Source organism: Myotis daubentonii, chromosome 2 (assembly GCF_963259705.1).
Source record: "Myotis daubentonii chromosome 2, mMyoDau2.1, whole genome shotgun sequence".
Classification (NCBI taxonomy): Eukaryota; Metazoa; Chordata; class Mammalia; order Chiroptera; family Vespertilionidae; genus Myotis; species Myotis daubentonii.
The window spans coordinates 208,988,802-209,277,159 of NC_081841.1; the positions used below are offsets into that span (position 1 = coordinate 208,988,802).

At 39.4% G+C, this 288,358-nt stretch overlaps 1 protein-coding gene, 1 long non-coding RNA gene and 1 other non-coding gene across 4 annotated transcripts; all 3 read right to left on the bottom strand.

Moving 5' to 3' along the window:
* Positions 1–2,942: 2,942 nt before the first annotated feature.
* LOC132226465 (uncharacterized) lies at positions 2,943–152,466 on the bottom strand. Its single transcript, XR_009451061.1, has 4 exons — positions 152,345–152,466; positions 39,857–39,914; positions 20,253–20,361; positions 2,943–3,100 (listed from the first exon to the last, which is right to left on the bottom strand). It is a non-coding gene; the product is annotated as an uncharacterized LOC132226465 (long non-coding RNA).
* Positions 152,467–155,364: 2,898 nt separating this feature from the next.
* On the bottom strand, positions 155,365–224,483 carry MSR1 (macrophage scavenger receptor 1). 2 transcript variants are annotated; one of them, XM_059685555.1, is made up of 10 exons: positions 224,331–224,483; positions 217,577–217,683; positions 211,390–211,503; positions 204,937–205,349; positions 202,644–202,830; positions 195,005–195,085; positions 190,289–190,378; positions 185,918–185,971; positions 165,193–165,381; positions 155,365–156,331 (listed from the first exon to the last, which is right to left on the bottom strand). In XM_059685555.1, the coding sequence occupies exons 1-10, from the start codon at positions 224,432–224,434 to the stop codon at positions 156,198–156,200; spliced, it is 1,473 nt and encodes a 490-aa protein (XP_059541538.1). In that variant the 5' UTR covers positions 224,435–224,483; the 3' UTR covers positions 155,365–156,197. The 2 variants fall into 2 exon arrangements, with proteins under 2 accessions (XP_059541538.1, XP_059541539.1); XM_059685556.1 differs by lacking the exons at positions 155,365–156,331; positions 165,193–165,381 and adding an exon at positions 179,925–183,544 and having other exon boundaries at positions 224,331–224,482.
* Positions 224,484–248,867: 24,384 nt separating this feature from the next.
* On the bottom strand, positions 248,868–249,031 carry LOC132228982 (U1 spliceosomal RNA). The gene has a single exon (XR_009451566.1). It is a non-coding gene; the product is annotated as a U1 spliceosomal RNA (small nuclear RNA).
* Between the last annotated feature and the right edge of the window lie 39,327 nt (positions 249,032–288,358).

The following is a 288,358-nucleotide window of genomic DNA, read 5'->3' on the forward strand; positions in this document are numbered from 1 at the left end:
CAGAGATCTGATACATTTCTTTAAATTTAAGGATAGGTATATGATATACTTGATAATATTTCAAATGCTCACTTTTTCCAACATTTATTTTCTATAAGTTTCTAGTACTTAAAAATCCAATTAATATTTGTATATCAACTTCATATCCAGCAACCTATTAAACTCTTCTAACAGTTATTTTACAAAATAGATTCTCTATACAGTAATATCATCTACAATACAGTTTCCATCCCTTTCTTTCTAAACTTTATGCTTTGATTACACTTTCTTTGCCTCATTAAGTCAGACAACCAGTATATAATACTAGACAAATTGACCACCTTGTGTTTCACTCCCAATCCCAAAGGCAATGTTTAAGAATTTCACCATTAAATCTATATATTTTTGTCACCTTTATCAGATTAAGGAATTTTTAAAAAATATATATTTTATTGATTTTTTTACAGAGAAGAAGGGAGAGGGATAGAGAGTTAGAAACATCGATGAGAGAGATCGATCAGCTGCCTCCTGCACGCCCCCCTACTGGGGATGTGCCCACAACCAAGGTACATGCCCTTGACCGGAATCGAACCTGGGATCCTTCAGTCCGCAGGCCGAAGCTCTATCCACTGAGCCAAACCAGTTCGGCTCAGATTAAGGAAATTTAAACTCAGTGCTGAATGACTGGGCTGTGGCCTGGAGAACTAGAATGGATTCAGAATATGAATTAAGGGCATGAATGCAATGAAAACACTGCCTGGGTGAGGGGAGGGGCTTTAAGAGAGAAATCGAGCCCAGAGTTGCAGGCTCCATCCCCAGTGGGGGGACATACAGGAGGCAGCTGATCAATGATTCTCTCTCATCATTGATGTTTCTCTCTCTTCCTCTCCCTTACTCTCTGAAGTCAATAAAAGATATTTTTTAAAAAGAGAGAGAGAAACATAAGACAGTGACTGAAAGGATTTTGTTCCTGCCTCCTGCCAGAGTTGAATTACAGGTGGAGATGCCCAAGTAATGAAGTGCTCTGTCTGCGGACCAGAGGATAAAAAGAACTCCGCCTGGCTTCTCTGGGAATTTCCACTGTCCTCTAAAGCCATGGCACCACCTCACATGAGCAAGCAGGGTGTCAGGAGAGCTCCCACAGAGGGAGGTCAGGGCAGCTCTTTGCAACTGGGGATCCCTAGGTTTAGAGTGTGAAAAGATGTACTAAAGCTGCCGGGCTCTTTGAATGGGGTAAGAATAGTGGCTGACAGGTGAGCCAGTGTTTTTCCCAGATGATGATAGCAGCAAGGAACTAGAGATCTAAAACAGTCCGAGGATCAGACCACTAAGTGCCAGAGCCAGACATAGGACAGTGCTAGGCTTGGGGTTAAAGGGCCAGCAAGAGAGATAAAGGAGCTGAGCTGCGTGAAAGTGGTCATCACAACTGCCTGAGAAAAGCTAATGAACCACGTTAGGAGTGGAAGACAAGAAGAAAAAGACATCCCCACGGCAGCCCCAGGAGAGCAGGAGGCCCACATGTCCTGTTTCTCCTCATGATCTTACATGGGTTTTCCATGTTGAGCCCGGATGCTGTCCCATGTGAGGCGGAGGAGAGGACTGGAGGAATACTTAAGCACTCAGCTAGGAGCTCAGTCTAGAGAAAAGCACCATTCAGGGAGGATACTTTGAAGGAAAGAAACTGTGTGTGTCTTCCCAGATAATTTGGATGAGTGGAACCAATATACAAGGCACCTGTTAAAATTCTCTTTGCTGAGCTTATACTTCTGTGGGATGTCATCTATCTTTATTGGAAAATGCTGTAATAAAAGCTCTGAGGAATTCATCATTGTTTTTGAGAAATTCATCATTGTTTATGTTGAGAGAGGGTTGGTATGGACATTTTTTGTTATTAAATTACCCATCGTTCCCTTTATGAGCACCCTCAGGAAAGACTCCTGTCTGGACTTAAAACAAAGAATAACTTCTGAAAAATCTCTCTTTCCCCCACCCATTTCTATATTGACATTTTGAATTTTGTAATTGACTAGTTTTTTTGTTGTTGTTTGTATTCACCACTGGAAAACTTAGAGATAATGTTGTGACCCACCAGTAGCAAGGTATTAACTTTTTACAGTGTCCATTTTAAAAAGCTATTTATTATGAAGACTATATTCAAACATATAAAAAGGAGAGAGGATAGTATCTTGAACCTCCATTTACCTAACAGTCAAGTCAACAAGGGTACCAGTGACAGCCACACATGTTTCATCTACATTCCACCCACCTCCCATGTCACTGGACTATTTGGAAGTAATTCCCAGACATCATGTCACTTTAACTACATTTATTTCAGTATCTATCTCTAAAGAATTCAACCAGGGAAGTTCCACTTGTACTGGCGATGTAGCAAGTTGTAATGCAACGTGGCTCTCATTCTAATGTGAAGAACAAACTACATTCTCTGTAAAACCACAGACGATAGTGCCGTGAAGGCCTGGGGAATGGATAGGAGTGGATAGGAGGGGGCCAATAGGGGAATGGGACATCTTTCATACTTTCAACAATAAAATAATAATTTAAACAATAATTTAAAAATTATATCTCAGCATGCAAAGTAGCCTAAATAAAATGAAATCCAGAGAATGGTAAATGACATTAAAATCTAAAATGGTCCCTTTAGGGGCATAGACACCCAAGTTTGTTTTCATTTTTGGCAGAGCAGTGGGAACAAAAAGCAAGGAGGAGGAAGAGGAGGAAGAGGAGAAGGAGGAGGAGGAGGAGGAGGAGGAGAAGGAGAAGGAGAAGGAGAAGGAGAAGGAGAAGGAGAAGGAGAAGGAGAAGGAGAAGGAGAAGGAGAAAGCACACTCTATACTTGGTGGAAATATATCAGCTTATGATGTACTAAATTGTTAGACTATGATCTGGCTTGGTGGTTTAGAATCCCTGAAGCCCTAGCCCACAAGAGTTAGGCTCACCTGTTAGTTCTGCCCATGGTTCCTCATCAGGAGCTCACGTGGAGGACTGAGGTGGCAGGAGAACTGAGACAGCATCTGAGGCGTAAGTGACAGGTCACCACAGCACTGGGATGAGTGGCAGTGCTGAGCGGGTTCCCTCTGAACCACCCTGGCTCTGCTGAAGGCTGAGGGCAAGAGAAAGAACGGAGAAAAACTCCCCTACTAAGAGGAAGGTCCTGACCCTGCCCACCAGGGCCTGAACTCTTAGCAGAGTAACTGCAAATCCCAGACCCCCTTCAACAACAGGCGAGATCGACAGCTACCACTACACCCTCTTCACTAACCCCGGGGCTGAGCAGAAGGCGAGCGCCTTGACTTCAGGTTTGACTGATACTTTATACATAATGTCTGACATACAATAAAACATCATGAAGCACCATGAAGAAGCAGTAAAAGGGACCATCACCAAGAGAGGGCATATAGCAGACTTAAAATGGCCCAGATGCTGGAAATATCGGAGTGTCTTTAAAAATGATAAATATGGCTGGTGTGGCTCAGTGGTTGAGCATCGTCCCATGCACCAAGAGGTTGCAGGTTTGATTCTTGGTCAGGGCACGTGCCCAGGTTGCGGGCTCCATCCCCAGTAGGGGGTGGGCAGGGGACAGCAGATGGATGCCTCAATCTCACTGATGTTTCTATCTTTCCATCTCCCTTCCTCTCTGAACTCAATAAAAACACATTTTTAAAAAGTGATAAACATGGTAAAAGGAGAGAGTGGAAAATGTGTGAACAGATGGTCAGTTTCAGCAAAGATCAAAACTATGCGAGTTTTAGAAAGCCAAATGGAAGTGCTCCAAATGAACAATTCAGTAAGTAAAACATAACCAAGGAAACCATTATCATGCTAAAATGTTAATAATTCCTTAGTACCATCAAATATCCAGCCAACAATCGCATAGTCCCAATATGTTATCAGATTTTTTACAGGTTATTCAAATTAAGTTTTATACATTGACATTGTTTGGCTTGGCTTTTAAGGATCTTAAATAGTTTCTCCTTGCAAAGTCTGAGGTGATAAAGCTGGATTTTGCTAATTCATCTCTACACTATCATTTAACATGTACATGTTCCCCTGTCCCCTGCAGTTCCTGTAAACTGGCAGTCAGACTGAGGTACTTAATCAATTTCAACCTTTTGAAGATAAGACTTTATAGGCAGTGATGTATATTCCCACTGTGATCCTTTTCATTCTTTTTCGGGGGGAATATTTTGTGTTTCTTTGTTACTAACTCACATTTATATGTCCTCAGGAAAACTAATTTAAAAAGTTACCTATTTAAGTCAGTCTCAGTTTGTGGGTGTTTAACTCTTTTTTTAATTTATGCCAGATAATTTTTGGACTTTTTCTTGATACTATTGTCAGTGGATTAGTAAGTTTGGCTAATTTGAATCAATAAACTTGTGGCTTTTTCATTGTGCTGGTTCCTGTTTAGATTTTTTCTTTTGGGGCTGCAGCTCTGCTCCCTTGTAAATTTCCCATCGCATTTCTACAGAGAAATGATCAGTCGCCCTCACAAGCTACACATCCCGCTGAGCGAATGGTCCCCTGGGGCTCGCGGAGTCTGTGCTAAAAAGACATCTGATGACTTTGAGTGGGGAGTGCCCCAGGCCCTGTGCCCTTCGGGGACCCCCTCCATCTGCGCAGTCACTGCTCCCGCTGCCAGTCCCAGGGCCAGACCTCACTGTCAACACGCAGAACCAGGGTGCGGTCCTGCGCCTGGCCTTGGGGCCGCTCACAGAAGGGGCACGTTCTCAGACGGCAGTGGCACCAGTAAAATACACTCCTCCTCCTTCGTCTCAGACGAAAAGTCAGGAAGTTATCTCGGCTGTAAAAAGTTTGATTTGTCCATTAGTGTTCCCATTGCATTCAGCAGGAGAACGCATGCTTCACGTAAATCTGTGCTTCTAACTTTGGGCAGAGAAAGATGCTTTGTTTCCTCTTTCTGTGCACTGGAACACTAGAAACGATCCGTCCAGCAGGAGAGAGGGCAACCTTCCCTAGCAGACTGGCATTTAGAGGAGAGCACAAATGGCTAGTCTTGTAAGATTAGCAGAGGAGAAAGAAGGGAGATAAAATAGCTACCTACACAGTGATATCTGTTGTTGATAAAGCCTCAGAATAATTTATTTGAGGCAGTGATATGAAATGTTGAATAAATTCAAACTTGCTGATCACCCGGGCTTCCACCTTCAGGGCATCAGCGCAGATATGGCTGAGGCGCACGTCCCCCCGTTCTGTGGGCCGATGACCTTTCACAATCGCTTCAGAAGCCTCAGCTCCCTCAGAGCTTTCTGGTTGCTATTTCTACTTGGAATAAAAATGTCAGAACTGGAGAATGAGAATAAAAATGGTGCCCACAAGGAAGGATATTGGGGAGATTGAAGTAGCAGAAACATTTAAAAAGGTGCTTTTTAAAAATAATCTTTACCTGAGGATATAGTTTTATTGATTTTAGAGAGAGGAATGGGGGGAGAGAGAGAGACATCTATGTGAGAGAAACATTGATTGGTTGCCTCCATATGCTGCCTGACAGGGTTTGAATCTGCCACCTAGGTATGTGCCCAGTTCAGGAATCGAACCCACAACCTTTTGGTGTATGGGGCGATGCTCAAACCAACTGAGCCACCTGGCCAGGGCAAGAAAGTTGCATTTTTTATTACAACTGTATTATCAGTTTAACACTAAAAGTCTTATAGTATGTATGCCTATATGTATGCAATCTACACGTAGGTGACACAGTAAGATGAATACAATGTAAGCATCTCTTTAGAAGTGCTTTGTGCAAACGGCCTCGTTTCGTGAGCAGCTTCTTTTGTTTCTATCCCTGTGCACCCATTCGGGGTCAGGGAGGCAGCATATTAGAGTGGCACTCAGCAGGTTCTCAGGTCAAATTTTCAAAATCAAAACCTGGTCCCACCGCATTAGCGGTGCTAACTCAGGCAGCTTTTAACTCTTTTGTGTAGATTATTCTTATCCTAAAAAATGACAATACTTATACACACTCCGTGAGGTTGCAAAAATCAATGAAGTTTATATAAATGGGCATATTATCATTCCTATTTTAGGAAAAGAAAATTCACACACGAGAGTTTAATAGCTGCCCAAGTCCACAATTTCTATAGTAAAAAATTACACATACTTATATATGATTTGAATTGATCAGGTATCTAAAGTGGACTAGACCATGCCTCCAGCTGTTTGGACTCCCATTGTGATGGATAAAATGCAATTAATTGGAATCTCATACATTATGACCTCACTGAAAACTCAACCCTGGAGTCTAATGTGGCCTCAGTTTCCCCATTTGTAAAGTGAGGACAGTATTTCCCATTAGAGAGTTGCTGTGAATATTAAAGGTGATCATTTATAAAGTTCCTACCATACAGTAGGTACTTAACAAATATTACCAGCTTCTTTCTCCTCTCCTTCTTTTAACTGTCAATGATTTGGTAATACAAAAATTGTCCTGCCACAAAAATGTTCACCATGACATAACTACAGGACTCAGACACAAAACCTTAAAAACTTGAAGTTCACATCTTTGGCTATGATCCTAAAATCCCTATTTTTGCCTCCAATACATCCTAAGTGCATTTAGTTTTCATAAAGGGACACCAGATTACTGCTTTGACAGAGAATCAGAAGTGTCATTGCCCTCAGAAAACCACAGTGCGCTGTTTTTCAATCCTCCGTGATGCATGGCTAAAAACATGGCTTTTCTACTGGAGTCTTGAAATGTTTTTTTGTTTACTGGAATTGTTCTTAAATTGTTCACAATTCCCTCCCATACAGGGGTCCGTGTCTTCATCCATTTGTCTTGCCTGTGGGGATCCGAATAGAAAGGCAAGCCCCGTGACCACTTTAGAGTTCTGCACATGCACCTGTAAGTATGCATATGAGCTTTGACAATGATGTTATTTTTTTAAACTATAAAGACTTAAATGTCCAAAGCCTCTATTGCCATATTAAAACGAACCATTTTTAAAGAAAACTGAATGCATAATATAATGTGTTTTTAAATACTTCAAACAACGATCATATCTTAAAGTGAGCTTACCACGTCTCCTCCACTAAACTTTTAGTTGATAGTTTTATTCTTTCTTTAAAGGTGTGATTCTGTGAAACTACTGATATAAATGTAAGCTTTGCAGTAGTCAGTATAAAATGCTGAATAATATTTTGTTTAGTATTCCTAATGAAAATTTCAGCAGCAGGTTTCTTTTACTCCATTGTAAGAGAATTAAATTTCATAAACATTTGTTTTAATGCATTAATGCATATAGGCCATCACCCCCATTTTAAAACTCAGTTTTAAACACTCCTGCTTGGTGCCTAGCCTGAAGTCTTTGATTCTTGCTTGACAAATAAGAAACAGATAATACAATCTTTGAGTACTTGGTGAAAACTATTTTCCTCTCTGAAAAAAACTGCATCTTTTTATTGGCTTCAGAAAAAAAAAAATGAGTGCTCCCCTTTCATAGCATATATCAACAGTACTAGTTTCTTGACATTTTATTCATTAGTTTTTGATCAATATTTTTCTAGTATATTTATATGATAGCACTCTAGCATAAAACTATTATTATTTAAAGTCTAGTTTTGTATTAAAATATACTTATCTTTGAAATGAGGAAAATAGAATATAGATTTTTACAGAAAAATGTGCACTATGCTTTATGATATAAACTAAGAAAAATACATGCTATAATTTTAATTTTTATAATAATAATGTAAATTACACTTAAAAGAAGACTTACAAAATTTAGCCCTAACCGGTTTGGCTCAGTGGATAGAGCATCGGCCTGCGGACTCAAAGGTCCTGAGTTCGATTCCGGTCAAGGGCATGTACCTTGGTTGCAGGCACATCCCCAGTGGGAGTCTGCAGGAGGCGGCTGATTGATGTTTCTCTCTCATTGATGTTTTTAACTCTCTATCCCTCTCCCTTCCTCTCTGTAAAAAATCAATAAAATATGTTTGTTTGTTTTTTTAAAAAAATTTAAAGAGCTCTCCCATTTTATTATAATTGCTCAGTATTAAATATTACTTTTCATAGTTATATTTCAACTTTGGTCAGAATATATATAGATATATTACACAATACTATAATTGGAAATGCTTGGCATTATGATGCTATATACATATTTTAAAATGCTGGGAATTCAACAGAAGTTTGTCAATGATAAATGGTAATAATGGGAATAAACACTGAAGAAATGCCTTACAATACCAGACTTTGGGACAACTGAGTCAGTCAGATAATGTATCTACCTTTAGTCAGACAATAAGGAATGATTTCCCAGATTTATATCTCTGAGACCACTTTTCCACTTCAGTACAAATGGTGTTCACCAAACTCATTATTTTGACCAATTCTGGTTGTGTTTCTTTTGCAAATCTGTGTCCAGAAGTAATGAGAGAAGTCAGAGTTTTAGAGGTGGAATCTGCTAAAAATATACCCTGCTCATTCCAACATCTCCTCCAATGGTTCTACCTGTCCATCTTATCAACCCCTTTTCCTTTCCAGGGTGAGTCCAATGCCCCTGCCGGCGTTAGTAGACAGTTCATGCATAAGTGAACAAAGCATGTCTACAGCATTCACTATGCTTTACTTGGTCACAGAATCTTTGGTGAATAATGATGCTGTGAATAAAAGGCATTGTGCCCGCAGCTCTATCTGTTTAAAGGTAATATGTGCCTTCAGTCTCTTACACTTTGTGCCCAATCTCAGAACCATGCCATTAAGAATAATGAGAACTTTTGCTTCTTGGAAGTTAAATGAAAACAACTATAGTTGTGTTATTTTTCTGTGGTTTCATTTTAGCATAAAGATGCTTGCATTTAGTTTATCCTAAGCTATGTCTGATAATGAAAGCAGATGGGAATATATACTGTTTTTAGGGCAAAATGCATGAAATAATTTCACTGGTAGAAATATTTTCAAGGCTTATGACTAAAGAAAATTATAAACCTAAGAGTCTTAGGAAATTTTGGGTAAACAGAATAGCTGAGGAAAGTACAGCTTTGAAGTTAATGAAACCCTTATTTGAGAGACTCCCAAAGATTTTCACAGAATGTAGAAGAAGGATAGCAGTGAGGTGGTCAGGTTCTCACTGGGAATCCAACTGCCTAGGTTTGTTTCTCTGCTCCTCGTTTGAGGAGCTGTCAAACTTAGGCTACTCTTAGTCTTCCTTCTGGCTCAATTCCCTCATGAACAATTAAGCTAAAATCTGTCGTGAAGATTAAATGTGATAACATATTTAGAGTGTAGTGTAGTGGTTGACATCTGATAATCACTAAGGAACTGTTGGCTGTTGTTATGAAACAGGTTCTCAAACTTTGGGTCATGAGCCCCACTGAAGATTATAGGGTCTCTGAGGGAGTCACACAGGCAAGAGTGAGTATAAATGGTAGAATGAGTGGGTATGAAAAATAAACTCAGATTAGTTCTTTGGTACATTGATCAACTTTACTTGTCCATCATTTCACCCAGGTGTCTCATCCTTCTCATTCTCCCTGGCATTATGTTCTTGGTCCACTCCTTCTGCTTCCTCGAAACTCAGATATACACATCACAGTCTAGGTTCGTACTCAGTTTGATTTAAAATCAATGAAACAATAAAAGGGAAAAGATGTTACCATCAATCTATCCTGCAATCTTCACTCAATTCCATAGCTATTCCAGCTACTGCTATGGTTGTGTAATGTGATTCAGGACAGGGAGGTTATTAGATGAAAAAAATATTAAGTCCTCTGGAAGTCGGCAAGTTAGCAATATGGTTGGGATGTTTTGGTTGCTCTTCTGAAACACTCACCCACACACTTCCATGTTCTGTCCAGAGTTGGTTGTTGAGCAACAAAGTTTGAGGGAGCTGAGCCTGACATGAGTTAAAGTGCCCAGGTGGCCAGCGGAACATTTCTGTTTGTGCCACATCACCTAGAGCAGTGGTTCTCAACCGTCTGACCCTTTAAATACAGTTCCTCATGTTGTGACCCAACCATAAAATTATTTTCATTGCTACTTCATAACTGTAATGTTGCTACTGTTATAAATTGTAATGTAAATATCTGATATGCAGGATGGTCTTAGGCGACCCCTGTAAAAGGGTCGTTCGACCTCCAAAGGGGTCGCAAGCCACAGGTTGAGAACCGCTGACCTAGAGGAAACAGAGCAAGATGGTGGGGAGATGGAGGGAAGACAATGTGGACAAGATGTGTCTATTTCCCATACCAAGTCTATGACATTTTCTGTCCCCTAGGCAATAGGATAGAATATCTTATAGTCCAAACCTCACCAAATTCCTAACAACCACCACAAAAACCTATTCGACTAACACTCATCTCACTTCTCTTCCACAGACTGTAGAACCTGAAGACATCTGGATATTATTTGGAATATCAGATTTTATTTTATTGATTTCAAAGAGGAAGGGAGAGGGAGAGAGAGATAGAAACATCAATGATGAGAGAATCATTGATTGGCTGCCTCCTGCAGGCCCCCCACTGGGGATTGAGCCCACAACCCGGGCATGTGCCCTTGACCAGATTTGAACCTGGGATCTTTCAGACCATAGGCTGATGCTCCATCCACTGAGCCAAACTGGCCAGGGCTGGAATAACAGATTTTAAGTACTTTCTCATAGATGTCCTAATGCCTATAACTAACAGATGACATTGTATTAGTCGTCTACTGCTGTGTAATAAGTAACTATAAATTGAGTGGCTTAATGCAACACATATGAATTATCTCACAGTCTATGTGGGTCTGAAGTCCACACACAGCTCAGCTGGGCCTTCTGCTTTGGATCTGACAAGGTTACAGTCAAGGTTCCCATCCAGGGCTGGGTTGTCATCTGAGGCTCATCCAGGGAGCCATCTGCTTCCCTGCTGGTCTGGTTGTTGGTAACATCCAGTTCCTTGCAGCTGTAGGATTCATAGCAGCTTGTGGTTTCAAAGTAAACAGGAGCAGAGAGAGACTAGGATAGCGTGCTGGCAAGAGGGTGCAGCATAATCCCGGAGTGATATCACATGACCTTGCCATCTTCCATTGGTTAGAGGCAAGTCACAGCTTCCACCCACACTCAAGGTCAGGGATTAGAAAAGGTGTGAAAAGCCAGAGGTGGTCGATGGGGGCCATCATTAGGGTCTATCAGCCACATCCAAGTACCTGAGCCAATACACACCCTTCCTTGGAGGTGACATCCTGTCAGACATGTTCCAGTCAAGATTCCTATTCAGTATCTTCAGGGTAAATTAAAACCCTTGTCTCTTTATTAGTATCCATCCTGATCAGGTTCAATGTTTTTATAGATATTGTTGTTTCACCGAGTAGTGTTCTCTAGTGCGAAATTTCTTAAGCTTAGAAGTTCTTCTGTTGCTAGTTTATAAAAACTCAAAAAAACTAATACTTTTTTTGGTATATTTGCTATGTTTTACTTTTATTGAGACTTCTTTTCATAGTTTCTATCTTGTTTCTTGATATTTTAATATTGTAAGGTGGAACAGAATAAATCCATATAGATATTTTTAAAACTCTCAACATTTCCATAATTATTTAAGAGGACATATTTCCTTTCTCATTTTCATCATCCTTTTTTCCCTTCAGAATGGGCTAGCGGCCTCATCTCCCATGTTATTTCTTGCACAAGAATTCTTAGTCAACATACTCCTTTTGGTTTGAAAGATAAATGTTGCTTTCTTGGATTTTTGAGGCAGGGCCTGGTAAAATGTTTATTGATTGATTTATTTTGCCTGGACTACCAATATTCCTACACATTTTATGTTTCACTTCAGTTCTGGCAACCTAAATTAGAAGATATGCTTTCAGGTATTTCTTCTTTCACCTACGAAATCAGTCCCTGGGGCAGCACAGAACTGTGGCTCTCTGGAAGTCATGGAAGTAAGTTTAGCTGCATTTGGTTTCATCAGTTCACAGAAAAGGCCAAGATCTTGCCTAAATTCAGAGAAAGAATGAGCTCCAAAAAGCTCAGGTAAAATTTAAAGTAACCTTAAGCTTATATAACTATATATACCCTTTGAAAGTTTATACATAACCTTTGAAAGTAATCGCCATTAAATATACATTTATTGTTTCTATTCCAGCCATGGCAGTGTTCCTGATTACGTACAACCAAAGGTGACGCTGTGTTTCCGTGACATAAGAATGCAGCAAGTGTTTTACCCTGCGATAACTGAGAATATACTTATATTTCATGTGATTCCAGAAACTTTCACACAGGAATATGGAGGGTACCCAATAGGGTTTACTGAGAACATTAATGACAGCTTTAATAAATGGATAAGTATTCTGATTCACAGCTTTAATATTTATAGGTATCAGAATACAGATTTTTAATATGTAAACATAAAGGTATATCTTATCATTTAGCCTGGTGTGAATAATGTTAGTTTTGGTTTTCAGTGACTGTAATTAGACAGTGATGGGTAAGACATCTTTAGAAAGATATTGGAAATAATTATACATTGCCTTAGGCATACTCATGGCTTTTCCCAGCATAAGAATTTTAATGAAGTAATCTTAACAAGAAGTGAGCTTACAAAATGAGACCTTTTGTACAGAAAATTAATTGCTTTGCATTTTATAATTATGCTTTTGGGTTTGTATCAAATACACTATGTGTTACCGGAACCGAGAGCACTGGGTAGCAGAAAACATTGTAGGTATGGAGTGCAAAGGATGAGCTTTCAATTCTAACTCCGCCCGTAGGATGGAGGTTTCTCTTCTACTCACCTCCATCAACTGTAAAAGGGGATAATAATAGCTTTCTTCCCTATTTCCCTCCATCGACTCTAAAATGGGGTAATGACAGCTTTCTCCCCTATTTCCCAGGGCTGTGATACATGTCAAAAGCACATGGACAGTGCTCCGATAACCTCTAAAGCAACTACACAAGTGCAAGCCCTTATTAGGGGTCATTTCTTGAATTATGCATTGCCCTGGAATATGACCACATGCAAAAGCTGCAGCATTAACACTCAGGATGAGCGATTTCACACACCCAGAGGAAGGCTCAAAAGTTCATGAGAACAGTGAGTTCCTAGGGGGGAAATAATTTTCTTCCACTTGCTCTACATACATTGCAGGAAAGTCAGTAATAGGTCCAGCATCCAAGGAAAGGATGGTCTCTGCTCATGTTGGTATCTGTGACCCCCTGGATGGGGAGGCAGGAAGGAGCGGTGAGTGGGAGGCGGCAGAGACGCTGTCAGAAATGTCCTTTGGGTTATAAATGAAAGTATTAGGAAACTTCATCGGCGAGGGCTGAGTTGTAAGAAACTGAAAATGGGAAATATTTGCCCTGGAGATAAATTCTTCACATAGTATTTCGTTTGCTTCCTCAGAGACTATTTCTTTCAATTTTAGAACAATACTGCTCACTGAGATTGTGAATTTTCACTTGATCTTAGCCAAAAAGCCGAGAAGCAATTGTGAGACTGTGAATTTAAATAACTTTTCTCCAGCTAATTGTAGACTCTATTCCAAAAAAGAGCAGAAGCAGCAAAAATGTTTGTAGAGAGAGAGAAAAATACTATCTGGGTTGAGGTACTTTACTTGGCTCCTATGTTCTAGGCATCAAGGATGCTTAATGTAGAGTGTACTTATTTTTAAAACATGCTCTAAACCCTACATAAATGTACTGAATTGCTGAAATAGCACCATTCATATTTCTGGAATGTTACCAGGAAATCTCTGTAAATGTCTTTAGACACTATAAAGAAAGCAAACATTGATTGTCAGGAATACCTATAGTTTTAAAAGACAAACAGGCTATTTCAGAAGAATTAACCAAGCCCATCCACAAAACAGCAGGCCACCTTTAAGTATATACACACTAAAATGTTATTTTTCATTGGGGCCCTCCCTCACCACCCTATTAAAAATCCTAATGATAGAAGCCTAAAACCTTCACGACATGGTATAATGGGAACAGATTCTTCAAGAAATAGTCTTTAGCTTTCACAGAAGCTGTGAACTCACAGCAGTCTAAATTCTATTCCATAGCCAGAAGCTACACAACTTAGTCATAGAGTAAGACATAGTAAGTCACCAGAACGATACGTAGGAACCTGCTTCCACAAACCAGGTGGAAAAAACTTCAAAAGGTAGAAAAATCTGCCTCTAATCTGGATCATATGACTGATTCCCAATAGCTCCGAAATCCCAGTAATCAGTAAAAGAGATTTAAATTCACCTTATTAGATGTCACACCAGTGAGTGAAAAGAATCACAAAGGATTGAAGAAACCAAAGCTGAAGTAACCCAACTTTGGCTGGTTGGATGAGTAGAGAGCTTCTTTTTATCTCATCCCTATGTTTTTACAGATTTCAGTGTTTCAATAGCTGTCATTGTTTTGTTGTATGACCAAAGACTCTTCCTTTTATGAAGGAGAAAATCTATTCAGAGAAGCTCACGAGTTCTGTAGTTAATGTTCCAAACACAGATATGTGTTTAAACGGCACTTCCAAGTGTATGTTTAAAAAGTGTCATGCTGGTTCTAACAAATGAGGCTGTTAGCATTAAGACTTGAAACAAGGGAGCTACCCATAGACTGTTTATAGCTGAATTCAATAACTCATCCAAAACAGCGTGAGTTTCTAGAAATGTATTTGCTAATAGGTTCACTTGACCTAACCATTTCCAGCAACTTATTTTATTTTCCTGTCAATTGAATATACTTACTAAAAAATAATGGAATTTTTAAGCAAATATGAATTAATTTTTAATTGGGAAAAAACTAGAAGAACCGAAGGATTTCAGAGGAAACTTCTTGAAGGTGATAGTTTCCATCGTTAAATCTGGTTGGTTTGAGATGAAGGTGCTAATTCTATATCATTAAATATACAGAAAAGGAGCTTTCAGTGATAGGCAGATAGACCAAAAATGAAAACAAATTCTGCTTATGTTCTTCAAACATGTGTGTTTACCAAAAGAGTTAGTTCTCAAATATACAAGAGGAACCAACATATTAACTTTTCTCTTAGTAATTTTCCCGGAAAATAAGTGTTGTGACTAACTCTGGTCAATTGGGATTGTCTGTTGAGAGGTAAAAGTGTGCCTGGTATCGTGGTATCCTGTAACAGTATACTACAAAATCAGGTCTGCCCTGGCTGGGTGGTTCAGTTGGTAGGAGCATTGCCCCATACACCAAAAAGGTTGCAGGTTCAATCCTGGTCAGGACATACACAGGAGGCAACGGACTAATGTTTCTCTCTCACATCAATGTTTCTCTCTCTTCCTTTCTCTCTCTGAAATCAATAAACATGTCCTTGGATGAGGATTAAAAACAAAAATCAGGGCTATGCTCACAAAATACTAAATGTTCATAATGTAGCTTTACCCAGCTAATTGACCAGGTAGATTTGTTTTCTTGCAGGTATTTACCATACCTTATAATTGGCCTTCTTTGACGAATTATAATTGAAAAGTTGTCTTTGCTCAAATGCCATATGAGGCCTTCCATCACCGCACTATTAAAATTGTAACCATCCTACCCTAAAGTCTGCATTCCCCTTAATTGGCTTTTCTTTTTCTTTTTTGCAATAGCACTTTTTACCTTTTAAAATGTTAGATAATTTGCCCTAGCTGGTTTTGCTCAGTGGATAGAGCATTGGCCTGCAGACTGAAGGATTCTGGGTTTGATTCTGGTCAGGGGCAAATGCTTGGGTTGTGGGCTCAATCCCCAGTAGGGGGCGTGCAGGCGGCAACCGGTCAATGATTCTCTCTCATCATTGATGTTTCTATCTCTCGCTCTCTCCCTCACCCTTCCTCTCTGAAATCAATAAAAATATATTTAAAAAAATAAAATGTTAGATAATTTACTTATCATAATTATTATTTATTATTTACCTCCCTTGCTAAAACATATGGGTATAACAGATATTGCTTGTGAACTGTATAAAAGAGAAGACTGAAATAAATGTCACTATCAATACAAAACAAAATAATTATCTTTTTTTGTTGTTGTTGTTTGTTTTTTGTTACTCCTTACCCAAGGATATTTTTCCATTGTTTTTTTAAGGAGTGGTAGGGAGGTAGAGAGACAGAGAGAGAGAAACATCTATGTGAGAGAGACACATTGATTGGTTGCCTCCTGCATGCGCCCTGACCAGGGCTAGGGATGGAGCCTGAAACCTAGGATCGTGCCCTTGAAAAAAATCAAACTCAGGACCTTTTAGTTCACAGGCTGACACTCTACCTACTGAGCCAAACTGGCTAGGGCATGAATTCTCTTCTTATCTGACTATGTTAGATGCAATAGGGAGAATGAAGGTGAATGTCATTGGCATACACTGATTGTATATGATACAGGTATTCTGAAGAAGGGGTAGCCACCTAAATTTTGCTGAATACACCTGAACTGGTCTAGGGAGAGCTTGAAAAATAACTATGTCATGACAGCCTGTAGACATGTGTCCTTTGATGCTCACAGTCAATAGCCATGAACGACTGAAGGTGTGTTGAACACATCAGGGAGATGATGATGCAACAGGCCCTGTTACCTTCCCAACATTGTTTTCTGTATCATATAATAGCTTTGAGACTACCAGGTGTGGTCACACATTGTCAGGCTTAATATTTATGTAAGTTTAAAACTTGGAATAAAAATACCCTTAGGAAAATGAGCCTATTTTACTTAATATATATACTGAGCAGAGAAGTGTGGGTGAAGAGAAAAGTTTGCAGAAAAGGGAGCAAGCTCATATGTATCGTGAGAAAGCAGAATTTTTAAGCAGCCTGAAAAGTTTAAGAACTTGACTTCAAATACTACCCACTCCATTCTACAGTTAGACAGAATGATGTTTCAAATGCAAAAGGTAGATCACTCCTGACATATCTGGGCCAGGAGTGAAGTTAGAATATTTACATTCTCAGGGGCTCTTCCCAATTGTAAAAAGTCATCCTAGCTTCTGGTGGAATAAGGACTTCCTATCCATTTAATTTGCCTGGTAGAGTTTAAGCAAGCAGTTAATAATTTTCTTTTCTGGAAAGTAATGAAGATTTATTCATTTTACCTGCCTCCTAATTTGCTCACTTAAGAGCAAAAATAAAAAGGATCTGGCTTTGAGGTGAAGAAAAAGAACCACCCATGTGGCCGGGGCAGCTGCAAATACCATTTCTGTACTAACAGCTTGAAACAAGTCATTACGTATCAACAGGGGTGGGAACATTTAGTGAGAAAGTTCCCCAGTTCTCTCATTAAAACACTAGATAATTCAAAAGACAAATGCAGTCTATTTTTTTATTGATTAAGTTATTACATATGTGTCCTTATCCCCACATTACCCCCTACCCCCCCACTCATGCCCTCACCCCCCTGTTGTCTGTGTTCATTGGTTATGCTTATATGCATGCATACAGTCCTTTGGTTGATCTCTCCCCCTTCCCCCCACTCTCCCCTACCTAACCCAGTCTAATCAATGCTTCTCTGTCTCTGGATCTGTTTTTGTTTATCAGTTTATGTTGTTCATTATATTCCATAAATGAGTGAGATCATGTGATCTTTCTCTCACCGGCCTATTTCAGTTAGCATAATGCTCTCCAGTTCCATCCATGCTGTTGCAAATGGTAAGAACTCCTTTTTTACCGTAGCGTAGTATTCCATTGTGTAGATGTACCACAATTTTTTAATCCACTCATCTACTGACGGGTACTTAGGCTGTTTCCAAATATTAGCTATCTATTATTTTTATTTTTATTTTTCTAATAATCATCTTAGGGTGTTTTTCATTGATTCGAGAGAGAGAGAGGAAGGGGGAGAGAGAGAGAGAGAGAGAGAGAGAGAGAGAGAAGAGAGAAGAGAGAAGAGAGAAGAGAGAAGAGAGAAACATCAGTTGAAACATCATTTGCCTCCCACAGATCCAACCCAAAACCTGGGTATGTACCCTGACCTGGAATGGAACCCAGGACCCTTTGGTGTGTGGAATGATACTCCAACCACTGCACAACACTGGCCAGGGCCAGTCTATTATTTTCTTAAGGGGAAAAAACCACTCAGCTTAGAGAAAGACAATAAGAACCTCATACTTCCTGTTTGTTTGCAGCTGAATATATTATAAAGGCATTTACAAGCCCGGCAGTTAGAGGGGGGAGTGGCCGGGGAGGGGTTGATGGGGGAAAAAGGAGACACGTAACACCTTAAACAATTAAAAAAAAAAAAATGCCCAGCAGTGTCATTTCAGGTCAGTCACTTTAGAGGACTTCTATGGGGTCACTGTGTCAAAGAAGACTAATTCTGTGTCTTTGAAAAAATGGGGACTTCAGCGCTTTTGAAGGGTTCATACACACCTGGGTACCCTTAAGGGCTTCTGTAGGTAGGGATTTGGTTCATGGCGTCCATTTTCTCTAGACTTCTCCTAAATGGTGAACAAGCTGCTAGGATTCTGGATGTACTTTTTTTTTTTTTTTTTTTTTTTAACAATTTCTGAACTACTCTTTTTTTAAAAAAAAAATATTTTTATTGAATTTTTACAGAGAGTAAGGGAGAGAGATAGAGAGTTAGAAACATCAATGAGAGAGAAACATCGATCAGCTGCTTCCCGCACACACACCTCCTATTGGGGATGTGCCCGCAACCAAGGTACAGCCCTTGACCGGAATCGAACCTGGGACCCTTCAGTCCGTAGGCCGACGCTCTATCCACTGAGCCAACCCGGTTAGGGCTGGATGTACTTTTGAATCCATGATTTAAAGAACATGCTGCTTATGATTCTGTGGCGAGCTGTCACTCAGTGACTGCCGATGGTCACCCCAGCATCAGGACTCACTGTGCTGGGCCCGACCAGCAGTCGCAACTTAGGAGGGTACCAGATTCTTGGCTCAAACAGCTCGATGTCTAATTCTATCCCTTCCACGTGTATTTTGGAACAAAGTGACTGAACATAGAGGATGGTAGACCCCTATGTGCTTTCTGCACCATAATGCTTTACTCTCTGTCAGTTCTTGTTCTTTTTTGAGCACAGAAAATGGCCTGCTTCCCGGGGCTGGCTGGTGCGGATTCCTGGGGGCAGAATGACCACAAGTGGCTGCCCTGCGCCTGCTTTGATTTCCCTCCTGCTGCATGTGCTGCTTCCATGTGCTTACTGCACAGAGGTCGATGAACATCACTGGCTAAGTATTTGTATGTCACATGGGCTTTGTTGCTTTTATTTATTCAGAACTTAATGACGTGATGCTGTCCTACTCTGAGCGGCAGTGTAGGATCTTCATGTGGTTAAAAAAAAGAGAGAGAAGAAAATATTTCCTTTACAAATATTTTAGTAAGATAAATTTCACACAAAAAGGACAAAATGGGAAACACAGTCTTTTTTTTTTTTTTTTTTGAGAAAAGAGCTAATCTGAAGAAGGTTACCTACATTTAAGAAGATCAAACCCAGCCCTCACCGGTGTGGCTCAGTGGATAGAGCGTCGGCCTGCGGACTGAGGGGTCCAGGGTTAGATTCCGGTCAAGGGCATGTACCTGGGTTGCAGGCACATCCCCAGTGGGGGGTGTGTAGGAGGCGGCTGATCGATGTCTCTCTCTCATCGATCTTTCTAACTCTCTATCCCTCTCCCTTCCTCTCTGTAAAAAATCAATAAAATATATTTTAAAAGAAGAAGAAGATCAAGCCCTGCTTCCCCACACTCTCTCCTCCAGGAGAGGTGCCTCACTCTCTTTTTTGCCCTGGGGAATAGCTGAGTCCTAAGGGATCAAAGGAATTTTTTGGATAAATATGATCTAAGCCCAGTGAGACAGGTCCTCAGGTGTAGGTAGAGAGAAATAAATACTGATTATTTTTGTTCATGAGAAGGGGAGGTAAAAAGTCCTCTTTTATTTTTATTTTTGTAAGTTTAAATTTTTGTCAATTACAGTTTAGGTTCACTATTATTTTGTACTAGAGGCCCGGTGCATGAAATTCATGCAAGTGTAGGCCTTCCTTCCCCCAGCTGCCGGCTGCCAGCACCGGCTTCCCTCCGGCACCAGGACCCAGGACCCAGGCTTACCTCGCAGATGGAGGCCCTGCCCACCTGCCACAGCCTGACAGTCAGTGGCCTGAGCCTCCCTCTGCGGGGTGATCACGGGGTGATGGCCACCCCAATTGCATCTCACCCACCTTGGCTGGCCTGGCACGAGTGGGTGTCATAGCGTGGTTCCGGGTGGTTGTTCCACTGTTCGGCCATTTGGTCGATTTGCATATTACACTTTTATTATATAGAATTAGTTTCAGATATATTTTAATAAGAATTGAGTCACTAAAAAAAAAAAAAGAATTGAGTCACCTACCTTTTGCTTATTGTTAAGGCTGTTTGATGAGCAGAGTGAGCCTGGCAGAATGAGGGCAGTGACTTCCTCTTCTGTTTCCCAAGTCCTCCTCCCACTGCAATCAGCAAGCCTGTGAGGTGGACAAAAATGTGAGAACGTTTATCAAAATAATGCTAAAAAGTGTGAGAAAAAAGTGTTGAACAGAGTGACTTTGAGCCTTTTGCCATGAGTTAATATGCAGCAATTGCTTGGCACAGTTCCTATTGGAGACAAAAACAAAAATAGTAGCATTTATTTTCAGTATCACCCACCATTCCAGATGAATATACACACACACACACACACACACACACACACACACACACACACACACATATATATATATTTAACTCTGTCTTATTACAAAAGTAAACTTAGCAGAATGACCTGCTGGGACCCATAGTGCCTGTGAGAAGAAGGGCATGTTGGTTGGGAAAGGCAGGTTGGATTCTGGAACGAGGGAAGGCATTCATATTTAAGGGCACTGCCGTGAGCCAGCCACTGGGCTGCATCTCATGTTCTTTTCTCCCTTAACAGGAAATAGAAAAGGGGAAAAATCCCCAAGCGTTTCTAAGGTGATGTCTGTGCAGCAAAATAACACGGTGCCCAGAACCCATGTTTCAGAGACAGACCTCCTCAGTCTGAAGACTGAGCTCCCTTTTCTGAGCAGGTTCCCTGGGTGAGTGACTCATGCCCTGGTCGCCTCAGTTTGCTCACACGTGTGATGAGGATGAGAGTCATACCTATCACATGTGGCTTCTATGGGGTTAACAGGAGTAGATGAGTGTGAACACCTAGAGAAGGGCCTAGAACGTATAAAGGGCCCAATGAATATTCATCCAGTAATATTCTTACTATTCAGTGAGAATAATTTACTTTGTCAAATAACTTGCCAGGTGTCAAAACACTTTCCTGTGTTGTATCTTATGTGATTTTCCTTTTCCCTCTTTTAAACACACACACACACACACACATACACACACACACACATTCATAATCTGTAATGGGTCAAATAATTACAATTTTCCTGCTTTTCTCTGTGAGGCCAGGTTTGCACGGCCTACCAAAGTAATGCGTGGGGCAGAGTCAGTATTGTGATTCCCAGGCCTGTTCACTCGCCACTAAAAATCCTGTGTTAGGAGTCACTTGCCTGGTTGACAATTTGGGTCCTATAGACAGCCAGTCTGGACAAGACTGGCCTGATTATTTAGTCCAGTAAGAAACGAGATGCAGCCTTCAGGAAACTTGGGCCGGATGTCACTGAAACATGGAGATCCACCCCTTTCTGAGAGATGACAATGTAATGAGGGAAACGCTCTGGTGGGTTTACACAGTGCCGGTGAGGATGTTTTATCGAAGAACTTGTCAAACCACTGCAGTCCACGGGTCTCCAGAAGATGAGAAAAGACTGAATAATGGTTGTGTTTCATTTTGCAATTTTCTTATGCAGTTTGATGTAAAACTATTTGCATTCTGTATGATGCACATATGCTTCAGATGAAAACTGTCTTTGATTTGTTATATTTAGCCGAATGCTCATGAACTAATTCTATAATTATATTATCAAAGCAGCATGCTACACAATTCAACTCCACTAAATGAATATTTATTTTATTTTTAAAAAATATATTTTTATTGATTTCAGAGAGGAAGGGAGAGGAAAGAGAGAGAGAAAAACATCAACGATGAGAGAGAATCATTGATTGGCTGCTTACTGCACAGCCACCACTGAGGATCGAGCCTGCAACCCAGGCATGTGCCCTGACCAGAAATTGAACCGTGACTTTCTGGTTCATAGGTCAATGCTCAACCACTGAACCATGCCAGCCAGGCTAAATGAATATATATTGAGCCATCACTATACACCAATTATTTCCTAGGCATTGAGAATAAATGGAAAATAAAACAGGCATCTTTCCTGCCTTTGCAAAGCTTCCTTTTCAGGTGGGAAAATAGAAAACACAGTAGATCATTAAATGACATAACTTTAGAATATATCAAGTATCATGAAAAAGTGGACTGAAGAGTGAATGTTAGTGGCAGGGGAGAAGGAGAATGAATGGGTAAATTAGGGCACCCTCTGTGAGGAGTCAAGCTGGAGGCGGGGCATTCAAGGAAGAGTAGATGTTAGAACCAGTGTCCCCAGTTTCTTCTCTCCTTCCTCCTCTTCTGCCAAATGGATCACAGTTTTCTCATATGCTACATATATAATGAATACGTAAAATTATCAGTTATATCCAATCCATAATAGATATCATTAGTAGCAATTAAAAAATTATACTGAAAATGGCTAAAACTGCAAGTTTTAAAGTTTTTTTTTAATAAAAAAAATAGGTAGAGGAAGCAAATAATCTAGCAATATTTATTGAATAATATGAACTAGAGGATTTAAGACTGGGTGGGAGAACATAACTGCAAAATATGTATAATAGCAGGAATGCTAATATTAAAAATTTTATATGAACAAAAAATTGAATAAAAATCAAATATTGATTAAGTTGAAAGCCTTGAGTGGAGAAAAAATTGAAACTGATAGAAATGATTAAATGATTTTAGTAAGATAATAAAAATAATCTGAGAAATTTGTATCAATTGATAAAAAAATTAAATTAGCTAAATGCTTATTTCCAGAAACTGACTTCTGAATAAAATTTCTCAACATCAATATAATTATCTTTAAAATATTTGTATTAAAAATGGTTTGAGAATCCAAATGATGGAGCCGAAATATCTCATTGCAATAAACACAATGCTTAAGACAGAGTAGAATTGCAATACACATCTTTATCTTTTCCAGTTTTCTTCATACTGGGAATATAATGGTGGTTAAAAAACAAAACCAAAAGCCAACATATGAAAAATAAAACCCTCGTAGTCCCTAACCCTGAACATTAAAGTCTTAGAAGATAAAGATATAAACGCTCATAAAAAATTTTAAAATTTAAAGGACCATGAATGAAACACATGTTGGAGTGAGGTTCTACAGAATAACTGAGTGGTTGTGGTGGGGCTAGTTAGGAAGGATAATTTTAAAAATGCCTCACCGTGGCATCAAAGATGAAGACGGTGGTCCTGCCCTTGACTTTCGCATTAACCAAAGAGTATCTGTGGGAGGGAAAATGCAGAGTACAGTGGGGCCTTGACTTACGAGTGCCCTGACTAAAAAGTTTTTTGAGATACGAGCCGTCTCTCAGCTGATTTTTTGCTTTGAGTTGCGAGCTAAAATTTGGGTTATGAGCCAGCTTCAGATACCCCACCGCGAGTTGGCGCAGCGAACGTCACAGTGAACGCCACAACATCAGCCCAGCATCACGTGTCTCACTCGTTCACTTTTTGATTTGACATACGAGTAATTTGAGTTGCTAGCTCCATCATGGAATGAATGAAACTCGTAGTCAAGGCCCCACTGTATATCCTAGGAATATCTCCGGAGCTCAAGCCTAGGTTGTGTAAGGAACAGTAGTGGTAAGTACCAGTAAAACACACTAAGGAAGTGTTAGATATAAATAATATGGGAAGTGGAAGCAGACTTTAGCCTATAGGCTACAGGGAATCAGTCATTGGAAGAAATGTAATTTAGGGAGACTGTTTGGGTAGAAAGAATTAAAGGAGGGAAGATATTAAAATGAGGAAATCATTTAGACAGCAATGACTTTAAATAGGATACAATGAAGGCCTGAGCTAGAGGACTGGTAGAGGAAATGAGAGGAGGAATAATTCAGTCATGGGTAGGATGTAGGAGAGTGGGAGGGTATGGGACCACCTTGGTCTGAGTCTGTTAAGGATGTTGATGTCGTTTATGGAAACAGAAAAAGACAAGAAGCAGATTTTAGAAAATAACTTGTGAATGTATTTCTTTTTTGACATATTCAACTTGAGGCATTCCTGAGAATGTCAGACCAGCAGAGAAACGGATATTAAGCTTGTAGCTTAAGAACCCAATGGAATGGTTGCTAGCAGACAAGGAAATAAAAGTAGATGAGGTTTACTAAAGGGGAGATAAAGTAAAGAGAGTAGAACCCAGATCTTTAAGGGCTTGCCTAAAATTTTATTTAGAAGTAGATGTAGGTAGATATAATACATTTAGGAATTGGGAATATAAATTAGTGAGAGAGCCTAAAAGAGATTGTCAGACAAGAAGTCATGGTGGCCAAAGTGAAGTTCAAGGAAATCAGTAAGTGTGGCATTAGAGTGGATACAGGTGGGCTGGCTGAGTAGTTTTCCACGGTACCATCCTGTCAGCATCGTTAGAGCATTGTGGACGTAGTATAACCCCGTTGGAAACTTGAGATAGGAAATGGTGCGTTCACCAGGGCTTTGGTTAGAGCATCTATATAGTGGGAAGGAATACTCTGGAAATCTGAGTACAGAAGCAGATCTAGAGTCTGGGGTAATACTCAAATAATAGTAGATGCTTGCTCAACTTCATAAGGAGTGGGTCTGGTTAATTCTCCTTGTTTTGCTAAGTTGTGTATTCAAGTTTGGGGACAAACTCAGAGTGGTCAGGATTCTAGAGAGGGTGAGTCTGGTTATCATTAACCACCCACCACCCCCACCACCATCACCGCCCGTTCTCCATGAGGACTCAGGTTCTCCTTCACAGAAATGCTGACGAAATACTTATTGAATGCTGTTTTGAATAGGAACTGGTTCTGAAGAACTGTATGTTTATACTCATCAAATGAAGGATATAACCCTGATCATAACTAATCACTGTTAATAAATAGAGTTTGGCAATTTGGAAATAAAATATTTGGAAATTCTTTTGTAAAGACTTAAGAATAGATAATGCCATTTCCCCTTTAATAATAATAATTCAAATACTCATGGGCCTAACTGTATTCTCTCTGAAAAGTAAAGATTTAATTGAATTAAATTATTTTTATTAAAGTTAAATGCTTACTTTTTATCCCACTTAGCTAATTTAAAAATTAGGTAATATAGGTAAAATTACTTATAAGAAATAAGAAGATATTGACAAAACTATTTTTTTTTCTCTTCAATAGATGAAAATTTTCTTAGCTTCTGAATAGACTTTGATCCTAAGAGACAAATACGACTTTGTTATATAAAAGTCTGAATGACCTATAAGAAGTTATACTTCAGTCTAGGTATAAAATGATCTAGTTATAAGAGATCTCTAAAGATATCTTATACTAGTAGGCCAAACCTTTAAGTAAAGTTATAAAAATATTTTTTAAAGTTTAAAAGTATAAAAAGAAACTATAATCTTTAAGAACTTAAAAGGTTATTTCCCCAGAGAAAACATATAAGGGAGAGGTTAGATGTTCTTATTTTAACCCCAGAAAGATTAATCGGAACCAGGATCTCTGTACAAGGCTATAAATCCATACCTCATTTCTAATGAGCTCTCTAAAGAGCCACAAAGCTGAGATTTATTCTTATACACAAAGTGATTTTAAAAAGAAATTAAAATTGATTTTCTGTATTTCCCCTTACTAATAAAATGTTATAACCCATAAAGGTGTTATTTCTATAAACATTCTAAAATGATAGAGCTGTTTTGATGGTGTCTATTTTTTGGTCTGATTGTATCAAATGCTGTCTTATCAGATCAGCATAGAAGATTCCTTCACAGGTTGTTAAATGACAAGATATACATCAGATTCCACTTTCATTAGAAGAGAAATTTGTAAAGTGGACAAAACATTCCCCACAGTTCACTTACCCCAGGTAAAAGTGGTTTCTCCTGTAAAGTTGTGTAATCCTGTATTTAAGTTGTTTTGAAATCTCCCTAAGAAAACACAAAATGAACAGTATTGAATTGCATTTCTACTCTGATAGATGGAAAAGGTGGAAGGACAGACTGACCAGAGCAAACTGCATAAACAAGATATGTGGACAAAAGACAGCCTGATGTCTTAGGAGGCGGGTACAAAGTTTTGGTGTGCTTTGCCGTGTATTTTTTGGAGGACAGGGGTCCAGTTAAAGAGCGAGGAATGGGGCAATGTGGAGGAACATGAGGGTTGACGTGTAGTCAGACCAGGTCAGGAACCTCACATACCAGCTCTTATCTCTGACACGCTGTAGTGCACCTGAAAGAACATGACCTTGTCAGATGTCTGGTCTAGAAAAGCTGCAGTGACAGAGGAGTGAAGACCATTAGAAGAAGTGACACTGGAAGCAATATTTCTCAAAAATGAAGAGGGCATGGAGAAAATGAGAATGCAGAAGGACATTAGAGGAATTTTGGAAAAGCAGATGAGATTTGGAAGGAAACTTAAGGGGATCATGAAAGAGAGATAAAGCCAAAATTCATGTCAGGACATTTCGTTTTCTTTCTTTTAGCATCTGAGCATGAAAAACTGACTGTGATAGAGAATTGAGGGGAAATGGTGTGGGGTTACAAGAGATGATAATGAACTAAGTTTTAGAGAAGTTGAATTAAAGATGTGGTTCATCAAAGAGTTTATGACTTCTAGATAAAAAATGAATGCATGTTCTGGAATTCAAGAAAGAAGTGATGGCTACAGAAGCCATAAGCAGGGAGAGACGGGGTAGATCATACTGGGGGAGAGAATGGAATGAGGAGAGGGCCAAGAGCGGGACATTTGGGGACACTGATGCTTAAAGGTCGATCAGAAGAGAAGCTGAAAAATGAGATTGTACAGAAGTGAGCAGAGATGCAGGAAGAAAATCAGGGTATTGTGATGCTACGATTCCAAAGGAGGAGACAGTATAAAGAATGTGGGAAGGATCAAGCGTGCCAAATAAGACAGATAGTTTGAGGGGAAACTCTGTGTGACAGAGCTGGAAACATAGAGGCTGCACGTCCATTCTGGTTGTCTTAGGGTGTCTTGGATGGAGTCAAGTACTCTTAGAATGAAGGAAAGCAAGAAACTATTAAGCTATTAGAAACATGCTTTTCATTACTTTAAAAAAAATTTGTATCTTAGAGAATGGTACACTATTTCTCTATATATTTTTGATGTGCTTTTATACAAATACTGCTCTGTTTAAAAATGTTCATTAGTATTAGAAATAAACACTGCCCAGAAACCTATTTAAAACTTATTTTTAAATAACTGGATTTTATTTCTCATTAAATTAACCAGATCCCTTTATACACCTTTGTCAATATAAAAATTAACATTAACCAATAGTCTTTGTCAGTGGCATGTGCCCTGATCCCATATTCTTTCCCTGGGTTGAGCTTCTGTGATATATTATTTCATCTCAGCTCTCTGACTTCTCCCATGAGAAAGTTCTTTGGAGGATCACTTCATAACCCAGGGCTACATACCTTTGACTGTAACACAAGTCAGTCCTGGAGGGCGGGAGGCATCTGCCTAAATCTATCTTTATCTATATCTATCTATGTTCTTATATTTGTCCAATCATTGTGTTTTCTCTGATCATATGGCCTATATTGAGAGGGTGAAATAAAGGTATCAATTTGTGGTTAATATCACCTAACTTTGGAAACAGTTATCTTAGCAACTCTTTGCTTCTTTAAATCACCTCATTGATTTTATTACCACATAAACAATTTGAAATCAATTACTGAATATTGGTGATTATTATAAATGGTCCTACAGACTGATTATGACATTAACCGCAGGCACAGCGGAGAAAGGGCTCTGTATAAGCAATAAAGTTGCATTTTGTCTCTGTGGTACAACATACAATGAGTCAATTACTGTAAACTTAGCTTTCAAACTAGGAAGTCTTGTGAAAACAGCACAGCATGGGAAAAGAAGCACCATTTATAAAATATATGGAGCCTATATTTTAAAGTTATTTAAATGAGATGAAAACACCCATGACTAGAATAGACTGAGGTTTTAACATGCTGTATATTTCATCAGTGATTATCCTAAAAAAATCCCTAGATGTAAAATAATGTATCTATGAAAAGCAGTTGCAATTTACTGTAGTTGACATGATAATTTATGGAAAAGGAGCTACTTTAAGTGCATTTGCTAAAGGCTCTAATTTCTCAAGCACCAATATATTGATTGTATTCTCCGTCATGTGAACACCCAGGCATATTCCTTTCCTATTCCCATGTCCCAAGAATGGGACAAAGTCCAGTGATCACAGTGCATCTGAAGATAAGGCCAACACCAAACCCTTGGTTCTGTAAACTGAGCACAAGATGTTGGGTGTATTGTTGCCTTATAATAAAATTCATTCTATTATGTTACTTTGTGAGAGACATACCTCTCTTAATAACACAACTCTGGGTGCCCCATCTAGGACCTGGAAGGACTTGAGAAAGATTGTTCTGGTTTGCAAACAATCACAGTAGGGGGTTTTATTATTGGCATAATGCCTTGCTAGTCACCATTGAAAGAGGCTTCTGTTAAGCTTAGGAGGATATCATATCATCAAAGAAAAGGGGAAAATAACTTTATGCTTTGTAATATTTTATGTTCACTTCTCAGAATTAGTCCCTTTCTATTATGTAAAACTCATTCATAAAACTGATAAAGATTGCACATAAAAGGAACACAAATTCATTTCACTTGTGAATGTTGATGCAAAAATCCTAAATCAATTGTTAGTAAACAGAATTCAATGGCACATAAAAATATAACATGGATATATAGAATATATTCCAGGAATCTGAGGATGTTTGAGATGTAGAAAATCTATTATAGAATTCATTATATTAATGGATCTAAGAACAATAAGTGAATTGATCTTCTCCATTAATACTAAAATGGGATTTCATATAATTCAACCACCCTTCATGAAAAAAGAGAAGTTAACAGCACAAATGGAGAATACCTTAAAGTAAATGACTCTATCTATACCAGTAAGTCCATCTGTCTTTCTTCTATCTATCTATATTATTCTGAAGCCAAAATCATCTTTAATGGGAAAACCCAGAGACATTTCCTGCATCATCACCCCACTATTTAACTCATTTGGAGGTATCAAACAATGTACTCAAATAAAAAATTGGGAGATAAGAATTGAAATAAAGAAGTAAAACTAGCTCTATCTGAAAATAATATAAAGCTATACCTAGAAATAGCAAGAGGATCATTAAGAATAAACTACTGTAAACATTCAAATATTTCAGTAAGGTAGCAGGATCTTAAATCAATGCATAAAAATCATTAGTCTCTTGATACATAAACTCTAAACAGAAGATGTAATAAAAACAAAACTTCCATGTATAAGGAAAAATAGTTAAAATTCTAGAAATATAGTTAATAAGAAATACTAGTATGTAAAAGCCTACATCAGGAAAACTTAAAAACAGTATTATACAGCACAAAAGTACACTTGAAGAAATGGAAACATTTCCTAAGTTTTTAACAGAATGGCTTTCTTAGTTAATATATCATTTCAGCATGGCCCAAAGGAAAACACCAATAATTTATTTCTGAAATTAGAAAACTTAATTTTAGAGTTCACATGAAAATAATAGGTAAGCAAAAATACCCAGAGGAATCCTGAAAAAGACGAGCAAAGGGGATCAGCCCCGCCAGATATTAAATCATCACATAAAGCCGTGACAAGCACAACAATCTGGCATTGGCATGGGGATACACAGGCCAATGAAACAGAAAAGGAAGTTCTGAATTGACCCAAGTACATATGACAGATCATTTCATTATACAGGTGGCATCTCAAAGCAATTGGGGAAAAGTTGTGTTTTTCAGAAATTTTATTTTAAAACTCAATAAATACTTAGAAAACTTAAAATTGGTTACGTCACAGAGTAAATAGAATATGATCCAATGAATCGAAGACATGTATGACAAAAACCAAATCATACAAGTTCTAGAAAAAAATAGAAGTGGATTGCTTAACAATGTGAGAGTGGGGGAGTATTTCTAATAATAAATAAAATGGAGGAGTAAGAAAAATTGATAAATTTAGCACATTGAATAAACAATTTTTTTTTTGCATGGGAACAACATAAAGTTAAAAGACAAATGATAAAAAAGGACAAAATATTTGAAATTTCTAAGACAAAGAACCCTAACACAAATGACCTTTAAGATAGGTAAATGAGCCTTAGATGGTAGATATGATCGTAGTAAGATAAGAACCCCCTGTTTAGAATAGTTTTTACATTTTTAAATGATTGAACAAAATCCAAAAAGTAATGTTTCGACAGATGAAATTCAAATTTATGTGTTCAAATTTCATTCCATAAATGAAGTGGATTTTTTTCTTTGATTATACTATACTCACTTATTTACATGTTAGGGGCCCAGTGCATGAATTTGTGCACCTTGAAAGGAACTGTGGGCCGGCCGTGAGGCTGCTGTCGGCACAGGGGCAGGTCTCGGCCCATCTACTGCGCCCCCACCTGGCCCCTCCTGCCATAGCCCCTGGTCCCATCTGCTGGCAGCCCCGCTCCCACTGCTTCCACAGGCTGATGGAGCTGGCCCTGCTCGCACCCGCTGCTGGCACTGAGCAGCGATCAAGGCCGGTGCCAGACGCCAGCAACAGGTGTGAGCAGGGCTGGTGCCAGCAGCAGGTGCGAGAGCTGGGCAGGACCGAGAGCTGGGCAGGACCATGGTGTGCGGGAGCAAAGAATTTCCAGTAACTACCACAGGCTCACCCTGATGACAGTGACCTGCGCCGCACCTTGGTCTGGTGCCCCTCCTCACCTGCTCCACCATCCCACCACAGCTGACACCCACCATGTTCCGAGCTCTGCCGCCTGCTGCTTATGCCTGCCATGTTCCGTGCACGCCCCCTGGTGGTCAGCACACGTCATAGTGACTGGTTGTTCAGTTGTTCTGCCGTTTGGTCTATTTGCATATTCGCCTTTTATTGTATAGGATTCTTTCTGGCTGCTTTCATGGTACAACATAACTGAGTAGCTGTGATAGAGACAGCATGGCTGCCAAGCCTAAAATATTTGCTAGATAGCCCTTAAAAAAAAAGGTGGCCCACCTCAGGTCTAGAACCATGTTTGTTTGACTAAGAATTCTAACTTGAATACTGAGAGAAAAATGGACCAAAGTTAGTCATCATATAGCTGTCCAGGTATCTAAAGACATCTTATATTAAATATATGTACATAATCTAATTATATAAAAGCCTAAGCAATTGGAACAACTGGAACAACCAGTCACTATGACACACACTAATCACCAGTGGGCAGACACTCAACACAGGAGCTGCGTTCTGGTGGTCAGTGTGCTCCCACAGCCAACCTCCCCTGGCCGGCCAACCTTCCGCAGTTTCTACACCCGGCACATCCCAGAAGCAGAGGGGCCTAGGAGATTAGAGTCACACGTTTGTGAGCCCAGCTGAACCGAACAGAAAGACCAGTCAACTGAGCTCACTCAGCCAACTCACAGAATCATAAAGAAAACACATGGTTATTGTTTTCAGTTTCTAAGTTTGGGTGCGGTTTTAAACATCAATACCTAACTGAGGAGAGCACTGTTATTAGAGACTGGCAAATGGGGCCCTAGAGTCAGGTGACTCAGGGGACCTTGCACTTTATAATTCCTTCCTCAAGTTATCTTAAGCCCCGCTCAGCGGCTGAGACCAGGGGCACTACAGTCTGGTTTTTTTTTTATTTTGGGCTGCACCTCCCCCTGACTAAGAAAACAAAACAAAACTGTATCGTGACCAAAAATAGATAAGCTAGGAATGATAAATGAATGTATATGTACATGTACATGTATATGTATGTATGTGTATGTGTATATATATGTGTATGTATATAAAATATTGAAGGAAACACAAATTCTGAAAGAACTAGAAAGATACATATGTTTTCAGAGCATAAGATTTACCTTATAGTATGCTATTTCTCCCAAAATTAAACTATGAGCTTAATGCAAATTCAATTAGAATTTCTCCAAAATGATTCTAAGAACTGGACAAAACTATTTTAAATTTTATACAAAAGGATAAATGCTCAACCATAGTGAAGAGAATTATGTAAAGAAACAGCAGTAAAAAAGGACTTTCATTACTTGATATTTGAAAGAACTATGAATCTGCTTTAGGGAAATCGATATATTATTAACCTAGGAACAGACACTAGAACAACAGACTAGAATAGACAATTCAACCTATCTCCCATATGTGAACGTAACTTATGAAAATAGCATTGCATTGATTCAGAGAGAATCAAACAGGCTCTGTAATGATGATACTGACATAATTCTGATTCCATATGGAAAAAAATAAACCCAGTTCTCTGTCACACTTAAAGGTTTACATGCAAAGTTTGTATAGAGACAGATATAATATTCCCATAAACAAATGCAATGTTCCTACATATAAATAAAATTAAAGTTTGGAGAAGAAAATAACAAAAAACAAACTTGGAAATATATTTTCAAAAATAAATAAATACTCTGTAGCACATCTGACACGCCAAGCAGTGTTCTAAGCTTTTTATATGTTTCAAGTCATTTTTCGCTCACAGCAACACCTTTAGGAAGTTATGAATCTTCTCGAACACACAATATCTCTTTCCAGTCACAAAACTTCAGTGTCTGGGGTTGCTCCTCATTGTGCCACAAGGAAACACAAAGTTCCTCTGAAATTCGAAGTCCTTCACAATGACCCCGGTTCCCTTCATAGTCCCCCCATGAACTTACTCTGGGCTTTCCTTCATGCCCTTACTTCAGTAACAAATCCTGCTGCTCTACTTTCTTTACTCCACCCATTTCAGACTTGAAACCTGGTGATCTTCTCACACCCCATTTCCCCCATATAATCTTTCCTGATCTCATAAATAATCTCACCTATAATCAATCCCTTACACCTTTGTTTTCTTAAAGCTAGGGCATTTAATTTTTTTAATTTATTGATTTTAGAGAGGGAGAAGAAGGGGTAGAGAGAGGAGAGAGAGAGAGATTTTTTGTTCCACTTATTTATGTATTCACTGGTTGACTCTTTTATGTGCCCTGAAGGGGGATAGAACCGGGAGCCCTGGCTTATTGAGAGGACTCTCCAATCAACTGACCCACTCGGCCGGGACTTACAACTTACTGGATATTTTTCAGTGTAGTGAATTCCCCACTGAAGGATAAACGCTGATAATGGAGAATATGTTTTACTTATCTCTAAAGTGTTTAGGACAGAATAACTGCTTGAGCTATATATATCGAATGCAGTACATTAATGGAGGAAAAGGGAGCTTTCTGCTAGGTTTACCAGTATTTTCTACTCAGAAATGTTTAGTGGCTTTTCAGAGCCTATATTCTAAACTTTCTAGCATGACATGAAGTCTGGCACAGCTTACTATTTCAGCCTTTTATAGCTGTACTCTTATTTGAATTCTTTCCAGTGTAATTATTTACATGCCCTTAAATACATTTCTCAATCTCTATTTGTGGTGCTGTCTCTTCTGATCTACAAATTCTTTGAAGTCAGAGACTGAGTCTTATACAGTTCAGTATTTTAATGGCTAAACAGATGAGGGAAACAGTAGGTGCTCAAAAAATTTAATAGACGAACAAACGCTGCCCCACCAATCTGTAATGACTTCCTATCTGCTCTTCAGTTACCACAACACAGGGAGTGCCTTGAAGCTCAGTTCAAATATTACTCCATTGACCTGTAAGGCTTCCTCTGTCCCCTCCACCGGGAAGTAACCTTATATTTCCTTCAACTATAAATGCATCATACGGGCCACTTTCATTCAGAGATTTTTAAGCAACCTCTGTAGGTATCTTCACTTCCCAGGATTTAGATGTCTTCTTCCAAATAGTAAAAAAGCAACTTGAAAATCAAGCCACAGTCTATTTTTCTTCATTTCCGAAGTCTGGCCAATGGTGATGGCTTGCCTAAATTCAACTTTCCATCTATTCCTATGACTGAACTGTGGTGCCACCATTTCCAGAACCACAGAGCACACTTTTTCCACTTATGGTTCATTGTAACACCTTAGTTTTTCATGTTTTTTATCATTTACATACACAGATCATCTTTTCTATAAACCCAAAAGTTTCAAGAAGCCAGGAGAGTCCAGGACCAGTCTGTCTTTATAACCCTTCAACACAGTGTAGTGGGGAATGAAAGCATTACATAGTCTTTTATTCAGTAAATGATTATCACTTAATGGACATTTGCTGATAAAAGATAAATTATTTTTCTACTTTTCACAAGTGCACTTTTAATTTGTATTCTTTCTAGTTTAATTACTTACATTCCCCTCAGATACACGTGTATTTCTCAATTTCTCTCTATGCATGGTTTAAACACTTGCCTTATATAATTTTATTATTTTATAATTATGTACCACAAAATATTTAAAAAGTTCATTTGTATATCTTGGGATTCTATTTTAATTTCTGTGTTAAGAAGTTCCAACACATTCAAACCTTTTAGTCTTACAGCTTTTAGTCTTTTAATCTTAAAACACATGATTTTGGACATATTAAAATTTATTAAAGAGAAATTAAAATAGAATCTTAAGACAGACAAAGGAGCTTTCTAATACGCTATCTTACAGAATTACAAAGTAACAATGAAAATTACGTAAGGCACGCGTTGAAGACATGTGACCATGTTAAGAGCACTAGGAGTCAGGAGGCTGCATTCTATTGGCCGTACTTGCTTGTGTAGATTTTGTCAGATGTTAAGCTCCTGAGGCTGGTTTCTCCAGGTGTGAATGGGATGGAAGCATGAGCACCCTGTGCTCTGAGGCTGCTGCCGGGCTCTGGGCTGTGCTTTGTGCACGGAAAGTGATTTGAAAAGACCAACATTGTGCAATAGACAAGGTTAGCTGTTTCCTGGACCTGATACTCTGCAAGATGTTAATGTGTATTTTTAAAAATAAAATAAAAACAACGTGGCCATTTATGTTTGAGAAACGTACAGAACACATTTCATTTCTGGAAGAGCACAATTCAATGCACTCTATTAAACAACACAAACTTAGTCATTTTTAAAAAAAAAAGACCCGCTTAACTGGTCGCAGCATTGTGTTTACCAAATGCCTTTGACCAACAAAGGTCTTTCCATTTTTTTAAATAACATATATTAATGCCTAGAGGAATTAATGTTTTTCTACATCCAGTTTCAATAAGTTTGGACTAGACACTAAAAACTTAACCTTTCATTTAAATTAAATAAATAAAAAACATCCAGTAAGCACGTATTGCCTAATGGAATATTTTAAAATGCAAATGAGCAACGTTCTGCATAAATCACTATGAGGGACTTAGTCTCGTAAGTTGGGGAAATATTCTATTCCCGTTTGGCCCCTGCGGTGCTGTTTACTTCGAGGGAACACTCGTTTCCTCAATGACACCCTCGTGGCCAGAGGAGTGAGTGCTTTCTCAAGGTACTTCCTCCACTTCCAGATGGTATTTCTGGCTTTTCTGAAATCTGTAAAACTTTGAATGCTTCACAGAGGACAAATGATCGAGCTGTACAGACTAACAAGCCGCCATTTAGTGCAGACGCTTTTCCTTTGGATTTTGAGGGTAAATAGTAATATGACTTTGTAAAACGGAGCATAGGAGAATCTTATCTTACAGGATTAAATAAGATTTTGGGATGATTGGAGGAGAGCCTGTTGTTTTGATTCAGTACGTTTGAGCCCGGAGGAAAAGCCAGAGTTCCCCATGCTGTCCTAATGCTATTTGCGCTTCAGGATTAGATTGGCTTCTCCCAACCCACCCATTAGAAACCTGTTTGTTTGTGTGAAGTCAGATAGATGGAAAGTTTAATTCCTCCTCCGTACCCAAGGCTATAGGAAAGAGGTAAACATGGAATAAAATTCCATTTATGTGGAAAAATAATAGAATAAAGCTTTTGGTTTTATCTTATCCCTCTCGGCTATGCCAAAATATAAACTTTGAGTATTTGCTCCTTCCTGTGCTGTTAAAAGGGATAATTCCGGCTTCATTCACATCCAGGAACAGTCTCCTGGAAGTGAGGCTCTGCCCCATCTCTGGGGAGGAGGCTCGCTGTGGAGTCCCAGCAATAAAAGCTGTTCATTACTGCAGGGGTTTTGAACCCACAGCTGAGCCCTTTCTACTGGGGGTCAGAAAAGAGAGGGGAAGCCTTTAGGGTTTGAAAAAGCCTCTCTGGTGATTCTAATTTGCCTGCTGGAAGCTGGGGGCCATCTTCATGCCGTTTTATCACTGCGGTGTGGAAAGGCACAGCCTTAAAGACAAATGTCTCTCTGTGGGCATGGGGCTGACTAAATGTTCACTCAGGGCATAAATGACGATTTGCTTAAAAAGCTATCACAATGCTATTTTTGTGTCCTCTTTCTCTCTCTCAAAAAAAGAATGATCTCTTACTCTTTGAGATAGCATGGAGGGACCTAGAGAGTCTTACGCTAAGCACAATAAGCCAGTTGGAGAAAGACAAGTATCACATGATCTCACTCATATGTGGAATCTAATGAACAAAATAGATCCGGAGACAGAAGCATGGAACAGACTGTGGAGTCTCCAAGGGAAGGCAGGGGAGGGTAGGTGGGTGGGAAGAGATAAACTAAAGAACTTATACGCATATATGCATCACCCATGGACACAGGCAATAGGCTGGTGAAGGCCTGGGGCGGGCAGGGGACAGGGTCGGACTAGAAGGAGTTAATGGGGGTGAAAAAGGGGACATATGTAATACTTTCAACACTAAAGATAAAAAAAATAAAATAACAACAAACACTTTCGATGTCTCTCACTAGGTCTTAGGTCAAGTTGGAGCTCTTTAGATCAGTGGTTCTCAACCTTCTGGCCCTTTAAATACAGTTCTTCATGTTGTGACCCAACCATAAAATTATTTTTGTCGCTACTTCATAACTGCAATGTTGCTACTGTTATGAATCATAATGTAAATATCTGATATGTAGGATGGTCTTAGGCGACCCCTGTGAAAGGGTCGTTCGACTCCTAAAGGGATTGCAACCCCCAGGTTGAGAACCGCTGCTTTAGATGATCACAAAGGGACTATCTGAATTTGGACTTTGCTACTCTGGCCCTGTGGTAGAGGGAGAGCAAGGAGAGTGTGGCACATAAGCAGAGTTATCTGACAGGGACTGTGGGAGTTCATACAATGTTACCTGGACAACAAGCTGGCGAGGGCCTGGCCTGTCCTTTTTCCAAGAGCTAAATGCAAGCCACTTGATTTCCTGCAAGAATGGGAGCTCCCTCCGTCGGCACCCTTGCCCCCAGCAGAGCGGACTGACATGCCATAGAATCCATGCTCCCAGGAGCAGGGCCCCTGGGGATCCCAGGCAACTCTTGTAAATAGCTTGCCTGGTGCCAAGCAGCTTGCTGATTTCCTCATTGACATGACTCCTTTCTTAAGAAAGGAGACCCATGTAAGTGAGGGAGAGTTTTATTAAGGAAAAAAAATAAAAGAGTAGAAAGCACCTGACCAAAATCTTCAAAAGAGGCAACTGAGTGGGTAGGAAGTATGGAAGGTATGAAGACTGTCTCTCCCAACACTCATTTCCAGTGCCTTCTGACATGCTTTCTTATAGTTTCAGGATCCCCTCATTGCTAAGGTCCTGGAAGTAACGTAACCCCTGTCAATTTCATGAACTAAGTTACGTGGAGTAGGAGAAGAGATGTGAGGCATCAATTAAGCGAGAGAGAAATGATGCTGGAGCCAGTAGTCGTGGCAACTTGATGCAGTGGCCGACCACCGCCTGCTTTGGCTGCATCCTGGTATTGGGCAGTGGCGTTGCGCTGGACCTAGCACCTGGGACAGAGCTTTCTGACCAGTGGAAGAGGTAGCATCTATCTCAGTGGTCCAGTTCTGTGGGAAATCGCTGTTGGAATCTCAGTGTACAGTCTTTTCCTTCAGCTTTTGTAATAATTCTGCGGCATATTTATACTTTTTAAGTAACTCTATTAAACTAGTCAGAGTTGCAGTTGCCCTTAGATGGAGCATTGGCCTGCGGATTAAAGGGTCCCAGCTTTGATTCCAGTCAAGGGCATATGCCCGGGTTGCGGGCTCAATCCCCAGTCGGAGGTGTGCAGGAGACAGCCAATCAATGATTATCCCTCAACATTGATGTTTCCATCTCTCCCTCTCCCTTTCTCTCTGAAATCAATAAAAATATATTTTAAAGATAATAAATAATAAACTAGTCAGAGTAATTGAATGTGTTTGAAATTATGAACTTGGAAGAAGATATTTTTCTAAGCCTTACCTTCCTACTGCCACGACCCTTTAATACAGTTCCTCATGTTGTGGTGACTCCCAACCATAATATTATTTTCGTTGCTACTTCATAACTGTAATGTTGCTACTGTTATGGATCGTAATGTGAATATCTGATATGCTATATGTGTTTTCCGATGGTCGGGACCCACAGGTTGAGAACCGCTGTAGGTCTCTCACATTTCTGTTCATCTGGCTGCCTTTGTTCTTTAGTATCGTTGGAAAGATGTTCACACAGTGAGCGGCCTGGGGAGGCAGTGATGGTCTGCCCCTCCAGCGCAAGAAGTAGGATGCTTACTGACTGATATAATAAAGCTGTTGTGTTTGTGAACTGGTCTATAGAGAGGCCCACATCACGAGAAACTGAAAGTGACCGCTAGTTAACACTCAACAAAAATCTAGGTCCCATCGTCTGAGAACCTGCAGGGGATCGTGTCCTGTCAACACTACATGATGAGCTTGAAGCGGGTCCTGTCTCAATTGAGCTTCGAGACAAAAGCAAGCCTGGGAGAAACCTTGACTCGGCCTCCTGAGAGGCCCTGAGCTGGAGGGCCCGCTGAGCAGTGGATTCCTGACCTACAGATACTCTGAGGTGGTCAATGTTGCTGCTTTAAGCTTCCAAATCCAGGGGTCACTTGTTATGCAGTCATAGATCATGAAAATATTCCCTACCTGAACTTCTGACCTTGGATGACGGATTGCAAGCAAAAGGTAGAGGAAACCTGGATCTCTGAGACATTGTTTAGAAAAAAGCTGCCTGACCAGAAATATCTAGTTTGGGCTTTTACATGACTGAGAATTTATTTGCTAAGTCACTGACATTTTTGGGTGGATAAATAGAGCTGCTAAAATTACTTGCCTTAATAAAACCATCTACTTTCCTTTAAGGTGTTTTGTTATTTACTTGGCATATTCCTGACCCAACAGTGTGCTGTGCAGATTTCCCTCATTTTTCAAAATGATTAATTTTAATTGTTTCAATTTTTCTCTTCTATTGACTTAAAAGTTATATACTCTACCTCTATTTTATTTTTTCTAGTGCTTGCCCGTAGCGTTTAAATGTGTGACTGTAATGTGTCATTGGATAAGCAGGACTCATAAGTTGTTATCAGAAAGCAACTTCTATTTGTTTCCTACTACTCGTTGAAATGTGATTTAATGAGGAAAGTTCACTCCTGCCCCTAGATAAAAATACAGGCAATGCATGGCTTATCTGATAATTCGTAGGGAACATAATGTCTTATAATAACTTTATGCTAAAAGGAAACACATTTTTCAAAAAATAAGAAAATCTTGGCATGTGTACTTTTACCAAATTCCTCAAGTATTTCTAGTCCACCCAGAGTAAGAGAACCACATAAAACATAATCTTGATTTAGAAATTAGAATGTCCAATCCAACATGCTAGTTTCCTTATTAGTCAACCTTTAAGGAGAAGGCTCCTCCCCCTCACCTCTGAGATGGGCTGCCCTCTGCTGGAGGAGTCTGGTACTTACTTTCTCTTCAGGAGCCTTGTGTCCCTCCCTGCCTCTTCTTGACAAGTTTCTAACCCACCTAGTGTCAAAGCAAGAGAAGGGAAGATGAAAAGGAGAGTAGGACAGTTCTTGTTTGACTGCCAAACTTAAAATTTTATATGTAGATTTTGCCAACAAAATATTTATCAGTATAGTTCTCTTCTACCCGAAGAATATAAAAACTTTAGAATATTTTAGTTTTATTATACAGTAACTAGAAGCCGCCGGTGCATGAAATTTGTGCACTGGGGGGGAGGGCGGGGGTCTCTCAGCACGGCTTGCATCCTTCCGCAGTCCGGGGCTCTCACTGTCTGGGACCCCTCGCTCCTTACCACTCACCTGCAGCGGAGGTGAAAGAGTCTCCCATCACAGCCACTGCACTCGCCAGCCATGAGACTGGCTTCTGGATGAGTGGCGCTCCCCCTGTGGGAGCACACTGACCACCAGGGGGCAGCTCCTGCGTTAAGCATCTGCCCCCTGGTGGTCAGTGCACATCATAGCGACTGGTCATTCCACCAGTCATTCCACCGTTCACTCAATTTGCATATTAGGGTTTAATTATATAGGATAAACCATACATGTTATTATTGTCTACAGCTTTAGCTTATCTTTATTTCTAATCTTACCAAATTGGTGATGGTCATTATCATTGTACACAGTCAAGGTTCACTCACGTTTCCCAACTGTTTTGTTCAGTATTACTATTAGCTTACTGAGGTTTTACTCACATGTTTCCCAGTTGTTTTATTTAATGATACTAGTTGCACTTTATTGCCCTTAAGAAGTCTTGTGTTCCTTTCCAACATTACTACCTCCCTCTTTCCTCCATGTAACCACTATCCTAAATCCCAATAGGAGAGATCACCTTTGCCTCTTTCTCCCTCACTCTTGAAAGAGCTTTCCACTGGCTGTAGACTTAGACTGTAATTATTTTCTCCCCATCTCTGGAATATATGGTAGACCCCGTGCTGTGTGCCTACCTAGGATCCACTTTGCATTCTCTTGGTGAGAGAATAGTAAAGCCAAAAGGCCACCTAAGTATCTCCGTTCCCAGACTTCATTGCTACAAGGGTTGGCCATTAACACAATTCTTGCTAAACAGATGTAAGTGAAACTCTACTGGTCATTTCTGCAAAAGGTTTTACTTCCATGACAAAAGACGACAGACATTGCTACCCAAAATCCCACATTTCTTCTCACCTTGGATGTGCATGTGACTTTTTCAGCTACAGCAGCCATCTTGTGACTTTGAAATGACAAGCATGAGGAAGCAACCGAATTTCAGAGATGCCAGCTCTGACATTATTGAGCCATATAATTAGTGCCAGCAACCACTAATCTGATTTCATATTTAAAAATGTTGTATTTTAAACAATGTGATATATGACACAACATGTATGTTCATTTCTTTTCACCTTTGGACTCACTCTACTCTTTCTGCTCTTCTCTGCCTAGCATGCTCCATGTCAGCCATTCTTTAAGTCCCAGTTCAACTTTACTTCTTTTGTGAATATTGCCTGATTCTCAGGCAAAACAACTCATTCTAGCAACAATTTATCCATGTTTTATTAGCATTTATCACATTATATTATAACATTTGTGTCCGTCACTCTCAACAGACCGTTTGCTCTTCAAGAACAGGTGTCCTAGTTTCTTTACCTACAGGACTCCCCTGTTATCCACAGTTTCACTTTCTGTGGTTTCAGTTTCCTGTGGTCAGCTTCAGTCTGAAAGTATTCGATGGAAAATTCCAGAAACAAACAAATTGTAAGTTCAATCTGCACCCCATTCTGAGTAGAATGACGAAATCTCATGTGGTCACACCGTGGACGTGACTCATCCCTTTGTCGTGTCTCTACACAGTAGGCTCTCCCTGCCTGTTAGATCCCTAGGAGCCATTGTCCTTACCAGATTGACCACTGCAGTGTGCCAGTGCTTATGTTTAAGTCACCCGTATTTTACTTAATAATCACTAGTAATCCCGGCAATTTGGACATGCCAAAGAGAATATGTAAATTGCTTCCTTTAAGCTAAAGGTGAGTACAGCACAATAAAATACTTTAAGAGAGAAAGAACCACATTCCCAAAATTTTTATTGCAGTGCACTGTTATGTTTATTCCACTTTATTATGTTATCAGTATTACTCTCTTACTCTGCCGAATTTATAAATTAAACTTTATCATAAGTTTGTATGTGTAAGAAAAAGAGTATATATAGGGTTCAGTACTACCCACAGTTCCAGGCACCTACTGGGGGTCCCCTTGGAACATATCCCCTGTGGAAAAGAGGGGAACCACTGTACATTCTAATACCAATAATTGCTTATAATTGCTTGTTTGATGAATCAATCTATGCCTGATGGGGCTGGCTGCAATGTTTTAATACAAACTGTATAACTAAGATCTTCCCCTCTTTCTTCTTTTGCTGAGTATGTTTCATTCAGTGGCTCTTACTGACAAAAGAACACAGAGCTCCTGCAAGTATTTTGCAGTTCAAATAATTCCTCCAGAAACCTCCCCAGGGGTGATGGGAGGAATGGTTGAGAATGTTCTTAATGAGCTTTCTGTTCCTAGAATATTGCACAGAATGTTATTGTTAATAACACTTATTTTAATTCTCTTCTGTCCTTAAAATGCTGATAGCGTAAATATCAAGTTTCCCACTAGAGAAGAAATACTATTTTAACATCTGTGAGTCTAGAAGAACGATTCCCATTATGCAGAGCAGAGTTGGAGAACTAAAACAAAGACGATGTTAAAGAAGATTGTCTTGGAGCAAATTTTACCCCTTCAGAATGATTTCACTATTTTGCCATTGAGGTTTATCAAGCTGCAGAATATTTTTCTTTCTTTTCTTTTTATGACTATGAGCTTTTTTAACTAGATATACTTTAACATTTGTTGATTTTACTTTCTTTTCTGGGACATTGTTTATGGTTTAAAAACATCTCTGTATTTAAAACAGAAAGCTTACTGTTAAAACCCATAGACATCTTACTATATGGGATTCATAATTAAAGGATGAAGGTAAAACAGATGGAGAAGTAATTTAGTTAGACTAAAATAATTTAAACCTTGGCAGGTAAAACTGTATTTGGAAAATGATACCTCCATACTACCTCACTAGAGTAAATTAAACCTATCATGATTTTAGATCGGACATAAACTATTTCAGTACTTGCTAGGGAAATATTTTAGAGATGGCTAAATTCTCCTTGAGTTGTCATTCCTTGGGTTTTTATATATGTCCAAGCTATAAATCCTTTTTGCAGGGTATGTTTGGTTTACTAGTTATTCATGTGTATTCCTTTTTATTTTCTACCATCAAAAGTTATTTCCATTCTTCCATACAAATATCTCATTTCTTTCTTGTTCTACTCTAATTGTTCTTTGTTTATTGGATTTACTTTAAAAAAAAAAAAAGCTTCAAGTTTCTATTTTGTTTGCATTAAAATGGAAAGTTCCACATGAGATGTGCAAACTTAAGTTTCTAGAGAAATTTGGAGGCGACATAAATGAAAGAGTGGGCTGATATAGACCCCTGGGGCATGAATTTGTGGGGATGGTTGGATCAAAGAACACATACCCCATCAAAAGTGGGTAGCTGCTATTTAGCTCCTGCTAATTTTTAATAGATTTTTTTCCAAGAAGGTTATACATCCAGATATTTCTGTGATACTTTTATTTTTTAAAATGTTGCCCTATGTGTAGGCACTGTCCATCAGTGACTGTTAACACCACAAAGAGAGAGGTGATGGAAGAATATATCACTGCCTGTGAAGCAGTGCTGTAGATTAAAAAAAAAAAATACATACATTGAATGTGAACACAATGTAACTTCCAGCTCCAACTCCCAATTTACAAGGAAACAGAGAACATAGGAACTTGTTAAACTACACCACAGGGATGCAATCAGCACAGTCCAGCCTGTAGGGAACTATAGGACCAACAACACAGTTTCTTCACACAAATAATTGCAAGGGAACAAAAGAGGTGGAGGGGGAATTTATAGACTAAACCATTTAAAAGATACATTAACCAATTACAAGGTGTGAACCTACACAGATCCTGATTTTTTTTTTATTATAACTTATTTTTTAGCTACTCTTTGGATACTTGATATCAAGGAAATATTGTTGATTTTTAAAAATATGATAAGGTGAGGGGGAGAGATCAACCAAAGGACTTGTATGCATGCATATAAGCATAAGCGATGGATGTGGACAACAGGGTGTGAGGGTGAGGGCAGGATTGGGGGGATGAGAGGACATTGGGGGGATAAGGACACATTTGTAATATCCTAATCAATAAAGAGGGAAAACAAATAAATAAATATTAATTATTATTTGATTTATGTCAAACATAATCTTTAAGAATACATGCCCATTTTTAACAACAACAACAACAACAACAAATATGATAAGGTTATCTGGCCAGTGTGGCTCATGGTTTGAGCTTTAACCTATGAACAAGGAGATCACAGTACAATGGTTCAATTCTCAGTCAGGGCACATGCCCAGGTTGCAGGCTCAATCCCTAGTAGGAGGGGTACAGGAGGCAGCTGATTAATGATTCTCTCTCATCACTGATGTTTCTCTCTCTCCTTCTCCCTTCCTCTCTGAAATCAATAAAATATATTTTAAAAGTAAAATATTTTTAAATAAAAATATATTTTAAAAATATAAGGTTAATGTGGTTATATTAGAAAAGTGCCCTTATCTTTAGTGATACAAATAAAAATATTTATGGATGGAACTTCAGAAAAACATTCATATTTTAAAGAGCAAAATACTAGGCAAACATCCTGTGTCTGTGAGCCACGCATGGAGGTGTGCTGACAGCATGCAATTTCTGATCTGTAAAAATATATTCAAGTAATTTACAATTCCTCTTGTTTTTCATCATCAAAACCTAGAATATATTAATCTTACTTAATAGATATAAAGATATATAGGCCACAATTTTTACTTGGAGAATCTGATATATATAAAAATTTAAACCTTAAAGAATAACACAACTTTGCCACCCTCTCACTTACTATTTTAACGTTACTCTCCACAAATGTATCTCTAATTGCTGGAGTGTTGGAATGTTTCCCCGGATTTTTAGTCTCATAACAGTTCATCTAATGCTTCCGAGTAATAACACATTTCAGTTTGTAAGCAGCTGAGGGATCACGTCCGCTGTGAAGTGTTATTTCTCAGCAAAGCATCCCCCCAGGTCTGCCAGCCAGCGCATGCGCCCTATTCACAGCGCTCAATGCCATTAGCACATTGCACAACGAGACCATTTGGGGACTGCTCATGCCCTCCTCCAGTCTCCGCGGGGACAGCTTATCATTGGTGTGTTAGAAACACCGCATTCGGTCTGATTCCCGCTGCAGACCCTCCTGAGCCCCATTGGACGAGAAGTGGCCACAGGACAGCAACTGGCACTTCCATCCCACGTGCTCAGTGAAGGCTGGTTCCCTCCCCGCCCCGCCCACGGCTTCCTGAAGCCCCTCCAGGGATGAGCAGAATGATCTAGTAGAGTGTGTCCGAGTCTGGGGATGGGGGTGAGGGCTGACATATGAAACTTCCTGGGGGATCTTTCAGGATTTATGTAGATGAACCAGAATTCTGAGAGGTGGGAAGCCACATGAACTCTAGCAAAAACTCCCCAACTAATTCTAACATGTCATCTTGCTGGTGAGGCCCCTGCTCATGGCCGCCTGGGCCCCCCATGGCCTTGCGGAGAACCATGCTCTAACAAAAGGCATCTCAGGATCTTAAATGAGAGAACTTGCAAAGAAGGCTGCTATTCTGGTCTACCTTAGGAAATCTAGCAATCTGTAAGTTTCTTCAGCATGTCAAACTTAAAACTAAATCTTAAAATCCCAAGAATAAGCATGACTCTTATTTTATGCCACGAATGTTAAAACAATCTTGTTGCTTTTTTCAAAAGAAATTATGTTTATATCTAACATTGTTGTGATTATTAGCAAAACAAATGAAAATAAAATACTTGCAGTCAGTTCAAGGAATACTTTCCTAAAAACCATTGTAGTTACAGTTCAGGAGTGAAATCACTCACCCAGAAACAGAGCAAATGGGAAGAAAAGATTGTTTATCTATTACTAACTAGAAAAATAAGTTATAGAATAAGGAATAAGAAACTAGAAATTGGTGTAAGCAAAGAAATAGGCTTTACATGTAGCTGGTACGAGGCTACAATCCTATATAATAAAGAGCTAACGTGCTAATTAGGCCGAACAGGAGAACGGCCATCCAGACAGCCTTCTAGCCCAGGGGTGGGCAAACTTTTTGACTCGAGGGCCACAATGGGTTCTTAAACTGGACCGGAGGGCCGGAACAAAAGCATGGATGGAGTGTTTGTGTGAACTAATATAAATTCAAAGTAAACATCATTACATAAAAGGGAACGGTCTTTTTTTTTTCAGTTTTATTCATTTCAAACAGGCCGGATCCGGCCCGTGGGCCGTAGTTTGCCCACGGCTATTCTAGACAAAGCTGGAAATGCACAGGCTGAGGCAGCTGGGATTGCAATGGCCAAGACAGCCGGGGCTGTGAGGGCTGAGCCCCTTGCACAAATTTTGTGCATCGGGCCTCTAGTTTGATATATGGAAATACCTTGGAAATGAGGTGGAAGGAAGCAAATGACCACTCATGGACAATCAATCAAATTCAAATGTCCTGGCTTAATCCTGCCTTCTATCTGACACTTCTAAGGTCCGTGGATATCTGCTCACATTGTTCTTGTACTTGCGACACCTTTTGTTGGAAATATCCTGAGGGAGTTACATAACTTCCTCCACACTTTTTTCCTGTAAGATTGGGCTTTTGTGAGTGTGATGTGGGACATATCTACACTAATGAAAGAGAAAAATGGTAATTGGCGTACGACGATACCCTTTTCATTGGCTAATCAGGGCTATATGCAAATTAACTGCCAACTATGATTGGCAGTTAACTGCCAACTAAGATTGGCAGTTAACTGCCAACTAAGATTGGCAGTTAACTGCCAACAAGAATGGCGGTTAATTTGCATATGTAGGCACAATGCAGGGAGGCGAAAGGTAAAGCAGGAAGAAGCCCCCTGACACTGACAGTGATCGGAAACCCAGGGGGGAGCTAAGAGCTGGGGGACAGGGCAAAGGCGGCCCTGGGGCCGCCTTTGCCCTGCCCCCCAGCCATGATCGGAGAATCAGGCGCCTTTGCCACCCTTGCCAGTGATAGCAGGAAGTAGGGGTGGAGCCAGAGATGGGAGCTGGACACGTTCGAAGCTGGCAGTCCCAGGAGCTAGGGGTCCCTTGCCTGGGCCTAAAGCGGAGCCCACGATCACGGGGCCGCTGCAGCTGCGGGTCCCCGCTGCCCGGGCCGGATGCCTCAGCCAGAGGCGTTAGGCCTGGGCAGGGGCGGAGCCTGCAACCGTGGGGAGCTGTGGGTCCCCTGCCCAGGCCTGACACCTCTGCCGGAGGCCTCTGGCCTGGTCAAGGGGCCGATCCGGTGATTGGTGATTGGAGGGTGATGAGGGTCAACTCCTCTGGCCGAGGCATCAGGCCTGGGAAGGGGGCTGAGCCAGGGATTGGGGGGATATGATGGTCCCCTTGCCCAGGCCTGAAGCCTGGGTCAGAGGCGTCAGGCTTGGGCGGGGGGTGGAGCAAGTGATCAGAGGGAGATGGGGGTCCCCTGCCCAGGCATGATTCCTGGGCCAGAGGCCTCAGGCCTGGGCGGGGGCCAGAGCCAGTGATGGGAGGAGTTGGGGGTCCCCTGTCCAAGCCTGACACCTCTGGCTGAGGCATCAGGCCTGGGCAAGGGGCAGAGCCAGCAATCGGAGGGGTCTCGGGGTCCCCTGCCCAGGCCTGATGCCTGGGCCAGAGGCATCAGGCCTGGGCTGGGGGCAGAACCAGTGATGGGGGGAAATGAGGGTCCCCTGCCCAGGCCTGACACCTCTGTCAGAGGCGTCAGGCCTGGGCAAGGGGCCAATCCTGAGATTGCAGGGTGATGGGGGTCAATGCCTGAGGGCTCCCAGTATGTGAGAGGGGGCAGGCTGGGCTGAGGGACACTCCCCCCCACACACACACACCCAGTGCACGAATTTCGTGCACCGGGCCCCTAGTATTAACATATTTTGGCTTTCTTCTTGGAGGCTGATGGTCAAGATATGAAAACATTGATTCTTCTCAGAATTCCTGTAAAACCTATTTTTGTGTTTCCCTGCACACTCCACCCATCCCTTCTCTACAAGCTGTCCCTTTTGTTGGTCAAGGGGCCTCAGTGACCACAGGCTGGCGGCACTTCACCCTGGCTGTGCGTGAGGGGCATGAGGGCTTCCAGGGAAGCCCGAGTTCGCCCAGTTTGCTGGCAGAAGGCCGACCGCGCTGTGTAATTTGTTACAGGTGTGCACCCACGTTGGCGCTGAGGAATGAACAGGGACCAAGCAATTCCTTATTGCTATCACAATACATTTTAACATCCGAGCCTAGTTTATTCATTGTGTGGATTGTTTCTAAAGCAACGAGTGTTAAACTAAGGGGATTACTTTTTAAATATCAGCAACTGCTATTGTGCTCTGTAGTAAAAGAAAAAGGAAAACCCTCTCTACAAATAAACATTCCACTGAGGATCATAGACCCACACAAAGCATAAATCTCTGGTTAAACCTCCAAGGTGAGAGAGATGCAATCTCTTTATACTTCTCTAACTTCTCAGTTTCTAGTATGTGCCTCTGCCCGCTGTGTCAGGTGGCAATTTGGGGTCCCCACTTCCTTTGCCTGGAGTTCTGCCTGAGGTCCCGTTTCCAAGTCTTTGGCACTGAGAGGACTTGGTCCCAGTTACCCATCCTCTGGACATGTGGGCAGCCACTTGTACCACAGGCATCACAGCTGGTCCCCAGCTGTCACTGTGTCACCTCTCCTTCCTGTCAGAAAGCTCCTTATTGTCCTCTACTCAGCAGGGGACTAATCTGCTATTTCTGCACCATACTGAGCCACCTAATTGTCTAAGTAGCATCTTTAGTAGCTTCTTCTATTCCCTCATCACCCTCCATGCAGGGGGCAATGCTGGAGCTCCCAAGCCAGGTTGCACCACATGAACTTCTGTGACTATCTCCGGTTCATCTGACTAAATATAATCCACAAACCTTTCCTTGGGAACCTTGCCTCCCTAGGGCTCTACCAAGGAGGCGGGCACAGCTTACTCTTCTGAGGAGACTAGAAACATAGCTTCCCTCTACATGCACTTCTTCTTTTTTCAGCTTTTCTTCTTCCTCCACCTTCTTTTCATCAACGTTATTGTGATACTAGAGGCCCGGTGCACAAAAATTTGTGCACTCGGGGAGGGAGGGGGGGGTCCCTCAGCCCGGCCTGTGCCCTCTCCCAGTCTGGGAACCCTCGGGAGATAACGACCTGCTGGCTTAGGCCTGCTCCCGGGTGGCAGAGGGCAGGCCCAATCCCTAGGTGCAGCCCCTGGTCGGGCTCAGAGCAGGGCCATTTGGGGAGTTGGGGCACCGCCCCATGTCATGCACAGAGCAGGGAGGATCAGGAGGTTGCGATGCCACCCTCAGTCACGCTCAGGGTAGGGCCGATTGGGGGATTGGGGCACCGCCCCCTGTCACACTCAAGGCAGGGTCGATGGGGAGGTTGCGGTGCAACCCCCCGTCACACACAGAGCAGGGCCAATCAGGGGGTTGGGGCGCTGGCCCCTGTCACTCACAGAGCAGAGCCCATCAGAGGGGTTGGGGCGCCGCCACTCTCACACTCAGGGCAGGGCCGAAGGGGAGGTTATGGCTCTACACCGTCACACACAGAGCAGGACCCGTTGGGGGGGGGGCGGGGGGGGGAGGGGGTTGGGGCACCACACCCTGTCACACACAGAGCAGGGCCGATCAGGGGGTTGGGGCACTGCACCCTGTCACACACAGAGCCGCAGAGCGATCAGGGGGGTGGGCAGCTCCCCCCTATCAGGCACAGAGCAGGGCTGATCAGGGGGTTGGGGCGCCTTCCCCTCTCCCGAACAGAGCAGGGCGGATAGGGAGGTTGTGGCCCTGCCCCCTGTCGCACACAGAGCCGCAGGGCGATCAGGGGGTTCAGGGGGTTTGGGCACTGCCCCCTGTCACACTGATGCCGGTGCCGGGAGGCCTCGCGGCTCCGCTGATCCCCGTGCACTGGGTGTGTGTGGGGGGGGAGTGTCCCTCAGCCCAGCCTGCCCCCTCTCACATACTGGGAGCCCTCAGGCGTTGACCCCCATCACCCTCCAATCGCAGGATCGGCCCCTTGCCCAGGCCTGATGCCTCTGGCCTAGGCGTTCGGCCTGGGCAGCGGGGACCCGCAGCTGCAGCGGCACCACGATCGTGGGCTTCGCTTTAGGCCCAGGCAAGGGACCCCTAGCTCCTGGGACTGCCAGCTTCGACCTTGTCCAGCTCCCATCGCTGGCTCCACCCCTACTTCCTGCTATCACTGGCCAGGGCGGAAAAGGCACCTGATTCTCTGATCATGGCTGGGGGGCAGGGCAAAGGCGGCCCCAGGGCCACCTTTGCCCTGCCCCCCAGCTCTTAGCTCCCCCCTGGGTTTCCGATCACTGTCAGTGTCAGGGGGCTTCTTCCTGCTTTCCCTTTGGCCTCCCTGCATTGTGCCTACATATGCAAATTAACCACTGTCTTGTTGGCAGTTAACTGCCATCTCAGTTGGCAGTTAATTTGCATATAGCCCTGATTAGCCAATGAAAAGGGTAGCTCGTACGCCAATTACCATTTTTCTCTTTTATTAGTGTTGATATTTGTGTACAATAAAATACACTGTAAGGAATCAGTCCAATGAGTTTTGACAAATGGCCATCCCCAGGTAATTGTCACCACATTCAAGCTACAGGACATTTCCATCACCCTCCCTCATGCCCTTGGCAATTGCAACTTCTCCGATTCCCTAAACCAGGCAACCACAGGTCTGCTTTCATTACTATAGATTCATTGCACCTGTTCCAGAATTTCTTATAAACGGAATCTTTTACTTCTTTCATTTTCACAAGGATTTTGAAATTTCCCCATATTGGTTAGGGTAACCGTATTTCATTCCTTTTTATGGCTAGTAATGTTCTATTGTATGAATATATCAGTTTGCTTATCCATTGCATTGTTTTCAGTTTAGGAGGATTACTACTAAAGCATTCATGTACAAATATTGTTTGGATATAAGTTTTGATGTTCCTATGTTAATTACCTAGGCATGAATGTGCAGGGTTGAGTGATCAGACTTTGATTAACTTTATAGGAAAATGTCAAATTGTTTCTCAAAGTGGTTGTATCATTTCACATTCCCGCCAGCGAGGTCTGAGAATTCTAGTTCCTCCACATCCTTGTCAACACTTGGTATTGCTGAGCTTTTTAATCTTAGCCATTCTAATGGCATAATAGTTTACTATTTCCCTGATGAAAAACAAAAATGAGCACCCCTATATATGGTTATTAACCATTTATATGTTTTCCTTGGTTCAATATCTGTTCATTTTTGCCAATTTTGTAAATAGATTTTGGTTTTCTTATTCATTTATAAGAGTTCTTTACATATAATAGATACAAATATGAAATACATGTCAGATACATATATTTTAAATATTTTTCCATCCATAATTTGCTTTTTTATGTATTAATGGTATATCTCAAAGAACAAAAATTTTTAATATTGATAAAGTCAAAACAGTAAAATATATATTAGTGTGCTAAATGCTCTGAGAAACCTTATGGTAAAGGTAAAGGTATCTCTTTCATTTTGTTTAGGTATTTCCCAAAATAATTTGACTATGGAAACTTTTTGCTTACCCATTAATATCTTATTTAATTCAGGTTCTGTGGAACACATAATTTATGAAATAGTGACATGTCAAGATGATATTGAGGTCCACCTAGCCTGACTCCTCCTGTGGGTGGGAGGGTGTAGATCACATAATGGACAATGTCCGCATTGGAAGATGCTTCAGAACCCTGGGTTCTCTTGGTCAGCAGGGGAAGTGAGGTGGTAGAACTTGTTCTGAGGGTTATTTAACGATTGATTGATTGATTGATTGAGGTATTACATATGTGTCCTTATCCTCACATTGCCCCCCCCCCCATCCCATGCCCTCACCCCCAGGTGTCTGTGTCCATTGGTTAGGCTAATATGCATGCATACAAGTCCTTTGGTTGATCTCTTACCATCGCCCTCCCATCCTCCCCTGACTTCCCTCTGAGGTTTGACGGTCTGTTTGATACTTCTGTGTCTCTGGATCTACTTTTGTTCATCAGTTTGTGTTGTTCATTATATCCCACAAATGAGTGAGATCATGTGATATTTATCTTTCTCTGACTGGCTTATTTCGCCTAGCATAATGCTCTCCAGTTTACAATTTATTTTTGCCTGGAATCTTGTTTGGCTCTTCCAGTCACTCCATCCTTGAGAGGGGTGGGTCAATTACCCTACTGTCGGTGAAAATAAATGCTAATGATTTCCACAGTGGAACTGCTAATGCCTTATAACACAGAGTTAAGGGGAGTCTCCTAAGGGCATTAGAAACAACCCAAAGCCTTTCCTCCTGACCCTTTAATGCACAGAGGAACAAGAGCCTGGAACCTACTGTTGAGATAAATGAATAGATGGACATGCTTATCTTGTCAAACTGAGGTCTTAACATTGGGACACGTATTACATGAAATAAAAATAGTTTTTAAAGATTTGAAAAATATGCTAGAACTGTCAGCATTTAATAAGCCCAAGGTGACAGCAAGATTTAAGCAGAAATCATTTTGACTTCTGCTTATAAGAAGATTGTCTGTGGCGTGGCAAGGCTATTTTTGGCAAGAATCAATGCAGAAAGATAAACAGATGAGTTAGGTCTCTAAAGGACTAACTTTTTTTTTTTAATGAGGGTTAACTTTTGCTGCATCCACTGGCAGGACATTATTAGCAGAGCAAGGAAAGCACTTACTACCAGGAGAAATGACCTGCAGAGGGTCTGGGTCCAGGGGAGAGGAGGAGATGGAGAGAATACGAATGGCTAGTGTCACTGTCATAAAAAAGGAACCATACGCCTCCACTGTCTTCTTTCATGTTCGAGTGTTATTCTGCATGCACCACGTATACCGCATGTTCAGTTTACACAGCTAGACCTCCCCATGTCACCTTGTCTGCATGCCAAGACTATGCTTGTCTTCTCCACTAGAATCGAGTTTGGGCGTAATCAGCATTTATTTTTTGTCTTATTGTTTTTATTATTTGTTAATATCTTGTCATTCTGTGTAACTTCATCTCCCTTGTAATCCCACTAAAGCAGCGGTTCTCAACCTATGGGTCGTGACCCCTTTGGCGGTCGAACGACCCTTTCACAGGGGTCACCTAAGACCATCCTGCATATCAGATATGTACATGACGATTCATAACAGTAGCAACATTACAGTTATGAAGTAGCAACGAACATAATTTTATGGTTGGGTCACAACATGAGGAACTGTATTGAAAGGGCCAGAAGGTTGGGAACCACTGCACTAAAGCCATGCATGGCATTGTGTTGGAGGAATGGTAAATGTCTTCGACTCTAGACATTTCCCCAGAGGGACAGCATACATGCTTACTTAAGCTCCACACCAATGCAGAAAGGTGAACATTAGAATATCACTTTTACAACTGAGCACATGTAGGATTAGAGGGGTTAAATGTTTTTCCAAAGATCATAGCGTTAGTGGTAGAATTGGGATTTGAATCCACCTCTGACTGCAAACTTATGTCCCTGCTTTGTATCTATTTCCCTGCATAAAGGTGATTTTTATTTTTGGTCGAGGTTAGGAGCTTTTATGAAAAATAAAGGTTACAACACATATATTCCTGACCTCATTTTCTTTCTATGTGTAGCAACCATAAGCATATTGATGGAGCCTTAGGAATGTGTCGCAGGCTGCCTCTCCTCTGGGAAAAATACTCATGGGGCATTTTCTGGTGAAAACCAGAGGCAAAGTGCAGAACAGAAATGCAGCCTTTCTAAAGCCCTTGGCAAAGACCAGATCTCCTGATACCTCAGGGGGTTAACAGAGGTCTTATTGTATAGCAGATCTAAAATATTCATAAGGCATTCTGAGAGACTCTGTCCTTAATGAAGGGGTGGCACAGGTTTACTCCAAGTTTCTTCACTTATAACTCAGAGAGCCTAAAAGAGAGAAGCAAATATTTTCAGGTTTTGTCAGCATGCATACTTTAAAAGGGAAACGTATCTTGATTATTTTTTTCTGTTTTGGAGACACTTATTTGGTTCCCTAAGCAGCAAATTAAAAATCTCACATAAAATGCACACAGACCTAAGGCTAAGATGCATCGAAACTGTTCCCGCAAAAATCCCTCCTCCATTCAGCAGCTGCACAAGGTGTCTCCTGCAACTTTTATATTTTGAAAATTTCCTCATAGATCATACATACATCTGCAACCCCAGCTCCCAAGGAAGCAATGTTGAAATTCTTCTGAAAATACTCTCAAAGGAAGCTTTTGAAGATGAAAATGAAAAAGTTGTTTTGATATTACAGCTGAGAGTCAGCAGTATATCAACTTATGACTATAGGTCATTCAAGAGACACGGGGACAAACGGGTAGATACCATTTACACACACGATCTGGGAGGGGCTGTGTGACCTGAAATAGGAACAGCTCAGAAAATGTCAGGGAACACCACATGGGCACACCGTATCTGTGATAAAAGGGCCCTTTAACATAGTGCAAACCTCTTATTTCTCAGAGAGGGGGCAGTGGCTCACAGGGATTACATTTATTTGACCTTGGCTCATACAACGAATTAATGACTCTATGTCACTTCATTCCAGTTTCTCACTGAGTGACTATCCAGCATCTTAAAGAATTACAGAGCGCAACTCATTTTCCTCCCCTGGTTGAGCAGCAGCGGACAGTGTTTATAGATGAATAATTTCTAACATTGAATGAAATGCATTTGCATTCCTTTCTCTCCTCATGTGAACATACAGTTAGAAGGTGGCCACCGGCAAGCCAGAAGAGAATCTTCCCCAGGAACCGAATCTGCCTGCACCTTGATCTTGGACTCCCCTGCCTCCAGAACTGTGAGAAATAAATGCCTGCTGTTTAAGGCATATAGCCTATGGTATTTTTTATGCCAACCGGAGCTGACTAATACACTGCCCTAAAACACTACCACACTCTTAGCAGCTTAGTGCCGGGAGCCGGTCCATCCTTGCTGTTTCAAGGGACCTGGCATATTTGGCATATGGTTCTTAATATGTTTGCTCACCTTCTTGGCGCTGTGTTTTAACCAAAGTCACCTCTCCGAGAAAGGTTGAATCCCCAGGTAGGGATTTTCCCCTGAAGTTAGGGAGGGAATAAAACCCCTCAACTAAGTGCCAGGCGGGTAATTAATCCCTTTAACTACGAACAATCATGCTTAAACTACATAATCTTTTCTTCCTGGAATGGAGATAAGAAACGCCCTAACCTTTGTAATAGAGATTGATAGGATTGAATCAACTGGTATAAATACAGTTGTAACAAGACAGAAACACACAGAACTCAGAACACAGAACTAAGGACACAGGGCTTGGAAGACAGGACCAAGAGAGACAGAGCCTAGGCACAGAACCTACACAGAACGTTCTCTAGAGACAGAAGAACTTCGCTGGCGAGAGCATGCCGGAGGATCCTGGACAGGGACTGGCCTCGGAGCCTGGAGGCGGAGCCTGGCGAGAGAGCATGGCAGGGATCCTGGACTGAATCTGACTGCGGAGATTGGCAAGAGAACCTGACCAGGACCTGGCCACAGAACCTGGCTGGAGATCCGAAGCAGAACCTCTCTGGAGATCGAGACCATTCCTTCTTCACCGACTCCGTCCACACCTTTGGGGACCCCTGGACCTGCTGGGGTTGGACCCCGGCAGCTTAGACAAATTATTACCTTACAGTTCCGTAGATCAGAAATATAGTATAGGTCTTTTCAAGCTAAAATCAAATGTGTCAGCAGGATGTGTTCCTATTTGGAGGTTCTAGGGGAAGGTTCATTTCCTTGCTCATTTGGGTGATTGGCAGAATTCAGTTCCTTATGGTTGTAGGACTGAGGGCACCCTTTCTCAGCTGGCTATGAGCAGAGGCCTGTTTTCAGCTTCTGAAGGCCTCTCACATTTTTTGTTCCCATCTTCCACAAAAATAGGTTGAGTCCCTTTCATGCTTGAAATCTTTCCTCCTTCCTTTTCTGCCACACCTCCCGGTTGCATTCAAGAGTCTCTGCTTTTAAGGGTTCATTAGTTGGGCTCACCCAGATAATCCAGGATAATCCCCACTGTTTCAAAGTCCATACTTGTAATCACATCTGCAAAATCTCTTTGTCATGTAAAATAACGTGTTCACAGGTTCTGAGAATTAGAGCATGGGTATCTTTGAAGACATTATTGTGCCTATTATAGTGTCCCAACAGGTTGCTTTTGAGAATGACAGAGAGCGCTGTTGATTATTATGCCATGATAACAGGAATAACCTAGGACACAGGGCACCAAGTTTATCACACTAAGAATTAAAAGAAGGATCCAAAATAAGGTGTGTGTATATGTGTACGCGTGTGTGTGTACGTGTGTGTGTGTGTGTGTGTGTAGGGGGGGGTACTTGTAACTGAAGTTACAAGTGAATTGAGCTGTATTATCAGAATATTATCTAATGAAGTGAGTTAAAATGAATATCTGACTTCTGTGGGCCAGAGTATGGGGTGTGGGGTGTTAAAAAGATGAGTAGGGACATAGCTATGCCTTCAAGAAGCTTCCAGATAATTTTCCATAGATATGTTTATGAATGTTCACTCTGACTCCAAAACATGGTCTAGGTCAGCCATGGGCAAACTACGGCCCGCGGGCCGGATCCGGCCCGTTTGAAATGAATAAAACTAAAAAAAAAAAAAAAAAAAAAAAAAAACCGTACCCTTTTATGTAATGACTAGGGGCCTGGTGTATGAAATTCGTGCACTGGGTGTGTGTGGGGGGGAGGGAGGAGTGTCCCTCAGCACAGCGTGCCCCCTCTCACATACTGGGAGCCCTCAGGCGTTGACCCCCATCACCCTCCAATCGCAGGATCGGCCCCTTGCCCAGGCCTGATGTCTGCCAGAGGCATAGACCCCCATCACCCTCCGATTTCCTGATCGGCCCCTTGCCCAGGACTGACGCCTCTGCCAGAGGTGTCAGGCTTGGACAGAGGACCCCCATCTCCCCCTGATCACTGGCTCTGGCCCCCGCCCAGGCCTGAGGCCCCTGGCCCAGGAATCATGCCTGGACAGGGGACCCCCATCTCCCTCTGATCGCTTGCTCCACCCCCCGCCCAAGCCTGATGCCTCTGACCCAGGCTTCAGGCCTGGGCAAGGGGACCATCATATCCCCCCAATCCCCGGCTCCGCCCCCCACCCAGGCCTGATGCCTCGGCCAGAGGAGTTGACCCTCATCACCCTCCAATCACCAATCACCGGATCGGCCCCTTGACCAGGCCTGAGGCCTCCCGCAGAGGTGTCAGGCCTGGGCAGGGGACCCCCAGCTCCCCGCGGTTGCAGGCTCCGCCCCTGCCCAGGCCTAACGCCTCTGGCCTAGGTGTCCGGCTCGGGCAGTGGGGACCCGCAGCTGCAGCGGCCCCGTGATCGTGGGCTCTGCTTTAGGCCCAGGCAAGGGACCCCTAGCTCCTGGGACTGCCAGCTTCTACCGTGCCCAGCTCCCATCGCTGGCTCCACCCCTACTTCCTGCTATCACTGGCCAGGGCGGCAAAGGCGCCTGATTCTCCAATCATGGCTGGGGGGCAGGGCAAAGGAGGCCCCAGGGCCGCTTTTGCCCTGCCCCCCAGCTCTTAGCTCCCCCCTGGGTTTCCGATCACTGTCAGTGTCAGGGGGCTTCTTCCTGCTTTCCCTTTCGCCTCCCTGCATTGTGCCTACATATGCAAATTAACCGCCATCTTGTTGGCAGTTAACTGCCAATCTTAGTTGGCAGTTAACTGCCAATCTTAGTTGACAGTTAACTGCCAATCTTAGTTGGCAGTTAATTTGCATATAGCCCTGATTAGCCAATGAAAAGGGTAGCGCCATACGCCAATTACCATTTTTATTTTTCTCTTTTATTAGTGTAGATGTTTACTTTGAATTTATATTAGTTCACACAAACACTCCATCCATGCTTTTGTTCCGGCCCTCCAATCCAGTTTAAGAACCCATTGTGGCCCTGGAGTCAAAAAGTTGGCCCACCCCTGGTACGTCCATATGAGTTACTGGGGACAAATGAGCATTTGGTTGCAGTAAAAGAGCATTGATCTTAGACAAAGAATAGGTTCTCCTTTGACCATGAAGGGCCACGAAGTACAGATGAGGAGAAACTCTTCTTTAACCCTACAGGCTGGCAAGCCGGGACCACTGGGTACAACTAAAGAGAAGATACAATGAATGTCCTATTTAGAACATTCCTTTAATTAAGAAGTAGACTACTGGGGGACTCAGCTTTAATTAACCACAGAGTATCACATTAACCTTTTCTTATGTTGTTATAAAGTTGAAGCTCTACTCCCCTAGGTGGAATTTCTTCAAATGCATTCTGCTATCTTTAGGCATATGCAGATTGAAAAAGAAATTAAATATGAAGATACTGTTTCCATTAAAAGGTAATTATGAAACTCAAATTATGCATGTATTCATACATGATTGCATAATGATTTAAAATGAAGCAATTACTTTGAGGCATTCACCAGCCCTAATTAGTAATGCTTGCATATTTTATAAGAATTAATGTTTTATATTTATTTACATTTGAATCATCATACTGTAAGATGAGACTTTTTGGCTTGGGAATCTAAATGTTATTATTTATCATAATCTTACTTGTATAAGAATGTCTATGAATCTGAGCTGCATATGTACTATTTTAATATGCATTATTTGAAATACTATTTTTATAAACTTACAAAGTTTATATTAAACTTTGGTGTTATTTTAGACAAATATGTTTAGAAATGTTTATGGTTAAGAGGTGTATATAAAATACTTCAATACATGACAATGCACTTTCACACTCATCGCTAAACAGAAAACTGAACATTGTGAATACTTTGAAATATTTGTATTCTAAGAAAATAAAATAGTGCTGACTTATATTTTGAAATACCATTTTGAATATACATTATTTTTGGTAGAGATATAAAATTTAATTTCCTTAATTGTGACATAGAAGTCACACGAAAGTGGCTAATTCTAAACTTTAAACAGAACATGAAATGAACCAATTTCATTACAGGAAAAATATGATTCACAGAAAGCAAAGTTGTTCCTTGGAGAATGTAAAAACAAAGGCATTGAGCATAAATGTATAGATCCACCTGACAATGATGTTATTGATATCCATGAACATAACTTTTTAGAATAAGCTTATAATCAAGAGAAGGAAAACTATGTCAAACAATTTTCACTAACATGGAAAGTCCCTCTATTAATTCATGCAATATGATAGTGGAATTCTAGACCTAAATATATCTATTATAAATCAATTCATCATATAATAAAAAGACAGTATTCACTTTACAGAGAAAATACAAACGTTGCATTCTATCACCATTTTCTAACATAAGCACATAAATCAATATTCTCATGATTTTTTTTTAGATTGCTAAAAAAGTTTCAATAAACACATTTACTACAAATTACATATTTACCAAAGAATCTGTTTATGTATGATGCACTCGTGGGTGGGGGATTCCCTCAGCCTGGCCTGTGCCCTCTTGCAGTCTGGGACTCCTTGGGGGATGACCACCTGCTGGCTTAGGCCCGCTCCCCGGGGTATATGGCTTAAGCTGGCAGTTAGACATCCCTCTGGCAGCCCAGGAGCCGTCGGAGGATGTCCACTTAGCATGCCTAAGCTGCAGTCGGACATCCATAGCTCTGCTGAGGAGGCAGGAGAGGCTCCCACCACCACCACTGTACTGGCAGCTGTCAGCCTGACTTGTGGCTGAGCAGAGCTCCCCCTGTAGGAGCTCACTGACCACCAGGGGGCAGCTCCTACATTGAGCATCTGCCCCCTGGTGGTCAGTGTGTGTCATAGTGACCAGTCATTCCTAGTCGTTCTGCTGTTAGGGTCAATTTGCATATTACCCTTTTATTATATAGAATAGAGGCCTGGTGCATGGGTGGGGGCCAGCTGGTTTTCCCTGAAGGGTGTCCTGGATCAGGGTGGGGGTCCCGCTGGGGGGTCTGGCCAGCCTGGGTGAGTGGCTGATGGTTGTTTGCAGGCTGGCCACAGCCCCTTCAAAGATGGGTTCCCCACTGGGGTGCCTGATCAGCCTGGGTGAGGGGCTGATGGCTGTTTGAAGGCTGGCTACAGCCCCTTCATGGTGGGGATCCCTGCTGGGGTGCCTGGCCAGCCTGGGTGAGGGGCTGATGGTTGTTTTCAGGCTGGCCGAGCCCCCCAAGTGGGGGCCCTCACCCCATGAGGGTGTGGCCATCCTGAGTGAGGGGTTGATGGCTGTTTGCAGGCTGGCCATGGCCCACAGCCACCCAAGCTCCCAGTGGAGGCTGGCTGGAAGCAGGAATCTGGGATTTATTTATCTCCTATAATTGAAACTTTGTTGCCTTGAGCGGAGGCCACAGCCGGCCAGGGCAGGCGAAGCTTGGCTTCCTCCATCACTGGGGAAAACAAGCCTCCTGCTTGCCCCAGCTCCATGGCTGCTGGCCGCCATCTTGGTTGGGTTAATTTGCATATAGTCGCTCTGATTGGGTGGTGGGCATGGCTTGTGGCATGGCAGAGGTGTGGTCAATTTGCATGTTTCTCTTTTATTAGATTAGATGCAATTGTGAAGAAATTAGTTTTGTTCATATGGCATATTAAGCAACACAAATAAAGTGTATTTGGAAGGAATTTGAATGTGGCATGTAACAGGATGGGAACTAAATATGATGCCGGGCAGCAGTTGAGGGAGCATGGATGCTGGGAACAGCATGGCGAGAGAAGATGAATGACATTGGCTGGTACTACTACATTGGGAAAGTCTGGATCAACCATGAGTTTTCAGAGCAAGGTTCTGATAGAAAAAAATATTCAAGGTATAGTTTCAATTTTAAAAATTGAGAAGACAGCCTTTTAGTGTTGTTGAGCAGAGACAAATATGGATAAGACATAATCTGTCCCAATTATAGGGTAAGAAAAAGCTTTCTAAACATGATTATACTACAACACAAGTGATACACAACACAAGGTCATACCCATTATGGTATGGAACGAATGGATAACTGAGCATGCATAGAAGCATGACTTCAGAGAGATGGCAACTGAAGGTTTAAACAGTAATTGAAGGAGTTCATCAAGTGTAGAAGAAGGACATAGATACTACAGGCAGAGAGAAAACACTGAGTATAAGCACAGAAGCCCATAGGTGTGTTCAGGAGCTTGGAAAAGGACAGTTGGATGCACAGCGGGACCCAGTCATAAAGGGCCTGGCCAGCCAAGCTCATGCTTTGGACTTTCTGATGTGGTGATGTAAAAGCATAAAGGGCGTTTTTGCAGGACATGTGCACATCAGCAGGTTCAGGATGGACTGTAGAGAGAAGGGCTTTAAAGACAGGGTGACCTGTTAGAAGGATTCTGCAATAGTCTACAGAGAGCTAATGTAGCTGGAAGAGTAAGAAGAAAAAGGCTGGAGGAAAAGGTCCAAGATATAATTGGAGGTATGATGTTGCAAACAGAAACAGGCATATGTGAACAGCAGCAAGTCTGAAGATGAGTTGGAAAAGAGATCAGTCCTGAGTCTGACTTCAGTCAAGTTGCATTTGAATTGCCCATGGAACTTTCCATTCAGTGTACTCAGCAGGCGATTGAATAGCTGAATCTCGTGCTCGGAAGAGAGGTCAGGTAAGAGATACAGGGTTGGACATGTGGTCATTGAATCTATGAGATGGGATATGACTACCCAGAGAAAGCCTATACAACAAGAGGTGACCTCTGATGTTTAAAGAGTGAATATAGTATATATTACCTATCCAAGGACATGCTTATTGATTTTAGAGAAAGGAGGGGGGGGAAGAGAGAGAGAGAAAGAGAGAGAGAGAGAGAGAGAGAGAGAGAGAGAGAGAGAGAGAGAAAGAGAGAGAGGCAGAGAGAGGCAACCTTTCAGTGTACAGGACGATGCTCCAACCAGCTGAGCCTCACCAGCCAGGGTGACCTCCAATATTTAAAGGATGAGTCAGTGACGAGCTGCAAAAGTTAGAAATAGGTTACCAGAAAAGGAAGGAGAGTCAGGGTTGGGTAATGCATCGTGTTTGTGATAATTCTTGCACTCTGTGAGCCACAGGTGTAGCCCATTTCAGCAGGGAAGCGCAGTCACAAATAACATCAGCATGTTAATGCAGTCTCTCCTTCATAATTGCGCATGATTTCATTAGTTATTGTTTGGGGCTCAGCAGTCGTTTTCCTTTTAAGAATGGAGTTGTTGATTCACATTAAAAAGCATGAAGATGTGGGTCTCTCATCTGTTGTGACATCTCTGCTCCAGTATGCAGGTTGTACTGCAGCAATTTTATGAAGTCATCCCACAGTGCTATTGTTCAGAACTGCAGTCACAACCCTACCTATCTATTGGGTTATTTTGATGTAACAGAGACAATGAGATGGGTCAGATACTTCACAATTCCTTTGTTTCCAAGCACATATTTTCTTCTGGTCCTTGTCAGTACTAGCAGGAATGGTTTAAAAAAGACATTGATGAAAGCTGTGCTGTTAGTTCTCTCTCTGCTGTTTATAATGACTGAACTTACATTATTACACAAGCAGACACTATGTGCTGTACTCAGGCTCCCTCCTTGATCTTCCTGTTTTCCTCATACCCGAGGCATCCCACATTTAGACTTTGCTTTCTTGGAACACTGTCATCCAAAAACACTATCTTTCAACAAGTAAACATTTTTGTCCAGTCATATTTAGTTTGCTAAACTAACATTTTAATTATTCCTTTATTACTTTCCTTTTATTCTTATGCCATTTCCAAACATATCTTTTTCACCCTCAGTACTGCTTTGTAAGAAAGCTCCACTTTCCTATTATGTTTACTACACAAGAACAAAGGGACAGAAATAAGAAGGAACATAAAGCAAACACACCATCACTCTGCTGGCACAGTCTTCAACAAACTTGGTAGAACTGGCAGCTCTTTGCAGAACTCAGCAGAAGTAATCTTAGAGAAATCTACAACCTGGGTCAATATTCATGCACACGTCCAATGATGTCCATGCTTTAAGTAGAAATCTTCACTGAAGAATATCAGAGACATATGGAAAAGGCATGATGAGGTCACATATTTGCCAGGGTGATTTTGACCTCAAGGTTTGTTGGAGAATTTCCTCGGAGAATTCAGGGAACTTTTTGACTCTCCTAACCAATTTGTATGAAATAATCAAATGTGCTTTTGTAACTCTCTTTGGTCCCTTAATATGAAGGGTAATTAAAGCTTAGTTAATGGAACAAAGATAGAAAGTAATTAGAATATTTAGCATACGTACACAAGCAGACTGCCAATGGTTGGTTTTCTTTCGGGGAGAAGGAGTGAGAAGGAGGGGGTGTGAGTGATGCTGATGCTAATGCATGGGAATGTGAGCTGTGTATAGAATTTTTGTCAGCCTGAACTTCTGGGTTTCTGTTCACACTGAGCCTTTCTTGGAGAAGACTCAGGGAGGAAGTGTTTATGGACCTGGGACAGTTGGACGTCAGTGATAAAGGGCAGAGTTGCACATTCTGATCTCTGAGAAGCAGGCTCTGAGAGATTACATGCAGGATTTTATTAGAAGCTGCCCTTGCAGTTTTGATCAATATTCACTCACCAGCCCAATTATTTTATACTTTAAACAGAAAACCTCCAGTGAAGATTAATACGAGAGATGTAGAAAAGGCACAGTGGGACCACACATGTGCTGGGTGATTTGGGAAGGGAAGGAAGCAGGGGTGGGTAGAGGAGCAGCTGGGTTGTGATGCAGTCTCAGTGACCCCCTCACCCAACCCCATGGGGAGAACTGAACCAATTATTGAATGCAGACTGACCACAGGCTCCGAGGCATTTCCTGAGGAGGGATGACAGCTGAGGGCTGGGTGCCGGCAGCACCCTCAGTAGCTGAGGAAATAAGTCCTTCCGTCCTGAAGGGGGATCTATGTCATATCACAGCATCCACTAGTCTATTCCTTTTACCCCTCAGATCCATTTCTTCATATCAGTTCTGGGAGCAGCTCCCCAAAGGGCCTCTTTTTGTGGGAAAGTTAGAAGAGAAAGGCTAGAAGGACAAAATACCAACCCAATGCTGCAGATGGGCTTAGAGAAGCAATGATCCCCACCGTCTCTTTCCTACCAACTACCCTAGATTCCTCACCTTCAGTGACCTCTACTTGTTGGCATGAGCCCTGGGCCTGTTTGGCCACTTTTTCTTCCTTCTGCTATAGGAGATGAGGACTTCTTTATACACTACCTGAGAGGCCTTTTGGTTTTCACACTTGTTTTCTTTTCATTTTTTATTTAGTTTTGTTTTTTTTAAATAATAGGAGAAAGTTTATTTAGAAAGTTGCAGAGGTAGTAGTGAGCCAGATGGGCTGTGTAGGCTCAGGAAACAAGTTACAGAAGCCAAAGAAAGGCCCTTGGAGCTTAGGAGAGAGAAAGGCAAAGGTAACCCTACTAGGGGTGGAGGGGAAAGTTGGGGGGAAGGGAAAGGTGGGGGTGTGCTCCTGAGAGGGAGAGCATGCCCACACTATTTTAGTTTTTGAAAAATTAAATTCATATTTCATATCAATTATGCCTAGCAATAGCCACCCTATTCTATTATACTTATAGCTACTATACCCTGTATAGTCTCAAATGTATCTTACCTTCCAGTACATTTTCTTCCATTGCAATTCCACCCCAGCTCACCTCCTGTCAGAGTTATAACTGCCCTGTATCCATGGTAGGAACTATCCCTGCTCTGTCTATCAACAGTGATGGGGTTCTCTCTGGCATTGCCACCTGGGTGGGATGATCCAACTCTCAAATTCTATCTTAGGGTGTTCTTTCTCAGACCAGCGCTGGCACCACCTACCTCAGGTGAGCATCACTGTGAAGGAAATTATGGCTTGGAGTTGAGTTTCTCAGCAGGTTATTGGGGGATGCTTTCTTGGCCAATACTCACAGCAGGGAAGGAGAGGAAGCTGCGTTGGGAAGAGGGAGACGTTGGCCTACAGTGCAGTCTGGATAAAGACTTCAGCAAAGCCCCGGGGGAGCTCTGAGTCTGGAATGGCCCCCATATCAACCAGTTATTGGATGGAGGCTGCCACAACATGGTTGTTCTCCTCGGATGTCATATAAACACATCAGATTGGGTGGCTTAAAGAAGAGAAATGTATTCTTTCACTGTTCTGGAGGCTAGAAGTCTAAAATCAAGATGTTGGCAGGTCTGATTTCTTATGAGGCCCCCCTGCTTGGCAGACAGATGGCCGCCTTCTCACAATGACCTCACATGGTTCTTTCCTTTGTGCATTTGAATCCCTGGTCTCTCTACCTGTGTCCAAATTTCCTTTTTGTATAAGGACACCAGTCAGATTGGAGTAGGGCCCAACCATATAACCTCACTTAATCTTAATTACCTTTTTAAAGGCCCTATCTCCTAATAAAGTCACACTGAGGTACTAGGGTAAGAGCGTCAACATATGAAGTTGGGGGAGGGAGGCGCAATTCAGCTCAGAACAGGCAATCTTTACCTGAATGCTGTCTGTAAGTAGTACCCCCAGCACTTGAGCAATGCATTCTTTATTCCTGAAGGGGAATCTGGGAAGCACATCACAGCACCCACTGACTATGTTTAAATGATGACTTCCCCCACAAAATCATATGTTGAAATTCCCAGCTGGATAGTGTTAGGAGCCCAGGCCTTTGGGAGGTATTAGGTCATGAGGGTGGAGCCTTCAAGAATGAGATTTGGTCCTTATCAGAAGAGACAGGACAGAGCTGGCTTCTTTTCTGCCATGTGAGGATACAAGAAGATGGACATCTGCAAACAAGGAAGAGGGCCTTAGCCAGAACCAGACCATGCTGACACCAAGACCTTGGCCTTCCAGCCTCAGAGAAATAGATGTATGCTGTTAACATATTGTTTATTATAGGAGTCCAGGCTGTCTAAGACACTGACTCCTTCAAATTGCTCCATTTTACTTTCTCTTGTAGCCATCACATAATCCAAATAATAATAATTTAACTCTGCCTAGAGTTCGCCTCCTATACTTCAATACCATGGTGTTCCTTCCTCGCTTTATACTCTTTAGCATGATTCATTGCATTTGCTTAGTTTGGCTCCTGACCTCTCCTTAGATTGTGAATTTCATGAAGAGAGGAACCTTTTTTAGTCTGGTATTTGCTTTTTGATGTCCTCAATTAAAAAACTTTAATAGGGTTTCTGACACAGAATGGTACTCAAAATATGTATGAATTAAATATAATACAGGGCCATCTTTCTGCATATACATGCAATATGTCAACATTCCCAAAGTCAAGCCAAGCTATAACCAATTGTAGGTCCAATTAATAAGAAATAATACTTTAGTTCTTACTCAGGCACCTTTAGATAGGCCTGACAGTGATATAACTTGAGACATCAACAACAAAATAATGTTTTCTGGCCCACATACAGGAGCCCTTAGGTGTGGATAAGATGACATCATTGGTGTTTAATTTATTTGGATTCAGGGTTACTTTTTCCAAGTTAAATTTGTAAAAGTCAAATATCATGGGAGGACTAAGGTATTATTAGTCCTTAATATTTTTAGAAAATTTTGAAAGATGATTTTTTCCAGATTACTCTCCCAAAGACAGCCATCTAAGAAGTAATGGCATGTAGAAAAGAGATGTTTTCATGTTAATGAAAAGGAAAAAATTCAGAATAGGATACTTTGGAGGTGTGAGTGTACTAGATATGAATCGCACTCAACTATGGGAAAAGAATTTTGGGTGATCAAATCTGGGGCACAAGAAACCAAAAGGTATGAAAGAGGGTATTAAAAAAAGGAGGGGGGCCTTTTAAAATGAACTTTAGCTGCTTCAGAATTTTGCCCTGGGCACTCATCATTATTTCTGAATTTTCAATCCTCATCCAATATCTTCATAAAATACCATCTTTTCTCCATAAGAGGCTATGATGCAGTATTTTAATTCAGGTCAGAAATGAAATATCAGTGTAAGCAAATGGGCATGTAATCAGAGAACACAGATGGTAAAGGTGGTGTGGACGATCCTTTTCAGTAGCCTCTGAACAATGTATCAGAGAATGTTATCCAACGCCTAGGACTCAAGTTCATGGCAATGAATCGGGGTTGAGGGACTCTCAAAAATAAGCCAGCAAACAAATAGAACAAAGCCCAGTGCCCTTAGTTCACAGCACATGATTTATATTCTTGTTCTTTCATGATATCTTCCAAAAGGATGACTATTTTGGTCCATGATAGGATATATTTTACTGCCTATAGGCTCTATGAGTAAAAGAGAACTAGTTTCTAAAGCAAATAATCCAACATTTTAAAAAAATTTAATATACTAGTAGATATACATTGCTTGCTACTAATTCTTAGAGTTGGTACAGTTTATTTTTGAAATTAATGGCTATGTATTTTGATAGGATCATAAGGAACATATTTTCTTACCCCATTACTACGTTTTCTATTAGATCAGCTGAAACAGTTGTTTAAAGATAATAAAATGGTTTTTGACTATGCCCTAGCCTCCAAATTATCTTTATTTCTTCATAGATGATACCCTCTTTCATTGTTTTCTATCAACTGTAAAATCAGTAATAGTAGATTGAAATTTTTAGGCAAAATATATAAACCAATAATGCAAAGTGTGAATGTTATATTGAACCATGAATCATGATCTCATTTTTAAATGTTATGAAAAGTAAAATTCTTTTCATAATAAGATAGTTCACAGCTACTTTTTTTCTCTAAAAACTAAAGGTAGAGAGAGTCTGCAAAATTCCGGTGATTCAACAGCCCAAATTCAGCAGGGAAAAAAAAAGTACTTTATTCTACCAGCCTTCCCCAGAGAAAGTAATAGAACGAGTAAGGAACAAGCCTAAGGCGCCTTAACATACATTTCCTTCCCTTATGTCATAAAATCACAGTGCGGCCTCAATTACCTAGGAGCTGGTAGTTTCAGATTTTAAAAAACCCTGCGATGATTTTGGTATCTAAAACACATATGAACTTAGTGCTCTCCTTATAATCTTTGTTTTCTGTAAGAGCAAACTATTTTGGAATATTCTCAACCTGAGTGATAATTATTACTTATGGTCATGACAGCTTTGGTTGGGGCATGGCTGGAGAATGAAGAGGTTAGAGAATAAACCTGAAATATGCATAAAGCAACACATGATGCATAAAGCAACACACCCCGCAGTTGGGATTGTTGTTTTTGTTTTTAAATCCATTATGTTTTTAAAGCTAATACAACAATTAAATGAATGAGATGATCATAATTTTTGAGGGAGGGTTAGAAGTGCTGAAATGCAACTCTTCAGGTTTTCTTGTCTAAATAAATATAAATGTTATAGAAAAGTAATTCAAAATCCTAATATTAACCCATCACATAATTTGCACCATGGTTTATATTTTATTAGAGCATGCAAGCGAGGAAAGAGGACTGATTATATCCCACATTTTCTTTATTTACTGAATTAAAAATCTTTTTTTTAGTCCTTGCTTATTAGTTTGTTTATTTATTATTATTAAACATATTGGGGTGACATTGGTTAATATGATCATACTGGCTTCAGGTGTGGGTTTCCATGTTATAAGATCTGTATACTGCACTGTGAATTAAGTGTATTTTGATATACCACTTTGATATACTATTGTCATTAGTACTGATTACTTGTTCTCAAAAAATTAAGTCAAAGATGGTATGTTTTTAAAGTTTACTTGTCATGGAGTCTGTGCTTTTCCTACTCTCACACTAATTCTCAGAGAAAATAAAGCCACTCACACCTGTTGTTTCGGCTTAATGTGGGCACAGTCAACGTCATGCTGTAAGTCAGATGTTATTGCCTCTGCCAGGCTACTCTGAAAAATATGTCTTTGGCAGTAAATTCAAAGAATCATAAGAAAAATATGAGGACACCTAGGTTATGACTTCGCATTCAGATTGTACAATAAAATACCTGTCCCTTCATTTTTGAACATGTTATGAAAAAAGGGCATTTCATTTTAGGCTCTTGACAGGGATAACTTAAATAGCCCTTGATTCCATGGGACTGATGTCTATAGGACATTGCATGGTGACTAGAACGTTGTGTGTGTGTGTGTGTGTGTGTGTGTGTGTGTGTGTGTGTGTGTGTGTGTGTGTGTGTTGTAAAAGTAAGGTGTTAATACTGGCAACCATGTGCCAGGGCCTGCTGGTTGTGTGTGACTCGGTCACGTATTCACAAAAGCTTCCCCTCTTGTCAAGTAGCCACGCAGATCTAGGATGCTTGAGAAGGAGCCGATCATTTGAAAAATAATAAATGTATTACTTGAGGATACTAGCTCACAAAGGACCTGGGCCTCTTTGTGGAGTAGCCTTTGAGAATGAAAATACACCACAGACGTGAAAGAGCCTTCCGTGGACACAAGCAAACATTAGCAACGCCTGTTAAACGCCTTGTGCTGTCAGTGTGACCTTGGACCGATCTTCCAAAAAGTTGTCAATTTCGCATTTTAGCACAGAGATGCCCATTCTATTCCACACCATTTTCTTTTGTTTCTCTCAGTGTCTTTTTTTATGTTAGCTCTTTCCAAACCATTAAGATACATTAATGTATTGTTGAATAGCATCAATTTTCAAACCCTAGAAAGTCAAAGAAAATAAAAACATGCCTGACTGTGCCTCCTTTCAAAAGAGCATCAAGTATAAATGTTAGGGTTCATAAAACTCGGTGAGCGGATCTCATTTCATCTTTTTGTTAGTTGGAACACTTTTCATGTGGATGAATTTTCTGACAACGCGTTTCATGAACTCACTTTTTGACAGTTTCGATAGACTGCACAGACACTGTTCACCTGAAATGCACTCATTTCTATACTCCCTTGGCCCATTACAGCTTAAAAATAGCTCTTTTTCATTCCCCTCAGAATCATGTCTGCATTTGCTCGAGTGGTACCCTGATTATAGTACATGGGTCCCTTTTGGATTTAAATAATAATTACACATGGAGATTTAGCTTCGGAAAGAAAATGTTGTGTTTTAGTTTCCAGAGTCATTTTTTGTAATTTTTTTATATAATTTGAAACTTTCAAAAAAGTTGCAATCATAGTATATGAAACTCTCATATATCCCTTGTACAGATTCACCTACTATTCACATTTTGACAGATTTACTTTATCATTTTGTGTATCTATACATCTATGCATCTATCTATCTGTCACAATATATCTATAATACTAGAGGCCCGGTGCATGAAAATTCATGCACTGAAGGGGGGGCCCTCAGCCAGGCCTGCCCCCTCTCACAGTCCTGGAGCCCTCAGGGGTGGGAGGTGACCCAGCGATCAGGGAAAGCAACGCCCCCATCACACCTCTGCTGCTGCCACTGCTGGCAGCACAAGCCTCAGCCGGCCCTGGTTACCTAAGCCTCAGGATGGGCGGCCAGAGGGCTGAGGGGACTGGGCTCCTCCATCTTGTGGCTGTGGGCGCTGCCATCTTTGGGGGCATGGCAGTCAATTAGCATATCCCCTCCTTATTGCCTGTGGGCACTGCCATCTTTGTGATGATGTGAGGGTCAATTAGCATATTCCCTCTTTATTAGATAGGATTTTTCTGAATCAATGGAGAGTAAATTTTTTTTTTAAATTAAATCTGTATTGCTCAGATTATTACAGTTGTTCCTCTTTTTTCCCCCCATAGCTCTCCTCCACCCAGTTCCCACCCCACCATCTGCCCTTACCCCTCCCACTGTCCTCATCCATAGGTGCACGATTTTTGTCCAGTCTCTTCCTGCACCCCCACACCCCTTTCCCTCCAAGAATTGTCAGTCCACTCCCTTTCCATGCCCCTGATTCTATTATATTCACCAGTTTATTCTGTTCATCAGATTTTTTATTCACTTGATTTTTAGATTCACTTGTTGATAGATATGTATTTGCTGTTCATAATTTTTATCTTTACCTTTTTCTTCTTCCTCTTCTTAAAGAATACCTTTCAGCATTTCATATAATACTGGTTTGGTGGTGATGAACTCCTTTAGCTTTTTCTTATCTGTAAAGCTCTTTATCTGACCTTCAATTCTGAATGATAGCTGGGTAAAGTAATCTTGGTTGTAGGTTCTTGGTATTCATCACTTTGAATATTTCTTGCCACTCCCTTCTGGCCTGCATAGCTTCTGTTGAGAAATCAGCTGACAGTCGTATGGGTACTCCCTTGTAGGTAACTGAGTTTCTTTCTCTTGCTGCTTTTAAGATTCTCTCTTTGTCTTTTGCTCTTGGCATTTTAATTATGATGTGTCTTGGTGTGGTCCTCTTTGGATTCCTTTTCTTTGGGGTTCTCTGTGCATCCTGGACTTGTAAGTCTATTTCTTTCACCAGGTGGGGGAAGTTTTCTGTCATTATTTCTTCAAATAGGTCTTCAATATCTTGCTCTCTCTCTTCCTCTGGCACCCCTATAATTCGGATGTTGGTGCGCTTGACGTTGTCCCAGAGGCTCCTTACACTATCTTGATATTTTTGGATTCTTTTTTCTTTTTGCTTTTCCAGTTGGGTAATTTTTGCTTCTTCGTATTTCAAATCTTTGACTTGGATCTTGGGATCCTCTTGTCTGCTGTTGGATCTCTGTATATTATTCTTTATTTCAGTCGGTGTATGCTTAATTTCTACTTGGTCCTTTTTGAAGATGTTGTGCCTATTTACCCTGAAATAATTATGTATTTCTTAAGAACAAAGACTTTCTTTTACATCAACTCACTATAATTCTTAAAATTGGAAATTTGAACATTGGTACAACAACACTATTGAGTTCACAATCTGTATTAAACTATAATCAGTAACCTCATAAATGTTTTTTGTGGCTGTTTTTCCCAACGAAGAATCCAGTGCAGCACTATGTATTGTGTATTCTTGTCATGTTGCTTAACTTTCTTGAATCTGTAACAATTTCCTCAGCCTTTACTTTTCTTGACATGTTTGAAGTGTACAGGCCAGTTGCTTTGTAGAATGTCCTTCAATTTAGGATAGTCTGGTGTTTCCTCATAATAATATTCAGGTGATGCAGGAATATTATAGAAGTAATACTACAGATTTGTCCCTCTCAATGCTTCATATCATAAAAATAATACTACTTTGTTCTGACAGGTTTTTTTTAAATGGTGTTTTTCTACCTTGCCACTTGAATAGTAAGTGAATAGCCCAGATAGCCCAAAATGAAATATAATAAAATATAGTCTAGATCCAAAGCCTCCTAAAAGAAAAAATAAAGTATGGATCACAGAAAACTAAAGGGAATATCATTTATTCTAATTCCTGCTGCCCTCACCACTCACAGGTATTTCTGAGCACATTCTCCAATAAATGCCCTACATGGAAATCTCTCTGAGAATGTGTCCGAGGGAATCTGACATATGAGACAACCTCTAATCTGCTGGACTTGGAAGAAATAGAATTTAATGATTTGGCAGAAAATTCTACTGAGGTTGGTGCTTTAGGGAAAGGTAGGATACTGGCCTCTTAGGGATTGACTGGTGAGAAACCACTGAGTTACATCCCCACCTAAAAGCACAGAACAGAGTCAAGCCCCACCTATGCCAGCCTGCCTCACTGCCTCACCTACTCCAAGCTAGCTGGATTTACACGGGTCCCAGGAACCCGGTTCTCCCAGTGATGACGCACTGGGACCTGTGCTCCAGGCTCTATGGCTGCCTTATTTCTTCTCCTGCTTACCTATCTGTAGCCGTTCTGCTCCACCAGGTGCTTAGATTATGTAATGTTTTAAGCTTTATTTTGGAACATCTAAAAATAAGAGTATCTCCCCATGTATTTTTGAAATAATATAATGGTTGGTAACATCTACATTAAAATGCTATAATATCACATGTTATAGATTTATAAGGCTAAGAATAAACAACAAATGACTTCAAGAAATGAAGAAATATGCCAGATGGGTACTAGACTTATCCGGTGATCGTTTCATAGCGTGTATAAATGTCTAATCACTATGCCGTACACCTGAAACTAATATAATACTGTATGCCAACTATAATTGAAAAATACATTTTAAAAGAAATGAAGAAATCAGTGGATTGATGACAATTCTTGAAACAGTTATGAAAGGTAAGATAATTATTATTATGTCTATTTGCAGTGCTAAATGGATTTTGTACTCAAATATATATTATATATATATTACATTTAGGCATGACAAACTGGTAGAAAGCTTACTATTTAAAAATATCTGTATATGAAAACTATTATCCTTTTATGTAGTTGTCTCTACGAAAGCAAGTTTCTTTGTTTTCACTGAATAAAGTCAATATTCAATCTACATTAGGTATGGTCTTTGTCATCTCTATGAATACCACAAATAATGTTATCCTTTCCTCTTCTGCAATCTTTATAGCTTGCATTAAAAATTGAAATATTTTTATTAATATATTTTATTGATTTTTTACAGAGAGGAAGGGAGAGGGATAGAGTGTCAGAAACATTGATGAGAGAGAAACATCGATCAGCTGCATCCTGCACAACCCCCACTGGGGATATGCCCACAACCAAGGTACATGCCCTTGACTGGAATCGAACCTGGGACCCTTCACTCTGCAGGCTGACGCTCTGAGCCAAACTGGTCAGGGCTGGAAATATTTTTAAATATTTTATATATGTCAGCATTGTACCAAGCACACACCATGAGGCTAGAATTCAAGATCAAGCATCTGACCCTTTAGTTGCCACAGAATTACTTTTCTGAAATATATGACATTATGGATTGAATGTTTGTGTCCCCACAAAGTTCATAGGTTGAAGCCCTAGATCCCAATGTAATGGTATTTGGAGAACAGAGCCTTTGAGGACGAGTAGGGTGAGATGAGGTCATGAGGGTGCATTCCTGGGGATGGGATCAGTGCCATTCCAGTAAGACACCAGAGAGCCTGCCTCCTCTCTGTCTCTCCCCTAACACATGCCCTGAGGAAGAGCCGTGTGAGGACACAGTGAGAGGTGGCTATCTGCAAGCCAGGAAAGAGCCCTTACCGGATGGTGGTCTACACCTTGATCTTGGACTTCCCAACCTTGAGAACTGTGAGAAATGAGCTTCTGTTGGTTAAGCCAGTTTGTGGTATTTTGTTATGGCAGCCTGAGCTAAGACTTTTGGATCTTAGTGGAACTCCAAATGGATTCAAAGTGGGAAAATATTCAATTATTCAACAAAGATCGGGTAGGATATTTGCCATTCACATTTTTTTTTTTGTGTGTGTGTGTGTGGGGGGTATTCTATTCAACATGTAAGCATCCAGCTATTACTTTTGAACAAGCTGCCAATTTTTGACAAGGCTTGAAATCTTATTTCTATTTTTTTTCCTTTGCCTAAGAAATATGTCATCTCCGGTTATATAATATTTGAGAGGGGAAATAACTTAGGCTACATTTTTTTTAGACACGACATGCCATATTTGCTTAGTCTCACTTGGTACATGTTTCTGATTTCTATTACATGTATGTTTAGAAAAAGTTTTTTTCTCTTTAAACTAAATTCAGAGCTGTGCTGTTTTGAAGTTAGAATTTGAGAGGCATCTCTACATTTTCTATTAAAAGTAATATTCGCTGTCAATTTCCCAAGCATCGAACAATATCTCAGCACCACAGATAGAAAATGAAATACACGAAACATCCAGAAACATCTGCCAGTCTCCAGCGAATACGCCGCGATCAATCTGTGCTATCGTAAAACATGAACAGAGGTCTTTGCTCGGAATTACTTGTGCACACTACCTCGTTAACTAACCCAGCCAATCAATTAAAGTCACTGAAAGGGGCATAACAGGACTTTGGGGGAAGATAACCATTTTCCTCATTAAGAACTAACAAGCGTGGTTGGGAATGTGAGTGGCTGTGCCATGACCTGCATGGAAATTGGAACAGTGACGAGGTGCATTACTGATGTCAGGACGTGCCCCACATATGGCAGCATTCCTGGTGTGCGGTGGCTAACCAGATAATGGGCCCTGTGAACCAGCGAGGGCATTGTGTTTACACACGGACTCTAACGATGTCTATGCCAGTGCCGAGAACTGGTCTCCGTTTTAACAATGGGACATAAAAAAGCTGTGGCAGAGATGACTTCCCCAGTAGGAATGCATAGTAATTAAAGGGCTTGCTATCGAGAAAGTTTTTCTTAAATTTGTGTTATTTTTAAAGCAACTTATTTGACAGAGGAAGGGTATTGGTGTTGAGTCTGTGACTGAAGCATATAGCACTGTATGTGAACATGCATTATTTTAGATTTGCTTCCCCTTCCCTCACCTTCTGCTCCTCTAACACACCTGCCTCTCCCAATTTAAGGATCTGTGGTGAGGTTTCGCAGGTGGTTAGGAACACTGTAGATTGTCTTCAGGGTGCCGGGATTCCTACATGCGAATTCCTCAGAATTACAGAAAATTTGCCCAACTTGTTTTACAAAGAGGGAGTGCAACCTGGAACTGGGTCATTTTTGCTTGCTTTTCTTTTACCAGTCTTCTAACTTACATAAAATTAGCTTTTTGCTTACTATCTCTCTCCCATGAAAAGTACAAAAAAAGTGTTAGGGAAGTTAAATATCAGTTGATCTCTCACATCATGTTACTCTCAGTGCCCTCGGTTGGGCATCTGGATGAGTCCATTTGTTTCCCTTTATCATTTTGAAAGTCACAGCCAAGTATCCTTACAGCTCACAGGGCCGTCCAATGTCCAGGCAACATGGGAAGTGGTCGTTTGGTCAGAATTATCTAAATAGTTTCCATCACTTCCTGGAATTATTATAGACATCTTCTCCATACAAACCCAGTAAGTGATGGCCACTGATACTAAATAATACACAGTAAGTGACTAATAATATCCCACGAGTGTTTTGCATGAATTTTAAATAGCTAGTACATTATCACTTAACAAAATTTACTATTTACCATGTTTACAAAGTATAGTTATCACACATAAAACAGAAAGAATATACATCCCACTAAAAACTCAAAAGCTTTATCATAGAGATACAAAATATTTAACAGGAGCCATCTGTATCTAAATAACAGAATTCTTTAAATAGTGGTTGCATTGTATAGTGACAATAATATGTATAAGTGACTTATATATACAAGTCACATAGTGACAAAGTTAATATTTAATATAATTGAAAGCTTTACATATAACTGGGGTGTTAAACATAAAAGATGATTAGTGAAAATCATGAAATACAAATAAAAGTAGAATATTATGGATTGAAAGGATGTGAGAAATGGGGAGATCCTTAATTATTATTTGAATTGTATATTTTAATATTAAATTGCATTCAAAGTAAAAAATTTGGAAAAGAAAAACATACTTTTAATTCTACCACGCCAAAATAGATATTGATACTATTTTGATGGATAGATTTCTAATTTTTTCCATGCATATATGTTCTATTGAATTACTTACATAATAGTATTTAGGCATTTTACATACTTCCTCACTTAACATGTTCCTTGAGTCTATATAAAAATTGTAAGTGTATATTTTACAGCTGCATGTTATTTCATTATGTGGAATTGTCAATATGTATGTAACTGTTAGTTATTGGTCACTTAACTTTCCTATCTTTCCCTATTATAACACTGTGATTGGCCTCTTTGTACAGTTAGCATTTTTATATTTTGGTTTTGCTCAGAATAAGTTCCCAGGAGTGAAATTGCTGTATAAAAATTTCCAAATACTTTGTCACCATAGCAAAACACACTTGAACTGATATGAAAAAGCCAGGAACTAAAGTTTGTCATTTTATGATTACTTTTTCCACCAGCATGGATGAGACCAATATCCATTCTCCTCTTCATTCTCATAGAAGCTCTGGTGTTTAGTTGGCACAGGGCCACTTGGAAGAAAAACATTTCTTGGGTTTTTTTCAATGAGTGTAGCCACATGACTCAGCTCTGCTTAATGAGATGAAATGAGAGGCAAATGTGCTGTGGGCAGCTTCTAAGAAAGATAACTTCCGGATGCCCTTTGCCTCCGCCACTTTTTTCCTTTCTCCTTTGCACTCGCTGGAACTTGACGTGATGGCTGGTGCTCGGCCATCCTAGGTCAGGCGTTTTAGGGCTGTGACCTGGAGAGATAGGACTGGGTTTGCTTCCTCTAGATTTTACATGAGAGAGAAATCAACTTCTCTTTTATTTATACCTCTGTTAGTTGGACTCTGTGCTACATATAGATCAGTCTGGTACAGACAACTTTAAATTTATTGTAATTTTTAGAAAGTTGTTTTTGGCTGGATGCATATTTGAAAGAAACACTTCAGTGCATACAACAAACAGAATTCAAAAACCCAGGACCAATTTCAGTAAAAGAGGGATTGTTCTAGATCGTTCTGAAATTAATACTCATTAAGCAAATACATGTGTGCAATTTAATTTCATCTTCATGAAATCTACTCTATATCAGTGCTTGTAAATGCCGATGCTCAGGCCCACAGATACATGATTTGGTTCATTTTTTCTATTTTAGCCAATAATGTTAATCTCATAAAAAGTTAACAAGTCATTTAGCAAGGTCCTCTTCTTTGGAAGTAAGTTTTATTAATGTCAGCTGAAAAGACCAGATTTGTTAACTCAAGAGTTGTTGACTCAGTAGTCAACTGACTGTGGGCTCCTGGTCAATGTTGTTTGGAGTTCAAGATTTACTTATGGCTGAATAGGACTTTGCCATGAAAGGTCAAGTCTTCTATACCACACTGACTTTATTTTCTTAAAACCTAGACTGAGGGTCTGACTTAGCTCTGTATACTTAGCCACTACTTTATCGTATTAGATGAGATTTCTTCTTCTCTTGACTTTTTTATTTTAAAGTTGATATTTTAAGTTGTACTTTTCCTTTTTTTATTGATTAACGTATTACATATGTATCCTTATCCCTCCATTGCACCCCCCACCCCCGCTTGTGCCCTCACCCACCCCCACTAGTGTCTGTGTCCATTGGTTAGGCTTATATGCATGCATACAAGTCCTTTAGTTGATCTCTCCACCTTACCCCCACCCTCCCCTACCTTCCCTCTGAGGTTTGACAGTCTGATCAATGCTTCTCTGTCTCTGGATCTGTTTTTGTTCAATTTATGTTGTTCATCATATTCCACAAACGAGTGAGATCATGTGATATCTTTCTCTGACTGACTTCTGTCCCTTAACCTAATGCTCTCCAGGTCCATCCATGCTGTTGCAAATGGTAGGAGTTCCTTTTTACAGCAGCGTAGTATTCCATTGTGTAGATGTGCCACAGTTTTCTAATCCACTCATCTGCTAATGGGCACTTAGGCTGTTTCCAAATCTTAGCTATTGTAAATTGTACTACTATGAACATAGGGGTGCATATATCCTTTCTGGTTGGTGCTCTGTTTTCTTGGGATACATGACTTTTGAAGGCAGGGTGCATATTTACCTTATGCAGTTACCTGTATTCACACAGAAGCTCTTTCTCCTTCTTTCCCTTTCTCCAATCTCTAGCCCATATCATTCCCCACTTAGTAGATTGTAGACTTTGGAATGGAGGGAGTTCTGCTCTGCCTTTTCCATGGTAGGGACTCAATAAATATTTGGTTAATTGAATTAGATTTTTTTAAAAAATATATTTTTTATTGATTTTTCACAGAGAGGAAGGGAGAGGGACAGAGAGTTAGAAACATTGATGAGAGAGAAACATTGATCAGCTGCCTCCCCTCACCCCCCACTGGGTACATGCCCCTGACGGGAATCGAACCTGGGACCATTCAGTCTGCAGGCAGACCCTCTGTCCACTGAGCCAAACTGGTCAGGGCTGAATTACATTTTTAAAAGTTATTTATCTAAGATATGGGTGAGATGCCTGTGTTTTTAATTATTTTCTAGCCTTCAGCATTCATGCCAACTGTTGCCTTAAATCATACTGAGAGCTGAGCATGGTAGTGGTTTTGTTTACTGTGAAGTTCTCCTTTCTGATTGTTACAGGTGAGGGGGGAAGTAATTTACATTTGATGGATGGCTTCCTTATCTTAACTGGAGTGACAGCTGCCAGAGAGAGAACTTGTTAATATAAACTGTGTAGTTACCTGTTGCTTGCACAATATGCCTTGTTTAATACACACAGATGTAAATATAGGCCTGTAATTACTTTTTGTTATGCTTCTCTGAATTTATGGTACTGAACATATACAGGTGTTAGAACAAACAAATTACTGCATAGTTATTTTACCTCCAATTTGGTGACACAAAAACTTTTCTTAGGGATTCGGAGTTTAAGATGCTTCCACAAGTCAGGTGACTTCAGAAATCTTTTAGCTAGTATATTCCCATCATTAGCTTTCAGGCAAATGAACTTTCATCATTAAATGTCTGACAAGCCATGAGAATCCAGCTCAATGATGATTCTATAGCTATGAAGATATTTAATTATTCTAAACTTATTTGAGACATGGGCCACAAGATTTTTTTTGCAAGTCCAGAAACCTGAAAGTCTATTTTAAAAGCAAAGTGAATTTTTGCATATTTCAATTTTGAAAATTTTTATTAGTATTCTTCAATATATTGCTCTCCTTGAGGTCTTTAAATGCCTGTGGTATTAGGATTAGATATATTATACTTAACAAACTGGATTGAATTACTTTCAACTAGAGATTTAGTAGGTTAGGAGGCATTTCCTAGTATACAGAGAAGTTAGTATTCCCAATATTCCCTAAATGAAGTATTTATGAAGCACAGAAGCAAAGGTCTCTCAAGTGGCAAAGGTATCACTGTTTAATATATGCAAAAATCTAAATACCCTCTCCGTCTGACTTATCTCTCACTGTATACCAGTGTCAGCAGCCTCAGGCCTTTGGACCACAAAACATATACTACTAGAGATTTTAGTGACAAAGGATGTATGGTTAATAGGAGATAACACTTTGAGAACTTCATTTAAATCTTCCAGGTTTTTTAAAAATATTTTTATTGACTTCAGAGAGGAAAGGAAGGGCATAGAGAGAGAAAGAAACATCAATGATGGGAGAGGACATCATTGATGGTCTGCCTCCTGCATGCCTCTCACTGGGGATCGAGCCCACAACCTGGGCATGTGCCCTGACTGGGAATGGAACCGTGACCTCCTGGTTCATAGTGGATGCTCAACCACTGAGCCACACTGGCCGGGCCCAGGTATTGTTTATGCTACCTTATTTGGAATTACAGAAATTTAATATAGTGACAACCTGGTATGTCCTTTCAGTCATTGCTTTACAAAGAAGTTAGTTAATCTTTTGTAGGAAAATCTCTTGTAATTGTGTTTTTAGAAAATATTTGTATTTTTTACATTTTAGTAATGAAAAGCTTTTTTTTCTGGACAGGCTTTTGGATGTTTAGTATAGAGACGTTGACTGTAACGGATGACTGGGTAAGAGACACAACTCAGGTGAAGGAGGAAAATCGAGGGAAGAGACTTAGCATTTTGTCTTTTTCAAATAATGACTCTGGGCTTAAAGTAGTTATCAAATCTGAGTTTGAAAGGCAACCAACCATACTAAAAAATCTGAACACGCAGAAAGAAAAGCTTACTCTTGCATTCAGCTACACTTTAGCCTGCAGTTGGGCCAACTTTGAGAGCCAGACTTGCCTTGAAAAAAATTGGTTTGCCTTTTTACACTGATTTATCAGCTCAGTGTAACTTTGTCTTGGATAGTCATAATTTTTTTTTCTATGTGAATGCTGTTTAGAAAGCTTGATGACAAACAAAGCATTCTTCTACATATCGACTTCACTATTAATATATAAAAATTGTATACAATATCTTTGTGCCAGAATTAGAATGGTTCAAGATTTATCTCTGTAACCCAAAGCCAGAAATAATATTTCATGTTGCAAAGAGAAGCCTAACCTATTTCAGTTTCCATGGTCATAAAGCACTTTATTTTTAGCTTTCTGCTTATATTGTCATGATTTCTGCATTATAGGTAAAAGAAACCCATTTTGTTGCTATGTACACTTAAGTATAATATAGTCTACATGCCAGCACTTAGATTTTGTATTTATACTGAGTAAAATTTGTAGGTCTGTCCCTGTACTAATTTCAAGGATACTCTCCATAAAATCCTCATAAAGGTAGGCCCTATGTCTTTTGATTATGACCTTTCTCACAGAGCTTAGTGATGTGCTAGCTTATTAATCTATAGATGATGAATGAATGATAGCAAACTCTTTAAACATTAAAAATGCAAACTATCATGAAAGGAATCAGCTCCTTAAGATTTTGGTGATGTCATAAACAAATTGAAAGAAAAAAACCACATGGTCATATCAATTGATGCAGAAAAAGCATTTGACAAAATTCAACACCCATTTTTGATAAAAACTCTCAGCAAGGTGGGAGTAGAAGGATCATACCTCAACATAATAAAAGCCATATATGACAGGCCCACAGCCAACATCATACTCAATGGACAAAAACTAACACCATTTCCCCTAAGAACAGGAACAAGACAGGGATGCCCCCTCTCACCACTCCTGTTCAACATAGTACTGGAAGTGTTAGCCATTGCAATTCGGCAAGAAGAAGAAATAAAAGGCATCCAAATTGGAAAAGAGGAAGTAAAACTGTCCTTATTTGCAGACGACATGATATTATACATACAAAACCCTAGAGATTCCATCAAAAAGCTACTAGACTTAATACATGAATTTGGCAATGTAGCAGGATACAAAATTAACCCCAAGAAATCTGAGGCATTTCTACACACCAATAGTGAACTTTCAGACAGAGAGATTATAAAAACAATCCCGTTTACCATTGCACCAAAAAAATTAAGCTACCTAGGAATAAACTTAACTAAGGAGGTAAAAGACCTCTACTCAGAAAACTACAGGACGTTGAAAAAAGATATAGAGGAAGACATAAACAGATGGAAGAACATACCGTGTTCATGGATTGGTAGAATCAACATCATTAAAATGTCCATACTACCCAAAGCAATCTATAAATTCAACGCACTTCCCATTAAAATACCAACGGCATACTTCAGAGATCTAGAACGAACTCTCCAAAAATTCATCTGGAATAAAAAAAGACCCCGAATAGCTGCAGCAATCCTGAAAAAGAACAAAGTAGGTGGGATCTCAATACCAGATATCAAGTTGTATTACAAAGTCACTGTTCTCAAAACTGCCTGGTACTGGCACAAGAATAGGCATATAGATCAATGGAATAGAATAGAGACCCCAGAAATCGGCCCGAACCAATATGCTCAATTAATGTTTGACAAAGGAGGCAAGAACATACAATGGAGCCAAGATAGTCTCTTCAATAAATGGTGCTGGGAAAATTGGACAGATATATGCAAGAAAATGAAACTAGACCACCAACTTACACCATACACAAAAATAAACTCAAAATGGATACAGGACTTAAATGTACGACGGGAAACCATAAAAATTCTAGAAGAATCCAAAGGCAACAAAATCTCAGACATATGCCGAAGCAATTTCTTCACTGATACAGCTCCTAGGGCACTTGAAACTAAAGAAAAAATGAACAAATGGGACTACATCAAAATAAAAAGCTTCTGCACAGCAAAAGAAACCATCAACAAAACAACGAGAAAACCCACTGTGTGGGAAAACATATTTGCCAATGACATATCTGATAAGGGCCTAATCTCCAAAATTTATAGGGAACTCATACAACTTAACAAAAGAAAGATAAACAATCCAATCAAAAAATGGGCAAAGGACCTAAATAGACACCTTTCAAAAGAGGACATCCAGAAAGCCAAGAGACATATGAAAACATGCTCAAAGTCACTAATCATCCGAGAGATGCAAATCAAAACAGCAATGAGGTACCATCTCACACCTGTCAGACTGGCTATCATCAACAAAGCAACAAATGACAAGTGCTGGAGAGGATGTGGAGAAAAAGGAACACTTGTGCACTGCTGGTGGGAATGCAGACTGGTGCAGCCACTATGGAAGACAGTATGGAGTTTCCTTAAAAAACTGAAAATGGAACTCCCATTTGACCCTGTGATCCCACTTCTAGGAATATAGCCCAAGAAACCAGAAACACCAATCAGAAAGGATATATGCACCCCTATGTTCATAGCAGCACAATTCACCATAGCTAAGATCTGGAAACAGCCTAAGTGCCCATCAGTAGATGAATGGATTAGAAAACTGTGGTACATCTACACGATGGAATACTATGCTACTGTAAAAAGGAAGGAACTCTTACCATTTGCAACGTCATGGATGGAACTGGAGAGCATTATGCTAAGTGAAATAAGCCAGTCAATAAAGGAAAAATACCACATGATCTCACTCATTCATGGACAGTAGAGACCATTATAAACTTTTGAACAATAATAGATACAGAGGCAGAGCTGCCTCAAACAGATTGTCAAACTGCAGCAGGAAGGCCGGGGAGGGTTGGGGGGCAGGAGGTAGGGGGGTAAGAGATCAACTAAAGGACTTGTATGCATGCATATAAGCATAACCAATGGACATAAGACACGGGGTGATAGGGGAAGCTAGGGGACTGTCTAGGGCGGGGGGATAAAATGGATACATATGTAATACCCTTTGTAATACTTTAAGCAATAAAAAAAAAAGATTTTGGTGATGTGAATAATTAGTTAATTTTTGGACTGTGTTAACAATGAGTACTATGGCATATAATCCTATATAATAAAAGCCTAATATGCTAAGTGTCTGACTGTTCCACCATTTGACCAGTCGCTATGACATGCACTGACCACCAGGGGGCAGACGCTCCAAACGATAGGTTAGCTTGCTGCTGGGGTCTGGCCGATCAGGTTGACCTCCTGCAGTCCTTCCCCGGTAGGCCAACCTCCCGCGGTCCCTCCCTGGCCGGCTGGCCCCAATTGGCCTGGATTGGAACTGGGTAAGATGGGCCCGACATGCCCTGGAGCACTCCCACAGTCCCTCCCAGGCCCTGATCATGCACCGGTGGGGTCCCTCATCCTGGCCTGCACCTTCTTGCAATCCGGGACCCCTCAGGGGATGTTGGAGAGCCACTTTTGGCCTGATCCCTGCCGGCCAGGCCGAGGGACCCCACTGGTGCACAAATCCATGCACCGGGCCTCTAGTTAATAATATTACTAGGAAACACAGTACATAGAATGGTTTGACCACTGTAATGCTCTTTATGTGTATTAATACTTTCATTATCATGGGGACACAATAATAATGTTTTTATTCTCATTTACAGGTGAAGAAACTGAGGCTCAGAGAGGTTGAGACACTGGACAAATAACTCAGCTAGTTAGTGACAGAACTGGGATTCAAACTCCAAGTGGTTGGCGCAGGAATCCATGTTCTTAAGCAGTACTCTATTCTACCTCCAAAAAACTACCTTGCTTTAATAACAGGAATAATAGTAATACATTGTATTTAAAAATATTGTCCTTTTCAGTTTGTAAACTATATTAAATTAGAAATATAAGTTGTCTGTTTACATAATTTTAATGAAATACCCTCAGTAGCTCAGAGATTCATTTACTTGGTGAACTTAACTTGGTTGAGAAGTTTATATGTTGGCAACTTCCGTTATTATTGAGGAACTTTTACACTTTTTATATTGAAGCAATTTATATTCTTCTATTCTCCATAATGCAAATGTGTGACACTTAGAACAGGGGTTGGTCAGCAAGCCTTTTCTGTAAAGACACAGATCTATTTTCGTCTCTGTGGCCTACATATATAGCCTCTGCCCATAATCCTCTGTGCTTGTCAGTTGATAAATATACCATAAGTTTTCTTTTCAGAGCCTGACTTTCATGATAAACTTCAAGAATGTATACAATAAACATACATACATCCAATATTTCTCCCATTTCTTTATGGCTTAATATTAAAAAATAACTTAAAAATTAAACCATGTATTTTTTTTCTCATGAGATTCTTGAAGATCCTTTTAGAAAATCCCTTCTCCAGTTATCAGTTATGTCATGGACATATTCAAGCAGCATATTATTAGTCTTGCAAGTGATGTCTCATCAGGATGCCTTACCTGGGTGACACTCCACAGTGATCTATTAGTGGGATGTCAGATGCCCACAGCAAGCATTCTAAAGGTAGTACATAGACTAGTGCATTTAAAAAAATCACAAACATGTTGATCTTCAAATTTCAGGTTGATTTAGGAAGTGAAAAGATGCTTTTGATATAGAAGTTTCAAAGACTTTCAGAGTCTTATCATCAGATGAACCAGTAAACAGGAGGAATAACTCAGCAATGAATCAAAAACATATTTTCGGCTAAGACTCTAGTTTCAGTATTATTTAGAAAGTTCAATTTCCTCTGAGATCTAATCTTGAAATGACTACACATTTTTAAAATTTCCCTGAACTGCCAATTCTTCTAAAGCTAAATGATGTCCAGATTAGTTTATCTTTTATAACTTGTTTTCTGATTAGAAAGGGAATGTACACATAGTAATAAATACATATGAGGTCAAAGAAAGAGGAGACAAAATTTCTCTTTACATAAGAAATCAACATTAATATTTTCATGTATTTTTTCAAATATTCATCTCAGAATATTTTTCATACTGTCAAAATTATTAAGTATATAACATTTTATGTGAATTTTTTATTAATATTATAATACTGGCCTATTTCTGTTATGAAATTGCATAAACCTGTTATTGGCTGCATAATTTCCCATATTATAAATAAAACTGATTTTGTATGACTATTTCTCTACTACTGGCCACGTATGTTCTTTCCAATATTTTTAGAAATATAAATAGCTCTCAGATAAATATTTTGGCATAAAGATACTTTCTATATTGTAGATTATTTCCTTTGTGTAGATGTTTAGAAGTATATTTATTGTATCAATGAATGTGATTACTTTTAAGGCTCATGGTCATGCTGCCAATTTGCTTTCAATATTGCTCAAAGAGCTGAAAGGGCAGTTGATTTCAGGATAATGAGGGTTCAACGTTAATCAGTGGGTATAAGCAACCAGGATAATATAGTAAAGAAGAATGGGCCTCACATTCCATATTATTTTAGAGTCACCCCAAGGGACTCCTCTCACCTTCCATTTTATTACATTTATGAAACGCCAGTAAAAACATACAAATTAAGTATTAGTGTTAGAGATAAAGCCCACCCCCCAGTACTGATTCCACATAATATAATTTTCACCAACTCAGCATTTCTCAAAAACATTTTGATAGTGCTGTTCTATGCCACCATCTCTCTTGGTCTAAGCCAATGAACCATCTCACACAATCACCATGGAAGCTCATACACTGACTGCAAACACACTTGCTCAACCAGGTCAAGTGGGAGAGAAAAGAATGGTATGTTCCTTTGAGCAGAGCAAAATTAGAGCTCAAAATTAGAGGCTAGCAAAGGATTATTGATCATTTGATTAAATGTGTCACAATAGCTACTAAAGCCAACTTTCCCTATCTCGTATTTATCTATTACCTACTTCCCTAGAGTTATCTTACTAATTAATGTCATACATTATCTGATAACACAAATTTTCCTTTAAAAATTTGACCAAGATGTCATAACCACTGCAGATCCTTTGAACAGGAGTGATAGGTGGTGCTTTGAAGGACTGAAGGGACACAACTGTCCCCTAATTTTTTGACCAGTCTTTCTACTCCCCTTCTCCTTGTTTTGATGTAGTCCAACTAAAAGTCATGATTTGATTGGGATACAAAGATTTAACTCATTAGCATTAGCATATGCTATCCACAAAAGAATTCAATTAGATTGTACAGCAAATTGTTAACATTTTTAAGCCACTCTATTGGATGACTACACTTTCTGTAGCAATTATCTTATTTTTCAACAACCTATATTATTTTATTTTCATTTCTATCTGGGGAAGGAGATGTTCATAGAGGCTCTATACTTCCTCCAAAGTCATTTATTCAGGATGAGTAGAGCTAGTCTAGCAAACTCATGTCTTACTGATTTCAGATTATGGTCTTTTCAATACACTATACCCATAATAGTTTCTAAACTCTCCATTATTGGTCTCTTAAAAATTTTAATAAGTTGACATCTTGAGAAGTGTTAGACAGGTCTGGGTCAAAGAGGAGTTGACAAAAATGAATGAAATGAGAGCCCATGGGGGGAAAGTCAGAGAGTGTTACAAATATGCAGAATGTCATATTGGTTGTTTACAATCAGAACCTTTTCAGATTGATTATGGTGTCTACGGGTTCTGATCGTTTGGTGGTTATTATGTTTTCCTAATATTTTGAGTTTCTAAAAAATATATATGCCTATGGTAGTTAGGAACATGGAGAGGAAAGAATATACATGGAGAAAGTCCAACTGTTGACTTAACCAAGATAATAAAGTACTTATTATTCTATTTTCTTTCTTGAACTTGCTTTTTCTCTACCAGTACTGGAATGAACATTCAAGATTTTTAAAAAAGGTCAATGTGACACACAGTGTCTGCTATTACAATATGACCTGAGCAATGGAATTATCTCCTATTTGTTCCTCAATTTTGATTTATGTTCCTGAGGTCATATTCATTCACACACATTAAACAGAAAGTCAGTTATTTTCTTAGATTTTGTTGTATTAACCTCTTTCTGCCTGACACCCATTGTCATCCTTGATAACAACTTCACTGACAAACCCACAGCTCACCGAGTGCACAGACTGCACCCATCTCCTGGGCGAACTGTATGCTGCCAGTTACCAATCAGTACCTGTGGGTTCATAAAGAGCTACCACCTCCTGAGCAGTCATGAACACTAAACGTTCATGAACACTACAATACGTTCAATTTAAAAAGAGATGTACCCCAGCTGACATTTCTCAATGGTTGAGCTTCGACCTATGAACCAGGAGGTCACAGTTCATTTCCCTATCAGGGCACATGCCCCAGTTGTGGGCTCAATCCCTAGTATAGGGCATGCAGGAGGCAGCAGGTCAATGATTCTCTCTCATCACTGATGTTTCTTTCGATCTCTCCCTCTTCCTTCCTCTCTTTGAAATCAATAAAACTAAAAATAACTAAAAATGAGTTGTAGGAGCAGAAGAGGAAGAAAGTGTGAAAAGGCCAGTTAACCAATTTGCCAATTTAATCATGTGATCAAGCAAGTTCAGAAAAAATTCCACAGGCGAAGAATGCCTGCCAGATTAGTAAGAAGTGGTTTCAGATGGAAGTGTTACTACTTTTGTAAACAAAAATGTCCTTTCCTTTTTATGCCAATGCCACTTAGCATTCTATTACCTTCTGGTACATTACTTTGTGAGATTATTATAGCCAAATGGGTAGTTAAAAAGCATTTTACTTTAAAGCAGTAACACAGTCATATCAATTACTTCAGAATAAGGTGTTGATGGCTTTATTGAGCTAATAATCATGTAATGAAGGCTCAGTAATATTATTTTGTGTCTCTGTGGAATTGTTCCCCTTCATCCACTGATATGATAGGCTGTGTTGTACAGTCGGACAACCACAGAACATTAATAGATCTTTAAAAAGAGCACTTCGTGAGACTTTCTTGATTTTGTTTCATAACGATCTCTTGTTGATTGCCTAACAGTCCCTGAGATAGCTGAACTTTGAACTAATTAAAAAAATTGCATCATGCTTTTCTGGTTGCTGATCTCTAGCACTCCATAGATTAATGTAGATATTGTTTTAATGTTCTTCGAGCATTAATCACACAAGAAGGATGTCTTCAAGGGAGAAGAAAGCAGCTATTTAAATTGAGGTAGTTCATTAAATCACTGCAAAACATATTATAGTGGAAATATCTAAATAATAAAGCTACGCACAACAAAGAATTTTATATTTTATTTCCCTACAAAGCCCTAGTGTGAAATTGGTTATGCAAAAATAAATTTTCCACCTTCCCCCTGCTTTTTAAATAGCATTTAAATTTCTATTTTAAATATCAAATCGCTTTCTTTTCTGAGTGTTTTTTATCATAATGTTTGGAATATAAATGATGCAAATTTGTCCCCCCATTTGAGGACATTTTCATGCATTTCTTATTCCTTAACCAGATATTTTATCATGATATTTTCTTAGATCTTTTAACCTTGTTTGGTAGAACTCAAAAATGGCTGCCATTTCAGAATTCCCAACAGTCACCAGGTTGACAATGGTCTCACCTTTCTGTATCCAAACACTTCATCCTTGGTGCTCTACTTTGGGGATCCTTATAGAGTTGGGGGTCTCTTCCTTTGCAAATTGATGCATTCAGCAGTAAATCACTTTAAATCATGATCACATTATTAATATTTAGAACCTATACTTGAAGTTAAAATACTATGCATCTTGACCAGAGGAATAAAGCATAGGTACAAAGAACTAGCTTTTTCATCATAGAACCAGTTTGTTCTTATTTTAGGGGATGGAGAGGTGATGCATTCAGGCAAAAAAAAAAAAAAAAAAGAAAAACCAGATAAATGATATTAGTTTGAGAATCCTAAATGTCATGAAGACAGTATAGGATCATGGGTAAGAACAAGCAGTTACTGGGGCAGTGGTAGCAATGGGCAACCATTCTAGATAGGAGGGCCAAGGTGACTTGAGACACAATGGCTGAGATTTTTAATAATCTTACTGAACTATAAAAGTCAACTACTAAATTGAACTATTTTTAAATTAAATTACATATATTTTTCACTGTTTAGAGGAAATTGAAAGGGTGTCCAGAACCTGGAATTTTCAATTGACTTTTGAGGCTCAAGGGAATCTTGTTCTTATACATATGTGAGCAATGACTTTTCATTAAACTGCTACATATTGGATGGAAGAAAGTTCTAGACAGAGAGAATACCAACTGCAGAGGACCCAATGTAAGAAACAGCTTTGAGTGTTCTGTGGGGAAATGATACTGGTCAGGTCAGTATTGTTAAGTTCCACTTGATAGGTGCCTCCTATGATCGTGGCACTATTTCTTACAGAGAGAAAATAGCCTTCATACTGAATAAGAGACACAGCCAAACTGTTCTAATCCACCTATGAAATAATAAAAAAATTCTTACATATACATTAGGACATTTATTTGTATAATTACCACAGAACAAAATTTGCTTTTAAAAAATGTCACAAATTATTTATACTGATTCTGAAAAAATGTCTTGGAATCTGAACATTTGATTGTGATTTTTGGCTTAAGATCTTGTTCCTAAATTAGTAAAATATTCTAATTTGTTGCAAAATATTTTAAAAGAAAATATCTCTTTTCTTGGTGATTAAATATTACCTACTCAATTTCTTGATGAACTGAGTCTAAAAATGTTTATTAATGCTATGACTATTTCAAAATTGAGGCAAGAAACAAAGTTTTAAAAAATGTGATGTTTGTGGCAAAATAACTAAAATAGCATGAATATTAAATGCCAAGACATTGAACATTTAAAGAAATATGTAAGATATTTAATTTACTTTTAGAAACATCAAAATACCTATAAAACCAAATTATTATTGCCCATATTTTATAGATGAGAAAAAAAACATGGATTTCTTTCATAAAAACTAACAATATAATGCAAAAGCGAGGTCCAAGTAAATAACAAGACGCTGTTAAAATTATGTTTAAAGGCACTAGAGTAGGCACAGGTCAACTAAAGAGACTTGAATCTTCTGAAATCTTATGAATTACTTAAAATATAATTTATCTGGCTAAAAATGATAAATGTTGAGATGCTTTTTTACAAATATTCACTATTTTAATTCAATTTATTAAAACAAAACAGATCTGTTTGAAGAAACCAAAACATGCATTGTATTGTCACATTTAGAGGCAACCACTGTTAACTATAAAGTATATATTCAACAAATATTCCTAGAGATGCACAAGTAGTTCTACTACTATCTTCTTTTGAAAAAGGATTATATTCAATTTGTTTTTACTTAGCCTTTTCCACTTAAAATATATCACAAATATACTTCTGTGGCATGCAGTGTAATTCTACAATACTAGAGGCCCGGTACACAAAAATTTCAATGTGTAATGTACTATTTAACAGTTTTCCTCATTGATTCCTATGTGGTATTTAATATTTCTATGAGATACACAGTGGCACGAGTTTCCTTTTTAGAAGTTACTAGTGTCATCTGTGCATCTTCTCTTTAGATACATTTCTAGAAGGGGTATTTTAGAATACAAAAAAATATCTTCACTTTTAAGATTTTGATACGTATTGATGCATTATCTTCCAGGGAATTTTTATATTCTCAACAACAGCATATGACGATTCCTTCCTTGTCGAGATGTATCTGTATGTATTTGACTGTTACTGTCGGCTCAGAACAAAAGAAAACTCTAAATGAAAGCAAATCACAGGTGTGAGTTGGGGAATGAGTCAGCTTACGTTTTCTTACTAAGAATTGTCTAACAGCAGCTTTCTCAAGGGAATGGATGCCTTTCAGACTTGCTATATAACATTTATTTTTGAAAAGTCAATTTATGATTCTCAGCTATTTCAGAGTTCCGAGGCAAGACAGTGGAAGAAGTAGAGACTGGTTCCTCGCCCAGCCCCATTTCCCCACCCTTTCATCTCACACTGAGAGAGCTTTAGGCACAATCCAGTCTACGTATGCATGTTCCTAAGTCCTTCCCCACCACTCCCTCAACAGCTTCTCCTTGGCCGTCCTCTCCCAAGGATGCAGCACCAGTGATGTGGGATATTCTAGGGGTACACACACAGCAGAGGCTGTCAGGGGATGGGGGTAAGAAATTTGGGGGTTCCTGCTATTTGGATCTTGGTCTCAAAGGAAGGCCGGTGCTTCTATGTGGCATGGCCCTTGGGCCCATGGACTCCTCCTCCCCCCATAAGGAGAGCTCAGCTGGAGAAGGGCCAGGGTGGTATCTTCTGACTATGGAGTCCAGGTCAGGGACCTCTCTTGCCTGGATTTAAGCACAGTCATGCTATCCCAGTTATGGGGAAAAACTTGTATAGGTTGAAGGGACCAGAGAATTGGTGTTGGGAAACAGGTCGTGCTTTTAAATTGAGCTTTCAGGTTTGACAAGATAAAATTTCAGTAAAACCATAATAAAAGAGAGATAGTTAGCGAGTGATTATTTCTGAAAGAGTATGTAAGGCAGAGGGGAGCAGCAGTGCAAAGGCTCTGACATGGGAGCATGCATCGCAGGTTTGAACACAGTGGAGCAGAGTGAGGTAGAGGGAGAGGAAGAAGAGACAAGCTCAAGAGATAATGGGGTGAGAATGAGGGATGGAGAGATCAGATGGGGACTTGCATGCATTGGGAGGACTTCAGTTTTACTAAGTGAAATGGGTTGCAAGAGTAAGGTCTTCTGACAGCTATGTTGATAACAGGCTCTTGGGAAGCAATGGAGGGGTGGGTGAGACTAGTTCCTGGGCTATTACAGTAACTCAGGAAACACATGGTGGTAGGTGGTGAATCAGATGAGAAATCACTGGATTTTGGATGTATTTTAAGATAGAGCCAGCTACATTTATTTTATGGAATTAGAGGTGAAGAGTGAGAAAAAAATGAATGAGTGAGAATAAAATATGAGAAGAGTAGACTTGGAGGAGATAATACCAAGAGTCCTGTTTTAGATTTGTTGTTTTGAGGTGTTACTTTTTTGAAATTAAATTAGTTGTGTGGATTTTAACAGTTGGATATGTGATTCTGAAGGTCTAGGATACACGTATATATTTGCATGTTGTGGGCTTGTGTATGGTATTTAAAGTTATAAGACTTCTTTAGATCACCAAGGATGTTAGAGTAAATGAATCGGGAAAAAGATGAATAGAACAGCGGGCTTGCATGAACAGGAGGGGGGATCAGCAAAGGGTACTGAGAATAGGAAGGCAGTGAGTTTGGAAGAAAATGTATCCTGAAAGCCACATGAAGGAAGTGTAACAAGGATGAGAAAGAGATCCCCTGGGTCCGCACTGTGGTAGTTCAAGTTAAGGTAAAGACTGAATGTTGACCATTAGATTTAGAAAAGCAGACATTGTTGAACTTCTCAAAAGTGGTTTCATGGAGTTTTGTACTGGCAAGGCCTGATTGTTTTGCCTAAGTCCTTTTCCAAGTTAATCAGGATAGTTATTTTATACTTATTGGTTTGTATATTATCTATTCTTCCAACTAATATTGCTAATATTACACATTTATCTTGAAAATATACTTCATTCTGAAATATGTATGCTTATTTATATATATATAAAAGGCTAATATGCTAAGTGTCTGACCATCCAACCGGTCGCTATGATGCACACTGACCACCAGGGGGCAGATACTCAATACAGGAGCTGCCGAGCTGCAGTGACTTGGCAACAGCAGTTCTCGGGTAACACACCCTGAAACCAGAGAGGAGGAAGCCCAATTCCTTGACGGACAGCGTGATTCACCTTCGGATTCACCTTCAGCCCTGGGTTATGTTGTTGCTGGGGCACCGGGAGCCCCGAATCTGCTTTACTGCGCACTTACATTGCGTTCCACACCCTGGATGACAGCCACTTTGCAGAGTGCCCTCTTACACTCCGGAACCCCTCAGGGGATGTCAGAGAGCCGGCTAGGTTCAATCCCACAGGCCAGGCCAAGGGACCCCACCTGCCAGAGGGACCCCGCTCACTCGGCAGATGCCCTTAGAGCCATGGCACCACCCTCGGTGCAGCTGGCCAGGGAGGGACTGTGGAAGTTTGGCTCCAGGGCATGTCCTGCCTGTCTCACCCAGTCCCGCCCAGCCGGCCACCTTCTAATTAATTTCCTTTCAATGTGCATGAATCCGTGCACTGGGTCACCAGTTTTCTTATAATTCAGTTATGGTTTTATTTTATAGAAATTAAACCTAACTTATTTGTATTTTATATTATGAACTTACATACAGAGTCCTACTCTACTTTTCACCCTAATAAACAAATGTCACAGCAGCATTTGTTGAATAATTTACCTTCTAATTACTGCTTTAAAATGTCACCTTCACCTTAACCTACAATATTTCATATGATAACGAATGTTCCTAGACTTTCTGTTTTGTTTGTTGGAACACTTATACCAGTTTCATATTCTTTAATTATTACTTTACAGAATGTGTTTCTAGCTGGTGGATACATATATATATATATATTAGAGGCCCAGTACACGCATTTGTGCATGGGTGGGATCCCTCACCCTGGCCGGAGATCGGGGCCGATGGCGAGGGGCGGGAGTTGGGGGCAGGTCTTTCTATATGAAGTTAAGCATTTATCGTCACCTGTTAGACTCTGTTTATAGCACCTCAATAAAATTCAGCCTATAGACTGATTGCTTCATTGTTCTTATTCCTGAAGAAAGCTCATTTGACTGATGGAAATGTGCAGTACTCTAGCCAATCACCAAGTCAGAGCTCTAGATCCACCAACAAGATTTCTATTTCCCAAATCAGACACCCAACTTTTCTTTGTTACAGGAAATGGAAATAGATGCGTGTTGCCTTTTGCTTTTACGTCCGCTGCACAGTGGGTCTGTAAGTGGTCGCGACTGCAGAATGGCAGTGCCAACAGGGAGCTGGTGGCATTATGAAGTATGGCTCTGCATTTATTTTCCCAGAATGCGTGCAAGGCTTTACAATTTCCTGGGAGTCAATTTTGTTTCTGCTGACAATAAGAGTCTTATTGTGCCTTGAAGAAAACAGCTTAACTATTAAATTTACTTAGCTTATTCTGGAAATAAAAAATTTGTATTCCTGTAAATTAAAAATATTCAACTGAAATGTTCCGCTGCTCTTGGTGGCATTTATGCATTGTAGTTCCACACACAGTACTTTCTGGGTTCAATACAATGGGAGGAAAGGCAGTCACTAAAGGTGGCTGTTGATTATATTATGTTCTTCTCCCTTTTATTTAGAATTATTACTTATGGGGAATGGTGACCAAGCTCAGAAAGCAGCGCTGCTCCCCTAACCTCTCCCTGCAGCCCGAGCAAAACACTGAACATACAGAAGCATAGAGACAATTACCCTTAAACATTTCCTTACACATTTCAGTTATTTCTTCCTGGGTTTCCTGAATCAAATTAAACCTGGATAAACAGGGGACAAATCCTGAAAGATATAATGAGAAATGAGTTCGCTTTGAATTACTTGGAAAGGAAATGTCAAAATGGCCAATTTAGCGCCTTCAGTAATACAGTGACTTCTTAAAGAATTAGAATTCAGAAGGCAGCATGATAAGCAGTAAATTCCAAAGCAAGTGACCTGGCCATGTTTAGCCTCTTTCCTCCTTAGTCTCATCTCCTCGTAAATAGCCCATTTGGGCAGCAAGGACAAACTGGAGATTAGCAATGCTTTTTCTTCAACAGGGAGTGGTTCCATTCTCTTTTTCTTCCTTTCCTCCAGGAAATTGGAAGTTAGAAAGCAAACTTCTTTTAGATAGGAGGAAGAAAAGGTGTGTGCGTGTGTTTGTGTGTGTGTGTGTGTGTGTGTGTCTGGGTTTGTGTGTACCCACTAATGAAGCAGTACTTCTTATGTTTGGCACCTTATCTCAGGTTTCAGGTTTTCTGCAATTCAGAACCCATCTAAACACTTCAACTGGGTGGGGAGGTTCAGCGTGGGAGTGATTCACACACAGCTTTCTGCTCCACATCCCGTGTACCTCCAGGTCCCTCAGTGTAGACAGAGTGCTCAGACTACTTCTAAGTAGATACTAGTACATTTAATCAAAAGGCCCAAGACTCAGGGATGCCCCGAGAAGTTATGCCCCATGGTTGTGCCTAGTTCACGATGGCTGTCTGGCAAGTCCACCCTGTGACAAAATTCTTTCTCCTTGTTTTTCTGCTCAGTCGTTTTTACCATTTATGCTACTACAAGAATTCTGCCAGCTTTCTACCACCATCCAAATTTCTGAAATTCCTACATCCTCACCACCACCCCAAAAGCAAGTCTACCAAGAGTTCTCTCTCGCTCTGCTTCAGTCAACTACTCATTTATTTTTTAGGATGAAGAAATCTTATATTTAAAATATCCCCCAGGAAGCCCCTGGAGCTGCACTGGGGTCAGTTTCAATCATGTTGGCTCCAAAGCTACCAAACTCTGCATTTTCCATTTCACTTTCCACACGGACGTAAACGTGGCTCTTAACACCGTACTGAGAAATGAGAAACGTCCTCTTTCCTCCTGCAGCCCCTACCTTGTTTGGTTTTAAGAGCTTTGGCTCCAAATAAGTAAATGCATGACTCCCGAGGAAGTAAAACCCCTAAACAGACATGCCAGGTCTGTTAGAGCAGGAAGAGAAAAGTCTTTGGAAGAGGCTGAGTTGAGCACAGCCTGCATCTTCACTGATTATTGAAAGACCTTATTCTGTCCACATTTAACTTTTCTCATCCAGGAAATGGGACTCATACACATGCTCATAAATTATTTGTGGAAGATAAATACAAAAATATACATGGAACATTTCATATGGTACCTAACGCATAGCATGCTCAGGCAATGTTTTATTCCCTTGTTTTCTTATCCCACTTCCCCACCATCCTCAGACCACTTACACTGAGTTCAAAATAGAAAAGGTACCAGAAATTTTAACATAACTGACAGGTGGGAGCCCCAGTATCTGATCATAAACTATGAAACCATCCCGGTGTCGATATTAATCACCTTTTTCCAAATATACTCTGGTGATTAATGCTGTGACTTCTGCCCCCAATTAACTCAAGCGATCTGCTTTTACCAAACAAAAATATACTAATATGTTTAAAAATTATACATAAGTACTTATTCCACAGAGACGCACTTAAAGCACTTCTGAACAGCACAGGTCTTATCTCCAAGAACACTAGAGATTGGTCAAAATTTGCTTCTCTTTTTGGATGCTTATGAGAACTGACAGAAAACCTTTGCAATAACCAAAGTGTAATTCTCCCTTGATATTTTCATTTTCTCTACTACTTATTGAGAGTAACCTGGCGGAAGTTAGAAAAGTAGTTGGCAATCAGCAAGCATGTTGGTTCAGGATGTTATGAACTGTCAAAAACCAAACTTCCCAATGTGATCACAAATTACCCCTCGCTGGCCCTATTACATCGCATAATTGAACTGTCGCCTACTTGTTTTATTCATTATGATAATGGATGCAGTTGGTAAAGGTATGCAAAGTGTAGCAAGCAAGGTTAGGGACTGTTAGGAGGACAATTTGATGTGTCCTGCATTTCAGCCTTTGGAAGACATCAGTCAAAATCTGGGATCTGTGTAAGCCGACATCTGAGCTCTGGCGGGAACGATAAGCCATCCCTGCAGTGAGCAAAGTGCTGCTTTACCTGCAGACACGTGTCGCGTTAATAGTGTGTACTTTTAGAATCACTGAAGGTAACAACTACTTTTCCTTCTCCATCTTCTTCCTGTTTCCTGTTCCTCCTCTTCCTCCTCCCCCTCCAACTCCCCCTCTTCCTTTTTCTCCTTTGCCCCAGAACTGTGTAGAAAAGACTGCCTGCTCACTGCCTATATATTTTCACTCCTTCCTTAGTTGCACAGTCCAAATTTTATTTGGGGTGATAACGTACTCATCTAACGTAGAAATCATTTTCAAGTAGTTCTGGGTGATTACTAACAAATGAGTCGTGTGAGCTTTCTGGAAATGCTGCTGAAAAAAAAAAGTGCTGACTGAATTGCTTCCTGGACTGGGACCAAAATGGAATAAATCGTGGCAGCCAATTTGGTCTATGAACTGACCTTCAGGACAGAAGCCACAGGTGAGGAGGTAGAACAGAAAGATGGAAGGAGCTTGAGTCCTGAGGACTCTGGAACATCACAGTTTTGACAACATCTTCCAGGTTCCTTTGCCTGAGAGAAAAATAAAATTCTATGTTGCGGAAGCCTCCTTTATTTATGTATTTTTCTTTCATGTGGAGCACATAAAAATCTAAGTGATACAAATAGCATTGTATGCTCTTCCATGAAATACTATTATTGTGTTTTGATATAAAAAAATAATAAACAACCCCAAACCACTACCAAACAAACATGTAAAAAAAAAAAAAAAAAAAAAAAAAAAAAACAGGATAAAACACTGAACTTGTGGAGGTCAATTAAGTCTGTAAAACAATTCATTTTAATACATACATGGCCAATGTGCATGCCCACAGTCTACAGGAGCAAATTAAAGTCCCTGTAGCTGCCATAGAAAAGAAAACTAGTTCACTTTGACCCAGCCCTTCCCCAAATTATTTGTCCATGGATCCTTTCCTTGCAAAACACTTGTCAATATCTTATAGAAGAGTGTCTTGGGGTCATTGTGGGAAACATGACTTTTGTGATGGTACAGAATACCGGGCACGATGAGGTCTGAGTGTTGTCTCTCTAGGTGGGTCTATTGTCTGAATTTCACTGGTCAGGTGCTTTCAGCACTAACATTCTATACAGCTGGCAGGTTATGTCTGAGTAAATGGTTATCTTTTGGGTGCCCCTGGACCTAAACAGATGCAAATAACCTCCCTTATATAAACAAAAGCAGAAAACAAAGTCTCAAATTTTGAATTCTTCTCTAGTTTCAAAAACACCTCATCCAAGAGTTAAGATACTGCAATTTTCTCATGGCTTTGTTTTCTGACTTCCTTTACATTTACCCATATGTTTTCTGTTACGGGTATGTGGCTAGTGATTACATTCATGACTGAATTAGAAGATGGAGTGGGTCATTTATTCAGATGAATATTTTGAGATTATTATCTTTTAACTAATTTAAAGCCGTCCACATTCAGCCTTGACGTGGTTAACTAACACAATTGCAAACTATTACTCCTTATAACACAGGTTAGGTTAGGGTTGTTGCAATCAGTGGGACTATGATTTTTATACTAAACAGAAAAGCCTTCTAAGCACTCTGAACTAAGCAACTTAAAAATCATTAGGAGAAAGAATATCCAAATGCATTTGCACTTTTGGCTAATCTTCTTATATTTAAAATTGCATAGTTTTGCTTTATAAATAGGGAAAGTAAAAATTTATATTAATTTTTCATAAAAATCTACTTTATGGAAATGTAGACCCATAGATTAATTTGAACTTCAAAAAATTTAATTGAATTTTCAAAAGTTTTCATATATTTTTATCTTTAGAATTTAACTTTACATACCTGATAACAGGTTATTTTACACATGAAATTATTTTAACACTAGAGGCCTGATTCACAAAATTCATGCAAGAGTAGACCTTTGCAGCCACAGCGGCTGCCTGGATCCCTCCCTCACAGCCATGGTGGCTGCCTCAATCCCACAGCTGTAGCCCTGGCTTCATCCAGGAAGGTCATCTGGAAGGACTTCCGGTCTAATTAGCATATTATGCTTTTATTATTATAGATGGAGCAATCTATAATAATAAAAAAGCCTTCTAATTACTCTGAATGAAGCAACTTAAAAAACATCAGGAGAAAGAATATTTGATCTATAATAATAAAAGTATAATATGCTAATTAGACCAGGCATCCTTCCAGATGACTTTCCAGATGAAGACAGGGCTGGGAGGGAAGCCCTGAGCCCGGGTGCCTGCTGGCACCGGAGGGAAACCCAGGTCCCGGGTGCCTGCCCGCGGCTGGAGGGAAGCCGGGGTCCAGGAGGGAAGCTGGTGCTGGCAGCCAGGGGAAGGAAAGCCTACTCTTGCATGAATTTCATGCATCGGGCCTCTAGTATGGTATAATGATCACGAACACAGACTCTTTATACTGTACAGGACAGCTAAATTCCATCTAACTGAACATAAACAAAGTTTAAAATACACAAATCTACATTTGCACAAAAGAGGAATTAAGAAGAGATTCTTCATTTCACTGGGATTTTCTTCATTTACCAGTTTCTCTCACAGTTTGACCCTTGAAAGTAACTCAACAATCCACCGGAAATATATTTTGACTAACAAAACATGGTTTCATAGACCTCTTTTATAAGCATAAAGCAAGATAGACTGAAGTGCCTACATGAACAGTCAATTCTAAAAGGTGTCTGTGTATATTAAAAATCCGGTGTGGATGCAAGCCTATCAAATCCAGCTCTGCAGAAATGTCTCTGAATCCCCTTGAAGGTCGCATGGGACGGATGGAGAGCGTTACAGATGCAGGTAACACACCAAACACATTTGCTATGGCCACCAGCACAAAACAAGGCTGCGTGTCCTCCCCGTTGTTGTTATCTTGTTTTTGGTAGTGTTCCTGGTTGCCTTCAGAGACTGAGTTCCGATATGAACATTGAGTTTCGGTTACATAAGGCTCTGTGACACTAATTGCAGAAACAAAGTGCCTCTCACTCTCTTTTTGTGGGCCACAGTCGGAATGACGGATGAATCTGTGGATTTATTCTGGCTCTAATGAGAAATCAGTGGTGCTGTCTGCGCAGGGGGATGGCCTGATCCGGCCTGATCCGGCCTGATCCAGTAACACTGCACCATGATCAGAATGTTCTTCTCTGCACTGCCCCATGTGGTCGCCAAGGTGGACACAGTATGTAGCTATTGAGCACTTGAAATGTGGCCGGTGTGCCTAAGTTATTGAATTTTTTTATTTTATTTCATTTTAAAATATTTTAATTTAAATAGCCAGATGTGGCTTGTTGCGACCATATTGGGCAGCAGAGCTTTAGAAAGACCTTTCTGGCTGATAGGTGAAGAATAAATTGTGGGCAGAAGTAAAGGCACAAAAATGGATACAGAGATACCAATTAGGAAACTACTGACACAGTCTCGGCAAAAAACAGTGGGAGCCTGGGCCCTGGCGGAAGTAGCTGACAGGACTTGTTGGTGAATTCATATGGGGGAAGAATGAAAGACCACACTGACCCAAAAATGACTCTTAGTGGTTTAGTTTGTGCAAATGAGTGGGGAGTGTCGATTATTCAAGATTATAAGACTAAAGAAGAGAAGATTGGAGGCTGGAAGAAAGTGTCTATTTTTTTGGACATTTTAAGGTTTAGATGCTTATTTTTATTTTCTCAAGATAGCTACATGTTTTTAACTCTCTTTGTTCTCGGTTGTTCAATGATTTCAATAAATTAGACAACTCACGACCTGTGTAGCCCAACCTAAACCTTTTTTCCTGTGTGTGCTTTAAGACATTACTTGTTTGAAATACCTCATTTTTTTATTTTTTAAAATATTTGAAAAATATATATCTTTATTGATTTCTGAGAGGAAGGGAGAAGGTGAGAGAGATAGAAACATCAATGATGAGAGAGAATCACTGATCAGCTGCCTCCTGCACATCCCCTATTGGGGATTGAGCCTGCAACCCAGGCATATGCCCCTGGCCAGAATTGAACCTGGGACCCTTCAGTCCATAGGCTGATGCTCTATCTGCTGAGCCAAGCTGGCCAGGGCTGAAATACCTCACTTTTATCTGATTATATACTTCCTATTGGTAATACCCTCTGACATTTTATATTCTTTCAATTTGATTCTTTAAAATACTGCACATACTCCATTAATTGATTTCTCTCCCACAAAAGGGTCAAGACCTAGAGTTTGAAATTCACTTAAAACTGATGACAAATCTTGCCTTTTCTCATTCTCCTCAAACTGCTGGGGTTCTCTCTGCAGAAGCACATGCTATCTCTCTTAGGGTATTTACCATCCTCTGCCTTTTTCTTAACAAAACTCCTTTTACTTTTCTTATCCATCTAATTTGCTACAAGTCCTGTTATGGCAAATAATGATTATCTTTCACATTGCACAGAATAAAGTTGGTCTTCAAATCGGTGTGGAACTGAGTATAACGGGAAGATGTATTCTATTGCACTGTGTGTGGTACCACGACACCTAAACCCCAACACGTGATGTTTCAGAAATCATAGCTGGTCAATGACCATGGCTCTGTGTGTGAGACTCACACTCAACTAGTAATGGGTAAGAGCATCTTCCCTAACCTACTATTCTTCTATAACGCAGAGCTCTGAAGTTTTTAACTTCTGACTCATGTTTACCCTGTGATCACATTTCGTAATACTAATGCAACAGGGTGACTCATTTCAGGAAACCACATCGCCCCTGCTTTGCCCCTCTTCCCCAGGACATTTCATCTTGAAAGTCTCTAATTCCAGGAGTATAGGGGGTGAAGGCGTGTGTGTTGGGGGGGACAGGCTGGAGAGGTGAATGGCAGGGGGAGGGGACATATGTAATACTTGCAACAATAAAGATTTTTTAAAAATAAATTACTTATGTAGTACACACACACACACACACACACACACGTCTTTTTGTGCATTTGTTGTCAGAAAGGAGAAAGTTTAGGGTATATAGATTTCCCAGAAGAAAACCTCTAAAGAGTCTTTGTTGTTTTGGAACTGATTTCAGTGCGTAAGCTGGGCTCGTACAAAGTCAGAGGAGATTTGGTGATGGGGAGACGCTGAGGGGGTTTGCATTGAAGCCCCCAGACTGGGAAGGACACAAGGGCTTGTCTAAGTGTCACAGAGAGTCATACCTTCCCAAGCAGCTCCTTTGAGAGGGATGCATTCTGAAGGCTGCAAAGAACTCGACTGCTTCATGTGTTTGTAAAACACAGGACCTACGACATGGTTCCCAAGGGCTACTTGGCGTTGCCTGTTCCCTTCTCTCTTTTCCCCACCCACACAAAATTAGGGAGGGCGTTGCCAAAGTATCCAGCTTGTCTACACATGGAAGGACTCTAGTTTAAGGAAGATTCTATCATTTACATGCTCTATTCCTTCTGCTTTTCTGTATTAAAAGAAATCTACTGTGTGTCTAGGTGCGAGTGGGAACACACAGTGCCAGCACAAGGCACCTTAATGGAGGCATCAATCACACCCAGCACACGACGGGCTGTGAATACACAATGTGGGGAAGAGGAGGAGCACGCCATGCAGGCTCCTTTCTATTTTGGTGAAAAGTTCAGCACAAGATGTTTTCTTGAAGGTGGAACATTTTTCATGCTGTGTTTATGACCACAGAAATGGATTTGGACAGGTTCCTGTTTTTCTTTCTCTTCTCAAGAACAATTTAAATTAACCCAAATCACAATATCTCGGTGTATCTTTCCCTCTTATCGTTACATATCTTATTTTGTTATTATTTAATTTTGAGTTTCATTCCCTGGCAAGAATTTTTTCAGTGTTGAAATCTCATTGCACTGTTCGTTGGTTACTTTGGGGTGTTTGGAGATTATGACTGAAGAGCCATTAGCTATAGCACACTGCTGGAAAAGGCTGTCCTATCTTTTTGGACAGCTCATTTTCCTAGACAAAGAACAGCGGAAGGTGAAAACTTCGTTGCCAGGTAGTCAGGTCGGCCAAATCACGATAAGCAATCAATGGATTGTAACATGGTCGAGACAAATAGTCTAGTCTCCTATATTAATAAAGAGTTTTTAGAAGAAAAATTATTAAGCTATATATACTGTTCCAGATTTTTTCCTCAATTGTCTGTTCAAAAGGCTTCTGGCTTTGTCTGGCAGTTTCCTATTGTTTTCTACCTTTCGTGGAAAATGTTGGCAGTTTTTAAACTCTTGTGAGATAGAATTTGGAGAAGTTGGGGGAAAGGAGGAGCAACATAAGGACAAAAGATCCCAAGGGCAGCTTTGGGGTGCCTTCCATTCTCATCTTCCCCAGCACAGACTCCTGAATCTCTCTCACTGTGGTGGCCTGGCCACACCCCACTCTGACCACTCAGTGGTTACCAAAATTCTCCAGTTGGGCCTCAACACTGCCCTTCAAAAACTCATTTCCCCAGTCAGAAAACTCATCCACTCTCATGTCTTTGTTGCTGGTGGAATAGGATTTACACTGAGACAAGCATTTCAGGGATCCACACAGACTCACTCTCCCAGGGCTTGTGCTGGGTCCTCCCCCTGGATCTTCTAAGGTTCTGTGATCCTTACCCAATCGGAACCTTTTCCCAGGTTTTCTCTGCCTTCACTCCACCCCTTTGTGTTGCCATTTCTGGCTCCTACTGTGTGTTCTTCTAATTTTTTGCCTCCTTATCTTGTTTTACTGCATAACCACTTAACCTTCCCAGGTGCCATCTTGGCTTCTACTGTGCATGTGCCCAGCAAAGGAATTCCCCCACTGTTTTATTCCTCTCCCCATAATCTTGCTACCAGGCCAGTTGTCCCCTGGGGAGACTGATTCCTCCTGCAGGATTGGGGATTGCTCGGGGATTAAGTCCCTTCAGCAGTCCCCAGGAGAGCCTGTAAATGCTGCAGCTTCCTAGGGAATCAGGCTTAATGTCTGATTCAGCTCCCTAGTTTATTAGGCTTACTGTCTGATTTCAGATGCACCCTTCCTTTATTAATAACTAGCTAGCTACCTGTGCTAACATCTTCCCCTCTTTTTCAAACCATCAACAGTCTCTTCACAGCCTCGCTCTCAACAGATGAACATGCTTCTTATTTTAAAAAGAATGTTTTCATTTTTCCTCTACCAAACTACCTACTTGTATCTGGACACAGACAGTCTGTCTTTCCTCGGGTTATAATAATGAATGGTTTCTGTTTGTCTATATTGATCTTTCTATTTATGTATAGAACACTATTGTTTCCCACTCAAGGTTTTCTTCCTACAAAAATCCTCTCTCTCATTCAGCATCTCTCCCTACACCCCACCTAGAATCATTTAAATCAGAAGATGATGAACTATTTCTCATCTTAAAACAGAACATCTGCCTAGCACCTACGTTGCCAACTAGCTGCTGCCTGATTTCATTGCTCTCTCAGGGAAAAACCCTTTGAAAACATTATCTATGTTTACTGCCTCTTTCGCTTCCCATTTTCACTGTTTGTTCTCTCTAGAAACTTTCCCTATTGGATTTTGTCCCTACCGTACTGGAACAACTTCTGCCAAGGTCACTGAAGACCTCTATACTTTCCAATGCATTGCTCAATTCTTAGTGTTTGCCCTACTCCATTTTCTGCAGCATTTGGTAGAGTTAATCTCTCTTTCATCCTTTAAATACTTCTCCGCCTGGCTAGAGAGACCATATTCTCCAAGCTTCTCCCTATCTCTCAGTATTCTTCCCATTGCTCTTTTTAATTAGATAGTCTGTCTCTTCCTTCCTCCACCTTTAAATGTTGGCATGCACTAGGTAGTGGTTGGCAAACTGCAGCTCGGCAAACCACGGCTCGTGAGCCATATGCGGCTCTTTGGCCCCTTGAGTGTGGCTCTTCCACAAAATACTGACTTCTGCGCATGGGCCACGAAGTTTCAATCGCACTGTATGTGCACGCCTGCACATGGTATTTTGTGGAAGTGCCACACTCAAGGGGCCAAAGAGCCGCATGTGGCTCGCGAGCCGTGGTTTGCCGACCACAGCTAGGGTCATGCTTTCATGTGACACTTTTGGGTAATCTCAGGTCCTACAGCTCCTTAATGATGACTCCCCAGAGTTAGAGTGTGTGAGCTCCAGACTAAAAAATCCACCTGCTTATTTGACATATGTAGTAGGATGTCCAATAAGAAGGTTAAGCTCGATATACCTAAAATAGAACCCTTGATTTCCTCTCATTGCTACAACCATCACTTGACAAAATTTCCACTCCTTCACCATGCTCAACTTGAAGGTTTTAGGTAGTTTCAGATTTTTAGTTCTAGAATATTATCAGAATTTTCTATGCTGTGCATCATTTTCACTTAAGGATTTCTTATTCAGAAATATATTGTGCTTTCATCCTTTGCTCTACAAGATTGAAAGATTCCTTTGGTGATAGGACAGGACACCATGACACTCAGAAAGCAGGCAGGACCCTTTGTTACCTGCAGCTCCAGTTGGGAGAAAGCTATGAGGCAGTGCCATTCGGGGGGTGCATCAGGGCCAGGGGAACAACACGTAGAAGTCTATATATGGCAAGTGGTTACCCAGATTGTGCTGTACCTGTGGAGCCTGGCCACTTGGAACATTTATCTGGGCTCTGGGGCATAGGGGCTGTCCCTAATTGTCTAGTACCTGGCCCTGGGAAAATTAGGGCAGGTGTGTACAGTGGTCCAGACTGTGAGAGCCAGATAAGGAAAGTGTTTGGCTTATAGACTTAATCAGAAGAAGAGGAACTAGCTAGGGCAGTGATGGCGAACCTGTGACACGCGAACTCATTTTTTTGGTTGATTTTTCTTTGTTAAATGGCATTTAAATATATAAAATAAATATCAAAAATATAAATCTTTGTTTTACTATGGTTGCAAATATCAAAAAATTTCTATATGACACGGCACCAGAGTTAAGTTAGGGTTTTTCAAAATGCTGACACGCCGAGCTCAAAAGGTTCGCCATCACTGAGCTAGGGCCTCAAAACTAGGTTCAAGATAGCATTAAAAAGAGGAAAATAGCGATCACACATTTGACCTAGTATCATTCATCCATGCACGTATTTCTATGTGTATGTGTCTATGTCTACACATAAGGGTGTCCTGATGATTTCCCACTGGCTCTTCCTGGTCTGTCATCTTCAGGTTTCTATTCTGGTTTGTTTAGTTAAAACACTTTGTGGGGTGTTTTCTTGTTTTTTTTTTCAGTTAGAGTACTTAGATGACAGTTTCCCTTGTAGTGTCTCAAATATGTTTCTTTAACCCTGAAATGAAATGGAATCTTCACGGAGTATCGCACCATTTTCCCAGTGGTTGGTAGCTGCTCTTCCGGCTTCCACTGCTGTAGATGAGGATCCTGACTTTTTGTCCCTTTTGTCTTTTTGTTTGCCCTGAATCCTACTCTTTGGGTTGTTTTTTTTTTTTTTTTCCTTTTTCTCCCTGAGAGTTCAGAAATTTACAGGAGGTCTTTAGGTGCCTTTTCGCATCACTCTGGCCTGGAGCTCTAAAAGCCCATTTAATCTGTGGCATCAGGTTTTAGTTCCCGGGAAAAAATTCCTATCATTTGTCTTTCTATTGACTCCCCACCATTTGTCTTTTTCCTCTTCCTAGTACTTATTATCATCGTATATTAAGTCTCCTCTTAGATCTTCCAAGATTCTTTTCTTTTTCTCATGATTTTGTTTTTATTTCTTTGTTGCTTTTTCTCTGTGCTTTGGACTATTTCTTGCACTTCATTTTCCAGAACACACATTTGACTAATAAACATCTTCTCTTTCAACTCATCTCTTGAATTGTTTGGTTGACAAATTATGTTGTTAATCTATAAAGATCCTCTTATACGGTGCTGGCTATACTGGAATCTCTTTACATATTCTTGCTATTTGACATCAAATTATCATCTTATCTCTCAGTAGCGTAACTTCTCTGGATATGCATTCTGCTTGTTCTGGCCATTCATTCTTTGAATGTTGTTCTTTTTCAGACAGGTTGCTAAATTTCTTTTATTGGATGCTGAGGTTCAGGCACGAATGGGAACATTCCCACAAGTAGAAGTCCACACCATCTCTACCCTAGAAGGGACAGTACAGAAGCAGACGGCTGTCATGTCCTGCAAAGGCCCCTGGGGGTAAGTCGAGTGAATATGGATTTCCCTGTATCTCCAGGCCTTGAGAACAACCTAATTAGCAATCCACCTCTCCAGCTTCTTCGTGGCCCTTTTAGGGTGAGGAAGATCAGTTCTCTACAAAGGTAAGGGAGTTCTCATTATTTGAACCCCAAAAGTACCCAGATCTCTCTTAGCCCTCAGAAGTCATTTGGCTCACTAATTGCTCTATAATCTTATATTTTGCTTTATTTTTATTAGGTCACTCCTTTAGATGTATATTATCTTATCCCCTCACCAGAATAAAAGGCCCCTGAGAGCCAAGACTGTGTGTGGTTCAGGGCTCTCTCTCCAGCCCTTGGCACATAGATAGCATGTGTTCCATAAATATTTTGGAAAGTTTGATGAACTAAGGAATGGGGAGAGTTTGGGAAGAAAAGGGCAGAGCAGCTGTGGGAAAGTGAGAGAAAAAGTGGAGAATGTGTAAGGAAGAAATGTCAAAAAGCACCCGAACAATGTTGAGATTTCCTGAGGTTCTTGTTTCTTTGTCTCAACAACTTTCCTCACGGATTTCAGCTTCAGGAGGCTCCCAAAGCAGAAATTAAACTGATTTGACTGTTTTATGTAGTTTGTATATAATTTTAATTGTAAAAATAATAAGAGATTTTGTTTATATATGTAATCAACTAGTGCTTATAAGAAACTTTCATAGTGACATTATTAAATCACAGATTTTATTTTGAAAATTTCAAACCATTTGAGACATAGACAGCCTTAATGAACATTAATTTAGCAAGGCACATCTCTGTAGTTATATGCGTCTACTATGGTATTTAGGGAACAAAAACATGCTTCTAGAGATTGGGCATTACATGGACAGAATCAAAAGGATTCTGAAGGTACAGAAAGACCAGAAGAAAAGTTATGAAAGAGGTTCAGAAAAGCATATTGTGTCTTTCCCTCTGGAGCACAGGAACTTATCCACCATGGTGTACTATCTCAAAAAAAAAAAAAAATCAGGGAAGATTGGTTTTCCTTGCTTTTTAAGCACACTAGAAAATATCCAATTTTTTATGTGCCTTAGATGAGATTTGTTTAAAAGACTTAAACAGATAAAAGAATATTTTAAACATTAATTTGTATAAGTTCTACAATTGTGTGAATTTGTTAAATTTTATTTAACATGTGGATGAAGGAAAAAGAGGAAAGAGAGTGTGAAAAAGAGAAGGGAGGGAGAGAGGGAGGGAGGAAGGAAGGAAGGAAGGAAGGAAGGAAGGAAGGAAGGAAGGAAGGAAGGAAGGAAGAGAAAGTAAAGACGGGAGGAATGGTGACAGACATGAAAGATTATGAGCCAGATGTCTTTCTATAAAAAAAAAACAAACATGTACATACTTATAAAATCCAGGCATATTATATATTACTAGTAGCCCTGCACACGAATCCGTGTGCCAGTGGCTCTCTGCGGGGCCTTACCACTCTGTGCCTGCTGCCCAGAGGCTCTCCGGGGCCCAGAGGCCCACTCGCAGCCGGGCACGGAACACTTGCCTCGTTGCGGCGGCAGCAAAGCAAGCATCCTGCCAGGCCGCTCAGGCTGCCCACTCTCAGTGCCCACCCCCCGGGACTGGGGGACTCCTGCGGGGCTGAGAGGACTGGGCACCACCATCTTTGTGACGGAGTGATGGTTAATTTGCATATTACCCTTTTATTAGATAGGATTTGTAGAGCGAGAATAAAGCAAAGGGAAAAAAAAATGCAGGCATAAGCATGAGGAATCCTGAGTTTTAGCTCTGATTTGTACAGTTTGGTTTCTTAACATTTTGGTTTCTGAGATTTCTTTTTATAGAATGAGAATGTTATCTGTAGTATAATCTTATTGCCCTCCAACTATAGAACTTTAATGACAAGAATACATTTTGATTTAAAACTATTTTAATTACATTTCATCTTTTTTTCTTAATCCTCACTCGAGAATATGTTTTTATTGATCTTAGAAAGGAAGGGAAAGGGAGAGGCACAGAGAGAGAGAAAGAGAATCATCCACTGGTTGCCTCCTGTACCTGCTCCTCCACCCTCACAGTCCCACCTCCGCAAACTTTCTGTGAACAAGGAAGATGCCCCAACCACTGAGCAACCCATTCAGAGCACATTTCATCTTAAGCGAGGAATTTGTGTGTATATGTGGTGTGGTGTGTGTGTACACATATATATATATGTGCACATGTAAACACATAAATTTGTATGTTCAATGGTCTTTACTGAAGTGAATTTTTCAGTTAAAAATGTTAAATTTGACTAAATGCAGTTATATATTCACTAGAGGCCTGGTGCACGAAATTCGTGCATAGGTAGGGTCCCTAGGCCAAGCCAGCGATCAGGGCTGGTTGAGGCCTTCCTGGCTGCTGGCCAGGGCCTTCCTTCATTCTGCACCTCCTCTTCGTGGTCAGCTCACGTCATAGTGAGCCATCAGTCTCCCAGTTGAACTCCCTTGAGGACAATTGCATATTAGGCATATATATATGAATGCCTATTGCTTGAAGCAACTGAAGGAATCTGGTAAGAACCTATGATTTTGACAGCAAGGATGTCAGAACACTTACATGTTTGCTTGACATCTTTCATCACAGTGCTATGACTTCTTAGAATTGTCTAGCATATTACCTGAAATAAGCAATCAATGAACTATATTGGCAAACTTCAGCAAATGAAATGGGCCATATTTATTATATTACCCACATCAATAATGCTCAAAACATTATCTTTCCCAAGAATGTATATGCCTATGAATGTTAAGAAGGCAAAAGGTATGATGTTTTGAAAGTAAATCTGAGTCATTTGTAATTTTGTCAATTTAAACCTTTTCAGTCTACAATAGCTGTTAGGGTACTGTCATACATACATTTAGAAGGCAAAAATAATTTGTTCTTAAAATGCAAGTTTTTCCCCATAAATTTCTTTTTTTCTTATAGAGTAAATTGACAACAAATGCGTTGTGTTTTTCCTTTCTTGTATAAAATAGAACTTGATGATTATATTTTAATGAGGACTGTGATTTCAACATGTGAGGCAATTAATTGCTCAGAAACCCTTTTGCAGTCTTATTCAAATCATATTAAATATCTGAAAACTATACCAGAAAAATAAGAGACCAATTTTCAACCGTTCTCTGTCACTGAATAAATAAAAAGAAAAACAAAAATGCTCACATCACACCTTATCATTATATCTCCCCTGCTGAGGTATAGCAAAAGGGGCAATTAAAAGATAACTATACAGAAATAAAGGCTTAAGTTTAGTACTGAAATAAAAGTCCAATGAGTCTGAGACTCAGAAAGATGTTTTTCTTGCTTCTCCCTCATTGCCATCTCCCCATGGATAGACTCTTCCTTGAACTCCAGTGGTATTAATGAGGGACACCCTTCAGATGGCATTCTGTGGTCTCCGCCTCAAAGGTTATGTCAGAGATATGCTAGGACTCTTTCTTTTCTGTATTTTTTCTCTTTAGAGCATGTGTTTTTTACTTTTAGGGATGAGATCAAAATAGTATATGCATTTAGTTAAGCTGGTATATTAGTTTTCTATTGCTGCTATTAAAAATCGCTACAAATTTTGTGACTTCAAACAACACACATTATTGGGTTCCAGTTCTTTGTATCAGGAGTTTGGAATGGATGTTACTGGATTAAAACCATGTGTTGACAGCCCTGTATTCCTTCTGGAGTTTCTAGGAGAGGATCCTTTTCCTTCTCTCTCCAGCTCCAGGGGCCTCCTGTCCCCTTGGCTGATGTGTACTCCCTCCCCGCACCGTCGAAGTCAGCAACAACAGGCGGGGTCTTTTCCATGTGGCATATTTCTCAACTTGATGTTTGTTTTTTAATCTTATTTATAATGTTTTCAATGCACAGATATTTTTACATCAACATAGTCACATGCACTGCCTTTACCAAGTATTAACCAATATACACATTTTGCAGAAAGAATCAATAGTGACAACTGTTAGGTGTATGAGAGAAGTTAGCAATCACTGTTCCTCTGCACAGGCTTCCCAGGGGAGCTAAGTACAGGAAGAAACAGAGCAACACTGCTGGGCAAAAAGCAGCCACCCCGTTATTAGCTGGGTTAGTGTGGAATACCTCGAATTCAGCGTCCTCATAAAACACACTTGGAGTTACAACCTTCAGAAGGGAACAGGTCACTTCCCATAAGCATAAATGCTAGTCCTATGGATTTACTTCCTTCTACCTGGCTGCACAATGCAAAGTGATAACCAGTCTGCATTAGCTATGTGTACAAAGGAAAGAGTGAATGAAGGGGGAAATGGTTGGCTTACTAATTTCACCTGGAGGTGAGAGGAAGCCGGAATGAGGGTACAACAATGGTGGGCACTTAGACATGCAGTGACTCCGCCCATTAATAAATACAAGGCAAGCAATGCCTTTGAATATAATCAGGGAATGAAAGAAGTGATAGGAGAAAGGAATAGGGAGCATCTCATCCTACAACAAGATCAAAATTTTACAACAGCTTTAAAAGAATTCAAGCTCAATCAGCAGGAAGGACATATAGTAGTATGAATCATGTCTAAACTCTATGGGTAAAATGTGCAAATAAATTTACTCGTTAAATGTCTGAAAAAAATTCCCAATGATGAGATAATAGTCACGGAAGTCATTACATAAACTATCACAGCAGATGGGACTAATGGAGAATAAGCTTATTTGGAGATGCTTCTAAAGTAAACATAACATTGGACTCTATGGAAAAGACTTTTTACTTATATCCACTGATCTTACATCTTAAATTTTTTACATGCAATATATTAAAGATACAAGTAAACACACAAAAAAATCCCATAAAGTATTAACTCAAAGATATAAGAAAACAAAATTGTTCCTTAAGAATAAATACTATACTTAACTCTAAGATAAATATAACCATATAAATAAGTAATAAAGCAGAGTTGGCCTTCATTTATATGTTCAGGAAAAAAAAAAAAACAGCTCCAAGCCACTACAATTCATGTATCTTCAACCATATTCTTCTTTTTCATATCCCTAATATGAAAAAGGCAGTTCTCTGAGTTGGGACTTGGAAATGAGCACATTGTCTAGGAATCTCTCCAGCAATTATCTCATTGTATATGAGAGTGCACATTTAATTGATTTTCTATTTGTAGGCTATTTTATAATTTTTGTGGGTTAGAAATTAATTTGTACAGAACAATTGGTAATGCAAGCAATATTTGTCCATAGTAATACACATGAATTTTGTTCAGCGGGATACAAGTAATTTCTGTTGTGGAGAAAAGACAACCACAAATATCTAATTTTATTGCCCTAAAGGATAGGAATCCGTTTAGTATCAATTAACATTCATTTCAGCATACACACAGGTGCATATATGTTCTTCAAATTCTCTTAAATCAATTTTTGCATCTTATTAGTTTGCTCATTAATTTCTGAATTGAATAAAATTGCTAACTTCTGTTGTTCTGTATTTGCATTTGACTCATAGTTTTAAAGTTATAAATCGCTATACACACAGATATCAATAAGATCATATTGATTTGAATGGATGTATAATAATAATTAGTGTTCCTGGGAAGTGCTTCAGAGTGGTCATAATGGGTATTGAGTTTCTTTATGACCAGTACAATGAGAACTTTTTTTTCATCTCTACCAAAAAAATGTGATAGCTTTTTGCCAAATCCATTAAAGCGCAGAGCCAATCTCTGCAGCCATGGCCTGTGTACTACGTAACCATGGGATGCCATTTTTACCATGCTACGCCAGGAGTCTGGTGACACTGTGGCTCTATTAAAGTAGACTGATAACATTTATTAAACTCTTATTATGCTGCAGACATTGTTTTAAATGTTCTACATATATATTAACTAGAGGCCCGGTGCACAAATTCGTGCACAGGTGGGGTCCCTGGGCCTGGCCTGCAATGGGGCCAATTGGGGCCAGCCGGCCAGGGGGTGGGACCACTGGAAGTTTCCAGCCATGGGAGGTTGGCTGCAGTAGTGCTCTGAACACCAGGGGGCAGTTCCTGCAATGAGCCTCTGCCCCTGGTGGTCAATGCACATCATAGCAACCAGTCAAGTGGTCAACTGGTCATAATGGTCACTTAGGCTTTTATATATATAGATTTATTTACTTGTTTTGTTTGATTGATAAGAAAGACAATTTAGTAGTATGGGGGAAAGTAGGCTGATGCAATCCTTAGATTCATAAGTAATTCACAATAAATCTGGGGAGGTGGTAGTAGAAATGCTTCCTGGAGGCAAGCATTTGAACAAACAGAGTAGCTTTTGTTCTTCCTATTTACTTAATAGTTCATTTATATTATCCCAACTGTTTCTTTTCTTGTTTGTTTTTTGGTATCTTTTTTTTTCAAAGACACTATAGGCAAGAAATAAAAAATAAAATTACAGAACAATAAATGTAAACTGTAGCCAAAGAGGAAATGTTTTTTTTTAATATGTGCTTTTAAAATTATTAAAGCTTCATAACACAGAGGCAATCTAAAATAATTCTGACAGGTAACTTACTACTCATGCTGACATTAATCCATGCTGACTGAACATCAAGGTCAACTGTCTAGAACATTTTAAGTTAATTTCAGGATTCTGGAAAGAATGGCGAGTTAGACCCTTTTTGTACATATTACTATGGTATTTAGGTTAAAATACTGCATTTAATAACCCTTGAGGCATTAGATGTAAAATTATTTAAATGTTATTTCTTTGAAATAATAATAGAACTTCAAGATTTGGAAGAACTTAAAGATCATCTTAAAAATTCACCCTTATCATATTTAAATATCATCAATAAAATATTCTTCATGCATCCCAGACTCAATGCATACATTTCTAGTACTAAAAACAAAATCCTCACTATTTCCTTAAGGCAATGTAGGATATCTTTAGGAATATCTAATTTTTAATCAGCTCTTTATTGTTTGAGAAAAATCTTTACCCAGTTACCTCCCAAAAAATTGAAGGGAGAAGGTTGAGGATGGGTCTAACTTGAATTGCAGGAAGAGATAGAAGTGGAAAAAGAAAATCCCCAGAATTTGTAGTAGAAATAAATGCCCAGATTCAGACATGTGAGCAAACTTCAGTTAGTAAAATAAATCAAATCAATACCTTGGCACATTGTAGTGAAACTGCAGCATACCAAAGACAATAACCTTAAAAGGAACCAGAAAGAAAATAATTTACCTGAAAATAGGGAATTAGATGAAAAGCTCACTTCTTGCTACAAAATAAAAGCCAGAAAACTATGCAATAATATTTTCAAAGGACCGAGAAGTAATATCTGTCAATAGAGTTACACAGTGAATATACTTAAAGCATGAAGGTGAAACAAAGATACTTACAGATAAAAATCTGTGAGAGTTTTCAACCAATATATAACTACTAGAGGCCCGGTGCATGAAATTTGTGCATCAGTGGGGGAGGGTATCCCTCAGCCCAGCCTGCACCCTCTCCAATCTGGGATCCCTCTCACAATTCAGGACTGCTGGCTCCTAACCACTCACCTGCCTGCCTGCCTGATTGCCCCTAACCACTCTGCCTGCCAGCCTGATAGCCCCTTAACTGCTCCCCTTCTGGCCAGATTGACATCTAACTGCTCCCCTACCGGCATGATCGTCCCCAACTGCCCTCTCCTGCCGGCCCGGTTGCCCCCAACCGGACTGGGGGACTCTGGCTGGATGAGGCACGCAGTGCCTGCTGCCCCCATACAGGGCTGAGGGGACTGAGGGACTGAGGCTGGATGAGATGAGGCTGAGGGGACTGGGTGCTGCCATCTTGTGAGGGCATGGCAGTCAGTTAGCATATTCCCTCTTTATTAGCTGTGGGTGCCATCATCTTGTGAGGGCATGACAATTAATTAGCATATTCCCTCTTTATTAGATAGGATACTCATTAGGCCATAGTCACGAAGAAAAAAATATTATCATCACCAAACTATGTATGTTGGCCATGAAAATCCAACACCCTGATGTCCTGCTACAGGGGTCACAGTTGACTGTCAGCCCCAATGTGCCCTCTGGAGGACATTATGTTTGTTTTCCTTGAGGCTTTGCTACTACCCAGGCTGATGCAAGCCAGTGACTGAGCATGGTGAGCATACCAATATAGCCCGTTTCTTTGACTTCTAATGGGCAGGAAAGAATGCTGATCAACCCAGCAGGAACTCTTGAAGAGCTTCCCTGAAGTTTGAGACTTTTTCTACCATAATCTTCTTTCCCCTTCTCTGTAATCCTTCCTATTGTATTAATTATAATAATCACTTATCTTTCCTGTTGCTTTATAGTATCTTTATTTTAAAAAATATGGTCTACACTTGGTACTAGAACTTCTCGTTGGTAGTCTCCTGAGGATAAATGTCGATGAATTGAGCAAGGAATCTTTTTTTTTTAAATATATTTTATTGATTTTTCACAGAGAGGAAGGGAGAGAGACAGAGAGCTAGAAACATCGATGAGAGAGAAACATCAATCAGCTGCCTCCTGCACATCTCCCACTGGGGATGTGCCTGCAACCCAGGTACATGCCCCGGACCGGAATCGAACCTGGGACCCCTCAGTCTGCAGGCCGACGCTCCATCCACTGAGCCAAACCGGTTTTGGCTGAGCAAGGAATCTTGATGGGATATCTTAATGGATCAGTTTCCTGGGATATGTCTTTTTTTGGGGGGATATATTTCTTACTGGGTTCAGAACTGAAACGGAGTAAGGGGTAGTGTTAGTAGAGCCACCTTGAATCTGTGGTCACATCCAGCATGATGCTGTGCATCACAGATAATCAAGATTGAATGAAGGTATAAGTTCAAATCTGCCCTTCCTGTCAAGGTTGATAATTGTAACACACAACTTCTAATACCAGAGATTTAATCTACATTAACAGGTACTTATGTTTTCAGCCAGAAGATGATTCCATTATTTTCCTTTTCACCAATCATTCACAGGAAAGGGGAAGATTTTGCCAGTTGTCTTTTTTTTTTTTAGACTCTCATGTAGCCAAGCACCTTGGCAAAATGCTATATTCATTTGACTTTTAGAATAAAATAAAATCTCTTTTCCTAATTAGGTAATATCTGCTGTCAAAAAGGAAACCATAAAAGTATAATATTGTGCACTCTGGGACACCTGGCACTGATAGGTCTCCTGTTGCAAGACTGCTGATCCACGAAGATGTGCCCGAAAAGAGGGTTGCGTTAAAAAAAAAAAAAAAAAAAAGCATGGATTATTCCCTTTTCCCATTCCACTCTGCACATTCTCTTCAGTCCTACTTTTTAATTTCATCCTCAATAACATGGAAAGTGTTCTTAAAGCTTCCACGGGTTTTTAATCTTTGTCCTCCTTTATAACACACAGCCTTCTTTGTGGGGCTCTGTAGTAAGGGTGTGACCACATGGTCACTCAGAGCTCAGGTCAGCCGGGATGGTGCTCTCTGCCCCTGTCTCTTTCCATGGTGTTGGCATCTGAGTGAGTCCTCAGCCTTCTCTTTACATTTCATTCCCTCTTCAGATCTTCGTTTTTCCCACGAGGAGAGAAAGCTTGATGTTCAAGTGGAGCTGGAGTGTTTACTGTCCAAGTTGCTGAGTCTCTTATAAAATTGGGTTTTGCTTTCCTTTTAGTTTCTTCCTATTTTCAGTTTAAAAATTTCCCGTGTTTACAGCCAGATGAAACAGCCTGTCTTCAAATCCAGGACAAAGTGCTTAAAGCTATGGAGACTTCGAAGGCACTAACATGGTCATGTAGAGGATTTCCTAATATAATGGGAACAATTATGCAAACATATAATTTGTAACATATGGTAAATTAATGGTTTTAAATAAAGAACCCAATTTTGATGGACTTGGAAAATTTGGAGGAGTGGGCAGGGATTCCTCACATGAATCTCCACCTGTGAGTCCATGCAGACTCAGCACAGTCTGAGCTGACTCAGCAGAGTTCATAACTCATGTCCAATAAACAAATGAAAGTTAAACTATATCTAGGCAGGGACTATTTTTAATTTTTAACTGGCTATCTGGGTCTTTAAAAATGTATAAATCTGGAGGTTGAGAATATTTCTAATGGAGACAAATATTTTAGTGTCTAAAAGTAAAACTTTCATCAAGATAAAATATGGGGGAAATGTCTAATTATGCATGTAGTTGCATAACTTTCCGTTTTCGAGGGCAATACAGTTAGACAGAACCTCAATAAATCATCCAGACCAGGTCCATTTTATAGATCACACAACTAAGGTTGGAACTGGTTAAATAGCTAGGAGGCACACATTTAGAATATTCTAACCGACCTGAAGTAAGAATCAAGTCTCTTGTTTCTCAGGGCAGGGAATTTTATCATATACTTTCAGGATATCTTTCTTTATTACTTAAAATAGCAAAATAAATAAATGTATGTTACTGGAGCTAAGTATATCTCATTTAATACAAGAATCTTGAAAAATGTCAACAGGCCAAGCTACAACATTTATACAGTGTTTTCACACATTCCACATTCATTAGTGCTCTCCAGAAAGGAATCAAGGTCGTTTTGGGCATAGAAATCCACATTATCTTAATTTCACCAAAATACTTTTCCCATGTTATTGTCATCAACCCAAAGCAGAAACTGGGCTCATTTGGAATTTGTCAGATGAGGCAACTCCCAATAAACCCTGGAGAAATAAAAGCAATTATACCAATAAGAGATGCTTTCTTTCCCAACTTTTAAAAATGTGAGTTTAGGGGGGGAAAAAATTATTCAATAGTTTTGTTTCAATTAAATGCTTTTGTTATTATATTGAAAATTACTAGTTCTTAGAATAATCTTAATTGAAGTTTAAATTTTTATTGTATTTTTCTATTATTGAATAAAGTGAGAAAATTTTTAAATCACTCATTTCCCACCCTACTACATATTATTGATTGAGCTATATATGATGCATAATCATCCTGTATAATAAAAGCCTAATATGCTAACTGTCTGGTCGTCTGGTCATCTGTTCAACCAATCAAAGCATAATATTCTAATGATATGCTAAAGCCACTCAACCACTCGCCATGATGTGCACTGACCACCAGGGGGCAGACAGTCGACCAGTCGACCAGTTGCTATGATGTGCACTGACCACCATGGGGCAGACGCTCCGACCAGTAGGTTAGCTTGCTGCTTGAGTCCAGCCAATCAGGACTGAATGAGATGGGCCGGACATGCCCTGGAGCCCTCCCACGTCCCTCCTTGGCCCTGATTGTGCACCAGTGGGGTCCCTCGGCCTGGCCTTCACCCTCTTGCAATCCAGGACCCCTCAGGGGATGTGAGAGAACCAGTTTTGGCCCAATCCCACAGTCCAGGCTGAGGGACCCCACTGGTGCACGGATTCGTGCGCCAGGCCTCTAGTGTGCATATAATTTAGTATCCAGATTTTATTTAATATTATCAAAAGCATTTTCTTGCAGTATATGGTACTGATAACTGCTATTTAAATGTGTGCCATCATTATTCACATTAGGTTCTTTATAGCTCTTTATTATTTTTTAAATGCTATGGAACTCTTTAGAGTTCCTTCTTCATTTAAATTATTTTTCTAGCATGAGTATCCTGAAGAGAGGTAACTTATCACAGGTGTTAACATCTCTTCTCCTCTTGACAGTACCAAATATCGTTTTGCTTCCAGAAAGGTTATGTGCCACCAGCAATGTTCAGTCCCAACCAGTTTCAGTCCACCCTTACCAACATTGGGGAGTGCCCATAAAATGAATAAATAAGTTTGACCAAATGATTCCACATGGCAATCTTTGTTCTTAGTTTTCCAGTGTTGAAATGTGTCCTTATATTTGCTATCAAGTTCTATTTGTCTTCTGTACATTTTCTTTTCATGAATTTCCTTTTTTTTGTCTTTGTTTATATATTGGTTCTTACCTGGTTCTCTCTCTACAGATAACTTCTCATTGAACACGATAAATGCCTGGGGTAGGGGGCAGGGATGGACTAGAAGAGGTCATTGGGGGGGAAATGGGGACATATCTAATACTTTCAATAACCAAGATTTTTTTAAATTTCTTTATTGATTAAGGTATTACATATGTGTCCTTATCCCCCCATTCGCCCCTACCCCCCAACTCATGCCCTCACCCCCCTGTTGTCTGTGTCCATTGGTTAGGCTTATATGCATGCATACAAGTCCTTTGGTTGATAACCAAGATTTTTTTTTAAAAAAAGAACACAATAAATGCATTTACTTTTGTTTTATCTACAAGAGTATTTTCCAGTCCCTTTCTTTTTTTTTTTTTTTTTAAATATATATTTTATTGATTTTTTACAGAGAGGAAAGGAGAGGGATAGAGAGTTAGAAACATTGATGAGAGAGAAACATCGATCAGCTGCCTCCTGCACACTCCCTACTGGGGATGTGCCCACAACCCAGGTACATGCCCTTGACCGGAATCGAACCTGGGACCCTTGAGTCCGCAGGCCGACGCTCTATCCACTGAGCCAAACCGGTTAGGGCAAGTCCCTTTCTTTCTTTCTTTCTTTCTTTCTTTCTTTCTTTCTTTCTTTCTTTCTTTCTTTCTTTCTTTCTTTCTTTCTTTCTTTCTTTCTTTCTTTCTTTCTTTCTTCCTTCCTTCCTTCCTTCCTTCCTTCCTTCCTTCCTTCCTTCCTTCCTTCCTTCCTTCCTTCCTTCCTTCCTTCCTTCCTTTCTTTTTTTTTTTTTGTTTTAGAAACAGAAACATAGATTTGTTGTTCCACTTATTTATGCATTCATTGGTTGATTCTTATATATGTCCTGACCACAGATCAAACCCAAAACCTTAGCATATTGGGACAATGCTCTAACCAACTGAACTACCTGGCCAGGGAAGTCTGCTTACTTTAATATGAAAAAAAAAAATTAGGTGATTCTTTTCACTGTTGCATCATACCATGCCGGGAGCCGGTCCATGCTTGCTGTTTCAAGGGACCTGGCATATATGGCATACTGTTCTTGGCACTATGTGTTTTAACCAAGGTCTCTGAGAAAGGTGGTTTCCCCAGGTAGGGATTTTCCCCTGAAGTTAGGGAGGGAATAAAACCCCTCAACTAAGTGCCAGGCGGGTAATTAATCCCTTTAACTACGAACAGTCATGCTTAAACTACATAATCTTTTCTCCCTGGAATGGAGATAAGAAACGCCCTAACCTTTGTAATAGAGATTGATAGGATTGAATCAACTGGTATAAATACAGTTGTAACAAGACAGAAACACTCAGAACTCAGAACACAGAACTCATAAGACAGAAAGACACAGAACTTAGAACAGAATCAAGAAGACTGAATCTACTCGGAGCCTAGAGACAGAGCCTAGCGGGAGAACATGGCAAGGGATCCTGGACTGAACCTGACTACAGAGATTGGCAGGAGAACCTGACTGGAACCTGGACACTGAACCTGACTGGAGAGCCTGGACAGAACCTGGCTGGAGAACCTAGCGAGGGAACATGGCTACAGAACCTCGCTGGAGATCCGAAGCAGAACCTCTCTGGAGATCCGGGCTAGAGATCCTGGCTAGGTTGCTGATCAACTGAACGCTGTCTCCGTGTCCTTCCTTCTTCGCCGACTCCGTCTACGCCTTTGGGAACCCCTGGACCCGCTGGGGCTGGACCCCGGCAATACTACAACCTTCAGAAATTAGGTCAATATCGAAGTTCATTTTCTGATTTTTTAACTGTTTTACTAATTATTTTCTAGTTCTTTAAAATTTCCTTTTTTGAAAGTAAGTGTTGTTCAACTCTCAAAAGTCTCAATTTTTTCCTTCAGTTTCTAAGTCCAACGGGACCATTTGCAAAGGAACAAATCTGCGCACACAGTCCTTAAAGCATCTGAAGGCAGCACCACGGTAGGGACCTCAGCAAGATCTGCTTTGCTACATCACCAAATTCAGTTTAAGTTAATTCTTTCTGCAACGAGTTAACATTTTTTTCCAGTAAATAAATAAAACAGAGATCAAAAAATTCGTTTCCTCTCTGAGATCTCGATGGAAAATGGCTGAAATTTAGATTAAATGTTTCCACCAGCACTGTGACCAGCAGGTAAGATAAGTTCCAAACCAGAGCATGAAAGAGATGGTAGACAGAAACAACAGGAATTGCAAAGCTTACAAAAATCAATAGTATGTTATGGTCCGTGTGAGAGGAGCAGAAATTACTTTTAGGGGAATTATTGGAAAGCTGTGTGTCTGAGGACAAATTAGCCTTACTTTTAAGAGCTAAATGACTTGGAAGTATTCATTTAATACTTCTTTATTTAGGCTAGGCCTAAGTTAGCAAAATTTAGTGGACAATTAAGGCTTGTCCCACCATGCATCCATTATCCACTAGGCCTGTCTGAAATGTCTTTTACGCTTTCAGGAAATCCATTTCCCCCTTTGGAAACACAGCTCAGTAGTACAGCTAGTACTTCAAGAAGTTTCACTGTTAAAATTCATTTAACTATGGTGATTTCTTGATTTGATGACACTCTTTACATACAGGGTGGGGCCAAAATAGGTTTTCACTTGTAAGTACATAGAGTTTATTCCTGTATTATTATATGTTAATTATTGACTTAGTTTCCATACAAACAACTATAGACCTAGTTTTATTTTACCCAAGCCTGTATATCAATATGTATATGTTTTATAACTATCTCTGAATATAGCAGAAAAAAGACAGTCATCGACTTTATTACATTGATAAATCAGGCCAACCAATATTTTCTCACAAAATGACGAGGTGCTGTTTTGGGTTAAATTACTGGGATTACAGTGTTAGCTCTACTATTTGTTTTTATATCTTTGCAACTATAGATTTTGTTTTAGACAAATGTACTAGAAGAGAAAAGATAATTTAAGAGAAGTACTATTTATTTAAAGCTTGCTAAATCTGTTTTTAAATATGATGTTTATAGCTTGAGAAATAAATCAAAATTTTGAAATTTGAAAATATTTAATAATACACAATTTGATTTTCTGTTCTTTTAGGAAAAAAGCATGACAAACCACCGAAATTACATTACAAATAACAGAAATAATATTTCTTCAGATTATATTGCCATCCAGAGTTAGCCAACAATGAGCATATTAACCTTGGCCCTAATTTCTGTTGGAATACTTAATATTGTTTTCTACTCAAGAAAAATATGCAATAAAAATAGCTATTCCGCCATTGGTACTGTTAAACATGAAATCTATCCTCTCTCCAGATCTTATCATGTTGATTTTGATTTTCATTCATTCGGTTTGAAAAACATTGAGTGCCTACTGTACTCAATAGCAGCAGTCTGCAAACTATGGCCTGCCATTCACTAGCACTTGTAAAGTATATTTTATTGAAACACAGTCACACCCGTTCATTCACACTAGAGTTGAGTACTTGTGGCTGTTTCACACCAGAACACTAGAGTTGTGTTATTGTGACAGAGGCCTTATGCCTGCAAAGCCTACAATATTTACCATGTAACCTTATACAAAAAAAATGTTCACTGACCCCTACTCTACAGGAATATGAAAACTGATGGTGAACAAGGTAGATGCAGTTCCTGCCATCACTAGACTAGATGTAGGTATTATATAACCACAGGAGGGGGCATGACTGCAGTACGAGTGATGTAGAAAACTTCAAGTGTAAATTCTTATTTAAACAGGTTTTCAGATTACAAATTTATTGACAAATGAGGCCTATATTCATAATACAAAATATATGAAAGTGTTCTGTGAAAATCATGTAGAATTTTCAGACATTAATAGATTAAAGAAAAATAATACCATTTGCTAATTTAAATGCTTCTATTCTAGATTATATGATAAAGGTATGGAGAAGAGGTGGAGGGTTATCATAGATTTTCTCTTATTAATAATTATTTTATTCATAGTATCATTTCCAAAATAGAAGATTAATAAATTTTATTTGAATGACTTAAATTTTATATATATATATATATATATATATACTAGAGGCCCTATGCACAAAATTCATGCAAGGGGCTCAGTCCCCGCCGCCACAGCAGCTGCCTCTGCCTTGGCCCCCGCCAGCCATGGCGGCTTTTGTCTGGAAGGCCGTCTGGTCTAATTAGCATATTATGCTTTTATTATTATAGATATATATAAATACATATTCACATAATTACAATTTTTTTAGTTGTTTAAAGAAATTATTTTTATTCTAGAGGCCCAGTGCAGGAATCTGTACACCAGTGGGGTCCCTCGCCCTGGCCTGTGGGATCAGGCTGAAACTGGCTCTCTGACATCCCCCAAGGGGTCCCAGATTGCAAGAGGATGCAGGCCAGGCTTGGGACCCCACCAGTGCACAGTTGGGGCCGGGAAGAGACACGGGACATTGGCCAGCTGGGGAGGAACCACCTGAGGGCTCCAGGGCACGTCCAGCCCATCTCGCCCAGTCCCGATCAGCCAGACCCCAGCAGGAAGCTAACCTATCAGTCCGAGTGTCTGCCCCCAGGTGGTCAGAGCATTTCACAGTGAGCAGCTGAGCGTTCTTAGGCCTTAGCATATCATTAGCATATATTATGCTTTGGTTGAACAGCCAACCAGTTGACCAGACACTTAGCACATTAGGCTTTTATTATATAGGATTCCAATTCTTAATTACAAAGTTTTCTTAAGTGGCTTGTAATAAAAGATACATACAAGTAATAATGCAATAGAAATAGAAAATCGGAACCTAGGACTATGGGGATACAAATGCTAGCCATGAAATTCAAAATAATTTTAAATTTGGATCTGAGCTTCCTCAAAATTATTACACAAAGGGAAATCTGATTTGTTTTAAAGTTCTCAATTAGGGAGAGAGAAAAAGCAAACCAAATCCTTAGAGAAATGTTAAACTTTCCTAAAATTATCTTAAAATGTTATTTCTTCCTTGGTAAAAATTAAATAGTTTAAAATTTTAATATATATTATTGATCTTCAGTATCTTCTTTTAATATAGAAAAATAAGATATTTTGTGCATATTTATGTACAAAATGCTTACAAAATATCATTCCATATATTTTATATTATAAATATACTTTTCAATTGCCCATGAATTTATAGTCTGAAAACCTATTACATAAGAATTGATACTTCAAGTTTTCTACATTGATCTTTTGCAATCATACTTATGTCTGTGAATATTTAATATCTGCCTCTAATGTGGGCAGCACACATAGACACACACACACACACACACACACACACACACACACATTGTATTTTGTCTTCCCACACTGAAGAAAGTAATTTATATCAGTCAATTATAGTAAGATAGAGGAATATCCCTGAAGTAACTAGTGAACTATTTTTCAACGGTTTTTCTAAAGGTGTTTAGGGTGGCGACATTTTTGTGGATATAAACAGAGAGTATGGATGCCCTATTCTTTCAATCCTTAGATTCTCCAAGAGTTTAATGTTTAGATTCTCTAAAAGGGTGAATTCTCTGGTTGTTTTAGAAAGATCCTCTTTTCCTTGAACCTTTTTTAGTTCAGAAAATAATTGCTTCTGGGAATCTTGTCTCCTGTTTTATTAAAACAAGGATCATGAAATTCTGCCACTGGTTTGCAGTGAATATCTATAGATGGTTTAGTTGTCACGCTTCAAATAAAATTTGTCAGTGAATCCATCATGTTTTCTGATACTTTCTCGGCTGTACTTAGGAAATAAAAAAGGCTTCTTAAAAATACATAGGCATTCCCTTTGTCCATACTGAAGATATTCAACTTGTAAATATTTTCTTCTAACGTTACTTTTTGAATTATCTATTCTTGCTTATAGTGAACCAAATGGGCTGATTTTTCAGCTTAAACCTAAAAGAACACCATCAAAGTGTCTTTGCATGTGAAAATTATATAATTATGGGGTCATTATTTTCCATAGCATTGCTTATAGCAATTTAGAGTTAAAAAATAAGTGTGCAAAAATTAAGTATTTGTTAATTAAGTTAAAAACATAGATATAGTGGAATTTATAGTGGAAAGATGTATTTTTTCAAAAATTCCAAAATATATTTGCCAAAATGTTAACTTCAGCTAATGCTGATTGGTGGGATTTTTATTAATAATTACTTTCTTCATTGTGCTTTTCTGCAGATAATAAATAAATGTATTTTCTACCTATAATAGATGATTAATATTTTTTAAATTTAAGGGGTGAATTGACTTTGGAAAATGCTGTGTTGAGAATACGTGTTGATCATGGTGGTCACACAAGAGAACAAAATGACTTGGTTTAAGGAAATGACAGTCACTTGTTTGCTTGTAGGAGTAGGAGGAAGGGTATAAAAGGGATGCCACGGGAGGGAGGGAAGAGAAGGAATTGGTTTGCATTGTCTCAGAAGATTGCATATGCGACAGTATGAAGCTCCTTGTGAATTCTCAGAAGTTGAAACACACCATCAAGATGGTAGAATTCTTTGTGGGTTTACGAGTGTATAGAAACTGCCGAAGAAGGAAAAGTTGTGCATTTGGATTTCCATAGGGCCAACCTGAAGCAACATATGAGGGTTCCAGAGCCAAGGCTGAAGGAGACCCACAAGAACAAGGATGGAGCAGAATGGTGGGGAAGATTAGACTCTCCCCACATTATAGAATTAATGGCTCAAGGCACTCTCTTCTGCTCAAGATTGAAGGGGCCTCAGCCACTCCTACATGTGCTTGGAAGCTCTTCCAGGAAATATAAACTTCAAGTACACTTTCCTGATTTGCATCAGATGAAATCCCCCCACCAGCTCAGCAGAAGAACACTGTCAACACGACTCCAAAACAGAGGAATATCTGTGCTTAATAGGCTATTATGGCTCTGAGAATACTGCCTATTGGATCTGCAGGCTTTGAGATGGATTTATAGATATACACTGAGTAGCCAGATTTTTATGACCACCTGATGTTTGTAGGCAAATTAGCTATAATTTCGTGCTGAAGTTCGTGCTAGAGGGCCAGACCATTATAAATAGGGAAGCAGGTTGTTTACCACAACAGATGTGATTTTTTTCTGAAGATGGGGTAAACAATGCGATTTAACAGCCTTTGAACATGGGATATATAAAGTAGGTCAGTATTACACAAACTTACAAGAGTGATAAAATTCATAAAGTTTTCCCATGAAGAAACAGGTAAAGAAGCATTGTGCATCGAGAAATACATAATTATTTCTTTGGAAAATATGTATTTATTGTTCAAGAAAGACGGCCTATGGCTGTTGTATAAGATTCTCAAATGGTCCCTTTTCAGCTCTAAAGACAAGAAAGAATCCCCTGGAATACTGTTACCTACCATGGTTCTGTTTATTCAGCATTCTTTACAACATTTCTCTATGAGAAACCGGGGACATTCACACTATTTCAAAGATTGGAGAGAGAGATTTTGAGTTGGGAAGAATATACTACTAAAATATTACAGGATTGTCAGGCTTCAGAGTTGGAGAATAAAGATAGCTGGTAGAAAGTATGCTTAAGAGTCATGTGATCGGTAACAAATTAGAAATGTGTCCAGCTCTTTCTGAGCAGAATATCTGGCCAGCTACCACTGGTGTCAATTATAGAAGCTCCCAGGGACTTACCTGGTAGACACTTTGGTTCTAACCACTCTCTTCTTGCATGTGGTTAAATTAAACTTTTGCAATAAATCATATGCAGAGTCACCCATTAGTGAAATTAGCTCAGGAGACAGAAGAAAGAAAAGCAACATTAACTTCCACACAGGGAAAGAGCCTGAGTAGAGTTGGGACTGCGGTGACTTCACTCAGACACGGGAGTTGGACATGATGGATACATTCATCCTCTTGAGGTTCAATTGACAACCAGCAAGATCCAGGTAGTGAAAGTAAGGAGCTCTCCACCTCCAACCAGAGAACTCTCTAGAATGGGCCCCAGGGCCTGGTCTGAGATTATGCCCATTGATTAGCCTTCCTATGGAGAATACCACGAGGCACAGAATCTTCAGGAACAATAGATACACATGTTCTGGCATCCAGCAGGCTACAGTCCGTATGGGGCAGATACAAGGAAAAGCACAGACCAGGGGCCCTGGTTACAGAGATGAGGGGCTCCCGTGGTAAATCTCCATCGTGAGATCTAGATGGCGGGGTTGGAGACAGAAGATGTGTCAGGGAAAGCTGGTCTTTGTTGTTCCTATTGGCTGGAGGATCCCATTCCTGATATACTTTCCTCACATCTGGGGGTTGGACACAGGGGTTTTGGGGCCTTGCTTTAGGAATAAAGACTCTAAATGGGAATCTAGCTTTTTTTCTTTCTTAATTAAATCTAAAGGCTCTCTCTCTCTTGTTTGAACGAAAGACATCTGAACAATTCTCAGATTGCAGCAGCCTACAGGCCACCAGGCTGCTGCAGAGGGAGAGGGGAACCGTTTGCTGGGCTTCAATAAAGAGGAGATTCATTGTGGGTAATTAATGCCCAAAGAGGAAGCTAGTAAGCAACAGGAAAATGCTGGGAGTAATACTCTACTGAGACCTCAAAGAAGAGCCCTGCAGAAACCTAGATTAGAAAGAAACAAGAAAGGCTGGATGAAGACAGTGGGACTGTTTGTCCCTGTACTTCTTTTCTTTTACTCACCTAAGGTTTGAAGAGAGAATTTATGAAATAAATTTGTAAGGAGCTATAACTGTTTTGCTCACAGGAGAATGTAATGAGGGAGAAAATTGAGTTTTCAAAGCTGGTAGGAAAAAACGACTTAGGGATCAAGCTGCCTTGGTTTGGAGCGAGCCTTGATTGGGCCACTTGGGTAAATGAGTGTCTGCAAGGCATGGACATGACCTGGCATTAGGACTTCGGAGATGGAGGATCTAGGGGAGCAGTAGCACAAGGCAAAGCATATCCTGCTGTGTCACGTGACCACTTCTGACCTCTGCCCTACAAAATGCGTGGTATGCGTGTGCGTGTATCCTGATAAACAGGACTAAGCTTTGTGGAAGGATCAGCAAAAAACAGAAAAGGTGGATATAGAAAATGAGACAGAAATTAAAGGGAACTATGGACATACTTTTATAAATTAGTACAATTTAGGGAGAAAAGGAGTTCAGAGCTTTGCCATACTATGAAATTGGGGTTTGAGGTAATCCTATCTAGATTTAATGAACTGAGAAGACCCCATATTACATCTTGGTTAAACCTAACTAGCAAGCATACAATCTATTTTAGAAAAATGTGTAGGCAAAAAAATAATATTTAAAGCCTCTGATAGCACTGGTGTTTATTTTCTGGGGAAAAACTATTAGTTTATTCATTCATTTCTTTCACAAGTATTTATTGAACATCTATTATGTGTCAGCATTGTCCTAGGTGCCAGGGATACAGCTACTGATGCAAACAATGGAATTTAAAGCAGCCTGAAATGTTACCCATGTGATATTTATACTTTAGCAGATAGGAAGTCTAGAGGTCCAATATTATTGATTGTATTGTTTTTTACTTCAAAACTATTAGAAAAGAAAATTTAAGATCGTCACCTTTGATGCTGTATTCCAACACCAATTCTCTGATATCAACCAGACATCTTACAGTTCAATTAAATTCTGACACTACCCAGAAATAGCTAAGACCCCACAAGATAAAGGCACAGTACTTCACAAAACTCTTCAGGTTGCCATAACAAAATAACATAGATTGAGTAGCTCAAACAACAGAAATTTAGTTTTCACAGTTCTGGAGGCTGAAGAATACGAGATAAATGTGCTAGTTGATTTTGTTGCTGGTGAGAGCTCTCTTTCTGGCATGTAAATGTGAATGGAGGTAGCCCAGAATGATAGGTAACCCACTTAGAGGAAATTATAAAAAGTTTTCTAATTGTCATAGCAAGTAGCATAAGATTGAGTTAACCAGATAAACATAGTAAGCAGTTTTGAGAGCTAATAATTATGCATTTATAATGGTATTAATTCATCTTTTATAATTTTTTCTAGTTGTATTTAGCTACCCAGACACTGCAACCAAGATGTATGCAATGATTTTATACAATAACTAGAGGCCCAATGCATGAAATTTGTGCAAGGGGCTCGGCCCTCACAGCCCCAGCTTCATCCGGAAGGTTGTCCAGAAGGACGTCCGGAAGGTCGTTCGGCTGTCCAGTCTAATTAGCATATTATGCTTTTATTATTATAAATGTGTTATGGCCAGACCTGAATAAAGGATTAAGTATTGGGGGACTTTAAATTATTGGCAAGAAATTATCATATTTGTCAATAAAGGTTTGATTCCCCAATAATGCTAAGTGTTAGGGTTCCACCAGTAATTCTGTTTGCTGTTCACCTTCTATGATCTGGAGGTTTCCCAGTGACACAGGGGTGGTCAAAAATTTTTTAAAAATTTAATACTACAAATGGCCCCAAACCTTTGAATTATCCTGAACTCTGCTTTTTCTCTCACATCCCATTTTTAATCCATGATCACCCATTATCTTGGATTTCCCCCTACCAGCTGAAATTCCCTCCACTGGTTTTTCTTAAAGAAAAAATACAATCACAGAATAACTGTCTTAAAACTCATGATTTTAACATTATGTAATATAACCTCTTCTCCAAAAGCCAAGTTTATGACCTGCATTTTCCGGGCTCAATATGTGGTTAGGTTATGTTTTAGATCACAAAGGAAACAGAGAATACAGCCCTTAAGCAGTGAAGAATATTTATACCAGATTTCTGCTTTGGGCTTTTAAAACTAATGAAATGGAGTTAATTCAAGCTGTAATCTCCATGGAAACATTTCATTCCAAAGCCACATGATGGGCAATATCCAAATATGCAACATTATCTAAGATGCCATACATTCCCATACCTCTTATTCTTGTGTGAAAGCTATCCTTCTGAATTTCAGTTACATTGAAAGTGCTCATTAAGTCAAATAGCTTTTATAGTGAACTTATTGGTCTCAAAGCACTTCGGTGGATATTTGGAAACATGGAATAATCAATCACATATGGCCTCAATTTTCAAGAGGCCTATGTGTTTGAATTATTTATAAAATAGAAATGCAGTAAAGACTTCGAGATTTTAAAAAATATGTTCTACCATGATTTCAGGGTGGATACTGTGAAGTTAATTGCAAACTGCTATATGCATTTATTAGGAAAGGTGAGAGGAAATGAAAAGTCCACGTCATGATAAGAGGGTGAACTAACAGTTGCCGATTACCACCCCCAAACATGACCCTGCTGGTATCTTGAAGCAAGAGAACACTTGGCTTATCTCAGAACCTAATATTTAAATGGCAAGAAACAGCTGATCAGCCAGTTCTCATGTAAGTTAAGGAAATAATGGTCTGGGTAGAAAGGAATGGGTACTAACTAGAATCCCTTAGCAGCTCTTCTGATTGTGTCTGGTTGGACCGATTACTGTCCCAGCTCTGTATGGGGGCAGAAAATCACCAGGAGCAGTTCAGTGCTGACTGGAGTCACTGGGGTAGCATCAGAAACGTGCTAATGAATGGATTATAAGAGAACTCCACATTGTCTTCATAGGTGGGTGACTATGAAATGAATTCGTCTTCATCTACCACCGCTAGGTGAATCAACCCTTTGCAAAGAGCATTGCCTAGAACTGAGATATTAACAGATGCCCTGAAAGACAAGCTTGGTCAGTGGAAGAGAAAGTGTAATGGGGAAAGTGTTAGGAATATATTAAATATTAGAAACTTTCTGCCCTAAAACAAACTCTACCACAATCTCCAAATACTCAGAAAGAGAAGAAGGTAGGATCTGGGTTTTCACCTCATCCTATCTCTCTACCTCCCTCCCTCCAATAACACATTACAGAATATGAATTCAAGGGACTTCATAGCTAAAAGTCCCTGAGAAGCATAAGGACCATAAGATAAAGGCCCCCAAATAAACAATTTAAACAAATAATTTAAAGGCAAACAAAAAAAGAAATCACCTTTTCCTACTACCCCAGCTACACCACTGTCTCATTGGGGACCTCCTGACACAGAGATGACACCAGGATCCGTTCTAATGCTACAGCGGATGTTGTCCTGATTCCTTGGAGTCCCTGTGCATGTATGTGGACATTTATATGAAAAGAAAATAGAGCAGCTCTTTAAGTAGCCCGTGAAATAGAACTAATAGAAGAAATCCTAAGGAACAAAAAGGAAAGCTACATACTGGAAAAAAGGTGATATTCCATGAAGAAATTAGTCATAAACATTTACAACAGAAAATATAGTCTGATAACATAAAAAGGAACACCTGACCAAATTCCAGAAGGAAATAAATGAATCCCAATGTATTTTGGGATTTTTAAGTCCTACTTTTCAGAAACTGATGGATCAAACAGTTGAAAAAAGTTTTCGAGGTTTTGTATGTATTGATAGTCATATGCTAATAGGTATGCATTGTTGAGTGAAAATTCATGGGGAAGAAAAGTTAAGAGTATGTGACTTTCATGTCAGAATGGGGGGGAAACAAGAATATGTGTTGGATCTTCATATTTGCTTGTATTTGAGTAGAAACACTGGAAAGGTAAACGAACAAAAATATTTATAAGGGACAGAGGAAGATGGTGGGTGTAAGGCATAAAATTAGATTTTTGGGTGTATATTTTAATGCAGTTTTGACTTTGTAGATACCTATACAAAAAATAAGTTGTTTTTTCTTAAAGAAGAGGCAGCTCAGGGTTTTCCAAGTCAACCACTTCAGATCCAATGGGGATGGCTTCTGGGATCTGAAGTTCCCCACTACCGAGGAATTGCCATAGGAAGGCTTTGAGACCCAGGTTCTGGAGGTTCCATTTGTGGGCACTAATGCTGTAGGTGGTGGCCAGCCCAAGATTGTAGGTATGAAAAGAAGTCGGAGATGTGAGTCGGGTTTGAGGGCAAAGATAGAGGGAAGATCCCCAGTTAGAAGAGCTCTAGGGCAGGACCCCAAAACTACTTGTTAGAGATTTGCTCAAAGGTTGGGGATGCAACTATCACAGCAGAGGGGAATGAGACACAGTCATCAAAACTCTGATCAACTGGTGTATCAGGCCATTTATACCAGACCTAGATAGACTAGGAGAAGGTGAGGGCGTTCCAAGACTGGCTTTGCAGGACTTTACTGTGGCTTCAATAAGGGCCAAGCCGATCCTGCTTGGCTGCTGGGCTCAAGGTACATGAAAGGATTATGGAGAGAAGAGCATCTGTGTAAATCATGTAAGCAGGTCCTGAGGGAAAGGGTACATATTTTTTTACATTCTGATAGTAATGGTTGGGTTTAAAAAATGCTAAAGTACATCCATCATGTCATGTGATGCTCAGAAAAACTGTTAAATAACCAGAACTCATATGTCTGCTACTATTTCTTAGATAAGAAGACTGGTATCAAGTAAGTGAAATGGCAGGTTCATGTTCACCGAGAGAATCCAAGGCCATGCAGAGAAAGTACAATTCTTATTGCTGCTCATTGCCCTAGTGCAGTGTTTCTCAGCCTTCTGGCCCTTTAAATACAGTTCCTCATGTTGTGACCCAACCATAAAATTATTTTCGTTGCTACTTCATAACTGTAATTTTGCTACTGTTATGAATCGTCATGTAAATATCTGATATGCAGGACGGTCTTAGGCGACTCCTGTGAAAGGGTCGTTTGACCGCCAAAGGGGTTGCGACCCACAGGTTGAGAACCACTGCCCTAATCAATACTCTATTCACTTATCACTCATTCGAGTACCTGAAAAGTCAGGTACTAGTTAACAAGAGGCAGTCTTTTCCCTGAGCAGCTCAGAGACCATGAGGTCCTTTTTCTGCTAATACTGTGTCCAAAAGGCATTTTCTTTTCCAGCCTTTAACTGCCACTGACAAGAAGAAATGCATAATAAAAGTATTAAATTCAGCTCCAAGGGGTGTGGAGACCTCACTGGGAGGCCGGAAAGCCCATTTGTTCAGGGTCTAATTACCGAGCTTTGTAGTTTGATGAGATTCCCTCACCTGTACAACCCACATGTTTGTTCCTTAGAACCTTCTCACTGATTATTAGCAGCAGCATCAAGGAGAGGACAGGGAAATTAAAAAGATGAAACTCAAGTCCCTCAATTTTTCTACTTTTTAGTAGCCCGTGAGTAAGAGTGATGAGGAAGCACCTAGCCTACTGAAAAATTAGGTGATTGAGTCATTTGATGATCATTCAGCCCAACTTCCCTTCCTCCCTGCCCCCCCCCCCCCAACCATTGCCCTGGGTAATAAAGTTGGAGGATTCTCATGGGCACATGACAACTTGCCTTGGATTTTATGTTTTTCTATTCTTTTATGTTAAAAATTGTAAAGGCCTTCCCAAATATACTGAATTGTTTCCATGTTAAAAACACTGTTTGTTTGGTTGGTTGGTTTTAAGTTAATGGGATAGTGAGTGGTAGAGACAAAGTAAAAATTCCAGAAATGATAGACCTGCCATCAATCTGAGGTCTGCTAACCCAGATATTTTAAGATGGAAAACAACAACAACAACAACAACAACAAAAAACCATTATCAGAATTGAATGAGTAGATTATTTTTTAAACCATAAATGAAGGCATCAAACAAATTCAAGTGCATACCGCTTATAACTGGATCCTAATAAAAGAATCTGCAGTTCACTGTAAAATATAACTTAAAAATGAGATTGTTATTAAAATAATTAATTCCCAGGGAGACCTTGCTGGTGTGGAACATGTTTTTCACAGTATAATTTGATAAAACTATTTGCAACATCTGTCACAAAGAACAGATTGAATTTAGAGATATCCACAGAAGTGTTATAAATAATACTTAAGGTATTGCTTTGTTTGGTCCCTGAGAATTGTCTAAAACCTGCCATCAACGGTCCACTAACAGTGATTCCAGTGACAGTCATAAGCTATTACAGTTTCCAGAACTGGTTGTTAGCGATTGGCTTCTTTAAAGAAGAAGGCAGCTGTTTGAAAATGTTGGAAACAGAATGTGGTTCCTAAATAGGCTTCTAAACAGAAGTTTGTGTTGGCCGGGCAGAAAATTGCAGCAAGGTGTTTTAGAAGTAATTCCCTCCCCTTGCGTAATTCAGATTGCCTGTCAACCTTCTTTCTTCCAGCTGGCTCAGTCTTGCCTGTTCCCAACCCAACCTACTGAAAGGCTGAAGAACTGAACGAGAAGAAAGGAGGAAAACAAGCATTATCACTCACCTTTCATTGTTTTCCTTTCTTAAATATGACCACAACTGAGCAAAAATGTCATTATACTTTGATAGAGTGTGAAAATATGACCAGACCTATTGCAGGGAACTGGACTGACACCACATTAACCACAGACAGAAGGTTAAAGATGTACAAACCTTGTGAATCAAGCTCTATAAAGTGTGTCACTTTGGTACCTAAGGTAAAAATTGAGAAGGGGGCTGGAGATTAGAGATTAAAAGAATCAATAAAAAATAAATCTATTTTAACAAAATTAACCCATAAGTAACCATCTGTATTGATAGACAAATAGATTTCTTCTGTTAATCTGACACTATCCTATCTAATAAAAGAGAAAAATGGTAATTGGCGTACGACGATACCCTTTTCATTGGCTTATCAGGGCTATATGCAAATTAACTGCCAACTATGATTGGCAGTTAACTGCCAACTAAGATTGGCAGTTAACTGCCAACAAGATGGCGGTTAATTTGCATATGTAGGCACAATGCAGGGAGGCGAAAGGGAAAGCAGGAAGAAGCCCCCTGACACTGACAGTGATCGGAAACCCAGGGGGGAGCTAAGGCCCCAGGGCCGCCTTTGCCCTGCCCCCCAGCCATGATCGGAGAATCAGGCGCCTTTGCCGCCCTGGCCAGTGATAGCAGGAAGTAGGGGTGGAGCCAGCGATGGGAGCTGGGCACAGTCGAAGCTGGCAGTCCCGGGAGCAGGAGCTAGGGGTCCCTTGCTTGGGCCTAAAGCGAACCCCACGATCGCGGGGCCGCTGCAGCTGCGGGTCCCCGCTGCCCGGGCTGGACGCCTCAGCCAGAGGCGTTACGCCTGGGCAGGGGCGGAGCCTGCAACCGCAGGGAGCTGGGGGTCCCCTGCCCCGGCCTGACACCTCTGCCAGAGGCCTCAGGCCTGGTCAAGGGGCCGATCCGGTGATTGGTGATCGGAGGGTGATGAGGGTCAACTCCTCTGGCTGAGGCATCAGGCCTGGGTGGGGGGCGGAGCCGGGGATTGGGGTGATATGATGGTCCCCTTGCCCAGGCCTGAAGCCTGGATCAGAGGCGTCAGGCTTGGGCGGGGGGTGGAGCCAGCGATCAGAGGGAGATGGGGGTCCCCTGCCCAGGCATGATTCCTGGGCCAGAGGCCTCAGGCCTGGGCGGGGGCCAGAGCCAGTGATCAGGGGGAGATGGGGGCCCACTGTCCAAGCCTGACACCTCTGGCGGAGGCGTCAGGCCTGGGCAAGGGGCCGATCCTGCGATTGGAGGGTGATGGGGGTCAACGCCTGAGGGCTCCCAGTATGTGAGAGGGGGCAGGCTGGGCTGAGGGACTCTCCCCCACACACACACACCCAGTGCACGAATTTCGTGCACCGGGCCCCTAGTCTATAATAATAAAAGCATAATATGCTAATTAGACTGGATAGCTGAACAACCTTCCATCATTCCGGAGCTCCTTCCAGATGAAGCCACAGCAGTGGGGGCTGAGGCAGAAGTGGTTAAGGGTGATCAGGCAGGCAGGCGAGCAGTTAAGAGCCAGTGGTCCAGGATTGCAAGAGGGATGTCCGAATGACGATTTAGGCCCAATCCCACAGGCCTAAAGTTTTGTGCACTGGGCCTCTAGTAGTATTATAAAGCCCTCAGCCCAAGGCAATGAAAATAAAAGCTACTGGACTACAATAAAACTTACTGGAATACAATAAATATACCATGCTGATGCAAATTGTTTGCATCCACCAAATGGACTTGACATATTTTTCTTTCCTGATATGCACCAATACAGGTTTCATATATTTAGTACTTTAAATAAACAACTTACAGATGTACATATATTAGGGTAATGTATCTTTGCCTTTTTCCTTTTCTATTCCTTTTTTATACCCTATTATTTCCATTTTCATCACTCCATGTTTGCCAGCAAATTCTAAAAAGTGGTTGACATAGAATATACATAATTGGTTCTTATAAGACAGTCAAGGATACAAGTTGTCAAGGTATTTCTCAAGGTTGTTTATTTCAGAATTAGTTGGATTCATGTTTTTTCTTTGTCTCTCAGTGGTGACAGTGACCCAATTTTTACTTTGGATTCTAATAAAAGTAGATTAATGTTGGAAAAAGCTTAACTAATTGCTAATTGGTCCCTTTGACTACAGGAAAATTTGGATTCAAATTTCATAAAATCAATCTCACATTTATTGACTAGGTATCACCTGCCCTGACATCTCTTGTAGGTATTTACCAACTACTTTCTGATTTCTCTACTTCATAAGTCAACACATTTTGAGCTTGGGTTTTTTATTTCCTGATGAGTCATCACATGTTTATTTCACTCAGATTGCTGGTGAGTTATTTTCTAATTTGCAGTTTCCCTATTCCTTCTCTTCCTTTCCTTACTTCTTTCCTCTCTCACTCCCTCTCTCTCTTCTTTCATCTCTCTTTTCCTCATTTCTCTATTTCCTCATCTCTTTCCCACCCTTCTATTATCCTTTCTTTAGGTTGCTTCTTCTTATAATTATTGAGTAAGTTTCCACTCTGTGCCCGTCACTCTTGGTTCCAGTAGCACAAGCACAGTTCTTTCATGAGAAGGTCAAACTAAAACAGTGCTGCTCTGATAAGGCAACAGCAGAATGTGTACAGGTGCTACGGGAAAACCCAGAGAAAGAAGCGGGCAGTTCCGCGGAGGGGTAAAGGACTGAGGGGAAGAATTGGGAACATTTTCAAGTATTAATTTTTTAGGATCTGTCAGAGAAATGAGGAGGACATTTCAAGCAGGAGGGAAAATAAAAATGTGTACAGAGATATGAAAATGCTCAGGGTGTTCATAGAATTGTGAGTAGACAGAGAGGAAGTGACAGGCAAGCAGCAGGTATACAGGAAGATTTTTAAAGGCCCTACATTCAATGGTAGGCACTGTGAATTTTATGTTACAGGCAATGAACTCCATATAGGGTTTTCAAGAGAGTAAGCAGAGTGGCTTACTCTATTTCCAAAAATCATTTATCATAGAAGTGGATTACAGACCCTTCAAGGAAATTTATCAACAAAAACTCTTATCTATGATCCCTTCTCAAATAATTTCATAAGCAAATAGCCTGAAACTGTGAACCCAGGAGCATCTCCTGCCAGGGGGGGTGCTGACTGCTTCCCCCTTGGAGGCAGGCTGTGTGCCCAGCGCTGATCAAGGAGGAGATGGGTGGTCTGTGAGGAACCAGTCACAGCTGGTACTGAGCCTCTAGCAAGGATCTGCTCAAAGGTCCAGCACCTCTCTTCAGCATATATTTTGAGGACATCCAATTTGTGTTATCAAAACCTGTTATGGCAAGTGGGGGGATCCAAAATAATATCAGAATGAAGGCATTGAATCTGTGCATGCTTGCTAAGGGCACCCCGCTGCTTCTTGAGGGAGACCTCAGTTATTCTGTTGTGATTGTGATCCATTTTCAAGTGGACGTGGGGCAGCTCAGAATGTTTGCCATTAAGTTTTAATCAATTCCCTACAAAAACTGTGGCACATCACATACAAAATTGCAGTCATATCTTTGGCAGCTTTAGTAGAAAAAGTGGAAAATTGCAGAAAATTGTAAAAAATGAAAACAGTAGAAATGGTTTACCCTTACTGATGACCTTTGCCTCAAATTCTGCTAATCTATAATTTTAGTCAATGGCTTAAATTCTGCTTTCGATTTTCTTCCTTGTGTGAAGACTGGCCCCTTTCATCTAGCATCCCAACTGAGTACTTACTCACCCCTGATTACCAGGTACTGAGCAGATAGGTACATATTCAAATCTCTAGCTCTAAATGGTGATAAATACTTATTATAGACTACCATTTTTAAGGATATATAATGGAGTCAAGACAATCTCTTCAATAAATAGTGTTGGGAAAATTGGATAAATACATGCAAAAAAATGAAACTAGACCACCAACTTACACCATACACAAAAATAAACTCAAAATGGATAAAGGACTTAAATATAAGACGGGAAACCATAAAAATCTTAGAAGAATCTATAGGCAGCAAAATATCAGATATGTTGGAGCAATATCTTTACCGATATAGCTCCTAGGACAATGGAAATTAAGGAGGAAATAAACAAATGGGACTACATAAAAATAAAAAGCTTCTGCATAACAAAAGAAACCATCAACAAAACAACAAGAGAGCCCACTGCATGGGAGAACATATTTGCCAATGTTACATTCAATAAGGGTTTAACCTCCGAAATTTATAGGGAACTCAAACAACTTAACAAAAGGAAGATAAACAATCCAATCAAAAAATGGGCAAAGGACCTAAATTGACACTTTTCAAAATTGACATACTGAAGGCCAAGAGACATATGAAAACATTCTCAGTCACTAATTACCTGAGAGATGCAAATCAAAACGACAATGAGATACCATCTCACACCTGTCAGAATGGCTATTATCAACAAATCAACAAAGGACAAGTGCTGGCTAGGATATGGAGAAAAAGGAACCCTCTTGCACTGCTGGTGGGAATGCAGACTGGTACAGCCACTATGGAAGACAGTATGGAGTTTCCTTAAAAAACTGAAAATGGAACTCCCATTTGACCCTGTGATCCCACTTCTAGGAATATATCTCAAGAAATCAGAAACACCAATGAGAAAGAATGTATGCACCCATACGTTCATAGCAGCACAATTTACAATAGCTAAGATTTGGAAACAGCTTAAGTGACCATCAGGAGATGAGTAGATTAAAATACAGTGGTACATTTACACAATGTAATACTATGCTGCTGTAAAAAAAGAAAGAACTCTTACCATTTACAACAGCATGGATGGACCTGGAGAGCATTATGCTAAGTGAAAGATAAATATCACATGATCTCACTCATTTGTGGAATATAATGAACAACATAAACTAGTGAACTAAAACAGATCCAGAGACATAGAAGCACTGAACAAACTGTAGAGCCTGGGAGGGAAGGCATGGGCAGGGTGAGAGAGGGAGGGTAAGAGATCAACCAAAGGACTGCATATAAGCATATAAGCATAACCAAAGGACACAGACAGTAGGAGGGTGGGGACATGTGCTGGGGGTGGGGAGCAGACAGGGAGAGGTCAATGGGGGTGGGGGGAAGAGACTTTCAGCAATAAAAGTTTAAATTAAAAAAAGACTGCCATTTTACACACATATTTTGTGATTGTTTTGTCTTCGATTAAATTGCAAACATTTCAAACTTTTCTTGCAAACATTCCAATCTCCCTTTGTATCAGATTACTGGTTTTTAATATCAATAAGAGCTATTGGCTCCAAAATTTACATACATTTTTTAACTTATAGGTCAGTTTGCACTATTATGTTGAGAGTTTTTACCATATATTAATGCAATAGTATCAAGGCTATAATCTTTGTAATAAAACTCCATTCTCCTCTCCAGACTTAGAATTGTGATAATTTACTCTACTTATTTGCCTCTTAATCAAATATGACCTTGCATTATATCTTATATTCTGGTGCAATTATTTGTGTTGTAGGGTTTCTCACAATAAACTATAAGCACTCAGGAAGCATGAAATGTATGCTGTTCTTTTCTAGTTCCCCAAGCCCTCAGATATTACTTGGCATATTCATTATTAAAAATGTCCCATCAAGGTTAAGTATTTTGATAAGAAATTTGTTTATACTCTAATACATTTAATATATAACCCAGAAAAGTAGATTTTCTTATAAGCTTACCTATCTTATTACCTTATTTCTCTTGTAATTTCTATTCTCATTTGCTATGAAACTTTTCAATTTTATGTGATAGGAGTAGCTAAATAGCTCCCTGAAACAATGGGAAAGTAGATTAAAACATAAATCATATTTTCCAGTATATAAATGGTGATCTTCCCCCAAAGACGGCTATATTTCAAATAGTCACTATAAAGCAATATAGGGAAATACACAGAAGCATAGGTGAGAGAAGATACAAATGCTATTAAAAGTAAAGCAAAACAGCATAGAAAGGAAGAAGGAAAGAGAAAGAAAAAAAACACACCAATTCATTCTGACAAGAGAAGTTTGAAAGAATTCAAGGATTGACTCATAGGAAAGGAGTAAGTTCTGAAACAAATTAGAGGAAATTTAAAAATGAGCTTTGATTATGCAGAGATAGAAACAAACAAATACGTTCTTCCTAAAGAAGAAAAAATTTACCTCCTTAACCCTAGAACTAAAAAATAGTACTTATAAATAAAACCTTATAAATCAATCAGGGATGCTTGAGAAATAAGAAAAGCATACAGGTAAGACAAAAATATATATTGAGCCTGGCCGGGTGTCTCAGTGGTTGAGCGTTGATCCTTGAACCAGGAGGTCATGGTGTGATTCCCAGTCAGGGCACATGCCGCCAGGGTTGTGGGCTTTATCCCCAGTAGGGGGTGTGCAAGAGGCAGCTGACCAATGATTATCTTTCATTGATGTTTCTGACTCTTCTCCTCCCTTCCTCTCTCTGAAACCAATAAAAACATATTTAAATATATATATTGAAAAGGAACTGGTATTATTTCTGAGAGAAATACCTTTAAAATTCTCTTCTAAATAATATCAATGTTTTTCAACTATAAAAAGTTGAAAACATGTTTTCCAAGTTACAGAAGAATAAGGAAAGTGTTTCAATATCATTCAAACCAGTCAGGTAAATTTTAGCTCTTTCAATAGCTGGTATTCTCTCACTTTATAAAATTTGCAGAACATGGTCCATTGTTCTGGACCTTCTTTCCAGCTAAAATATTAGCATCACTTAAGGGAGGGAAATTGATTTTTTTAAAGAATAAAATAGAGTTTAGGGGAGCAACAAGCTTCTAAAATTTAAGAAACTGCCAGCAAAAATACCAATTCGCATCCAAAATCATACGCTCATATAAATTGATAGTGTTAAAAGTTGAATTCCAGAAATAATTCTCACTCATTGTTTTCATTCAATTGCCAAACATTGATTGCATTCTTCCCATGCACAAACCAGTGTACAAAGATTTATAAGTTGACAAGACTCCCTAGAAATAAGACATTGGACCCTACCATTATTTTTGCATCTGGGGCAGCAGCCAATATTGGCACTAATTGACTCAGACATCAGAACAGTATATCAAGGTGATGCTTTAAGATTTCATTGAACCTGCAGACTTTAATATTCTGCCCAAGTACTGAGGATGTGTTGTTTATATTGTCCTTAGAGATACTAATATAGAGACTCTTCAGTCCTAAGCTGTTAGGAGTGCAGGTGGGAGGTTTGGCTGATAAGGATTCTCACCCTCCCTTAGTACACACATAAATAGGACACAACCTTTGATACAGATTTACACCCAAGGGAATCTGGCCAAAAGGGATCTCTTATTGTCTTTATGGGGTGGTGGATATAGATTGATTACCTATGTCATACCTAACATTTCATTTGTTATTCCATAAAACTCATATAGAGTACTCATGAGCAAATTCATGAAGAACACTCAATCTCTGTCCCGCCCTCCCCCACTTTTTCTAGTTTTTAAAAAGTTTAAATATAATTGGTATACAATATCATATTAGTTATATTAGTTTCAGGTGTACAATATAGTGGTTCCAAATTTTTATACCTTAAAATGTGATCACCCCACTAATTCCATTAATCACCTCTCACTGATATCCAAAATATATAAGGAACTCAAGAACTGAGAGCCAACATGGCCAGTAACATCAGCATTAAGTTATATACTGGAGCTTGGCTGCTTCAAGAAGAGAGCATGTAGTTTTACAATGTGTTGTTCACAGATAAGGCATTTTTAATTGTGACTGTACTTATTGAAGGCAATGGAAGTATTAAATGTGTTCTCATGAGTCAGTATTTGCAAATTGAGGAAGGCTTTCCCTAATCCTCTCTTCTCATATGGTTTTATTTCCCATTTTTCTCTTGTCTCTGTTTGATTCCTAGATCTTTCTCTCTCCAGCTCTCCTTTGCCTCTCATCCCTAAAGCTGAGTCAACAAATGGGAACTCATTGGTAAATGTATTCCATGGTTACCCATCCTGTTGACCTTTTCTGGCTGTTTGGTAGTTATGTAAAGTGGTCTGTAGTCAAGGCAATTAAGGTCTCTAAAAATGCAAACTGCATGACTACAAATTTCTGTGCTTTCCCTGCTTCTCAGCAGAGGAACTGATTACAGTGTCTGTTGGCTTGAAGTGTGACAGGAGAATACACAAAGAAAAGTATACAAGATAAACTTCTCATGGTGTGTTGCTTTTGGACTGGGCACAGTTTAACAATGTTCAGTTGGCATAAACATATCTTTCATAAACATTGTCTATAATCCCTGTCTCTACCTCCACGATTTCTGATCTATTCTCAACCTCCATTCCTACCACTCCACTCTCCTGTCACCAAGTCTATAAAAAGTTACTAGGTCCTAAAATGCAAAGGACACGTTACTTTTTAAATTTTGAACACTCTGCACCATTTGACACTATCATCCCCTCTGAAAACAACTGTCTTCAAATAGTGTACCCCTATATTACTTTTATCTTTAAAATGTAGAAAATAATTAAAATTGCAAAAAGGTTAAATAATGTGTTGAGCACCTATGAGGCCACCATCTATCTTCCAAGTGAAAACATTAAAAACAAAGTTCCAACTTCCTTAATGTTTTCTGATTGCAATCCCATTTTTCTCAATCCCCATTTTTCAAATTCTTAAATAACTTCTATTGATTTGCATTCTTTAAATTTTAAATAAATGGAGGTAAACTGTATTTCTCTATAGTAGTTTTTGTTTAGTATTACTGTTTTCAAGTCAATCATATTTTGTCAGAGATTTATTTATATTGGTATATATGGCAATAGGGTATTTCTTCTTAGTCTAAATATAGTATATTCATTGTTAAGAATTGTGTACAAATTGAAATATCTGTACTTATCCTCAGAACAATCAATAAAATCTCAATTTTGAAAGAAAAATAAATATATAAAAAATAAATGAAATATACTTTAGTTGACTGCACAAAAGATCACCTGAATAACTTGCTAATCAAGTAGAGTTTATTAACTTACTGCAGTGAAAAAGAACACAGCACTGACATAGTTTTCAAAGTGTTTTAGAAGGCAGAAAGTAAGGAAGGATATTTATGGAGTTTTAGAAATGGGGCTGGGAGAAATGGGGCATTTTAAGGTGAGTCATACAAGGCAGGAAACAGTTAAATGATACCTTACTGTGGTTTAGCTTTCTTTGTTACTACTTGGCTTGCTTTCTGTCAGTTGCTAAGTCATATATTTTGCCCATTTTTCTATTAAGTCTATTTTTCTATTTTCATTTTATTTTGATCTTGTTTTATGAAAACCAATTATTTTCTTATTATGTGTATTGCAATATCCTATCTCAACTTTTACCTTGTCTTCTTTTCTGTGTTTTATGTATTTAGATTCCTATAAAGTTTTTTAATGTAGCAAATTCATCAATATTTTCATTGTAGTTTATGTATTTAGTCCCATTCAAGAAATATTTCCTTATAAGGAAGTTAGAAGGAAAGCCTCCTGTGTTATTTTTTTTCTCCTAGTTTTACAGGTTGGCATTAAACATTTGACCTTTAATTTACTAGGAATTGATTTATGTGCTTGGTATACACCAGGAACTGATTTCGTTTTTCACCATGTCTTCTCAGTATAACAGAGAATATCTTTTCTAATTTTCTACCATATATCACGCTTTCATATATGTTGGACTACTCCAGGATCTAATTGTTCATGCTATTTCCTATGTAATATATACATAGAAAAGCTGCAGAAAGAGTGAGTATCATGACCATGCTGGGTTAGACTCCCTGTGGATATAGGGAAGCACACTGGCCATCTTCTATCACCCTCCATTGCTAAGGTTCAGGTGCGAGAGATAATAAATGGAAAATAGCAGGACTCTAGACTCCTGCCTGCAGAGAGAGAGACTCAGGAATGAATTGAATAGAACCACTGAGCTCAGAGATGGCATATGAATCTAGTAAACCTGGAATTAAAAAGCCATAGTTTGAGAGCCAGTCTCTCAGCTTCTCAACATATTAGCCTTGTTTTGAGTGTTATCATAGTGAGAGGGAGCCTTTGAATTACATCTCTGAAATTCAGGAGGTGGCGCTTCAGCACAACCAGCTGACTGAACAGGAAACCACTGCAGGTAACAGAGTCTAGGCGACCCCTCCTAACAACTGGCCCCTAAGCATGGAGACCCTTTTCTAAAGATGTGGTGAACTATCGGATGAGTTTGTTCATCTGTCTATGAGGGGAATCAAGAATGAGTAAGTATCTCTTCTTCCTGCTGACAGAACAGTTTTTAGTTTGAGCACCAATCTAACCTCCAGGCAGAAGAATAGAAAAATCTCTTAGAATTCGATTGCTGCCTCTGTTAGGTTAAGCTGGGACACGGCAGCAGCTCCAACTCCTGGCTCCTGTGGGGCACTGTGCTTCCAGTCCCCATTACTGCAGAGCTCTGTATCGCATCCTGTCCCAAGTCTGAAGGCTAGCACCCCAGGTGGCTCCCCACACTTGGGGTGATGTAGCTCATTCCACTTGGATTCTGCCTGAATAATTTCCTGACATAAGTTCCTATTTATTTCAGAACTTACTCCTTTCCTATAAGAGTCAATCCTTTTAAGAAGGTGGCCCAGAGTCATCTGTTTTAGTGCACTGTTAACACCAGTTTCAACAGGTCTATCCTCTTGCTAGTCCCCTCTCTGCTTTCCCTTTGGTCTGGAGGCCTCAATCCTATTATTGATGACTAGGGGCCCGGTGAACGAAATTCGTGCACTGGGTGTGTGTTGGGGGGGGAGTGTCCCTCAGCCCAGCCTGCCCCCTCTCACATACTGGGAGCCCTCAGGCGTTGACCCCCATCACCCTCCAATCGCAGGATCGGCCCCTTGCCCAGGCCTGACACCTCTGGCCTAGGCGTCCAGCCCGGGCAGCGGGGACCCACAGCTGCAGCAGCCCCGCAATCGTGGGCTCTGCTTTAGGCCCAGGCAAGGGACCCCTAGCTCCTGGGACTGCCAGCTTCGACCATGCCCAGCTCCCATCGCTGGCTCCACCCCTACTTCCTGCTATCACTGGCCAGGGCAGAAAAGGCACCTGATTCTCCGATCATGGCTGGGGGGCAGGGCAAAGGCGGCCCCAGGGCCGCCTTTGCCCTGCCCCCCAGCTCTTAGCTCCCCCCTGGGTTTCTGATCACTGTCAGTGACAGGGGGCTTCTTCCTGCTTTCCCTTTCGCCTTCCTGCATTGTGCCCACATATGCAAATTAACCGTCATCTTGTTGACAGTTAACTGCCAATCTTAGTTGGCAGTTAATTTGCATATAGCCCTGATTAGCCAATGAAAAGGGTATCGTCGTACGCCAATTACCATTCTTCTCTTTTATTAGAGTAGATAACATATGCTGATCACTGGGCTGCTCTGTACAACACTTAGCAAGGCTACCAATGAGTTAGAAGACTGCCATGTTTCTTCTTGGTAATTATTACATTAATATGATAGACAAGACTAGTGAGTCCAAGAAGGTTGACCGATTTACCTAAGATTACAAGTAGTAAACTCATTGAATGCAGAGGCAGGATTTGAACCCAGATGCTCTGTTCCTCCCATTGTGCCTTTTCACCTAGCATGCCATGCACTTAAGTTCTCATTTCCATGTTCAATCTGCAAGCTGGGTCATCTTACTGCATTATTTCAGATGCCTCAGCACAGTGTGTAACTAAATATTGACAAATCTCTCAGCCAGCCCCATTCTATGTCCCTTGTGCCCTGTCCAGAGTCGGGAGGGGAGGTGTCCTTCACCTTCTCCTACTCTGCCTTCTTGATAAATCCTCAAATATTACAAATGATGGGAAATCAACAGTTTTCCCTATTTTATAACATTTTTTAAAATTTCCAGTTTCTTCTATTTGCAGTCGATAAAAGCTACTGATTCAGGGATGCCATCATTCTTAGAGAGAATATTTAGCTACAGAAAAGTTTTATAACTACATTATTATATTTTCTCTCAACTACTTAAGTTGGAAATTGTTTTCCACTAGCTTTAATTTCTAAAATGTGTCTTGAAAAGTCAGAAAAATGTCCGGAGAGCTCAGCTGACATGCCCTGGCATCAAGACTCAGGGAAGGTTATGCTTCCTCAGCTAAGGAGATGCGCAAGTCATTTAAAGACTTATTTTAAAGTTCAAAAATGAAATTATTACTGTACAGGGATATCAACATGGTACTTAAAGGGTACAATAGGAAAGCAATGACTGATACTTTATATGAACAAATACCTTTTTATGGTCTATTGACAATTCTGTGCGTGAAGTAGCAGTTATTCGCATTACCCTCTAAATGGAGCATTGTTCAGAAGCACTGGGCTGTAATAATATGCCTCACATTACCAGTGGAATAAAGTGATAAAGGAATTGAACTATTTTGGAATGATAGCTGGAGAGATGCTATGGGATCGATGAGTTGGCCGCCTAAGAGAGACAGGCAGCGAGTAAAGAGAGCTCCACCCCTTCTGATTGCTGACTAGGGCACATAAGCAGGGCTGGTACTTTAACTGGGTAAAATAATAAGTCACAACACCATAAGGGGGCATAGTTTTTCTTGGTCTCTCTTGATATGAGCAGAGATACATTGGAGTTTACTGGACCAGAGAACCCAGTTGGCATAGGCTACTTGGGACCATAAGACCCTAGCAAGCTGGGCAGGGTCCCAGGAAGCCCTCCAGGCAGGCAGGAAGCCTTGTGACAATCGGCACTGAGGCAAACATCTGGTGCTTTGGCTACCTGTGCAGCAGGAGTAATAAGAAGACAGCTTTGCAAGCCTCAGGGACGCAGCATTCTCAAGTAACAGGATGGATACCAGGATTACAGCTGTGCTCATGATTTGAGATCACACCTGCTTGGTGGGGATTGGGTCTCTTACACGTGTTCACTCTTATTTCAAGAACTGACCAGAATGAGTCATTAAGTAACAGAGACTTTTTATTTGCCAGAGCCTTCTGCAGATTATGAGTCATAAACTCAATAGCTCTTTATCCATGGTGGTTCTTTCTGTTCACCTCTTATTTACCAGTTATATCTTATTCACTTTTGTTTTTCCCACAGTATGTAGCTATATGCCTGCCTATTGTGACTTCTTAGTGAATGTATGATAATGCTCTCCTTTTGAAACCAGCCCATAAGGTGGGGGGACATATTGTTTTAGTTACGCATAACAGATCTTCTTAGAGAGAATAATAACTATTAGGTCACGGTCTGTTGGCAGATTTGAAGGAGGAAAGTAAGACTCCTTAGTCATGGACATAGTGAAAAGCATAAAATGAAGACCTGTGATGCTCAAGCAATTACTAGGCACTGGGTGCTAACTGATAGCCCGAGAGGATAGGAAAAGGGTTGAGGAGAGGTGGGGAACTGAGAAGCAAAGGGGAAGTAAAATCAACCAATGAGATTGTTCCCATGGTGGACAACAGGACATTTAATACTTGGTCCTGAGATGCTCATGCTATTGGGAATCTCATGGTTCTCTGAACTCTCCGGTTTGTGTCTGTGATATTTTGGGCATAATGGAATTTCAGCAGTGCCCAAGAGGCAGTGCAGGAAAAGAAACTTACATTTAGGGTTCGTACTTGGGACATGAGTATGAACCCTAAATTTAACTCACTTAGAGGAGGAGGAACAGGAGTCTCAGATTGACCAAGTTAAATCCTCTGTTCTGACTGTTCACTCCAGGGAAGTTCTTGGAGAGACTGGAAGGGACTTAGGCCTCCTTCACTGGAGGGGAGACAGAAATCAATCTGTTTAATTTAAATTTAAGGTATCTGTTAATTTTACAAGACTTCCCTGTTCTAGTCCGTAAGGGAAAACAATTCTCTAATTCTCTACACAGCTTATCTTTCCACTTTGTTATTCAGTATGGATCTGGCATTAATATGTGTATATATATCTGGATCTTTAAAAACTTCTGATTACTGCCCTAACCGGTTTGGCTCAGTGGATAGAGCGTCGGCCTGCGGACTCAAGGGTCTCAGGTTCGATTCCGGTCAAGGGCATATACCTTGGTTGCGGGCACATCCCCAGTAGGGGGTGTGCAAGAGGCAGCTGATCGATGTTTCTCTCTCATCCATCTTTCTAACTCTCTATCCCTCTCCCCTCCTCTCTGTAAAAAATCAATAAAATATATTTTTAAAAGAACTTCTGATTACTACAAAAATACATTTGTAATCCTTCAAAGTGACGAACTTCTTAAATTAGCATTCTATTGTGGACTTTCATATTACAAAAGTACTTGTTTGTTTTTATTGTTAATCCTCACCAGAGGATATTTTTCTCCATTGCTTTTTAGAGAGTGTGGAAGGGAGCGGAGGGAGAGAGAGAGAAACATTGATGTGAGAGAGACACATTTACTGGTTGCCTCCCCCATGTGCCCCAACCCAGAATTGACCAGGAATTGAACTGAGATCCTTCAGTGCGTGGGGCATGCTCTAAGCACTGAACCATACTGGCCAGGGCTAAAAGTCTATTTTTAAGATTCCAGGGGTGGGGAGCTAGAATTTCAACATCCAAGATTTAAAGTGGACAAACAGAACTCTGCCCATTGTCCTCGCCACTAAAGCTTATAATACAGCTCCCCTAAGTATTGTCATTCAATGTTGAGAAAACCTCCCTTCTGAATGATTCTTATATAACACCAGCATAACTCCACTTGTCCTCAAATTATTTTACTAATTTTAGTAACAAACCTGTAAGTACTTTTGTTATTCCCACATACACAGGTGAGAAAATTGATGGTCATTGATTGATGCTTATGGAATTTAAACTTCTATGTGGTGGAGCCAGCACCAAACACACCTGACCCGGAGACCTAAGAACAGGAGTGACCGGTAAGTGAGGGGGGAGTCCAGCCTGTGCCCCAAATTCTTTCCCTAAAATGTTCCTCGGAACACTGTACCTCTTACACGCCAAGGTGCACCTTGCATAAACCTTTTAAGAAAAATATGGAAATTAAAGCAGAGACTCTATTACTAACTATGCTGGCACCTGGCAATGTCATAACATGAATTATACAATAAAGCAAGGCAATTATGCCCAAATGATTAATCAAAACTACTAAGAAACTTATAATATTACCATATATTAAAATTCATCCTACACTCGTCTAATTCCATACTCAAAATTACACTAAGCCAGACTCATTCCTTGAGTATAAACTAGAGACATTTCCTCAGCCTCTCTCTCACCTTTTCTTCCTAGATAGCAATAATAATACGGCTAGTTTAAACAGATTATGCAGCCTACACAGATTTTCAGATCAATCTAATTTTATCACAACAGTGACACTGTGAACTAAGAGTGTCGAGATGTAAACATCTTGTTTTAAAGATGACATCGTCAAGCACAGACAGTGTTCCTGGCTTGCTTAATTTCATTAGGGGCATCCTGACCCTTCAATCCTCACTCTGTGACCTGCTCTAAATTGCTATGGATCAAGAGAAGTATCCCTTTCAGCTGAAAGAGGCCCTTTCTCCAGCTAAACGGCTGCCTGGCATTAGGCATCGCCAGTCCCTCAAGCCTGCAGACCACCACCTTTTCTCTAGCCACCCTCCTCACTAGATACTACTTTCCCTTCTACGGTGTTAGGGTGCCTCTTAAATCCAATTAAAACCTCCTAAATTGGAGTTTCTGTTTTTCCAGCAAACTGTTGGTTTCATCCTTCTGTGGCACTGACATAAAAAGCCCCTTGGCGCCAAACCACGTTCTTTCTCTTTGGGTCAGAACCGCTTCCCAGGAAGGGCCCAGGATCCTCTCATTTCTTCCTGGTTTCCTGCTTGTCAGTAACACTCTGCAGCCTCACCGATGGGGATGGTGCTGTGGCAGGTCTGGCTGACCGGCTGCACCAGCAAGGGGTTTGCATCAAGGTCCTGGCTGGCATTCTCCAGGACCAGCTGGTGTTACCTAACAGGTGTTACCTAACAGGTGTTACCTAACAGCGTCTAAATGAAACCCCAGGCCCTTTGGGAAGTGAGGGGGGAGAGGAAAACCAAACAAAACTCAGTGGAGACAGGAGAGCATTGATGGAGAGAGAGAGAAGCACCCAGGAAAGGACTGGAGCTTTGGGAGGCGGAGGGAAGCCGATTCACCTGGGCCGCCGCGGCTTCCTGACCTGAGATTTCCGCTGCGGCTCCACTTAGGATCCATCCGTCTGTGAACCTTGCTCTTCCCTCCGCCTCTTCCCTTTCTCTGAACGCCCAGGGAGGCCGAGAGCTGCTGTCCGCACCGGACAAGCCACGTGCCCCCGGCAGCCTTGGGAATGCCCCCCTTACTGTTTCTTTATGTTTTTTGGGTTTGTTTGGTTTTTTTTGTTTGTTTTTGCTTACAAGGTAATCATCTCCTCACGGACTTAGACTACCCCGAGTCACACAGCATGCTCCCCGCCTAAGGACCCGGGTCAATGGAAAGTTCTGGATACACAATGACCTTCCCGTCGTAAGTTAGAGAGCACTGTCCCATTTTTAGCCCCAATGAAGCTCTAATGTGTGAGGGCCTCAAAGTCACATCAAAAGGAAAAGAACACGGCCTAGAAAACAAAAGTAACTTCAGCGTAATTCAGTTTCTTTACTTGTATTGACACTATCCAACGTGGGGGTGGCTAGTAAATATTACGGGTACGAGAAAATGAATGGACTTCTGTTTGGTTCTTGACGTTCACCTCTGGTCCTCGCCATCACGCCTGGGTTACTAAGTCACGCTCCTATGTTGTTTGCTAGGGTTTGAGGGTTAGAGGTAAAATGCCTTCCCTCAAGCGCACGCAGCAAGCGAGAGGCACACACAGGACGGAAACCCGGGCCTCCCGCTGCCTGCGCAGAACACTGACCGCCTCCCATGGCTGTCTGATCAACATTAGCCTTTTTGTGAAATGACACTGCTCTCCTGTCCATGGAGAAGATACTTAGAAAATAAGAATGAGCCCTAACCGGTTTGGCTCAGTGGATAGAGTGTCAGCCTGCGGCATGTACCTTGGTTGCAGGCACATCCCCAGTAGTGGGTGTGCAGGAGGCAGCTGTTGCTTCTAACTCTCTATCCCTCTCCCTTCCTCTCTGTAAAAAAAAAAAAAAAAAATCAATACAATATATTTAAAAAAAGGAAATAAGAATGAATTAAGTTTTTTGTGTGTGTTTTTTTGTCTCTGTAGGAAAAGCATAATCCACAGACAGAATGTTATACATTTGCTTTATCTTAATATAACTTTTCTCGATGTTAATGATTAGCTGATAACATTGTGATTCTATTTGAAAATGAAAAATAGAGCAGACGTGTCCTAGCACAGGGAATGTTTGGTCTGTTGTCTCTACGTAAACATAAGTCAAGTCTACAGGCGGTGATCTTCAGTTACAATTCGAGTACACAGCCACCGGTCGGAACCAGTTTAACAACAAACTGGTTCTCTTAAATGCCTGGATTCCTTTACTACCTGTGATACAAAATAAAACTCTGCTTTGAGTAGGAAGTCAACTTTAGAATTTGAATTATTAACATAGAAAGAACTGTCTAACCCAGCCGTGGGCAAACTACTGCCCGCTGGCCGGATCCGGCCCGTTTGAAATGAATAAAACTAAAAAAAAAAAAGACCGTACCCTTCTATGTAATGATGTTTACTTTGAATTTATATTAGTTCACACAAACACTCCATCCATGCTTTTGTTCCGGCCCTCTGGTCCAGTTTAAGAACCCATTGTAGCCCTCGAGTCAAAAAGTTTGCCCACCCCTGGTAACCCTACTACAATCCCAAGTCACTTTCCCCCAATTGATTTGCTACCTCACTTCTTCAGTATAGATGTTTAAAAATATCGCGAACTGGCCTACCTTTTAATGCAGAACCTGTGACGCATGGTGAAGTGACAATTAGCAAATTGGTTATTCCTTGAATCTCCTTTCTTCCATTTTCCAGTCCTTCTTTCTTCCTCTCCTCCTTCCTCCCGCCTTCCTCCTCTCCCGTCTCCCTTCTCTCCCCCTTCCTGTTTTTTTTTATTTTTTATTTTTAATCTGAACTCTCTCAGGTTATTCCTTTTCACCCTCTGATCACTCTGGCAGCTGACCTGGATATCAGACAAATTGGTTCTCTGAAAGCCAGCTTGCCTTCCCTTATAAGCCCTAATTCAGAATAGTAGCTGTTTTCACTTTATTCGTTGAACCTTTAGAACAGGACTGTTTTATGAATTTAACAAAAGAAAATAGAAGAATAATTTATGTCATTAACTGCATCAGTCTTTTTAGGGAATTATGGTAAGTATGAAGCATCAAAGACTTTTCTGAAAGTAATTGGAATGTTTCACAGGTTTGATTGAACTTACTTGGCCCTAGGGAGATTCTTAATGGGTGATTAACAAATGTATTTCAGTCTGTTTTTTCCTCCGTTACCTGAAATTACTCTAGCTAGCAGTGTAATAGCGTTTTTCATTCAGGGAACTTCAAAGAGCTTTAAGGGTCACATTCAATTCTAGAGTTATTAACAATAATACAGTATCTTTCCTTTTTAAAAATCACTTGTGTACTTGACATTTTTGTAGAAAAACCTACAGTAGAAGAGTTTGATACTCGATGTAATTCTAAAAACCTGGGCCCTGTGTTTCAACCTCAGAAAGCACAGTTAAACAGCCAAAATAATTAAAAATAATCTCATTTCTTTATTAACTAGAAGATTCTCAATATCAGGCTCATGCAGTTATTGGATGCCCCATGTTCTCTTGTCTACTTTGCTGTCTAAGGCCCCTCATGTCTCCTGGTGCAGAGCAGCTCTTCCTTTATTCCCTTCAACACATCAGGTCTTGTGCAATTGTGCATGTTGGTTGCTGACTAAGCAGTCTAAGAAATGTTTGCTGGTTTCATGCCTGCTGCTGGGTTGTCTGAGTTCAGCAGGGTGGCAGTTTAGGAAGGAAGATGGACATGAACGTGGAGACAGCCGGGACAAAATGGGAGCTATGAGGATGCGCTGGAACCTGCATCAGTTTCTCACTGCCTCCAGCTTTGCTGGTTCCAGTGGCCGCAGGAGAAGGCAGCGAATTCACCAGTGAGCTAAAGATGCACCGGGCCTAGGAGTATGGGACACGGAAGGAGGCACCTGGGGGACTTGGGGAGCTACAGGCACTCTGTCCAGTAAACCAGGTCAGCCAGCAGAGCAGGGACAACCTGTGTGTGCTGTGGGTGCTCTGCGGCCCCTGCCCGACATTCTGAGCATAAAGATACCGATGGCTGTGGCTACACACGGTTTCTCAATCCCACGCAACATGTCTTCTGTGGTCCATGACAGCAAGAATGATGCAGGAAAGGGAATGTTGGAAAAATGTAGCTCTAGCATAGCTAAGTGGATGCAATATAAACCCAGCATAGTGGTGGGAGGCAGGGACTTCATGGAAAAAGACAGGATAGTTGACACTTCTTTCTGCACTTCAGACATTAGCATGCTGTTGGTTTAGATGGAGTAAGGAGGCCCATTTACATTTTAAACACAGTGTATTAGAATTGCAACAGGTAATTATTCAACTTAAGTTAAAGGCATAACAACCTGAGCTCCATGTTAAAAACGACACTTTTGATCCATCAGTTATTTACACACAATCTGGCAAAGGTGGGCCTGTTCTCCTACGTCAGTGATGGTGAACCTATGACACGCGTGTCAGAGGTGACACGTGAACTCATTTTTTTGGTTGATTTTTCTTTGTTAAATGGCATTTAAATATATAAAATAAATATCAAAAATATAAGTCTTTGTTTTACTATGATTGCAAATATCAAAAAAATTTATATATGTGACACGGCACCAGAGTTAAGTTAGGGTTTTTCAAAATGCTGACACGCTGACCTCAAAAGATTCTCCATCACTGTCTTACGTCCTGCTTTCAACTAACTTTATGATTCAGTAAAAACTGTCAATACAGCCGGCCCACGTGGCTCAGTGGTTGAGTGTCGACCTATGAATCATGGGGTCACAGTTTGATTCCAGGTCAGGACACACTCCAGGGTTGAGGGGTCTATCCCCAGTCGGGGGTGTGCAGGAGGCAGCTGATCAATGATTCTCTCGCATCATTGATGTTTGTTTCTCTTTCCTTCTCCCTTCCTCCCTGAAATCAATAAAAATATACTTTAAAAAAAAAAACTGTCAATGCATTCCCATGTAAAACAACCACATTATTATTGTTAACTAGAGGCCCAGTGCACAAAAATTGTGCACTCAGGGTGGGGGGTGGACCCTCAGCCTGGAGCCCTTGGGGATGTCTGACTCATGGCTTAAGCCAGCTCCCTGTGGGGGGTGGGAGTAGCCGCAGTCAGCCATCCTTAGTGCTGCCACCAGGGGGCAGCTCCTGCATTGAGCATCTGCCCCCTGGTGGTCAGTACACGTCACAGGGACTGGTCATTCCACTGTTTGGTCAATTTGCATATTACCCTTTTATTATATAGAATAACTATGCTATTAACCATGTCATTTCTCATGTTAATACATGAGCTTGTAAAACCTTCTGATAAAAATTGTACATGACCGAAACTTACCATTTACAGACAAGTTATTGCTCATCCGACATCGTGACAGCTGGATAAGATTCTTTTTTAAAAGATATGCAGGATGCCGAAACCAGTTTGGCTCAGTGGATAGAGCATTGGCCTGCGGAGTGAAAGGTCCCAGGTTCGATTCCGGTCAAGGGCACGTACCTGGGTTGCGGGCACATCCCCAGTGGGGGATGTGCAGGAGGCAGCTGCTCGATGTTTCTCTCTCATCGATGTTTCTGACTCTCTATCTCTCTCCCTTCCTCTCTGTAAAAAATCAATAAAATATATATATAAAAAATTTTTTTTAAAAAAATATGCAGGAATTAAAGCTTTTGCAAACTTGGCTCCAAAGAAGTTTTCTCAACCTTCTCATTATTCAGAAAGGAATTCAATTAAAATCAACTAAATAGATTTCAAAGAAGACAAAAAAAATGACAAAAATTGCAATCTCATGGTGAAGATATAAATTGGAACCATTAATGGAAATTGTTTCCATATTACTGACATTTGTAATCTAGAAGCCTTAAACTTCAGTATATTTAATTCAATGTAGAAATCATAAAATTCCATTTGACAACTTAGATGTTAAAATGGTTCAAAAACAAACATATAGGAAGTATGAAGGTTGTTAATATGCTTATCCAGTGACTTTTAAATATTCCTTATTTGGGGGCAATATTCTTAATCTCTTAAATATTCATTAAACCGATTTTAATGGATAAAAGTAATAAAAATCATTTTGCAGCAATTACATAAATGTGAGTGAAATATAATCCTATATAATAGAGTTAATATACAAATTGACCCTCACACAGTAACACCATCACAAGATGGATGTGAGCACAGCGGGGGTGGGGGCGGCAGCCGCTCCACAGGGCTTCTTCCAGGGTTCCCGCAGCCCTGTGGGGGGGTGAGGGTCCCGGGGGCCACTTCACTCGGCTTCTGTCAGGGTTTCCTCAGCCCTGCACGTGCGCCGCAGGGGTGGGGCCTGGCAGCCGCTCCGCATGGCCCGGAGTGGGGCATCGGGGTAGCACTGCAGGACTTGGGGCCGTCCCGTGGTGTGCCGGCCATGCAGGGTGGGACTCTGGGACTTGGGGTGGTCCCAAGGTGCAGGAGGTGGGAGGGGGAGAGGTCCTGGGTCTTGCACGATTTCGTGCAACGGGTCACTAGTATGTTATAAAACGCAAGTGACTCCAGCGTCTTCAGCATGCGTACAGGCTCTTACACCCCACTGTTTGATTTTACAGTCCTCGATAGATGATTCTCTCCCAAAGCAAAATACTTCATTCAGCCATATTGGACCTGTACCTACAGAAATCAGATACAATTGCATTATTAGGGCGTATAGTTTAGTTTTTATATTTGAGTGGAACAAAGCCATTTATTTACTCACTAATTTAACAGAATGTGTTGATCATTGTCTATATACAAGTTCTGTGCTCTTTATTAGGATTCAAAAATCAATCCCCAGCCCCAGAAAACTTTATATTTTGTCGATGTGTAAAATACTGAAATCCAAAGTGTAAGAGCTGTAACAAAGGTACACAGTTCTACAAAATTACAGATTAAAGAATGGTTGGTTTCCTCTAAGCATTTGGCAAATTATTTTTATTTTTAAAAATAAGGAAAGAAATAAGATTCAGTAGTAATGGATATAGGCAATGACCTGATGATTCAAGTGTATGGATATGGGGTAGACCTGGATCATAAGGTATCCTGGAGTTCTTAGCCTCTAGTATTTTAATTTACATGGGCCCGGTTTCCCAAATATATCATCTATTTTTAATTAACCTAAAACCACTACTACCAGTGAAGGTCTTACAAACTGTCCTGTAAGAAGACCATCGATTATTTTTTTAATTGATTAAGGTATTATATATGTGTCCTTATTCCTCTCTTGCCCCCCCCCCCCCATGACCTCACTCCCCTGGTGTCTGTGTCCATTGGTTAGGCTTATATGCATGCATACAAGTCCTTCGGTTGATCTCTTCCCCTTACCCCCACCCTCCCCTACCTTCCCTCTGAGGTTTGACGGTCTAATCCAGCCATGGGCAAACTACGGCCCGTGGGCCGTATCCGGCCCATTTGAAATGAATAAAACTAAAAAAAAAAAAAAGACCGTACCCTTTTATGTAATGATGTTTACTTTGAATTTATATTAGTTCACACAAACACTCCATCCATGCTTTTGTTCCGGCCCTCCGGTCCAGTTTAAGAACCCATTGTGGCCCTCAAGTCAAAAAGCTTGCCCACCCCTGGCTAATCCATGCTCCTCTGTCTCTGGATCTGTTTTTGTTCATCAGTTCATCTTGTTCATTATAATCCAGAAATGAGTGAGATCATGTGATATTTATCCTTCTCTGACTAACTTATTTTGCTTAGCATAATGCTCTCCAGGTCCATCCATGCTGTTTCAAATGGTAGGAGTTCCTTCCTTTTTACAGCAGCATAGTATTCCATTGTATAGATGTACCACAGTTTTTTAATCCACTCATCTGCTGATGGGCACTTAGCTATTGTAAATTGTGCTGCTATAATCATAGGGGTGTGTAGGGAGCGGCTATAGAGTTAAGCCTTGGACTGACCTGTTGGCAAAGCCACAAACAAGTCCCAGCTTAGAGGACACAGCCATCTTAGCATAATTAGGCTTGACCTTATGAAGCTCCCAGATCCTATCTGGGTAGCTAATGGCTGTGGGAGGTGCTGCAAGTGCTGCCAAAACAAGTGAAACTCATAAGAACATTTTAACTATGGTGATCACTACCTTTGTTACCTCTGGCTATAAAATAAAAGCTCAGCTTGCCGTCTGGATCTTTCTCTGTGGCCTTAGCCAGGCACAGGAGATCCACCTAGACCCAGCTTATTCTCTTTGTCTTTTCTTTAATCCTTCGATGCCCCTCCTCAGGCCCACTGAACCCTTCGCTGTGCTGGCCTGGCACAGGGGTGCACCTATCCTTTCTGGTTGGCGTTTCTGGTTTCTTGGGATATATTCCTAGAAGTGGGATCACTGGGTCAAATGGGAGTTCCATTTTTAGTTTTTTGAGGAAACTCCATACTGTCCTCCACAGTGGCTGCACCAGTCTGCATTCTTTGCAAGGGCAGGCAAATACTGTAACAAGAAAATGGCAAAGCTTACACCCTTTTCTGATTCTTCCTCAAACACATTAGAAGGAAAAACAATGGCTGTCAGCAGTAGGCTGCCTTGAAGATATTCATCTAAATAAACAAACTGAACTGCCACTTTTAAGATAAGGATGCTATTTTAATCATGAATAAGAAAACAACTGCTTTTTTGGAAGGAATTCATTGCCAGAAAAGATAACTTTAAAAAAGGTTTGGAAATGTCTTTAGAATATTTTCTAAAAATTTTCCTAAATTTCATTTATTAAAGTTCTCCTTTCTTTTACGCTTACGACAGCTAGAAATAGAACCTTTGAAAACTTCTAAATGAATGATTTCATTGGGTTTTGTTAAACATACTAGTACAATATGGCAAACCCCCTAATGAATTTTCAAGAACGTTTCATGCCACCAGGAAATTGTTGATTTAGCATCTAAATTTCAGCAAACACCTTTGCAAACTGGTGGAGGGCTTTTTCATTTGGATCAATATGTTAAAAGGTCCTCTTTCTGTCACAAGAGCTATATGAAACATACTTAGAAATACTAAATTCAACTTACAAACAGATCTTTGGGTCACTGTAAAACAGAGTTAAATAAAACCTTGTTTTTCAGAGGCATATGTAAAGCACATACAATGACATCGCTCTTCCTGATTTTTCAAATATTCTGTTAGCTTCATAAGTTAACAATATGTGCATGATTATTTATGTATATGTATGTATAATATAAGAATAAATTAGCAGATATTGGGAATTTTGTAATCACAATGTAGATGAAATTTGACCCAATCTTAAAAAGTGGATAGAGGTTTCCATGCATAAAATAGAAGTCATTCCATATAGTGGGGGCAGCATGAACATGCTGGAGTTATTAGGGTAGTGAGTAGTCTCCTGGCATCCAAACACAAAGTATATTAATGAGCAAGAAGGAAGACTGATAGGAAGCTGTGACCACACTCTAAAATATTTTGAATTTTATATTGTGAGTCACAACAAGAAATGACATAATCAGAAGTACATTTTAGAATCGTGTCTAGTAGAAATGTGAAAGTTAAATTGAAGAGTCTGTAAGTTAATAGGATGTTGATGTAGACATTTTCTGTGATGACTCATGATTTTATTTACTTTTTGAATTAGACAAGAAATTTTGATTTCCACATGTAAAATAAATTGGTGCAATCACTTAATTTTTGTATAATTTGTGCCTTCACTAGAAAGATCCAAATATAAGACAAATTTATATTTTGGTTTACATTACCAAGGTAACTAGGAACATTGTATTTTTCATTTAATATAACAGAAATTAAATCATTATGATTCAAACAATCTATTGGAAAAGCTAAAGCTATCCTGGACTGATCAATTGTAAGATGAGGAACTGGAGAGCTCACGTGAGCTTGAAATGTTCATACCGGGATTGTCTGTTCTTAGAAACCACAGTAGCGGAATCCATGAATGTTAGAATACCATTCTGGAGTCATAATAATGAATATCTCAGCCCACTCTTTGAAGACTTCACAATGTAGGCAGAAATACTTAAAGTACTTTTGATCTGTTATCTCATTGAATCTTCAAATAACCTTAAATGTTAAGTGCTTCTATATGCCATTTTACTGTAAAGTAAAAATCAGAGACAATAAGTAACGTTGCTCAAGGTCACATAGCTAATGCATGGTGGTGCATTCCCTTGCATCCGCCTAGAGCCAGGCTTTAATCAGTGATTCACTGCAATGCTCTGCACTATTCAGTTGGGTTGTTCAGCAGATGTTTTGGGTGTCTACATGAGTGAACAAAATCAAAATCCATTTTCTCTTGCACTGACTTCCCAGGAAGGACCTCTGCTTTAGGCAAATGGAACTACTGAGCTCACATACGTCATCAGCAGCAGGGCTGACACCTGCATCTAGAAGTCCTAACTCCGACCCCACTATTGTGCAAAGCAGATTGTGCTACCGGTAACTTTGGTCTTTTCTATGTAGGAATGACTCAGACACAGTGAACATACTAAGTCTTTTCACATATGATTTTAAAATTTACTCTTCTAATAATCTTGTAGAATAATGGCAATTATCTCCATTTCATGGGTAGATAAACTGAGACTCAGAAAGAATGTATGGCTTTCTCAAAGAGAACAGAGCCAGCAACAGAACATAAGCCCCTTTACAGCTTGGAGATATTTATTGACTACCTAGGAGCCCAAATAGAGTTATAAAAGTAATGTTCAAAGATTTGTCATTTTATTTTTATGTTAATATAGTCAGGACTATTGAGCCTAAGGGAAAAATTTACTTAATACACATTTCCCATATCCTTCCAAATTGGTTTCTGCATTAAAAATTAATGCTAAGGTGGCAAAAAATTAATACAATTTTATCTTCATGTGAACCTCAAAGATAAAAAAGCAAATTTGTTTTTATTTCTTCAGGTAATAACTGTTACTCGAGGATTTTGTTGCTGCTGCTGTCATTTTTATTTTTTGCCTCCAAACTATCCTTTCTACTTAGTGGAAACTTATGCAAAATTGACGAGTATGTTTTAGATGTTTTCATTCTCTGATCCTATCTATCATCTATCTATCTGTCTGCCTGTCATCTACCTAATCATCTACACAGCTTCAATGCCTTTAACATTTTAGGGCTGTGTCGGGACTAACCGTCTTGGTGTTCCCAAAGCAGACATAATCAAGGCTTCCAAGACTGTCCATGGCTTCTGGGGTTCATGAGCTTGGTTTGTGATGCTTGAGAGTATGTTTGACAGATTATACCATTTTCCCTTCATCTCTTCTTTTAAAAGAAAGCAGACAGTGTTGTTCTTTGAGGGACTCTGAATTTTTTTAATCTAATTACCACTAACCCACAACTTTTATGGGGAAAAAGGGAATCAGATTTTATACAATAGCCAGATACATAACAAAGTGATGAGATTTTTCAACTAGCTGCTGAATAGATCTCTGTGGAAGTAAAAATCACAGTTAGCAATCTCTGCATGAAGGTGAATTAAATCCAGTTATGGCTGAGTGACATGAATTTGTATCCCTTTTAAGCCTTCTAGTAGGGAAGTGCTTTGTCAACAGCCTCTCAAGAAAATCATTGTGTTTTCAGATCAAAGTTGAAATGGAATGGGAATCAGAATAGAGAATGGTGAAACAGACTAAAGTTCTGGATTCTAGCTTTGTGGTCCTAAAGAAGCCACTCCTTTTCCCTACTTTATTATACATGCAAAATAAAGGGATATGGCTAAAGTACCTCTAAAATTTCATTTACCTCTCAAAATCTAGGATTCTAAGATTTTGAAGAAGCAAGCTCTTCCAACACGAAGTTCTTAAGCGTAAAGAACTTAGAACATTCTGTCTAGTACAGAGACAGGTTATGACAATAATCTAGACCCCCCCCAAAAAAAACCCATCATAATAGCAGTATAAACTTGGGCAAATTTTGTGACAGCTGACAGTTTTATTTACTTTCTCTGTGAAAAATTGGGGCTATAATATCTATTCTTCACAGGCACAATGTGCACTAAATGAGATCATATAATCAGCACTTGCTAAACAATATTATTCCTACTTCATCCTGTCTTTGTTAACCATAGTAACAAAATAGATGTGCTAAGAACTCTATAGGCTCCATATCAGGTTCCATAAGATCCAACATGTAAACGTCTTTTAAAGCTGTCACTATGCAAGGTACAGTAGGCAAGAATTTGAGCTCCTATCCATTGAGATATTTTATTTATCTTTGAGATTATTTTTACTCCTATTTATTGAAGCTTAATTCAGAGGTATAGTTATATTTTTGATCTCCTTCAGTTTATTCTTGTATTTGTTTTAAATTCCACTTAGAAATTTGATTATGAAATGGGGAAGGGGTGATGAATAGAAGATGACATTTATCTTAGAATTGTCTTTTGTTTCTGCTCTCAAGTTTGGGGCTTCAGCACAAACTTCTGTAAAACCGGAGGAGAAGAGGAGATAGCTGGCTGCTCCAGGCCCAGTTTATGCTTCCCGCATTAGCATATGGGCTCAGACAGGCTGGAACAAATTCCCAGAGTACCACCATTGACAAAGCTCATCCAGGCTGCTGCAGGGAGGCCAGTGGGACAAGGGATTGGAGAGCCTGCACAGGGAGTGAGTGACTCACTCCCCCTTCCCTGACCCCATGCAGTGACAGGCAAAATGCTTCTCAGTGCTTCCTTAAGTTAACCTTTTGGTCCACTGGGGCGGGGCGGGGGGGGGGGGGCGGGGGGAGGGCGGAGAGAGAACATTCCACTTTAGCAAAAGACACATCCAAATGGAGGAACCTATTTAAAGGAGAATGCTTTAAGCTTTATTCCTATAAGTCATTTTCCTTGCAGCTGCAAAACTAATTCTTCTTAACACTAACAAGGATTCTCTCTGGTAGCCATGTTTACCATTTCAAAAGAGAGAGAGAGAGAGAGAGAGAGAGAGAGAGAGAGAGAGAGAGAGAGAGAAGGGAGAAACTGCATGGAGAAAATTGTACTCTTTCTTTAATGGGGAATTATACAAAGAAGACAAATGCAAGTGTTTTTCCTTCCTGTTTGAATGTTGGTAGTAATGTACTGGTATATATACATAAAGTATTCATCTAATTTTTCTTACTTTACTAAGAAATGACAAATAATTAAAATTCTAATGCATCCTTTTCTCTCCCCAACCCTTCCACTCATATTTCTGCTTTCTTCTCTATGCTGCATTCAAAATTGCTTTTTCTCCCCCTCCGCCCCCCAGTGAAACTGTAAATTTAAGGTGGAGTGGAAAAGTAAGGGGGAGTGTAAGCAGCTTTACATAAAAAGGTTGTTTGCTGTGTCTAATCCCAAATCAGCTTACAAAGTAAGCCTGTGTCTTAAAATAAAACATACAACGAAGCAGATCGTGAAATTTATTTCTCAGACTCTTGTTCTTCAGAATAAATAACCTGAGTTTTATTACCTCTCCCAGCTCATCTTGCTTTGCGATTTTAAATTTCTCATAATCAATCACGCCTCACTTGTTTGGTGCTGGATTCCACACAGTGAGCAGAGACGAGAGCTGGGTCTCCTTGGGTGGAGTGGGGAGATGATCTGGGTTCCTATCTAGTACATGCAGTCACACTCTCTGCTCAATAAGAAGTCACATTCAACTCTGTGAGCTTTGGAGCATCACTCTGCCGCTGTACCATACAACAGAGGTCTGGCCCTTCTAACTTCCAGAGGATGGAAACTAACCTATAATTATACAGCTGATGGTGCTCTCTGCCTCTATTGCGCAATGCCACTAGGCAGGCTTTGCACTGGACACTTTTTGTTGTTGTTAATCCTCACCTGAGGGTATTTTTCCATTGATTTTTAGAGAGAGTGGTAGGGAGGGGGAGAGACAGAGAGAAACATCGACTGGTTGCTTCCTGCACCCCGACCAGGGCGAGGGATTAAGTCTGCAACCGAGGTGTATGCCCTTGACTGGAACTGAACCCTGGGCCCTTCAGTCCGCAGGGTCATGCTCTATCCACCAAGCAAAACCGGTTAGGGCTTGACACTTTTTATATGCCAGCTTTTTTAAGATTCAAAATAAACCTGGCTTGGTATTTTATTATTATTATTCCCATTTTATTGAAATAAGAGATTGAAATCTGAGACATAAGTATCAGCACTAAAGTTTCAACTCACATCTCCTTCGTTATCAAATGCCTGTTCTTTCTGATTCACTTCAGCAGGTGCTTGAAAATGTAAACAGAAAACAAAATTCTGGCATACTTTGCTGTTTTATCAATAAAACTCTAGTATAACATATAGCACCACCGACTACCCTAAAACACAGCCTCAGTAAAAATGAACATTCATCTTAGAGAAGTGGCCAGTTATCTGAAGAAAACTGCCTCCATGTAGCCAAAAAATGATAATAATGATAATAATTTCACATGAGACTAAACTCTATTGTTTCATTACTTATTTAAATAGAAAACATTTTCTTGCCAGTATTCTATACTATTTTTTTTTTTTTTGCCAGTGTATTAGACCAGAACTCCCTCGAGATATAAGCAGGAATGAATAAAAGCTGTGGGGCAAAGAATATTCTACTTGTGAGACTAGGCCTTAAGATGAATGCAATGTTGAAACAGTGGTGATTTTACCATCTGGGATAGAAGAAATTAATAAATTGTACCACCAGGCTTGTTCCTTAGAGATACAAAGCTAAATGCAGAATTGTCAACTCTTTGGATAACGTAAAGTGTAAGTCATCTTGATAAAAGCTATTTTAGAGTATTTTTCTCTTTTTGGATTGAGCTAGTCAGCCAGTCCATATTGATTGAATTATCTAGACAACTGGTAAACTATATTTCATTTTTTCAACAAAGACACATCCTAAGAATTCAGGTCATCATCACATACTGGTATTTCCAAAACTGCAGAGTTTTTATCTATCACTTACGAGGTGAGTAATCAGCATAGATGACAGCTGTGTGCCTTCTATTAGAAATGAGCTGTCCACTTTATAGATTCTAAGTCACCTTATTAATTCGCTTGTCCTACTTTGTCAATCACTCTGTTTTCCTCTATGTTAGTACTCTGCAACTAACCAATTAAATCTAAATAAAATTTACATATTAAAGGTTGAGAGCATATGTCATTTTAAATTAAATGTCCCTTTCTCTTCATTTCTACTTTCTAGGAAAGGCCATTTTAAAAAATCCTACACACAATTTTTCTTCCTATGCTGTAAGTTTCTACCTCTACTTGCTTCTACATATTAGAGAATGCCTATGCTTCATTTAAAAAAAACATTTTAAATATCTGTAATATTCTCAACAATAATAATAATTTTATTTTAAAAAAGTACCTTGTCTGCCCAGCCTGTGTGGTTCAGTGGTTGAGCATTGACCTATGAACCAGGAGGTCAGGGTTAGATTCCTGGTCAGGGCACATGCCTGGGCTGCATCCACAGGAGGGGGCATGCAGGAGGCAGCTTATCGATGATTTTCTCTCATCATTGATGTGTCTCTCTCTCCCTGTCCCTTCCTCTATGAAATCAATAAAATATATTTTTAAAAAAATTACCTTGTCCAAAACGAGCTCCCTTGTGCACATTTAGAACACCTCGGTATCCCAAACTCCTGCAGATGACCAGCCCACCTCGTAGTTCCCAGTGGTCATCACAAACTGTGCCCCACTGGTCGTCATGGAAAATCTCCACTCTGCCTTCATGAAGGCCACTACCGCCGACCAGTCGTACTGTCCGAGGTGGAGCTGTAACAAAAGTCAGCAGGGGTTAGTTATATATCAACACCATTTCACAATGCTTTAAAAATCTGCCCTGACCAGTTTGGCTCAGTAGATAGAGCGTCGGCCTATGGACTGAAGGGTCCCAGGTTCGATTCCAGTCAAGGGCATGTACCTTGGTTGAGGGCACATCCCCACTGGGGAGTGTGCAGGAGGCAACTGATCGATGTTTCTCTCTCATCGATGTTTCTAACTCTCTATCCCTCTCCCTTCCTCTCTGTAAAAAATCAATAAAATATATTTTTAAAAATCATATTAGCACTTTTTTTCAATAAGCTCAACTATTGGAATACATTTTAAACTTTCTAGCATCATGCACTTAAGAGTTTAGTTTACAAACATGGCATTAGTCAAAGGTGAAGATTAAAATCTATTCTGTTTTAACATTTATGTAAGTTGTGTATATGAGAACACTTCAAAGATTATATCTCAATGATTTTAAAACTCAACAGCTACGAGTTTTTAAATGTTATATAGATTTTTCATACTATTTAGAAAATTTTATAACAAAACAATTTATTATTTTCTTGACACACTAACACACAAATTGGAAAACACAATCCAGTGACTTTCAATGATATAGGAGGTGGAGAAGATATTTTATAATATCAGAAACACAAAAATAGATGACCAAACATCCTATCTTCTAGTAAGAGGTACAAGATAACTTGGATATTTCTTATTATAAGGCTACTGGATTCTGTCCCAACATGTTTTTCTTTCTTTGAATGAGATACAAAGCAGATGATTTTTGAAAGAAGACAACAAGCTTTCTGATCTCTTAAGAGTACTAATTCCATCATGTGGACCCTATCCTCATAATAGCATCTAAACCTAATTATCGCCTAAAAACTCCACCTCTAAATATCATCACAATGGTGTTTTTTGGCTTCAACATAGGGAGAGGAGGATGAATGAACATAATTCAGTTCATAGCAGTATGCATTAGATTCACAGATGGCTGGCCCCACAAGACTCAGTAGGTCTTGAGTGGGACAAGTTCCCAGATGATGCTGAAGCTGTTATTCCTGGGACCATACTTGGAGAACCACTAACCTACAAGATCACATTACATATTTAAATGAGGAGACATGTTAATCAGACACACCTGCTGATGCTTTTATAGAATCCTTTAGAATGTATATTTATTCCAAACTAGAGGCCTGGTGCATAAAAATTTGTGCACTGGGGTGGGGGGGGGGGCGGAGAATCCCTCAGCCCGGCCTATGCCCTCTTGCAGTCTGGGACCCCTCAGAGGATGACCACCTGCTGGCTTAGGCCCACTCCCTGGGGGATCGGGACCAAGCTGGCAGTCAGACATCCCTCTGGCAGCCCGGGAGCCCTTGGGAGATGTCCACTTGCCAGCAGGGAGCAGGCCTAAGCTGCAGTTGAACATCCTTAGCACTGCTGAGGAGGCAGGAGAGGCTCCCACCACCATCGCTGTACTGGCAGCCATCAGCCTGGCTTGTGGCTGAGCAGAACTCCCCCAGTGGGAGTGTACTGACCACCAGGGGGCAGTTCCTGCATTGAGCATCTGCCTCCTCATGGTCAGTGTGTGTCATAGTGACCAGTCATTCCCAGTCTTTCTGCTGTTAGGGTAAGTTTGCATATTACCCTTTTATTATATAGGATAGAGGCCTGGTGCATGGGTGGGGGCCAGCTGGTTTGCCATGAAGGGTGTCCCGGATCAGGGTGGGGGTCCTGCTGTGGTGCCTGGCCAGCTTGGGTGAGGGACTGATGGGTGTTTTCAGCTGGTCACACCCCCTTCATGGTGGGGGTCCCCACTGGGGTGCTTGGCCAGTCTGGGTGAGGGGCTGAGGGTCATTTTCAGGCTGGCCAAGCCCCCCCCCTCCCCCCCCCCCCCCGCCCCGGCGACGGAAGCTCCCAGCCTCCCCTTTTTTTCTTCTGGGATTTATTTACCTTCTATAATTGAAACTTTGTAGCCTTGAGAGGAGCGGCGGGAGGGAAGCTTGGCTTCCTCCATGGCCAGGGGCAACCCACTACTGCTCGCTCCAGCTCCGTGGCCACAGCCGGCTGAAAGCAGGTATCTGGGGTTTATTTACCTTCTATAATTGAAATTTTGTTGCTTTGAGTGGAGCTCTGAGCCAACGTGGCAGTTGGGAAGCTTGGCTTCCTCCATCATTGGGACAACCAAGCCTCCTGCTTGCTCCAGCTCTGTGTCTGTCGGCCGCCATGTTGGTTGGGTTAATTTGCATATAGTTGCTCTGATTGGCTGGTGGGCATGGCTTAAGGCATAGCAAAGGTATGGTCAATTTGCATGTTTGTCTTTTATTAGTGTAAATAGTGTAGATAGAATGCATATTACTTCCAAATTCCCTATGCTTGTGTGATTTTGAAGGGGAGTAAGTCCTCTAATGAATATTTTTGGGCTAAATATGTTTGGGATGCCTATCTGTCAACTAAATATTTTTCAATTATAAATCAATTACAGAAGTGTTAGCATATTTTGCCAATCCTTGATCATCTATGCACTAATACAGAGAAAAGTGGCAGGCCAACAGGCTCTTTCAACTACTCTGCTTTGCTGATGGAGAAAAGTCCATTTTGTCATTCTGAACATCCACAATCAGCATTTTCTTTGTCAGACTGCAGGTCAGAATTTCCTTAGAGTTTAGCCAGCTCATTATATGGATGTAAATAATGGCTAGGGTTTCTTTGCTATCACGCTAACATATTTAGTCAGACAGATTTTCTCCACTGGGGAATATTTACCTTGCACCTAAAGATTTCAGAAAAGAGTGATGTTTGTTTTTTGTTTTTTTTCTGGGTAGCTGTCTTAATTCTCTTCTTAACTTTATCAATGTAGATTTTCTCCAGATTCAAATCAGGTAAACACAGATAAACACTGACCATGTGTCCCTTTAATGACTCCTTGTATGTAGTCATTACTTGGTAATTGGCTAAAAACAGAAACACAAACCAAAGTGGAAATGATAATGTATGTAGGAACCATAGGATTTCCTATGATCCCAGGGGTAAGAATATATATGTAGGCATCTAGAACAGCTGGACTAACTCGACTCTGCTTAATAATCTCTCTCCAAGTTTTATACAAAAGCCTCTCTGTAAATTGCTTCATTCTTTTCTTTTGTTGCAATACAGATAACTCTGTTCCCCAGTCCACATGTTAAAACGTGTGTTAATAATGCCCAGGTTTCTATTTTACAGTCTCCTTCTCAGTGACAGTTCTAAATGTCCAGGGAAGTCCTCCTCTGGTTTAGTTTGTTAGATTGCCCATCTATAGTCTTAACAGCTTGGGCCAAAGACAGTGTCACTTGTATTTACATGGTATTTCTGGAGTGAGGGTCAGAGGCATTTCCTAGTTGAAGGGGAGTTTTGAGCAAAGACAATAACAATAAGTTCATTCCATGAAAGTCATTTTAATAATCTTTGTGTATTCATGCAATATTAATTATACTACCTATTTAGCCCTGCGTTCTTTTTCATATCTGTGACTGTAGAGTGTAACTGAAATTAAAATCCAGGAGGCAGGTTACTGGACACTTGTTCTGCCTCTGACATTGTTCGTTTATGGGCCTTATTGGAACATATAACCTAAGACCAAGTTTTTCAGCTGCTTAAAAGGGAAAATGATATTTGCTCTTAGTTAAATGTGTCTACACATAATTTTTCTGTACCAGGCATTTTAATGGGTTCCTGGAAAAATTTGAATAATATACAAATCCTGCCTTCAAGATTCATGTATTTTTGAGATCATTATGAAAGTTGGAAGAAATAGTGCATTCTTTAAAATGGTATACAAGTACAAAGTTTTTATTTTTACAAGATTTGAAAATTTTGAGGTTGTCATTTTCTGGTGAAAGCATTGGAGTAAATATGTTGTATGTGATATTAATCACCTTATTCATTAATTTTTTTTTTACTAATTCCCTGTTTAATGAGTATGCTCCTCAAAGAGGAGTTCTTAATCAACTAGGATAAGCTTCTGTAAAGAGACAAAACCTACCCCTTGGTTTCAAATGTAAGTTTATTTGATCTTTGTTACTTACAAACATGATTATCTATTATTTTGAAAAAAGTCTTCTATACCAGTGAAGAATAAATTATGGCCCATGGGCCAATTTCAGCCTGTTGTCTGCTATACTAATAAAGTTTTATTGGAATGCAACATACCCATTTATATGTTGTTTAGGACTCCTTTCAGGCTAAAACAGCACAGTTGAATAGCTGTGACAGAGACCTTCTGGCTTATTTGCTCTCTGGCCCTTTTTGGCCCTTTATAAAAAAAGCTTGGCAACCCCTCTTATAGTTAAAAACACAATAGACAAAGATTTTAGTAGGGATACTCCTGCCAAGTGATCCCTGAAATAATAAAGGTTATGATTCATCTCTGCTTTCCTCTCTAATAGAACCCTTTGAGAACCTTTCAGACCCTCCATCTGCTTTGTTTATTTTATAATATAACTAGAGGCTTGGTGCACAAAATTCGTACAGGGGTAGGGTCCCTAGGCCTGGCTGGCGATCAGGGTTGATCAAGGCCTTCTGGTTGCCAACTGGGGCCTCCCTTCATTCCGAGCCACCCCCTGGTGGTCAGCACATGTCATAGCAAGTGATCGGTCTCCTAGTCGAACTCCTGTGGGGACAATTTGTGTATTAGGCATATATATATATATATATATATATATATATATATATATATATCTCTACACTAATAAAAGAGAAAAATGGTAATTGGCGTACGACGATACCCTTTTCATTGGCTAATCAGGGCTATATGCAAATTAACTGCCAACTATGATTGGCAGTTAACTGCCAACAAGATGGCGGTTAATTTGCATATGTAGGCACAATGCAGGGAGGCGAAAGGGAAAGCAGGAAGAAGCCCCCTGCCACTGACAGTGATTGGAAACCCAGGGGGGAGCTAAGAGCTGGGGGGCAGGGCAAAGGCGGCCCCGGGGCCGCCTTTGCCCTGCCCCCCAGCCATGATTGGAGAATCAGGCGCCTTTGCCACCCTGGCCAGTGATAGCAGGAAGTAGGGGTGGAGCCAGCGATGGGAGCTGGACACGGTCGAAGCTGGCAGTCCCGGGAGCTAGGGGTCCCTTGCCTGGGCCTAAAGCGGGGCTGCTGCAGCTGTGGGTCCCCGCTGCCCGGGGCGGAGCCTGCAACCGCGGGGAGCTGGGGGTCCCCTGCCCAGGCCTGACACCTCTGCCGGAGGCCTCAGGCCTGGTCAAGGGGCCGATCCGGTGATTGGTGATCAGAGGGTGATGAGGGTCAACTCCTCTGGCCGAGGCATCAGGCCTGGGCGGGGGGCTGAGCCAGGGATTGGGGGGATATGATGGTCCCCTTGCCCAGGCCTGAAGCCTGGGTCAGAGGCGTCAGGCTTGGGTGGGGGGTGGAGCAAGTGATCAGAGGGAGATGGGGGTCCCCTGTCAAGGCATGATTCCTGGGCCAGAGGCCTCAGGCCTGGGCAGGGGTCAGAGCCAGTGATCAGGGGGAGATGGGGGTCCCCTGTCCAAGCCTGACACCTCTAGCAGAGGCGTCAGGCCTGGGCAAGGGGCCGATCAGTTGATCAGAGGGTGATGGGGGGCTACGCCTCTGGCTGAGGCATCAGGCCTGGGCAAGGGGCAGAGCCAGCAATCGGAGGAGTCTGGGGGTCCCCTGCCCAGGCCTGATGCCTGGGCCAGAGGCATCAGGCCTGGGCTGGGGGCAGAACCAGTGATGGGGGAAATGAGGGTCCCCTGCCCAGGCCTGACACCTCTGTCAGAGGCGTCAGGCCTGGGCAAGGGGCCGATCCTGCGATTGGAGGGTGATGGGAGTCAACGCCTGAGGGCTCCCGGTATGTGAGAGGGGGCAGGCTGGGCTGAGGGACACAACCCCCACACACACCCATTGCACGAATTTCGTGCACCGGGCCCCTAGTATATATATATAATTCTTTTTTCCAATTTGCCTAAATAAGCCTTATTCTCCTTAATTTCTGGAGCTTTGGTCCCTTTCTGGAATGTTCCCTCAATCCCCCCTCACCACCTCCCTGCACCTTCCCTTCCCACACACACATAAACCTCCCATTTCTACACTCTCAATTCTCCCCTCAACCTCCCAGTTTGGACAAGATTCCAACTTCCAACTCCCACAGCACAGCTGACCTATCAAAACACTGTAAACTAGTTTATTTTATACTATACAGAAATCCTTGCCATTATCTTTTTAGCACCTGACAAAGTCTAGATTTTCACTTAGTAGTTAGTTGATAAAGAGTTATGATATGAATGGATGAATGAATGAATGAATGAATGAATGGTGAGCTCTTCTTAATATGCAAACTGCATTAACTGAATGAATTAAATTGGTAAATGTTTAAAATATCAAACAATAGAAGCAATAAAATTTAGTATTTTACAAGTCTCTAGAGGGAATATATTCTCTATATGTAGAGCAATAAGGGAAATTGTGAAGGAAAAGATTGATTTAACTGAATTAATCATGAGGTTTTTTTATGGAGAAAAACGACATGGCTGTCTACTGAAAGTCCCCAAGGCAGGAGGGTCTGGTGGGAAGGTCTGATCAAAAGCCTTACATATTCCAAAACCTGATTTTGTAGGGTTAGAGGATTTATCTCTCAGTGGCAGACTAATGTTAAACAGAATCTTGGGACTAAATGTCAATTCAATTTATAAAGAGAAATGTAATTGCCTCAAAAACTGAAATATTTGTATCTGCTTGACAAGGCCATTTTCTCCCCATGGGCAATCTTTATAGGAAGTCAAATTACAATAAGTGAATTCTTCGTTTAATTAATTTATTAATTTACAATGAGACATAGCAGTGAGATTTTGCCTCTGGGACTGGACAGCGAACTCTTTGGTTAACACATTTTCCTTTATATATGTTAATACATTCAATCAAGTGAGGTGATTTGACATTTATCTCTGCTCTGATTCATTGCAATTTAACTTGTTAAAGGCAATCTTACTATTCCTGCTTCCTAGTTCTGGAGGGAAAAATGTAGTATGATAATTTCTAAAGTCTGTATATAAAATAAAAACAATATATTAAAAAAACAATATATAAAATATTTATTTAAATAGTACATTCATATTTCTATGAGCATATGATACCAAATAAAAATATGTAATAGAAAAGATATTTTATAAAATGGTTTATAACTTAATCTGAGGAAATTACACCAAATATAATAAAAGTTAACAAGTTCAGAGGTTATTTCTATTTTATTATTGCAGATTTATTTTTAAAGGGGGAAGTAAAACAGAAATGTATTAAATATCTCAAAATTGGGAGACAGTTATACAGTAGATGGATAGTTTTCAAAACATTAAGCACAACTGTCAAAAAGATCATGTAGGATGGGGGAAAAGATGTTAATATAATATTCAATGACTATATTAATATTTAAAATTTATTTCAATGATGCAAAATATCCTATCTAATAATAGAGAAACATGGTAATTAACCGTTACTTTGCTACCCTTCCCATTGGCTAATCAGTGAGATATGCAAATTAACTGCCAGCCAATATGGCGGCCAGCAGCCAGGGAGCTGAAGTGAACATGAGGCTTGCTTGCTCCAGTGATGGAGGAAGCCAAGGTTCCCCGCCTGCTGCAGCCCAGCTCTGAGCTCTGGATGCAACAATGTTGCAATTATAGAACCTAAACAAACCCAGATACCTGCTTTCAGCCAGCAACGGCCTCAGAGCTGGAGCTGGCTCTCAGCTCCAGTGACAGCTATAGAAGGTAAATAAATCCCAGAATAAAAAGAAAAAAAAGAAAAAAGGAGAGGCTGGGAGCTTCAGTCGCTCAGCAGCCTGAAAACAGCCCTCAGCCCCTCACCCAGACTGGCCAGGCACCCCAGTTGGGACCCCTACCCTGAAGGGGGTGTGACCAGCTGCAAATACCCATCAGCCCATCATCCAGGCTGGCCAGGCACCCCAGTGGGGACCACCACCCTGAAGGGGGTGTGACCAGCTGCAAACACCCATCAGCCCCTCACCCAGGCTGGCCAGGCACCCCAATGGGGACCCCCACCCTGAAGGGGGTGTGACCAGCCTGCAAACACCCATCAGCCCCTCACCCAGGCTGGCCAGGTACCCAAGCGGGACCCCCACCCTGATCCGGGACACCCTTCAGGGCAAACCAGCTGGCCCCCACCCATGCACCAGGCCTCTATCCTATATAGTAAATGGGTAATATGCAAACTGACCCTAACAGCAGAAGGACTAGGAATGACTGATCACTATGACACACACTGACCACCAGGGGGCAGACGCTCAATGCAGAAGCTGCCCTCTGGTGGTCAGTGTGCTCTCACATGGGAGGAGCTCTGCTCAGCCACAAGCCAGGCTGATGGCTGCCAGTACAGCGGTGGTGGTGGGAGCCTCTCCTGCCTCCTCAGCAGTGCTAAGGATGTCCGACTGCAACTTAGGCCTGCTCTCCACTGGCAAGTGGACATCCCTCGAGGGCTCCCAGGCTGCCAGAGGGATGTCTGCTTGTCATCTTAGGCCCAATTCTCCAGGGAGCGGGCCTAAGCCAGCAGGTGGTCATCCCCTGAGGGGTCCCAGACTGCGAGAGGGCACAGGCTGGGCAGAGGTATTCCCCCTCCCCCCTGAGTGCACAAATTTTTGTGCACTGGGCCTCTAGTTTATATATAAAAAGACTGGAAGACAGTATCTAAGCAAATTAACAGTAATTCTGGGACAGAAATTGAATATGTAATCTTTGTCTAATTGTATATAATTATATTATTTTAAAAACTAAGATTAATTTGATAACACAAGTAGTGACTGGATATTCATTAATGCTTACTATTATAACAGGTCTATGACTCAAAGCTGAAATTCATAAAATTGAGGGGAAAGAACAATGCCAGAAGGACAGATAATTCTATTTATGTAAGATAATGCACAATACAATAACGTCTATTGTTTATGCATACATACATATGTAGTAAATGTATGAAAACCTGAATGGAAAGAAACATATGAACTCCAAGATAGCATTTTATCTTAGAAAAGCAAGGGAGGCAGGCATAACTAGAGCTTCAACTATGTGAGTTAAAATTATGTATCTTAAAAAAAAATACCTACAGTTTGTGTGGTAAAATTTCAGTATCTCTAAAACCCAGGTAAATGACTATTTATTAGCTATTCGTTATGAATGTTCCTCCTTCTTTCCTTTATGTGTGAAATATATTTTATTTAAAGAAGACAACACATTCACAGAGATGTTGATAGAGTCATACATGAACCCTAAATAAATTATGAAGGTAGGTCTCTCCTTAAAAGTTAGGAAAAGGTTATTAGAGATCTGCTAACCTCTATTAGACAGACAACATTCTAATTTGAAAAGAGAAGTTGGTAAGAATGTGAATTCTGGGCTTTTTGCATGTGTCTATCACTGCTGCTTGGGTGAAGAACTGAGGTTAAAAATGACTTGAGGAGTAGAATTCATTTTCAATTATGATATTGTTAACCTTGTGGTCCTTTTTATATCATTTATTTAAATTGGGATTTAGAGTTAAATATATTACAATGGTAATTATTATATTTGTGCTCCAAAAGCAACAGGCATTTAAAACAATGGTTGCAGGTTGACCCGGACGTCCTTGCAATATGGCAAGATTCCTCCAGGAATGGAACTGATTTTTATTTTTAAGATCATTATCTGAATGCCCTGACCGGTTTGGCTCAGCGGACAGAGCGTTGGCCTGCGGACTGAAGGGTCCCAGGTTTGATTCCAGTCAAGGGCATGTACCTTGGTTGCCGGCACATTCCCAGTAGGGGTGTGCAGGAGGCAGCTGATCGATGTTTCTCTCTCATCGATGTTTCTAACTCTCGATCCCCGTCCCTTCCTCTCTGTAAAAAAATCAATAAAATATTTTAAAAAAAAAGATCATTATCTGAATGAGCTACTTAGCTATGAAAGCCACAACCCAGATATCAGAGGTTTGGAGAAACAAGTTACATTTCTCTGGAAAAGGAAAGTAACAGATTTTGAATCTGACTCTGGATGTTCAGAGAGACAAACATTCTGGAAATCCCAGGACAGAATAAAGCGGAGAAACTAGGGCTGTGGTAACAAATGCTCACAGTTGTGCGGCTTAAAACAACAGAAATGCATTCTCTCACAGCGCTGGAGGCCAGAGTCTGAAACCATATCCCTCCTTGCCTTCTCCCAGCTCCTAGTGGCTTCTCGGTTTGCAATTGCAACTCTCCAATCTCGGCCTCTGTCTTCACAGGATCATCACTGTGTCCTCCTTTTATAAAGGTGTCAGTCATTAGATTTAGGGCCCACCCAAATCCAAATGACTTCATATTAACTTAACTGAATCTGCAAAACCCTCTTTCCAAAGAAGGTCACATTCTGAGGTTTTAGGTGCCCATGAGTTTTTAGAAGCACGGATACACCCACTGTCACATGGGTGGCAGGGATTTGAATGAGGATATATGGAGGAATATAAGTTTTCTATGTTTTCATCAAACTATTTTAGACAGGAATCACTCAAATTGCTTTAGAGCATGAGGCTGATGATCAAACACTTTCATTTCAATATTAAAGCACAAACTGACCCCTAAGAGTTGAGACTGCAGAATAGCTGGGTAGTACATATTTTGGTGACACTGCAAATTAGTTAGCAAAGTCAGCCATGATTATACGGAACACCCATAGTTCAACTGCTGAATAACTAAACGAAAGTTTCAGAATTTGTGGCTTCAAATTAAACTGTACTAAACTCATGACACTGAGTAAATCGAACTTAATCATGAATAAGAGTGTATTACTTCAATGTATGACAGTTCAAACATAGCAGAGGGCTATTATTTTCAATATTAATTTGTCAGTGTTTGAATTGAATCATCAGATAGGACTTTACAATATTACTAAAAAAGTGGTAAATATTTAAGATGAAAGAAGAACTTGGTGTTTAAGAAGACCTCTCTAGTTGGACAGATTCTCGTAGGAATGTGATGTTTAAGAATAAGCTTATGTGTGGAAAACAAACAAAACTGAAAAATCGAGGGAGACCAGAAAAGCAGAGCATGGTCATTGGTGTAAGTTCTCCTCAGAGTATCATGAGCTATAAGCTGCTCCTACCACTGGATTTTCAAAATGCCAATGAAATCAAAAGGTCTGCATTCCAAAAAGCGCATTGCTTTCCTCAAGGGACAGTGTTCATTTACTGGAATATTTGCCATAATTTTAAATCAATCTTATTATTTGTAATATCTCATTTCTAAGTGAGTCTTAGTTTCTAGAGTTACAGAGGAGAATATTTAAAACTTTATAAAGGGGATTTTTTTTTTTACTTATTTGTAGGGTATTTAAATTTTTGCTCTTCACTTAAAACCCTAGGTCATAAAAATAATCAAGCCATCCATCAATATGTGAAACAATGCTAATTTAGAAAACTCACATCATAAAAAAGCATAAATTACATTATTATTCTTTCTGATTTCTGAAACTGTAGGCCTCAGCTAGACCTCCTGGAAGAATTCATGTTCCTCTTTATAAGCTGTTGAGATGTAAGTGACCTAACTCTTTGTGGTTTCATTTGCTCATTTATAAAAACAAACTTAACGCCTACTTCCTAAGATTGAGGTTTCAAATATGACAATCCGTATAAAACTGTATTTTAAACTGTAAAGTACTATGTAAACGGCAGTGATAGAATTATTCATTATGTTTAATTCTGAAAGTTATCGTAGGAACCTGTGAAAGCATAGACTGTAGGGGATTTGAGCTGTGGATCTTGTGGAGAAAAATGTCCCAATTTGGCCCACTAACATTAAATCTGTCCGGTTCTTGGCAGGACTGACTACTCAGTACAGATTTTCTGACTTTTTATGAAGAGAAAATAATTTTCCAAAGTAACTCAGCGTTTGTACCTTGAATTGGACTGGAAAGTAAATGAAAAGACAGTACCCATTCTCCTCGGCACTGTGCGCTATATTTTGTTTATGCTCGTAACTGTCCAGAGCTCTGTGAGCTGTTACCAGGTTGACTTATTGGGATTGTGAGAAGACAATGGTGTGCGTGGTCTTTATTACCTCTGCACTCGACAGGAGAGACCATAACTTGTGTCTAGCAGCTGTGCCCAGAGGTATTTAAGGACAGATCACTTGATGCCTCAAAAACCCAACAGAAATTCAGCAAAGAATGCTCCAGCAAACATTGCTTCCATTTGCTTAGCTTAAATCTTCACCTTTTTTTTTTTTTTAAGATACTCTTAGAAACTCAAAAGAAAACATGGATGACATATCTTGTTTGGGTAACAACAGAAGGAAAAATAAAACCTGTAAAATATGGTATTTCTCAACCTGTGGGTTCTTAGGTTGAGCTCCTAACTATTTTATTTCAAAAGGGAGGGTCTCAGGGATTATTCTTCAGAGAAGGGGCAGGCTCCTTATCAGAAAATGGCATGCTTCTCTAGACTAGAATCAGGAGACCGGGGCCCAAGTCCCAGCTGAGTGACAAACTTCCCGTATGACTCTGGACATACTATTTTGCCTTTTTTTTCACTTTTATTTCTTTCATTCTTATGATATCTCCTATAGTTCCCTCTCAGGACTTTTGTGAGAATTGCTTTAGTTCACAAATGTACTTTGAAGAGGCTTGAGAGGGAAAGTTAGGTTATGGTGAAATATGATATTGAACCAAAAGATATAATTTAAAATCAAATTAACCAAGATTCAAACTGCAGACCCGCCACCTATATAGTATTGGGTGTGTGATTTTGCATGGGTTGCTCAACTGACTAAATCCGCATGGATAAAACTAAGTGATAGTTTTCTGTGAAGTTTAAGTGAAGGAGGTATACAAAGTATCTGGCACACAGGGGTTACCCTCTGTGTTATAGGCGTTATTGTTATTAATAATATAAATTAGATTTCTGGCCTAATGATTGGGATGGGTGATAGCAGCAAAAAAAAATCAGACATTAAAAACAGTTTCTTAATGACTTTGCCCTTCAGAATCCTAAGGAGAGATTTTGGAAATTAAGTATATCTGACCACAACCTAAATCTCTAAAATCAGAATTTCTGAATGTTACTGGTAATTCCAGCCATCTGCATGTGACAAAAGCTGTAGAGGTCATTTAGGTGATCTCCATAGCCTGCGAATAGCTGCTAGAACAATACTAGAACATAGGATGGTTACTTAGTTCTAAGTCTTTCACATTATGGAAAAATTCACCTAGTATATTGCTGTGCAATAGCAATTAGCATGAGTATTACTAAATATTATCGGACAGCACAACGAGGTTAATCCATGTTCTCAGGGTCCTTTTGCCTGCACCCTGAGATTCAGAAGAGGTGTTCCTGTCTATCCTATCACTTGGCATTTACCTCATCTGATAGGACAATGAGTGTGCCCTTCTTTAGACACTAAAATTGTTAGTCAAGGAGAAACTCAGGATCCAAGCAGAGACAAGAAGAATTCTTTGGAAGGAAAAGAGGTGGCATTATTTCCCAGACAAGGGTAGGTGTGTAAATAAAGAAGCATAGCAAGAAGCATAGCAATTTTTATTTTAAAAATAAAATGTTTGAATTATGCAAAACATCATTAAAAATGCGGTGTTTTTCCTTTTGCTACAGATTCACATGAGGATTCCTTTAAATCAGCGGTTCTCAACCTGTGGGTCGCCAACCTGTGGGTCGCGACCCCTTTGGGGGTTGAATGACCCTTTCACAGGGGTCGCCTAAGACCATCGGAAAACACATATATAATTACATATTGTTTTTGTGATTAATCACTATGCTTTAATTATGTTCAATTTGTAACAATAAAAATACATCCTGCATATCAGATATTTACATTACGATTTGTAACAGTAGCAAAATTACAGTTATGAAGTAGCAACGAAAATAATTTTATGGTTGGGGGTCACCACAACATGAGGAACTGTATTAAAGGGTCGTGGCATTAGGAAGGTTGAGAACCACTGATCTAAATAGTTCCCTGGAATGAGCATCTGAAAGGTCGCTGGGATGCTCCTATTTTACTTTGCAAGGGATGAAGCCGGAAGTTAAGAATTTTGGGGAACCAGGAGTGGGGATAACTATAGCACCCCAGGAAAGGGTCAGGGGTCCGCAGGCGGGTGGTGTTTATTGGACACTTCATGTGCAAAGAAGTAACCGTGTTGTTCTAGGGAATTTGTTCTTAAGATTCACGTTGCAGGGCAGTGCATTTCCAGAGGCCAGGGTGAGGGGGCGAGTGATAGGCTGTGAACCTCTATGCAGGTTGTGCTTTACTTGGAATGAACTGAACGACCCTGGGCTAGTCTGAGACATGTTTATGCAGAATCGGAAGCAGGGCCCCGTTCTCTGAAGGGCAGGAGACCCGCTGGTCCTCTGAGGCTGTGGAGGAATGGGAAGTGGCATATTGGGTCTCTCTATTCCAACTGCATCCCGGCACATAACTGGATGAATTTCAGATTTTGCTGGTGTAGAAGACCTGGCTGGAGCTGGAATGAATTTCCCCCTTCTAAGTGGCTCTGTTGAGAGCTGCTGGACTAAACAGGACAAGTGCTAACTTCTGGATCCATTACTGATTGAAATCTCTATTTCCCCTTACAAAACGGATTAGTTACACACACCATCCGGGAACGTGTCTTTTGTGCTAATGGAACACTTACGTGTTTAGCAACAATCTGTGGAATCACATAAAGCTTTAAACATTCCATCACTGTGGAGAATGGGCAGCACCTGTCTGAGTGACCTGGCGCCATTGCTATTCAGGTACACTCTGCTGTGCTAAGTCATAACTGTGTCTACGGAGAAAAGTGAGGAGATGGAAAGGAGACTCAATAAAACAGGGACATCAAAGCAGCCAAATTATATTGGAAAATGTTAAAATTGAGCCAGTAACTGAAATAAAGATAGAATAGTAACAGGTGGCTCCTTCTCCCACACATAACTCTCACTGCTGATAATGGAAGCACTGTGCGCATCCCAGAAGACTGTATTTCTCGGTAATATTCTTGGGGAGAAACTGCAGAAAATGGGTGGAGGAGTAGATGAAAATGGAAACATACACAAATAAAGAGGGTGCTTGTTGGAAGTGGACCTAATGGAAGTCATGCTGTATGAATTTTTATCCCCTTTAGGTCTTCAAATTATTAAGCCCATTCTGGAAAACTACACTCATGACCAACCTGTCTCTCTTCCTCCTTCCTTTCTCCATACCCTCCATAATATATATGTGTGGTATTGACATGAAAGGATACATAAAACCAGTGTGGGAATGTTGAATGGAGTTGTAGTTACAAACAGGGACTTTGGAGATTGATAGACTTGGCTTTGAGTTTCTGCCTTCCACTTATTAGCAGTGGAAGCGTCAGCTGCTAATCTATAAAATGGGAATAATAATAGTACTTACCTCAAACACCCTTCTGAGGATTAAGTGAGATAATGTACCAAAAGCTCCTGGTGCACATCAAATGTTCTCTAAATGCTCATTATTATAATTATTTAGTGACTGGAGAAGAAGGTTTACTTTGGTCACTTGAATACTTTGAGAAAGACCAGAATTCATTTATGTTTGAATTGAGTCCTCAGTAGACATCAAGTGAAAGACAAGTTGACGATTCATATCACTGTATGAGTTTCAAAATAAGATAATCCAAAGTCACATCCCAGTTATAGTCTCATGGGCATGAGTGAAACACAGAAAAACATACTATCAACCCACATCTTAGTAATAGGTATGTTTAGGACAGAGCCTCACACAGTGTTTAATTTTATGGCAGGAATTCTTTCGCTTGCCTGAAACACATAGCCTTACAAGTCAGGGTGAGAACATAGCAGACAAACCATGTGACTAGCATTAGAGCTTGGTTCAGATTTGCTTTCTTTTCATTAGACATTGTTAAAGTTGGTATAATTTGTGCATTTGAACTGGGCATTTAGCATCTACTTTTGTCTGAAAAGGAGAAGCCCTTCTCCCCTAATTTGGAAGATTCAGATGAGCATTCCACACACTAAGAATCTATTTGTAGCTGGAGGTGTCACATAACTTATGAATGGAACCCCCTGGGATTGTCTCCCGGGAGCTCTGGGATCTGAGCCATTCTGTGGCCAATATGGACCAAGGCTAGTGAATAGGCTGCTCAGGCTCTACCTGCTACCCAGTGCAGAGCAGGGGAGGAGGTCCTGTCCAACTAAACCACGGACAAAGAGATCCAACTACTTTCAGATGTTTGTACCAACTGGCTAGTAATATTTAGGACTATCCTGACAATTGGTGAATTTCTCCCCTCGTCTTCCTTCTCCCACTCCTACGCTCTGAGACTTTGGTGTCATGTAGGCCCAGACCCAGAGCACCACTGACAACCCTGATTTATTTCAACACTTCAGCATCTTTCTCATCAGCAGTGTCTTGAGCTCATGCTTTGTCTTTCAGAGCCTGGACTATTGTTTTATGAGCCTGACATTTTTTTCTGACCTCTACTGACAGCCTCTGGCCCCTTGCATGCACTCAGGTTAGTTGCTGTTTTTATTTATAATTTACGCTCTTCTGCTTGGCTCAAACTCCTTGATTTGTGATCTGGTCACACCTGCATTGCTCTATCTAATGTGAAATCTTATCTTATTTTTTAGCATCTCTCTTTCTGTCCATGACATTTCTTTGGCTTCTTGAATTTTCATTTTGCTTTCACTCCTTCTAATTACAGATTTGAAATGTCTACATTATACCAACAAGGAATAGCAATCAGTTCAGAAGAGAGCACTGTGAACTATACCTTATGTATTTAAAGCACTTTATCATTATATAGAGCACCTATACACACACGGTGTCTCATGTGATCCTCACAACAACCCTGTGAGGTAGGTGTTCAGACGTCCATTTCGTAGGGAAGGGAGTGGAAGTGGTGAGATACATACAGGCACACTACTCAGAATTCTACTAGATCCTAATGCTGTGAATCCTGGGACTATGTGTTAAACCTTGAAGGAAGGAGGAGTTGTGAAAATGTGACCTATTAATAGAGTCAAGAATGACACGGAATCTCACATATTTCCTATTCTTTTTTCTTGATCATCCTTTTCTAACCTTTCCTCCTTTCTCATTTTTAGCCCTTTCTTCACCTACACAAAATATTTCCAGTTCTACTGAAATATTTCTTTTCTCCAGGATCTATATTGGATATTTATAGCACAAGATATAAAGAGCTTTTGAGAATTAAAAAAAAAATTATCAGCATTATTTTTTAATGACAAAAAAATTCTTACTTGAAATGGCCAGGTAATTTAAGAAAACAAGTTTTGTTTTTTATTCAAATGTGTTGAATGAACTGTTACCTCACTATAAAACTTGAAAAAAAAATGCTGTAATTTGGTAAGAAGACAAGAAGGTACACTAAGCAAATCAAAATCAATTTATCTTTTTAATATCCTAAGGAATTAAACAATCCTGATCTCCTCTAAACTCCTATAGAGCCCTGTTCTTCCTCCAATACAGTTCCACTGTATTTTCTAATTCCTATTCACAGGTCTCTTTCAGGAATAATTAGCTCAGTAAGGCCAGATACAACAGCAAACTTATTAGCTGTGAAGTTCAGCTCCAGGAGGTATAGGATAAACATACGTTGAATGAATGAATGAATGAATGAATGAATGAATGGATTTTCTTTTATGTTATCCCTATTGCTGGCTGAGGCATGTTTTTGAAAGTAAAGAACCCACACTTAGTCCGTACCCATGGGATTTCTCTTAGAACCCAATGGGCAAAATTGGTTCGCAAGCACTAGATGAGTGGGTGGCAGAGGATTCCTTGCCTGGCGCTGAGGGCCGGTTGGAAAACATGCCAGTCAGTACAATGGAAGGGATACCAGTTAGGGATGCTAGGGGATGGTAGCGACGGTGGGATACTAGAGTGGGGAGAGGTATGAGCTTATGTTCATAACAGAGGCCCAAACAGCACCCAGGACCAGGAGAGGAAGCCGTGAGGAAGCTGGGCACCACGCGGGAACCAAAGTCGTTTGGAGGAGCCACAAAGGGATCTTGGAGTCAGCTGTAGTGGTGACTTGTCCAGAGCTGAAGGGCCTTTTAAGGAGATGGTAGCAGAAGGTGTCCCGTCAACCCACCTGATCTTAAAAGGGTCCTGCCCTAATATGATCAGGGAGTGATACCGGTCCTGACACGTATATAAAAGAGGAAATCAATTATTATTTGTATTATATTTAAATCATGCCTGAAAAAATTTAAGACTGTATATTAAAATAATTTAATATACATTTTTATATATCAGAATTAATTGAAGATGTGGGGAATCAGGCACTTTCATATAGAATAAATTGGTACAATCTAGGAGCCATTTTCAAGAATCCATCAAATTGCAAAATGCATGTCATTTTTGAACTATTGATTCTACTTCTGGAAAATTCTCTCTATTAAAAAATATTCCCACAAGATCATGTATAAGAATGCTGTATGTAGCATTGTTTATTAAAGCCAATTCAAAGCAAACAAAATCTTTAAGTGTTCATGGCTAGTGGATTGAATGATATATTATGATAATTATGGTACAGTTGTACAATGGAATGATGTATAGCCATTGAGAACAAAAAGGCAGAGCCATATGTACTGACATGGGCAGATGACTGCCATATTAACTTTAAGTGAAAAGCAGAACATACTGTATAGATGTTTGTGTATATGATTCTTTCTTTTTGAAACATCATAGAGTTATATACTCTCCGTGGAGTCTGAAGGCTATATACTTATACACAGAAATACCTCTCTTAATGTTTTCTCAAAGAAAGAATGCACGTGAACTTCAAACATCCAGGAAAATATCTGAAATTGAAAACATTTCTGAACACATCTAAAAAGCATTTGATAAACGAGGCAACAGAACACTGTGTGAATGTGTTTGATTTACAGACTACAAAATAAAGAAGTCCTGTATTTGCCAAGATTAACCAGTCATAGTTAAGTAGCTCAGAGAAAGTCTCAAGGAAACGAGAAAAGGATATAAAAAAGAACCAAAGACAAAGGTAGAGATAATGATAGAGAAAAACATAAAGATAGGGAAGAAAGAGTTATACAAGGAGCTCAATTGAAAATAAATGGATGACAAGGAGAAAGGGGAAAAAATGGAAGAAAGTATACAGTAGATCAAAGTGACCAAAGGAAAAAAGATATACTAATGTTTTCACTATCTTAATACAATAACACCACCAATAATTATTGAACAACACTAAAGCACTGTGAGGAGACACACAATGCTAGTGTTAATTCAAGGAAAAGAGATCAACAATGCAACATTGATGGAAAGGCCATGTGGTTACACATACTTTAATGCCTGGCATTCACAATAATGACGCTAATTGTCTAAAGATGGCATCCACACACAGAATTAGGTTACAATAATTACTTTTGTTAATGCAGAGAAATTGGTACTGAATTTTTAAATTATAATTATTATGGAAAACTGCTAGCTCTGTTTGTATGTTAAAGGATTTGTCATAATCTGTGTATTGATTCTACTTCTGGAAAATTCTCTATTAAAAATATTCCCACAAGATCATGTATGAGAATGCTCTATGTAGCATAGTTTATTAAACCCAAATCAAAGCAAGCGAAAATCTTCAAGTGCTCATGACTAGTGGATTGAACAATATATTATAGTAATTGTTGTATAGCTGTACAATGGAATAATGTATAGCCACTGAGAGTAAAAATGTAGTCATATATACTGACATGGGTAAAGATTATGATCCATGTGTATGTGTACCAGCTACTCCCACAGACATATACACACACGTCGCAAGTAGCTCCTATTGGGAATACATGGGAGCAATCCGTGAATTCTGAGAAGTAGGGATTCCTTATTCCTTTCCATAATCCTTTTATTATATCTGTGTAGATTTGGCGAAGGCAATGATTGCCTATGGCATATGGAAGACATCTCGTCTAATATTAGTTTGGAAGGCCCAATTTACAGACTGTCTACATTGCAATATGAGGTTAGCCTCCATTGAACAGAGATTCCTTTTGTGAAATCTCTTCTTTAGTAGTTTTGAATGACTCTGACATATAATACCACTTTTCACATTTTTAGTTAAATAAAACAAAACACAAAACCCCCAGCCACCTGAAAATTAGTCTGTCAGGGTTCTTAGATTGTCCAGATTCCTATATTAATATTTCTGTTAGCTCAGGTAACAGGTAAGGTGGCTGTAATTGTTCCTTCAACAGATAGAAATTGGCTTGAAAATTGAACAATTTTCTACATGGAATTTTTAGAAAATTGTGCTCATCACAAAACCAAAACACAAATAGATAATGAGATTCAACGTGTTGTACAATTTTAATCTACTTGTTTTACTCCAATTAGCACAGTGTGATTGTAGAAAACGGGGGCTGACTTCCACAGACTCTCCATGGATCAGTGCTGAAGCTCTTCCTCAGCCGTTGCCTTAAGCCCAGACCACTACTATCAACGCTTGTTTATTACAGAGGTGCACAGAAAAAAAAACAGAAAAACAAGAAACTATAAACTTACATGCCATGCTTCTACTCCCTTTTTCTCCTTTCTGGCCTTTTTGTCCAGGATTTCCTTGGGGGAAAATAGAAAAAGAAAACAAACAAAATAAAAAAACACTTTAAAAATTCTAACAATTCACAATGCTTGCTTTAAATGGAGACAGAACATTACAGAGTAATCTAAAATATCACTTTATAACAACCTAGAGAATTCAAATATAATGCTAATGATGATGATGATGATGATGATGATATTATTTTAGAAGCCCTATTACAAACCTGGCACTTTTCTGGGTATATCCTTTGCACACATTATCTTAAATAATGTACAAGGGCATTAAATGTCCATTTTCCTAAAAGCAGGCAAAACTAAGGTATAATCAACTGGGTTTGGGCTTATTCATCTTTTTTTAAAAAAAATAAATATTCCTGTTTCTTTTTTTTAAAATATATTTTTACTAGAGGGCCAATGCATGAAATTCTTGCATAGGTAGGGTCCTAGGCCTGGCTGGCAATCAGAGCCGATCTGTGGGGCAACCAGGGGGTGATTGGGGGGCCTCTGCTGGCACTCGCCCTGGCCAGCCTGGCACCACCCGCTTGCCAGACTCTCCCCCCACAGCAGCTGCCAGTCTCCTCCCTCTGTGGGGTGAATGGCAGAGAAACCAGGGGTGGGGGCCCTGTTGGCACCCTCCTTGGCTGGCCTGGGGCCTGCGGGCTGGGGTAGCTCCTCCGTTGAGCATCTGCCCCCTGGTGGTCAGTGTGCATCATAGTGACTGGTCATTCTACTGGTTGTTCTGCCATTAGGTCGATTTGCATATTAGGCTTTTATTATATAGGACTGATTCAGAAAGGAAGAGGTAGAGAGAAAAAGAAACTTCAATGATGAGAGAAAATCATGGATTGGCTGCCTCCTGCATGCCCCGATTGGGGATCGAGCCTGTAACCCAGTCATGTGCACTGACTGGGAATCAAACCGTGACCTCCTGGTTCATAGGTCCACACTGAATTACTGAGCCACGCTGGCTGGTGGTTATTCATCTCAGTTGTTCTCTTGACTTTGCCTTCCTCCCTACCCCAGGAATCCTGGAATCTTCCACCTCAGTCTAAACTGTGTTGTTCTATTCCCATTACAATTTATCTGTCTTGTTTTCTATCTCCTTAGACCGGTACATCCCAAAGACTGGGCTGTGAATGAATTTCTGGGAGTGCAATCCCTGACCTATTGAATCAGAAATGCTGGGGGTCAAGCCTGGCAAGCTGTTTTAACAGGCCCTACAGATGATTCTGGTGTCTGCTCAAGTTTGAGAACCACAAACCCAAAGAAATTCCATGCATATTTCAGGTCTGTGCTAACACTAACATGTTTTGCTGTACAGAATCAATCATTCTCTACTCTCTATTCCCATAGCATTTTGTCCTGCTTCCTACAGGCTTATGACTTAGCACATTGCATCAGAGCTAACTGCTTCTGCATTTCTCTGTCACCTGATCCTTGACGGAAGCGACTATGCTATATTTATCCTGAACACACAGTAAACTCTCACAAAATTGTGTTGACTGGGTGCATGAAGGAATGAATACCCTTCCGAGTACTTGGGCTAGTGGATATTTGTTTAACTTTAGGGCTCTAAAAGTAGAAAGATGCCTAAAACTTGTAAAAGCTATAGCTAAAATCCAACATGTATACACAGCTTGCTTTATGATAAAAATTGTTTGAAGCACTTTAAGGAATCTATTGATTACTTATAGCTCATAGTATATATTCATTTATAAAATTAATCATTATGATTTAATGTTAATAGGAAGTTACAAATAAACTGTACCAGAAAGAGACCCAAACAAAATTTTACCATGATTTGTTTTTTATAGGAAGTCTAAAACATGGGGTCCTCTTATTAGCACTGTTTTGTAGATAAGAAAACTGAGGCACAGAGAGGCTAACTGTGTGGAGAGGTAGGATTCAGATATAGGATTCAAATATGTACTATCTCTGTAAGATACAAATATATACTATACTACCCCTGTTTTTCCCAAAAGGGCAAAGAAAATATTATACATGGAATAACTATGTGCCCCCATGAAATTCAAGACCAAGCCACTTTGACAAATATTTAATCCCCCAAAAGAACAATCTAAGATTAGATATTTCACATAAACTTTACAGAATCATCATTTTAATTAAACTTTTTAAAAATATATATATTTCTTGTATTTATTTCAGAGAGGAAGGGAAAGGGAGAGAGATGTAAACATCAATGATGAGAGAGAATCACTGATTGGCTGCCTCCTGCATGTCCCCTACTGGGGATCGAGCCCACAACCTGGGCATGTGCCCTTGACTGGAATCGAACTCAGGACCCCTTAGTCCACAGGCTGACACTCTATCCACTGAGCCAAATCAGCCAGGGCTAATTAAACTTTAAAAAGTGTAGTCATTGTGAGGAAATTTCTGGAAGATAACTCCTCAAGGGTGGGGAACTAGCTTGTCTTGTGTCCTCACCTGCAAGCACAGTATATGAGGCCATGTAGGCACTCGGTTAATGAGGTAAGCTATTTCTCCTTTAATAGGGCAATTTGTGCTATAGTTATTCTGGGGTTTATTCCTAACTTCTTCCCTGACCACTTACCCAGGAAAGTTGTGCAAAGTTAACAGACTGTTGGGAGAACAGTCTGGCTCTCTTTAACATTCCTAAAATTTCTGTGTCATTTCCTCTTTTTGTATAAATTTCTAGAAAGACAAATTAGTTCATCATAAAATTAATCATTATAAACTGCACCAGAAAGAGTCCCAAACAAAATATTACCATGATTTGCCAAGGGTCCTATCTAATAAAGGCGGAATATGCTAATTGACCCTCACACCGTTGTAAAGATGGCAGCACCCACAGCCAATAAGGGAATATGCTAATTGACTGCGACGCCCTCAAAGATGGCGGCGTCCACAGCCAATAAGGAGGGAATATGCTAATTGACTGCTACACCTTCAAATGTGGTGGTGCCCACAGCCACAAGATGGCGGTACCCAGTCCCCTCAGCCTCGCCAGGGCAGTAGGCCTGCCTCTGGAGGCCCCCAGTTGCGTCAGTCCCCAGCCTCCCAGGGGTGGGCAAACTTTTTGACTTGAGGGCCACAATGGGTTCTTAAACTGGACCGGAGGGCCGGAACAAAAGCATGGATGGAGTGTTTGTGTGAACTAATATAAATTCAAAGTAAACATCATTACATAAAAGGGTACGGTCTTATTTTTTTTTAGTTTTATTCATTTCAAATGGGCTGGATCCGGCCCGCGGGCTGTAGTTTGCCCAATGCTGCTCTAAACCCATAGGATGAACATCACCAAGAGTGAACCCTAATGTAAACTGTGAACTTTAATTAGTAATAATGTATCAATACTGGTTTTTCATTTGTAACAAATGCACCACACTAAGGCAAGTTATGAATAATAGTGGTAACTGGCCTGGCCAGTTTTTGAGTTTTGACCTATGAACTCAGAGGAGGTCACAGTTAGATTACCCGTCAGGGTACATGCCCAGGTTGTGGACTCGATCCCCAGTAGTGGGTGTGCAGGAGGCAGCTGATCAATGATTCTCTCATAACTGATTTTTCTGTTTCTCCCTCCTCCTTTCCTTCCTCTTTGAAATCAACAAAAATATATTTAAAAAATAAAAATAATAGTGGTAACTGTACGTGGATAGGTGGTATATGGAAAGTATATATTTTCTGTGCAATTATTCTAGAAACCTAAAACTATTCTAAAAAACATACTCTATTTTTAAAAAATGATAAAGATCATATTCTTTTGGTCATAATTTACTTTAAATTAGGAAAAAATAAACCTGTTCAAGTCTAAATGTCTGTGCAAAGTTCATAATTCAAGTTTAAGCTACTGACTAGTGTAAGGAATAGAAATAATATCATGTATATAAATCTTAAATGACAGGAATAATGTTGATTAGTAAGTAGTAATATGTAATAGCAGGCAGTTTATCTTGCATAGGATAGGATTTCAGGCTCATCTGTGTTTTTCTAACTATACCTTGAGAGGGTTTGGCTGGTTTTGGTTAAAGCAATATTTATACTTTGCTTGTTTGTCTTTGCCAGTCTTTTCCCTCTCTTTGTTCTAAAATAGATACAATTCTTCATGGTGATTTATGGTTGTGTGGAGTTTATAAATCCTCTGTTGTTGTTGTTTAACTATTTTCCTTTGGGACATAGAAACTTTCCTCAGGAGAATAATAATCAATTTCAAAATGTATCAGACCACTAAATATACTGCATTTGAGGGCTACTATTCATACTGTGATGACCACTGTTATGTAAGAAGCTGAAAAAATACCTATGATCCAGTATTTATTTTACATATTCTATGAAGAAAATACATTATCGTAATACCTGGCCTCCCAGTCTTTCCTGCTGGTCCTATGAATCCTCGACTTCCAGGAAAGCCAATTGATCCACGATCACCTTTAAGACCTGGAGGACCTGCACGGTTAATGAATAAAAAATAAATAAATAATAATTCATTTTTCATTTAGACTCCGGAGTATAACGAAACAATATAGTTTCATTAGTGAATATGATATAGCTAACTCTCCAAATAATAGTATCTTTCCTAAAATTCCATATACTATATCTATACAGTAAGTAGAAACATTCATTTTACATCTAAATAGTAGGTAGTAACATTATTAGTACATTGTAGGTTTTCAATAAATAACATTTTTATTACAAATAAAAACATATCAGGGGAAAAAAGTCTTGGCGTTTTAACCAGAGGGTTTATGTTATCTAATCAGGAATCTTCAAATGGCAGGATTTGCTGTAACTATAATGATAACTATAATGATATATATCTGTATATATATATGGTGTATACACAGTATGCATATATACATTTGTATACATAGCATACAGCCTAAAAAAGACCTGACATCAGTTCTTAAAACAGGCTGATAGGTTAATATTTATACCTTTCTTCATTCTCCAAGCAAGGCAGTCAGACCTTTGCACTTGCAAGTATTAAGATCTGTCTCTCAAATTTACAAATAAAAACTGACTCTGAACTTTCTTTTTACTTTATCTTAGAACATTCTCTACTTTTTATAGCGTGCCACTCACTGGTGACTCCCAGGTTGAGCATTTTCTCCATTAATCCAACCATAACATACGAGCATGCATATTGTTCCAGTCCCTGCCCATTCTGGAGTTACAAAGGCTCTTATCCAAACAGATCTTCCAGTGTGGAGACAGATGGTACCAAAGTTAACAGATAAACATAGGAGGTAAATTTGGAGATTAAAATTTTAGGAAAACAAAGAAATGTAATAGAGAATGCCTCTGGGGATCAGAAAGAACCTCTCCAATGACGGCCCACTGAGTACATCAGAGTGACCTTCAGAATACAGCTGTTCAACCAGAGAGTATGTTACCTTCTCCATAAGTGAACAAATGAATCCATAAAAAAAGCACGTGTGATACTATAAATTACTCAACTGACAGGCCTCTATTATGGGATGTTTAAGCCGACTCCATATAGACCAATGGTTTGTTTAATGATGTCTGAAAATGTGACCCCTACATAAAAGCACCACTATTGAATTTTATTCCAAGAGATCAGATTCTCTGAGCCTTTTAGGTAGCAATTAACTAATTCTCTGCAATAATCTGTGGCAAGAGTAAAGGATCTGGCACCTGCCTCTAATCCACAGGCAACACAAGTACATTTTACACAGAATCTCAGCTATGAAATCTTTTAAGGGGCCTTACACCTCATTTGATTCAAGTCTCTCATTCTATAGAGGCAGGAACAGAAGGCAGAGAGATCCAATTGTTTATATAACGCTGGTCTGACCATGATTCACACATCCTGGGTCCCTAGCTCTCCATTCTGGCTTCTTTCTGTGGCCTAGCTGACTGGTTAAGAACACGTAACCTGCAGTCCTATCCATCTGGGTTCAAATACTGGCTCTGCCTCTTAGCTGCTGCTTGATTTCTGGCAGGCCACTTAACCTTCCTGGCATCTATAAAATGGTATATTATTTGTCCCTATATCACAAGCTTGATGTGATTATTAAAAGAGCTAATTAATGTAAAACACTTAGAAAAAGTGCCTGCCTTATGATAAATGCTTTCTCCGCCCTCCTTCTCCTCCTCCTTCTTTTTTTTTTTTTTTTAAATTCTTTACAGGTTTGAATGTGTTGTTTTTTTTATATATATATATATATTTTATTGAGTTTTTACAGAGAGGAAAGGAGAGAGATAGAGAGTTAGAAACATCGATGAGAGAGAAACATCGATTAGCTGCCTCTTGCACATCTCCTACTGGGGATGTGCCCGCAACCCAGGTACATGCCCTTGACCGGAATCGAACCTGGGACCTTTCAGTCCGCAGGCCGACGCTCTATCCACTGAGCCAAACCGGTTTCGGCCTCCTCCTTCTTTATAGTAATATAATTATTACTTCACCAGCCTTTTGTGAAGACTGCTAAATTTAGTTTTATTTAATGATATGTACATAGTTAGCAGTGCCGTTTTTTTAAATTCATTGGCACAACATGTATATTTAGCAAGCACTGTCCTGAGGAAGCCTGAGGCGGGGCCTCTCTAGATCAGTCCGGCAATAGGAGTGGGCTGGAATAAAGACATGCCTGGAAATAAAGTCTGATACCATATGGTTCTTGTACTCCAATATACAACATGAGGCTAGGGTTCATTTATCCTCCAGAGGCATGATTCCACGGTGGAAAATACAGACCACATAAGGAAAGTCAACAGCCCCAGTGGATGAGAATTTTGCAGCCAATGAGTCTTTGTTTCTCCCTCAAGGCATCTTATGAAGGTCATACCTCCTGTGACTACAGGTCAGGCTCCCCTGTGATCTCATAATGGGAAGAAAGGCTACCAAGAGGTTTCTTTAGGAACTAGGAGGTGTTCTTCAAAGCATTGCCAATGTGATGAAATCACCCTAAAAGTGGCCCCCCCCCAAATCTCATGTGAGATCAGGAATCCTTGATCATGACACTCATCACCCTTATGTAATTACTTATCATACTGTAAGTTCTGTGAAGGCAGAAACTGCATTTCTGTGCACGGGATCCACAGAGGCCTGTGAAGCACCAGGCACAGGGAAAGAACAGTATCTCGAGTAAAAGGCAATCATAGGTCCTTCTCCCTGGCATAACTCCGAGGAAATGACACTCTGAAATAAATTTCTATCATATTATTTTGAGATAAAGCATATTTTAGCATAATATCCACCCCGTACATGAGTAAAATTGTGATGGTATTGATTACTTAAGACCACCAGCACAACCACTTAAGTTTCTCAGATTTTCATATTATTGGTGTGAGTCTAAGTGACTTTGACATTGTCAAGCTGAGTTTAGTGGGTTTCATTAGATGTATAGGTGGAATTTTAATAAACTTGCTAAAATCAGGAAGTAGAATTATCCTGACAGTCCATTATATATTCTTAACTTCTTTATTCCAGTACCAACTATGGCCAGTTAGGTGATTTGGCAGAGGACAAAACAGAATGCAGCAATTAAGGAAGGAGGAATTCATTAAGAGAGATGCCTGATGACTTGGTTACTTCTGCGACAGTACACCAAACCAAGTGGTGACCTAACCATCTAAAAGAGTCCACTTATCACCCCAACAAATGAAATCTTTCTGTTATGAGGGCCTGGATAATGCCTATCTGTGTACCGGTAAATAAGCAGTACCAACAGCAATAGACTAAGCTCTCACTACAAGAATCAAAGCAGCTTTGCCATGGCATTTGTTTATGGTATTAACTAGAGCTAAGGCTTGTAAATCCTTCTTTGTGTTTCATGCATCCATAGTTCAGAAAGAGCTACAGAAGATGCTCCCAGATGAGGCTTTGCAGGGCAAGTTGCAACCCATTCTCCACTTTTATGGCTGAATTATAAAGCTGTGACAATTGTACTCTGTGATGGAGGAGCTGACAGGCCTCTGACAATAGCAGCTCTGGCAGCTGACTACTACTGTTTACTTCACCTGCTTAGGCCATTAATGCACCATTATTAAGATCTGCTTAATGCTAGTCAAGTAGAAAGACTTTTCTGAATAAAGAATCTTCCCTGACAGTACTTTCAAATGCACACAAACAACCCATTATATATATATATAATAGGTATTTATTTCCTTGAAATGATTTTTCTCACATAAACCTCATATAGCGACTTTTTAAACACAATGATGTAAAGGTCAGGCAGGTGTAAAATCCATGCTTTTCATTTTTAAAAATTATTTTTCTGATGTCACCTGGGGTGGTTAATACATTGATTGGAAAACATAGTGTTTCATATAATCAGAAGACAGAAAAATACGATGAAGTGCATGACATTTAGACACTTTTGTCAGCACAAACGATCTCGTTATAATTAGACCATGCAATATACTCCCCACTTTCAAAAAACATGTAGGTATTTGATTTCTAGCCAAGAATAACATGGCAATCATGTTATTGTTACTGTCTTCTTTATTTTCTTGAGATCAAAGAAAGTTTATGCTCTTTCGCCTTTTCTGTCTTCTACTATCTTCTTTCAAAATATTGCTTTCAATATTATAACACAGACAGAGAAAAATCATTTGAAACAGTTTTGCTCTAACTAAAATACAGAGAATGTCTGTCAGCACAGGAAAAAAATCACCTGCATTCTAGTCAATATTTACATTTGGATTTCATAGGTTTATGCAGATATATTCCACTTAAGGGCTATACAAGAAATATAAGCGAACTTGCTTTTGACTTATATTAATGAATATTTTTGTATCTCAAAAACCAGATAACTTGCAAATATATTTAAAGTGAGGATGATTTTCATGTTCTCTTTCACATGTGATCTAAACCTAGATCACTGCCATATACTGTCTTCAGCCCATGGTACAGGGACTCCCTACATTTATGAACCACCCCATGTGGTTGCTCTGGCTAAAGCGTTTAACTTTCTTCCGAATCAGTGTTTGCCATTCAGTACATTATAGTGATTAGGCTGCTGGAACAGGTAATGTGCCCTTCAATGCATACACACACTGCACACATACATGGACATGGATATGACTAAGTAGTTTCTATTATCATACCTATTGGACCTGGAAGGCCTGGTGGACCAGTTTCTCCAATGAAGCCTCTATCTCCTTTTTCACCTGGGGGTCCAGGTGGCCCTTTAAAAAATAAATTACAATTACTGATCATAGTTTTAAAACAGGCAAAATGAACTTATTTGTTAAGATAATTGTATAAATAAATCCAGAGTCTGTTATTTGTTACACAATAATGAAGAATAAGTAAGAATGAAGCATACCCATATTGAGTAATGCAATGCAATGCCCTATACTGGTAAAAATGAGCCAGGCCTAAATTAGACAACCTAATTATGTATAAATACTTATGTGTGCCTAGCACTTTTCCAGGTTCTCAGAAGCTGGGGGCAGAGAAGAGACAATGAATCAATGATGGCGCAAACCCACAGTAGTATTATGCACATGCTTGGCATAATTCACTGTATTGAGTTCCATATTGTGTGGGAAATGTATAAGTAAGGACTTATAACTCATGACAGATACCCTTAAGGGAAACAAAACCACACATACTAGACAACCTAAACAATGCTGAAAGTGACAAACTCAGATATTTGGTAGGTTCAGATCAGCATGGGTAGCAATATTTGAAAAGGCTTTATTGAGGGAGTGGGATTTGCAGGATATTTTGAACACTGAATAGAATGACATGAAAGAGAATTCTGGGTAAGTGGGAGAGATGTGGGGAATGGCAGGCAGGTGAAAATGAAGAAAGGAATAGTTTTTCAGGTAAAATATTAAGTATGATCCATATATATATATATATATATATATATATATATATATATATATATGTATGTATATATATATATATAATTGGAGGGGCTGCAGGGAATATTAATGACTAGTTGGCCTCACAATTTCCAAGGTGTCCCTGAGTACTGAGTTACAGCAACACTTATACAGTCATTTGAATTTTTTGTGCCCAGTAAAACAGATATAAGATATGTGGTGATCACTTCTTTAGAATGATGGTACTAAGCATGTCTTTAGAACCTAAAGGTATCCTAACTAGTATTATCTCCTCTATACAGAGTGCACAGGGCAAAAATACCATTCCCTACCTTTAAAGCAAAACTCTTAGCAATTTTTTCAGCTCCAAGAGGAAGAAACAAACCAGATGCATCATCCTATCTAATAATAGACAAACATGGTAACTGACCGTACCTTCGCTACACCTCCCATTGGCTAATCAGTGAGATATGCAAATGAACACAACCAAGATGGTGGCCGGCAGCCACACAGCTGAAGTGAGCAGGAGGCTTGCTTGCTCCAGTGATGGAGGAAGCCAAGGTTCCCCGCCTGCCGTGGCCTGGCTCTGAGCTCCGAAAGCAATGAAGTTTCAATTATAGAAGCTAAACAAACCCCAGATACCTGCTTTCAGCAGGCCATGGCCACAGAGCTGGAGCGAGCAGGAGCCTGGCTCTCAGCTCCAGCGACAGCAACAAAGTTTCAATTATAGAAGGTAAATAAATCCCAGAATAAAAAAAGAAAAAAGAAAAAAAGGAGAGGCTGGGAGCTTCAGTTGCCCACCAGCATAAAAACGGCCCTCAGTCCCTCACCCAGACTGACCAGGCACCCCAGTGGGGACCCCCACCCTGATCCGGGACACCCTTCAGGGCAAACCAGCTGGCTCCCACCCGTGCACCAGGCCTCTATCCTATATAATAAAAGGGTAATATGCAAATTGATCCTAACAGCAGAACGACTGGGAATGACTGGTCACTATGACACACACTGACCACCAGGGGGCAGATGCTCAATGCAGGAGCTGACCCCTGGTGGTCAGTGTGCTCCCACAGGGGGAGCTCTGCTCAGCCACAAGCCAGGCTGATGGCTGCCAGCACAGCAGTGGTGGTGGGAGCCTCTCCCGCCTCCTCAGCAGCGCTAAGGATGTCCAACTGCAGCTTAGGCCTGCTCTCCACTGGCAAGTGGACATCCCTCGAGGGCTCCCAGGCTGCCAGAGGGATGTCTGATTGCCAGCTTAGGCCCAATCCCCTGGGGAGGGGGCCCAAACCAGCAGGTGGTCAATCATCCCCCGAGGGGTCCCAGACTGTGAGAGGGCACAGGCCGGGCTGAGGGACCCCCCCTACACCCCCCCCCCCCGTGCCGAGTGCACAGATTTTTGTGCACAGGGTCTCTAGTCCTATATAATAAAAGGGTAATATGCAAATTGACCCTAAAGGCAGACCAACCAAGAATGACTGGTTGCTATGACATGCACTGACTACCAGGGGGCAGACACTCAGTGCAGGCATATCATTATTTTAAATCCTCAGACGAGAAAATAACACTAACAATATCTGCTGAAATTTGTAGTTATGCTTCATGTCCTAATCATTATGATAATAAATTATTTTGTTCTCAATCTTGCCTTGTAGCGAGCCACATGCGGCTCTTTGGCCCCTTGAGTGTGACTCTTCCACAAAATACCAACTTCTGCGCATGGACCATGAAGTTTCAATCACACTGTATGTGTGCGCCCGCATGTGGTATTTTGTGGAAGAGCAACACTCAAGGAGTCAAAGAGCCGCATGTGGCTTGTGAGCCACAGTTTGCTGACCACTGGCCTAGGCTATAGTATTCCAAATTTAATTGACTTCATTTTTGACGTCTGTTCTTCCATTATTCCTGAGATTCATTTTTCCTCTATAGTGGCTAAAGACACATCAATCTATTTTTAAATTCCAATAATTAATTGCACACAAATATCCAAATTTAAATACCACCAATTGCTTATTCTTCTTCCCTACCATGAAATATATATATTTGGATTTTGCTTTTAGGTGCTGGAAAAATACATTAACATTTTCCCAAGTGAGCATTATGTTATCTTTTTTCACTACTGAGACATATTTTATTTCTCTTAGCTTCCTGCCTCAGTGTTCACCTACTTAAGTCATGTTGTCCCCTACTCTCTACCAAACTTTTACCATTTTAATAATTTAGTCCTTTAAACTCTAATTACTATAATTAGCTGAGAAATGTATTAAAACATTTTCATTTCTTTTATTTTTATAGTTATTTAGCAATTGTTAATATAAAGAAAAGGACAGAAAGTAATGATATGATCCTACAACCCACAAATAATAAAGAACTCATTAATTTATAAAATATACACTGAGTGGCCAGATTATTATGACCACCTGACGTTTGTAGGCAAATTAGCTATAATTTCACGCTGAGGTTCCTAGAGGGCCAGACCATTATAAACAGGGAAGCAGGTTGTTTACCACGACAGTAGAAGTAATTTTTTTCTGAAGATATGGGTAAGCAACGCGATTTAACAGCCTTTGAACATAGGATATATAGAAATCTGAGTGGCCATATTATTATGACCACCCCATCAGTACTTTGTTGGGCCACCTGTTGCCTTCAATACTGCAGTGATTCTTCTTTGCACTGACGCCACGAGATATTGAAAAGTGATGCGAGGAATCTGACACCATGCCTGTCCAGTTCTGTGAGATTTGATGGTTGTGGAACCAGCTGCCTGATGGCTCTTTTAACTTCGTCCCACAAATGCTCAATTGGATTGAGATCTGGTGATTGTGGGGGCCACCTAAGCAAGGTAAAGTCTCCCTCATGTTCTTGAAACCACTCCTGCACAATACAAGCACCGTGGCATGGCGCATTGTCTTGTTGGAAGAAGCCATCTCCATTGGGATATGCCATCAACATGATAGGATGAACTTGATCAGCAATGATACTTAGGTATGTTGTGCCATTCAGACTTTGTTCCACACGAATTAAAGGGCCCAAATCATGCCAGGAAAACATGCCCCAAACCATAACACTACCCCCACCAGCTTGAATAGTTGTACTCATGCATGTGTGGTGCATGCTTTCATGCTGTTTCTGCCAAATTCTCACTCTGCCATCTGCATGATGCAGCTGGAAACGTGATTCATAGGACCACATGACTTTTTCCCAGTGTTCGACTGTTCAATCCTTGTGTTCCTGTGTGAATTGGAGATGTTTTTTCTTGGTAACTGCAGACAGCAAAGGTGTTCGAACAGGCCTTCAGCTTCCATATCCCATACGATGCAGTGTACGGCTAATTTGCCTACAAATGTCAGGTGGTCATAATAATCTGGCCACTCACGTTCAAATATATTCCACGTTCAAAGACTGTTAAATCGTGTTGTTTACCTATAACTTCAGAAAAAAATCACTTCTACTGGTAAACAACCTGCTTCCCTATTTAAAATGGTCTGGCCCTCTGGCAACGTCAGTGTGAAATTATAGCTAATTTGCCTACAAACGTTAGGTGGTCATAATAATCTGGCCACTCAGTGTATATTTCTGTGTTGTAGTTTAATAAATATCTATTTATAAATGTATTTTATGGCTAGATGCTACAAAGAATATAGAAATAGTCCTTCATTATAAGGAACTTATTGTTTCCAAGAAGATCTAACATTTCACTACAAGGTAATATGAGATACTTTTATATATGACAATCATATTAAGAATACTCCTGTGAAAAAATACTATTCAATATTAAGCAAAATATAAATGTCAGCAGCAGTATTACTATGGTGGAACCAGAGAAGGCTTCATGTGAAGGAAAAGACCCCAGGCAGGATGTATGAAAGTATTGGGTATGTTATAATCACAGTAAAATCAATTGAAATATTTAGGATCAAAATGAGAAAAAGAGAGCATGAGACATTAAAAAATAGTTAAGAAACACATTACACAATCCTTTAAATGCTAAAAAGAGACATATACTATATGTCTAATGAGGAGGCAGTGAGAGGCTTTTTGTAATCTAGGTTCCCTTCAGGAACACTGCATTCTAACAAGAATGTAGAAAGGATTATAGTGTGAAGGATTGAGGCAGGAAATGATTGGGAGACTATTTCAATAGTCTGGCAGAGCAGTGATAAAAACAGTTTACACAAGAATATAAAGGGTAGAACATAAGAACCAACTGCCTTGGGAGAAAGAATAAAAAACAATTAAATGTTCTATCTTGGAAACTTGGAAGAATGCCATTGCCAAATGCCATTACAAAGTGTAACTTGACAAGATAGTACTAAAAATGAAAAGAAATAAAAGTTCTAGTTTCACGTAGTCGTTCAATACACATATAGTTGTTCACCCACTATATATCAGGTGCTCTAACAGGTGCTAGAAAAGACAGAGTGTAAGAGAGACAAGACCCAACTTCCTGGACTCACATTCTATTGAAAGATATATAATAAACAAATAGCAAATGAAAGTGGAAAACAATTTCATATAGCCATAGGTACTATGAGAATCTTAAAGAAAATAAAGATAGAGAGATGGAGAGAAGAATGAGAATGAGGAAGGGAGAACTCATCTCTAAAAAGGTGATTTTGAGTGGAGCCAAGAAGGAGTGGAGAGGTAAGAGAAGGACATTTCAAGACAGAGAGAGTCTAGTGCTCATTGCAGATAGCAACAAGTGAAACTAGCACTTCCTCCTTATTAACTTACACTTTTTGGAGAGAGAGAGAGAGAGAGAGAGAGAGAGAGAGAGAGAGAGAGAGAGAGATGAGAGAGAAACATGGATTGATTTCCTCCCACACATACTCTGACTGGGGACCGAATCTGCAACCTAAGTATGTGCCCTGATGAGGAATCCTTTTGGTGTATGGGGAGAACCCTCCAACCAACTGAGCCACAGGGTCAGGGCTTACCTCACAGCTTTTAATGGCATTTTCATTCTTCTAGATTTCTAAGCTAGACAGAGGGAAAATTAGAAAATAAGGGCAGATGAGGAGATGGGTTCCAGACCAAGTAGAAGTTTAGATTTTCTTACATGTCCAATAGGGAGATATTGGAGCATCTTAGCTTGAGAGAGGAAAGGTCTAATGATATTTTAAAACTAGAGGCCTGATGCACGAAATTCGTGTAAGAGTAGGCCTTCCTTCCCTTGGTTGCTGGCACCAGCTTCCCTCTGGCACCTGCAACCCGGGCTTCCCTCGCAGCCCCGGCTTCGTCCGGAAGGACATCGGATCTAATTAGCATATTATGATTTTACTAGAGGCCTGATGCACGAAATTCATGCAAGGGGCTCAGCCCTGGTAACTGCGGTGGCTGCCTCAGCCCTCACAGCCCCCGGCTTCGTCTGGAAGGACATTTGGCTATCTGGTCTAATTAGCATAATATGCTTTTATTATTATAGATATGTTTTTATTGATTTTAGAAAGAAAGGAAGGAAGAGGGATAGAGAGATAGAAACTTCAATGAGAGAAATACTGATCAGCGGCCCCCTGCAATGCCCCCTACTGGGGATTGATCCAGCAACCTGGAATGTGCCCTGACCTAGAATTGAACCATAAATTCCTGGTACATGGGCCAATTGTCAACCACTGAGACACCCCAGCCAGGCTAAGGATATTTTTTGATAGCACTCTTTTGCTCTAAATTATGTAGAATGAATTAAGAGTACAGTTAGGCTAAACAATTGGGAAGCTGATGGAGTACATTGAACTGGAGTATAGTTGCTTGAATTAGAATAGTAGCAGATGAAATAGTGAAAATGAATTTTATTTGAAATATTGTGAGTTAATAGGACTCATAGATGGATTGGATGTAGGGAGTGAGAGGAAAATGTCAAAGATAGTCTCCAAGATGTTTGAGTGAGTAACAAATTGAACAATGATACAACCAACAGATAAGACCGGGAAAGCAACAGATTTGGGGGTGGATAGAGTGAGATGCTGAAGAATCAACGATTTAGATTTAGATTTGTAAAGTTTAGGATCTTTATTTGAAATCTAAAGTGTAGTTAGAGAGAAAGCTGATTAATGAAAAAATTTTATCACCTATTTTAATGTAATAATTAAAGAATTTATACGTGTTCTCTATAAGTAAGCTATACTGCACAGTAATAAAGAGAACATCCCTGCAATCCAAGAAACAGGTATCTAATTTACATTCTACCAGACTCATTCATCTACTTCCTTTTCAAAGATAGTTAAAAAGATAACATGAAGTTTGTATGTCTCATTTCCCTGCATTTAAAAAATAAGCTTTCTTATTGCATATGTATATATCTATAAATAAACATTATTTACTTTTTCTGAATTGTAAGCATTCGAAACAAAAATGTACTCTATATAGTCTTCTGAGATTTGTTCTTTATGAGAGGAACCTAAACAAAAGAATACAAAAGGTTGAAAGTAAATATGAAAAATACTAAAAATGTAAATAATTAGAAACTAGTATAAAAATACTAATTTGCAAATTCACCTTGCCTTATAAACAAATGAAAAAGAAATGGACAAATTCATTAATTTTGGAGAGTTCACAGACTTTTCTAATTAATAATACAATAGGGTAAAACATAAGAAAGAATCTGGCAGTTTTGAAAAAGAGAATTAACAAGCTTGATTTATAGACAGATAGAGAACTTTGTGCCTTACAGAAAACTTGGAACAATGACTCATTAGAACTTAAGATTTCTTTTTTTATCCCTTTCTATTTAAAGGATACCAGGAGACTGTTACCTGACCATGTCCTAATATGATCTGAAGATTTCTTTCTATAGATATTTGTAGTAAATGTATGCTCAAAAACTATTTTAAGTCATAGGATTTTGAAGTTCAAATCTCATGTGTATCATTACATTTTAATATATCATTTTCTGGAAGAAAAGAAGGTATTTTACCTTGAATTAAAGTGATATTTTTCAGTGTCTGAGAATGTTCCCAATCTTTCAGTCTGAGATCATTAGTGATGTTGTTCAATAGTTTCACTTCTCCTTTTATTTCCTGTTCCAAATGTGCTTGTTTTTCTTTCATAGACATAATTTCTGCTGATGCATTGTGCACACGCTCCTCTAATTTACTCATCTCCTGCGAAGCACAACCAAGCATCCACAATTTTTGTTACACCATTATTTTAAAAATATGTAAGCTTAAGAAACCCTGGGAGCCAGGTTTTAAAAAAATACATATAATATTACAAGAATATTATGGAATAAGAATACAAAAATTAGAGAACTATTTTAAAATATTAATTATTTGGTTTTGAAGCATTTCCTCTTTTGATTGAACAGCTGAATATTCACACCCTCTGCCCTGCTCCCCCCTTAGTTGAATATATCTAAGGTATTCTTCTATTTCCAAATATATAGATGTCAAAACGCTAATAAAATAATTTTAAAACACTTGTGATATGATTTTTAATTATCTGAAGAAAAACTTTTGTATACTGTACTTATAGTAAAATTTAGTATTCCAATTCTGTGAATGTGACCGATTGAATATATAATTGTTTTATATCAATAACAAAGTTTAATGCCATATTTTCCGGTGGAAATGAACATTCAGGATCGCTTTTCATATTCAATACAATCTCAACTAGCATATTAACAATATCTTATTTTTAATTTTTATTGCCTCTGTATTTGAGATTTCATTATTATTTTGTTTTTAATGGCATTTATATGCCTGCATGCATATATGCATATATAGAGAGATTGTGAACAAGAGAGATAGTACTTGTTTGATCTGGGACATGCTTTAATTTTTGACTCAATAATATATTTAAATTTTTACTCAATAATATATCTACCTATTATAACACTTAGAGGCTGCCTTATATTTAATAATTTAATGGAAATATACTGCATATATTTTTCATAGTTTGATTCCTATTAGAGTTTTGAGCTGCACATATTTTATAATTTTAAATTATGCTATAATGAACATCTTTTAAAATTTTTTATTGATTTCAGAGAGGGAGAAGGAGAGAGAGAATCATTGATCAGCTGCCCCCTGCATAACCCCTATTGGGGATCAAGCCTGCAACCCGGACATGTGCCCTGACTGGGATTAGAATCATTGACTTCCTAGTTCATAGGCCAACAGGTCAACATTCAACCAGTGCACCACACTGGCTGGGCTGAACATCATTTTATATATGTGTGTGTGTTTCTATAGGACCGCGTCCTGAAAGTGAATCTGATCAAAGGGTGTAAATATTAAATTTTTTGTTCAATATTTTCACACTGTCCTCCAAATACTTAATATCATCTTAAAATCTTACTAATTCTACATTAGTGCCTACTTTTTGCACCTAAATTCTTGGCACTATCAATATATTTAACTTGGCAGAGTAAAAGTAGACACAATAAATTCTTGATACTTAATTTGCTTTTCAAACTATGATAAGGTTAAGTGCCAAATCATAAAATTTTTTATATTTTCTTTATTACTTTTCCTTTCAAGTCTTTTCTTGGTTTTTCCGTTGTGCATTGGCCTTTTCTCTTTCTGATGTACCAAACTTTCTTATCTATTTTGATGTTTTGTTTCTCTGCTCTACTTTTATCAGTTGAGTAGTTTCAACATAGACCATGTAGTCCCAAAGGTAAATATTTACCTGACCCTTTAAAAGAAACTTTTGCTTATAAATGGTCTAGAATGCTCTTCTGTCTTGTATATTTGATGCTATTATGATAATACATGTAATACATTATTCAAATTTTCATTTTTAAATTATACTTAATTTACACATAAAAGTTATGTATACTTCCTGGGAGTGACAAACTAACTATTTTAAACTAGATTTTTAAGTTTATCCATGTAAGGGATGAGGATAAAAAAAAACTGGGGGGTCTATTGTAAAATTTACAGAGTGCCCACCTCCCCAGATCTGCTAAGGTAATCTAAAACTCAGAATTGGTTTAGGCAGCTGCAAGAGATACTATACCATGTTTTATTATACTAAAATACCTTGAGAGGCTATATCCAATGGAAAAATATTTTCCTTTTTGCTGGGAATCTGGAAAAGTAACTAGATAAAACTATCTGAGACCTGGTAATATTCTGAAAGGAATCTGGGTAGGTAGGATGATGTTCAATCAGGGTTTGCAATGTTTGCTCTCCGGCTCCTCTGAGGAGATAGGAACTAAATGAATTCAGTGTCAGCATGTGGCCTTCTAATAAGAAAGTTCTTACCTCTTGTTGTTTAACTGTATTCTCTTGGACTTTGCCATTCAGTGTTTCAATACTGAGCTGCAAAGCAAGTAATGTGGTGTTCAGACTTATTAAGGACTTGGAGATTTCGTCTATTTCATTTCCATGTTCCTGGACTGAGGAAGCCACGGTTCTCAGTTGGAGAAGAACATCATCAAATCTTTGATCAGTCATTACACTGACATTTTGGAAATGCTCTGAATCTATGAGATTGGCTTGTGTATCTGAAATATACTGGATTCTTTTCTCCATGCTGCTCAGGTTTCCTGTGACAACTTCTTGAAATTTTATATCCTCTTCACGGTCATTTCCTTTTCCCATGAGACTCTGAGATGAATCATCAGCATTAATTGAACCAACTGTGCAATTCATCCTTTCCCATTTTAGGAGTTGAGCTGCATATTTAAGCAAAAATAAGCAGAGTCATGGCCTGTCTCCTTAGATGCATATATCATCCCAGTCTAACATTCTGAATGCTCTCTCAAATTAGGTATTTATTTTAAGTAGACAATGTATGATCCACAGTAGCATGTTGCTGAGAGGGTGACAGTCTCCTATTCCCACTTTACTTTAGAATTTATTCCAGGATTAAGCCATTCTTTCTGAATTGCTGTGTATAAGAATCTCCTGGACCGTTGCATTTGGCTTTTGCAGTAAGAGAGATTCCACAGATTATAAAGTGCACTGTACCCTACTCCTTGGGTCTGTTGTTAAGATAAAATGAGATAACAGAGTATCTGAAGTTAGCATGTTGAATATATTAGTTCTCATCACGATAAATGATGATGATAATAATAAAATACGTAGTAAAATAGAAGTATTAGTGTTATCCACTGTATGAATAAATTGTTGGTTCATCTTCCTCATCCTATCATTAATCTGGCAAAGAATTGTCATTTTCAGTTTACACAGGCCTAATTTATAGTTGGTGGAACAAAAAATTGGGCAAATAATATTCTTACTTTAAAAGGTATTATTTTTATAAGACTGGTCTTTGTCTACTATGAAATATATATTCATAGCAAAAATTTAGAGAAGATAAATAATAGGGAAAAACTACTTACCATTAATGTCTTCCAAATTAAATGCTAACATTTTGGTGAACGTATATCAAATCTGACTCTCTGTTTTCACTATCATATTATTATTACAAAAGCAAGACTATATTTTGGGGATATACAGAGCTGCTGATTTGTACTTCCAAATAGACATATATTCTCTAAACAAGCTAATTATCTTTCTGAAATGATCTAGAACAATATAATATGTTTCCAGTTTCAAAAAATGAAAAGCAAAATCATTAACTTTGCAGATAAAAATAATACATATTTATACAAAATAAAGAAAACATTAAAGACTATTTTACCACTAATCAGTGATGGTTAAGATTTTCTTATTTTTCCATATCTCTATATATTTTTCTCTATCATTTATACCTTTTATCTACATATACTAGTATATGTCTCTTATTTATATTAGTTTTATTATATAAGTTTTTCCATATCTGACCATTATTAAGCAATAAAAATAATTAACTTCCCATAGTTTAAAAATATATCTACATAATCAGCTATACCTGACCTGTCAGTTTTCTGAGTAAAGATGATATAGCAATAGTACCATCTTTATAGGTTTTTGAGAATTAAATGAAATACACATGAAAAAACATTTAGTTTCCACCCTTAGCTCAGGGTACCTGTTATATAAATAAGACGTTGGTGTTTACACAGCATCAAGCTGCCTGATTCTGGAAACTGGCTCTACTCCTCATCATTAGCTGGGTTACTCTGGGAAAGTTACTTACCTTCTCTTTGCTTAAGTCCTCACAAAGATCTAGAAATAGTAACTATCTCAACAGTGGTGCTAAGGATGAATGAGATAAGGCATATAAATCTCATAGCACACAGATGGCACACATGAAAACTCTATTCAAATTTAAATGCCTTATCCATGAAAAATGTTATGTTAGTTATAGAGAAAACAGATTTTACCACCTTTACTAGTACTTAAAGAAGCTGTTGATAATGGTTGATATTGTAGCCATTATTATATTAGGTATTAAATTATATATGCACTTAAATCCCAATTTTTAAAAACACACATTATAACCTATTTTCCTAGTTACATTCTCTTTACATTTAGCTTAACTGAATTAAGCTAAATTTGACTACATTTTTATATGATCCACAACAGAGGCCATTTTAAGTGTGCATGACTTTATACTTCTTAATTTATCAACAAGTTGGACAAGAAAAGTATATTTCTTACTAAGATTGTATCCCATTTATTAAATTAAGCGTGGGAAACACTTTTTGGATTGACAGCCTCATTTATGAATTCATCAATGCTATGATTTATTTATTAAGCACCTACTAAGTATAAAACACTGGGAATAAGATAGACTGAAATTCAAAGTGTCCCTTATTTCCTTTTATGGTGATTATTGCTTTTTTGATTTTTGTTGTTGCTGTTTTTAGTTAGCAGGTAAGAATTCAGGTTCTGGATTAGAACTGCTTGGATTAACAATTCTTGCGCTTTCCTTTACAAATTGTGACCTTGGGCAAATTAAGGTGCCAATGCTTCTATTTCACTTCTATATAAATGGGATAATGGGATACTAATAGTCAGTGTTCAAATAATTAAATGAGCTATTTTATGTGAAGTCCTTAGAATATATCCTGGCACATAATAAGCATTTGGTAAGTTTCAGCTTTTTTTGTTATTGTTAATATTTTGGATTCACTATCTGTGATTTGTGCATCTATATGCACATCATTGATTGCTAGGAGCAATTAATATTGTGTAATATGAAAAATTGGAGGAAGTTCCATATTGCAATAAGTACAGTAATCTCTGTGCTTTATTTTACTAGGCATATGGATATAATTATTCAACCATATTTTTAGTTATACTGGAAACAATTTCTATATTATATGGGTAAAGAAACTCTTGTTCACAATATAAAAGAGACACCTGATATAACAAAATGTCATATGACCAAGGGTTTTTAATTGACATCAAGTTCAACATGGATTGACAATAAAGGTTACATTTTACTAATAGATTTAAAAACAAAACAGTTCTTGTTTCCTCAAATTCTGAATGAGAACTAATTTGATCCCTACTTTTTTAAGAATGTTTATCTCTGTATCATAAATCCAAGAGTTCCTATTTTCAGATCTTCATTTCTCTCACTATCATTGGAGAGATGGCATTTTTTTACTTTTCTATTCACATCTAAAGGAGACAAGCTTGTAGGGTTTGTGTAAAGACCTAGGGAGAGAGTTATATTTGATTCCATGGATCACATTTACTCTTTCATGTTGGTAATACCTTTTCCTACCAAAACTCTATATTATTCTGAGCTAAAGAATATGCAGTATTTCAGTGACAATTTATATATATTAATATTGAATTATACTTGACTAGAGGCCCGGTGCATGAAATTCATGCATGGGTGTGTGTGTGTGTGTGTGTGTGTGTGTCTGTGTGTGTGTGTGTGTCTGTGTCCCTCACCCCAGCCTGCACCCTCTCCAATCTGGGACCCCTCAAGGGATATCTGACTGCCCATTTAGGCCCACCTGGATCAGGCCTAAACCGGCAGTCGGGCATCCCTCTCACAATCTGGGACTGCAGGCTCTCAACCACTCACCTGCCTGATCACCTCCTACCACTCCTCTGCCAGCCTGATCGACACCTAACTGCTCCCCTGCCGGCCCAATTGCCCTCCCCTGCAGGCCTGGTTGCCCCTAACTGCCCTCCCCTGCCGGCCTGGTCACCCCTAACTTGCCCTCCCTGCAGGCCTACTTGCCCCCAACTGTCCTCCCCTGCAGGCCTGGTCCCTCCCAACTTCCCTCCCCTGCTGGCCTGATCACCCACAATTGCCCTCCCCTGACAGCCATCTTGTGGTGGCCATCTTGTGTCCACATGGGAGCAGCCATCTTTGACCATATGGGGGTGGCCCGCTTGTGTGTTAGAGCAATGGTGAATTTGCATATTACTCTTTTATTAGATAGGATTGTCCAGAGACATTATGCTGTTCTACTAAGGCAGTGATCCAGTAGGTTCTTTAAGAAAAGAGAGCTTATAGAATAGATTTTAAAATTAAGGAATATCTTTTTATGGATATGACACTTTAAATTTAAGCGGAGTTTTATGTACAACATTGTACTTCACCCACCAACTCATATTTGCCAAAACAAAGTGATTACTATTATTTTAGCAGGGACATATTTGGCCTATAATTGCAATTTTTTGGTATCAATAAAGATATGTATTGCATTTTAGTTCTTTTTTTGTAATATATTCTGATCCACAACTTAAAGTTATAAATGGATGATCAATTATTCATTATTCAAGAGTGATAAACATGGCAAGATCTCCCTATTCTTTTTTTTTTTTTATGTATATTTTATTGATTTTTTACAGAGAGGAAGGGAGAGGGATAGAGTGTTAGAAACATCGATGAGAGAGAAACATCAATCAGCTGCCTCCTGCACACTCCCTACCGGGGATGTGCCCGCAACCAAGGTACATGCCCTTGACCAGAATCGAACCTGGGACCCTTGGGTCTGCAGGCTGACGCTCTATCCACTGAGCCAAACCGGTTAGGGCTAGATCTCCTTATTCTGATGAATTTGGGTGCTAACATGAACTTATTTGATTTAAACATTTTAAACTTCTTGTCAATATTAATAGGTACTATTATAGTTTTAATAAACAAAACCACTTTAGATCAATCATTGTAAACCCTAAACTAAATGTGTTGACTCGGTAGTATTTTCTAATAACTCAGAGATCCTGAACTTGCTGAGAACCCTGAACTCTTTTCAAACTTCAGTTCACGTTCTGCACTGGCCTATTAGAAAGTAGTTGTACTCTTGGGTTGGTGCTACAGACCATGTTTTGTATAAAGGCAATTAAATTAACCCAATCATAACTGGCTTATTGTTAATAATCCCAAACAATAAAATATCTTTCAGTTGTGTCTTTCAAACTGCAGATAAGCATGTACATAAACAGCATACAGATAACCTGAGTTCATCAGGAAGTTAGTTTCATGAGAGATAATCAGGTTCTTAGATGGCTGTTGTTGGTTTGAGTGACTGATTGGTTTCATTTGTTATTTGTTTTGTATTTTGTTTCTAATGGCCAAAATAGGAGTTAATCTTTATCTGGGAAAAATATTTTCCTGGCTGAAATTACAGCACTCTTTTTTGTGTTTTTATTGGTCAATCATATTTCATTCTAAAAACCCAATTACCCTGGAAGACAGTAGACCACAGAGGTTAGGAGTCAAGTATTGTGGGTGGGAACTGCAACTCCACTACTGGACAGTCTCAAGCTCCTTTTATGGGTAATGAGGGTGAGTTTATGTCTGCTCAGGGGTAACGGGAAAGGTGTATTTAGACAATCTGTGGAAAATTTATAGCCCAGTTCCTGAACATAGTGAGTGCCTAAAATCGAAAGCTACAGTTATAATTGTTGTTTTATTATCATTTCTTTCTTAGCATAATTTTGGCTCTGTCTTAGAATATTCCTTTAGATTGCTTCTTAGCAGAGAAGGTTTGGCCTTGTATTTAGGAGCATTTTCTCTTTAAGGTGATTAGTCTGTGCACAAAAAATGTATCTTACTCCCAGCCTATCTCTTAGTAGATCATATGCCCAGACATGTTGTCAGTCATAGATAAAGGAGAGCTACAAGGTATATAAATGCAATGCCAATCAAATACATAAAAAAATGCTGCTGAGGTGAATAATACTTACAAATTTCACTGAGTTATATGCAAGCTACCCCTGTAGAAACCCTCAGATCTATCCCCTAATTCAAGTCAGACTCTCCAAAGAAATATGTACCTGGAAAACATTATGTTGAGCCCAAGTAAACTGTTCTAATTTTTAGAGATGTTTTAAATAATGGCCTTATGAAATATGTGGCCATATAAACTGTAAAGATATCACTGAAGTGTAGGCCATTATTTGTTTAAGATTTACAGGAATATTTCTTTCTGCTCTCAATACTAGGAGTAGATCTTTATCTGAACAATTGTCTTGCTTTTATATTTTAGGCATTGTTAATGTAAATGATCATGTTCATATTTTCACATTGGCAACTAGAATACTTACCTTGAAATTTGTGACCCACCACTAGACATCTATAGGACTTCAGAGGATAATATATTTTTGAAATAATCCTTCCTATAGCTATATTTTATCTGAATATTTAATTTTCTATTCTATTTCATTGTTTCCATTCTTTCACTGAGTAAGTCTGAAGAATCTATTTTTTCATTTGATAAATTTGAGGAACACTTTGTGATATGAAGTTTACCTTATGAATCTCCCAAATACAAAACACTGAGTGCTTCTTTTTTCTTCTACAGTAACTAATTCACATGCTGAGCTGCTGGGTTTCAGAACTCTAGAATACTGTACCTGCCACTATTCCAAGGATGGGTATGAGAACTATAAACACAACGAGATAAAGGGCAATCAGGGCAGCTTTCACGGACTTCAGTTTCTTAGGAAAGGCAGGGCCATTTTTAAAACCTAAAAAACAAAAGCCCAAACTACAGTTAGAAAACTTAATCCTCTTACTTAATCACAACTGTTATGATCTGCAGTTACATTGTAAGTATCAAGCCTACTGAAATAAAAAAGGGGGGGAGGGGATAGGTCCTTGTTTATTCAGTAGGAAAAAGGGGCAATCACAGACTAAGCCAAGATAGGCATCATTGTGGACATTTGTTTTACTTACCCATGAACTAAGCATGCATGAAAAAGTTCATACATTTATATCACATATAATGTAAAGGTAGTTCAGATAGTGGGAAACATGCTTTAATTATGCCTAATTTATATAAGATATATCTTCTACAGTTTGTACTTGTCTCATTTGGGGGCATTAGTTGATACATTTTAATATTCATACCAACATATGCAAACAATTTTATTCTTCTCTTTCATGTGGGAATATATTCTGGGTGAAAATAAAAACCCTCAAGTAACTATGTAATTGTGATCTTTATCTTATATTAAGTCAGATAAGAGAAACATTTATTTTCTATGATGATTATACAATTTTATTTTTATAACCAATCTCTATAACTTTGTATTTGGATACCTCTTACAATGTGAATAAAATGTAAAATAAGAAATTAAAAAAAATTCATTTTGACTAAATTTTGGAATGAATCAATGAAGTCCATCCTCTGTATATATTAGAACATATTAACATTTCAGTATTATCAACACTAATAAAAGAGAAAAATGGTAATTGGCGTACGACGATACCCTTTTCATAGGCTAATCAGGGCTATATGCAAATTAACTGCCAACTGAGATGGCAGTTAACTGCCAACAAGGTGGTGGTTAATTTGCATATGTAGGCACAATGCAGGGAGGCGAAAGGGAAAGCAGGAAGAAGCCACCTGCCACTGACAGTGATCGGAAACCCAGGGGGGAGCTAAGAGCTGGGGGGCCGGGCAAAGGCGGCCCTGGGGCCGCCTTTGCCCGGCCCCCCAGCCATGATCAGAGAATCAGGTGCCTTTTCCGCCCTGGCCAGTGATAGCAGGAAGTAGGGGTGGAGCCAGCAATGGGAGCTGGGCATGGTCGAAGCTGGCAGTCCCAGGAGCTAGGGGTCCCTTGCCTGGGCCTAAAGCGAAGCCCACAATCGCGGGGCCACTGCAGCTGCGGGTCCCTGCTGCCCGGGCCGGATGCCTAGGCCAGAGGCGTTAGGCCTGGGCAGGGGCGGAGCCTGCAACCGCAGGGAGCTGGGGGTCTCCTGCCCAGGCCTGACACCTCTGCCGGAGGCCTCAGGCCTGGTCAAGGGGCTGATCCGGTGATTGGTGATCGGAGGGTGATGAGGGTCAACTCCTCTGGCCGAGGCATCAGGCCTGGGGGGGGGCGGAGCCGGGGATTAGGGGGATATGATGGTCCCCTTGCCCAGGCCTGAAGCCTGGGTCAGATGCATCAGGCTTGGGCGGGGGGTGGAGCAAGCGATCAGAGGGAGATGGGGGTCCCCTGCCCAAGCATGATTCCTGGGCCAGAGGCCTCAGGCCTGGGCGGGGGTCAGAGCCAGTGATCGGGGGGAGATGGGGGTCCCCTGTCCAAGCCTGACACCTCTGGCGGAGGCGTCTGGCCTGGGCAAGGGGCCGATCAGGCGATTGGAGGGTGATGGGGGTCTACGCCTCTGGCCGAGGCATCAGACCTGGGCAAGGGGCAGAGCCAGCAATCGGAGGGGTTTGGGGGTCCCCTGCCCAGGCCTGATGCCTGGGCCAGAGGCATCAGGCCTAGACTGGGGGCAGAACCAGTGATGGGGGGAAATGAGGGTCCCCTGCCCAGGCCTGACGCCTCTGTCAGAGGCGTCAGGCCTGGGCAAGGGGCCGATCCTGCGATTGGAGGGTGATGGGGGTCAATGCCTGAGGGCTCCCAATATGTGAGAGGGGGCAGGCTGGGCTGAGGGACACTCCCCCCCCCCCCACACACACACCCAGTGCACGAATTTCGTGCACCGGGCCCCTAATTAATTTATAATAAACAGTGATTCACATAATGGATGCTAATTGTGGAAAAGATAAATTGATGTAGAAGGAATCTCAATAAAAGAAGAAGAAATTTCTCAGATTAAGTTAATAAAACCACTTATTAAAATTTTTTTCCTATGGCCATTGCTCTTGTTGCTCATTTTTTTTAAAAAAAGTAAATTTTGTTTTCAGGTTTTAAACTCCAAAATTAAAAACAAATGTTCAGACATCTACAGACAGTCCTCAGGTTACGTCGGACTCAACATACGTCGTTTCGTGGTTACATAGCCATCTCCCATTTATTTATAAAAAAAAAATAAGTTCCGTTATTTCGATGTATGTACGTATGTGCTTTATGTTTTTTTATTATTTATTTACCACAAGTAAATATCAGGAATTGTTATCTTTCTTTTAAATTTTTTTACTGTTTCACTTCATTACTGCTGTGTATGTGCTCCATGTGAGTGACGTAGGTGCTTATTAGGTGGGTTCCGACTTATGGCAAAAATCGCGTTATGTTGCGCCCTAGGAACAGATCTCCGACATAACCCGAGGACCTACTATATGCTAATAAAAGGGTAATATGCTAATTAGACCAGACATCTTCCAGGCGTTTTTCCTGACAAAGCTGGCCCAGGTGCCTGCAGTTGCAGCCGGCCCAGGCAGAGCCACCCCTGGTCCTGGGTGAAGCCGCCTCCGGTTCCGGGCACCAGCTTAGCAAAATCTTGCAGGAGGAGAATTCTGTCTGGGTTTCCCCGAATTCCCTCAGCCCCTACTCACCCCTCTGTAAAGGCACAGAACAAGTGAGGCACCTTAAATAAAAATTAGAGATCTCCAGCAACTGATCCAGTGGGCCTCTCTCATCACAGTCAGACTGGATGGCATTTGAGTATTTATCTAGGCACCATGACAGAGAAACACAAGCTCAAGTCATGATCTCTGCCCTTAAATAATGCACAATCTTATTAGAGCGAGTGGATGATAAAAGCGCAGTAATGAATCAGAATACAGAGAGGAACAGAGGCAATTGCTAGGGTGATTTTCCAACAATTAGAAAGAATATGTGCTATGAATTAAATTAAAAAATGCGTGGAAGTAGCTGCTTCATGAGTATGGCATCCCTTCCTATTTTAAGGAAGCTGAGTTCCATGTGAACTGTGTACTATGCTATGATATTTGAGACACAGAACAAGGGAGGCCCTAAGTGGACTATGCTTTGATATTTGAGACATTCTTTATTTTTCAATGTGATTTATTTCTGTACGCCTAAGTTTTGTAATAGTTAAATTATTAGAATAATACATCTTGCTATAAAATATTACTAGAAGATCAAGTGATCAGGTGACATGTATTATTTTCTATAAATGAACACAATCTCTGGTATGCTAAAGTGATAGGTATTATAGAAATATTCAGATAGGGAGACCTACAGGCTTGATTGCAAGTGAGGTTTACTATCACAACCCAAATTTATTGCTTAAAAAAAAAAAGCAGGGAGCCAACTAGAAAATGAACCAAATATAAGCCCTTGAAGGGCAAATGTAAACTGCATAAGCTTTGCTATTACAAGAGCAATAAGAAAGAATTCAGAGCCAAGAATGAGAAGCAGATTGCATCCACTCTCAGTTGCTGCTAAAGAAAAAGAATGGTATACTATGAAAATACTTAATACAGATTGTAAAGAGATTTGCTCAAAGAGGATTTCCTAAAGTAGGTGGCATTTCAGTTAATTTTTTTAAATGTGAAGAGGTTAGCTAGATAAGAAAAAGGTGTAGGGACACTGGATTGGAGGAGGGTGCAGGCCAGGCTGAGGGACCCCCTCCCTCCCTGTGCCATGAATTTTGTGCATCGGGCCTCTAGTTGCTCAATAATGTTCTATGAGGAAATGAAAGTAAAAGGAGAAAAAAAATTAAGAGGTAAAGATAAGCCCTAGCTGGTTTGGCTCAGTAGATAGAACATCATCTTGCGGACCAAAGGGTCCTAGGTTTGATTCCAGTCAAGGGCATGTAAATTGGTTGCAGCTCCTCCAGGCCCTGGCCCTGGGTGGGGCTTGTGCAGGAGGCAACCAATCCATGTGTTTCTCTCACATCAATATTTCTCTCTGTCTTTCCCCCTCTCTTCTACTCTCTCTAAAAAACAATCAATGGAAAAATTTCCTCAAGTGAAGATTAACAAAACAAAACAAAAAAAGAAATATAAGAAAAATAAAATAAAGGGAAACAATAAGGAAAGATCTAAGGAAAAAGAAAAAGAACAACCACAATATAAGCAAGATGGGGTATTCTATCTGCCAGATTGACTAAGCCTGAAACCCAGGAGTCATCTTCTCCTTTACCTCCAATTTACAATCACAAATTATCTGTAGGCTGCAATTTAAAAACCCTCAAATGTGTTATTGTGTGTGTGTATGTTTTGTGGGTTTTTTTTTTTTTTGGCCTTTTTTCTGATCCCATTGACTCTGTTCTCCTTCCTCAATCTCTCAACATCTCCACCTTTAAAAGCTTTTACTGTTATCTTTTTTCCTTGTCTCATTGGTGTCTCATCCACCATCTATTGTTAACACAGCATATAAGATCCATCATGTCCTGCATTTGTGGTCTGTATTTCAGGTTTTCCTATGTATGAATTTATATAAGATCCTATAACTTTGCATTTGCTGCTTCCTCTAACTGAAATATCTCTATGGCTCCTTCCCCACCCACCTTAACTCCTGATAAATGCTTAAGGATTAGCAGAATTAAAGCACCTCTGTCCTCACACCTTAAATGGACCTCTCCAAATACAGTCAAATACTGCTTCTTTTGAAGTCTTCTAGTACCCCGTACAAACATCTGTTTCAGCACTGTTATGTTCAGAATTGTGTTTTTCAAAAAGATATTGTTGAGAACTAATGTGAACTTATTTGGAAATAGGGTGTTTGTAGATATGATCAAGTTAAAGTGAGGCCACACTGCATTAGGGTGAGGCCTAATCCACTGATTAATGTCTTTAGGATAAGAGGACATGGAGACACCAGGGGAGAAGACCACATGTAGATGGAGGCAGAGATTGCAGTGCTGAAGTTACAAAGGGGCGAGGGGCGGTGCTAAAGATAACCAGGAGCCACTAGAACAGCGGTTCTCAACCTGTGGGTCGCGACTCCTTTGGGGGTCGAACGACCCTTTCAAAGGGGTCACCTAAGACCATCGGAAAACACATATATAATTACATATTGTTTGTGTGATTAATCACTATGCTTTAATTATGTTCAATTTGTAACAATGAAAATACACCCTGCATATTAGATATTTACATTATGATTCAGAACAGTAGCAAAATTACAGTTATGAAGTAGCAACGAAAATAATTTTATGGTTGGGGGTCACCACAACATGAGGAACTGTATTAAAGGGTCGCGGCATTAGGAAGGTTGAGAACCACTGCACTAGAAGCTAGAAAGAGGCAAGAAAGTATTTTTATTCTGAGCCTCAAGCCTTCAAAGGGCCTATGGCCTTGTGGAGATCTTGACTTAGACTTTTGGCCTTTGGAGGTGTCAGAGAATAAATGTCTTGTTGTTTTAAGGCACCTACTTTGTGGTAACTTGTTACAGCAGCCACAAGAAACTGATACAAGTACCAACCACCTATGAGTTTCTTTTTTAATTTATCTTTATCGTTGAAAGTTATAAAGATGTACCCTTTTTCTCCCCATTGACCCTTCTAGCTCATCCCCTCCCTGCACCCCAGGCCTTCACCACCCTATTGCCTGTGTCCATTGGTTATGCATATATGCATATAAATTCTTTGGTTAATCTCTTCTCACCCACCCCACCTTCCCTCATGGTGCTACAATCACAGACCTCTCCAGGACCTAGTCCAGTGGCTGGGAAATCAGATAACTCAATCAATCTTGTAGATTAATTTAATCTATTATAATGTTTCCTGACTTCAATTTAAATTTATTTTGTATTCTCTCTCAAGACAGGGAGAGACCTACTTATCCAATAAGTCTTATTTTAACATTCACACATATTTAAGGTAGGTTACAAGACTAATTTTACATAGTGTCAATAACTCGAAGGACAACCTCCCCGGGCATCCCACCCATCCTCTACTTACTGAGAGGTAACAAAGCTGTCACTGATCGAGCATCAAACTTCACAGATTCTGAACAGCTGTCAGTGTCCCCATCTTGATCGGGAAAGCTATCCCACCGTGCCATACCTCTGTCAAACACATGGAAAAACATTAATTACATACAAAATGGTTAGGACCCTTTGGCATAATGTTTCCAACTGAATTTTAGAATTAAAATTCAATTTGAGCAAGAAAATACAATTAAATTTACATATCTAATATATATATATTATACCTACCCATAAGTTTTAATTGTAACAGTAAGACAAACTCGCACAGGACCTACTCATGTATCTTTCATCTGTGTTTATAGGTGTGTGTCTTTTGAGAGTGAGAGGTAGCTTTTCTTTTCTAGCTAAAACAATATTTTTTCCAAGTGACAGAAAACAGTAGTTTAGCTGAAAAGAACAACAAAAAATCCCTTAGAAAAAATAGTTGTGCAAAATTTTAAGCAAATATTTCCTGTGGTCTTTCATCAGAACCTGATGAGCCAGTTTTTCTTTTGCCAAGGCATCTGTTTACCACTTTGGGCAGAAAAAAAAATCTAATCACTAGATTATGAATTACAGAAAAACTTAGTTTTGTTTTTGTTTTGTTTTTTCTTTTCTTACTTGTATTTATTTACTTATTTTTCAGGACTCCTCATTATATACATTGGAAGTATCATAAATATGTCCTTGTACCTTTTTTTTTTTAATTATTGATTTCAGAGAGAGGGCAAGGGAGAGGAACAGAGAGATAGAAACACTGATGCCATGACTTTCTGGTTCATGGGCCTACGCTTAACCACCGAGCCACACTGGCAGGGCTATCCTTGTACCATTTAAAGTACAATCCATATTCTATGATACAATCTGTGCCTATGTATCTTGAAGATGCTTCAGAATCATTTTAAAGGCTTGATTAAAAACAGATTGATGGGCTTTACCCCCAGAGTTTCCAATGTTTGTGGTGGAGGAGTTAAGAATTTGCAAATCCAACTAATTCTCTCTAGTAATGCTGCAGCTCGCAATCTGAGGATCACGTTTTAAAAACATTTTCCATGAAAATAAATTATACTACTTTTTCTTGGAAACAGTTCAGTTCATTTGATTGATAAATTTAGAATATAAAGTATTCTTAATAAATATTTGTTGAATAAATGATCTGATTTGTGTTTGGTCAGGTATTAGTCTCATATATTAGTTTTGTTTTTATTTTTTCAACAAGATAGAAGTTTGGAGACAGGGGAGCCAAAAAAGTGGGCTTCTGCTGATAGAGAATTTCTTGGTAAATAGGTTTGACCTTAATTCAGATTTTTTTCCTATTCTACACTCTTATTCTTTTTATGGCTTCCTTAAACATGAAGGAAATGTTAGGGCTGGGTGACTGTGGTGCACTATGAAGGCACTGCCAATCACCTGTTCCTAACAAGCATCACTTTCCTCTTGTCAGCCCACCTGGCATCTAGCTATGGCTATATCCCATTGTAGCTCTCAAGAGAACGTTACTAACATTTTGGTTGGGACAATTTTTTTTTTTTAAAGGACGGTCTTAGTTGTATTTTAAAGGGGGGAAAAATGTAGCAAGTCCAGAAAGATAATACAGTGACCTAATTTTGGCCTCAATGAGTCAAAATGAATGTTATTTTTTATCCATATACTTGCTCAGAATTCCCACATGTATGTTTTCATAAATTTGCAATTTAGAACCTACAGGTCTGTTTTGGTTTAAAGAACTTTTATTGGGAGAAAGAAAGAATTCTTTTTTTTTCTCCCTTTCTTTTTAAAGGTGGATCTGGAATGCTAGATGCTCCATCATTTTACATATATATAGTAAGTATTGGGATATTTTTCAATCAATAACTTTAAGATGGAAATACCTATTCCTTCATGTAGGCTAGTCCAACAAATTACTATTATGTACCATTACCTCACATACTGTGCAAGTCACTAGACAGCCAAGATCAACGTGTATAGAACACCAAGCACCAAAGATCTTATGCACCAATATAAAAGACTAAAATATGTAAATTATCACCAGATAAATTATATATATATATATATATATATATATATATATATATATATCCAGCTCTGATCTTATTTCTGATCCAGCTCAGAATCATTTCTTTAAATAATACAATTAGCTACAACAGTGCGTTTTCCACATCAACCTAATTTTTATTTTTCCCAGATTTATTGGTATTGGCATATATCTATTTATATCATCTGTTTATTATAATCATTTATTTCTATTTTTATGCAGAGAGACACACAGGGTAAAGTCAAATGTAAAGGTAAATAGAGATGCTAGCCAAGCAGTCACGTCAACCAGAGGTCAGGGTCTATTCTAGTTCACTCTCATCCACCAGACCCATATCTGATTGCACGGCAACTCCTGACTTCCTCCTCCATTCCTTCCACTCTATTCCAGTTTTGTGTTTTTTTCCCCATTTCAGCTCATTTTTCTCTACCACAGCTAGGCTCTTTGAGTAGTAGAAATGGAGTTGGCAATAAATGGGGAGAATCCAAGAGATACTTAAAAAGAGAAGGAAATTAAGACTTGATGAGCAAGCATCAAAATATAGTACTTTAACAAATACTAGGAGAAAAAAAACAAACAGAAAATATGTTTCAGGAAAAAATGGAGAACATAATATGGAGAACATAAACTTGAGAACAAACATATTTAATGAGCAAGTAAAGGAAGAAGAATCAGCATTAAAGGTAAGGAAGAACTTTTGACACTATGCTAGAAGAAAGCCGGGTCAAGGAATAGGACAAAGAACTCCAAAGCATGCAAGGACATCCAGAGGCTGCTTGCTACATGGAATTTGAGCTGTTTGGCTTGTATGATAAAGAAGCAGATTCTTGAGAAATTAAGAAACAGTAAATGTGTAAAAATGACAGGCCTTGAGTGTGTGAACCAGAAATCTGGTCATGTTCATGCTCTTTTACTGAGAAGGGACACTGAAGATTGCACTGAGATAGTGCATTGAGGGAAGTTTTATTGGCTGTGGCAGGTCTCAGTGCTTGTCCTCTTTCTGTATTAGTCACCCCCTTGATGTTCTCACTAGCCTCACTGCTTCAGATACAAACTTAAAGGCTGGTTGATGACTCTTACACCGATGTCTGTTGTCCAGAACTCTCCTCTTAACTCCAGACCTCATATGCAATGGTCTAACAGCATCACAACTTGGATTTCCTTATGGCCCAAATCTAGGGGTCTTCCTCATCTCATACTCCACATCCAATCTATTGTCACTTTCCCTTCTGCCATCCTGGTTGGAGCCTCATCATCTTTCTCAACTGGTCTCTCAGCTTCATGCTTACTATTTCCATTTTATATACTTATTTATTCTCCATTTACCTGTACAGTGTTCCTCTCACAAAACAAGTCATATCATGTCACTCCACTGTGAACACCTTCCCATCTCACTCAGCTCCCCATTAAAACCTCACTCTCTTAGACAGACTGACATTTCTTGAGTCTCATATGTAAAATTACAACATATCTCTTTTACTTCCTCAAGTCCTTCCTGGCTTAATTTTTGTTTTGGTTTTCAAAAAAATGTTCACTAACTGATATGAAATACATTTTTCTTATTCATAATGTCTATTGTCTGTCTCCTTTCACCCAAGTTAGATCCATGATTCATTTCTTTAGTTCAATGACCAGAAAGTTCCTTACATTTGGTAGAGTCCAATTACGTACATAAATACATTATAAGAAATTTCATAAATTAATGAAAGAATATTTTTTTGCAAGATGACTAGGTTTCATATATAGGGTTATGCCTCAAGCAAAGTTTGTATTTCACTATTGTGAAAATTTTTAAAGTTCTTCTTTTATATACTGGAAAATGAAAAGGTTTTCTCTGAATTGTGTGTAAATAGGAAACTGAAACAAGGCATTTCACCCTCAGAGTTCCCACTTTACCTAAAATGCATCCATTAGATTTACTAGATTACTTCAGTTCTTTACTGCATTATTATTGCAATTTTTAAATAATTTTAAAGAACATACACATATGAAGTTAGCAGCCAGTTAACAATTTACACAATTCAAATGTGCCTTTAAATGTTATTTCCAAGGTTAAGAGAAAAAAGTAACTTGACATAAAGTTACAAGTCCAACCAAATGTCAATGCACTGACAAAGGACTGAAATCTTCTGAGTTTGTATTATCTATTAAAAGCGTGTTCTCATGAGAAGTGAAACACATCTCCTCTGCAATATCAGCTTTTCGTAAAGTGGGTGAAGAGTTTACAGAAGCTACGACAGGAAATCCATGTGAAAGAATTTCAATGTTAACTTGTTTGGAAACACGCCTTTTACGTTTTTCCTTTTGTTTACTTATTATAAAAACACGGTAACAATGTTTGAGGTAAACTGGGGGAAAGTTTCTATCATCCTTTGTCCTAATATAAAAAAAATATACTTTCATACTTTCATGTAAAATTTGAGTCTTTTATATAAAATATCCATGTTACTTAGTTGATTCATAATGACATTATCATTTGGTCTTATATATTTCCCTTAACATCAAATCAATATTTTATATTTCAAATAATTTTTAATTTATAATTATGGGCTACATGATAACTCTTTAAATATATGAATCTTATTTATATAGTCATTTTTCTATAATGTAATTATTTTTAATTTTTCCCTTCTCCTTTGGAGGACAATATTTACTAATATAGATAATGTAAATATTTTCATAATATCTGTCTTCTTTTGAAATGTTGTTTTAAGATAATTCCCTATATGATAAAACTACCAGTTAGCAGAAAAACTATTTTAAACTTCTTGGTATCTACTGCCTAACTGCTCTTTTTAAAGATCATACAAATTTACAAAGATTACAGTCAAATATGAGTATGACAATATTAAGACAAATTCACCACTAGTCAGCAATAATATTTACTTTAGAATCATTTTGACTTTGATAAGAGTTAATACCTCACAGGTGGCTTTTATTTGTATTTTTTGTTATTAGTTTGTAAGAGATATTTCCATGTAACTATTTTTCTTCTTGGGTTTTGTTTATTCATATCAATTGCTTATACATCCTCAGGAGATCTTTATATAGATATGAATAAACTCTTTATATGCAATATATATTTTATGCAGACTTACTTCTTTTTTTTCCCTTTATTGAATAAGATATTACAAATGTGTCCTTATCCCCCCAATGTTCCCTCATCCCTATTTAGATTTGTCATCAAACTCTTAAGGTTAACTTTATCCTTAAGATTTGGGGTAAATAATAACTTTGTAACTTTTATTATTAAAAAAAACTTTGATTTTGCATAAAAAGTTTAAAAAATGTGTATAAAATGAAAATAACTAACATATTTGAGAAACCAATTGTTCTACACTTAAGAAATGTGTTCATAGAAGGGATTAAGGTAAGAAATGGACATAACTATATTGTGCCGGGTACTACTGAAGTTCATCCTTGGTAGTGAAGGAAAAATAGCATCATTTTTTTAGTATAAAGTCTAGGATTCAATATAGGTTGTGCAATTTCTGAACTATGTGACCTTTGACAAATATTTTAATTTATTTTATTGCAGTTTCTATATATATGTAAAATATGATTGTAATTTTAATTTAAAGATTTATTGTGAAGACTTAAAATAATTTTTGTAAATTGCCTGGTACACAGACAACCATAAAAAAATGAATCACCTTTATTTTAAAATAACAATTCCTTTTTATCTGTACCTTTTCTATTTTATCCTCACAGCAGCTCCATTAGTTATAGAGCAGTATTGTCTCCATTTTACAAGGCTAGAAAGCCAAGACCTAAAAGGTTTGAATAACTAGTTAATGTTGTAGAACTAAGGAGTGAGGAAGCTTAGATTTGTGTGTACTTCCAGAAAATCAGCTTTCTAACTATTGCATAAAGCATTTATAATCTCAGTTCTATAACTTTTTTTTTTTATCTCAGAACACTAATCCCTATTTTATGCTGTGTAAATCTTACCCATTCTTTAAGATGAATCTAAATTCTAACAAATTCATGAACATTGTTTTTAATAGTCCTGTCTCTCTTTGAAGTAATTCTGGCCTCTCCTATATTTCCAAAGTAGTTGTCTGTACACTTTCACACTAGTCAAGGTACCCAAATTATATGTTTTTATATCATATTATATTAATTTAATCATATTATATTAAGGTGCTCAAGTTAAATAATAAAATTCCTGAAGATAGTAACTGTATTTTATATTTTGAGTTTATATTTCCCTATGACTAGTCCAGAGAAGTGCATAGATAGATACACAACCAACAGTTCTTACATTATCATGTAAAGCTAATAAAAGATATTAAATTAAAGCCACAAGTATAATGTGAAAATTAAGGAAATGTTTCTAATTAAAGAATTTAACCATATTTTGAATAAAGCCAATATTTTTCAACAAAATATACAGTTATATGCTCAAAATTTCTTACCAGTTTAACCTGCAATGTATTTAGTATATTTTATGTATATCTCTATGTACACACATATAGTTTCCATTTATAAAACACCTGGAACAAATTTCTATTTTTTATCATTGAAACAACCAAACCAAATTATTAGTGCTACAATAAAAAATCTACTAGAAATGAATAATTTTGTATATATATATATATATATATATATATATATATATATATAGCTCACACATCCTATACACACACCCAGACACAGAGGAGACACATATACTTAATAGAATTTTGGAAAAACATTAAAATAAACTTACTTTACTGTTTGTCCTAAGGACAGCTGAACTGATTTATCCACTTCCCACTTTTTACAATTGAAATGTAAAATCTTTATCACATAGTATTTCAGCATCTGATACATGAAGAAGGGAAATGACACACTGAGTGTTGAAAATCTTTCTTAACAATGCATTTCAATCATACTCTCACCAAAGTACAAGTTTGCAAAATCTAAATCTGTCTTCCCATCTAGGACATTACAAAAGAAAAAGAGAAGTAAGATGAAAAAGAAACAGGGGTTATTATAACAAGGAATAGAATATATGGAAGATTAATTTTCCCTTTTTATGATGTGTATGCCTTCTATAAATTCCTATTCTCTATTATCTTCTACTAGAGGCCCAGTGCACGCACGAATTCGTGCATCAGTGGGATCCCTCGGCCTGGCCTGTGGGATTGAGCCGAAACTGGCTCTCTGACATCCCCCAAGGGGTCCCAGATTGTGAGAGGGCGCAGGCCAGGTCAAGGGACCCCATGGGGGAAAATCAAGGTGGGGAGGGACGCAGGAGGTTGGCCAGCCAGGTTGGGACCGCGGGAGGGTTTCAGGACATGTCCGGCCCATCTCACTCAGTCCCGATTGGCTGGACTCCAGCAGCAAGCTAAACTACCAGTCGGGGTGTCTGCCTCCTGGTGGTCAGTGAACGTTATAGTGACTGGTAGACTGTCTGCTCCCTGGTGGTCAGTGAACGTCATAACAACTGGTCAACCAGTCGACTATCTGGCCCCTAGTGGTCAGTGCATGTCATAGTGAGCAGCTGAGTGGCCTTAGTATATCATTAGCATATTAAGCTTTGATTGGTTGAAGAATGACCGGATGACCAGACACTTAGCATATTAGGCTTTTATTATATAGGATTCTCATCATATCCTCTTTCATACAATGTAAGTTTGATGAAAAATTCCATGTTTAAGTGATTTATTTTTCTTTTTTTAAATATATATATTTTTATTGATTTCAGAAGGGAAGGGAGAGTGAGAGAGAGTTAGAAATATCAATGAGAGAGTCATTGATTGGCTGCCTCCTGCACAACCCACACTGGGGATCAAGCCCACAACCCAGGCATGTGCCCTGACCAGGAATCAAACCATGACCTCGTGGTTCATAGGTCGACGCTCAACCAGAGTCATGGGGGCTGGGCAAGTGATTTGTTTTTCTTAACCTTTCCCACCCCTACATCCTTATCTCCTGCTTCAAACACAAAACACATGAGGAAAGGAAACAGATACTAAGTAAAAGTAATAATATAACAATGCTCACTTTGGCTCTGTTTATACTGATGTTGGCATTATCTACAGATCTCTTTTGAGCACCTAACCAATTATTTATTTTCCTAGAAGAAGAGAGCAGGAAAGGGGGTCTCAAGCATTGAGTCAGAGGAAAGAAATGTCCTTCACCTTCTACGACCCTGTCTGAGTTTGCAGTTTTCATCTCATTTGCTTGATCACATTTAAGAAGTTCCAGTGTGACAAACATAAAAGGCATACATTACATTAATGAAGCTAATTTTTAGATCTAATTCTTCTGGGGAAAGGTGTTCAGTTTATATTCCATAGGCACTTTTTAGTGCTCTAAACAGGGAGAGATCTTATTTTCTACCACAAATGGCCAAAATAATCTTGCCATGCCCTTGAGTACCACAGAACACTATCTTCTCCAAAGACAATATGCCTGCAAGAAAGAATGCAGGAACAGTGCACTGTACTTGAGAAAGTAACAGTATCACACAGCCATTCTTATTTTTTCTAAGATTAGATAATATTTCAATTGCTTCCTTTTTTATTTTTTATTTCTTTGGCTAATCCCTACCCGAGGATATTTTTCCATTGATCTTTTAGAGAGAGTGAAGAGAGAGGGAAAGACAGAGAGAAACATCGATGTGAGAGAAACACATTGATTGGTTGCCTCCTGCACGCACCCCAGCCAGGGCCCAGGCCAGGGAGGAGCCTGCAACCAAGGTATATGCCCTTGATTGGAACAAACGCAGGAACCTGCATCCATAGGCTGACACCCTATCCACTGAGCAAAACCGGCTAGGGCCTTTTTCATTGATTTTATTGGGATGACACTGATTAACAAAACCATACAGGTTTCAAGTGTACAACTTGATAAAATATCATCTGCGTACTGCATCATGCACCCCCCAAGCAAAGAGTCTTTTTGTCCCATTCCCCCCACTTTGCCCACCTCCACCTACTCCCGCCCCCCATTTTCCTCTGGCTGTCATCAAACTGTTGTGTTTATGTGGTATGTATATATATTTTCTTAATCCTTTAACTTTCTTTCATCCAGTCCCCCAAACTCTCTTCCCTCTGACAGCTGTCAGTCTGTCCCATGTATCCATGTCTCTGTCTCTGTTTTTTGTTTTGTTTTGTTTAGTTTTGTTTTCAAATCCACCTGGCATTTTAATAGTAAATTCTTTTAAAAAATATTTGCCGAATTCCCATGAACCACATAGTAAGTTTGCCTGTAGTTTTGTTTATCTTTACAACAATTTTGAGAGAGAATCATTGATCGCCTGCCTCCTGCACGCCTCACACTGGGGATGAAAGCCGCAACCTGGGCATGAGCCCTGACTGGGAATTGAACCGTATCCTTCTGGTTAAGAGGTCAATGCTCAACCACCGAGCCATGCCAGCCTGGCTACAACAATTTTTTGAGATAGGTACTATTAGTGTCCTCATTTTATTAATGAGGAAAATGAGGCTCAGCGTTTAAATGGTTTGCCCTTGTAAATTGTTGGGCCAGAATTCAAATCCAAACATTTAACTTCAGGTCCCATACACTTTTTTCTTCTTTTTAAAAGTTAAATTTATAGGGTGACATTGGTTAATAAAATTATAAAGGTTTCAAGTGGAAGGCTAATAGTAATAATAACAGAGACACTGAGGTAAGCTGTGAGAGAGGTCTAGCCACGTAGCTTCAGACAAGAAGTAGGGTCACTGAGGTGGATCAAGGCTGACCTGCAGATAGGCTATTGGGCTATTCCTTAACCACACTAAGTTTATCATGAAATTCTTAGTGAGGAGCAACTTACACTAACATCAAACTCACTCTATTTCCTTTATAATTATTTGTGTATAAATCTTATTTTAGATGTACATATAAAATATGAACCCTTTTGGGTCTTTAAAAAAATCTGGAATTTGAAAAACCTAAAACTTGAATACCCCTGTCAACACTTCATTATTAAAAAAGTCAGACTGGGACTAGTAAGCTAAGGCACCAACTTTCCAAACTTCTAGCCTAATGAGGTTTAATTTTGTCAGAGTATGCTGGGGTCCAACCCCAGCGGGTCCAGGGGTCCCCAAAGGTGTGGACGGAGTCGGCGAAGAAGGAATGACACGGAGGCAGCGTTCAGTTGATCAGCAACCTAGCCAGGATCTCTAGCCCGGATCTCCAGCCAAGTTCTGGTCTGGATCTCCAGAGAGGTTCTGCTTCGGATTTCCAGCGAGGTTCTGTAGCCATGTTCCCTCGCTAGGTTCTCCAGCCAGGTTCTGTCCAGGCTCTCCAGTCAGGTTCAGTGTCCAGGTTCCAGTCAGGTTCTCCTGCCAATCTCTGTAGTCAGGTTCAGTCCAGGATCCCTTGCCATGTTCTCCCGCTAGACTCTGTCTCTAGGCTCTGAGGCCAGTCCCTCTCCAGGATCCTCTGGCATGCTCTCTCCAGCGAAGTTCTTCTGTCTCTAGAGAACGTGCTGTGTAGGTTCTGTGCCTAGGCTCTGTCTCTCTTGGTCCTGTCTTCCAAGCCCTGTGTCCTTGGTTCTGTGTTCTGAGTTCTGAGTGTTTCTGTCTTGTTACAACTGTATTTATACCAGTTGATTCAATCCTATCAATCTCTATTACAAAGGTTAGGGCGTTTCTTATCTCCATTCCAGGGAGAAAAGATTATGTAGTTTAAGCATGATTGTTTGTAGTTAAAGGGATTAATTACCCGCCTGGCACTTAGTTGAGGGGTTTTATTCCCTCCCTAACTTCAGGGGAAAATCCCTACCTGGGGATTCAACCTTTCTCGGAGAGGTGACTTTGGTTAAAACACAGCACCAAGAAGGTGAGCAAACATATTAAGAACCGTATGCCAAATATGCCAGGTCCCTTGAAACAGCAAGGATGGACCGGCTCCCGGCAAGAGTAGGCTATATTTCTAGCATGTCTCTGTAATGTTGTTATGTGTATATCTTTCTTTTCACCATGCTAACCACTTCTGTTTGATTACTTCCACATTCTTCAAAAATGAAATTATGCATTTAAAAAGCCCCATCTCTCTCTTTATGTGTGTGTGTATGTGTGTGTAAAAGTAATACATAATGTATTATATTATATATTACATGGTATTCTCCATTAGGTTTTTCTATATGTAAGATACCTTATTATGAAACCATGTAGAAAATATATTCAAGTCAACTTAATGATCAATTGGAAGAACAGAGGGAATGTCTAAGGAGTTGGAAGTTTGTATTAATTGTTTCATTTGATTTCACAGAAAATTTGCCAGGTCATCTTTCTGACTAAGATATTGAGGCTTAGAGATATTAAGCAAACTTGGCAAGAGTAGAGTTATGAGTCATCAGACCTAATATTCAAACCCAGTTAAGTCTGATTTCAAATCTTGGAAAAATATACATTTTTCTCAATCTAATATCAGTGTATGCATTATTAGAGGGTCTCTATCAGAAATGTTATATTGAAAACAAACTACAAACATGGACATATTCCAGATCATCGGGATAGTGGCTTTACAATCAGTTACTGCCATGGGATTCCAATGACTTTGTTTCTGTTGCCTGTGGACATATGTGTCTAGAGTGAAGGCTATATAACATTATCCCCGGTGTTCAGATAAAGTTTTACAATCAAAGAGAGAAATAGATTAGAAGAACTGACTAAGGTCTCATAGGGCTCATTGTGGTAAGTCATGCATTCTGAACTCAAAGGAAGATATATTTTATACTCATTAAGAGATACTTTTGTATGCCCCAAAATGCAACAGGTCATTAGTTATCCTATATAATAAAAGCCTAATATGCTAAGTGTCTAGTCATCTGTTCAACCAATTAAAGTGTAATATGCTAATGATATGCTAAGGCCACTCAACCGCTCCCTATGACATGCACTGACCACCAGAGGGCACACAGTTGACCGGTCAACCAGTCACTATGATGTGCACTGACCACAGGGGGCAGACATTATGACCTGTAAGTTAGCTTGCTGTTGGGGTCCGGCCAATCGGGACTGAGTGAGACGGGCCAGACACTCCCTGGAGCCCTACCAAGGTCCCTGGCCAACCTCCCGCGTCCCTCACCGGCCCAAATCATGCACCAGCGGGATCCCTCAGCCTGGCCTGAGTCCTCTCGCAATCTGGGGTCCCATGGGGCATGTTGGAGAGCTGGTTTCAGTCCAATCCCGTAGGCCAGGTCGAGGGACCCCACTGGTGCACGAATTCATGCACCGGGCCTCTAGTAAGGTATATGATACCAAGTATTTATGTGACAAATTTGTAAAGATAATATTTTTTCATACTATGAATTCAAAGCAATATTTAGATAGTGAGTTAAACATTTTAATAATGTTGCAACAGACACATCTCTATGTGAATATAAAGCACTATGTAACTATCAAAACATACCTCATTAAAATTTATATTGAAAAATTGCATCCTAGCAGAGCTTTTGTTTGATGAACCTAAATAGAAAAAGAGAAAAATCTTGATGTTATCTGTAACATTTTACATAACCTTATATGAATAGAAGTTTCCTACACAAATATTATTGAAGTTAAAATACAGAGAAAGACTTAGTATCAGAACTAAGCAGTATCGTCCACCAAGCCTATCAAAAATGTTTTGGTTCACCCACAAAATCATAAATTGATATTGTTAAAGGTTTAGTACTTTTGTAGGATTTTAAAATTTACTTTATACATGCATTATACTTCAAAAGTTGGTTAAAAACTATAGACTTATGGAATCTAGGTCTAAATTTATGTTTCTATGTTGCAATGTAAAATTACATTAAAATATCAGTACTCAGTGGAGTGGAAGGACCAATGTACTTGTTTACTTTTCCAATGCACTTCAGCAGATTGTCAGTTTTTAGAAGAAAGTGCATGGAGGACTTTTATCCAGCTCCAACATCTAAAGAGCTTGGAAGTCATCATTCTTGTCTCTAACAAGAAAAATTAGTTGAACAAACTAAAAATTAATCATTTTTCTTGGAGCCATTAAAGAGAACTGAGGTCCAGGGCAAAGTACCACCCAAATTCAGAAAGGAGACCAGAGACCCAGAGCTGATGTTAACTTACCTGGAGCAGAAGTCTTGAAAAGGAGCATAAACTGGTGAGAAAACTTAAATGGTCACCTGGCTGAATTGCTGGAGGCTGAGTGAGGACTAGTGTGTGAAGTGGGAGACTCCTAAGGGCTTTAGTCTTAGGGGCATCCCCACACTTTCATGGGCTTTATCTCTAAAAATCTCACCAGGTATTTACAGTGAGGAGCCAAAAAAAAAACAAACCAAAAAAAAAAAAAAAATCACTGGGTGCCTCTGGTACAGGGAGCAGAAAAGTAACCATGTTTTAAAATTGAATTTATTAGAGTACATTGAATAATAAAATTATATAGATTTCAAGTGTACAATTCTATAGTACATCATCTGTCTATTTACTCTCTTCTACCTGACCTACCCTCCTATACCTTTGGTAATCCTCATACTATGTCTATGAGTTTTTTTGTGGGTTTTTATTGCTTAACTAGAGGCCTGGTGCATGAAATTTATGCATGGGGGGGGGATGTCCTCATCCCAGCCTGTACCCTCTCTAATCTTGGACCTCTCAGGGGATATCCAACTGCCAGTTTAGGCCCAATCCCACAGGCAGTTGAACATTTCTCTCACAATCTGGGACTGCTGGCTCCCAACCTCATGCCTGCCTGTCTGCCTGATCACCCCCTACCACTCCCCTGCCAGCCTGATCGACACCTAACTGCCCTCCCCTGACAGCCTGGTCACCCCTAACTGCTCTCCCTTGCTAGCCTGGTCTCCCCTAACTGCCCTCCTCTGCAGGACTGGTCCCCCCAACTGCCCTCCCCTGTAGGCCTTGTCCCCCCCAGCTGCTCTCCCCTGCTGGCCTGGTTTCCCCTAACTGCCCTCCCCTACAGGACTGGTCCCCCCCAACTGCCCTCCCCTGATAGCCATCTTGTGGTGGCCATCTTTGAGCATATGAGGGCGGCCATCTTGTGCGAGGGTATGATGGTCAATTTGCATATTACCTCTTTATTATATAGGATTCCTTCACTTGTTTCACCCAGTCCCAGCTCTCTCCTCTGACAGCTGTCAATCTGTTCTCTATATTAAGAATTTGTCTCTATTTTGTTCAGATGGTATTTATTCCTCTGACTGGCTTATTTCACTTAGCATAATACCCTCTAGGTCTATCCATGCTACAAAAAAAGGTAAGATTTCTTTTTTTATGGCTGAGTAGTATTCCATTGTGTAAATGTAGAACAGATTTTTTTTTATCCAGTCATCTGCACTAATAAAAGAGAAAGATGCAAACTGCCCATACCTTCGCGATGCCCACCAGCCAATCAGGAGTGAGTATGCAAATTAACCTCATTGCCTCCATGGAGACTGACAGCAGGGAGGAGGCAGCTCCTAGCACTGCATGGCCTGCTTGGCTATTGCCGTGGTGACCCGGGAGCAGGCAAGCACAGCCCACAGGCAGCTCCCAGCACGGCCTGCTTGGCCATTGCTGCACTGACCGGGGAGCAGGCAAGCCCAGCCTGCAGGCAGCTACCAAAACAGCCTGCTTGGCTGTTACCTCGGCGACCCAGGAGCAGGCAAGCATGCCCACAGGCAGCTTTCAACACAGCTTGATTGGCTGTCATCACGGCGACCCAGGAGCAGGGAAGCGCAGCCCGCAGGCAGCTCCCAGGCAGGCAGCTCCCAGCATGGCCTGCTTGGCAGCCACTGCGGTGTGGAGCAGGCAGGCCCCGCAGAGAGCAGAGAACCATGGGGAGCGGCCCTAAGCCATCAGTAGGACATCCCCTTAGGGCTCCCAGATTGGAGAGGGTGCAGGTCAGGCTGAGGGACACACACACACACACACACGAATTTCACGCACTGGGCCTCTAGTCTATTATGACCACTTGGGCTGCTTCCAAATCTTGGCTATTGTAAACAGTCCTGCAATGAACATAGGCATGTATATATGATTTCAAATCAGTGTTTAAGGCTTCAATGCATGTATTTCCAGAAGTGGAATTGTTGGATCATAAGGCAGTTCCATTTTGAATCTTTTGAAGAAAGTCCATACTGTTTTCCATAGTGGCTGCACCAATTTGCATTCCACCAACAATATATCAGGGTTCCCTTTTCTCCACCTCCTCACCAGCATTTGTTATTTGTATATTTATTGATGATAGCCATTCTGATTATACTTGTGAAGTGATATCTCATTGTGTTTTTAATTTGCATTTCTCTGATCATCTTTTCAAATGTCTATTGGCCATTTGTATGTTCTTTTTTTGAGAAGTGTCCATTGAGGTCCTTTGCCCATTTTTTAAATTGGATTGTTTGGGTTGTCTTTTTTTGGGGGGCGGGGGTTGAGTTGTTGGGTTCTTTATAAATTTTGAATATTAACCTCTTATCAGATGTATCATTGGCAAATATGTTTTCCCATTGAGTGGACTGTCTTTTCATTTTGTTGATGGTTTCCTTTGCTGTGCAAAAACTTTTTAGTTAGATATAGTTCCATTTGTTTATTTTTTATTTTGTTTTCCTTGCATGAGCAGATAGCTCAGAAAAATTATTGCTATGAGAAATGTCCAAGATTTTACCATTTATGTTTTCTTCTAATATTTTTTGATTTTGAGTTTTACATTTGTTTTTAACCCATTTTGAATTTATTCTTGTGCATGGTATATACTCATTTATAATAAAAACATTCAGCAAGGTAGGAATAGAGGGAAGATGCCTCAACATAATAAAGACCATATATGACAAATCCACAACCAACATCATAGTCAATGGGCAAACACTGAAAGCATTTTCCTTAAGATCAGGAATAAGACAGGGACATCCACTTTTACCACTCCTATTCAACAGAGTGCTGGGAGTTCTAGCCATAGCAGTCAGTCAAGAAAAATAAATAAAAGGCATCCAAATTGGAAAAGAAAAAGGAAAAGTGTCAGTATATAAAGATTACATGATACTGTACACAAAAATCCTAAAGACCCCACCAAAAACCTAGTAGAGCCCAGCTTGCATGGCTCAGCAGTTGAGTGTTGACCAAAGAACCAGAAGGTCACAATTCGATTCCTGATCAGGGCATATGTCCAGGTTGCAGGCTCAGTACCCAAGTTGTAGGATTGATCCCCAGTGGGGGGCATGCAGGAAGCAGCCATTCAGTGATTCTCTCTCATCACTGATATTTCTGTCTCTCTATTCCTTTCCCTTCTTCTCTCTAAAACACAACAATAAATGAATAAAAATAAATAACCTACTAGAACTGATAAATTTAGTAAAGTAGCAGGAGCCCTAACTGGTTTGGCTCAGCAGATAGAGCATCGGCCTGCAGACTCAAGGGTCCTAGGTTTGATTCCAGTCAAGGGCATGTACCTTGGTAACTCTCTATCCCTCTCCCTTCCTCTCTGTAAAAATCAATAAAATATATTTTTTAAAAGTAGCAGGATACAAATTTAATGTTCAGAAATTGATGGCATTTTTATATACCAATAATGAACTATCAGAAAAAGAAACTAAGAAAATGTCATTTATAATCAAAAAAGGAATAAATTTAATCAAGGAGGTAAAAGACTTACACTCAGAAATTATATGATACTGAAGAAAGAAATTGAGAAAGATGCAAATACGTGAAAGCATATACCATGTTCATGGAAAGGAAGAATTAACATCATTAAAATTTCAATACTACCTAAAGTAATTTATAGAGTCAACTCAATTCCTATCAAAATACCAACAGTGCATTTCACAGAACTAGAACAAATATTCCAAAATTTTATATTTTACATAAAGATCCCAATAGCCTCAGCCATCTTGAAAAAGAATAACAAAGTTGAAATTACCATTCTACCTGATATCAAAAAAATACTACAAGGCTATAGTCATCACAACAGCATGGTGTTGGCATAAAAATAGACATATTGATCAATAAAAGAGAAGAGAGACTCCAGAAATAAACCCACACACCTCCCTGCTCCCCTCCCACAGCCCTGACCGCTCCACTGGATCTGCTGCTGCCACCTGCCCGGCACTCCCTCATTTTCAGCTTTCAACACAAAATTACAAGGTTTGTCAAATGGCAGGAAAGTGTATCTGAGGCCCTAAAAGTCATGCTTCTTGGACAGTTGGGGAAGTACATGGGGTAGAGTATGCACGAAATACTAGTGACTAATTTCCTTGCAAGCTCAGCTGACTCCCTAAAGCAATATTAATAATTTTCCCTTTCCTTGTGATTCATGTCTTCATAAAAAGACAGAAAAATACCAGTTAAGTAAAAAAACTGAATGTGAACTCATTTCTAAGAGATATTTTTTAAAAACATGAATGTACATTGCACTTGGTTTAGGGAAGTGCAACTTCAGAATTAAAGCGACAGACCCATGTAGTTTAAATAAACTTAAAAGTGATAAAAGTGTCACTTAATTTAAGTCTGAGCAAACTTCATTAAGCAAATTCCTATCCAGAAGTTTCCTGGAATCATTATGGGACGTCAGCCTAGGAGCTCTATATTATAGCCAAGGGAATTGTAGCTAAGTAGATATCATTTACTTTATAGCAATTTTACATACTTCCTACCCTTTTCTTCTTACAGCAAAACCTCTTCATTTTAGAAAGAGAGAACTTAAAGACTCCTCAAAAAATTATCTAGGGTCACCTGGCCAGTGACAGAGCATGAACTAAGTCTGTATTCTATAGTGTCCTTTCCACTTCCATGTCACATGGATATTTAGCTTTTATGAATATACATGATTATTTCTCTATACTTCTCTGTTTTCTCTCTTAAAATCTTCAGAAGCCACTGATGATAATTTTTAGGAGTGCTTCCAAAGCTCAGCTTGCTGTTCGATCTGCCTGCAACAGCTTTCAGAGAATAAAGGGATCTTTCTCTTTTGCCTTCTACCACTCACTGATGAACTCTAACCAGGAACAATGTAGTTACTAGCATCTCCTCGAGGACACAGAAAAAAATGGTAAAAACAGAATAGCAGTGTTGTGTAGTGAGGCAAAAAGCAATACTGCATACTTAGTCTGGGAACTCAGAAAGGGACTTATCATCTGAAGAAGGACTGGAGGTTGAATTGCTGAACAGGAAGAGAAAATTCTGGATGGAAGAAGCAGTGTATCCAAATGCCTGAAAAAGGCAAGAGCATGAAGAGCATCAAAGACCAAAGGAAGGCCAATGTGGCTGGAGAAAAACAAAACAAAACAAAAACCCAGAAAATGGCAAGCGAGGTTCCAGATAAAGCTGAGTTACATAGGAGGCTAATGGATTGAGAAGTTTTTCTTGATCTTAAGAGTAGTGGCAAGACTTTTATGATTTTGAAGTGGGATTAAGGAAAAAGTTGACTCATTTGCAATGCAATGTGGAGAATAAATTGGAGGTTGGAAGTTAGATTAAGGGCAAGTAGACTAGATAGAAAGTTAGGAAAGCTGATTGACTTGGGTGGTATCATGGTAATGGGGAGAAGTGGATAGAGATATTAAAAGGAAAATTTAATGGGACTTGATAATGGGTTAAATGGTGACAGATGGTAGGTTTGGCATTTTCTCATTTACTACTCAAGATCTACTTTTGTCTCTTTTCACCCTTGTATTTTCCCCAATAGGCTAACCTTTTTGCACTAAAATAAATGCCTCCCTTGACCTCTGGCTTCTAGTTAGGTTTGGCAAATGGGCAGCCAGCAGGAGATTTGTGAAAGGAAGGATGGTTAGTTCTTCATGTTAATTGCCTAGAAACAGAATGAATATTTATTGTCTGGGAATGTTAGGTGGCCCCTTAAGGAGCTACTTGACCTAATTAAGCAGAACATTGCTGGGTCTGGTAGACAGAAACCTAACTCTCATTGTTACGATGATTTCAATAACTTACCAGTTCCAGAACTGTAATAGTTTTTAAAAAATCCACTACTTTTTGAGCTATGGGACCCTTGAGCAACCCACAAGTGACAGGACTTTGGTAAGCAGAATAATTCCCTCGCCTAGGAAGATATCCACATCCTAATTCCAAGAACAGCATTATGTTACAGGGCAAAGAAGAATTAAAGTTGCTCATGGAAATAAGGTTGCTAATCACCTGAAATTAAAATAGGGAAATTATTCTGGAGTATCTTCTGAGTGGGTCCAATGGTATACTCAGGATCCTTTAAAGTAGAAGAGGAAAGCAGAAGAGAGTCAGGAAAAGTGATGTGGTGATCAAAGAATGGCCAAATAAACTTAAGGTTGCTGGCCTTGACAATGGAGGAAGAAGGGCTTTAAAAACTGTGGTGCCTGCTAGAAGCTGGAAAAGGCAAGGGCAGATTTCCCCCTAGAGCATCCATAAAGCAGTGCAGCCCTGCCAATACTTGATTTTAGCCCAGTCAGATCTGTTTTGGACATCTAAGCCATAGAACTATAAGAAAACAACTTTGTGTTCTTTTAAGCCACTAAGTTTGTGTTAATTTTTATTACAGCAGTAGAAAAAAACTAATACAGGACTGTATTCATTTCCTAGGGCTGTCATTCAAAATACTACACTGGGTTGTTTAAGCAATAGACATTTCTCACAGTTGGAGACTGAAGTCCAAGATCAAGGTGTCAGCAGGTCCGATTTCTGCTAGGCCTCTCCTTGACTTGCAGATAGCTGCCACTTTGCTTCTTCTTCACATGGTCACCCCTCAGTGCCCACACTTTCCCGTTGCCTCCTATGTATTCAACTTTCCTCTTCTTATAAGAACACCAGTCAGGTTGGATTAAGGCCTCATTTTACCTTAATCACCTTTTTCAAGGCCCTATCTCCAAATTTGGTCCTTTAGGTACTAGGGCTTAGGGTTTTATCATGAATTTCAGGGGAACACAATTTAGTGGATAACAAGGATTATATTATAAGCCTCCTCTGATGCCATCTTCAGAGAGTCCTGGGGAAAATATACTCAGGTGACTTGCTGAGCCTTGTGAATTAGAGCTCAGAACTCATGCCATTTTGGATGCTGTCTTGGCCCAAGTTCATCTAATAATCAAGTTGATAAGCTGGCCTTCTCTGGGGAAAGCCACTAAGTCTCTTCCACAAGCCACCAGCACATGTTCAAAGTGATCTCACAACAGAGATGAGAGTGACTCCTGAGCTGAACAAGGATATCTGGATATTGTTGCTAATGAGTTTTCAATACGTCGACAGCAGTGGTAACCCCTGATACCTCTTTTTTGTGACCCAGCTCGTCATCTGCTGGCACACTGCTTATACAAGACTCAACATTTATCATCCATCTTAGAAAACAGAGGCTCAGAGAATTAACTTCGTAGCCAATATCATGAGGATGGTAAATGTTGAGTTTGAATTAGAACCCAAACTGTTTGTTAACTGAGCATTCTTTGCAGCATTGTACTACCTACCTGTGAATAGAGTACATATGATTGAAGTAAGCCATTGTCTTTTGACTAAGCATGAGAGACCCTTTTGGTTTCTGGTAATTTCCCCACTGTGAGTATCATTTTGGGAGGCAAGGTCCTTGAGGCTGCAAACTCCAGAATGTCTCTCTTCCTTCCTGGAGCTCAGCTGTGAGTTAAGCCAGGCCAGTGATTTAAACCTGCCTGGGTTGTGAGTCTTGAGAAAAAAAATAAGACAAGATGTTAGCATAGGTAAGAAATGATTTATAGCAATGGTAGGAATGAGAGTTCAGAGGAAGATTTCCTATCAAGAATCCTGTGTTGTTGCCCTAACTGGTTTGGCTCAGTGGATAGAGCGTCAGCCTGCGGACTGAAGGATCCCAGGTTCGATTCCGGTCAAGGGCACGTACCTTGGTTGCGGGCACATCCCCAGTAGGAGGTGTGCAGCAGGCAGCTGATCGATGTTTCTCTCTCATCGATGTTTCTAACTCTCTATTCCTCTCCCTTCCTCTCTGTAAAATCAATAAAATATATATATATATTTTTTAAAAAGAATCCTGTGTTGGTGGTGCTGTGAGCATCATCCTTAAGTAAAAGAGGCTTTGGGCCTGTGTGCTTAGCCTTCTTTACTCCTTGCTGGGTTTGCCAGCCTTCCTTCTGATTCCAGGAGGGATCAAATAGTCTTTCAGTAAATTTCTTTGCTGAAATTAGCCAGAATTACTACAACTACAATAGCCATGATAATTGCTGTAACCAAATAAAAGTAGATGTAAAGATGGTCTCAATAGTACTAAATATTGTCTGGCTGATCACCATTGCCTAAAACTTCTTCTTTACTTTCCAATTCAGTTAAGAGTTCAAAATTTAATGATTTACCCTATTCCAATGGTAACTTTGTAAATGGCCTGCTATCTCTATGAAATCATGGGCAGTATGAATAAATGGAATTTTACATGAAAATTGGTCACATTCTATTTATCTTCTTTAGATGTGTAATATGATATGTAATATAAATATGAGATCTACTTTATGACGTTTAGTAATGTCCCATTTTAAAATATTCACTTAATCTTGAATGACTTGGAGGAAACACCTTAAATTTCCAAATCTACAACAATATAAAGAACAGTTCAAACTTCATTAATGAGACGCAGATGACTGAACAGATCTGATGGAGTCCTGCAGCTCCCTGCAGGACCAGGGTATCATCCAAAAAGCAACCAACTAAGGAGAATAGTGAATATGATAATCAGGATAAAAGGAAATGGCAACTTTTCATCATTAGCCAACATGAAGGATAACCCACAAAGGACAAAAAACACTATCTTTTGAATAATAGTTCAAAAAAGAGGGTGATTCAGGAAAATTGAAGAAATGGAATTAATGTAAAGTGCTCGAGATTGTATTTTTCTTTATCGTATATATGACACTTTCGTATATATGAGAGACCCTGCTTAACCTTGAACCTTCTATTATTTATTTTTTAAAATATATTTTATTGATTTTTTACAGAGAGGAAGGGGGAGGGATAGAGAGTTAGAAACATCGATGAGAGAGAAACATCAATCAGCTGCCTCCTGCACACCCCCTACTGGGAATATGCCCACAACCAAGGAACACGCCCTTGACTGGAATTGAACCTGGGACCCCTCAGTCCGCAGGCTGATGCTCTATCCACTGAGCCAAACCGGTTAGGGCTAACCTTCTATTATTTAGATATGAATAAAATTTATCTTAAATAATTCATTCACAAGCAAAAGTTTTTTGAAATTTAAATGACTCTCATCTGCCATAATCCTTACAACAAATTTACACAGATTCACATGGCATTGACTGTTTACATCACATGGAAGATATTTTGTTTGTTTATTTGTTCATTTTATTTGTTTTACTGTGGGACACACTGGCATATCAAATATTCCAGCCTGTCTCTAAAACCTGATTCGAAAACACTCTATTTCTTACATTTTAAAATATTCACTAGCTAAGGCAGATTAAGGAGAATTGTTAGAAAATTGGTTACTGATGTTATGTTTATGTCTCAAAATAAACTCCTTGCATCCAAACCACTTGCTATATTCATACAACACAGGAGAAAACGAGCAAGGTGAGACCTCTAATGATAAACTAGTTATTAAAAATTATTTGGGAAAGAAACATGGTGTTATTTATTTAAGGAACACACTATAGAATCCTCAATGTTTTTTAGGAACTACACATTTTTATTTTCTTATGATAATTTACTCCTTGTTATACATAAGATCCTTATTTAAATAGCATGAGAGGTAAAGTATGGATGCTAATACAGGCTGCTGAGATTGAATCATGCCTCTGGAATTTACTGTGACATCAGGCAAATTCTTTTACCTTGGGTTTTTTTGTTTTTTGTTTTTTTTATCAACAAAATGAGAATTTAAGAAAGAACCCATTAGAATTGAATAAATTCATATCTGTGAAACATGTTTAAAAGTGTTCGGCATCTAGCAGGCCTCTGTTAAGACTATTATTAACAATAAATAGAAATGTTAAAATTTAAAAATGTAAAACACTGAATCCTCTTCACTACTATTACAATTTTTTTTCCTAAAAGAGCAATCCCTTATAAAATATTAACTGTTTAGCAATAGTCTTTCATGTTTAGTAGCTAATTTTTAACATTACCCAGAAAACTCAATAGTGGAGTTTGTTTTATGCAAATTTAATGATCTGTTATATTTTCTATTCCATTTATTTCTCTCCTGACAAAATTTTTTTATCCTTGATTATTCAATAATTTAAGTTAATAATTTAAATCTTATAATGACTGGGAAGATTCTTATTATGTGTATCACCAAGATTGGTTTGTTTATGAAGGCTAACATCATGGGGAAAATCACAGATTCTAGAGCTGAACTAACTGGCTGTAAATTCTGGATCTGTTCTTATTATCTACTAGATATCTGTTGCACAAAATTTGTGCACAGGGGGTGGGGGTGGGGGTTCCCTCAGCCCAGACTGCACCCTCTTCAATCCGGGACCCCTCCAGGGATGTCCGATCGGGCCTAAACCGGCAGTCGGACATCCCTCTCACCATCCAGGAACGCTGGCTCCTAACTCCTCACCTGCCTGCCTGACTGACTGCACCTAACTGGCCCCCCTGCCAGCCTGATCACCCCTAACCATCTCTGCCTGCTGACTTGATTGCCCCTAACTGCCCCCCCCCCCCGCCAGCATGGTTGCCCCTAACTTCACCCCCTGCCAGTCTAGTTGCCCCCAACTGCCCCCCCTGCCAGCCTGGTTGTCCCTCACTGGATCCCCTGCCAGCCTAGTCGCCCCCCACTGCCACCCTGCTGGCCTGGTCGCCCCCCACTGCCACCCTGCTGGCCTGGTCGCCCCCAATTGCTCCCCTTCCGCTGGCCTGGTTGCTCCCAAATGCCCCCCCTGCCAGCCTGGTCACTCCGAACTGTCCCCGTCTGCCAGCCTGGTTGCCCCTCACTGCCTCCCCAGCTGGCCTAGTCTCCCCAAACTGCCCCCCTGCTGGCCTGGTCACCCCTCACTGCCCCCGTCTGCTGGCCTTGTTGCCCTTTACTGCCCCCCCTGCCGGCCTGGTCACCCCACGCAGCCTGCTGCTCAGTCATTTGGTCGTCCCTCACTAACACCCCTGCCGGCCTTGTCGTCCCACTCAGCCTGTTCAGTCGTCTGTTCGGTTGTTTCGGATATGACAGCCCCTGGCTCTTTATATATATAGATGTGATTTTAGGTTAGTTATTTAACCTCACTGTGCCTCAGTTTTGCTTATCTCTAAAACAAGCACAAAAGAGAGTTGTCTCAGAGGTTTGCTGTGAAAATTAAATGAGTTTATAGCTGTGTTTTCCTAAGTGTTAATTATTATTACTGGTATTACTATAATTCTTATTATGAAATAATTGTAATTCAATTTTTGGTATCCATTCCCGAGCCTTTGATATGTATATTTGCTATAACTTTTGATAAATGTCTACTACTTTTACATTGCCCATATTTCAAAAATATGTTTATTGAGGATCTAGTATGAGTTAGCCATTTTGGTAGACATGTGGGCAAAATAAATCCTATATAATAAAAAGCTAACATGCTAATTAGACCCTACAGCAGAACAACCTTCTGGAATGACCAGGGAGTGGGGGGCAGGGCCATGGGGCAGCCGGGGCTGTGAGGGCCGAGGCTGCGAGGGCTGAGGCCTCTACTTGCATGAATTTTGTGCATCGGGTCTCTAGTATACTACAAAACACTCCTTGTGTTTAGGTTTAAAATCTAGAAGGGGCATACAAAAGACATCAACAGTAGATTCTCTTTTCCTTCCTGAGTTCCTTCCCTTTCTCATAAATACCACTTGCTTTCACCTCCTATTCAGAATGCTATTTAGGTTTTGCCTGAATCAGTGCTTTCCGATTAGCTATTCTTTTGGATCTCAAATTAATGCTTTTTGCCTCTGATCTCAAATTAATGATTGATGCCTCTCACTTTGGCCTTTTATTTTTTGGTTACCAAAAGTATCCACAAATAGTTGGAAATGGTGGAAAGGGGCCAAATTAATTTTGGGCTGTTGGAATATCTCCCAGATAATTTAAAACTGACCTAGCAAGGGACCTTGAGGACCTTTAAGGAACTTTGAGGGATTGAGCCCAAAGAAGAAGGCTCAGGCCCCTTCCTCTCATTGGTTCTCTCACCCGGAGAACTGTAAAATGAGCACCATTCCCCAGAATGTGTCAGGAAAGTCACACAGCTCCATGTACCTGTTTGTCAATAGCAATGGGTAAGGACCCTGATGGATTCCATCTCACTTTTGACTTTTAATCTGCAAATGAGTCATGCTAATTGGATAACTTGCATTCAGGCTCAGTCAGGAAGGGAGTCTGAAAAAGGTGAAATATAGTTTTTTGGTTATTTTTTGCTTTCATTCTTTCCATCTAGAAGGTGGAATGGGCTGATATTAAGTATCAACACACCTGCTAACTTAATAAAGTAGCAACTATGCTCATTAAAATTATTTAATTTGAACATGAATATGTAATAATATTTCAGAGGGTGTGTTATCAAAGGAGATAGGTCCTTGTAACCACGCCAGTTGCCAGTGGGAGTGGGCTTCCCAAAGAAAAGGAATTTTTTTTTTAAATTAAATCTTTATTGTTCAGATTATTACAGTTGTTCCTCCTTTTCCCCCCCATAGCTCTCCTCCACCCGGTTCCCACCCCACCCTCTGCCCTTACCCCTGCCACCCACTGTTTTCATCCATAGGTGTACAATTTTGTCCAGTCTCTTCCCACACCTCCAACACCCCTTTCCCCCTGAGAATAGTCAGTCCACTCCCTTTCTATGCCCCTGATTCTATTATATTCACCAGTTTATTCTGTTCGTTAGATTATTTATTCACTTGATTCTTAGATTCACTTGTTGATAGATGCAGGTTTGTTGTTCATAATTTGTATCTTTACCTTTTTCTTCCTCTTCCTCTTCTTAAAGGATACCTTTCAGCATTTCATATAATACTGGTTTGGTGGTGATGAACTCCTTTAGCTTTTTATTATCTGTGAAGCTCTTTATCTGACCTTCAATTCTGAATGATAGCTTTGCTGGGTAAAGTAATCTAGGTTGTAGGTTCTTGCTATTCATCACTTTGAATATTTCTTGCCACTCTCTTCTGGCCTGCATAGTTTCTGTTGAGAAATCAGCTGACAGTCATATGGGTACTCCCTTGTAGGTAACTGAGTTTCTTTCTCTTGCTGCTTTTAAGATTCTCTCTTTGTCTTTTGCTCTTGGCATTTTAATTATGCTGTGTCTTGGTGTGGTCCTCTTTGGATTCCTTTTGTTTGGGGTTCTCTGCGCTTCCTGGACTTGCAAGTCTATTTCTTTCACCAGGTAGGGGAAGTTTTCTGTCATTATTTCTTCAAATAGGTTTTCAATATCTTGCTCTCTATCTTCTTCTGGCACCCCCATAATTCGGATGTTGGTACCTTGAAGTTGTCCCAGAGGATCCTTACACTATCTTCGTATTTTTGGATTCTTTTTTCTTTTTGTTTTTCCGGTTGGGTAACTTTTGCTTCTTCGTATTTCAAATCTTTGACTTGATTCCTGCGATGCTCTAGTCTGCTGTTGGAACTCTGTGTAATATCCTTTATTTCAGTCAGTGCATGCTTAATTTCTAGTTAGTCCTTTTTCATAACATCGAGGGTCTCACTAGATTTCTTGAGGGTCTCAGTAAATTTATCAGTGGGTTCTAGAAAATTCTTGAAAAACCTTAGAAGTGTGGTTTTGAACTCTATATCCAGTAGTTTTCTTTCCTCCATTTCTGTCATTTGTGACCTGTGTCTTTGTCTCCACATTTTTTATGCTTCCCTGTGTTGATAGAGTGGCTCTCTGTGTTAGGTGTCCTATAGGGCCCAGTGGCTCAGCCTCCCCAATTACCTGAGGTGGACACTCTTGGTGTACCCCTTTGTGAGCTGTGTGGACAGTCTTGTTGTAGTTAAGCCTTGATTATTGTAGGTATCACTGGGAGGAATTGACTTCCAGGCCAATTGGCTGTGAGAATCAGCTGTGTCAGCAGTGGGAGAACTTTTGAGCTGGAGACACCCTTCTGGGGCAAGACTTGCTTCACTGGGGCTTTGGTGCTCACTGAGTCTGCCCCCTGAGTATGTCCCTTATGGATCTGAGGAGTTGTAATCTGGATGGTCCCATTCTGACCACTGGGTACACTGGCTCTTGGATCTCTAAGGAGGTGCTAATTTAGCCTATTCCTGAGGCTACCCAGCAGGAGCTATGAAGAGATTCCTCTTATTTTTGGGGGGTTTGGAGGTGCCCAGATGAGGCCCAGCTGTGAGGCAATGCAAGCTGCTGTGGGGCCTTGGACCCTCTTTTAGAAGTTCTGGGTCTCTCTGACCCAGCTGCAGTTTGTTAGGTAATTTTCAGGTTACCAAGGGCCAGGCCTTTCATATGCAAAAACCTCTGTGCACAGCTTGGGTGGGGCGTGGTCTCAGGGGATCAACAGGGTGGAGCAAGCAGCTATGGCTGCTCCCCAGTCCTACCCTAAGAGGCCCAGCGTCTCAGTGTCCCAGTAACCGCTGAAAGCACCTCTGAGAGAAAGCCGCCCTCGAGTTCTGCCCAATGCCAGACAGTCCAGTTTCTCCCCGTATGAGTCTGGGTCCCCAGAGACTCACCCAGAACTGGAGTTCAGAGCAGTCAGGAGCTTGAGACTCCCTCCTGATTGAAAAAGACAAGTGTGTCCTCAGTTTCCAGCCCTCTCCAAGTGCGCCTCCATACCTCTGCACTTTACTTCTGCACCTCCTCTGAGTCTCAGTGTGCTTTTCTCTTTCCTTCTAGTTGTAGAATTTCCACTAAGCCAGGCTTCCTATGGTTCTGTATTGTGTCCGTTTTGTCTTTTAGTTGTATTTTTGAAGTGGTTGTGCGAGGCAGCAATTTCCGGTGTTTACCTATGCCGCCATCTTGGTTTATCGAAAAGGAATTTTCTGATACTCACACAGAAGGATAAGGTATCATCGAAAGCTTTATTTCTGTGAAATCAAACTCCTGATTTTCCAAGGACCCATTGTGCTTTGTCCCCCAAAGAAAGAAATTTGACTGTAATTTCAAAGGGACGGAATGAAAAACAATGTCCAGAAATTTTGCTCCATATTGGAGCAGTGTCCAGTGCAGCATCAGGCTTGCTTAGTTCGTGTTCCCTATTGCAGTCCATCAGTCCATTGTTTGTGGGGTCCACATTGCCATGGGCCACATGGGTGAATGCAAGAGAACCAAAAGAATCAAGAGCCAACAGAGCCAAGAGCAAGCCAAAAGAGAGCAAACTCCTTTGTTTGGGGGATTAAGTATCTCCAAATTTTATCTGGCTTGCATTGGCTCCACCTCTTCTAGCCAATGATTTGTTTCCAGGTTTGGTTGACAAGTACATCTCGAGGTCACCCCAACATCACTGTGCATGCATCCATCTTCTCCTTTCTCCAGTCCCTTCCCCCAGTAATGTGCAGGGGATGGGCCTATGGGTCCCTGTGTAGTGCAAAGTTTCAGCTTCCTGGTGAAGCTGCCCAAGTGACACATCTATAATGTCTGACCTTCCTTTTGCTCCTTGTCTAGCTATAATAACAACAGTGTAATATGCAAATTGACTGAACAACTGAAGAGCAGAAAGACAAGAAAGACCATCCAAACAACCTTCTGGATGACCATGCTATGACATGCACTGGCACCAGGCCAGCCAAGGCAGGTGTGATGCGATTGGTGGGGGTGGGGAGGAGCAGGGCGTCATTGCCTCACTATCGCCCCCAGAGGGAGGCCCAGGCCATCCTCTGTGGGCGATCGATGGAGGGCTCTGTGATAGATCTCCCCAAAGAGGGAAGCCAAGGCCACCCTCTGTGTGGCGATCTATTGATCTATCATGGAGCCCCGGCTGGGTGGGCGGGGTTTCCCTCTGTGGGGCAATTGATCTGGGCGTCCTGAAAATGATCGCCCCATGGAGGGAGGCCCAGGACACCCAAGAGATTGCACCCCACGCCTGTCACCTACAGAGGGAGGTTACTGGTGGTAGGGGAGAGGGGGGGACAGTGCCGCACAGATGGCAAGCAGTGACAGCAGCAGGGGCGGGGCCGGCAAGGAACACCCCGATAGGCCCTGATCGTCAGCCAGGCCTAGGGACCCTACCCAAGGGGTCCCGGATTGCGAGAGGGCACAGGCCAGGGTGAGGGACAACCCTCCCTTGCACGAATTTTGTGTATCGTGCCTCTAGTTATTAATAACTAGCTAATTACAATGGTACCAGATAGATCTTCATTTTAAAACGCTTAACAGGCAACATGGGGTATTCCTTAACATTTTGGGTAGTTGAAATTGAAAACAGAAAATAATTCAAGTTAACCTAAGACTAATCACAAGCTCTTTCACCTTTGCAGAAAATCCCATCTTTGATCTTTTCATTTTTCCCCCAATTTTTAATTCTTTATTGCCTTTATCATTCCTGACCATCCAGAAGATAAAGTTTAATCACTAGAATTACTTGATCCGTAACACTTTCAACAAACTTTCCTTTATCTTCTGAGTGGCTGTCCTTCAAATCTCCAATTTTAATCAAAACCAGAACCTAAAAATTCATCATTTCCAGTTGGATTGAACACTTATAACCTGTCAGTCTTTTTACTGGTCTACCTTTTACCTTCAGGATCTAATCTAAGCTTTTGGTAGTCTTTTAAACTCTTTTTTTAAAAAAATATTTTTATTGATTTCAGAGAGAAAGGGAGAGGGAGAGATAGAAACATCAATGATGAGAGAGAATCATTGATTGGCTGCCTCCTGCTTGATCCCACACTAGGGATCAAGCCCGAAACCCAGGCATGTGCCCTGGCCAGTAATTGAACTGTGACTGCCTGGTTCATAGGTCAAGGCTCAACCACTAAGCAACACTGGCCGGGCTTCTTTGATTTGTTTTAATTTTATTTTATTCTTATCACAGAACACATCTATGGTTTCAATATTTTCAAATTTATTGAGGCTTGTTTTATGGTTCCAAATATTATCTATCTCATACATGATTAGTGTACATTTTAAAAAATGAAAGTGAAACAAGGAAACAAAAAGTGCTGAGGCTAGAAGTGAACTTCAAATCTATTGTAAATGGAATCACAGAAGAAACAGCTGACTGTAGGATGTTAAACTACTACTTTTTAAGAGACTGCAGCTATACAACCAGCGGAACATAGTGAAGACAAACTTATTCACAAAAGTAGAAAGCAGTTGTGATGAAAAAGAATTAAGATGTTTTAAAGAAATTGATACCGGCAAAATCTTCACATTAAAAACTCTCTGAGACAGTGCAGGACTTGAAAGCAAAAGGATAAAATCTTGAAAACTGATTCAATCATAGAAGAGGATGAAAAATTGCCAAGACAAAGAGATTGCCTCTGCAGGAAGATCCACAATTAGAAGGTAAACACTATTCAAACTATTCCTGACTCTTTTTTTTTTTTGACAAAAAAGTAAAACACTTAAATCTTCAATGTTTCTGATATTTTATATTACAGTATATTAAAGAAATAACAGTTTTATCATTTTTCATTTTTCTATACACCTATCACTTACAGTAAAGAGTTTTCTTAATGTTTGGACAAAATTTAATTTTGAAGTTAAGGAAACTATTGTATCCTACACTAGCATTTACAGTAAGAACTATCTATATTTGAAGTGGCTGTTTTTATAAGTGAGTAAAATGCTGTTCTATTCATTTCACAATCTTTGCATACTGTGAAAACATAATACCAATTAAGACATAATAATGATAACTTATATGAAGAAAAATATTATTTTTAGATAGTTTCCTTCTAAAACATCAGATGGAATGATAGAAAGAAAACTCAATTTAAACACATTGCTCTGTTTGATTAAAGTCTGCAAGCAAGATGGTATCATTTTATGTCATGATCTGAAATAGCATGGTCAAGAAACTGAATATAAACATATCTTTTTAAAATCAACTAATTTATAATTAAATTAAAATGATACAGATTTGTTGATGCACTTAATCAAAGGCATGGCAAAGAGATATTCATGTGGTGTAGTTCTCAAAAAAATGATTTAGTTAGAATTCTTTGAATAGTTAAGTTGGTTTGCTTGGTCTGCTTTTCTATTGGGAGGTCCTTTTATCTCTAAGTAATATCAATATTGACGATGTCTCATGGTACCACTATAGCATTTGCTCAACATTTAGCAGATGTGTGCACATAGATTAAAAGACAAAAGTCAGATTTCAATTCCCAGCTCCTGAGATTGCTTTGCCTCCAGCTTACTTTATGTCATATGATTGCTAAGCTCTAATTTTTGCTCAGGTATTAATATTTTTCTTCTTTCTTCTGAGGATTTCTTACAAATGTGCTTAATCTTTTATTGTATTAATACCCTTTTTTTTCCCAGGGGAGAGCGGGAACGCAGTCCCCCACTACCACAAATTATGCAGTGAAGTTTCCTACATTTGAGGATATCGCAGGGGTCAGCACATCCAGAGTGCAATGGATAAGCCTCGCCCCAGGAAAACCACCTTCGTGATCATGGTATCTCCCCTGCCAGGTAAGTATAATACCCTTTTCATGTAAACATTCTAAGTGGACTCTGGAAGTTCACACACATTAACCACATAAAATTTATTTTATTTCATTGCTGGTTTTAAAAACTCAAATATTATTCAAAAATGTAATTAGAAGCATGTGCTCTGCTCCTCCCCTCCCCCCAAATCTGGGAGTTTCCAAGTGTTAGGAAGGAAGAGTCTGGTTGAATTCCTCTGGTGGGATCAGTGCCTTAAAGAAGAAGAAACACCAGCGCTCTTTCTCCATCGTGTGAGGACACGCCGGGAAGGTGGCCATCTGCACGCCAGAAAATGGGCCCTCACCAAGAACTCACAATGCTGGCAACTTGATCTCAGATTCCAGCCTCCAGAACTGTGAGAAATAAATGTCTATTGTTTAAGTCACCCAGTATTTTGTTGTTATAGGAGCCCAAGATACAAGATGACTAATACACAGTCTTTTGTTTTGTTTTGTTACTTTGGTAGCTATTTTGCCATTTTCTATTTTCTTGGTGTTTTGTAGACAGTGATATATGTATCTGGATGTGATTTTTTAATACTTCTTATTACTTGATATGTTCTTACAAAAGTCGTATCATTTTTTCCACAAATCTCTAACTTAGCCCTTCAAACTTTGCTCTTCTGCTCCTGAAACTATTGCAACTTCCAGGCCTATCTTCCATATAAATTAATGCTTTCTTTTTTCATACTTATTTATCTCCTTACATAAGTATGGAATAAATAAGGAAACAAATAGATATGGGTCTTTTGGGGGATAATATTTTCATATTTTCTTGTTTATATTTATTGATGTTATTTGTTTCTTTATCTCTGAAGATTTTAAACATTTTCCAGGTAGATATCTAATTGACATAGCACAACTTACTAAAAAGAGATTTCCTTTCCAACAGCTTTTCAATGTAACCTATGTCACAAACCAAATGTATGGTTCTGCTTTGGGGCTCTTGTTCTGCTTTATTGTGGGATTTTTATCATTTTTATTGATTTCAGAGAAGAAGGGAGAGGGATAGAGATAAAAACCTCAATGATGAAAGAGAACCACTGTTCGGCTACCTCCTGCATGTTCCCCATTGGGGATTGAGCCTACAACCTGGGCATGTGCCCTGACTGGGAATTGAACTGTTCATAGATCAACGCTCAACCACTGAACCAAGCCAGCTGGGCTTTTTGTCATATTATGTAAGTGTATTGCTAATCAAGAGGTTTTCAGCTTATTATTAGCTAATATCTTATAGAATCCATTTACAATACAATTCATTTTTTACAATAATATAGTATAAGCAATTTTATATTTCAGAATACTCAATAGTTTAATTATCTTACAGCTTCTCATATTAGATTACATTGACAAGGTTTTTGCCTCTTACTTTAGCTGATGAAGAATTTTTACTTAGACATGACAACTAAATAATTTTCTTATCATTCTTTTGTTCTTAATTATTTTCAACATAATGTTTGTCCTGGTCAAGTTTTTTTAGAACTCTTGACCATTTGTAGTTAAAATTAGATGACAGAAACTCCACATATGTTTAATTAGAAATATTATGCTAATTTTAATGCTCTGAAAAGGAAATGATGCCACTACCCCCCAACCGCTCCCCCGCATTAAGACACTTAAGACTTTTATCTCAAGATAACTCCCAATACAGCATGCGATGAAAGAATCAAATGAAATTGCCAGTTTCAATTTTAATATAAAATATTCATGTGAATTTTAATTTTCTCTCTTTTATTTTCTTTTTCTAAGGTGAAGAATGAATAGAACTTCTATTTCTAGTCATGATAGAGTAATGGAATTAGATTTCTTCTTCTGCACGGAATAATTATAAAACTAGATAAAATACATGTAAACAGTTTCAGACTTTAGACACAAGGTAGCACAAGGCAATGATTCCTGAGAGAGGGAACTCCAAAATGAGCCCCTCGATTGCCTCAGGTTATTGCATGGGTGGTTTAATCCAAAGCAGAGCTTATTGTGGAACCTGTAAATTCAGCAGAGACTGAGCATATTGAGTTGGGGTGGGGAGGGCATGCAAATCATTAATGCTGCTTATTCTTATCTGTATTTAAATTTGGTTGAGACCTGCTCTTTAATGTCATATCCTTGATCCACTAATAATTATTTCTTGAAAATTTCCTTACCCGGGAGTTGCATAATCCTGCCTCAAACTTTTGTTGAGTGGTGCTCTTCCTTTTTTCTGTGTCTGCTTTTAACATTTTTTTTGAAAGTTTCTGTAGAGAAAAATATAGAAACACATATTAAAACTTTCATAAAAGTCTGATGTTTAGTCCAAAAAATGTCTTCACATAATTTCTGGGCCAGAGTGCCTACTAGCTATCTGATTTATTCTGTGTGAATACCATTAGTGTGATGGTCTAAATACAGAGAAGTAAATAAAAGTGAATCTCCAACATTTATAGGGAACTCATACAACTTAACAAAAGGAAGATAAACAATCCAATCAAAAAATGGGCAAAGGACCTAAATAGACACTTTTCAAAAGAGGACATTCAGAAAGCCAAGAGACATATGAAAACATGCTCAAAGTCACTAATCATCCAAGAGATGCAAATCAAAACAACAATGAGGTATCATCTCACACCTGTCAGAATGGCTATCATCAACAAATCAACAAACAACAAGTGCTGGAGAGGATGCGGAGAAAAGGGATCACTCATGCACTGCTGGTGGGAATGCAGACTGGTGCAGCCACTATGGAAGACAGTATGGAGTTTCCTCAAAAAGTTAAAAATGGAACTCCCATTTGACCCTGTGATCCCACTTCTAGGAATATATCCCAAGAAACCAGAAACACCAATCAGAAAGGATATATGCATCCCTATGTTCATAGCAGCACAATTTACCATAGCAAAGATCTGGAAACAGCCTAAGTGCCCATCAGCAGTTGAATGGATTAGAAAACTGTGGTATATCTACACAATGGAATACTATGCTGCTGTAAAAAAGGAAGGAATTCTTACCATTTGCAATGGCATGGATGGAACTGGAGAGCATTATGCTAAGTGAAATAAGCCAGTCAATGTAAGAAAAATACCACATTACTCAGTCATTTATGGATAATAAAGACCATTATAAACTGATGAACAAAAATAGATACAGAGGCAGAGCAGCATTGAACAGGCTGTCAAACTACAGTGGGAAGGCTGGGGAAGGTTGGGGGGAGGGAGGGCGGGTAAGAGATCAACCAAAGGACTTGTATGCATGCATATAAGCATAACCAATGGACATAAGACACTCGGGGGGTAGGGGAGGCTGGGGGAATGTCAAGGGGGGGGAAGGAGACATATGTAATACTCTTTGTAATCCTTTAAGCAATAAAACAAAATTAAAAAAATAAAAATAAATGAAAAAAAAGTGAATCAGAATGCAATTTTATTTCATGGTCACAGAAAATGACAATCTTGTATGGGATTATACATTTATATGTTCCCTTCCCATTGTCATCAAGAACAAGCAATTGGTGATTGAGAAAATTGATTAGGAAAAATGAACTGATCTCCCCAAAATAGAAGAATCTTGATTTGCAGCATAATTTTACTTTCTATTATTTCATCAATTGAGTATCCAAGTTTTTAGCTTTAAGAAAATATAGTTTATTATAAGAATAAATGAGGAAGTCTAAGTAAATGCATATGTTTCTACATTGAATGATGCCAGTTTCTGTCTATAGAATGCTAAACTCCATCTAACATTAAATCAAGATGAGGGAATATTTTAGATTATATAAGTGAAAAAGAAATGGGAAAATAATCATTGAATTCTATAGAAAATATGGCATCATCTGAAATAAAGTCTGCTTTTAAAGGATAATAAAAAACTTCACTTGTTATTTAGTAATTCTGACTGAAAACTTTGGCCTCAGTGGCCATACAGGGTAGGAGGAAAGCCCAAATCTCTACCAGTATATAGAAGTTCATGTTGTGATGTGTGCAAGCCTATGAAATAGACAAACAACATTAAACAAAAGGTTAAGGTGATAGTAAGGGCATCTGGATTTTCCAATCAATGGATTTATCAGTATGGAACATGTAGGTAAGTAAAGTAGAATAATAATCTCTTTAATCTCACTCCATGGCATTTTCTGCTGGACACTATGCCATATCTAATAGAGGTGATGATGCTGTTCATGGGCTGAATCTCCCTAAATTTTGGCAAATGATTCTCCTTACTGATGGGCATGGACTGGGAGCAGGAAATATGGTAATTCCAAAGTTTTCTCTAACATATTCATTTAAGACCTATCATTCTAAACCAAGCATATAGAATAAATGACACTAATTATATTCACTTAGATTATCATTTTACATTTCTTAAAGAAGAGATCATTGACAATATTTTTTAGAAAATTCAAAGTGAATGTTATTGGAATGAGCTAGAAGAGATGCATCTGAGAACTCAAAACAGAAAAGGAGGCTCAGTGGAATCTGTTTCTATATCTTTAAAAATTATAATTTTAACATATACTAATACCAATTTATGCTCTGCTACTTTTTGCTCAACCTTTGAGTAAAATTCTTCTTATATATTATTGCCTAGCATATTTGTTTCAGAAAAAAAAAAAGTAAAATGATACTGATGGTTCAGTGGTTAGTATTTTCAAAAGAAAAACATACATAAACCAGGGCTACTGTTTGATTGAGTGTGTCAGGGAAAGTAAATGACCAAATAATAAAGGTAAAGAGCAAACCTTGTCCAAAGTACAGAACTTTTTTCACAAAAATATAAACCTTGATATATTTACTGAACTACTATGTCTCAGAACCTGTGTTGGGCCCTGCAGATGTAAAAAGTAAGGCATAATCCTGATCTCAGGAGCTTACATTTTGGGGTTAAAATACTCATTAGAAAATATATAGAGGAGTGCAGAGTTTGTCACTGGAAGATGTAACAGGGACTCTGAACTCACACTCTATGGGAAGAGTCCTAATTAGCGAGCAGAATTAAATTAAAGAAAAAAGTTTACTGTATAGAGGGAAAGACAACATCAAAAGGAGGTAGTGATTGAAAATATAAAATGTTTAACAAAATGCAAATTATTTCGTATGGAAGAAATGAGGAAGACAGGAGAAAAAATATATATATATAATTGTTTTTTTATAATTTTGGCTTGAGAAAAATTTTCTAAATCTGCTATCAGAATATCATATTCAGTGATAAAAATAGAGGGGGAGTACAAAGACTTTAAGGCCCAACTTCATTACTTAACTAATAAAAGTGACCTGGGAGAACTAACTTCCAAAGGCCCTTAGCATTTCAGTTTCCTCACATAAAAATTGGGAATAAAATATTTTGTTGTCACCTTCATGCAATATTGTTTTGAAAGCCAAATGAATTAATATCTTTTAAAGTATCTAGAACAGTGCCTGAGACATAATAAGCATTCAATAAATATGAGTTATTACTAATATTAACAAAATCAGAAACTATAAGACATTGATATATGTAATTGTATATAGTACAAAAACAAAGTCTGTAGAGGTAGTTGTGCTAAAGTGTGTTGGTTACACCAGGTGGGATAGCTGAAAGGACTCACAGAGTTCTCAGTGTGCACTGAAACATGTAAGTCTCTTAATAAAGGCAAAGGATAGATTGAGGAGGAGAAAAAGAGTGAAGGCAGCATTGGCATCAGAGAGATTTTCAGGTGCAGCCCCACAGGGGCCTTTCTAGGGCACACATGATGAGATTCATCACCAGGTTATGAAACACCAAGCTATGCCTTAAGAATCTTAGTATCAGGAGAACCTGGACCAAAAAAAAAAAAAAATTCCAATGGGCTCTTTTATGCCTCACTGGTTACTAAGTTGAGCCAGGTTGTAAAACTGGTAAAACCAGGTATAAATCACCATTTCATATATCCTAAAATAATGCAAAAAGGCTAGTCCCTGGTGTCTCAAGGATAACATTGACCAGCACATCATCAGTCACTAGTTAGAGTATCTTATCCTAATCTTGGCCAAGGGGCAGTACCAGGATTATAGGTGTCTCCAAAAACGAGCATAGAGGTGCCCCAATATAGCTACAGGATAACTTTATCTTATCCATTCCTCACTTCTGACTCATATTCAAACTTTTACAATTATAAACTGTTCGTTATCATATTATCTGCATGTTTCACACCTTTTATAAAATAGAAAAGGCAAAAAACAACCAAAATATTAATTATTTGTATTATTCAATGAAGTATAGTGTTGCTTCAAAAAAACAGTTCCATTTCCAGTATTCCAATCCAAACTTGTTTGTAATCTTGTAGAATTTGACAACTTTGTTACCTCCTTTCATCATCAAAATCTGAACTTTGGCAATGGTATAACCAAATTAACTAAGTAAAAATTATTTAAGTATTAAGTAAATCTAGTTGCTCCTCTATCAAACCAGCTTCCAAGAGAAGAACATTTTGTGGAGGTTTTCATTCAATCTACTATTACATCTGATCACTGATATCAATATCATCAATCCAATTTCATTGTATCAATTACATCAATATTATGGTAAAAAGCAGTTATGTTTTAGAATAAAATTATGAGAAAATTAGTCAGTTTTAAATATAAAAGCATTTTATCAGCCTTTCCAACAAAAGCAGCTCTTGCCCATGTAAGAAATGTTGTCATGGATTCGGGTGTAAATCAAAAAGTGAAATTTCAGCTAATTTTGAATTCCAAATCCCTTTATGGGCATAGCCATATGTCTTTTTTCATGCTATAAAGTTGCTAGTATTGGTTCCCAATGAGCCTTATCTTTAAGTAATGCCCATTTCTCCTCGATGGTAAAATCCTAGTCAAGTTTGATAGATTTCCAATTCCAACTAACTGCACTATTGAATATGAATATATAATGACTAGACCTTGGCAGTCACAGAGCACCTATGCAAATTACATTATTCAATTATGAATTCTTACAGGTTAGAGCACCGTAAATCTCTCATAAAATTATTCCTTATGCTTTTGCTGCCATGATCCCAGGCCATTGACCTTGAGCAGATGAAGCAACATTAGAATTACTTCAAGCGTTCTTTCTCAAGGTGTTGTTAGTGTTATTGACACATAAAGATAGATGACTCCAGATTGAATGCCTCTTAAATCATTCGGAGCCCATATTGGATCTTCAGCCCAAAGCAAATTAGGTGGTATTGTAAGCAATTAGCTTCATCCCGGTGGGCAAGAGTAAGTATAGCTAAGAGATAATAGTCTCTTTTCCTCAGCCTCTCACATGACACCAAATTAATGTAGGCATTTTCTTTTTGAATGATCATTTATTGGTTTCCTTTTAAAGAGCAGTCATCTCCCTCTTTTTCCATTTGTCATTTTTACCCTGAGGAACAGAGTGAAGAAATAAGATGGAGTCACTATAGTCAAGATGCTAAATTACTAAAACCAAGTAGGTTGAGAAAGCTATTATATTTTAACTGGCCTGTTTTAACTTATACATTTGAGTTTTCCAGTCTTTTATTAATGCCTGGATATATGCCAAACCTGCAGATAATCCTCTAATTACTCCCAGAAGGACTAGGAAAAGAATGTTTACTTACTTGCCCAGACCACCTGACATCTATTATTCAGACTACTGGTCATCTATAGGAAGACCATCATGGACCAATCCTTTCACCATCAAAATTTGAACTTTAAAATTTCTTAAGGGAACAGAGGCTAAGAATACAGGACTGATTCTTCTCAAGAATGTAGTTCACCATGAGAACTCTTAGTTTTTCTTTCTTTGGAACACTCTGGGTCATGCCTAGTTGTGCTTCTGACTTGCAAACCCTAAGACCCTTGAATAATACTTTATTATTTATTTCTAACTGAAGCCTCCTGACTTTTTCTTAGTATGTTCAACAACCCAGAGCCTCTGGCGAAGGTCATCAAGTTCCAACAAGACCCACAGAATTGGCAGCAATATGAATCTGGCTAATCTGGATTAAGGGCAGATTTATAGGACTATCTCATCTCCTCTGTAGGAAAGAGGCAGAAACCATTGATCTTAATTTCATTCAAGTTTGGGAGGCACATAAATAATCTATTATAATTACTTAAACTCTAATCATTGGGTATATTATTACATATTTATCATATATTGCATAAATTACCCAATTATTAACATAATATATGCCTCTGTATACATGTATATGCCTATTATATGGCAACTGTTAAAATACAAATACATACCTCTATGTATGTATATATGTATCTATATGCTTTAAATGTACATGCTCATTTATTGACATGCACACTTTTTCATGACATACTATTAGGGGGGAAAAGCCTAGTTATAAAAGTGTAGTTTTAGCCCTTATAATTTTGAAGATACACAGCTGGAGAAAGAGTGCATAGGCAGAAAAGTAGATAATATCTAAAATTATATTCATCCAAGTGTTAATAGTATTTGCCTCTGGGTGGTAGATTTAGAAAGATTTTAACTTTCTTCTTATATTTGTGGGGTGAAAGTTCATTATTACTATTATCTTTTATATTTGGAAATAAAATGTTACTTTTATTAAAAATATAAAAAAATAAAATATAAATTAAGGAAAGAGAGCAGAGAAAATTCTTAAGTGGACAGAAAATAAAGACCAAAATAATATCCTTAAAGTATAAATTGACTGTAAAATGTTGAAGGAGAATAAAACTTCCATAAAAAATAAATATTGTATGTATAAAATATAATATATAAAAGTCATAAAAACTCAAATATTAAATTAAATCATTTTCATTAGGTATTTCTGTGAAAGAGTTAAAATTTGAAAGGAGATGTAAGATGACTTTAGGTGAATCCCACTTGCCAGATCTAAAACTGCTTGCTCTGCTGACTGCTAAATTGAACTTTTTCCATTTGTGATTAAAAAACAAAACCCTGTAAATTGATTTTTAATGGAATTTGATGCCAAATCTTCATGCACCTACTATGTCACTGATAAGAGAATTTTTATAAATTTTAGTTAGCAAATGAATTTTCATAATTCATGTAGATAGGAAAGACATAATATTAAAACAGACATATTAAGTATAAGAACAGATAAAGGGCAATGGAGTGAAATAATCTGAGCAGTGGAAGCTTAACTTCTCACTGACAAAACCATTCATGTCACATTTCTTATTTCAACACAGGTTCTTTCCGTATAGAACCATTGGCAAAGTCACCAGGTTAGCAGGAATTTTGCTTCTATCTTCATGTTGAGGAAATAAAATATGAATTTAAAATGTATCTAAAATAGCATAATCATTTTAATAATTCAAGAAGACAGTTGATGTTAAAAATTAGAGCTTTGTAATAAGCTAATATTATGGGTTGAATTGTGTAACCTTTCCTCCCCCAATTCACATGATTAAATCTTAACTCCCAGCAAACCAGAATGTGACCTTATTTATTTATTTTAAATATATTTTGACTTTTTACAGAGAGGAAGGGAGAGGGATAGAGAGCTAGAAACATCGATGAGATTGAAACATCAACTAGCTGCCTCCTACACACCCCCTACTGGGGATGTGCCCGCAACCAAGGTACATGCCCTTGACCGGAATCAAAACTGGGACCTTTCAGTCCGCAGGCTGACGCTCTATCCACTGAGCCAAACCGGCCAGGGCGTGACCTTATTTGGAGATAAGATCTTTACAGAGGTACTCATGTTAAAATGAGGTCCCTAGGGTGAGCTCTAATCTAAGTATGACTAGTAATCTTATTAACAGGAAAAATTTGGATAGAAATGGGACGTCAATGTACAAGACCCAGGTCAAAGGCAGATGCAGACAAGCCAAGGATCAGGAATAGGTACTCCCTGCAGCCCTCAGAAGGAACCAACCCTGCCTGATGATATCCAGATCTAGCCTCCAGCACTGTGAGACAATACATTTCTATTGTTTAAGCCACTCCCTTTGTGGTCCATTGCTGCTGCACCCCTAGCAAACTAAAACAGCCAATATAAACATTTATCTGAAGGTTTTAAGGGATACAATTTGTTTTTTAAAAGAACTTTTCACCAGTTTTCAGATACAAACACTTTTCAAAAATGAAGCTACCAAGTATTTTGCTATTTTTGAAATATATCCTTTTATTTTTTTATGTATTTCTTTAAAATATGAAGGCCAGTATTCAAAAAGAAATTTAGAAACTTGATTAGACAGGAAGATTTGAATCATCTATGACTAATTCCTTATAAATACATAAGCAAAGCATTTTGAGAAGAAAAAACAAACCCACAGCATCCATAAGTTAAATATTATAAACAGACAGAGAGAAAAAAGAACATAACCAAGGGCAACTAAATTCAAAATGTAACATTCTCCTAAGGAAACCAGTAAAACTATTTTTATTTTATGATCTTTGCACATTGCCTCTGAGTATTTCCACAGCCTTCCCACAGGATATATCTCTTTAATAAACCCTAACTGATAACACTAAATGTATACTAGAGATCTTCAGCAGGCTGCCTCGCATTTTGAAAGTTAGGTAATGATATTTCAAATAGACACTGAGTTGTATCCTAAATAATATATATATATACAGACACACATATATATGCACAACCTCAAGCGATAACTAAAAATGAATTTTAACACCTGAAGACAAAGACAGCAAAACAAGGGGAAAAACAAAACCCCATATTCAGAGTTACTTAAATGAGAAAAGCAGAGCTGAGATAATTTAACTATATAAAATGCCATCACTGGGCCTGGCTGGTGTGGTTCAGTGGTTGAGTGTTGACCTATGAACTAGGAGGTCACAGTGAGTCCAGTTGTTTTCCTGAGCAAGATGCAAGGCTGATTTCTTTCCCAGGTTTTTGTCCAGATGGATTCCAAGAATGAAGCCACGGACAAATGGTGGTGGGTGAAAAGGGTGGAAATTTATTGGAAGCCAGTACAGACTCCCAGGTAGGGATGGGGTCCCACCAAGCTCCTTTTTTCTAAGGTTTATAAAGGCTACAGTTTTTTGTTTCTTCATAATCCCTTCTAATTGGTAGAATATCAGCTTCAAAGCCCAAACCCCTCGTGGTGCCCTCCTCTTTCTCTTCCCCTTTCGTGGTAGAATTTTCTGTCTCCTGTAAAAATCTGTTTTCCTCTTTCTCCCACTTGTCGGCATTTCTCTATCCTCTGTGAAAGTTTGCTTCCTCTTTCTCCCCGTAACCCGTGGCTTTTCCCTATCTTCTGTGTATGGATTTCTGCCACTCCTCTTATCCTGTGGCACCTCTTTTTTTCCTCTGTGAATGTATACCTTTTGGCAGCTCCAAGCCCTCACCTATGCAGCTCTCCCCCATGGACCCACTTTATTCTTAAATCTCCCTAAATCTGCCTATTTTATTCCTAAAACTCCTTTCAACAGTTCGATTCCTGGTTGGGGCATATGCCCTGGTTGCAAGCTCAAACCCCAGTGTGGGGCATGCAAGAAGCAGCCAATCAATGATTCTCTCTCCTCATTGATGTTTCTATCTCTATCTCCCGCTCCTTTCCTCTATGAAATCAATAAAAATATATTTTAAAAAATAAAATAATAATAAATAAAATGTCATTACCTGAAATTAGAGTAGTGGCATCATAGCACATTTTGTAAAAGACATCCTTAATCTTGTCTTAATGTAAAGACTTCAACTCAACATTTTATATTAAGCCAGGGAGGGAATGGCAGGTTCCACAGCTCCACAGCAGTCTTTTGTCTGGAATCAGAAACAAGGCAGGTGTCTGCAATGCACTTACATAAAGTTTTTGTAAATAAGTAATATACTATCGTCTATGCATAACTGCTATGCAGATCATAGGACGTTACCGAGTGAATGAGGGTAGTAAGGTATGGGTGAGCACAACTTTTGAAAGGTGGATCAGGTATTATATTATGTGTCTGAGGATGTAGCTTTCTGGCTGAGATCTGGGGTTCTGTGACAGTTTGGGAGAAAAGCCCTGGGTTGAGAAACCTCCCATATAGAGGCCCTGAGGTAGGAACGGGCTTGGTGAATTAAAGTGTAGAAAGAGTCTGGAGAATGAGCAAATGGTAACCTATGTCGCAGAAACTGAAAAGAACCAGAGATCAGGAAGGGCCTAGAAAATGTTGGCCACGAGCCTGGATTAGCGCTTCAGAAAGCCATTGGAGGGCTTCAATTTATGTTTTTAAAGTCTCATCTTGGCTGCTCTGAGAAGAATGGAGAGGAAGGAGGAAAAATGTCATGACAGAGATCAGTTAGAAAACTGTCTTATCCACTGCTGTACTCCCAGTGGCTAGCACGAAATAGGTGCTCAGTATTTGCTAAATGAAGAAATTCCTGGGTTACAAAGAACAGGTATGAGGAGTCTGTGGCATCAGGTTTAAAAATTAACAGTTTTCATAGACCATGGGACAGACTGTCAAACCTCAGAGGGAAGGGAGTGAGTGGAAGGTGGGTTGGAAGTGATCAACCAATGAACTTGTATGTATATATGCATAACTCATGGACATAGACAATAGTGTGGTGAAGGCCTGGGGGGCAGGGGGCAGGATTCTAGCTAAAAGGGGTGATTGGGTAAAAATGAGACATCTGTAATGCTTTCAACAATAAAGATTTTAAAAAGTCAAATCAAGTCAATTAAAATAAAAATTAACAGTTTTTAAAAACTCATAGACACAGACAACAATATGGTGATTACCAACGAGAAAAGGGAAGTAGGGGGAGATATAAAAAGATAAAGGGGGGATAGATAAATGGTGATGGAAAAAGAGTTGACTTGAAGGGGGAAAAAATTCTTACACGTGGAGAGCTAAATTCAATCTTTACAGGACTCCTCTGAGATGGAAAGTGCCATTGATAAAGGGCAGAGTGGAAGAAATACTAGCTGTGAATTTGGCAGATGATCTGACTAGCCCACTAGAGAAAAAGAGAAGCCCATGGTTCAATCCACCCACTGCCTCAGCCAGCGGCCAGTTAACTGTTAACTCCCAGACTCAGCATTACCTAGATGATCACAGGTACCACGGACACACGATGGAGCTCAGCCAAGACAAGAGGCATCCAGTTGAGCCCAGCCTAAATTGATGACCTACAGTGATTGAGAACATAAGCTCAATAAATGGAATCATAAGCTAAAAAAATAAATGTTTTTTTTTTAATTAACAACTTTTAAATGTATGTATAGGTTGCATGAGTAATGAACATTTCTGGAGATGTAGAATTGTGATTTCAGCAATCTCAGCCCTCATATTGGTAAAATATACAAAAGAAAAAAAAAACAGAAAAAAAGGAAGAAAATGGCCTAAATACACCATTAATGTACAGGGTCTATGACTCAGCAGCAGCAGCATGTGAATTTTTAATTGACTATTGCACTTCTCTGAAATTATACATCTGCTACATATGTGTCCCTGAGGGTAATACAGTTTCTCCGTTAATGATGATTAAAATAGAAAACATATTTTACCTCATTAAAATTCATTTAGCAAACAATCATTCAGCCCCTAATTTTTCCAGGGACTGTCAAAAGCTGAATAAAGCCCAGTCCTTGCAAATACTGTCTAGCTGAGAGCAGTGCCACCATCAGGCGGATCATAGGACATTTTTCACACTTGATTTGTTCTTCTGAGAAAGTTATGTGAAAAGTCAGCTACTACTGAGCCAAGAGAAAATACAGGGAGCAAAAGTATACCTGCCCCCCACTTTCAGCAAGAGGATGGGGCACTGAATACGGGGGAATGAGGATATACCTGGGTGGTGTAGAGCTCAGCCCAGAAAAAGACTGAATGTCCTTTTTACAGCTGGCCACCCAAAATCACCCAACACAATGCCTAAGCAGAGCTGTTCCACACATTATCATGCCCCCCGCCCCCTTCCCCTCCTCTCCAACCAGGTGGAGACATTTAGAACTGCCTGGAAAACTTGTTCAAAAAGGGAAATATTAGGGAGGGAAAACATGATCCCTTAGCCCACCATATTGGTTCAGGCAGATCTGTCCTGGCCAGCCCCGCCCCAGCAGATAATGGGCAGCCCTCAGCTCAAAGGTAGCAGGGCTGGGGGGAGCTGAGTCATGGTGGAACTCAGCTCCTAGAGCTTTAGCCTGGGGGCAACAAGGGTGATGCTGGCTGAACTGAGTGCAGGGCCCTGAGTTGAAACCCAGGCTGGATATTGGAGAAAATTTAGAGCATTAAGTACTTGGGACATAAATATGTGAGCCTCTGCGCTCACAAACATTAAATGAGCCTACTGAGGTAAGTAGAAAGAGAACCATAATAAAATAGGATAGGGTAGAGCTGCATAAAGAGAACTGGGCAGGGTGAAATCCTCAAAACTGGTGGTGAATCAGGTTCCTCCTCTGCATAGCTGATTAACTATTTGAATGCTCACTGTCTCTGGGAGTCTGATGGCTTTAATGATAAGATGGTAGTGTGGTCTAAGGGTTAATGCCATAACAATCCAGGCACAGTGCTCAAGGCAGCTTTTCCCATTTCCCTGAATTTTGGTGCTATGGAAAATGGCAGGGAGAGATGTTCAATTTTCCCAGGGGTTCACAGTCTTGGAAGGCTTCAAAGAAGGGGAGTCATTTACTAGTACTATGGTCTTAAAAAGACAACATCAGAAGAGAAATAAATTGAGCTCAAGGGTGTGTATGCAAAGTTCAAGTGATTGAATTTAGAGTTGATTGTGGGGATTGCGCTGGAAGTTAAAGACAGAATGACTGTTTGGAAATAACATTTTTAAAATATACGATGTATGAAGAGGTGTTACATTGTTATTATTAAACTTTTTTAATGACAGCAATGATCTGGTTGGTAAAATGTTTTAGTAAGGTAATTCCCACCTCAACTTGACTCCTCCAAAAATAATCATTTAGAGCAGTGGTTCTCAACCTGTGGGTCGTGATCCCTCTGGCGGTTAAACGACCCTTTCACAGGAGTCGCCTAAGACCATCCTGCATATCAGATATTTACATTATGATTCATAACAGTAGCAACATTACAGTTATGAAGTAGCAGCGAAAATAATTTTATGGTTGGGTCACAACATGAGGAACTGTATTTAAAGGGCCAGAAGGTTGAGAACCACTGATTTAGAGTCAGTCATTTCTGAATGGTAAAGGCATCACAGAACATAAGTGAGAGAGTCTTGAAAAGGTGCCTAATGGATTCAAAGTTGGAACAGAACAATTATTTCCAAGTAAAATCCAAGGGGTATTTGTAGGATGTGCAGGCTGAGTGTAATATTTACATTTTCCCTTTGGTTTATAGTTATGCTCACAATTTATTTCCGCATAATGGTGTTTTAGTCCCTACATCACTAAGTTTTATATTTAAGATTCTTTACAACAATACCAATAAAATATTAAAAACTCAGAAGAAAAGTGATATTACTCTGGCATAGATATGTAAATAGAAAAACATCAAAATTGCCAAGAGCAAGTATGTGGCTTGGTTCCTATAAAATTCGATCGGATTGGATTTCTCAGATTAAATACTCTAGGTTTTAATGCCTAGAGTTTTGTTGTCTTTCATTGCTCCAGTGGAAGCAAGCTGCTAAATGTTTTACTTGCTTTTCCTTCTCAGACTCCATTTTCAATCCTTACAGCCTTAGGGACTTAGTAGTGAAGGAAAGTAGGAAAGAGAAGCAGAAAAGAAAGAATAGTTAGCACTTCCACGCTTTAACTTTTACAACCCAATGGTTTTGAATAATTTATTATGTATAAAATAGGCCCTCTTGTCTGTTTCTGAGCACTGGACTCCAAACAGCAAATATGAATAACAAAATCCTACCATTTTTATCACAAATTTATTGTGTGGCACTTTTCTGGGCATTTTATTGCTTTTCCACGTTTGTCCAAGCTAGTAAAAGAGTTTGATGCCTCTTTCCTATCTAAACAATTCATCAGCAACTGTGAAGATTTAATAAAAAGATGAGGATAATAAAAAAATGAATAATTTTTTAAAAATATATTTTATTGATTTCTTACAGAGAGGAAGGGAGAGGGAAAGAGAGCCAGAAACATGGATGAGAGAGAAACATCGATCAGCTGCCTCCTGCACACCCCCTACTGGGGATGTGCCCGCAACCAAGGTACATGCCCTTGCGATTGGAGGGTGATGGGGGTCAACGCCTGAGGGCTCCCAGTATGTGAGAGGGGGCAGGCTGGGCTGAGGGACACTCCCCCCACACACCCAGTGCACGAATTTCGTGCACCGGGCCCCTAGTATGAAATAATATCCTATATAATAAAAGCCTAATATGCAAATTGTCCCCTGGACCAGGAGTTCAACCACTTGCTATGACATGCGCTGACCACCAGAAGGCAGCGTGGAACATGGTGGGTGTTGGTGATGCGGCGCTGGTAGTGGGTGGCAGTGGAGGTGCTGCCGGCCCCAATGGGCCCTAATGAGAACGGGACCACAGAGGGATAGTGAAGCAGGTGAGTGGGCAGCACCAGGCCAAGGCAGGTGCAAGCGGGGCCCAATAACCCTGCCGGTGGCCCCACAGACAGCGACCTGTGGCAGCGGTGGGGGGATGGGGCCACCACCCGGCTCCCAGGCACTGAGGGAGCCAGGCAGGGGCCTAATGACTCAGGAGGAGGGGGGCGTATGGGGGTTCCGGGGGGCCCACGGGGGCTCCAAGGGGCCCAGGTGCTGCCCAGGGCCCAGAGGTCAGCTGCGTCCTGCCCTTCTACACCAGATGCTTGCGCTTCAATCTCCAGTCAAGCCTAGGAACCGTACCTGTACAAGAATTTTGTGCACCAGGCCTCTAGTAATTCATAAAATCCTAACACTGGAGTGTCAGGAGGTCTGGTACAAAGTATCATGTTATATCCAGGGAGAGTGAGGCCCAAATCATCCAAATCAAAATTATTTTCTATCTTCTGCCAATGTTTTAATAACACATATTTTAGAAATTCTTGCCAATATGTAAACCAGTAACAGAAAGGCCAGAAAATGTGTTATCCAACACGGGAAATATAAATACTTTTTCTGGAACAACATGGATCAAAGAAGGATGACCCCTAACAAACCAGGACCCGTTGTCACTCTGGTACTCTTTATCATTCTTTTCCTCTCTTGTGCCTTTCTAGTCCCTTCTTCACACACCATTTCCCTCCTTAACATTCTTCAATGGCATCCCACTGCATTTGGGACATATTCCTAATTTTCCCCAGTTCTATAAAACCTGTGCAACCCAAACTGTGTGTTCCTCCCTTATCTTATTGTTGTCACTAAGACTGCTCTAGCCATATGGCCTTTTACCATTCCTTGAGTTGGCCAAACTCATTCTGTCCACATCTCTTCATATTCCTTCTATCTGAATTGCTGTTCTTATCCATCTTTGCTTGACTCGTTCCTTTTCCTCATTCAGGTCCATCTCAAATGTGAGGAATCTTTGACAACCCAACCAGAAGTGGCCTCCCCTCTTTATTTAAAACACTATAAGGTTTTATTTTTTTGGTTTTTTTTAATATATTTTTTATTGATTTTTTACAGAGAGGAAGGGAGAGAGATAGAGAGTCAGAAACATCAATGAGAAAGAAACATCGATCAGCCGCCTCCTGCACATTTCCTACTGGGGATGTGCCTGCAACCCAGGTACATGCCCTTGACCGGAATCGAACCCGGGACCCTTTAGTCCGCAGGCCGACACTCTATCCACTGAGCCAAACCGGTTTTGGCAACACTATAAGGTTTTAATTTACATTTTCCAAGTCTCTATCTTTCCAAGCACTGAAGTGACATCCAAATCACTGAAGCCAGTGTCATTTTGATGTTTCTGTTGTATTTAACCCAGCAGCATTTGCTGTAATTGATCTTTTTGCCCTCTTTGACACACTTCCTACACAGGATATCATATCACCTGGATTTTCTTTTTTGTTTTTAGTTATTCCTATTCAGATTCCTTTTCTCTTGCTTCCCGTGTGTTAACCTTGCAAGTCAGTGTATCCCTGGTCTCAGTTACTGACCTTTTTTTTTCTATCGATAGTATGTTTACTCCCTAGGCAATTTCATCCAATCTCACTGCTTCAAATATCATATAGAACCAGATAATTCCTCCATTTATATCTCTAACTCATATGTCTCCCTTAAACTCCAGGCCCATATATCCAATAATCATCTAATGCAGCGGTTCTCAACCTGTGGGTCGCGACTTCTTTGGCGGTCGAATGACCCTTTCACAGGGGTCGCCTAAGACCATCCTGCATATCAGATATTTACATTACAATTCATAACAGTAGCAACATTACAGTTATGAAGTAGCAATGAAACTAATTTTATGGTTGGGTCACAACATGAGGAACTGTATTTAAAGGGCCAGAAGGTTGAGAACCACTGATGGAAGTCTCCTGGATGTCTAAGGAGAATCTTCAAGAAACTGCTCCTTTCTCAACCATCCACACTTTTTTTTTCTTTTTGAAGAGAATGGTGGGGACTAAGATTTGTTCATACATGTCCTCACAGGTTATAGCAAAGACTTAGAATTTTTATTTTTTAATTGATTTTTAGAGAGAGAGGAAGGGACAGGGAGACAGGGAGAGAAACCTCAATGTGGGAGCAAAACATCAATCCATTGCCTTCTGCAAGTCCCTATCAAGGATACAGCCACAACTTGGCAATTGTCCTGACTGGTAATGGAACAGGCAACCCTTTGGTGCGCGGGATGATGCACAACCAACTAAGCCACACTGACCAGGACCACGTCTTCTTCTTCTTTGCTTTAACCTTTATTGTTGAAAGTATTACAGATGCCCCATTTATTCAAAGCTCATTCTCTACTTTTCAGTGATTCAAAAGTATGTTATGAATTGCTAAAATATATGTATTTTTTATTTCCTTCATATTCTGAGAGGCATTTCATTATTTATTTTATCCTTAGATAGATTTAACTTATATCCCATTTGTTATCATTCCTCAGAGAAATATGTCATGTATCTTTTTATTAAACTATCTATTTTACCAAGATGTGATGCATGTTGCAAAACTAATGTCTTTAGAACTTTCAAAAATTAAAAAAAGAGGAAAGAAGATTCTGAAAAATCTCCACAGAGGGTTATAAATAATTGCTGTTCTCTTAGCTAATCATCAATGAGATCACTTTTTCATTTTATTAATTGGTTCTATCTGTCATGGGGTCACAAATAGATATAAAAATAGAAAAAATAAAACCAGCATATATATGATGGAACATAAAATCAACATGACATTCTTATTAATCTTAAGTTCAATTTTTCTCAAGTAGGTACATTAGTAATCTAGAAACATCACTTCATTCTTGCCTTAATATGCTGTTCCTTCTATCCTGATTGAAGCAAAGCATAATAAAAAATGCTCAAGTATTTCTCTAGTCCAAAAATGAATATATAGCCTGTACATCCTTGGGTAGGTAATGTAGTTTGTGTGAACTATCAGGTGATATTGTGATATTATAACAGTGTCAGAACATTTAACCTATATCATAGTCCTTTGAGAAACTTAATTCCAAGAAAACGTTGACCAGTGGAAGAGTGCCAAATAGAAATATTGCTTTCTTCTGATTATTTCAAGAACTAGTGTCTATTAATCCGCACTGTGTTATCATTACTTACACAATCTCAGCTATAAGGAAACATGGGTGAATGGAGCAAAGAGAACTAAATAACCAGGCAAGCCCTAGCTGGTTTGACTCAGTGGCTAGAGTGTAGGCCTATGGACTGGAGTCCCAGGTTCGATTCCGGATTGCGGGCTCGATCCCCCGTAGGGTGCATACAGGAGGCAGCTGATCAATGATTCTCTCTCATCATTGATGTTTCTCTCCCTCTTCCTTACTCTCTGAAATCAATAAAAATACATTACACACACACACACATACACACACACACACACACACACACATACACAAAAGAACCATGCAAGAAAAGGCATGAAGAAATTGGAAACAAACTATGTGCCCAAATTTCACTGGTAGTGGTCAGCAACAAGGGAGCTAGAGAACTAAGATTACTTGATGGCAAATATTATTAACAAATCCCCAATCCAAACACTGAGTTTTGGGCCAATAGCCAGAAGTAGGAACTAAATCTAAAATCATGCGTTATGTAAAAGGCAACTGAGGAAGGATAAAGTGCTGCCATTATCTTCCATTAAATATTTCGACTTGAAGTACCCCGACTTCTACCAAAAAAGGACATAAAATTTCACTGAAATAGAGTATTTCTGATATAGCCACTCATTATGTTATCAGTGCGGTGTCCTTTGTGTCCCCACCTGTTGCCAGAGGAAGTGGGCTTCTGTAGGTGCCGTGGGAATAAGAATTTCCCAAGATCCCCACAGGAGGATGAGCTATCATAGAAAGCTTTATTTTTGGAATTAAACCCCTGAGTTTTCAAGGCCCCATCTCCCTCTGCCCCACCATGGAAAAAGTCCCATTTCATCCTCAGCAGAGCTAGAATCAAAGCCACTGCCCAGAACCTCCATTCCATATTCACACAGTCCAGTCCAGCATCTGGCTAGGTTAGCTTGTGTTTCCAGCAGCAGTCCATTGTGTGTAGGGTATATGTGGCCTTGGGCCAGGTGGCTTCTAGGGCCACATGGCTATGAAGTGAGCATGGATGAGTGGAAGGAAGCAGGAACAAAGCAAGAGAGACAAGAAAGAGATAATTCCTTTATCTGCGGATTATGTATTCCCAAATTTTCACTGGCTTGCACTGGGGTCCATCCTCCTGGGATCTCTGTTCCCAGGTTAGACTGACAGACAAGCACCTTTCCTATTTCACCCCGACTTCACTGTACATGTACCCATTTCTCCCTTTGTTGGACCCTTTCCCCCAGAGATTTGCAGGGAAGGGACTGGTGGTTCCCTGGGGAGTATGAAATTGAAACTTCCTGTTGAAGCTGCCCAGATGACCATGCCTGGCCTTCCCTTTGCTCCTTTACTATTATTAGCTAGCTAGTTAGGATGATAACAATCACACAGATTGAGAACAAGCAAATATGGGTTTACAAGTAATGCCAAGAACACAGAAGTAAAGTCACCAAGAGCGAGCATCAGCACAAACATTAAACAACTAAGTAGGTCCATAGGAATTTTGAGCACGAACGTGTCAGAGAATACACAACTGCTATGTAGAACAGCTATGTAGAAAATGATTAAATAAATGTGGGCTAGCATAGGAGTTAGCATATATGAAAAGAATCAAAGAAACTTCCAGAAATAAAAATTGTAATTGTTCACTGAGCCAAACCGGCTAGGGCACAAAAAATTGTAATTGTTGAAATTAAAAATGAATCATCAACAGATAGATTAAACAGAAGATAAAACACAGTTGAACAGAGAATTACTGAACAGAAAGATTTATCTGAAGAAATTAAGAAGAATTCCATAAGGGGGTAGGTTGGAAAGGTAGTAGAAATTATGTCAATAGACTTTGAGAATAAAATGTCTAATATCCACCTTATTGGAATTCCAGAAAAAAGAGACAACACTGAAAAGAAAAAGGTTGAGAATTTTCCCAAACCACTTAAATTTTTCTTAATCATATTGTTTGAGCTAATTTCATTTCAAAATCTGAAACATAAATCTATTGGATGAAACACCTGAAAAAGGAAATTTAAAAAATTATTCATCAATCTATGGCAGTATTCTTGTTATCTCAAATAATTACTTATCCAAAGTATGAAGATTAATATGTAGTTTTAAAATAAATGATGATAGCAAGGAAGAATAGTCTGAGTGTTTTAAGTAATATTTACATATTAATCTTAATAGACAATTCTGTGGAAATATCTAGCATTCCATTTTTAGTATTATAAAGAAAAAGTATATGTCACAGTAAGATTATTGGAATGAATTTTGTCCATAAGAGAGCATTCATCTTTACTCATTAAAAATGTTCTCTATGTTTTATAATCTCTCTGTGTTATTGTACCTATTGCTTCCATGTAACTATATACATTTGATTCTATTTGAATTACCAAAATGTCTGATAGTAGGACTTGTAAAGAAACTTCAAAACTCCACTATATTCTGAAATATCATAAATCTACTCTCCATTCAAATTCATTCACATCTTGTTCATTCTTTGTTTCCAACAAAATAAATCAGAATAATGTAAGCTCAGAATATTTCATCCATATGCTTTGTCAAAACAAAGATAATTTAGATGCTAAGTAATTTGATTTAAATCCTGCTGATTGATGATTTTGATGATCACAACATTTCCAACAATCCTTTAACTTCTTCTAAAGATGACAATTGTTGCTGATGTGGTCAGTGTAATATTTATTTAATGAGGCATTATCAAGATTATATACTACTCTGTAGATACAGTTGAGCAAATGACTGAAAATAACCCTGACTATAAAAAGATGTAGAGAGCTAATGCACTCATAAGAAAAATCTGTACCTACACTTTAATTCATCACGACACTCAGAACATGTACAGAATAAATGCAAAAATGAAAAGTAATTAATAACACTTAAAATATATTACTTAGAGAAAATTACAGTGATTTGTGTCCTCCTTTAGATAACTGAAAGATAACGACATCATTATAAAGTTCCAAACTAAACCATTAAAATAGCTAACATTTATTAAAATGTGCCAGGAAATGTTATAAGCATATTAAATATATTAACTCATTGAATCTTAAACAAGTCTATGAAGAAAATATTACTATTATATGCATTTTAAAGAAGAAAAAATTTAGGTATAGAAAATAAAACATTTGCTTCCATTAGTAATTTTATTTTTAACAACTCAAAAGGTGACTTAGTACTTTACAAACAGGTTTGTCACATGCTCACCCATTTTTATGACTCCTGGGAAGATACTTATATGCTCTAATCATGAGTTTTTCCATCATTACTCTCTCCCCTTCAGAGAGAGAGAGAGAGAGAGAGAGAGAGAGAGAGAGAGAGAGAGAGAGAGAGAGAGAGAGTGTTAAGGAGGAGAAAATTGTATGAGATGATTCTGGTAAAGTCACAATGTCTTAGCTCAGTATTTGCCAAAAACAAAAAGTAACTGCTTCATTATGTCTATGATGTTGTTGATGGAAAAAAGTAGGATAACATAGAAGTACTTTGTAAACTCTAAGCAAAGTTCTAACAATTTGTATGTTTCAGGTAAATTCCCTACAAATGAATTTCTGGAATACAGCCTTTCTATTAGCAGTAAAATCACTTTTTATTCCTTTGAAATATAGAACTGTGCTAATGCGTGGAGATGGATGACAAAAGGATACATAGACAGCTGTTATACTGCAGGTAAAATAAAATTACTTTAGATAGGGTGGGCATGAGTAGCCCCAGAAGGCTATAAGGCAAGATACAGTCAGTGTCAGCTTTCATAAGAACCCAAGTTGAATGGATGCAAAGAAGCTGGGGCAGAATAGTAGCAGACAAACAACATATAGCTATCAGAAAACTTGGCAATTCACGATGGGTAAATCTTAAAGAGAAAGAAAAAGACAGTAAGTACTTGCTTTATAATAGAACAAAATCAGTCTTCATTTGTATGCAACTGAAAACAACTGCCTGCCACCCTTTGCTGGCCTTTCCAACCAGACCTGCACATACTGATGGCAATATTATCTACAGAATACTATCTGCAAACAAAGGACAGCGATACTGAGGTATTAATCCTTCTACTGGTATCCCATTGATTTGAACTTTTTTTCCAAAAATTTTCTTAAATTAAATGATATTCTTCATGTGCCCAACAGACAAGTGAAGTCACTGCAGCCTTTATGACACTGGAAAGATATACTCCTGTTAACTATATAAGAACAAAGTTCAAAGGCAAACAAGGCACTGGCTATTTAAGGCAGAATCTAATTATGTTTGGAATTATAATAAAATTGTGCCTATATTCACCCCACAGGATAACATTACATCTCAACTCACCCAAAGTTTTTGTTGTGCTTGTGAACAATTGTTAAAATCAACTTATTTTTATGCAAATGAAAAATCACATCCTGACAGAGACTGTTTCTCCTTGAACCTGGAAATAATATCCCTGCTAAACTTGCGAAAGTAAGGAAAGAAGACAATGCAAATGACTCTGACTTGGGAGAGGTGATAGAATCTGCTTGAATTTTTTAGCATCTAAGAAAAGATACACCCTGCCATAGAAGAATTCCTAAATCATGATGAGAGTTAAATTACCAGCAACGTACACATTCATCCAATGTCATCTCCTTGCTTTGTGACAAATTTTGTGAGAGGAGAAAACAAAATTAAATGATCTGGGTAATATGACAATACCACCTTTTCATTTTCTGACTTTTTTTTTCCTTCAATGGAAAATGTATTCATTTATATGATACAGAAGGTCCCCTCTTTCCTCTGACTGAAGGGTTTGGCTAATTCTCTACTCCAGTGCTTTTAACTTCTGATTGGCAATTAGGCAACATTATATTTTCAATTGAACTCTAGGTTCTCTATATTCAATGTAGGATGAATTGCCTTCAAAACAAATAAAACATTAGTTGAAAGTAACAAGAAAGTCCTTTGTGTTACATAAAAGGTCTTTTTCTCTGTAAATGTAACCATCACATTAACAGTAAAAAGGAAACACAAAAACCTGAACAATTTGTCTTGTGATGGTCTGTTGAAAATTCTATGGAAAGCCAGATGACAAAGGTGTCTACAGCCTCAGGTCCCAGGAGGCACTGGCATGTTTCATTATGACATCGCTGGCAGCTCATCCGTTGTGTGAGGAAGTGATGGCCTCCCAGCAAGCCAAACAAATTTGCTTTTTTTCCTAGCTTTTTGGTTCTCTACCCTCTGGTCATGCATCTCTCTTGTCCTAAAATTGATATAGTAGTAATTCTTCAACATTTTTATAACAGCCTCAGACTAACAAAACTACAAAAATAATTACCTTAAGATTTCTTGATTACCAATGATTGCTTAAAAATTATTAAATACACTTGAATTGAAATATACATGATTAAAGCATGTGGGTTTCTTTTTAAAAATTAGGAACTAGTTATAAATTCATGATTATATTTACTTTACAAAAAAAAGGGGGGTGGCAAATATTTGTGATCTACTGATAGTGGGCAGTAACCTATATGTGACTATGAGCAAATAACTTTCTAGGATTTAATTATTCATAAATAGAATTGGAGGAAGGTATTATGATAATATAGTTAAATATGTCCATTTATATAAAAAAGTACTGTTGTGCTATTGTTCTCTTAGTATTTAAATCCTAAACATATTTCCCATAGTGATGAGTTAGAAATGTTGAAGGAAATGATTCCACTCACAATAGCAATAAGAATAAAACAATTTTTTAAAAGTTAATGATAAAATTGCAATAAATATTCTAGAAAAAATTTGAAAACTCACAAAACTGATTCAAAGAGGTATTAAATTATTAGACAGGTATCCCATGTACTTAAAGAGATTAAATGTTGCAAGGATGCCAATATTTATAATGTTTTTCTAATCAGATTAGAAATGGAATGTTTTGTTTGTGTATTTTGTTTTCATTAAAACTTCATGAAATAATCATAATGTTGCCTGGAGGAATAAGAATCACTGACCATTCAAAAATATTTTTATTATAAAATAATGGAAGAAGACTTTGCTTACCTAATATTATTTGCTCAGAAGAGACAAGAAATAAAAAAATATAGAATAAAATATCTGAAAACCATCTAAGGGTAAGTATTTGGTATGTGATGGAACTTGTGAAATCAATGAGGAAAAGAATGATTTATATTTTAGGGGAGGTGATTTTAGAAAAACCCAAGTCAAGCACAGTTACATAGTAAGAAGAAAACAATAACTACTGATAATTTCACCACCACGAACTAATCACTCTTAACATGTTGAAAATATCATGCAGATTAACATAAAATAAAATCATAATAGAGAGGGTGGGCAAAAGTAGTTTTACAGTTGTGAGTATGTGAAAGTTTATTTTTGTATTATTATTTATTAATTATTGTACTATTTATTTGTATTATGTATACCTACTTTTGCCCACCCACGTATTTGTTTTTTAAACCATATTCTAATCAAGTATTACCACAGCAAAGTAAATTTCTACATATCACTTGTATTACTTATATAGTATTTCATGGCAAGAAAATAGTCTATTTAAGCCCGCGGGCCACATGCAAATACAAATATTGTATTTGTTCCCATTTTGTTTTTTTGCTTCAAAATAAGATATGTGCTGTGTGCATAGGAATTTGTTCATAATTTTGTTTTACGCTATAGTCCGGCCCTCCAACAGTCTGAGGGACAGTGAACTGGCCCCCTGTTTAAAAAGTTTGAGGACCCCTGATAAGCAATCAACAATTTATTGTAATATCAAATAATTGAAAATTATATAATTAAAATAATTTGGATGTGGGCTATTTGTATTCTATTGCAGCTCCTAAATGTGCTCCAAGCTTTCAGACCACATCCATTCCAGCTTGGCAGGACAGAGATTCTGGGATCTTTGATCAAAGCCTGGAGTGACAGCTTCAATTAAAGAAGAAATAACTTTTAAAAAGCACCCACTCCTTGCTCTAACTGTGACAAGGCTCCAATTCCATGAAGCGTCAGCCGACGTCTAGCACAGTGCTGAAACCCGAGTCAGGGGTTCAGTGTTAGGACCCATGTTGGAATCACAGAGTTCTTTGAAATTGGGTGTGTGTGTTATTACGATACACAGCCTAGAGACACTGTCCTCTTGTTCGTTATGTCACCCACACTTCTGGTTTTTTGTGTTTTTGCTTGTTTATTTTGTTCTTCTAAATCTACCCTCTTTCTTAGAGTTCTGGGCCTTCCTTGTCTTGACAGTTTCAATTTTAGAATGAGTTACATTCCAATAAGCATTTTATATGCCTATGGCATCCAAATACTAAACAATAAGATAAACATCTGCCACTCCCCACCTTTAACAACAAAAAAGCCCATATACGTTTTCATGTATAATAAAGCCCCACGTACTCAGAGCTGGAGATATGAATAAAGTATGTAATTCCAGCTGGTGCCACAGCTAATGTGAGGCGTAGGAGTGAGCCTGCCTTTCGTAGTGACCTCAGAGCCTGTTGGTGGAATCACAGCCTTGGTTGCACATTGCAAAGGGGCATCAGTCAGGGGTCATGTGAAGTCATCCAAACTTGCTCTCAACGAAAAATTGCCATTTGCAGCTGCTGGTGACAGTGGCTCTGCTCCAAACCACTTCTAAGCAATTGATCATACCTTTTAATGTACTTGGGTGTTTATGCCGATGAGTTTTTATGTACTTTGGGGGATGTTTCAGGCTTATGTCCTCTTCTGGGGTCAGGAAAGTACCACTGTTTGTTTGCAGTCTTATTGTGTAACCAGCCTACCACGTCTTCCATGGATAATAAAGTAAGTAATATTGTGCAAGTGTAAACCACTTCTGCTATGAAAGTGGTTTTGAAAAATAAGAAATTATTAAAATGGTTACAAAATACTAATTTCCTTCCCCCACTTTTCCTCTCTTAAGTGTGCTTTTGCCAGCTAAAGGGTCACCTCCATGGCCCTACAGGATTCTTAGAAAATGAGTTTAACCCTCTTATATACACTTGGTTCTACTGTATTTCTTATTTGGGGAATGTGATTAAGTTCTATGGGGTGCCGAGTACAAGCTGTGAGGAGGATGGAGAAGACCTTTATCACTGTATCTTAAGATGTATGATTTCCCCTCAGTGTATTGTTTTATACAGGTTTTGGATTTCTTTAACTTTTATTGTATGTACTGAAAACTGCACACGTATTATTCTGATTGTTTGCTCTAGTTTACTATCAATAAAAGACCTGTTAATCACAAAAATAAAATAAAATAATTTGTGGGAAGTATTCCTGTGCTTAAACATTTTTTTAATAGTTTAACCCTTTCCTTAGTATACATTTATAGATATGTAATTGTTCATAAAATGTTAACTTTGGATACTCATTTCCAAATTGCCAAATGGAAAGGCTGTGCTAAGAATTTTTCAGAAGCCCCAATCCTTGACATGGATATTATCATTATTCCTTAGACTTGATAAACTGATACTCCTAATGGTACTTTACTTCTATTCTATGTATCTTATAACTAATCCAGTCTGAAAAAACTGTTAATATACTCTATGTAATTTGTGGTTTTTATGAAATAGCCTTTCTGAGTCCTTTGTTTATATTTCTAGATTAGTATCTACCTTTTTATTATTATGGACATTAAGATGTTAGATAGGTAGTAAACCTCTGTATATTACATATGTTGCAAAATTATTTCCCCAGTTTTTTCTGTACGTAGGACCAATACTTCTGATTACAAAGGCTATTTTCTGCTCAAAAAATATCAGCCACATAGAGACCACCGATCTTGTAAACTTGTTTATTGACTTAATACCAAGGTTTGCTTTTCCACACACATTTTTTAATATCCTATTGTTGTCTTCATTTAGAATATGTTTTTATGATATAAAACAATTAACATCTCAATATTTTAATATTTTCATTAAAATATTTATAGTGAGATGAGGTTGTTTTCCAAACGTTTAGTTACTATTTTGTTTTTGTTAGATAATACACCTTACATTCTCTCCACATCATATTTGGTTTGAATTCATTCATACTTATTTACTAGGTTCAAGCAGCCTTGGATGATATTTGTACTTTGTCCCAGAAATTAATTTTTCAATTACACAGATATGCTCAAATTTTTTTATAAAGCCTTCTTAAAAACAGATGGAGTCTAATCCCAAACATGCACACTATATCCAGCCAAGTTTACATTTACATGTAGGTAAGGGTTCCAATTCCATTTGAAGTCTCAGTTTTGATAAATGAGATACTAAAAGGTCTTCCTAATTTAGTCTTTGAAAATTTCTCTCAACTATTTTTATGGGGATTTCGGCATGATTTTGCAAATTTGGCATCCTGTGTACTCTAGTTCTTTCCTTTTCACCATCAATAAAAAGAAGTGTCTTTCCCTGCACTTCCTACTGGTCACAGTTCATTCCATAAAGCCCTTGGTGGTGTTTATATCCCTGTTAGGAAAACTGTTCTCCATTTGAACCTGCTCCCTCATACTTTTCCTCGGGCTTGATAATATGCACCATTGGAGAGCAGGTGCACTTTTAGAATTCTTGTCAAAAATAAGATGAGGATTTCAGATTGAATCATTTTCATGGATTATGACCACCCCTAATGGATTGGTCATCAACTCATGTGCCTGTGGCATCATATTCAAAGTATCATAATAATTTGCCTCCCAATACTGACAGTACATCCAGTTCTACTCAGGCCCTGCTGGTCTCTAATGGACCATCCACATTTAGGTTAGATCTTCTAGGCCAGTGGTTCTCAACCTTCTGGCCCTTTAAATACAGTTCCTCATGTTGTGACCCAACCATAAAATTATTTTCGTTGCTACTTCATAATGTTGTAATGTTGCTACTGTTATGAATCGTAATGTAAATATCTGATATGCAGGATGGTCTTAGGCGACCCCTGTGAAAGGGTCGTTCGACCGCCAAAGGGGTTGCGACCCACAGGTTGAGAACCGCTGTCCTAGGCTGATCTGTCCTGTTGCATTTAAAGAGATAACGATTGGCCCAGCTGTGGTGGCTCAGAGGTTGAACATCTATCTAGGAACCAGGAATTCATGGTTCAATTCCCAATTAGGACACATGCCTGGGTTGTGGGTTCGATCCCCAGTAGGGGGCATGCAGGAGGCAGTTCTCCCTCTCCCTTCCTCTCTAAAATCAATTAAAAAATATATTTTTTAAAAAGAGATCATGACTGGAAAGTCTTAACCATGTCAGTGAAAGTATAAACACAAGTATATCTGTGTTACTTTAAGTAGAATTTATGTCCTACACTTTAAAATGCAAAGCCATTTTACTTCAAATTCTGCCATTAATGTACTATAGTTGTGATTAGTTAAAGGATAAGAATAAATAAAAAATACTGTATTTCAATCTTCATAAGTATACCTACATGAACAACAAAGACAAACACTGAACACATCTATGCCTTCCTAAGGGAGAAGAAACCTTAGCAATAAGAGCTTGAATATTTATGGGCCCAACAGAAAGACTGCCTCTAGTACAGCAATAAACAGAGGATATAATCCACATCAACTGTAACCTGTTCTGTTGGAAATTACATTCCCCCTGTTAAACAGAGAATCTGGTTATCTTAGATATCATTTACATGATTTATTATTTGGTCCAGCTAAGTTGTTTTGTTCTAAATCTGTGCTCATCAAGGAAATGATACATCTTACGGGTACAGATAAAATGTGCTGATCGTGCTGACTCAATTGTTTTCATCTCTATGACAACTCCATTTTTCACTATGAATTAGTGAGTGTGTTTTTGTTGTTGTTGTTAAACAAATAAAATTGCCAGCCTAAATATTGCAAATTATGGCAATGCCCTGTGCCTAATATTAACTGTCCTTAAAAAGTTACCACTAATAGTGTCTTTGTACAAATGTGGTAAAGATTAAATTAGAAACTTTTTGTCAATAAGATTTCAAAACATTATGTATTCCGAAGTAGAAATAAGATAAATATGTATTTAAATTACATAAATGAGCACTGCTTAATCCCTCTAGGCATCAGATTCTTAGCTACAAAAGTTAGGTATGACTCACCATTATATTGGTGGGTAATAGTACTGAATAGTAATAACTCAAATCTTTATAATTATCCTAATAAGAGAACCAAGCCTAACGAATATTTGGGATTTTCTACATAATGCAGTGATATATATGGAGTAATAACAGTTTTAATTTTTCCTTCCAAATCTTTATATTAAAATTTTTCTTGCATTTCTGAGGATTTCTGAAATAAAGAATAGAAGCTGTAAGAACATGCATTAATTATTTAGTTCACAGTCTCAGTAGTAAGCTTTCTGTATTCCACCATTAAATGTGATATTTGTTGAAGATTTTTTGTTCTTACTATTTACTGTGTTAATGATGTCCCTTTTTATTTCTTTTTTACTAAGGTTTTTAAAAAATAATACTATGTATGTTAAATTTTATCAAATGCTTTTCCTGAATTTCAGAGATGACCATATGAATTTTCTCCTCCATTCTTCAAATATGGTAAATTATATTGATTGATTTTCAAATGTTAAACTAACCTTATAATCCTGGGATAAACCATACTTGGTCTTGGCATGTTACTATTTTTTATAAATTGTTGGATTCAATTTGCTAATACTTTGCACAGGACTTTTGCATCTGTATTCATGGGTAAGACCTGCTTCCAATTTTCTTATGGTAGCTTTGTCTGGTTTTCGTATCAACTTTCTGCATGTCTCATAAGTGAGTTGTGGAAAAGTTGCTCACTTTCTATTCTGTGAAAGAGTTTATGTGGAGTTATGTATCCCCTAAATGTGACCTAGAATTAGTAAGTGAACTATTGGAACTGAAATGTTTAGTATGTGTGTGTGTGGGAAAATTTTAAGCTCAGATTCATTCTTTAAGAGCTATGTGACAATTCAATTACTCAATTTTGTGTTTGTCAGTATTGATAACTTATTTTTTCTAATAATTTTTCTGTTTTATTAAAATTCTCTGAATAATAAATCAAAACAAATGTTAGGGGGGTGTGAAGCAACAGGAAGTTTCATATATGTTTAGGGGTCCAGTTTCCTTTGGTACAACCACTTTGGAAAACAGTTTAATATTTTTCCATTAAAGTTGAATGAGTTTATGACCTTGGACCAGCAAGTTTACTTCTTAGATTACATCTATCAGCAATGCATGCATATGTGAACCAAGAGAGATGTACCCAAATGTTCAGAGCAGCATCACTTATAACAGCCCCGGACTGGATACAACCCAAGTATGCATTAGCAATGGCACACAATTAAAGGGATAAACTGTGATATAACCACCCAATGGAATACTTTATACAACAAAAAAAGAATGGCTCATATATAAGCAATGACATGGATGAATCTCAGACATTTTATGCTAATGATACAAAGCACACAAAAAGTAAATACTTCAGGATTTTTTACATAAAGGACAAAAACACTTAAAACTATACTTATGAATGAATTCTTACATGGTTAATTTATAAAGTAGGAGTGTGATTAGCATAAAAACCAGGACAATGGTTACTTTGGTGGGAAGGAGGAGTTCTATGAGGATTTTGTGTACATTTAATATCCTGATCTGAGTGGTAGTTAGACGGATGTCTATTTGTCATAATTCACTGAGCTATATATTTTTATTTTGTACATTTCTCTGTTTTACAATAAACAAAACAGTTAAAAACAACTGATACATACATTGATTTCTCTAAAATTATTATAAATTTATTTTAGGCATAATTGCACACAAACATCTATAAAGTAAACTTGAAATTGATCAAGATCTTAGGCAAAAGACTCTAAAATGGTCTCATCTCTAGTCCAGGATTTGACCACAACAATAACCCTATTGGTCAATCTCTCCAGAGCAAGCACTGCTTGAAGCCTTCTGCTGTGCCGGAAGCCAGTCCATCCTTGCTGCTTGACACAGTCGCTGCAGGGAAGAAAAATCTGCACAGCATATGTTTCAAGGGACCTGACGTGTATGGAATACTGTTCTTAATATGTTTGTTCCCCTTCTTAGCGCTATGCGTTATAACCAGGACCACCTCCCTGAGAAAGGTTGTTTCCCCAGGTGGGGATTTTTCTCTGGAGTTAGGGACTAACAGGACTAAGGAAGGGAATAAATCAGTAAAACCCCTTAACTAAGTGCCAGGCAGGTAATTAATCACCTTAACTTAGAACAATCACGCTTTAACTACATAATCTTTACTTAGGATAATCTCCTTCAGTTACTTCCTTGTAGCTTAATAGAACAGTAGAGTAGTGACCTTGGAATGGAGATAACAAACGCCCTAACCCAGTCGTGAGCAAACTATGGCCCGCTTGAAATGAATAAAACTAAAAAAAAAAAAAAAAAAAAAAAAAAAAAAAAAAAAAGACCGTACCCTTTTATGTAATGATGTTTACTTTGAATTTATATTAGTTCACACAAACAATCCATCCATGCTTTTGTTCCGGCCCTCCGGTCCAGTTTAAGAACCCATTGTGGCCCTCGAGTCAAAAAGTTTGCCCACCCCTCCTAACCTTTGGAATAGAATGGATAGGATTAAAATCAAATGGTATAAATACAGATGTAACAGGAGAATAAAGAGAGAACCTGGCTAGAGAACCTGGCTAGAGAACCTGGCTAGGCTGATCAACTGAATGCTGCCTCCGTGTCCTTCCTTCTTCGCCGACTCCGACCACACCTTTGGGAACCCCTGGACCTGCTGGGGCTGGACCCCAACACCTATGGGTAAATTCTAGAGCTTCCCCTCTCTAGATGCCAAATGTGATAGAAAATTCAACAGGAGGAACAGAAAATATTGTTTCTGAGGGAAAAAAGGAAACAATATAAGGGAAAAATAGGATAAAGAACCAGAGACAGATTATGCAAAAGTACTGATTCCAGGAAGGAAAAACCAGATGAAAGGTAATGGAATACTAAGCCATTTCACTTTAATAGTTAGAAGACTTTTCTTGAGAACTCAGAATAAAATAGAAAGAACTTTCTTATGCTGGGCCTACTATCATTACGGGATGAGTAGGAAGTAGGAAAAGATGCCTTTAGTGTGCCAAGTATGTTTTGGACAGTTTCTGTCCCATTGAGGCTCTTTTGAGTTTTCCATACTGTTCTTTCCCCTCCACTTCATAACACCTTATATTTTATAACAGCTAAAAACTCAGATCATAAGGAAATGTTCTGAATGCCGGTCTGCTTTACTGCAAGATGGCCTGCAAATCCTACTACCTGTTTTCCTTGCTTTTCAGGATTGTAGGAGGTGTGCTCTTTATGTGGACCTCGACTCTATCACAGTCTTGGGTTTTCTCTGCTTGCTGCCATTGCACTCCTCCCTAGTTTTGTGTGTGTTTGAATGTGTGTGTGAATGTGTGTGTGTGAATGTGTGTGTGAATGTGTGTGTGAATGTGTGTGTGAATGTGTGTGTGAATATGTGTGTGTGAATGTGTGTGTGTGTGAATGTGTGTGTATGTGAATGTGTGTAAATGTGTGTGTGAATGTGTGTGTGTAAATGTGTGTGTGTGCATGTGTGTGTGTGCGTGTGTGTGTGTGTGTGATAATAGAAGTTGAGTGTTCTCCTTCCTATGGCTGGAGAGGAGATTTTGCTTTAAATCAAAGTTGCAAAAAGATTCCCCATGTGTAACAATATGGATGTTACTATAGTTTCTGAGATGCAGCAGCTTGAGATTTTTAATGTTCAGTTACTTCAGACCTAAGACTCATAGGCTGTACCTTTTAAATGAAGATGCTACAGGAACTCACATCTTAATTCATATTTATTTTCACAGACATGGAGAAATTAGCCACAAACTACATTTCTCTTCTTTACAGAGTTCGGCGAGATCACATGTAAACTTAGATAAAGAAAAATGCCTTTTTATCAAAAAAACTTAGGTTATCCACTAATAGTAAATAAAAGACTTTTTAAATTGAATTTAGAGAGGAAGAGAGAGGCAGAGAGAGATAGAAACATCAATGATGAGAGGGAATCACTGATTGGCTGCTTCTTGCATGCCACCTACTAGGGATCAAGCCTGCAACCCAGGATGTGCCCTTGACCAGAAATGAACCCAGGACCCTTCAGTCCACAAGCTGACACTCTATCCATTGAGCCAAACTGGGTAGGGCTAAAAGATGTTCTTTTATGCCGGGAGCCGATCCATCCTTGCTGTTTCAAGGGACCTGGCATATATGGCATACTGTTCTTAATATGTTTGCTCACCTTCTTTGCACTATGTGATTTAACCAAGGTCACCTCTCCGAGAAAGGTTGTTTCCCCAGGTAGGGATTTTCCCCTGAAGTTAGGGAGGGAATAAAACCCCTTAACTAAGTGCCAGGCGGGTAATTAATCACTTTAACTACGAACAATCATGCTTAAGCTTCATAATCTTTACTCCCTGGAATGGAGATAAGAAACGCCCTAACCTTTGGAATAGAGATTGATAGGATTGGAATCAACTGGTATAAATACAGATGTAACAAGACAACAGGAGACAGAACTTAGATGAAGATCCTAGAGACAGAACTTAGAAGACAAAACCTACACAGAACCTAGAGACAGAAGAACTTCGCTGGAGAGAACATGGATGGCAAAATATCCTGGACAGAAACTGGACACAGAAACCTAGAGACAGAACCTGGCTACAGAACCTGGATAGAACATGGCAAGAGAACCTGACTAGAACCTGGTGACTGAACCTGGCTGGAGAACCTGGACAGAACCTGGCTGGAGAACCTAGCAAGGGAACATGGCTACAGAACCTGGCTGGAGAACCTAGCAAGAGAACCTGGCCACAGAACCTGGCTGGAGAACCTAATGAGAGAACCAAACCAGAACTTGGCTAGAGAACCCAACCATGCTGATCAACTGAACGCTGCCTCTGTGTCATTCCTTCTTCGCCGACTCTGTCCAGACCTTTGGGGACCGCTGGACCTGCTGGGGTTGAAACGCCCTAACCTTTGTAATAGAGATTGATAGGATTGAATCAACTGGTATAAATACAGATGTAACAAGACAGCAAGACACAGAACTTAGAAGACAGAACCATGGACACAGAACCTAGACACAGAACCTAGACACAGAATCTAGACACAGAACCTACACAGAACCTAAGAGACAGAAGAACTTTGCTGGAGAGAACATGGCAAAAGATCCTGGACAGAAACTGGCCACAGAACCTAGAGACAGAGCCTAGCAAGAGAACCTGGCTGAAGAACCTAGAGACAGAACCTGGATAGAACATGGCATGAGAACCTGACTAGAACCTGGTGACTGAACCTGGCTGGAGAACCTGGACAGAAGCTGGCTGGAGAACCTAGCAAGAGAACATGGACACAGAACCTGGCTGGAGATCCTGACCAGAACTTCGCTGGAGATCCTGAACAGAACTTGGCTGGAGATCCTGGCTAGAGATCCTGGCTAGGCTGCTGATCAACTGAATGCTGTCTCCGTGTCATTCCTTCTTCGCCGACTCCATCCACACCTTTGGGGACCCCTGGACCTGCTGGGGTTGGACCCCAGCACTTTTATAGCCTTCCTCTGTATTGCTAGAATTAGATTTTTAAATCCATCCAAAATAGCTTTATTTATATTAGGGGTGGGCAAACTTTTTGACTCGAGGGCCACAATGGGTTCTTAAACTGGACCGGTGGGCAGGAACAAAAGCATGGATGGAGTGTTTGTGTGAACTAATATAAATTCAAAGTAAACATCATTACATAAAAGGGTACGGTCTTTTTTTTTTTTTTAGTTTTATTCATTTCAAACGGGCCGGATCCGGCCTGCAGGCTATAGTTTGCCCACGGCTGATCTATATTCTGGGCACTCTAAACAAACTTTTGCCAAATAAGGAAACATGGGACATATATCTTTTTTTTTAATCCTATATAATAAAAGAGAAGTATGTAAATTGACCATCCCTCCACTATGCTCACCAATCAGGAGTGAGTATGCAAATTAACCCAACATAGATGTTAGGTTAATTTACATACACAGGTGCCGGGCAGAGAGCAGAGCAGGAGAGCAGAGGCTTGGGGTGGGGGGGCGTGGCTGGGAGTGGCCGAGGGAGCCACGCCCCCCCAAGCCGATGGACGAAAAGCAGAGCGGCAGAGCCGGCAGAGAGTGGAGTGGCTTGGGGAACTTGGCTCCCCAAGCCACCAGACAGAGAGCAGAGAGGGAGAGCTGGTGGCTTGGAGGACTTGGCAGAGTGGGAGGCCTGGGATTGAGACAGAGCAGGAAGGGAAAACCAAGAGCACGGGGAGCAACAGGAATTCTTGGAAAAGTAGTTCTGGTGGCAGCCCCAGCACCGGAAGCAGAAGCCCAGAGCGTGGGGAGCCTAGGAATGCTGGGAATCATAGTTCTAGTGACAGACGGATCTGCTAGACACTAGAGCAGTGGTTCTCAACCTTCCCAATGCCGTGACCCTTTAATACAGTTCCTCATGTTGTGGTGACCCCCAACCATAAAATTATTTTCATTGCTACTTCATAACTGTAATTTTGCTACTGTTATGAATCGTAATGTAAATATCTGATATGCAGGATGTATTTTCATTGTTACAAATTGAACATAATTAAAGCATAGTGATTAATCACAAGAACAATATGTAATTATATATGTGTTTTCCGATGGTCTTAGGCGACCCCTGTGAAAGGGTAATTCGACCCCCAAAGGGGTCTCGACCCACAGGTTGAGAACCGCTGCACTAGAGCAAAGTGAGCCTGGAGCAAATTACTGTTGTGGTGAGATGGAGGGAAAGCAAAGGTGATGGAGGGAAAGCAAAGGTGAGAGACATAAGTAAAATCAGAGTGTCTAGGAAAAACTAAAGGGAAGATATCCTAAAAATTCCAGGAAATCTACACCAATGAAGCAAAGAAAAAAAAAGCCTCTATTATTCTGTGAGCAACAAACTAAACTGGGTTGGGGGTCTCAGACAGTTCGCTCATATGATTGCAAAGACAGACAGAAACTCCTGGATTGGAGAGGGTTCCCCTGAGGATGAGCTGAGGGACCCACCCCCAGTGCACAAATCTTCATGCACCGGGCCCCTAGTCTATTATGACATCACACAATGCTTTCAACATCTGTACTTTTTTAAAACATCCTAGAATTTTCAGTATAATGTAGAGATATTTGATATTTACAAAACAAAACAAATAAAAAGAAAAAACAGATGAGCCTATGATACCTTCTGATAATCCTTCCTTCTTATAGGAACCTGTATTTTCAATGGAAACGATGGAGTTGGTGTACATACAGAAAAGAACAACCAGCGGGCTTTTGGGATGCTCAAATAATAAGTTTCCCAGAAATAATCAGCTTTTAGAATAAGTCAGAGCCTTTCAAAGGCATGAAAGAAAACAAGATCTCCTATCTTCAAGCACTATTATTACTTACCACTTTTACAAATACTTTTTAAAAATTGCCATGTTAAGAGTTGATTAAAAAAAACTGGTTTTACTAGTATATGCATAGAAATGGAAACTATAGAATCCAATAACTGATGATTTTTACATTCTTTCTTTCTGACTGGAATCAGCAATATTAATTTAAAAATAGCTACTTCATTTTCACCAAAGATGGAAAATTTTTGTCTGAATTTAGTTATGATACATTGCTTTTATTACCTTCAATCACAAAATTCCACGAACATTTGCAGTAACTGTTAATTCTTTGGCTAATCATGGTTTTATTACCTGGGTAAGTGATTAGAATAGGCTCAACTCCTATGTATAAAGATGAAAAGGTTCTATTATTTCTCAGCTGCTTCTTTCAAATGTGCAATGTTGATACTCCTTCACTTCTGGGTCCTTGGTCTCTTAACACCATATAGTTTCAATCCCATAAGTCCATCATTTTACATTTCTTAACTTTTAGAAATCTCATATGGTACATAAAGCTCTAATTTCCCTATTGCAGGGTTAATCTGTGACTTGGACAGAAAGAGGGCCATAGTTAGGTCTTGCACGTCTCTACCTTTAATACTTCGAGGGGCATGGTGTGAGAGAAGTAAGAGGGCCCAACAGAAGGGACATGCCTCTGGCTAAAACACACTTGCTCTTTTCTAGAGAGTCATAGGGGCGATTCTACTTTTCACAGCTGGAGTTGCTAACACACAGGAATTTTATCTGCACTTTTTGGGCAGAGCACATATGGAGCCTGAAGGAACAATACTCTTTGTTACCAATAAGTGGTTGATTTAGGGACTCGGAGGTGGCTTACTTGTGACATAGTCGTTTTATCCCTTTCTATCTAGAAGGAAAAGTGCTTTTTGTTCTAATTTATATTCCATTTATTCTATCTTTAGCCTATCTTACTAGTTACTAAATTACTTCTTATATATAACATCTGCCATGAATCTTGTCTATGTTCACATGCTAGTTATTTACTTACCTATTGAGTATTCATTTACTATTTTTAAATTTTGCATTTATATTGGTTTGTTTTTCCAGTCTTTTTTTCTAACAGAATTGCATTTTATCTCAAATAATACAGAAAACTCACATTGGTCTATGAAGCAAAAAAACAACAACAAAGAGGATTGACACTAATTACAATTTAATATTATTGTGACCAAAGTACTGTGTTAGGCACAGTGCATCTGGAAGCTCAGTTGTTTCCTGCCAGGAAGGTAGATGGGAGACAGCATGTTCCTACGTAATGATAAAGTACAATGCTCAGAGAAGGCAGCTAGTTCACTGTCAGTAGCTGTCACAGAAGCCTGGGTGTGAGCAAAACCTCTTGGGCATCAAAATCCATACCAGCTTCTGCCCAAAGCACTAAGTGGGAAATGTATGTATGTATGTATGAATGTATGTATGTATGTATGTATTGCCTT

What these genes read in the sequence shown, in the direction of transcription:
- MSR1 (XM_059685555.1), bottom strand. Translation starts at nt 224,434, where the DNA reads ATGTATCAGATGCTGAAATACTATGTGATAAAGATTTTACATTTCAAT. An exon ending in AGGGAGTAGAAGCATGGCAT is followed by an intron (nt 165,382 to 185,917) that starts GTAAGTTTATAG and finishes CTTTTGTTACAG; the next exon opens with CTCCACCTCGGACAGTACGA. An exon ending in GGGAGCTCGTTTTGGACAAG is followed by an intron (nt 156,332 to 165,192) that starts GTAATTTTTTTA and finishes TGATTTCTGTAG; the next exon opens with GTACAGGTCCAATATGGCTG.